The sequence below is a fragment of the Sarcophilus harrisii genome, chromosome 2 (genome assembly GCF_902635505.1).
Source record: "Sarcophilus harrisii chromosome 2, mSarHar1.11, whole genome shotgun sequence".
In the NCBI taxonomy this organism is placed as follows: Eukaryota; Metazoa; Chordata; class Mammalia; order Dasyuromorphia; family Dasyuridae; genus Sarcophilus; species Sarcophilus harrisii.
In genome coordinates this window covers 509,310,106-509,587,012 of record NC_045427.1, presented here as the reverse complement: position 1 = coordinate 509,587,012, position 276,907 = coordinate 509,310,106, and the positions used below count along the sequence as shown (strand labels likewise).

Sequence of the window (276,907 nt, the reverse complement as noted above, 5' to 3'; positions counted from 1 at the left end):
TCACTCCATTAAAAAATTTTTATTCCATTGTTTCAAAATTTCAACTATAGTTAATTTCCATGTTTTGTGGCTTCTATATTCTGCAGATTACTTTCTAGTCATTCAAGGGGGATTTCCATTGACTAGTTTGTTTCCCATAGTCCTATTCCTGGATTCTCCATCATGTAACTGAACTTTTAAGAACTTTCCTTCCACTTAGTGTGACATCTTAGTTGGATGCCTTTTCTTCCTTCACTGCTCTCTCTCCCTGAATAGTAGGGATAAGGAAGGTCAAGCCATGAAACAGAGTTGATTTGAGCATGAACAGTGGTGAAAGCAAGAGAAAAAGTCACCCAAGTAGTCTTGACTGATTGGGATTGTCTTAGCTGCCATCCTGAATTACCAATGCTAGTAGAATCATGTATACACATAAGACTCAAATGTTTCCTTATATCTATTTTCAATTCCTTTGTTCTACTTAAACCCAAGAAATCCAGAGGCAACTCAATGACAGATAACCTACACCCTAATCAGACAAATGACTTTGTATTTGGTGCTGACTTTGATGGAAAGGGGGTTTACCCACTCTCTATATAATACTTTCATATAAATATTCAAGTACGTTCAAGATGCTGATTGCCTTTCAGGCTTCTCTTTTCCACACTAAATAATCTTAAAATCTGTAACTTTCCCAACATGTTTTTATTGCTAGTCCTTTAATTATTTGAAGGGAGAGGGATACAATCAGGGTTAAGTGATTTGCCCAATGTCACATAGTTAATGAGTGTCTGAGGCTTGCTTTGAACTTAGGTCTTTCTGACTCCAGAACCAGTATGCCACCTAGCTACTCCTAATTTTTAAATTCTTTTTACAGAACCCTCCCCAAAACCATTTGTCCCATTTTAGTTGGGGAGCCCAAAAGTGCTCTAATGAGTTTCAGGAAAGAGCCAAATATAATGTGGTTGCTGGAAGAAAGAATCAGGGATCAATTCATTGAATATCTTATACTGCTGAGTATAAACACATATACATATACACACAATATGATAAGTAGCTAGATAACTCAGTAGATAGAGTTTGGGGCCTAAATTTAAATCCCTAAACACTTACTATCTATGTGACCATGTTTGTTTCAGTTTATCATTTGTAAAATGAGCTAGAGAAGGAAATGGCAAATGACTCCAATATCTTCACCAAGAAACCTCCATGGACAGTATGTCATGGAGCCTCAAAGAGTCAGGTACAACAGAACAATAACAACAACACATACAGAGGCTTCTCTGGTGTACTTACATTCTATTTTTTAAATTACAGCTTTTTATATATAGTATATTATAATATACTTGCATTATACATATAATTATTATTAATATATTACAATATGCTTTCCCCATTGTTTCTTAGTTCCATTGCTAAATTATAAACTTGTCTTTTTAATGTCAGTATATCCCTCAACATGTAGCACACTGCTTTGCCCATAATGGGTTTCAGAAACAAATGAACAAGCATTGACTATTTCTGCATTTTGTAGCCTTTTTTCTGATATCTTTAAAGCTTCTCTTGTCCTGTCAGTTAGATACTGGGACATTTGTTCCAAAGTTCTGATACATTCATCTCTCCTGAAGACCAGGAAAAGAATAACCATTTACAACAAGACAGAGGAAACATTTTCAATACTTTGACAAGGCTATTGAATTACAAAGACAGCTTTTAAAAAAAAAATAAAGTGCAACAAGAAACACTGTACATTCAAGGAGTTGAAGAACCAGAGAACATGACCTAAAGATAAGGAAAGCAGGTTGAAAGTAACCAAATACACCTTGCTAACCCAGTGAGAGCTACAGTGTTACCTAAATCTGTCTAGACACACAGGGTAGAACTTGGCTAAACTATACTGGTGAATGCAAGACCCACTGAAAATAATCCTGGTTCCTGCATCAGTTAAGAATGTGAACAAATGAGCAACAGCAAAGAGTAATAGAGAATATTGCCCAAAAGCAATCTCCTATCTTAATGAAGAATTCTTTAAGTTACAGGTGGAATCACTATTCAAACCTCATTTAAAAACCCCAAATGAGTACATCCAAGGGGATAGAAAATGGGAGAAGGGATCATAGGATTGAAGATCAAAGTATCAGAAGATACTTCAGAGACCATCAAGTCCAACCCCCTTCATAATAGCTATTCATATTTTATTTGATCATTACAACAATGCTGGGAAGTGAATGCTATCCCCAATTTACAGATGTAGAAACTGAGACAGAGATTAAATGACTTTGCAGAATCACAAAATAAGGAAAGGTATGAGGCATGATTTAAAGTCAGGTTTTCCTGTATCTAACTCCTATGCTAGATCCATTCTGCCACCTTTACAAATGAAGAGAGACCCACATATGTTAACTGATTTTCTTGGAGTCACACAGCTATTAACTGATCCTTATTACTTTAACCCAGTGCCTTGGCATAAAATCTGGTTTGATAAGGGAAACGATCTTTTTCCAGTAATAATTTTATTTTTTGCATGCAAAGGAGGAAATTGAATTTTTTTTCCTGATAAGAGGTTCCAACAGTTGCTTGATTTAAAAAGGAAGCAGGTCTACAAACTACCCAAAAGGGGAATGAGTAAATTGGGTGAAAAATGTAAAAGGATATCCTATAAGGGACCATACTAAAACATCTTATTGTGTAAAATATACTATGAACTTCACTGAATAATATGTAGGATTCATCCTAAGAATTGTTCAATTCAATGTCTGGCTAGTTAATCTTCTACCAGTAACATATATGTATGCTTCTAAACCCAAGACATTGAAATAAATTTGAATAAAGAAGAAAAATGAGTTTGTTTACAAATTTTGCTCTAACAAATAATAAACATTTGGGAAGGTAATAAAGAAGTCCCCAGATCACTCAGGTTTTGGGGGAGTAGGATTCGAATTTCTTGCAACAGTCTATCCTAGATTCATTCCATTCTTATTGCCTGGAACCTCCTCCCTTTTCTGGAATTTTCAATGCCTAGAACATTTTGCCATGCTAAATAGAAACTTCTTGAACCACGCAAGCTTGATGATTGGTGCCTACCTGCAGCACTAGGAGGTGGGGAGTCAATCAGATGCCCCACCAAAGATTTTGTCCCTCCCTATAAAATCCCTGGCTTTCACATAGCTGAACTGTCCTGATTCACAGAGAGATGATAGATGCAGGCATCCCACCCATGGAACTGGGAGGAGTAAAGAGGGTTTTGTATTACCTGCCTACAGTCAAGTTCAAAGGGAGGCCTCTTGCGGGACCCTTCTTCCCCCACTCCTCCTCCCCCACCTATAGCTTAAAGATCATTCCCTCTGATGCCCTAGCAAGATCTTTGGTTGCATCTGAGTCCTGATATACAGATGTTGGCTACTGCTGAATCTGGGGTGGAAGGTTTCACCCTAGTCTGTATATATCAGCTCTTGCCTTAAGTCTAATGGTCAGCTATGGCCCCATTGTCTCTCCCTTGTTGCCTCTGCTTCTTCCATGTCATTCCTCCTAAGAACAATTCTTTATATATATATTCTGTGTCTTTATTATTGTTATTCATTTTTTTCTATCATGTCTGATTCCTCACAAACCATTTGAGTTGGGTTTGTTTTTGGTTTTGTTTTAGCAAAAATACTGGAGTGGTTTGCTATTTCCTCCTCCAACTCATTTACAAATGAGGAAACTGAGGCAAACAGGGTTAAGTGATTTGCCCAGGGTCACACAGCTAACAAATGTCTGAGGCCATATTTGAACTCAGATCTTTCTGACTCCAAGCCCAGCATGCTATCCACTATCTTTTTTTGGCCTCCAAACAATAATATATTTATCCTTTTATCAGTACAAAAGGGACACAGGGAACTTTGTCTATCTTCTGTTTCAAAGTCAATAAATTATAATTAGATTTTTTTTAAAGATAAGAAAAATTACATCTATTACGAGTAGTATGCATAATACCAGAATTCTGAAATCATGTTAACAATGACCATTAACCATCTTAGTTTCTATCTTTTATCATTCATGCTAACAGACACACTCTCATGTATACATTAAAACATCTCATATTCTTCCTGATATCTACCTTGTTTTTCTGTTGTAGATTAAAAATACAATAAAGACAGAAGATGTCACGTGCCTTAATGAGATTTTTAAAAAGTTATTTTTCTGTATCTGTGAATTGGCATAGGGGATTCTTAGTGAATAACTCCCACTACCAATATAGATAAGCATCTTACAGTCTCAGAAAGTTGGACAATGAGGACACTGAGTTGCCAAGTGATGTGCCCGTGATCATGCAGCTAGTATGTATCAAAAGCCAAGCATGAACCAAGATTATCCTCCTTAGAGACTAATGGTTCTCTATACACTATGACAAACTGTCTTCATAGAGCATAATCTACTACCATAGGCAAATATAGAAATTACAGTTCTAGAGCTATAGGGAGGCATTATTTGATGGAAGTAGAGGACTAGAGGGAAACATCTCTTCAAATTCAAAACAGAAATATGACAGGGCCTAGCATTAATCAAAAATAGATGAAAGTGGAGAGAGAGATTGGCCTTGTAAGAAGAAAAAAAACATTGAATCAGTAATCAGAATCCTGAGGGATCTTGGATAAGAATTTTAATCTCTCTTTGCCTCAGTTCCCCATCTACAAAACAATATTAATTATAGTATATTGTTATATTAGTATTATATAAAAACAGCACCAACCTAGTAATTTAAGGTTTACAAAGTGCTTTATAAATGTAAACTCATTTGATAAATGATCACACAGGCCCATTATAGTTCTAAATTCTACATTTCTATTACATTGTCTATATAATATCATATCTGTTTTATACTATTATGGACGGCTAGGTGATCCAGTAGATAAAGCACAGGACATGAAGTCAAGAAGACTCATTTACCTGAGTTCAAATCTAACCTCAAACACTTACTAGCTGTGGTTCTCTGGAAAAGTCACTTAAGTCTGCTTGTTTCAGTTTCTTCTTCTATAAAATAACCTGGAAAAGGAGATGGCAAACCATTCCAGTATCTTTATAAAAAAAAAAAACTCCAAATGGGGTCAAGAGGACATGACTGAATAACAGCAACAAATTATGGACTGGTCAATGAGGCCCAGTCCGTAGAGCATTCACAATTTGCCTTACCTGCTGCATATCTACAGGGAGGCTTCATGAACCTGCTTTCACAAATACATAAAGGAACCCTTTCACTCCTCAATAAAAAGCATGAACAGCTATTTTATGATTTTTGTTTTGTTTTGTTTTGCTGTCAAATAATTTTATTATTTTTTAAAATTTATTTATTTTTAATTAAATTTATTTTATTTGAAAAATAAAGTAAGAAAAATAGAAAAACAAAAGAAATGCAAAACAAAAAAGAATATTGTCATATGCCCAGCAGAACATCAGGGAGGATTCAAAATATATAATAATAAATTGCTAGATAAAGAAAGTATATGTATTAGTAGAAAAAATTATATTCATGAATGTCCATTTTTTCTTTACTTCCTTGTAAATTATTCTTTGGTTCTCTGTTGCACACCTTACTTTTTTTCCTCTTTCATCCTCTTCACAATCCCCAAGCAAGCTACAGATAAGAAAAGATATATTTATGTATACATATGCAGATATATAAATATAATATACATACACACATATACCCCACATACATACACTTAATTCCTATCCCTGCTGACTAACTAAATTCTGCTCCCTAACTTGCCTTACTATTACTTAACCTCCCCTCAACCCAGGATTCCTCCCTTGTCTTCTTCCCTCATTCTTTGCTTCCCCATCCACCATTCCTCCCCACTTATTTTTATATAGATTTTGGAAGGTGCTATATTCTTTATGGCTTATATGTAATGTTGCCTATTGAACCCATTCCCAATGTGATTAGGTTTTCAGAACTATGAGCCCATTTCCCCACTCTAATGCCTCTGTGTCTATTCTTCCTCTGCACTTCATTTGTATAACATGATTAATATTTTTACCTTAGTTCTGCAATCTTTCTTTTAGCTATCCTATTGTTGATGTGAATCTTAAACATATTATGTATGTGTATATATGTACATGCATACATATGTATGTATGCATGTACATATATACACATATATAAACACATAAACCATTTGTCCATGTTTAAACAGTTTGACTATGTTAAATTCCTTAAAAAGGATCTTTCATATTGGCTTTTATATGTTTGTAAGTTTTGGATTTGATTGGTAGAAAATCCTGATAGAAATCAAGTTCATTGAACGTCGATTTTTTCTCATTTAAAATTATAGATAATTTTTGTTGAATATGATATTTTTAGCATATTTTTGGCCATAGGTCTAGTTCTTTTGATGGTCAGTAGATTTGATTCCAGGATTTGTGATCTTTTATTGTAGCTGCTGATAAGTCTTGTACAATTCTGATTGTAGCTCCAGTGTATTTGAATTTTTTTTCTTGTTTCTTGCAAAATTTTCTCTTTGATTTGGGGGTTTCAAAATTTGACAATAATATTCCTGTGTTTTCCACAAAGGATCTCTTTGATCTGTGGATTTTTTTCTATTTCTACTTTCCCTTTATGTTCTATCACTCCAGGACAATTTTCTTGAATTTTTTTCCTGCATTATTGTGTCAAGGTTCTCTTTTTTGGTCAGAGATTTCTGGCAATCCAATTATCCTTATATTTTCTTTTCTTGATTTATTCTCCTGATCTGTTGTTTTTCTTATAAAATGTTTCATATTACGTTCTATTTTCTCATTCTTTATAATCTGTTTTGTTTTTTCTTAATCTCTCATAGCTTCACTGGCTTCCCCTTGCCCAATTCTAATTTTCAAAGAATTATTTTCATCTTTAAGAGTCTGTACCTCCTTTTCTAATTGGTTAATTTTTTTTAATCATCTTGTTTTTCTTGGGTGTTTTTAATTTTTTTGAATAGTTTTCCCTCAGTGTCTCTCATTTGAGTTTTAATTCTTTTTTGAGTTCTTTTTAAAATTTTCTCTGGGCAAGAAGTCATTTCACATTTCTCTTTAGGGTAGGAGCTTTTTTTTTTTTTTTTTTTTTTTTTTTACTAAAGTGTCCTCCTCTGAAGATGAACCCTGGTCTTCCTTGTTCCCATAACATGTTTCAATGGTAGGTTCTTTCTTCTTTGCTGATTCATATTTTTTAATAAGAGGTTTTAGTGTAACACCTCCAATTGTGGGAGAGGGAGATGGGGCATCAGGCTTCCCTTCAGCTCTCCTTTCTCTCTAGCAGCCCTGAACCAAGAGCTTCACCCTCCTCAAGTACCCACAGCCAGGAGTGTCCCTACCCCACTTTTTCTGCACTCACTGCTGGCTGGTTCCTTCTCACCCAAAGATGGGTCTCAGCACCTAGTTGGGCCTGGTGTTTCCAATCAGCTAAGGTTTCCTCATTTTTCCCAAACTCATATCCAGATTCCACAACCAGTTCAGGAGATAAAAGTCTCTGTGGTTCCTGCTGAGGCTCCAGCCAAACCTGAGTAGCCTGAGGGGTCTCCACTTCAGAAGAGCTAGCCCAAAGGTGTTTGCACTTCAAACAGATTACTCCCCAGCCTAGAGTCTTTCTTCAGATCTTCTTGAGTTGTATCTGGAGAACCCCTATTCTGCCCCAAGTCTTCTTGATTTTTCATAAGTCTATGTTTACCCTAAGGCCCCACATTTATTCTATTTGTGGGAGAAATCTGGAAATCTTGAAATTTACCAACCTACTCTTCCATCTTCCCAGAATCCTCCATCCAAGTAATTTTATTATAATTAAAAGCCCTTTAATTGCTTTTGAACTTGGACTGAGTCTTCAAAACTGATAAAATATTATTCCCTGTCAGATTTTGAGTGAAGGGGTAGAAGAAATGCTATAAGCTTCCTGCTGCTCAGACTATTACATCTCTATGAATAGTCTCTGTTTCTTGTCTTGTATTTATCCATTCTTGATCTTGAGTACTAATGCTTGGCATATCCAGTTATGATTTCATGAGTTTTTAAAGGTCAATAGAGCCACCAGAGGCCTACCAACTGTTCTCCACAGCAGAGTCTGCCAGAAACTAGAGACAGCTAAGCCCAGTAAAAACTAATGAAGATACTAGGAAGCAGAGAAATGACCTACTTAATTTAACCCAACAGTGAAGTAACCAAGAGTTATGTTCTGCAAGCAAAGAAGTAACTCAAGCATCAGCTATGCCCCACCAGAAGTGAATTTAGGAAGGATGTTTATAGCAACCACTTTAAGTATGAGGATATTCTCCTTAGGGAATAAGGTAGTAAAAGATAATGTGCTCACAGGTAGAGCAGAGCAGGTTATATTTTGGTCTTTATTCCATCTATTCAGTAAATTTTCCTTTGTAAATAGCTAATTGAGGTTAACTAGTTATTTTATTTTAAGGGGATATCTGATCAGATGATACTAGAGTGGATGATATGGGGGGGAACCCATCAGAGAGAGGCTTGGGAGAATAGTATTTAAATTATCTCAGCCTTTTCAGGCTTTAATTCCAGGCAATTATTCCCATAATCCCAGGCTATTACCCCTATAACCCAGAAAGGAATTGCCAATGAAGTGGGAATTATGAGCATGAGTCCACAGCTTCTGCCCTACAATAGTAATATAATATGCAAACTGAAATAACCTGTTCTCTATTGATAAGTAGTAGTCTAAAATCTGGAAACTTTGAAATAACCTGGAATTTATTCATTTTTCATCCAACTGACCATCATTATTCCTTAATTCTATTCTGAAACACCCATTATAAAAGATACTGCTTCCCAAAGAAAACCTATGAAATACCAACATATCTGCCTAATCATCTATCTATTCAAGTAGAAGCTCTCTGCTGGACTGTAGCTTAGAGGAAGAGAGAGGCAATTGTCCTGGGTCGAGGCCCCCAAAACACATATAAATCTAACCCTTAAAAATGACTTCCCTGGCTAAGCTTTTGGAATTGTGCTATGGATAATTGTCTTCCTATCCCTTCTGTTTGTCTCTCCCAGTCATACTGATTAGCTTGTTCATCTTTAATAACTGTTCAATTCTCACTTATGTATTGCTCTGAAGTTTTATGAAATACATTCTTCTCAAGTCTGTGAGATAGCAAAGAGGCAGTTTTATAGAATGATCACTGATTTGGATTCACAAGAACTGAGTTGAAATCCTGATTCTGTCAGTTGGGCAAGTCACTATATCTCTCTAGTTCTCAGTTTTTTTTTTAATCCAAAAAAGACATAGGTTGAACTAAAATCCTTTTAAGACGGTTAGCTAGGTGGCACAGTAGATAGAATACCAGCCCTGAAGACAGGAGGACCTGAATTCAAATCTAGCTTCAGACACTTAACACTTCCAAGCTGTGTGACCTTGGGCAAGTCCCTTAACCCCAATTGCCAGAACAAAAAAAAATCCTTCTAAGATGGCTTTCAGCCCTGGATCTATGTTTTTTATCTTCATTTTTGTAGATGAATAAGCTGAGACTCGGAGAGATTGTGTTTTGATTAAGATAATTTAGATTCAAGATCCCAAGATCCTAAAATAATCCAAGATCCAAGACCTAGGTCTCCTAATTCCAAATGTCATGAAATTTTCATAGAATAATATCAATTTAAATTCACTAAAATGAATGTAATGCTATATTTTCCTTCAATAAGTCTAAAGAAAGAGGATTTCATGGATATGAGCATTCTTCTCTACTTTTTTCAGATGGCATTCCCAGAAACCTTAGTAGATCATCATGAGCTGCTGCGACACACACAAAAAAACCATCACCAGTCAGCTGATCACAGAGATCACACCCGAAGTTCTTCCAACCTAAGACCCATCAGAGTTTACAGGAGTTAGAGTCAGAAAGGACCTTGGAAATCAGCTGTTCAAATTCTTTCATTTAATAGAAGAATTTGAGAAAGAGTCAGTGATTTGCTCAGGGTCTCAAAAATAGTAGATAGTTGAACCATCATTTAAACCCAAATGATGGTCTTTGGATTCCAAAGACAGGTGGTTTAACCATTAGATTAAGCCCTGGACTTGGAGTCAGGAAAATTCATCTTCCTGAGTTCAAATCTGGCTTCAGACACTGTGCAAATCATTTAATCCTGTTTGCATCAGTTTCCTCATCTGTAAAATGAGTTGGAAAAGAAAATGACAAGTATCTTTGCCATGAAAATCCCAAATGGGATCATGAAGAGTTGGACACCTCTGAAAGAAGTGAGCAAATTTGAACCCCAAAGCCAATACTTTTCCTATTATATCACAGGTAAATTCTTTTATCAGAAAGTTACATATTCTCTAAATATTTAAAATTTACTGTCATTTTAAAAGTGATTTAATTATATTATCATGTAGCATAATAGAAAGCATAGCACATGGCACAATGCTTTGAGTACAGTAGGCACTTGATAAATGTTTATCAAAGTCAATTGAATTGAAAAAGTCCTGAAAGCAGAAGACTCAAAACTTGCAGGCAAGGACTTCTGAAATAACTTGTTCTTGTTTTCTTCAATCTGTCACAGAAGTATCATGATGCCATCTTTTGTTGTTTTTTTTGTTGTTGTTGTCATTGTTCAGTTGTGTTGGACTCTGTGATCCTATGTAGGATTTTCTTAGCAAAGATATCAAAGTGGGTTTGCCATTTCCTTCTTCAGTTCATTTAATAGATGAGGAAACTGAGGCAAACAGGGTTAAGGGTCGCACAGTAAATTTTTAAGGTTGTATTTGAACTCAGGAAGATAAATCTTCCTGATTTTAAGCCCAGCATTCTATATATTGTACCACCTGGCTACACTTCTCTGAGGAGCCTGTGAGATTATATATGATCAATATAAGGTATTATTCTCATACTTTTTTCCCTAAGAGAAAAACAGCTTTGAATCTTTACCAACATGAGATTTTAAAACAGAGAAATTCAATTTTTCAGTAAAGTGCTTACAACAGAATTCTTAGTTTACATTCCCATGAACATGCTTCTGCAAGTATGCTAGCTTAGTGTGATAGGGAGTGGAGGTAGGGGAGATATATCCAAACCAAGAAACAAAGTCTGTTTGTTTGTTTGTTTGTTTTTAATGTGAAATCAAACATCCTTTGCTATAATAAGAAAGTCATGATTTTTTTGTGGGGTTTTTTTAAAGTAATTGATTGAGTCATCCATTATCACAGGCTAGAGTTCAGGAGTCATTGCAAGTTATTTGCCATTATTAATGTTTTGCATCATAAGTGAAGCTTGTTGGGTTACCTAGTGACTCTTTCCCCATATAAGGGAGAGGCTCATACCATCCAGGCAAAGTAATTAAGATAAGGAAAGCAGCAGAAGATTGTAGATGTGTAGAAGACTGTAGACTAGAGCTGTCTTCAAAAAAGAATCTGCTTATAGCTAAACAGGTGGAGGGAGCTGGTGGTTTGTTTCCTAGTTTTCATTTCTGTGACTGAGTCAACTGACAGGATTGGCTTTTGCATGCCTTGGAATACAGAAGTGATGCAAGAAAAGCAGATTTAGGTTAGAAGTATGTGATTATGTTAATTATTATGGGAAGCCAATAAGAAAGGGAGATAATGGTCTTATTGCTTATTTATTATGGTTTATTCTATCTTATTCTAAAACAAATCTGTATAATGGAATAAGTACTGGTCTTAGAAGCACAAGTTCAAGCTTCTTTTTCTAGCTTTAATATTTATTATATTATTCTGAACAAGTCACTAAGTCTGAATTCCCTCTAAAATGGGAATGACAATAATATTGTTATTAGCTATTTTGAGGAAATAATTTTGTAAACATGAAATGCTCTATAAATGTATTATTATTCTATTTTATTGGTTCCTTTTTGTGGTTTTTAAATTCCTGTGTACTTGCATCTTATACTGTCCTTTGTTCTGAACCATTCTGAAAAAATAATTTCAGAGTTAATATAACATGGAGAAGTAAATGGAAAGCCCTTCACCTCATTCTCACTACAACTACCAGAGAGTTGATATTTATGTGGTAGATTCTCAAGTAACCTTGCTATATGACTTGGGATTATTTACTGTTCATTCAGTGTGTGTCATACTTTTCAATCTCTATACCTTCACTTAGGTCATTCCTTGGGTCTGGAATAAATCCAAGTCTCCACCTGTTTAAATGCCATATAATTATTTAGACCTAAGTTAAACATCATATTCCACATGAAGAAAGATTCTGGGACTCACATTGGGAAATAATTTCTTCCTGGTCTGAATTATCATAGCACTTTATTTACACCTCTTTTATGTATATTTTACTTCATATATAATTATTTTGAAAATTTTTCTCTCTCCCAACAGTCTAAGATCAGGATTTAGTCCCATTCATCTTTGTATTTCTCTTTAAAAGAGAAATACACGCAGAGTGCTTTGCACACAGTAGACTTTCAACAAATATAGATATTCAATAAATTCTTGCTGAATTGAACTGCTAAATTAAACAAAGAGGAGGTTGTATTTATCTGGCTAGTATTTATATCTGTAGTCAAAATCTATATTAGTAAGAATACTCCAACTGTGAGGATTCTGGAAAAGGGTAGACCAATTCAGTTGAACAAAGATTCTTTTGTTTTTTTACCTAGATACAATGGATTAAATGCCATGATTTGAGGAGCACCAATAGGTCCTAACCAAATGATCTCACCATTAAAGTCAATTCTTGGGTTAAACAACAAAAGCAAAGTCTTTGTCTATAGAATGCTGTTTGTTTAAAGAAGGATGGTGGTAGTGAATGAGATGAAGAGAAGGCCTCCAGCCTTCTCCCTCTGGACCCTTAACAATGATTAAGATTATATGGTTAAATCTTGTGTAGTATTTTTTTTATAGTTGAGAGAATGGAGGTCTAATCATCTTCTGACTCCAAATCTAGGATTTTCCACCACACAATGATTATTCTGGAGTCAAACCCATATGGGTAAGTCACTTAACTTTCTTGGGCCTCAATTCCTTTAGCATATAAGATAACAGAGTTGGTCTGGTCTTCTCTGAGCTCAGGATCAAAGATGTTATCACAGAATCCGGAGAATAATACAGATTGGTCACAGCTCACATCCCAGCCAAGTGCAGGAAGTGAAATATATTCTAGTTGTCATTAGAAGCCACCAGAATCCTCAACCCAACCTGTTCTACCTAAGGTCACTAAGAAAAGTCAGCTTCTCATCTAGATAAGATGGATATTTGTCCAGTGTATCAAGGAAGGAGCTCAGTAGTAACAAAGTTTGGGTCTATAAGAGGCAACAAAGAATATAGGAGTTGGACCCTATATAAACTGTTAGCAGAAGTGAAGGGAAAAGAAAAGAAGGGGAAATTCTTTTTTTTTTTCTTTTTTTCCTGAGGCAATTGGGGTGAAGTGACTTGTCCAGAGTCATAAAACCAGGAAGTGTTAAGTGTCCGAGACCAGATTTGAACTGTGGTCCTCCCGACTTCAGGGCTGGTGCTGTATTTACTGAACAGTTGCCCCTAAGAAGAGAAGTTCTTAAATTGGACTCTTTGAACTTTTGAAAATTTTATATTTTGACAGAAGAAACTAAAGCTATTTCTATCATATTAAAAAAATGCTCTAAATCCCTACTGATTAGAGAAATGCAAATTATGGACCACTCTGAGGTACCACCTCATAGCAATCAGATTGGCTAAAATGAAAGAAAAAGAAAATGTTTGATGTAATACATTCTTGGTGTAGTTGTGAACTAATTCAACCATTATGGAAAACAATTTGGCACTGGGCCCAAAAGTCTATAAAACAATGCAGTAACCTAGCACTACCACTACTAGATGTGTACCCTAAAGAGATCATAGAAAAAAGGAAAGGACCTATATGTACAAAAATATTTATAACAGCTCTTTTTTATGGTGGCAAAGAACTGAAAATTGAGGGAGATGCCCAAAAATTGAGGAATGACTGAGCAAGTTGTAGTATATAATTGTGATGATCAGGGTGATTTCAGAAAAACCTGGGAAGATGCAAAGTGAAATGAGCAAAACCAGGACAATACTGTACACAGTAACAGCAATATAGTATGATAATCAACTGTGAATGACTTAACTGTTCTCAACAATGCAATAATCTAAGACAGTTCTGAAGGACTCATGATGAAAAATGTTATTCACCTCCAGAGAAAGAGTCTGAATGTAGACTGAAGCATATTTTTTACTTTTTTTATTATTCTTTTTTTGGTCTATATTTTCTTTTGCGATATGGCTAATGTAGAAATATGTTTTACATGACTTCACAAGTATAATTTTTTTTTATTTAATAGCCTTTTATTTACAGGATATATGCATGGGTAACTTTACAGCATTAACAATTGCCAAACCTCTTGTTCCAATTTTTCATCTCTTACCCCCCCACCCTCTCCCCTAGATGGCAGGATGACCAGTAGATGTTAAATATATAAAAATATAAATTAGATACACAATAAGTATACATGACCAAAACGTTATTTTGCTGTACAAAAAGAATCAGACTCTGAAATATTGTACAATTAGCTTCCACAAGTATAATCTATAATAAATTGTTTCCCTTCTCAAGGAAGGAGAACAGGAGGGAGTGAAGGAATAAATAGAAAACTCAAAAAAATTTTTAAGAATGTTAAAAATTTTTGTTCACATGTAATTGAGAAAAATAAAAATTAAATGCACATATACATCTATATGCCTATATTCTGATTTAATCAGTTTCCTTTTTAATGCTACATGTTTAATTTTATGCATTTCAAAACATTATTATAAAAAGCGAATCCTTAAGCCTTAGGAAACCACATAAGCAGACTAGGCAGAAAAATGGCTAAGAATACCTATTCTGGATATGTGTGGAGATGAGGAGGGGACTTAAAAGGATCACATACAAAACAAACAAACAAAAAAAAACCTTCCAATTATGTCTGGTTTGGGTTTTAAAACTTAGAATGCTCTATCAATTTATTATGACTGTCTTAGCTCCCAGCCACTGCTGGCAACAATAGATACAGCACTTTCTAGAAAAGCATTAAAATTTTTATCTCTATAGTGTTTACTATTTCCCCTGGCTCTTCAAAGTTTTTCATGAATAAGCAGGAAGATATATCATAAACACCAGGCATTTCCTTCCTGTCCAGCTAAGGTTTCAGGACAATGTATTTATCACTGTTTAATCATATGGACTGCCCCAACATGTGTTTTTAAAATCATGAAGAATCTTATTTCAGAGCAAGCTGGAAGGTCCAGCTAAGACTGCATCCTGTCTCCAGCAGAGGCCCAGAACGGATGCTCCAGTGATCGAGAACTTCCTAGTCTCCTATCCTCACCCACCCCCACTCCCACACCAGATTTCACTGAAGAATGAACCAGAGAGGAGAAAATAATTTCCACAGGGTCATAGAGTTAAAGCTAAAATATACTTTTGAGACCAATTATCCCACTTTTTCCTTTTACAGTTGTGGAAACTGAGGCCCAAAGAGGAAAAGTAAACTATTCAAAAGGAAATTGGGAAGGACAGAATTAGAATTGAGTGCAGATCATCCAACTCCCAAAGCCAGTACTCTTTCTACTGAATACTGCTGTCTGTCATGTAAACATGGGTATATATACATCTGATTTAAAATGTATAGAAGTTTGCCATTTATTTTAACCTCTACAGCAAAAAAAAAAAAAAAAAATGAACATGAGCTTGGACAGACCTTGGGAGATGGTTGAGGATAGAAGGCCCTGGCCTATGGATCACTTCTCACAATAATGTTTTAAAAAGGGAGCAAGACAGGGAGAGGGAGAGGTTGGGGGAGATGAAGAGGAGAAGGAGAAGGAGAGTGAAAGGAAAAAGGAAGAAGGAGAGGAAGAAAAGAAAGAAGGGAGGGCAGCAGGGAGGAAAGGAGAGAGAGGAAGAGAGAAAAGGGAAGGCAGGGAGGGAGGAAGAGAAAGAGAAGGTATGTAAGGATAGGGAGGAGTGTTCACACATTCCTCTGATAACATCTTTTACACCATTTTTTCAGCCCAATTACTCATGTGTAACATATTGAGATCTCTACACTCCCTTGCCTCTCTACTACTCTTTTAGGAAGCCTCAACTTCAATTCTCAGGAACTAAATGAGCTTGCCGACATTAATAAAAGAATTTCACGTGCCTTTGTTAAAAATATGGATCTATGTTTCAGGGAAAACTTTATGATTGTTAAAGAGACAGAAAAATTTTCCAGAGACAATCTAGTCAATTCTCTTCTTCTCTTCCTTCTGTTCAATTATGGACCCAGCTCATTGTTCATATGTCATGTCTGTCACAGATAAATAGGTAGACACACACACACACACACACACACACACACACACAGAGAGTTATACACACTGAGAGCCAATGATTTTTATTGGCCAAACAACTGCAGAGTGTAGTCTGGTTAATAAGCACTTTTTTAAATCCATTTTTTTCCTATAGTCAACCCCATTATCTTAAATGATTATAGAGCTTAGGTGCAAATATTCCATAAATTGTTTGTGATGGGACCTGTGTTCAATATGAAGTTATATGAGTCTTCTCCCCAGGGGTGACAATTGAAATATAGGTTTTCTACAGATTTGGTGAGAAACACAGGCAATCATAAATGGGAAAAATAATTGCTTAGACTTTAATGTCTATTGTTATCCTATATGGAGGACCAGGGAGAGGTGTGGCAGGTGTTGACCTGTCCAGCACTAGGGAAGAGTGGTGCAAAGAACTAAGGATTATGATCTTGCCACAAAGGAAGAGAACCCAGAAACCATGGACAACAAAAATTTTGAATCATAGTAATATTAATGCCACTTCTAAATGGGAGACAGGTGGTAGACTTTAAAATAACAAAATAACAATAATAATAATAAGTTGTTGATTTATATAATGCTATAAGATTTGCAAAAGAATTTTACAAATATTGTTTCATTTTATCCTCTCAACAATACTAGAAGGTAGGTGCTATTTATTATTATTATCATTTTACAGGTTTAAAAAAAATCTGATGCTAGGCAGAGTTTAAATGTCTTGATCATGATCACATTGATAAATATCTGAGTCAAGATCTGAACTTGCTTCAGGTACTCTGGATACAGAAACAATAGGAAGGTGGTAAGATAACTGCCTCCATTATGCCTGACTGAAAAGTACCTAATTTCCTTGAGATTAAAGTCAGGTGATTTTTTTTCCCTCAAGATATGATTTTGATGATTCATAAATTAAACCAACAAAATATAAAATATCCAAAGGGTACTCTTATCATAGAGCTATGTAGATAAGCTATTTTTTTTTCAGGAATATAGGTAATTCCCAGAAGCTCAAGTACAATGGGAAGTTAGAAAAGAATTGAATAGAACCCAATGAGAAGGCAATTTTACACTTTCCCTTTATGATTTGAAAAGTCAACTAGGTATAACAATGGACAGAATGATGAACCTGGAATTAAGAAGACATCTTCATGAGTTCAAATCAGGCCTAAGGTGCTTCCTAGCTGGGCAAATCCCTTAACTCTGTTTACCTCAGTTTCCTCATCTATAAAATGAGCTGGAGAAGGAAATGGCAAAACACTTCTGTATCTCTGCAAAATAAACTCCAAATGGGGTTATGGAAAGTTGGGCATGAGTGAAAGTAACAACACACACATACACACACACACACACACACACACACACACACATACTCACACACAGTTTCAAGCTCTTTCCCTCAGCCTTTTCCACTTTGTTATAGTTCTTATTGTTCACAAGTCTTTTCTTACATTAAGCTAAATGTGGGATAGGGTGGGGAGCCATAGCATTGTGGCATCGACTCAAGAGGGAATCTACTGTGAGACTCTAAGTTTACTCTGTTCTTGTTACAAGCTGGTGGTTTAGCAGATTTGCTGTAAGATACCCAAAAGCAAATACAACAGGCAAATTGTAACCACTGAGTCCTGGAAGAACATGGGACCTGGCTGCACCCAGAATCAAACCAGAAGTCAGTCAGAAACACTAGTCCCAGGACAAACTAAAGTGGCTATCACCCCTTTGCCTTAAGACCCCAACCTTTAAAAAAATGAGCAAAAAAGCAAAAATAACTTACTATAAACAACTTTTATGGAGAGAGAGAGAAGAACAGATCTCAAACCCCGAGCTTCCTAAACGTAAATCAGTACCAGATGAAGCCCCAAAGGGTAAAATGAGCTGGCCCTCATTTCACAAGACACTCTTGGAAGTATTCAAAAAGGATCTTAAAAGAGTGTTAGAAGAAAAATGGGGAAAAGAAATGAGATCTTTGCAAGAGGGTATGGAAAAGGAAGACCAGAAATTATCTAAAGAAAACTCCTTAAAAATAGATATGGTAAAATGGAAAAAGCATATAACTCCTTACAATATAGATATGAAAAAAAAAACAATTCATTGAAAAACAGAATTTGTGAAATGGAAAAAAATACAATGAACAAAACAACTCATTTAAAAATTTAATTGGGCAAATATAAAAGGAACTAAAAAAAACAGAAGAAAATAATTCACTAAAAATTAGAATTGAACAAATGGAAATGAATGACTCAATGAGACATCAAGAATCAGTCAAATAAAACCTCCAAAAAGAGAGAAAAAATAGAAGAAAATGTAAATTACCTTATTGGAAAAACAAAATCAAAATCAAATGCAGGAAGGCAGAAATAGTAAATGCATTTTTAGATCATGATGCAATGAAAATTACATGCAGTAGAAGGCCAGGAGAAAATAGACCAAAAATTAATTGAAAACTAAATAATCTAATGCTAAAGAATAAATGGCTGAAACAACAAATCATATACAAAATGAATAATTTCATCCAAGAGAATGACAATAATAAGGCAACATACCAAAATTTGTGGTACGCAGCCAAAGCAATTAGGGGAAAGTTTAAATCTCTAGATGGTTACTTGCATAAAATAGGCTTACAACTAAAAAAAAAAACTAGAAAAAGAACAAATTAAAAATCCCCAATTAAATACCAAATTTGAAATTCTGAAAACAAAAGAGATTAATAAAATGAAAGTGAGAAAACTATTGCATTAATAAATAAAATGAAGAGTTGGTTTTATGAAAAACAACAAAATTGATAAACCTTTAGTTAATTTGATTAGAAAAAGGAAGAAGAAAATTAAATTTTAATCTCAAAAATGAAAAAAGGAGAATATTCACCAATAAAGAGGAAATTAGAGCAATAATTAGGAGTTATTTTGCCCAATTTTATGTCAATAAATTTAATAATCTAAGTGAAATGGAGGAATACCTACAAAAATATAGATTGCCTAGATTAATAGAAGTGGAAATAAAAATGGGACTTAAATAGTCCCATTTTAGAAAAAGAAATAGAACAAGCTATTAATCATCTCCTTAAGAAAAAATTTCCAGGGCCAAATGGATTTACATGTGAATTCTACCAAATATTTAAAGAACAATTAATTCCAATACTATGAAAACTATTTGAAAAATTAAGGAAAGAAGGAGTCCTATCAAATTACTTTTATGACACAAATATGATGCTGATAGTTAAACCTGGTAAAGTGAAAACAAAGAAAATTATAGACCAATTTCCCTAATGAATATTGATGCAAAAATCTTAAATTAAATATTAGCAAAGAGATTACAGAACCAAGATAATACACCAGGACCAAGTAGGATTTATACTAGGAAAGCAGAGCTAGTTCAATATTAGGAAAACTATTAACATAATTGAATATATCAATAACCAAACTAACAAAAATAATATGATTATCTCAATAGATGCAGAAAAAGCATTCAATAAAATCCACCACTCATTCCTATTAAAAAACACTAGAGAGTATAGGAATAAATGGATTTTTCCTTAAAATGATAAATAGCATCTATTTAAAACCATTAGCAAACATTATATGTAATGGGGACAAATTAGACCCATTCCCAATAAGATTAGGGGTGAAGCAAGGTTGCCTACTATTATCATTACTATTCAATATTGTATTGGCAATATTGGCTTTGGCAATAAGAGAAGAAAAGGAGATTAAAGGAATTAGAGTAGGTAATGAGGAAACCAAATTATCACTCTTTGCAGATGATGCAGTGGTATACTTAGGGAACCTTACAGAATCAACTAAAAAAACTACTAGAAACAATTTACTGTTGGTGTTTTTTCTTCTTTAAATACAAGAGTTCTCTCTTGGAGAGAGGGTTTCTTGGGGAGGTTTTCTGGAGGCAGCCTTAGTTTCAGTTACAAGTAAATAATCGCCCAAAATTGCAGCCAGCTGATAAAAGTTCAGATCTTTTATTGTGTCCTTCAATATAGCCTGGTTAGCTCAGACAACTATCTCTCTGCTTGGTTCTAAGAGCTCTTGCAGTTTTGTCCTTGGCTTCTGCCTCTGCTTTCTTCAGCCTCCAGCCAACACCAAGGTGGAAGATGCAATGAATCTCTCTTGCCTCAAAGAAAGGGCTTGCGGGGTTCCTCCCAGAGTGCTCCTCTCCCAAGTCAATGTTCCGGAGTAATTCTCTCCAAGCTCTAAGAGCTTCCTCTGTATATATGATGTCCCAAAGGTTAACTCCTCCTCTGAGAGAGAGGGATTATGGGTTATCTCCCAGAGTGCTCTCTGGCCCTAAGAACTTCAAGGGAGGTGTGAACACATGCATTATTGTCTATCAGTTGTACTTAGTACCTTTTTTCAAGTTCTGGCCCAAAATATCTCCTTCTAAGATCAAATCAATCATAATGAACCATGCTAAATTAGATAATTATTTTCTCTATCAACTCTAATGGCTTAACAGTTTGTAAAGATTCCAACAATTTACAACTTTAGCAGAGTTTCAGGATACAAAATAAATCCACATAAATCATCAGCATTTTTATATATTACCAACAAAGTCCAGCAGCAAGAGATACAAAGATAAATTCTAATTAAAATAACTGTCGATAATATAAAATATTTGTGGGTCTATCTGCCAAGGAAAAGTCAGGAACTATATGACCACAAAACACTTTCTACACAAATAAAGTCAAATCTAATAAATTGGAAGCATATAAAATACTCATGGGTAGACTGAGCTAACAAAATAAAAATGACAATATTACCTATATTAATCTACTTATTTAGTGCCATGCCAATCAAATACCCAAGAAATTACTTTACAGATCTAAAAAAAAATAGTAACAAAGTTCATCTGAAAGAACAAAAGGTCAAGAATTTCAAGAGAATTAATGGAAAAAAATGCAAATGAAGGTGGCATAGCTATGCCAGACCTAAAACTATGTTATAAAACAGCAGTCATCAAAACCATTTAGTACTGGCTAAGAAACAGAATAGTCAATCAATGGAATATTTTAGGTTCACAAGACAAAACAGGCAATGACTATAGTAATCTAATGTTTGATAAACCCAAAGACCACAGATTTGGGGATAAGAACTCACTATTTGACAAAAACTGCTAGGAAAATTGGAAACTAGTATGGCAGAAACTAGACATTAACCCACATAAAAGACCATACACCAAGATAAGGTCAAAATGGGTTCATGGTTTAGACATTAAGAGTGATATTATAAGCAATTAGAAGAACACAGGATAATTTGCCTATCAGGTCTATGAAGAAGGAAGGAATTTGTGACCAAAGAAGAACTAGGATCATTACTGAACAGAAAGTAGATAATTTTGATTATATTAAGTTTAAAAGTTTTTGTATCCACAAAACTAATGCAGATAAGATTAGAAGGGAAGCAATAAACTGGGAAAATATTTTTACATTCAAGGGTTCTGATAAAGACCTCATTTCTAAAATATATAGAGAAATGACTCAAATTTGTAAGAATTCAAGCCATTCTCCAATTGATAAATGGTCAAAGGATATGAACAGACAATTTTCAGATAAAGAAATTGAAACCATTTCTACTCATATGAAAAGGTGCTCTAAATCACATTGATCAGAGAAATACAAATTGAGACAACTCTGAGATATACACTTCTCAGATTGGCTAAGATGACAGGAAAAGATAATGACAGATGTTGGAGAGGTTGTGGGAAAATTAGAACATTAATACATTGCTGGTGGAATTGCAAAAGGATATGACCATTCTGGAGAGCAATTTGGAACTATGCTCAAAAAGTTATCAAATTGTGCATACCCTTTGAACCAGTGGTATTTCTACTGTGCTTAAATCCCAAAGAGATCTTAAAAGAGGAAAAGGGACCCACATGTGCAAAAATGTTTGTGGAAGCCCTTTTTGTATTGTTAAGCAACTGGAAGCTGAATAGATGCCCATTAGTTGGGAAATGGCTGAATAAATTATAGTATATGAATGTTATGGAATATTATTGTTGTATAAGAAACAATCAGGAGGAGGATTTCAGAGAAGCCTGGAGAGACTTACATCCACTGATGCTAAGTAAAATAAGCAGAACAGGAGATCATTGTACATGACAACAACAAGATTATACGATGATCACTTCTGATAGACATGGCTCTTTTCAACAATGAGATGATTCAGGCCAGTTCCAATGATCTTGTGATGAAGAGAGCCATCTCCACACAGAGAGAGGGCTATGGGAACTGAGTGTGGATCACAACAGAGCACTTTTACTCTTTTTGTTGTGATTTGCTTGAATTTTATTTTATTTTTCAATTTTAAAATTTTTGACCTGATTTTTCTTGTACAGCAAGATAATTATATAAATATCTATGTCTATATTAGATTTAGCATATATTTTTACTATGTTTAATATATATTGGATTACATGCCATCTAGGAGAGGGGGTGGGGAGAAGAGTGGGAAAAATTGAAACATGAGGTTTTTCAAGAGTCAATGTTAAAAAAAAAATCCTTGCATATGTTTTGAAAATAAAAAAAAACTTCAATTTAATTTAAAAAAAAAAAAAGCTAAACATACCTCTAGGCAAGATATTCATGTATTGCTTTTTATATTTAAAAAAAAATTCTTTTGACACATTATCTCATTTGATCCTTATGGCAATATATAAGGTAAGTACTAAAGTTATTAGGACTAGCATCTCCATTTTGCAGAAGTTAGTGATTAGGATTATTAAAGAAAAAGAGAATGGGCCACAGAAACCACACTTAAGGTAGCATACCTCCATATAGCCTTTCCAGTGGTATATTCCAGCCACTTTCCAGTGGTATATTCCAGCCACATATTGACCTAGAAAATTAACATTATCCATGATGTATTATTTATTTCATTCAACATTTCCCAATTATGTTCCATCAAGAATGGAGTTTTGCAGCCTTGAATTAAGACTGGAATTAAGACCCAGATTCAAATTTCACCTCAAGAAACTTTCTAACTATGTGATCCTGGACAAATCACAACTCAGTTTTCTCATTTGAAAAATGAAGAGGGTAGATCTGATCATCTCTAAGGTCCCTTGCCCTGAGTTCCAGTCTTAGCAAATTACTAACTGTGTGAATTCTTTCTGATCTTGATTTCTTTGTGTGTAAAATGGGAATAATGTAGCATATACTACCTAATTTATAAGAAAGTTCTTTTTTAAATCATAACTCATTGTGTAGAAGTGAACTATTGTTAGTATATGGCTTGATTTTAATTCCTTAAGCATTCCAGTAACTCAGATATGATTTGGTCAATATACAGAAGAGCATGACTATTAATCTATTTATATATATGTATATATATATGCTATTGATTTTACATTTTACCCATTTTGATTGATTTTATTTTCTTAATTGTTTGATTCTTAAGTTTTGATTCTAGATCTTAAGTTAAGATTCTTAAAGTTTGATTCTAGAGATAGATTGAAACAGAGAAAGAATGGTGGGGTTGGTGAATAATTTTCAAGAAACTCTTCTCTCATCTCGACAGAATGATACTAATAATAATAACTTTGAAAAAAGGCTTTGTGTGTTTACTGGGGGCAGGGAGAGAAAGAGATAGCAGTTATGGTCAAAGGATCAACAGTGTGCTCATACAAAATTACTGTATTCATTCCCGAGATATTTCTATTTTATCTCATGCTTTGGATAAGCTTCAAGGTTCACCCATTCAAGTACATCAGGAGAAGAGGGACTATGTTTGACAATGTAATCATATGCCTAGTACATGATTCACTAGCTATGTGACCCTGAAGAAGTCATGCCTTGTTTGCCTCAGTTTCCTCATCTGTAAAATGAGGTGGAGAAGGTGGCAAACTATCCCAGTGTCGTTGCCAAGAAAACCCCAAATGGGGTCACATAGAGTTGGATATAACTGAATCACAACAACAAAAGGTCCCTTCCAACTCTAAAACTACAATTCCATGATCATTCACCTTTCTGAACCTTACTTTCTCATCTGTAAAATGAGGCAGTAAAGGCAGATGATGTTTCATCTTTAGCTCTATCATTCTATGAATCCAAAAATCCTACTTGAACTGATTGCTCCCTGCATAAGGAAGGTACTTTATATTTTGATTCCAAAGATTCCCTCCCCGGACCTTAGCATATCCTTTCTTTCCACTGACCCACTTTCTCTCCACCAACTCCACTTTCTATCATGGTTGATTTGATGAAGTAAATTCACTAACTGGTTGCTAAGATAGGTTCTGAAGAATGTGAATTTGACCTTTGTTATCTTGTGTTCAGGCTAGCTGAGCAGGAGCCACGAATTCATTCACTTGGAGCAGAAACCATTGAGCAGGGAGGAGGATGATAGAAGAATGAAGCAGTGATGGTGGAGGCAATAGAGGACAGTCTTATGGGGAGGGAGGACGCAGTAGCACTGAGGATGGTCTAACAGGGAGTGCAGTCATTCCAAGCAGGGGAGGTAGCTCTCTTTACAGAGTTCAGCTCATTAACCTGCAAAAGGAAAGAAAGACCCAAATCTTCCACAGTGGTTGGATCTTAAAAGTGACGGCTCAGGGTTGAATAAAGGAATGGGGACAGATTATACATAGGCCATCAGAGGACTGTATATAAGACACAAAGTGCAGAGATCATAGGGGAAGAGAAAGAAGCAGGTCCTTTCTTTCCACAAATGTTGGCAACCAGAGGTAAAGGGTTGGTTGTACCCATGAGCTCACCCACACACAGAGAATTACAGTTCTGTGTATCTAGACCTAGTTCCCAACTAGAGGCCCCAAGTGTCTTTGACAGCCACTGCCATCTCTCACTGAAGCCTCCAAGGGCCTCTCCCTGTAACAGCCCCAAGTGGGCTAACCTCTTTTGCTGCATTTCAAATTGCTTCAATTTTGTTTAGGTGTCTTAATAAGGCCCTATTTGTTATGACGAGTTGACATTCAATCACACCCTTCTTTGAACTCAGGTTACAAACTCCACCCAAATCCCCAGGTTAGCCTAGCTCTGATGGTTCATTTCTCAGATGCTCCCACTCATGGCCTCCTAGAGTCTTATCACTTTAATCTTATAATGGAAAAAATATTTTAGGAGGTCAGGTGGCCAGCTTGTACATGAGAACTTATTTACAGCCCAATCTCCCAACCTAATCACCTTTAAAAATTGGCAGAAATGGCCAAATCTAAACCTGCAATAACAAGAAAACAAAACCATCACACACGGTAAAAACCTTATGTAACCACATCAGAGACCTAACCTATTTAAAGTTGCCCACCCACAACCCACACTGGGCACTGGGTCCAGCCAGTACAAACAACCTAGCAGGTTTATGTTTCAGGGTCTGGCTATGTGACCCTATTTTGTCCCGTGTAACAGGGGCTCGGTCTGAACTATGTAAGAGGTTGACAGCATTGATTTTTCCCAGCCATGTGGAAAAAGGTAATGTAACTGTGATAGAGGAAGGAAAGAAGGGATAGAATAAGCTTTTATATAGCATCCACTGTGTCCTAGGGGACATAACAGTGTACTAAACAATGGCTAAAGAAGAAATGTTTCTGCCCCAGTTGAAAGGAACTCTAGCTATGACTCTATAGATGTTAAGCTAGCATAAGTCTGACCATAAAACCTCTTCCTCCATTTTGTCATTATTGTTCAATTATGTCAATAGTGTCTGACTCTTTATGACCCCAGTTGGGGTTTTCTTGGCCAAGTTACCGAAGTGGTTTGTCATTTCCTTTTCCGGTTCATTTTATAGATGAGGAAACTGAGACAAATGGTAAAATGACTTGTCCAAGGTTACACAGTACATGTCTGAGACCAGATTTGAACTCAGGAAGATAAATCTACCTGACTACAAGTCCCATTTTCTATTCACTGTGCCATCTAACTGCCCTCATCTCCCTCACATCCTGCTCAATTTATTCTAGTGGCTCCCTAATACCTCCAGAATCTTTTATTTGACAGTTAAAGCTCTCTCATGATCTGTCCCTTTCCTGTCTTTCCAGGCGCTGTATAATTTATTTCCTTCCATGCACTCTGCAATCCAGCTACATGTCCCATTAGTTGTTCCTTAAACACAACATTCCCTCTATTTCCTTTCTTTGTGTCTTTGTACTGTCCCCTGTCTGGAATACTCTGTTCCCTTCCACCCATTTCTTCTTAGTTTCCCTGGCTTCTTTGAAGAGTTATCTTGAAGCCAGTTTTATGTAAGGAGTCCCCTCCCACTTGATAGTGCCTTCCCCTGCCATATTATAGGCCAGCTACTCAATGCATATCTTATATTTACATGCTATGTGCTACCACCACCCCCATTAGGATCTAAGGTATTTTTACCTAGAGTTTAGCAAAGTATCTGGCACATAAATAATTAATAGATGTTTTGGGGGGCAGTAAAATGCTGCTGTGGATAGAGAGCCAGCCCTGGAGTCAAGAATATTCATCTTCCTGAATTTAAATCTGATTTACTAGCTGTGTGACCCTGGGCAAGTCACTTAACTCTGATTCTTCATCTATAAAATGAGCTGGAAAAGGAAATGGCAAACTACTCCAGTATCTTTGCCAAGCAGACCCCAAAATGCTGTCACAAAGAGTTGGATATGACTGAAATGATTGAAAAATAACAAAATACTCATTGATTAACTGACCAAAATAGTAATACCAAGTTTTATCTGAAAGACAGAGACATCCTTCCGAACAAACTTTAACAATCAATTTACTTCAGGAAGTCAATTATGAAAGAAAGGTATAAATTGATAGCTAGCATTTCCAAAGAGATTGAGTCATTCCATTCCCCCTGTTTGCCCCAGTTTCTGTGAAAGTTGCTGATCATAAAGTCAAAGTAGGATGCCCTGATGTCTATAGCAGGAAACTTTAGATTAACAGAGATCTTAAGAAAGTAGCCTTCTTATTTGTGGAACTAAAGAGTAGGACTTATAGTGTCATAGAATATTAGTGTTGGAACACTAGAGATGCTGTCAATCCTCGCCTTGCGCGGGTTATTCTGGTTGGAGACTCAACTAGACTGGTTGGAGATGCAACTGGTTGCATCATCTTGAAATCAAGGAGATGGCGGATACTCAGCCTTAAGGCTTTATGCAAGAGAAAATGCACACAACATAATCGGTCAATGAGTATTTATTTTGTCTGTGATGTGCCAGGCACTGTGTTAAATGCTGGGAATACAAGGAGAAGCAGAAAATAGTCCTTGTTCTCAAGGAGTTTATAGTTAATGGGGGGAGACAACAGGCATGCAAACATGTACAAACATGTTACATACAGAATAATCAGGAAATAATTAACAGGGGAAAGGCACTAGAATCAAACAGATTCTGAAAGGCTTCCTGTAATAGATAAGATTTTAGTTAAGATTGAAAGGAAGCCAGGAATGCAGAAGGCAGAGAAGAAGAGAGAGAGCTTAAAATTCCCAGAACCAAAAGATAGTGCCTTGTTCCTGAAAGAAAAAAAAATCCAAAAGAGAAAAGCCAAAAATAGGCACAAATTCCAAGCAGGTAAATCAACACTGAGATTATAAACACATAAGGAGAAATGATAAGAGAAGACAACAAAATGCTGAATCTTCTCTTTTAAAAGGAAAATGAACCAAAATCCCTCAAAGAAAAAAGATAATAAAACAATAACCCTGGGGCAGCCAGATGGCAAAGTGATAGAGTGCTGGCTCTGGAGTCAGGAAGACCTGAGTTTAAATCTCAGGCATTTAGCACTTCCTAGCTGTGTAACCCTAAGCAAGTCATTTAACCTCCATTGTCTCAAAAGAAAAAGAAAAAAAAATTAAATTTAACTCTATGAATTCTCCAGAGCTCGCGGAATAAAAGCAAGAAATCCCAGAATGATTCAAATGAGAAATAAAATTTTTAAGAAATAGGTCAGAAACTTAAGAAAATTTTTGGCACTCTGAAATGATTCAGCATTACAATGGATGTGGTTTCATCAGTGGAAATTGTAATAAGAAGATGTTAAGTATCTGCCCCATCATTATTATTAAAGGATTCCTGAGTCTTTCATATGAACCCTGTTACATGTGTGATGAGTTCTTACATTAGAATGTGAGTTCCTTCAGAGGAGGGACTCTTATTTTTCTATTATTTTTCTAGTGCTTTGCATACAGTAAGCACTTAAATGCTTTTTCAGTCATTCAAATTTGAGCTTTCCATGCTGAAACCCCAAAGAATGCTCAGTTTTAAAAATGCAAGATGGATTTTTTTCCAAAGTAGCTCTCAAAAAGAGAATGACAGATTTGGAACTCACATATATTGAAATGGAAGAAAATTTAGAATAGAAGCAAAAGACAATAAACAACTTTGAAGAAATGCATGAATTCCATAAACAAAACAAAGCAAATGATAGACTATACAGAGATAATTCAATAATCATCGTTCTCCCAGAGGGGAAAAAGACAGATCCAAAAGCCTAAATGCCATTCTGTAGGAAATAATACAAGAAAATGCTCAGTAATTTTGAAAACAGATGACAAAGTATGGATCAGTTAGATCTAGTTTGCTGCCAGCGGAAAATCTTACACTTGAAACTAAAGATTTAATACATTTCATGATCCCATGTCAAACAATAAATTTTGAAAGGAGTCAGGAAAATGTCAGCATTGAAGAAGAGTCAATCTAGAAAATTTCAAAATTTCTCTGCATTCATAACAAATCAGAAAAGGGGCTGGAACAGAATGTTCAAAAACGCTTGAGATTTACCCCTTAAAGAGGTAAAAGTAAATCCAATTACCAATGAAAAAAAAGCTAGACCTTCAATAAAAGAGTTATTTGAGTTATCCCTGCAAATCATACTGGAGGTAAGTAGGACATTGAATTTCCAAACACTTTAGACAAGAAAAACATAAAGTCAATTAAAAAAAAAAAAAAGACCAAGCAAGGGGGCAGCTAGGTGGTGCAGTAGATAGAGCACTACCCCCGAAGTCAGGAAGACCTGAGTTCAAATGTGACCTCAGACACTTAACATTGCCTCGCTGTGTGACTCTGGGCAAAGTCACTTAACCCTAATTGCCTCAAAAAAAAAAAAAAAAAAAAAAGTCCAAGCAAGGAAACCTGCTCTCATATAGCTTGGTCATTATCCAAACAAAAATTGTTTGGAGGGATATATGAAAAAAAGGAATCATCAAAAGATAAAAACATCTAAGGGACCAAAAATTTAGGGGAATTAGAAATAAAAAACAGGAAACTGGGGAGAAATTTTGCAACATATTTCTCTGATACAAGTCTCATTTCTCAAAAAAAAAAAAAAAAAAAAAAAAAGAGAGAGAACAGAGCCAAATTTATAAAAATAGGAGTAATTTCTCAGTTGATAAATGATCAAAAGATATGATCAGACAGTTTTCACAGGAAGAACTCAAAATAATCAAATCATATCAAGTGCTCTGAATCACTAATAATTACAGGAATGCAAATAAAAACAATTCTGAGACCTAACACTTATCAATTTATAATAGATGACAAGGAAAATGACATCCTGGGATGTGGGGAAATAAGTATACTAATATATTGTTGAACTGTTCTGGAGAAAATTTTGGAAATATATTCAAAGGGCTATAAAACTGCATATTCTTTGACCAGGCAGGCAATACCACTACTAGCTCTATATTCCCAAGGAAATCAGAGAAAAAGGAATACGATACATATGTACAAAAAATATTCAAAGCAGCTCTTTTTATGATGGTAAAGAATTGGAAATTGAGGGGATGTCCATCAGTTGGGAAATGGCTGATCAAGTAATGGTATATGAATATGATGGAACAATATTGTGCTGTAAGAAATGATGAAAAGGATGGTTTCATAAAAACCTGGGGATGTTTTTATGAATTGATACAACGTGAAGTGAGTACAACAGGAGAATAATCTCTATAGTGGTAACAGTATTGTAAAGATAATCAACTATGAAAGATTTTGCATCTATATTCAAAACAATGATCCACCATAACTCCAAATGACTCATGATGTAAAAATTCTATCCACTTTCTGATGGAGAATTGACAGACTCAGTCCAGATTGAAGCATTCTTTCTCCCATTGTTTTTCTTGTGTTTCCCTTCCCCTCAGAACATGATTAATGTGGAAATGTTTTGCATTATTTCACACACACACACACACACACACATATATATATATATATATATATATATATATATATATATAATGGGTATTATATTTCTTGCCTTTTCAATGGATGGGAGAGGGAGTAAAAGAAGAAAAAGAATTGAAACTAAAATAAAAATAAAATTTAAAAAAATTTAGGGAAACCTTAAAGAGTCAGGAGGGAAGAAAATTAGAATCGAATCTTCTGCTCTAGTCAGTTTTGTTTGTTTGTTTGTTTGTTTTCTGAAGGGGATACTTAGCGGGACACAGTTCAAATAATGAGAAAAGGCAGGAGAGTACAGTGGAAAAGAAGAACAAAGATGGTGAGGGGGAAATGGGAGGCTAGTCTCATCTAGAAGGGGAAATGGAAGGATTTCAAAGACTACTCCCACAGTAGGAGAAGGGAACAGATAGCGGTCTAATAATAGATATTGTCAGGGAGGAATGGGCAACCCACTATAACACATCCCATAACTGGTTATGCAGGCGTGCTTGAAGATCTCTAGGGAAGAGGAACCTATAATCTTCCAAAGCATCTCATTCTGTTCCAGAATAGTTCTGATTGTCAGGAAGATTTTCCTAACATTCAGCATAAATTTCCTTCTTTGCAACTTCAGGCTATACTTCTCCAAAGAATTAGTGTAATCCCTCTTCCAAATAACAGCTTTTCAAATACTTGTAGTCAGTTATCATATCTCTCCTGAGGAATTAAATGGAACAGTGGATGGAGTTCCAGGTTTGAAGTCAAGAAGATTCATCTTTCTGAGTTCAAATCTTGACCTAGACACTTATTAGTTGTGTGACATTGGGCAAGTCATTTAACACTGTTTACCTCAGTTTCCTAATCTGTAAAATGATCTGGAAGAGGAAGTGGCAAAACCACTTTGCCAAGAAAACCCCAAATGGGGTCACGAATAATTGGACATGACTGAAATAACTGAACAACAAAAAAAGCATAACAACTAAAATTAATCATGCCTCCTTCCTTATTCCTTTCAGAATAAACATCTCCAGTCAATTTTCATATGATCTGGACTCAAAGAATACTCTCATTGCTGACTTTCTCCGGCTTCTTTCCAGTTTATCTGTCTTTTCTAAACTGTGGTGCCCAGAACTGGACACAATGCTCCTGATATGGTCTGTTCAGGGCAGAATATAATGGACTATCACCTCTCTAGTCCTGGACATTGTGCCCCTCTGATTACAGCCCGAGATTTGATTAGTTGTTTTCACGTAGTTGAGGAGGGTGACAAGGAAGGAAACAATGTCAGACTATTGACTTGCATTGAGTTTACAGAATACTAAAATCCCCTAGAACTTTTCATTTGAATTGCTGTCTAATGACATACCTTCATCTAGTACTTTTGAAATTAATTTATTGAAGCCCAAATATAAGATTTTATATGTCCTTATTTAATTTCATGTTGATACAATTTTCTAGCTTGACAAGATTTTTTTGGATCCCATTATCAACAATGTTGTTTTTTCTTCCCAAGCTTTGTATCTTCTACAAATTTGATAAGCAGGTTATCTATGCCTTTATCCAAGTAATTTAGAAGAATATTAAATAGAACAGGGCTCAGCATCAATCTCTGAAGGACAATAACTGACAAGGAACTTCAGACAAATTGATATGGAACCTTTGGTAATGAATCTTTAAATCTAGCCATTCAGTCAGTTCTGATTATATCTAATTGTATCACAGTTTAATATTCATCTCTCCATCTTTTGCACAAATATAGCACTACATACTTTAGGCATCTTGCTGAATAGACCACTGTACCTGAGATGAAATTAAATCTTAGATACTTACAAACTGTGTGATCCTGGACAAGTCATTTAACCTCTGCTTCAGTTTCTTCATCTATAAAACAGTTATTGTCCCTATTATTTATTATCTCTACTAGCACCTAGATCACAGGGTTATGGAGATCAAATGAGATATTTGTAAATAACTTATTGTAGTGACTAGTACATAATAGTTGCTATATAAATATTTTTCTCCTTTCTTTATCACTTCACTTCCCTGTCTGATTGTCTGCCAAATGTCTCCTACACCAGCCCGTCAAAGTACCTGAACTTGTCATTTAAAAGATATTCTTTTCCTAATATATATATCTGAGTGTATCTTGAAAAAAATACAAATATTCCTGACAAAACCTAGGAAAAATATCTACATCATTCTCCTAACCTACTAGTTTTGTAACCCCATAAAATTTTTTAAAAAAGAAAATAAGAGTAGTCTAACATGACCTCTAGCTCTGTTTCTGTTTCTCTCTGCCTCTGTCACTGTCTCTCTGTTTCTCTCTCTGTCTCTCTCTCTGTCTCTCTCTCTCTCTCTCTCTCTCTCTCTCTCTCTCTCTCTCTCTGTCTCTCTCTCTCTCTCCTCTCTCCCTCTGTTTCTCCATCTTTAGTTCAATCTCTGTCTCTATGTCTCTCTGTTTCTGTCTCTCTCTGTATTTCTCTTCTCTGTCTCTCTCTGTCTCTATCTCTGTTTCTCTTCTCTCTCTCTTTTCTCTGTCTCCTCTCTCTGTGTCTCTCTCTTCTCTGTCTCTGTGTCTCTCTCTGTCTCTCTTCTTTCTCTGTCTTTATGTGTCTCTCTTTTCTTTGTCTTTTCTTTCTGTTTCTTTTTTTCTCTCTCTCTCAATAATTAATGCCTTTTGTTTTAAATCTTATTCATTTCTGAATGTATCCCCTCTCCTACCTAATAAAAGATTCATGATTAAAAAAATAGCTCATTTCAATAGTGTTTTAAGGTTTACAAAGCACTTTCTTCAAAACAATTTTATTTGATAAGTAGTGAAGAATAGTGTCATCTCCATTTTACAGGTGAGGAAACTGATGTTCAGAGAGGTTAAGGGACTTGTCCAAGATACCACAGTCAATAGATATCACTTGACTCTAGGTCAAGTGTTCTCTCCATTGGATTACAATCCCTCTAAGATTTAATAGACAATTCATGAATTAATAATGGCCAAAAAAAAGTCACCTAGTGAGTAATCACTGAGGATAAGCCTCTCTGAGACAAGGCATTAGAGTCTCAAAACCCTTTTCTGAGCTTGCCCTCTGCTGGTTTGCCTGTAGAGAGACAGGGTCATCAACAGATTAAGAAAAGTCCAGTAGAGGACTTTAGGGGAGAAGGGATAAATATACTTTATTTTTTTAAATAGCCTTTTATTTACAGGATATATACATGGGTAACTTTACAGCATTAACAATTGACAAACCTCTTGTTCCAATTTTTCACCTCTTACCCCCCCCACCCCCTCCCCTAAATGGCAGGATGACCAGTAGATGTTAAATATATTAAAATATAACTTAGATACACAATAAGTATACATGACCAAAACATTATTTTGCTGTACAAAAAGAATCAGACTCTGAATTATTGTACAATTAGCTTGTGGAAGGAAATCAAAAATGCATGTGTGCATAAATATAGGGATTGGGAATTCAATGTAATGGTTTTTAGTCATCTCCCAGAGTTCTTTTTCTGGGTATAGCTAGTTCAGTTCATTACTGCTCCATTAGAAATGATTTGGTTGATCTCGTTGCTGAGGATGGCCTGATCCATCAGAACTGGTCATCATCTAGTATTGTTGTTGAAGTATATAATGATCTCCTGGTCCTGCTCATTTCACTCAGCATCAGTTCGTGTAAGTCTCTCCAGGCCTTTCTGAAATCATCCTGTTGGTCATTTCTTACAGAACAGTAATATTCCATAATTTTCATATACCACAATTTATTCAGCCATTCTCCAACTGATGGACATCCATTCAGTTTCCAGTTTTTAGCCACTACAAAAAGGGCTGCCACAAACATTCGTGCACATACAGGTCCCTTTCCCTTCTTTATAATCTCTTTGGGATATAATCCCAGTAGTAACACTGCTGGATCAAAGGGTATGCACAGTTTGATAACTTTTTGAGCATAGTTCCAAACTACTCTCCAAAATGGTTGGATTCGTTCACAACTCCACCAACACTGAATCAATATCCCAGTTTTCCCAATCCCCTCCAACAATCATCATTATTTTTTCCTGTCATCTTAGCCAATCTGACAGGTGTGTAGTGGTATCTTAGAGTTGTCTTAATTTGCATTTCTCTGATTAATAATGACTTGGAGCATCTTTTCATATGACTAGAAATAGTTTCAATTTCTTCATCTGAGAATTGTCTGTTCATATCCTTTGACCATTTTTCAATTGGAGAATGGCTTGATTTTTTATAAATTAGAGTTAATTCTCTATATATTTTGGAAATGAGATAAATATACTTTAACAGATTACTTGATTGTTCTAACTTGTCTCCTTGAAAAGTGGAGTTGAACCTTCCCCACCCAACCTCATCCTCACCTCTCACCCTCCCCCAGGGAATAGGATACAAGAGACTTGTATTTTGATGATGGGAACAATTGCTATGGCCACCAGAGGAAGACTGCCAACAGATTTTTTGTTTAAAAAAAAAAAAAAAAAAAAGCAAAAGTCAAGATTGGATGGGTAGAACCTTCCCGTTTTATTCCTTGTAAAGCTCCTGGTTTCTCATCGGCTATTTCATCTACTCTTGTCCTGTTTACCTGGTACAATCACCATTAGGAATGTCCTAGGAGAATATATGATATTAGTAGCTTATTATCAGCTCAATTTTGCTTGAAAAAATAGACACAAAAGCTGATTTCGTTAAAGGTGAAAGTTTAGGCCTGAGGTAATCTGAGTCCTCACAGTTTTGACTAAATCCTTACACTGATCCCCCAACGCCCAAACTTTCACATCAATTGTTAATGTTAATCAAAACTTAATCTTTCCTTTATGCTCTATGTCCTTGGGCTTTGATCTTCAGGGACTTAAAAAAAATTCTGGTAATGAGAAGCCTCTCAGGAAAGTGAAATTAAATTGATCTGTCACATCTAAAACACTCTAATCCCCCATCTTGCCCTCACTTCAGCAATATTCTTTTGACCAAAGCTCCAGGGAATTCTGGTTAGTGTGATGCTCTCTGCTGCCATCCAGTGGGAAATTGAAGAAAGTGAACCAAGGACTTGGACACATCCCAAAGCATATGATTGAATCAGCAACAGCATTTTCTTAATTCAGAAAAAGTGAATAACTCTAATTACAGTCTTTAGTCCTCAGCCAGGGGGTTCATATATTTGGATGGATAGCTAGACAGACAGGAGAGCTAGACATATAGACAGATAAAAACAGAGACCAATAGAGAGAAAGAGAAATAGACTATATTTCAATATAATTGGTTTCCTTTCTAATCTCATGTATTTTGTTTTATACATTTAAAAGCATCATTCTGAGATGTCCTTAAATTTCACCAGAATTCCAAAGGGAGTTTATGACAAAAAATATTCAGAACTCCTACACACTAAAGACATATTTTTCTTTTGTACATAAAAACAAAAACAAAAATTCTCCTTTGCTCTCTTCCTCAGGGAAAGAAAGAAGCAAAGCAAAGCAAATTAAACTGCATCCTTTACCACTTGCCTAGGATAAATAACTTTTCCCCGAGCAATTGTATTTTTTCCAAGTTGTGTCATCTTCTACATTTTCAGAGTAGCCCTGTCTTTTGACTTGAATGATAGATATCATTTTATTTCTTAGGTTCTAATGAGAGATTTCTCTTTATTCCTTGATTAGATGTATGTGACACAAATTTATAGAAGCTAAAAAGCTCAGTGACAGGGAAGCCAGCTTATGTATACCTCTGAAATCAGTCAATAGTCAACAAGTTTTTACTAAGATTTGCTATATACCAAAAAAAACCCAGAAAAACAAAAAAAATGGAGTTGCAATTATGTTATCAAAGAAAAAAACAAAAATTCATAACATAAAAAGAGATAAAGTATATGATGCAGTCAACAACTGTAAAAAACAAATTAATGTCAATATAAAACTAACATTCTCCAAATTCTTTAGCATCTAAATTCATAAGTAGAAAATTGAATTGAAAGGAGGCATAAACAGTGACATAATAATAACTAGAAATATTAATATCCTCTCATTTTTGGAAAAATCTAACAGAAAGCTAGGGCAACTACGTAGCACATTGCATAGAATGATGGACCTGAAGTCAGGTAGACACCTTTTCCTGAGTTCTAATCTGGCTTCATATACTTAGGCTGTGTGAACCTTAAGTCATATAAGTCTTTTTGCCTCAGTTTCCTCAGTTGTAAAATGACTCAGAGATAGAAATAATAAGCTACTCTCTAATCTTTGGCAAAAGAAAAAAACTTAAGGTTCCAAAAAGTTGGATATAACTGAAAAATAAATGGAAAACAAAAACAATCAAAAAGGAAAATATAATATTTACAAATTGCTGGAGAAACTAGAGCTAAATGATTTCTGGCATCTTCTAAATAGTACTGTTAAAGTACATATTTATATTTTTCAGCACCATAAATTGTTTATGTACTAGAGCACAAAAATATTGCAGATAAATGTAAAAAAGAAATATTCAAGGTAACTCTTATAGACCATAATATAATAAAACCAGTAATCAGTTTAGAGACCATAAACAAAAAAAAAAACACAGACCCAAATGGATTATTTAATGAAATCCTAAATAAGTGTGTCAAAATGCAAATCATAAAAACAATTAGTAATTGTATGAAATGAAATTATAATGATGAAATAACATACCAGAATTGCTGAGATTTAGCTAACGCAAGCTTCAGGAGTAAAATATATCTCTATAAATATATATTAACAAAAATTTAAAAGAGAATTGATATATTGAATATGCATTTTTAAAATTAGAAAGCCAACAAATAAGCAAATATAAATTGATGTAGTTTGAGGACCAAAATGATGTAACATTCACACCAGATGTAGTCATCAGATAATGGTAGGCACTAAATTTGGGGTTCAGTCATGTGAAGAATTCATGGTGGCCATTATCTTTGGTAAACGGTAGATCATTTAGGGAACAGGTTACAAACAAAATGAAAGGATAAAATAGACACCACGAATAGTAAATATGAAATAGGGGGAGAGAATTTGAAAGACAAGTTCTTCAGTGGAAGTCACAATTACCCAGTAAAAAGGAAGCAGGCTAGCAGGCTAAAACCTGAAAGGGACTGAGCATGCTAAAAGAATTAGATAGCTGTAAGGAGAAGAAGTGGGGTTGAGAAACATAGCGGAGTTAGGGGATGGGGAAGGGAAAGACATCAGGAGGCAAAGTGCCATGACTGACTGATCCAAAGGAAGGCAGTAGCTATGGAATGGCCCATAAGTGGATTTATAGGAAAAAACATAACCTTGGGGACATGACTGGAATTTCTGAGGGTATGACAAGGTGAGACTGCTCAAGACCTCTACAGAGGGTGGGTTTCAAACTACAGGATCTCCTAGAGGATGGGACCATGGAGCTAAACTGATCTCTATCAGAACTTTCTCCCTGCCTGCCTCAGGGATCAATTCCTCTGCTAACCACACCTAATAATGAAGACCTCATCATAAACTAAGCACAAAAGATGAGATATTGAAAGTTAGAAGTGAAATAGATAATTTGAGAAATTACAGAAACAAACAAAACTAAAAGCTGAACAAGGTAAAATCAGAAGAAATATAAAGATTATAAAAAAACTTACTGAGAACACAAAAGAAGTAGAGGAATACCTTCAAAAATATAAAATATCCAAAGTAACAAAGGATTGAATACAGATCATAAATAATCAGTCTCAGAAAAGAAAATAGAACAAGTTCTAAAGGAACTACTAAAGGAAAAGAAAGAAAGGAAGGAAGGAAGGAAGGAAGGAAGGAAGGAAGGAAGGAAGGAAGGAAGGAAGGAAGGAAGGAAGGAAGGAAGGAAGGAAGGAAGAAAACTGATCCTGAGGGATTAACTGGAGAATTTATATCAAATATCTGAAAAACAATAGAAGGTATTCTCAAAAATTGAGAAAGAAAGCATTCTACCAGACTTCTTTTAGGAGACAAATATAGTCTGAATACTAAAACCAAGAAAAGATGAAATTTAGAAAGAAAATTATAGATAAATAGTATTAAAAATATAAATTTAAAAATTATAAATTAAACCCTGTCAGGACAGCAATTTCTTCAAGAAATCATTCATTATGAACAAATTAGATTTGTGGTGTTCTCTTCTTTAAAATAATTTAATGGTTCTCTCTGGGAGTAGGTTTCTTGGGGAGGTTTCTTGAGGCAGCCTTAGTTTCAGTTAAAAGTAATAATCACCTCAAAACGCAGCCAGGTGATAAAAGTTCAGATGTTTTATTGCTTCCTCCAAAATAGCCCAGTTAGTTTTCTTGGTGGCCTATCTCTCTGCTTGGTTCCAAAAGCTCCCTCCAAATGTCTCCAAATCCAAAGATTTGTCCTTCAGCCTCCAGCCAGCACACAGGTGGAAAATGGAATGGATCTGTCTTGCCTTTGAAAGAGGGCTTCTGGCTCTCCCAAAGCGCTCCGTGTCTGTCCCAGAGTGCTCTCTGGCCCTAAGAGCTTCTTGCTTATGTGAGCTCTCTAAAGGTGTGAACACAAGCATTGTTTCTTTCAATTCCATTTAGTATCTTGTTTCAAGTTCTGGTCCATAACATCTCCTTATAAGATCAGATCAATCATACTGTACCATGCTAAATTAGATAATTATTGTCTCTATCAACTCTAATGAATTAACACTTTGTAAGGATTCCAACAAGATTTATACCATAAAAGCAATTAATTTAAACTGTGGTTTAAAAAAAATACTAATCCTATTTGCTGATAACAGGAGATCTCTATATTAATATCTTTAAAACAAGAACAAAAGCTATTCCCCAGCAGCTAAGTGAACAAAGGATAAGAATAAATAGTTCTCTAAAGAAAAACTGCAAAATAACTTCAAATGATTAACAACCATGTGAAAGAATGCTTCAAATCAACTAATAATAAGGGAAATGCAAATCAAAACAACCCTGAGATTTCATCTTACATCCTGAAATTTGGCAAAGAAAACAAAACATGGAAATAATTAATGCCAGAGTAGTTATGGGAAGATACATGTTTGTGGAACTGTGAATCAATAGAGCTATTTTGGAATGATGCAAATAAATTAAATATATTGCAAAATATCTATACCTTTTGATTCAAAGATTCTACTACTAGACATATCCCAAGGAAAAGAATACAGTCCTTATAAACCAAGATGCCTAGATTATTACTTACCAAAATATTTAATCCCAATTATCTGGATATCACTATGCTATCATTCAGCTGTCTCTTGATCTCCCTTTGTGTAGAGATTTCTCTCATTAGAATACAAATTCAAAGGCAAGGATTGTCATTCTTTTTATTGTAGCTGTATCCCCAGCATCTAGAACAATAGATTCTGGGACAAATATAAACTATTTGGCACAAATAAGCACTTAACAATTATTGTTAACAATTAATTGACTGCACTTTTGTAATACTAAATAATTGGGAAAAAAAAGTAGATGCCCATCAATTAAAGAATGGTTAAACAAAAAGGGGTATGTGAATGTAATGGAATATTGTTGTGCTTTAAGAAATAATAAATATGATGAATACTGAGAAATATAGCAAGATTTATATGGTTTGATGCAGAATGAAGTAAGCAGAGACAAGAAAAAATATAAACAAGGATTATGACAATGTAAATAGAACTTGCACAAAATCAAAAGTAGATGATGCAAAATTGCAAACAACAAACATGACCTCAAAGAAGTGATATGGGAGGACAATCATATCCTTACTCTTTTGTTGAAGTATGAGATTCATGAGTGTGGTACATTGTACATTTTTTTCAGTTTTTCAATAAATTGATTAGTTTTGCTGATTTTCCTCTCTTCTCTTCTTTTTTCCCCATTAAAATAATGTTTATTACATGAAATGGCTCTCTGTTAGGGAAAAGAAAAGGAAGAGAGATATTGGGAGAAATTTGGAGAATGTAAAAACACAAGAGATATTAATAACAATTTTTTAAAGAGAACAGAAAGAAAATCAGAAGGAAGTATAGACAAGCAGGATAGTTTTGAAAATAATCTTTGGAATTTAATATATTCTTTTTTTTAAATGGCATCAAATGAAAGTTTATGGTTTCATATACCATTCTCTTTTGTGTTCTGTTGTGTAAATGAAAGTGGTCTCTTTTTTGGTGTTTAAGTTCAAAAGTTGTTTTGTTTTAATTTTTAAGTAAGACATAAAGTGAATAGTTCTTCAAGTAGATGTTTTTTTCAACCTGAAGTTATGCTGATAATAAATGGTAAAGAAACAAGGTTTTGTTTGAGGGAAATGATGTCAACATACAGTGACCCTAGAGGAAGGTGAGCAAGCATCCCTTCTACACCTGCTCAGATCCCAAGGAGACTATTGCAAAAGCATCACCTGTTGAAAAAAATGGCCAAAAAAGGAACAATGAAGAGCTTGTGCTGTGTTGATGGCAGAGTGCCAAGGTGACATCAGCACTAGATTGTTCTCAGTTTGAATGGGCTTTTCATGAGGTCCAAGTCCTCCTCAGACACAAGAGTGAGGGAGTGATTGATTTCATAGCCTCACTCAGTAAGTCATTCCAATATCTAATAACCCTCACTCACTGTCTGGAAAAAATGTGTTGTTATACCTAAAAAAAATCTTACTGTTTGTGGTCTTCATCTTAATAAAGAGATATTTTCAAAAATCAGAATATTCTTTTTTAAAAGGAATCATAGGGATTAGAAATTGGAAGGAAGTCTAGAAGATTATCCAATCCAATACCTTAATTCCAAAAATCAGGAAATTATGCCTAAAAAGGTAACAGAACATAGATAAAAATGTAATCACAGAGCTAAACTTTGAACTCAGATCTTCTGATTCTAAATTGAGTGCTCTATTAACCTTTTATAAATTCTTAAATCATTCTTAACTTAAAATCCTATTTGGCACTGTTGGTGGAGTGATGAACTGATCCAACCATTCTGAAGAGCAATTTGGTACAATGCCAAAAATATACTGTGCAAACCTTTTGATCCAGCAATACCACTGCTAGGTCTGTAGACATCCTCCAAAAAGAGGGAAAAGGATTTATTTGTACAAAAATATTTATAGCAACTCTTTTTGTGGTGGCTAAGAATTGGAAATCAAAGGGATGCCCATGAATTGGGGAATGGTTAAATAAGCTGTACTACATAATTGCCATAAAATATTACTGTGCTACAAGAAATGACAAGCAGGACGTTTTTAGAAAAATCTAGACTTGCATGAAATGATGCATAGTGAAGTAATAGTACCAGGAAAACATTGTACACAGCAACAGCAATATTGTTTGATGAAGAACTGTGAATAATTTACCATTTCTCATTAATATAATGATCTAAGAAAGTTGCAAAAGACTAATAATGAAGCGCACTATCCACTTCAGGAGGAAGAACTGATAGTGGAAGCAATGCTATTTTTCCTCTTCTTTTATTTTTTTCTTTTATTCAAGTCTTCTTGTACAAAAGAACTAATATGGAAATGTTTTATAATTTATAACCTATTTTTAATTCTGTCTCAGAAAGGGGCAAAAGAGAAGGACTGAGGAAGGGATAGAATTTGAACTTAAAACTTTAAAGAAAAATGTTAAAGAAAAAAAAAACTCTATTGTTTTCCCAGTGTATATCGCTCCCTAAATTATATTTCTAGCCTCTTCCAGGCTCCTTCCCACATTAAGAATTTTTTTCCTTCAGTTTTTTCTTCTTTCCTTTACTGTTAATGTTATATCCCATCCTTTGGTCCTGTTGCCCTCCAAGCTTCTGTCCCTTCTTCATTTGTCTCCTCCTGTCCCATCTTCTCCTATTCCAGTTTCTGATGGGGCTATTTCAGGTCCATTTTCAGTGGATCAAAAGTTTGATTTCTGGGCTCAGCCTAGAAAGTGTGAATAAAGAAAAAAAATTAAAATCTATAGAATAAAGAAATTCTTCATTTTCCCTCATACCCATATATAATTTGTCACAATATTCCTTCCTTTAAAATGTTCATGTGATCTGTCCTCTCCTTTGGATTCCCACTGCCATCAACCAGTTGGGATTCTTTTCATTTCATTCTTTGATTTTCTTAAATGACTACTTTTGCTCCAATTCATTCTTCATAGAACTTCCAGGTCAATTTTTCTAAAAACCCAGCTCTGTTCTTACTCAAAAATCTTAAATAGACCCCTATTGTCTATAAGAGAAAATTCAGTTCTGGCATTCAAGGACCTTTCTCCTTAATCCAGTACCAAACTACTTTTTCAGCTTTCTTTCCCACTACTAACTTCCAGGACCCCTGCTCCAGCAAAATTGATCTGTATGAATGATCAACTTTGAATGGCTTAATTATTCTCAATAATACAATGATTCAAGATAGCTCTGAAGGACTTATGATTTAAAAATGCTATCCAGCTCCAGAGAAAGAACTTAAAGAGTTTGAATGAAGAATGAAGCATGTTTTTTTTTTAATTTTATTCTTCTTGTGTTTTTTGGGGGTGAAAACAGAAAGGTCTGTATTATTTTTACAATAAGTTAACATGGAAATTATGTTTTGCATCACTGCTCATGTATAACTACTATCAAATTGTTTGCATTATTAATAAGGTGGAGAGGAAGGAGGGAAAGAGAATTAGAATTCAAATTTTTTTTAAATGTTAAAAATTGTTTTTGCATGTAAAACTGTTCTGTATACTTGCACATTCCAGACTCTATAAGTTTGCTCATGCTATTCTCAGACACAGTGATTTCATCTCTGCTTATTAGAATCCCACCTATCTTTTAAGGGTCAGCTCAAATTTCCTCTGTGCGAAATCTTCCTTCACTATTTCAATTTAGTGATGTTATCTAGAACACTCACTTTGCTTTTAATCTTTTGAATCCTACCTTTTATTAATAGATACTGTATGTAATATATATTTATGTTTATATATATATATATATATTGCCATATGTATATATATGTGCATACATACACATATCCCTATATACACTATATCCCTATAATCTGGCCAAGGGAAGGAGTTGTGGTCTGTTTCTCTTTCTCCCATTGTGCCTTGTATATTGTGCCTCATTACTATAAGGCATAAAGAATTCTGGCTCTAGAGTGAAAACACCTGTGTACAAATTCTAACTCTTATTTCTACTACTTATGTGACCTTGGGAAAAATATTTAACTTCCCAAGTTTCAGTTTCTTTATCTATAAAATAGGAAGGTTTCACTAGATAGCCTCTGAGAGGTAATCCCAGAACAACGATTCTATGAAGAATTATAGAGTCTCCAAAAACATCTAGTCCAAACCGGATCTTATCAAAAATTACCTCTACATAATTAACAAATGACTGAAGACCTTTAGAAAGGAGCTCTTCACTACCTCCAAAGCAATCCATCAAAGTGTTAGAAAGCTTACCTTTATATTAAGGCTAAATTTGCCTCTCAAACTTTTATTCACTGCTCCTATTTTTGCCTTCTAGGGCCAAGTAGAATAAGCCTAATATCTCTTCCATATGTTGATGTTTTTCAGTCATTTTTCAGCCATATTTGACTCTTTGTGACCCATTTGGGACTTTCCTAGCAAAGATACTAGAGTGCTTTTCCATTTCCTTCTACAGCTGAGGCTAGAAGAGGAAACTAAAGCAAACAGGGTTAAGTGACTTGCTCAGAGCTGGTGTCTTCCCGATTACAACCCTTCAAATACTTGAAGACAGCTGTAATATAATTCCCAAGTTTTCTCTTCTCAGTTAAATATTCTTATATTTTTAAACTAGTCCTCTTATGTCATAAATTAAAGGTTCTTCACCATTCTGGTTCTTTTCCTCTGGACATTCTTAATTTTATCAATGATTTTCTTAAAATATGGTGATCATAATAACCAAAAAAATTCTCCAAGCATGGTTTGAGCTGGTAGTATATAATTTATCACCAGTCAATGAACATTTAATTAAACTGCCTACTATGTGTCATGCTCCAATCAGAGTAGAGAGCACTCAAGTAATGTTTGCTGTTAAGACTGGATCAGTCCTGATGTCAATTGGTATTGTTCCATAACTTCATTACAAACATTTGGGAATAGCAGTTTACATAGTTTCTTGCCCCCCCCCCAAAAAAAAAGCTAGTCCCAAGATCTGAATGATTTATGGACCTTCTATATATTATAAAGACAAGAATATAATGAAAAGGAGGAAGAAAATTTGTTATCTTTGTCTACCTTTCCACTGTTCCCTTATCCAATAATCTACATGGAAGAATGAAGAGTATTTTAGAACTGAGTAACTGTGGGATGCCAGAAACCTTGACAGCCTATTGAAAGTTTAGGTAGTTTACTCCTTAAAAACAAAAAACAAATAAACAACAACAACTAAATCATAGATTAATTCTTAATATTCAAGGTACTAACTGGTTGGGAGGACTATGCTTTTTTTTTCTTTAAAAATTATTTATTTTTAACATTCTTTTCTTTTAAAATTTTTAAATTTAAGTTCTTTTTTAAATTTTAAATTTCAAATTCTCTGCCTCCCACTCTTCCACCACCCACTGAGAAAGTAAGCACTATGATATCAATCATACATCTGAAATCATGCAATACTTCCTTATCAGCTACATTTTTAAAAAATCAAGAAAAATAAAATGAGAAAATTATACTTCAATTTTCACTCAGAATTCATCAATTCTCTCTCTAGAGGCAGATTGTATTTTTCATCATGACTTCTTTGAAATACTAGAATGGATTAGAAACCAGAAATCCTTGAAACAAAAAGACGCACACAGAGTTAAAATTAAGTATTGGTGCAAAATCTAATATGTTTTAACTAAATTAAAAAATGGCATTTGTAGCCCTCTAGGCTCATGATATTGGAAAAAGCAAAAGTAAACATAGACCTAATTCAAAGGGATAATGAAGGCAACTGCATTATGTAAAAGGTATTATAGGCAATGAAGTAATATCAAAAATTTTAAAGCAACTTTCTCTGATGAAGGCCTCATTTGTCAATAAAACTGACTCAATTTTATAAAAAATAAGAGCTATTCCCCAATTGATAAATGGTCAAAGAATATAAACAAGCAGTTTTCAGAAGAAATCAAAGCTATCCATAGTCACATACAAAAAAGATCATTGTATCATTTTTTGATCATTGTATTGATCAGAACAGCCAAGTCTTTTGCAGTTGATCTTCATTACAACATTGCTGTTAACTGTGCACAATGATTTCCCAGTTCTTTTCACTTCACTTTGTATCAGTTCATATAGGCACTGTCATATTTTCTGAAACTATCCTCATTAGATTTCACACAGCATAATAGTACTTTATTAAAATCATATTTCACAACTTGTCCAACATTTCTAAATTGTTGAATATACCCTAGATTTCCATTCTCTACCACCAGAGTTGTATAAATATTTTTGTACATATAGGTCCTTTTCCCTTTTTTAATAATTTTTTTTGGATATAATAGTAGTGCTATTGCTGAATCAAAGAATATCAAAAGTTTTCTAATCCTTTAAACCTAGTTCCAAATTGTTTTTTAAAATAGTTGGGCCAGTTCACTAGTCCACCAACAGTTCATTAGTATAATAAATTTTTCTTTATCCTCTCCAGCATTTCTCATTTCTCTTGGGCATGAAGTAGTACCTCAGAGTCATTTCAATTTGCCTTTCTGTAATCAATGGTGATTTAGACCATTTTTAATTTTTTAAAAATTTTTATTAAAGCTTTTTGTTTACAAAACATACACATGGGTAATTTTTCAACACTGACTTTTGAAAAACCTTCTGTTCCAAATTTTCCCCTCCTTCCCCCACTCTGTCCCCTAGATGGCAGGTAGTCCAATATGTTAAATATGGTAAAATATGCAGTAAATCCAATATATGTATACATATTTATACAGTTATCTTGCTGCACAAGAAAAATCAGATCAAGAAGGAAGGAAAAAAACTGAGAAAAAAAACAAAATGCAAGTAAACAACAACAGAGAGAGTGAGAATACTATGCTGTGTTCCACACTCAGTTCCCACGGTCTTCTCTCTGGGTGTAGATGGCTCTTTTCATCACTGAACAAGTGGAACTTGTTTGAATCATGTCATTGTTGAAGAGAGCCATCCATCATTATTGATCATTATATAGTCTTATTGTTGTCGTGTACAGTGATCTGCTGGTCCTGCTTATTTCACTCAGCATCAGTTCATGTAAGTCTCTCCAGGCCTCTCTGAAATCATCCTGCTGGTCATTTCTTACATAACAATAATATTCCATAACATTCATATACCATAATTTACTCAGCCATTCTCCAACTGATTGGGATCCACTCAGTTTCCAGTTTCTGGCCACTACAAAGAGGGCTGCCACAAACATTTTTGCACATGTGGGTCCCTTTCCCTCCTTTAAGATCTCTTTGGGATACAAGCCCAGTAGAAACACTGCTGGATCAAAGGGTATGTATAGTTTGATAACTTTTTGAGCATAGTTCCAAATTGCTCTCCAGAATGGATGGATCCATTCACAGTTCCACCAGCAATGTATCAGTGTCCCAATTTTCCCGCATCCCTTCCAACTTTCATCATTATCTTTTCCTGTTAGATCATTTTTATATGACTATGGATAGCTTGGATTTCTTCTTCTGTAAGCTGCCTGTTTATATTCTTTGACCAATTATCAATTTTGAAATAGTTCTTATTTTTTTATAAACTTGACTCAGTTCTACTGATAAATGAGGCCTTCATCAGAGAAACTTGTTTTAAATTTTTTCATATTACTTCATTATCTATTTATCATAATGCAGTTGCCTTCATTATTCTTTTTAATTGGTCTATGTTTACTTTTTCTTTGTCTGACATCATGGTCCTAGAGGACTACCCCTACCATTTTTTAACTTTAACCAAAGCATATTAGATTCTACTCCAGGCCTTTCTGTGTGTATCTTTTTGTTTCAAGTGTTTCTGGTTTCAAGTGGATTCTGGTTTTTAATCCATTCTGCTATCTGCTTCTAATTTATGGGTGAGATCATTCTATTTACATTTCCAAATTATGACTACTAATTGTGTATTTTCCTCCATTGCATTTTCTTCTTTTTCTCCTTCATTCTCTTTTAATTCCATCTCTTCTCAAATGTCTATTTTGCTTCTAATCAATGACTCACTTTTCTCTCCTTTTTATCATTATTCCCTTCCTTTTCTATTTCTCTATTGGGTAACTTACATTTCTATACACAACTGAGTATGTTTATGTAGATTTCCCCCTTTGAGCCAATTCCAATGAGAATGAAATTTAAGCCATTTCCTTCACCCATTTTCCCCTTCATATAAAAGTTCTTCTTTGCACGCCTCTTTCATGTGAGAATTTTTTCCTCACTCTTCCTTTCCTTTCCCTTTGCTCTCAGGGCATCCCCCGTTCTCCAACACATTTGTTGAGAACATTTCAAGATAATTGATTCACATTTATGCCCTCTATATAAACTCCTTTTTATTATTATTATTTTATTATCCCTAATAATGATAAAATTCTTAGGAATTATATATATATATATATCATCTTCCCATATAGGAATATAAATAGTTAACCTTATCAAGTCCCTTATGATTTCTCTTTTCTGTTTGCCTTCTTATGCTTCTCTTGAATCCTATGTTTGAATGTCAGATTTTCTATTCAGCCCTGGTATGCTTGAATGCTTGAAAGTCCTCTATTTCACTAAATATCCATTTTTTCCTCAAAGATTGTAATCGGTCCTGAAGAATTGGATAAGACTGAAATAACTGAACAAAAACAGGGTCAATGCTAGATATCATACAGTATGTACTTAATTTCACTCTTGTGTTTTTAATTCTTTGACTTTTAAGAATTGATCTTACTTCAAGGAAATGTGTAAAAGTTATAGTTCTTAAAGAGAACTCTAGAACAACTGTGAGAAATAGTGCGGTGTCTGTTAGGATAGGGAAGTCAAACGTTTAAAAGATCATTTAAACTTACCAAGAAACAGGATTAATCATCCTGAAGTAATGGAAAAAATATAGGTGAAAATGAAAATCAATATCCCCAACAAATGATTGCTGCAAAACTGCTCAGGAAAATTTCAGAAACAAGCACTAAGAAGGACTTGGCAGATAAAGGAATTGCTTTTCATTCTCCTAAAAAGTATAGCAAGAAAGACTATTTAAAAAAAGAAAAACAACAGCTACTAATCATTTCTGTAAAGAAAAAAACATACATTAGTTACAAGCAACACAATTGAAAAACTAGAGTACTAAAGATTTTTTAAATCATTATTTTTAGTGTAAAGCTCGTTTTTTCATCCAAGGCTATTTCAAAACCACCAGATCTCATTTAAATTTGCTAGAAGATGTCAGAGTGAGCTTATGCTATCTGAGAATCTTTAACAGATTGTAAAATATTCACTTTAAAAGGGGGGCTATTTTTTAATTTCCAGTGAGTCTGAAAGTCATATCCCCATTGAGAATGATAAACTCTGATAAATATATTGATATAATGAGAAGCAGAGTTGTTCTGGAATTACAGAAATCCCCAAATGTAGATGGAATTCAGCAACATGACCTATACCATGCCACATGTCACATAATATCAAATTTATCCAAGAAAGGAAATAAACATGTTTCAGTGACCTGGGAACTAGCTTGATTTAAATCCCATTGAAAACCCATGGACTATAATCATAATTAGACTTGTCAAAAATTGACTATTCATCCAAAGTATGCTTAATATCCAATATGATGTGCAATTTCACAATGATAAATTAACAAATATGTGTAAAAATCTTGTGCACTTCATGCCAAATCATAAGAAAATTTGTAAAAATATAAGTAGTTATAAGGTTTCTTGTGCAAGTCAATAAATTTAAATATTTACTTTGTCTCAAAAAATTCACACACCACTGTAAAGAAAATTAATTGATAGTAAGTGATCTTTTCTTAAAGCCATAATAAAGTGTTTCTATCAGAAATAACAAAGCTTGAAACTCATGTTGGTGAAGAAGATGGTGGCATTTTCTCTGACTAAATCACAACAAAGGACAGTAAGAAAGGAGGAAGGAGAAAAAGGAAAGAATTATAATAGCTATAGGTAAGCTGATGATCAAAAAAAAGATGTTGAGGTTGATGACCAGGATTAGTTTTCTATAGAAAACGTATAAAGGACTTGTTGTTACAGAGACTAGGCTTTCATTGTATTGAAAATTTCTGCAGATAGCATCTTCAAATTAATAATCAATTCCAGTTCTTGGAATTTAGGTGAGTGCTCAGCAGTGATCAATAAATGAATAAGCATTTATTAAGCACATTCTATGAGCCAAGCATTATGGCAAGCCCTGGCGATGTAGTAGATACAATGACTGAAACAATTTATTCTCAAGGAACTTAGGACCTTTGTTCAAATCTTATTTCTAATGTGACTGCCCATGTTAATTTGGTCAAGTCACTTAAACTCCCTGTGGCTGTTTCCTCAACTATGAAATATGGAGGTTGGACTAAGGGACATTGAGCTTTCCATCTAGCTCTAATATCTAATCCTATGCAGAGGACTTCCACTTTAGATCAATAAATATTGATTAAGGACCTACCAAAACCAGGCACTCTCCTAAGGCTTCCTTGCTTTAAAGCTTTAAAGCTTTAAAAATACATAGCTCACAGAGGCTTTATCCCATCTCACATTCACACTGGCAAGGTTAGATCTCCAAAAGGCAGGTGACTCTATCTCCTCACTCAGATTCCAGGGAACTCCTGAGGAGCAGTGAGATTCTTGTGATGCTATTGGCCCAAGTTCCCATTCCCGTGTATTCCTCCAATATTAATCTCCAAAGGTTATGGCTCTAATATTGTTTAACCAGTTAATAAGTAGTTAGCTTTAGCAAAGTTATATTTACTGAAAAGATAAACCAGATAATTTTTTTAAATGACCCCTCCTTCCTTCCCCCTTTATGCTTCAGTCCTGGGGGACAGTGCAATCAATCCCAAATAGGCACTTCTGGGTGCAGAATAGCCGATAGATGGTCTCTTAATTGCAGGATATGGTATTTCAGCTGCTGGGTTGATCCACTGATGGACTTCACCAAGCAAGTATGCTCCTCATGGCTAGCTCCTTTCCAGGATAGCATCCCAGACTTCAGGTAGGTCTCTAACCCTTTTAAGATTTCATAAGCTCCCATGCTAAATGAAAGAAGACACAAAGAGGAGATGGTTTCATCTGAGGAAGCTTGGTCTAGATGGGGGGGGAAGAAAATAGGAATTATTAAGCACTAAATATATACTAGACACTTTACAAATACCACATTTGATCTTCACAACAATCTTCTTATGCCCAGGTAAAGAAACTGAAGCTGACAGTTTAAAGTCACCCAGCTAGCAAGTCTTTGAGGCTGGATTTAAACTCAGGTTTTCCTTCCTCCAGACCCAGTATTTTTTCTCCTGCATCCTTAACTGTCTTAAAAAGGGTTATCTCCTCACCTCCCCCCCCGCCAGAGCTGAGTCCCTTTCATCCCCTCAATCTTTCCCAAGAAACCTATAGTTAAGAAAGGATATATTTATGTATATGTAGATATGTATAGGCACACACACACACACACACACACACACACACACCCATACACACAAACATATCTTCCCTGTCACTGCTGACTCTGTTTTAATTCTGGTCCTTAACTTGCCTTGTGATTACTTAACTTCTCCCCACCCATGGATCTCTCCCTTGTCTTCTTCTCAAGCCCTTTGCTTCCCTATATGCCCATCCCTCCCTCCCTTATTTTTTTTATAGATTTTGGAGGATGCTATACCCTTTGTGGTATATATGTAGTGTTGCCTATTTAACCCATTCTCTATATGTGTAGGTTTTCAGAACTATGACCCCTTCTCCCCCCTTTAATGCCTCTGTATCTATTCTTTCTCTGCACCTCATTCACATAATTAGTATATTATAGTACTATACTATAACACTATAGTATTATATATATAGTATGTAGCATTTATATATATATATATATATATATATATATATACATATAGCATAGAGTATATAGTGTAATATAATACTATAGTATACTAATATTATAATAATTATAAATACCTAAAACTCTGCTCCAATATTTCTTTTGAGCTACTCTATTTTTGATGTCAATCTTAAACATATGGTATACATTTCTCTTTTTTTTTTTAATTTTTTTATTTAATAGCCTTTTATTTACAGGATTTATACATGGGTAACTTTACAGCATTAACAATTGCCAAACCTCTTGTTCCAATTTTTCACCTCTTACCCCCCCCACCCCCTCCCCTAAATGGCAGGATGACCAGTAGATGTTAAATATATTAAAATATAACTTAGATACACAATAAGTATACATGACCAAAACATTATTTTGCTGTACAAAAAGAATCAGACTCTGAATTATTGTACAATTAGCTTGTGAAGGAAATCAAAAATGCATGTGTGCATAAATATAGGGATTGGGAATTTAATGTAATGGTTTTTAGTCATCTCCCAGAGTTATTTTTCTGGGCATAGCTAGCTCAGTTCATTACTGCTCCATTAGAAATGATTTGGTTGATCTCGTTGCTGAGGATGGCCTGATCCATCAGAACTGGTCATCATCTAGTATTGTTATTGAAGTATATAATGATCTCCTGGTCCTGCTCATTTCACTCAGCATCAGTTCGTGTAAGTCTCTCCAGGCCTTTCTGAAATCATCCTGTTGGTCATTTCTTACAGAACAGTAATATTCCATAATTTTCATTGGTATACATTTCTCATGTAAAAATCTTGAAATTGATCTGTGATATTGGCTCTTATATGTTAAATTTTCTATTGACTTCAGGTATGGTTGATAGAAATTCCTGAAAATCTGCAAGTTTGTTTTAAAGTCCATTTTTTCTCAATCAATATTCTGGATAATTTTGCTGAATATAATATTTTTGGTCACAGGCCTAGTTCTTTTAATTGTTAGTAGATATGATTCTAGGACCTGAGGTCTTTTATTTTGGCTGCTAAGTCCTGAATGATTCTAATTGTAGCTCCAATGTATTTGAATTATTTTTCTTGCAAAATTTTCTCTTTGATCTATGGGTTTCAAAATTTCACAATAATATTGCTATGTGTTTTCCACAAAGGATCATTTTAAAGTAGTGATTGATGGGATTTTTTTCTATTTCTACTTTCTCCTCTTATTCTATCATTCCAAGACAATTTTCTTGGATTTATTTCTAGCATTATTGCGTCAAGGTTCTTTATTTAGTCAGAGCTTTCAGGTAGTCCAATTATCCTCATATTTTCTCTTCTTGATCTGTTTTCCAGATTTACTGTTTTCCTTATCTTTCACATTTTGTTCCATTTTTTCATTCTTTATATTGTTTTCTTATTTCTTGATCTTTTATAGCTTCACTGGTTTCCCCTTGCCCGATTCTAATTTTCAAAGAAGACTCTATCTCCTTTTCTAGTTGTTTAACTTCTTTTTCATAATCTTATTTTTCTTGGATTTTTTTCTAGTTTTTCCTCAATGTTTCTCATTTGATTTTTTAATTCTTTTTTTTTTTTTTTTTTTTTTTTTTAGTTCTACAAATTCTCTCTGGTTAAAATATTATTTACTATTACTCTTTGGGGGTAGAAGAAGCTTTTCTTAAATTTTAGTGTCCTCCTCTAAAGATGAACCCTGGTATTCCCTATTCCCAAAATAACTTTCTATAGTGGGGTTCTTTCTTCTTTATGGATTCATTTTTAATGAGAAATATTAGTGTAAACACCTCTAATCATGGAATAGAGGGATGGTGCCTCTAGCTTCACTTCAGCTCTCCCCTCTAACCTAGAACACTAAACCCAGAGCTCCTCCCTCTTGCAAGTGCTCACAGCCAAGAGTCTCCCTGCTCCACTGCCTCTGCAGTCACTAGGTGTTGATTCCTTATCCAGGGCTGTGTCCCTACAGCACAGTGGGGCCTGACATTCCCAGCCAGTGGAGATTCTCTTGGTCTTCCCAGATTGAGACCTTGGGTTCCATACTGTCCAGGAGGTGAAAGTTTCTGTATGAGACCTTGGGCTCCATCCTATCCAGGAGATGAAAGTCTCTGTGGTTCCTGCAGAGATTCCAGCCAAACCAGTTAGCCCCACTTGGTCTTTCTACAGAGCTAGCCCAGAAGTGTTTGTACTTCATACAGGTTAATCCTGGCCTGGGGTCTTTCTTCAGATCTTCTTGGGCTATATCAGGAGAACCCCCATTCTTCCCCAAGTCTTCTTGATTTTTTACCAGTCTGTGTTCGCCCTGAAGCACAATTTTGTTCTGTTTGTGAGGGGAAACTGTTTGTGAGGGGAAATCTGGGAAATTTACCAACCTACTCCACCATCTTTCCAGAATCCTCCCAAGAGCACATTTTTATAGCAAGATGTTGTGGGCAGGCTGGAATACATTCCTCTAGATTATGCCTGCTTACTAAGATCTCAGAAGTGATACAGAAGAAGAATTGGCCAAAGGGGAAAAAAAAGAAATGAAGGGATGGGGAGTGGGGGAAGAAATGAGTAAAAGAGATCAAATGAAAGCATGGAGGAGTCTAGAACGAATTGAGTACATAAGTATGGAAATGTCCTTCAAGTCCTTCTGACTTTTTCTAGACTTGATGTCTCCCCAAAATGATCATTTCCATTTAGGTTAGAGAAATATCCCCTTAGCTAAATTAAAATATGATGTGCCAAAGGAGGGCTATATCCCTCCTTCCCTTTAGCAAATGGGGAGGGTGACAAAAAGTCTCCTGTAGGAGGTGGTGTTGAAGATGATTTGAAAAAACTAGGAATTCTATGATGGAGAGGTGAAGAAGGGATTTCAGGCATAAGTAACAACCTGTTCAAAAGATACAGAGATAGAAAAAGGAACAGATTGGCTAGAACAAAGACTGTGAAGGAAGATACACTAAAAAGGTTGAGGGTATAGTGTAAATATGTTGGAAAGAAGAATTTGCATTGATTATAAAAATATAGGAAATTATTGAAGTTTATTATTGTTGTTATTGTTTTGAAACAAGCTTTTCCTATTTTATCTAGGCTGGAAGCGATTCACTGGTTCAAACTTACTGCTGATAAGCACTGCAGCATGGAAACTTTGACCCACTTCATGTCAGACCTGGACTTATTTACCCTTTTTTTAGGTAATTTGATGGCTCCCTATTTTGGGGGCTCACCATATTGGTTTTGGAACTAGAACAGAAAAATGATCATTTTTAGCTCTACTGGACCTAGAATTTTCAGACTCAAGCAATCCACCAGCCTCAGCCTCTCCTTCCAGCAAGAATTATCAACTTGCAGCATCATACCTGGCTTCACACTGAAATTAATCAAGCAAACAAGTGATATTTCAATAAATCTCAAGAAAACTGCTACTGGAAATCTTGTCCTCTTCTACCTGGAAATAAATACCCTTAATTTCAGGCAACTATAACTACTTCACTGACTAGCTATTAGGTCATGGAGTGGTATAATATAAATTTACATAGTCACTTGGCTAATGTGGAAATTTGTTTTGCATGCCTATACATATTTGCTTGCTCTGTGGATGGGGAAAAGAAAGGAGGAATTTGGAACTAAAAATAAAATAAAATTTAATTTAAAAAACTTTACATTCATATAGTATTTTTAAAATTCTCAAATCCCTAACCTCATTTGATAGTTTTTTTTTTAAATACTAACTTGTGATTTCATTAGTGTAAGGAGTTCCCATGAGAAAACTCTATCAATGCTTTCAGGCAGATCTGCTGCTGTACCTTCTTGGTAATTTAGGATAGAAGAGTTGCCTGGATCACTAAAAAATGTAGTTATTGGATGTGGGACTTGAACCCAAGTGTTCCAGTTTCCAAGACCACTCCTCTTTATTCATTTATCTTCTGATCTCCTAAAAAGCCTAATAAGATGTATTTTCATCTCTATTTACAAATGAGTAAAATGAGGGCCTGAGAAGATGAAATCCTTGCGTGTAGTATCACACTTCCTCAAAAAGGAAAGGTAAATCATTTCAAGAAACTTGAAACCTGGGGTAATTCTGCACTTTTTCCCCTTAAACTATTATAGCAGCTGCAATTACCACAAATCAATCTCAACATACAAAACCACAAAGTTTGCTCCAAAGGTGAGGAGCTGACAAAGTGGCCTCTTCCCTCCATGATCTAACTGGAGAAAAAATCAGTGTTGCTCAGAGTCAGCTGCTTGTCTCAAACACAGGTACCGATGCTCTAGGCTTACTGAATTCACAGAGAAGGTACCTCTTGGTGTCTAGTCTAAGAACTGGTCCATGCACTAAAAGGCAGCAGTATGCTGGTAGGCTCCTTTATGGCAAAGGAACGAATTCTATCCTTCCTTCTTCAAGCTGTAGTGAGGTACCTTTGGACACTGGGTGCCACTGTTTACCTACTAGTCCAGCTATATCAGTGAAGTTGGCAGCAACCTTTCCCTTTTGGGGATTAGAATTAGTCACTCCTCTCTAAATGAAGCTAATCTTTAGCTTCATTCTTTTAGGACAGTCATAAGCTGGGATCCTCTGGAGCTTGATAAAGGAGCAGTGTGATCCTAATTACTGAGAGAGATGTAAATACACACCCAAAAATGAGGAAACTGAGACCCCAATAAGATAAGAACCTTGCCTGTAGCAGCATACTTCCTCAAAAAGGAAAGAAACTTGAAACCTGGGGAAATTCTGCACTTTTCCCCTTCCACTATTATAGCAGCAGCAATTACCACAGAGCAGCCCCAACATACAAAGTCACAAAGTTCACTCCAAAAGTGAGGAGCTTACAGAGAGGTCTTGAGCTAATGACTTAACAGCCCAATCTTTTCCAAAAAAAAAAAAAGAGAGAGAGAGAGAGAGAGGCAATTTAGCTGAAGCTACCTAGATTTTCTTCCTTCTCTATTATTTTCCTGGAAAAGTCAGTCAATAATCATTTATTAAGTGTTAATTATATGACAGAACTGGGAAGTTCTATTCAAAAGTGCAAAAGGTCCAGAAACCTAATAATTGTTAGTTGTTAGAAGCACAAGCCAAAGAGAGAGATCACAGAAGAACATTGACCATCATCAATTCCATCAGCTTCTAACAAAAAGCTCCATAGTACATTCGAGGAAGGTTACAGGGACTAGTGGGAAGAGTGCTGATTCTGGTATCAGGTGTGACACAAAAGTAAACAGCAAGGGACTGCAAAGGACTGAAAATCTTGTGTAGGAGGCAAAGCACACAAAAGCCAATCCATAAACATGAACAACCAGTGCAAGGCACTGAGGAAAAGGTAGAGGAAAAGAGGATTCAGTCTCCACTTTAGGAAGAATTTTGTTGTTATTATTAGGAGGGACTTTTTGAGACTGAATCTGCCTATCTCGCCCAGGCTAAAATATCAGAGCTACGTAAGATCCACATACCAGCTACATTGAAGTTTTAACTTGCTCTGTTTTTCCACCCTGGGTGTGATTCAGTCCCTCCTGGGGCAGCGGGGTGGCTCTCCACTTCTGGGGACTGCCCACGGGGGGCATCACATCCAGGAGGAACCTTATAACCGTGCTTTCAGAGACAAGGCATAAATGCAGGAAGAGAAGCAATCACATTTACTCCACACTTCAGGGATCTGTGATTCTTGTGTGTGAGAAGTGTGGCTTCTCCCTACTCTCTTTAGCAGATAATGTTCATAAAAATGAACTGATTACGTGGTGGCCAGTACTTTGGTAAAGTGCCTTTTCAAGCTCGCCTCGGATAGTCCTCAGACAGCAGACACAAGATTCATTATAGGGCCTGGCAGGACGTTGCCAGAGGACTGGCCTAATTTTTGAGACAAGAACAGGGTACCCTCCTGTTAGGGAATGGCTAAACAAATTGTAGTATATGAAAGGAATGGGATGTAATTGTGCTGAAAGAAATGATAAAATGAATGGCTTCACAGGCAACTGGGAAAACCTCCATGAAGAGATGCAGAGAGGAGTGAGAACTACTCAATCTATTTATAACATTTTGTGATGAAAACCAATCTTTTTTTTTGCTTTGCTTTTTTCTGAGGCAGTTGGGGATAAGTGACTTGCTCAGGGTTACACAACTAGGAAGTGTTAAGTGTCTGAGATAAGATTTGAACTCAGGTCCTCCTGACTTCAGGGCTGGTGCTCTATCCACTGCAACATTTAGCTGCCCCAATGAAAACCAATTTTAAAGGTGTTTAGAGCTCTGGTAAACCCTCTCCTGACAAAGGTGATGGAATTAAAATGCAAATGCATACTTTTTTTGGACATAGAATTGTTTTATTGTTGTTGTTTTTTTGCCAGGGTACACAACTATGTATGTTCTGAAGGGATTTTTAAAAAATTAATTATTGAAGAAGGTAGTAAATTAATTTTAAAATGCTTATAAAAAAGAAATATGAGAAAAAAACACACCAAAAGCCAACTGTATAACATGTTGAAACATCATATTTATTCATTCATTCATTCATTTAATTTATTTATATCATTTGGATCTGTAATCTTACCCATTCCTTCTAAAGACAAAGATTACAATCTATTTATGCCAGCCCATCTTGGGTGTCTTACCCTAAGTTTACTATGGGAAGTTCACCTAGCATTGGAAGCCTTCCTTGATTTCTCCTGATATTGCAGTAGAACATTCTCACTGTCCACCTATCATCCCTTCCTCTTGCCAGATTACAGCCCATCTTCTCTTTCCATCAAACAATGGACTCTGCTCTTCAGATTCCTTCTTGTTCCTTCAGTTCACTCACACTCGTCACGCATCTCTCCTCTGCACAAAGTCATGACAAAGATGCCTCAGGGGAGCATCATGGAGCCCTAGGCCCCAGTAAGATAAGGCAAAAGCTTATATAAACTCTCATTCTCACCTTCTTTAAGGTCTCCAAATGAGTGACCCAGCTCTTTGCCACTCCTGGACCCTCCTATTGAATTGAACTGAATTCTGACAACTGAATTTTCAAGGTAAGAATTACATCTTTTCAAAATAAATTGGAACAATGACCTGCCTTACTTAACATAGTAATGTAAATAAAATGGAGCATTTCTTTGCTACGGGTTACAGGCTCAGAGATTTCTGAGCCACCATTCTGAATGTTCATTAAAGACTGTTTCATCTAGAAGACTTGGTGTAGGACTGGCTGGTTGTACACTAGCTAATCCCACTTCAGGAAATGGAACTTTTCATTTTTTGATGAGTTTACCCTTTTTCTTGATAAACGTTTGCAGAGCAACCCTAGTTGCTGAAGATTTTTTAAGACGGCATCTCTAAACACACCCTTCTGAAAAAAAGGAATGCTAAAAATGTTTTCTTGAGCTTCCTAAGCTTTAGAGCCTGGAATGACCCTTAACAAATGAGTCTGTAGAATCACAAGCTTATATGCCCAGGGCTTTGGAGGGAAGGGGTGTTTCTGAAAAGACCCTAATGTGGCCACATCAGAAAAGTTTCAAAAAATCAACAGAGATTTTGAGGATCTTTCTGATGATTTCAGTAAGCACATCCTGGCTAGTGTAGAAACAGCAATCACCTGCTGTTTTATAGGACTGACATAGCATAGGGTTATAGATCCTTTGTTTACCTAACTGAAAAAAGTATTTTGATGTTTCCTTTTCTGTCTTTGAGTGGATAGGTCGGATTTCTTGGAAAAGCATCAGCATCATCCCCAACATAGTCTGGAGCTGGAGGGATTCTCGGAGGCCATTTGGGACTACTTCCTCACTTCACAGATGAGGAAACTGAGGATCAAAGACCTCAAGGGATTTTACTGAATTAGGTCATACCAACAATATCCAGGACAAGATGTGAACCCAAGTCCTTGGACTCCAGGGCCAATACTCTTTCTAAGTTAGCACTTACTGATGTATATTATTTCAACATTTTATTTGATCCTCATAATAATCCCATGAGCCAGATGCTACTATTTATTCACTTAGAGATGAAGAAACTAAATTTCAAAGACATTAGTTGATTTGCCCACAGTCATTTAGCTAATAAATATTAGAGGTGGAATTTGAATTCTGATCTTGTAGCTAAGTGATATAGTGGATAGAGGACTGGGCCTGGAGACAGGAGAAACTGAGTTCAAATCCAGCCTCAGACATTTATTAGCTGTGAGACCCTGGGAAAGTCATTTAACCCTATTTGCCTCAGTTTCCTCTTCTATAAAATGGGTTGGAGAAGGAAATGGCAAAACCACTACAGTATTTTCACCAAGAAAGCCCTAAATGGGGTCACGAAGAGTCAGACATAACTAATTGACTAAACAACAACTTGCCTTACTCCACGTCTAATACTAATAACTCATTCAGTCATAGTTCTCTAAGGTTAGATTATTGAGGGAGTGTGGTGTGGCAGAAAAATCCCAGTTGTCAAATTTAAAAGACATGGGTCCAAGTTATAGCTCTGGAATTGGATATATGCCTCTTAACAGATGAAAAGCATTCTGGGCCTCAGTTTCTTTATCTGTAAAATGGGAATAAATGAACAAGTTTATTGTGAAGAAAGTACTTTGCAAGTCAACTATTAATATGAACTATTGCTCTCAGTTATTCTTTACAGGCAGATTTTCAACATGCCCTCTCTCAGCTTATTTCCAGTCACACTAGCCCCTCAGAGCATTCACCTGGACTATTTTCTCCTAAGTGCTGTCTGATAAAGTCACTTTTTACCCAGCCTTTACCTAGTTGGTTACTCCATTAACTAATCTTTTGAGGGGAAAAGAGAGACTTCAGGAGGCCCTGGGACAATAACGAAAGCAGAAATAATGAAAGAATTGAGGTTGATGGACATTGTTTATTGAAAAGTGATCTAGGCGTTTACAATTTCATGTACATAGAGGTAGCTGCAACGAAAATATATTTTCCCAGTGATAAATAGCAGCAACTAAACTATGGCTGAGTACAAAACTGAGCTGAACACATATTTACTGGAATTGTAAAAAGGTGTTCATAAATGCAAAATAATCAAAAATCACAAAAAATACAAATTTTCTGATGATTGTCGTCACAGCATTGTGCATTTGGTTTGTCTCCTTTTAAAAAAAGTTAAGACACGTTTTTCAGAGAGTTATAGAAAACATTAGTGAGAAACTTCTTTGGGTTAGTCATTAAAGAGATAAATGGGGAAAGTATCCATCATACATATATATCAGGGAATGAAAGAATCAGGAATTCTAGAGTTGGAAGAGACTTATAGACGATCTAATTTACTTTCCTCAAGATGATTAAGTGACTTGCCCAAAATCACATAGCCAGAACTGGGCCCAAAAATCTATCTAGTGTATGTAAGTGAGTTAATCACCAATTACAGTCAAATGCATATAAGTATGGAAATTAAATTTATAAACAGAATAGGAATTTTAAATATATTATCATGAAATACTTTTGAAGCCTTCCTATTTTGTAACTCAGATTAGTATTGGTCACTGCATTTGTTTTCAGGGGATAGCTGTCTCCCACATCCTCTCTTCTAAATAGTCCTGCTTAGCTGGACTCAAGACATTACTTTTCCCTAAAAAGTTGCTGATTTAATAGATCTATGTCACCAGTTACTTAGCTATCAGTGGGATAAAAAAGTTTTTTCTGGTTGGGCAGAATGGCAACCAAGTTAATGATGAAAACAGCAGGATGGTGAAGGTCAGGCTGAGGAGATCTTACTTCAGACTCTATTGGAAAAAATGAATATGAAAAATGGAAAGCTGATACATAGCATTTGTGTTCCAAAGTCATCACATGATTCTAAGTCATCACATGTAAGCCCCAGAGAAGATGAAGAGGTCTGGGGTAAGGCTTCCAAGATCCCCAATCCACTGAGAAGAAGGGAACTCCAGCCCTGCCTCTATATAATACAATAAAGGGGAAAGAAAGCTAGAATAAGCTTCCAAAATTTGCACCTCCTGTAACCAGGGTGTGTCATCTTTTGACAGTGGGATTCTTAAGGTAGGTGGGAGAGAATAGGGAGATCATTCATATTTCTTACAGACTTCCAAGAACTGGCATGTCCCTCAGAGCCCTACAAATTCCATGACCAGGATACTAGAGGGACTAAGATGACTCCACTGGGATTTCTTGCTCTGCTTAGGAATATAAACTATCTTACAACCTCGGTCCTATTCTCACCCTCCAATATGGCACGTAATCTGAGAAAACAGTTGCAGTGGCCAAGTCCCCTTAAATCTCACTTTTCCCAGCACATCCATGGTTCTTAAAGCTTTCTTCCTGGGCTGAGGGCTACCTTGTCCACCTTGGGGTTCCCTGATGGCCCAGGAGATGTACAGGTCATGTACCAGCCACGACCAATATATTATATGACAAAGAGTCATCCTGGACATAAGGGAAGTGACTAATAGCAAACACTTAGTATAACCTATGACAGATTTCAAAAGAGGAAATGGCAACAGCCAGCCCTGCCTTCATCTCCATCACACAGTCAGGAAGCCCAGCTCCCGGATTCCTAGCAAGCTACCCCACTACTTCTCACATCTCTTTTCTAATCACCCCCTTCAAGGCTTCAGTGGCATCAAGGGAGAAGGACTGAGCTCCTCCTTGTCCCTGACCACCCAAAGGCACAGTTCTCAGTCATTGAGTTCTTCAGTAGCTCATAGTTTTTATAGCATGTTTCTTCCTCTACTACTTTAATGTACCAAGATCTTAGATCCTGCTCAGTCCATATTCTACTTACTCATTCCCTCTAACTTAGGACTCTTATTGTTTTATTTTATTTTTCCTTCTTGATTTGTTTCCCTTACTCCTCTCATCCTATACCCACAAACACTTGCTTATCATCTCTCACCTCTCCTTCCTCCTATGATCATCCAAGCTCTCTTCTATTATCTTCAAGACCTTGAATGCTTATTTCAGTCATTATACCTCACCATTTCAACAGCTTTTAGCACTGTCCCATTTAGGAGCCCAGAGGACGCTTTTATCAGTGGCAAGGTTACCCCGTCTCACACGTACTGTACCCAGCAGCTGTCACCTAGTGCTGACTCTTGGAAAGCTAAAGTTGGAAGACAAATCCCCTACACATACACACATCCAGAAAGCATGAAAGTGGTGGTGAAATACCATGGTTTATCATTGAATGTAAAATGTACATTTTACATGAGGAAACAGAAAATTAATTCAGAGATAAAGGATGAAATAGTTTGGTATATAGGCAGAGGGGGAAAACAACTAACACTGACTCTATCTCCCCTCTATTAAAAAGTGGCTTTTCCAAAGAATATGGCTATTATTATTTGAATTCCTTCAAGACCCTGCCATCCTCTTTTTATATTGATTTTCAAAATGGTCCTTAACCAGATTTAATATTTAAAATCCAGTAGTTTCTTATTTTTGAAGTTAAAATACTCAATATAAATTTGTATACTTTACATACAACTGACCTATTAAAACTTCTGTAGCTTTCCAAAATGGAACAAGAAGTCAGTGAGGTCTAGTTTAACATATTTACAACCTATACATCAGTTTTCCCCAACTTAAAAGTTATTAAATGTAACTTATACCTATGCACTAGCATTTGGGATCATCAGACTCCAGGAGACATATAATTTTACTTAAATAGAAACTATGGCCTATATCCTGTCATTTGGGATCATCAGGGTGGGTGGTAAATACAATTTAAATGCTGCTGGTCATGGGTAAATAATTATTACACCTGATCTTGGTTTCAGTCAATGTTGTTGTTGATTTTTTTTGCTATATGAACCAGTGCTCAAAGTGTCACCAGCCCTATCTATGAATTTCTAAATTTTTTTTTTTTTTTTAAACACAGGAACTACCTGCCTTGGATGCAACAGCTGCTCTGCAGCCTAGCTACCCAAAGTGAGCATTATAATACTTGAGGAAATGGCACATATTGTGAATAAAGGGGAAAGGTCTCCATTCTGTTCGGACCCTTTTACGCATCTGGCTCTGGTCATCTGCACTTATATGGCTTAAAATGGATTTTCTTTTCAAACGCTGAGGGAAGTAGAAGCAGATTTAATGGGGTCATTTTCCTTTGAGAATGTGTATCCCATGGGTGCTTCATAGAGACTACCCCCATCAGTACTGAAGTCATCATCATCATCATCATCATCATCATCGAGGTCATCCAGCACTTTACTTGGCATTTTCTTGTGTCTGTGAAGACAAAAACAGCATGGTCACTAATGCCATGTTGCTATGTCAGCAGCAACAATAATCATTATATTAATAACAGCTCCTGTTTCCATGGCACTTTGCATATATTATCTCATCTGATTCTCATAACCACCCTGGGAGGTTGGTGTGGTTATGATCGCCATTTCACAGATGAGAAAACTGAGACAGAGAGGAGTTAAATGATTTGTTCGGGGCCACACAGCTAGTAAGCATCTAGAGTAGAATTTGAATCATTTCCTGACTCCAAGAACAGCTCTTTTCCACTGTACCATCTCCTAGTAAACTACAGATACTTACTCTGCATAGAATGGTACAGTAGAAAGAAAGAAACAAATTCTATGTTTTTCTAAAGTCCTGATTCCAATCCTGCCCTTGGCACTTATTACTTATGTGACTTTGGGATAGTTAATTCTCTGGCCAAAGTTCCCTCACCTAAAAAATAAGTGTTTTGGAATAGATGGCTTCTTTTCTAACTCTACAACTACCTAAATACTCAGTGAACAGGTTCTATGTTTAGGATTCTATCATGACAGACTGAAGCGAGATATCTGATTGATTAAATATAGTCCCATGTTGGATCAGGAGACCTAGGTTCTAGTCCCATCACCGCTACCCCATGAGATCTGTACCATTTCTGCTGAATAATTCTGTAATTCTCACCTGGTAAACGGAAGCCTACCTCCCTCAAAAGAGCAAATGGAGCCTGAAAAACATGGCCAATGTACCCCTTGTTGATGGGTCTATTGTGGGTCTCTATGTGGTTCATTATGCCCAGAAAACTGCTGCTTGTAAAAATCCCCCTAAGGGCATAAATGCCATCATAAGCTTCTGAGTACAACACCAGTGATACAGCTGTACCTGAGCTAAGAAAAGATTACTGACAGAAATTCATATCCCTATTCACTATCCAGACTGCTGCTGCTTTGTTGGCTTTCTTAATTCCCTCAGTCATGAGGCAATCACTAAGACTGAGCCTTAGAAAGTAATTCCTGCTTTTTCCCTAATCTTGTATTCCTATGTAGAGACAACAGGGTATAATGAAAAAAATATTAGCCTTGAAGTAGGAGATCCAATTTTGAATCCCACCTAAAACAAGAACAATCACTACTTCTCAGTCGCAGTTGGTTCATCTGAGGAGATAATATTTAGCTTACAAGTAATATATAAATATGAGTTAATTTTAAAAGGAAGGCTCCTTTCTACAGCTTTGGGCTGCGAGAATCATCAAGGATTTGATCCTATAACCAAGACATGAAATTTCATCATGTTCTCACAGAAATTGGATGGAGCTGGAGTAAAACACTTGCAAACTGTGACCTCGTCACTTAAACTCTCTCCACCTCAGTTTCTGTTCTATCACAGGTCTTATAGACCTGCTTTGCTGTATCATTGTGAGAGTCAAATGAGATTTGCAAACTTAAAGTGCTGTATAGTTAGTTCTCCTTATTATACAGAAGCAGCACAACATGATGGGAAATTGGATGCCACTTCAAGAGATAGGGGTTCTACTAGAGCTAGAACCCTTTTGCAAGTCCCTGAGCTAACCCTGGGTCCCAGTGTCCTCCTCCCACAAAGTAAGTGTAATTGTATATACTCTATGCCCTTCAGAGGGCATCTGGGAGGATTAAATGGGACAATGCATGAAAATACTATGAAGACCGATGTGAGTGCTTGTGATGATGTATCGCCTGACTGAATGCTCTCACCTTAAGTTCTTTTTCATGTTGCTGAGCTGCCCCTGCAGCTGTTCATTCACATCCATCTGCTCTTCCAGCTCTCTCTGAAGCTTCTTTTTGGAACTTTCCAGCCTGTCAATCTCTTCTTCTGCTTCCTCAACCTGGCGCTTCATTGCCTTTAAACGTAGGCTCAGCTGGAGAGGAGAAATAGGAAGAAAAGGAAAAGGAAGAGAAAGAGGAGGGGAAAGGGAAGAGAACAAACATGCTCACCAATGAATCCTAGTGGCATCTGGGCTGGGAAGGAGAGATTGATAGAAACCTCTGACCCTAACCTCACTTCTCCAATCCTCTTAGCAAAGACCTAGTAATATTTGAAAAAGGTTCTCTCTATTCTCAGAAGAAAGTAAGAAATAAAACTCTCAAGATCAGTGACAAATGATAAAACAATCAATTCCTTTGCCTTTTTAAAACTTAAAATTTTTTTCCCAATGAACAAAAGTGTGCTTTTTCTCCTTACATTCTTCCCATTGGAAAAAGTAAAAAAGAAAACAAAAATAAAACCTTTGCAATGTAGTAGGCAAACAAGTTCCCATACTGGCCATGTCCAAAAAATGTTTCAATCTGCATTGTCATTTTTCTATCAGAAAAAGGGCAGCATGCTTTATCATGGGTCCCTTGTGATTGTAAATGGTCTTTGCATTGAACAGAGTTCTTAAAGACTTTCAAAGTAATTTATCTTTAAAATGTTCTTATTATACTCTTAACTTTTCTCCTGGTTCTGTGTACTCTCTTCTGCATCAGTTCATACAAATCTTCCCAATTTTCTCTTAAACTATCCCTTTTGACATCACTTATAATATAATAGTATTTCATTACATTCATATACCACAGTTTGGTCAGCTACTCTCCAAATGATGAGCAGACTCTCGGTTTCCAGTTTTTTGCTACTACAAAGAGAGCTGCCATAAATATTTTTGTACATACAGACCCTTCCCATTATTTTTGAGCTCTGTGGGGTATGGAACTCACAGCTCCAGATTTTCACCATTGTATGGCTGAAATTTTTACCATAGAAAGGTCTCATACTCACTGATATGTTTTGGTTTGGGTTCTTATAGGTGTAGGTAAATATTAGACGCAGTGTCGCCATGAACAATATACCATGCCATCTTATATCCAGAGCCATCTGACCACTGGACCCAGATGGCTCTGAAGGAAACAGTGATGTTGGTGACTTTGGTATAGCCCTCACTCATTTAAATTCAACTCACTTGTATGTCATGATATCACCTCCCTGAACAAAAGCCAAAAAACAACAACCATGTTACCATTTCACTTCCTCTCCCCTCCTCTCCCCTTCTTTCAGGGCTTTAGGACTATTTCCAGGAGGGGGCAGATTGCTCTGCTTTAAGTTTGGTACTGTAGAAAGTACTCCAACTCCAAACAAAGGACCAGTGTTCAAATCCTGCCTTTATTACCTGTATGTAATTTAATTTTTCTATACCTTTCTTATCTAGAAAATAAAATATTGTACTGGATGGCAATCAAGGTTCCTTTCAGTTTTGGATTTATAATAAGGACTTACTGAGAGGAACCAACCTATGGATACTCCTTACTTCTCTTCTTATTGTTTCAAATATATCCTACATCATTTACTAGAGATCCAAGGAGACTGACCACTGGGGAAGTTTATACATGACTGCTTAGAAAAAAAAGGCAAAAAGTAGAAAGTTTTCCCTTTTCTGAATTCTCCCATAAGATGTGACTGCTGGTTTTCTGTACTAGGAGATTTTTTTGAATCTCATACCTCCCAGTCTAAAAGTCACAGTCACAGTGAAGTATCAGATCTCAAAGACTTCAGCTTCCTCTTACCTGGTCCTTTTGGTCGGTTAAAGAGAGATGCTCATCATCTACCTGCATCACCAGCTCCTTCACTTTCCTTTCCAATCTTCGATTGGTCAGCTGAAGATTAGCTCTGTCTCTGGAAAATTGGGGAAGGAGAAATGAGAACTAGCATCACCAACTACCTCTTCTCATTAGATTGTCTGGCACCATGGCCCTAGGATGAGGAAAAGCTTAGGACTGGCCACTTTAGGACACATGGCTCAATTCAGGACAGAATCAATGAAGTCAAACATTGAAAATATATTAGGCTTAAGCTCATTGACCTTGAAGACTTCTTCCAGTTTTAATTTTATGTTCCTGTTATAAGTCATATAACAACCTCTATAAGCCTCAGTCTCCTTAGCAATAAAATGGAATAATAATAGCATCTATCTCACAAAGTTATAGTGAGGTTCAAAGAAGAGAATATAGGTCAAGTGCATCCAAACCTTCAAATGCTATATAAATGTGAGATTTTACTATTGTGAAAAACATGGAGATTGGTACTGTGGGGTAGTAGTTCCATTTGTGTTTACCTCTCTTCGTTCTCCAGCCGGTCTTCTAGCTCTGAGATCCTGGCTTCCATCTGCACCACTAGCCCCTCTTTACTGGATCTATATGAACCTTCCAGGTGAATGATCCGGCTCTTTAAATCCTTGTTCTAGAAACAGAAATCTTGTATGTAAAGAATATGTAATCCAACTTGGCTACAGCATAATTGTAGGAAAAGAATCCATGAGATAATAAGTCAGGCTGCAAGGAGAGGGTCTTAGAAACCAGGCTAAGTTTGAGTTTCATTTAGGAAGTAATGGGAATGAATAAAGACTTTGGAATGGAGGAGTGACATGGTAATATCATGTGAGCATGGCTACAAAGCTCAATAGAGGTCTCAGAATATTAGGTATAATGAGATACATACATAGTCAATATTCTTTCATGAATATTATACTAGTGAGGTACTCAGTGACCAGAAAAGTGAGAATTGAAGACTGCATTCTAAAAGACAAGAGGATGTTTTTAAGGGGATTTGATTTTAAAACTATCCTAGGCATACATTCTAAGACTTAAGATTTCCAACTATGCCATCTGGATGTTAAAGTGACACACATATGCTGCCTTTTGGTTTTCAAATTAATAAAAAAACCAAGTCATTAGCCAATCAAACTAATAGTGAGGCATATAATTGGACAATAATTTGCCCAGTGAATTAAAGAATGACAGGGATGCTACTAATCATTCTCTGCAAATCACACTTGCACATCTGATTATATTTAATGAATCCCAATGTACCTTAAACCTCTAAGTAGAAATAAGTAGAAGGCAATAGGCCTTCAAGTTAAAAATGCTGTTTAAGGAGGATGGTGGCCTCTACAGGTGTCAACAAGGCAACAGTTGATAAGGGAGAAAAGCTCCTTTGTATGAACTGCTTAGAGCCCTTACCTGTCTCTCCAGGGAAATCTTGTCACACTCCAAATCTTGCCTTACAGCTCTTTCTTGTAGCAGCTCACTCCTCATTTGTTCAATCTATAATAGAAAGAAATAGTCAGAGCCATCTGCCTGATGGTCAGTGCTTAGCATGTTGATTTCAATAGTTTCCTTTTGCTTTTCTTAAAAACAAAAACAAAACAAAACAAACAAACAAACAAAAAAACCCAGCTTCTAAAATCAATAGATTGTTCCTGCAGCTTTTAAGCCAAAAATTGGTTTCATTGATTGACATTATAACAGCCTAAAGTGTCCCAAACTTTATCTTCCTACAGGGACGCTAACCTGCTTTCAGGCTACTCCAGGTAAGAATTCTGTGAGGACAAAAAAGGGATCTTCTCCTAGGTCCAAGAACTTCCTCTTTTTCGTCCCAACAACATTCCTCACAGCCCCCTTAAGGTTTGGAATAGCACAAGAAATACAGAGATGGCTCTGGGAAATAGGACAAATAAAAAAGTCAAATTTCTGGATTCTCAGCACCTAGAACAGAGTTCAGTCTAGACACTGGATAAAAGCTTCGAGACCTGCCTCAGTACAAAGCACACATGTTTACTGGGATCTTCTATTGTCCTCTTAGAAGCCTTTGAACTCAGATCTTCTTTATTCCAGGCCAAGTGTTTTTCTACTTAGATGCTCCCATAAACATAGAGCTATCAGGCTTAGAACTAAAAGAGAGGTTAGAGGTCACTAAATCTAACTCCCCCATTTTTCAGATAAAGACCTGAGGCCAAAAGGACAAATGATCACACCATTTTTAAGGGGCAGACTCTGACTCCACATCCAGTTCCATGATTCATCATCCTTCCCATTTAGTTGGTGAATAGATAAAGGAAGGGTATTTCAGAGACAGAGAATAATCAAGCAGGGAAGTCAGAGATTGTCTGGGACATGACTATTTAAACAACAAAAATAATCATCTCTCCTACCACTAATAGTCTCCTAAACCAGGGACCAGTTAACACAGGAGGCTTTTTCTCCAACTACTAACTAAAAACAGCACAAATGAGCTCAGTAAAACTGCAAACGTAAGAAGTAAGTCAAAATGAAATATTCCAGTCACTGTAAGAGAATCCTATTTAACAGTGAAAAAATGCTAACAATGCAAAGGTTCAGCAAACAGAGCACATAAAACTCTGCCTGAGGTCACTTTTCTCCCTCTGATTGCCTAAAAATCCATCCTGTTAATCACATGTAGCAACAAGGTCACTCAAATGATTCCTATCCATCTTATATAAATACAAACTCCACCAGTAATGAATGCAAACACACGGCAGGGCTCTAATCCAGACACAACTCCTGGATGGGAGACAGCATTCCTGAAGGTGAAGGTCATCAGAATTGCTGGGAAGAAAAGGTTAGAGCCCAGAGGATGGTTCTCCTGGTTCTAATTGTTCTGCTCTGGTCTTAAAATCATAAGCCTGAGGGCTTCTTTTAGGAGTCAAACTTTTTACTAAGTTAATTCAGACATTTATTGAATATCTACTATGTTCAAAGAGCCCTATGGGAAATAAAAAGATTACTACAGCATGGTCCCCAGCTCCAAAGACCCCTTCTAGTAGGGGAGACAAGAAACAGACACCAACAAATTATACTGCAAAGCAAACTAAGGGAAGCAGAAGCAAAATGCAGGAAGAGTTCAGGGAAGGGAGAAACCTGATTGGAAGGATTTCAGAGAAGTCTTTACAAAGGAAGGATGATGTAAGGAAGGCTTTGCCAAAAGACATTTCAAAAGGAAATTCTTCAAAAGGAAGAATTTGGGAATATATGGTGGGGGGACTGAGGATTCCAGAAGCAGGGGACTAAGTAAGCAAAGAAAAAAAGGTACAAAAATTTGAAATATGTCTGAGGAATAGTAATGGAACACAGTACACAGAGAAAAGGTGGAGAAGATTGAGAATGAATGGTATAGGGCACTGAATGTCAATTTAGGAATTTGGACTTTATTTTCTAGGGAATAGGGAGTCAGTGAAGGTTAGAGAGGAGAGGAGAAACATGATTATGTTTCCAAAGATCATGAAATGACAAATTACAGTCTAATTAGTCCAAGCCCCCTCACAGTCACAAAGAGGTCTTAATGACTTGTCCCAAACCACCCAGCTAGTAAATGTCTGAGGTGCAGTGTGAATCAGGTTTTTCTAATTCCAGGTTCAATGCTCTATCCAGCCTATCAAGTGGCAGAAACAGGATTATAGCTCAGCTCTTCTGATTCCAAAACCTTCCATTGTACCACACTGCCTCACTACAGTAGAGGGAGATTAAGCTGTTACTTGTGTGTAGGATGCATCAGAGTATTTAGAGCTGAAAAGGATCACTTCATTTTTGTTTGGTCATTTCAGTTGCGTTTGACTCTCTATGACCCCATTTGGGGTCTTCTTGGCAAAGATCATGGAGCAGTTACCATTTCCTTCTCCAGGTCATTTTACATCTGAGGAAACTGAGGCAAATAGGGTGAAGTGATTTGCTTAGGATTACACAGCTAATAAGTGTCTAAGGCTAGATTTGACTCCAGCACTCTATTTACTGTGCCACCTAACTGCCCTGAAAAAAAGATTATGGGTCTCTTCATTTTGTAATTGAAAAATGGAGACCTAGAAATGCAAAGTAAATTATACAAGGCCATGCAAATAAGAAGGAGAAATTAAAGATAAGGCATATATTGCAGTAGTCCATGGAATTCTAAGACTTCCAGTCTCAAGGAGTGAGAGATAAAGATAGTGCTACTATTGAAAATTGTTAAGTTGCGTCCGACTCTTCAGGACCTTTTGGGCCAGAGATAGAATGTTTTTGGAAGAAAGGGAGGGAAAAGCTCAGGGAGAAAATGAGTTTACACAGAATTTCTAAGTTGGATTTCAAAAATCATCTAATTTAAGCCATACCTGAAAAATAATCTCCTTTAAAAGTGGCCAATCATTTATTTTCCACTTGAAAACCATCCTCCCCACATCCAGTAATCATACCCTCGTTATCTTCTTAGACAGACAGCCAATCCTTCCTTTGGATAACTCTATCATTAGGGGTTTTTTTCTTACACCAAGTCTAGATCTACCTTTGCTCCTCATTCTGTTTTCTATAACCAAGCCAAATTGGTTTACTTCCTCCTCCCCAAGAAAGCCCTTCAAATACTTGATAAGAGCAAGCTGATTTTCCCCAAGTTTTTGTTAAGCTAATTGGTACTTGTGTGGCTGGCTCTGCAGTCCTTCCCCACAACAAAATGGTTCCCTTTTCTAGACATGCTGCCATTTTCTGTGTCTTTCCTACAATAAGGGTCCCAGAACTGGACACAATATTCCACATACGATCTTATCAGAGCAGCATAGGACAGGACAATCACTCCTATTGTTATGGTCATTTGTCAATAGCTTTTTGGCAGCCCTGTCACATTATAGAATGGTACTAAGCTTGAAGTTCACTAAACTCCCCAATTTTTCAGATGTTTCAGTCACAATGTGTTGAATTTGAAATGAGGACAGGGCCTTATCACCAGGCAAGGTCCAGAAGGCAGCTTTAGATGCAAGATTGAGACTTTAGCATGAGAAGTCAGAACCAGACATCTGACAGATGTTTGCATAAATCTAACAACCAAGACTATATAATGAATAGATTATCTTTCCAAAGGGGAGAAAAAAGTTTTAAAAAGAAAATGACAAGATCAAGAACCCAGACTTGACAGGCACATATATTAGGGAAAAAACAGTGGAAGTCTCATAGGGGGAAAAAGAATCATTTAGAAAAGTAAGAGAATCAGGCTACTCCTGAGGCATTTATAAGGTACTGTAAAAAGGAGAAGGTGATCATTAGAAGAATCAAGCAAAGGAAAGTAAGGACAGAGTATAAACCTTTCAATCACAGAGAGGTGACCACTAGTGATTTTCAAAAGTACTGCTTCACTAGAGAGGTGCCAGATAGCAGGGGATTAATTAAAGAAGGAATGAGTTGTGATAAAGCACTTTCTTTAGGATTTGCAAGTCACCCTTCGAACTAAGTACAGCATATATCATTTTCTCTATATTACAGATTACACAGCCAGCAGCAGATGGGAAAAGACAAGATAAAGGACACATGTGGAAGAGTTATCATCAGAGTGGTGATTTTCAATGTTTTTTGTTCCTTGAATTCCTTTTCAAAAAAGTTGTGTGTGACTCCATGGGTAATTTAATGTAATCATATTATTCTACTATTATTTACTGCTTTAAGGGTCATTAAAGGATTTTTTTAGCACATGTTCCTTGGATCATCATTGAGAACTCGAAAAGGATTCTGGACCTATGTAATGGAAACAACTGCATTAGAGGAAGAGGAATGAAACAATGAATGCATACAGATAGTCAAGTGGAGAGAAGGATAGCACTTAGCCATTTCCTTCTCCAGGTCTAACTGATCTCAGTTTAAAAAAAAAAAAAAAAGGTGAGGCTACTAGTCAATAAACAAATGTTTACTTAATTTGTTTAAGAGGGAGGGAAGGTAGGACTGAAGTCCTGAGAATTTTCTGCCACAGCAGCTGTGGACAGTATAACAGAAAAAACATTGGACTGAGAGACAGGACAAGACGATAATCTATGCAACCTAGAGCAAATGCTGTTAACTCACTCTGGTCAACAGTTTCCTTATTTGTAAAAAGAGGGGAATGAGAACATTCCTCTTGGCCTTTTGTCTAAGATCAAGTATGTAAAGCTAGACAGTCGTTCAGAGTCAAGATTCCATATAACAGCAAAAAAGGAATAAAAGTGCTGCTACATGATTACAAAGACCCCATTGAAGTTAGAAAGCATGATTTCACAGTGGTAAATTCACAAGTTTGCAAGTTCTTTGTCTTTCTACAGGGGGATTATATGACTGAGGAGCAGACAGAGTCAATGGCTGGTGTATGATACATCAGGTATGGCAAAGGGTCAATAGGGTAATAGAATGATGATGACAGAAGTATTCTAATCGCTGAATCTAAACTAAGAATGGAAACAAAATATAAAAGTCAGAAAGGAGTTAGTCAATAAAATTCAAGATCATGCGCCCAAGAAAGGAATGACTAGTTCACTTCTGGTTTTATTGTGGAGGCTACCACAAATTTAGAGGCTGTGAGTTCTCCAAGTGAAGTTTTTAGAGCAGAAAGATAGTTCACTGAGGGTCTCAGGACATAATAATACACAGAAAGCTAGTATGGCACAAATTGGAAGATGTCACAAAATCTTCTGTAAGTCACAGATGCAACTAGCAGAACAGAAAGACTTCCCAATTGGTCTTGCCTGGTGCAGAATCCTTTCTCGTGTCATTTTGGGATAGTGAGTCTGGTACAACACCAGGAAATGAACTCCATCCTGCAGCAATGAATTCTGACAGACAGTACATAATAGAGGGCTATGCATTTTACAACGTGGCCATCCTCAGAACTGACTGACCAATAACTTAGGGTAGGTCAAATGGGCCAGCTCCAAAAATCCTTGCCTTCTGATACTAAACTAGCTCCATGTCTGCCTCATCTTTTGGCCCACTTTTCTCCCATTGTCTCAACAAGAGCAAGAATCCCTGGCTGGAAGAGCTCATATTGCTTCTTCTCTAACGCTCAGTCCTTTGTGCTCTGTTTACACCCCCCTTTAAAGCAATGAATATTTTGAGCTAAAAACAACCTAGTTAAATTAAAAGAATAAAACAACTGCAGCTTAAGGCAACAGTTATCACAGCTGGATTTAAAGTATGCTAAACACCATGCATTATGATGAGAAATAACAGTATCAAATTCATCTAGGTTTCATTTCAGAGGCACCAGTGGCCTGTGCCAGCTTTCAGGATTAAAAGCAGCTGCATATTTGGCTAATGAAAAGCCAGAAATATTTATGATCACTAATAACAATATTTAGCCCCATCACCTGTGTTTACAATGAGTTTAGGAAATTTACACTTCTTACCAATATTGTGTGCGATACCTGATCATGAAGGGGAAAAAAAAAGAACATTAACTGACTGCACACACCAGGTTTTTCAAGCAGCTGACTCAACAAGAGGCAGATTTGAGGCTGGGATAAAGTTAATAAAAACTTTGATCCTTCATTCATTGCAAGGGGGGAGACTTCATTTCCACATTCTCATTTACTGGCCTTGGCCACCTGGTGCTGACAGAGGAGCAGGTGTGTGCCAGACCCCCGGGATCACTTTCTGGAAAGTGACTGTGGCAGCTCCAGCAACTTTATCCGCCTGTATTGACTCTGTGATTGTCATGGCAACTGGGCAGCCTCTCTAGGCTCCTGGAAAGAACTCGGAAGCCACCCGAAGGTTTGGGGTTGGTATTTTTCATTCTGCCTGCCAAGTGATTAGGACTGGATGAATATCTTTCCATTGGGCTGGGGCTTTCTGGTCTCCATTGTAAACAGAAAATTTCTCTTCTTAAGCATAACTGTTTTATTAACTGTCTGCATTCATTGACACTGAAAATATATAAAAGCAAAATGCATGGTGATCCAGGGAACTCACATAATGAGCATATTTGGAAAAGCACTGAATTGCATTTTCCTTTCAAAGTTTGCAAGTTTTATCAAAAGTAAGCTATAAGCTCTAAATGGCTACAAATGATATTGGACCCCAAACCTTAAACAAAGAGTGGCCAAGTCATAGATTTTGATATATGGCCTTTAAAGGTAAAATAGGAACAGATCTGGAGCTAGAAGGGACCTTTGTAACTAAACAGTCCAAACTGTTCAGTCTACAGAAGCCCATAAAGGCAGAGATAGCAAATTACAGAGGCAAGTTTTGAGCCCAGATTTTCTGAATGCAGAGTATATATCTTTATAGGATCTGTAAGAAATCTTTCAAAGGCCCAAGTCAGGAATAGTAGAAGGTATATTGAAGTTTTTCAGCCAGGGAAAAAGAGACATACATATGGAAGGATGAAGGGAAGAAATTTGTTTGGCCCAATGGATAGAGAGCTAGATTTAGAGTCAGGCCTATCAGAGTTAAAATTCACCTTCAGATATATACTAACCATGTAAACCTGGGCAGGTCACTTTACTTTTGTTCTATTCAGTTTTCTCATCTGTAAATGTGGCTAATAACAGCACCTGTCTCCCCCGGTGGTTATGAGAATAAAAAAGATGATACTGATAAAGTGCTTAGTATTTACATTTTTAAAAAATAGCTATCTATTTGGTATTCCAAGGTCTACCGAGTCAAATGGCTGCTTTTCAACATTTGAATAAATTCATTCTTTGGCCCTAGTAGGCACATCAGAAACCTTTCTGGGGGAAAATATTCTTAGCTGAGAAAACAAACTTTGTCTCCATTTAGAGAACTCTGGAAAGGTAAAAAGTTCTGGGAAATGAACTCATCTGGACAAAATTTCAATCCATGCCTTCATGCCAACACTAGTCAGATCTGAAAGGAAAATCTAAATGTTCTAGCTGTCTGGAAAACTTATCTCCAATTAATTAGAATTTCTGGTTACCTGGCTCTAGTCAAACAAAGTGAGCACAGATATTCCACATTCATGGGAGGAGGGAAAAACTGAGCCTCACAATATCTGCATTTGCTTCCATATTTCTCCTGTTTCCTCTGTACATAGTGTATTTTTATAATATATGTTAAGTTGAAAGTGATAATAACAAAATGGTCCTGCTTGACCCCTCCTGAAATTTCTTCTACTCTAGTCTGAAGATTTTATATCTCTTCTGTGGATTTTTTTCTCAACATTTTACTGAATTTCATCTGCACCCCTCTCATCCTCCCCTCTCCTTTCTTTCTTTTTTTTTCTTTTTTTTTTTTTTTTTAAATTCTGGTTCCAGCATTTAAAAAAGGTATTCACATTTACTATTAAACTACATGCTAAGCCAAAGTAGGCCAGCTGATATAGGGTTAACTGTGGCCTTTACAAGGAATGTATTTTTCTGAACTTCAGTTTCATCAAACATAAAAATAGAGCTAATAACACTTAAATGACTTACCAGGATTATTATGGAAGCACTTTGTAAATCTTAAAATATCCAATAAATGTAAATTACCATGATCTATTCTAGAAGGAAGTCAAAACCAAAGTGTTCTTTGCATTGTCATAAGAACTTACGACACTCTCAATCACAGTAAAAATTCCATTTGTCCTATTATGTTATGTTTGGATTTCCTCAATTGAGTGGTTTGGGGTTTTCACTTAGTTACTTCATTAAATTAGTACAGCTCACAAGAGGAATCCTGTTGGCACAGGTCTGAAATGCATGGATGGACATAAACAATGATTCAACATGGGAAGGGCCACAGAGGAGAAGTCTCCTTTGCACTGAGGAGCAAACAGAACCCCTCTTTTCTTTGCAACTAGTCTCAGAAATTTCAGGGTAACCATGAGAGAGAGATAGAAAGGCAACTTTATCAATCTCTGATCTTCTGTGTCCCTAAAAGATTTAATGACATCTGTTAATCTACACAGGGAATATTTTTAGAAGTCAGGAAGTACTTTCACAGAAAGGTGCCTTTGTAGGAGATATCAATCATAGAACATTTATTAAGTACTTACTGTGTGCCAAGAACAATACTAAGCTCTAGGGCTATAAAGAGGAATCATGGCAAAGTGGAAAGGGAATTGGACTGGGATTCAAAGGTCCATATCCAAATCCTGACTGATTTCTAATGTAAGCTGGGCTGTTAACTGTTCAGAGGTCCTATTTCTTTACCTATGAAGTGGTGATAAAAACATTTGTGGAATATACAACTCACAGAGTCAATTGAAGTATTAATCAAGATAAGACAAGAGAATCAACAAGCATTTAGTAATTAATTCTTTCATTGTGCCACCACTGTTAAGATATGAGTTATAAGAAAAGACAAAAAACAGGTCCTGCTCTCAAGGAGCTCAATCTAAGGAGAGATACAAAGAACTTTGTAACACTATAGCACTAGAAAAACACAAGTTATCGTGGTAGCTATTATACCTATATCCTGAGGCTACCACTGCTATTATCTAAAAGCATTAACTTTATTTAGATCAGGAGTTCTTAACCTCTATTGTGTCATAGAGACTTCTGGGAGAATGGTGTAGTTTATGGGCACCCTGCAGATTTTTGTTTAAAATACATAGGAGTACAAGGGAAACCAAATACATTAAAATAAAAATATTTTAGATATTTTGATATTTGAAAGACATTTTTAAATATTTTAAAAGATATTTAAGATATTTTGAAAATAAATATTTAAACATATTTTTAAAGATATTTAACATGTACTACTGGGCTTATATCCCAAAGAGATCATAAAGAAGGGAAAGGGACCTGTATGTGCACGAATGTTTGTGGCAGCCCTTTTTGTAGTGGCTAAAAACTGGAAACTGAATGGATGTCCATCAGTTGGAGAATGGCTGAATAAATTGTGGTATATGAATATTATGGAATATTACTGTTCTGTAAGAAATGACCAACAGGATGATTTCAGAAAGGCCTGGAGAGACTTACATGAACTGATGCTGAGTGAAATGAGCAGGACCAGGAAATCATTATATACTTCAACAACAATACTATATGATGACCAGTTCTGATGGACCAGGCCATCCTCAGCAACGAGATCAACCAAATCATTTCCAATGGAGCAGTAATGAACTGAACTAGCTACGCCCAGAGAAAGAACTCTGGGAGATGACTAAAACCATTACATTGAATTCTAATCCCTATATCTATGCCCACCTGCATTTTTGATTTCCTTCACAAGCTAATTGTACAATATTTCAGAGTCTGATTCTTTTTGTACAGCAAAATAACGTTTTGGTCATGTATACTTATTGTGTATCTAATTTATATTTTAATATATTTAACATCTACTGGTCATCCTGCCATCTAGGGAGGGGTGGGGGTAAGAGGTGAAAAATTGGAACAAGAGGTTTGGCAATTGTTAATGCTGTAAAGTTACCAATGCATATAACCTGTAAATAAAAGGCTATTAAATTAAAAAAAAAAAAAAAAAAAAAGGAAAAAAAAAAGATATTTAACATGTCTTTAAAAATATATTCAGTAAAGATATTTAAAAAACAATACAAGTTCACAGACCCCAAGGTAAAAATTCCTATTACTTAGAGTAATTCTAAAGCTAATTAGGAACCAGTCACAGGGGGCCAACATGAATAATAATAACTACCATTTATAAAATACTCACTTTAAGGTTTTTAAAGGGCTTTATTCCCCCTTTTGATTCTCACAAGAAACCTAGAAAGTAGGTGATATTATTAGCCTCATTTTACACATGAAGATGCTGTGCACACAGTTATTTGAACTCAGGTCTTTCTGACCCCAGTGTTGTTACCCACTGCTCTGATGTTTCACTTTGTGACTGCCCACTTAAGGTGTGTGTACTAAAGAGTATAGGTATAAGTACTAAGGACTGTAGAATGAAAAGTAAGACTGTTATATTTTTACCCTTGTAAGTCTAGGACTGTAGCGCCCTGCACATAATTAGCACTTGATAAACATTTGCTGAATTGAAAGAGTGAATGGAAACCAATAAAACTCAGGCACGTTGGCAAATTCCCATCAATTTGCCTTGCCTGGTCCTTGGCAAACTAGTTCAAGGATCATAATGAACTCAACACTTTAAGTTAATATATATATATATATATATATACATATATATGTATATATATATATATATAAAAGCTCTTTTTCTGCTGCCCATACTAATACTAAATCATAATGAATAATTTTGTGATTCATCTAGTAGGATGCTAGGTAAACCCCATCATTTCACATACCTGAAAAATGAATTACTCTCAGAAACATTATAAAACATCATCAAGTCCTCTCCTCATATATAGCCAAAGATTTCAAATTTTATTCAGCATTTCTGTGTTAAGCAAGTAATATGGGCAAAGGCCTTTACTAAAACCCTACTTTGATGCCTCAACATGGTGTGAAGGTAATTCTGGGTTCAAGAAGTCAATGCCAAAAAGAACAACTGGTAAGTCCTACTGTGTTGGAAAGGCCAATAAGAAAGGTCAGTAAGGAATGTGTATCTACTGACTGAGGACAAGCATTGTTAATTTCAGAAAGGATCATTAATAGAAGATGGATTACCAATTCATTACTGTTTTTTAAGCTATAGAAACTCATGAAGACAGTCTACTAAGACACAGGGATTTGTGAACTGTGATAAAGATTAAAATAAAAGAAGTAAATGAAATGTTATATTTAACTTATGTGTATACATAGTTAGGTAGCTCAGTGTGCCATGTCTTGAGTCAGGAAAACATGAATTCAAATGTGACCTCAGAGAAGGAAATAGCAAATCACTTCAGCATCTTTGCCAAGAAAATCTTCCCCCAAAAAAAAGAGATTACAAAGAGCTAAACATGACTGAAAATGATTAAACAATAACCAAATGGAAGCAAAACAAAATTTAGACAAGACATGATCCCTAACATCATGGAGTTTGTAGCCTAGAGGATTTTTCTATAATTTAACTCCTTAACTCAATTCTTGAGAAATCTGAACTCTATGCTGCTAAATGAGGTGATTTTTATACTCTTCCCCAAATGATTAAGAACAGTGGTGTCCACTAAACCTGTAGGCTGTATATTGACTTAAAAAAACAACAACAACAACAACACACACACATTTTAACATTACCTAGATTCTGTTCTATTTTATATATTTCTCATTTTGATCTGACATGAGAATATCGCCCACAAGTTTAACACCTTTGGCTTAAAGTATCAAGGGTTACTGGATCAAGTTGCAAAAGTACAAACTTTCCTCTAGCCCAAGAAGTCTTAACCTGTAACTATAAAGTTTTTTTTGGTTTAATTTTTTTTAATATGTAGGTAAGTAAATTAAGGGTGTTTTTTTTTTTTGGCAATCTTATTTATTTAAAAACATTATTCTGATATGTATACATATATTGTATTTAATATATACTTTAACATATTTAACATGTATGGGACTACCTGCAATCTAGGGGAGGGGGTGGAGAGAAGGAGAGGAAAAGTTGGAACAGAAGTTTTTGCAAAGGTCAATGTTGAAAAATTACCCATGCGTATGTTTTGTCAATAAAAAGCTATAATAATAATAAAAAAAAAAACATTATTCTGAGAAGTCAAGAGATTTCATCACACTACTAAATGGATCCATGACACACACACAAAAGGCTAAATACCTGTGCTTTAGCCAATTGTTCATATTTAAACATATCATTCTTTTTGGTTTACTCATGTTAACATCATTTTCAGCAACTGCAGTACCTGTTCCCTGCTCCGGGTGATCCTCTCTGACAACAAATCAGAGTTATTCCTTTCTTCATCCAGTTCCATCTCCATCTGCGAAATTTTGTCCTATAAAAGAAGAAATGTACACATACCTATTTAAACTGGGTTTTTACAGATGAAAATGGGACAGCTATCTATGTGAGTGAAAGGGAAAAGATATGTGAAGACATGGTACCTGAGGGCAGGATGAAGAGAGAATACAGAAGACTAGAGCTGAGTGAAATTTTCTGTATTCCAACACTAATTCTCAATGAACCACTAATTTAAAATGAAAGGGTTCACGCATGGCCCAAAACACTCATGCTAGATTCAGCAAATGTCTTCTAAAGGCAAGAAGAAGTTCTGAATGTTTCATTTTGTTTAAAGTGTACCACTTACCAATTCTTACTATTGCTCCTAGGACCCTAGGAGAAGGCAAAGTCTTTGAATACCTTTGGCCTTTTTTTCCTTCTAAGTAAACTCAAAAGAGTATTGGATCATGTTTCAAAGTTAACCAAATGTCAAATCAGTATTCACCAAATTTTTTGAGTTGGGTTTTATTTGTAATTCATTATTTGTTATGGAAAATGCACTTGAAAGAAGTTTTGTGGGTGGGAGGGAAAAGGAAAGGGAAAAATAATGCAAATTTCAATATACAGAATTGCTAGGTTTTTGCATTTATTTCTTTTCTCTAGTCACCAGTTTATTGTTATTTTAAATGTTTGGATTAAGTTGGAGCCACAGATGCAAGAAAGTAATTGGCAGTCTTGGATTTAGGTGCTGAAATATTTATGGATAAATATTGTCCCTGGAAACACTATAATCTCAGAAGAATATTACAAATAACCCAACCAACAATAAAAGGGGACATGTTGAGTATCAACAGGCAACAGCACATTACTGGCAATGATTTTCATGCAAGAAGTGAGGGTAAAAACACATGATAGAGGAATATCGATGGTGGGAAAAAGGTGGGCCAGTCAAATATGAGAATGAAGAACAACAAATGGTATCCCAAATGGTCCACTGGTACTTCCAAAATACTTTTTAAAAAGTAAGCAAATAGATCTCTCTACGGAGTATTTGATGAAACATGTGAACACAATTTATGTATTATGTAATGGCACAGATGGGCTGAACCCAGAGCTTAACACAGTGCTTGACATATACCTAATAAGCACTTAATAAATACTTCCTGACAGATTAATCCATCAGAGAAGGTAATCAATGATCTACCAAAATACCAAAATTTTATTTCCAGGATGATCACAATAGTTTGAGAATTAGAGATTCTTCTTTATGCACAAAAGGTAAATTGCATATAACTGATGGAAGGCCAAGTTCATCTACCAAGACCAATTTTTAGTTATTGTAGTTATCATCCATCTAGGATGATGCCTTCCCAAGCATGGAGACCTAGAAACTGAAAGAACCCTTATCATCAACTCAGTATTTAATTGCATTAGTTTGCATAGGAATCATGTACCTACTCTAAGGCTCTATGAATTTTTCAGGGAATATTCACAATGTAATTAAGAAATCTTCACAAAATAGTCTATACAATCATACCCTACTTCAATGCTCCCTTCCCCCTCTCCAATTTATGGAAGGTGCTGTTTAGCTGATAATCAGTTATCCACCTGGCTAAAAAGTAATTCCTGTGTGGCTATGTTTTTTGTGGAAGACATGCAAGGGAAATAGAAATAGGTAAGAATCAGGGAAAGACAGCTTGGCTACCCTCATAGGCCAGCTCCCTTTATAAGGTCATTTGACTGTCAAAATATTCTTCTCATTGGTTGGGGTGCTAAGAATTGTTCTTTTTCCAGTTTAAAATGGAAGAAGAGATCCTCCTGGAAATTTTGTTCAATTTTTAAAAAGCATACTTTAATTCTATGACTACTTCCATTTATCCACATTGTTCATTTAACATTCACTATACTGAAAAAAATATTGATGAAAGCATCTTTATTCAGATAAGGAAATACTATTTTAATTTTCCTAGGATGACATGAGTCAATGATGCAGTCCTTTCAGAATTTCCATTGCCCATGTGTTGAACAGGAGTGTTTCCCTGGTACAGGTCAGTGGATATTATGCCTGTCCTCTGAATTTACTTGCTTATTACATGGCCACGTGGGGCAGAAGGCATTCAGCTTCCAATAATTTGAGTTAACATCTGTTCATCTTACAATGAGGTCTCAAATTCCTAGAAATAAGCATGCTAGGATCCTATTAGCAATTGGCAACTATTTCAAGAGAACAGAAAAATTATCTAACCAGTTAAATTTAGTCTGTTTATCCTCTCTCCTATGAGACATATCTAGAGAAATTGGTCATGTCAGAATTAATATTCATTAAATGTCAATGGCTTCTTTGCCATTGAAGAAGGTAGGAGAAGGTAGATATTTGCAAAACATATTCAAGAATTAAGTTGACTACAAATTCATCCTTTTTCACCCTGTACTTGAATAACATTTATTTCCCTCTTAAAACATCTCGACATTTTATCTTTAGTATGCTCCAAGTTTTATTTTAATCCAGCTTTTTCTCAAGTCTCATTGTCATATTGGATGATGCTATTCTTTTGAGTGATACTATTGTGTCATTGTGCTATTTTAAATATGGTTTTGATGATTCTAAAATTATAACTATACAATTGTCAGTGCACCATTTGTATTTAGATTTTCTGATATGATTTACATTTTTGTCATTATTTGTTAAGTATTTTGGGTTGTCTGAAAGTCTTACGCTTATTTTGAAAATGAATATAAGACTTTATTTTCTATTGTCACATGCTGTTACCTCTTTCACATGCTTATTTTTTCTCTTCCCCCAAAATAGTAAAATCCCCAAGGATAGAGTCCAAGTTAGATGTTTTACAAAGCCCTGTTCCACAAAATGTTTAATATAGTGCTAAGTATATCACAGTGCTTGATATGCAGTTATAGAATTATGTTATAGCATATTTATTATGCCATATATATCCACAAAGCTGGCTTATACATGAGCAAAAAAAGGTTTGTTAAAAACAGGTAACCAAAATAAAGTATGGGATGATATGGAAAACTCTGGAACTGGCTTCTAAGTCTGAATTCTACAGCTTTCTGTTTGATCTAAGGCAAGTGGTTCAACCTCTCATGATCTCAGTTTTATCATATCTAAACCGAAGTAGTTTTACTAGAGTATTTCCAATCCTTCCAGTGCTATCAGTCTGTGACTTCCCAATCTCTCACCAATTTTCTTAATTTTAAAAGGGAATGATACTACTAAATTCTAACCACTCCAGAGAAATGAAAATGGATGTAACTTAAAAGCTTAAAGGGAAAACCTTGAAACATCCCCAAGATCTACCATCCTTTGATCATGAAAACATCAAGTTGGAAGAGGAAAGAGAGGCATGAGGGTAAATTCAGAAAAACCCAAGTTCAAATCTGGCTTCAGATATCTACTAGGTAGATGACTCTGGACAAGTCACTTAAACTCTGTTTGCCTCTATTTCATCATCTGTAAAATGGGAACAATAATAGCACCTCCCTCTCAGAGTCATTGTGAGAATCCAAGGAGACAATAATTATAAAGTGCTTAGAATAATGCTGGAAACATAATAAGTGCTACATAAATGTTAGCTATTATTAACTCTACCTCCATTTGCTTGACTTGTCTACTGCGATCCTCCTTAAGATGATTCTTTGCCTCCAATTCATACTCTAGGTCTTTCAGCGTTTGTTCCAGAAGTTGCCTTTTTGTAATAGCTTCATCTTGAGCTCTCTGGTAATCTCGTAACTCCTCCTCCATCAGGCGCATCTGCAGAGAAAAAGGGATGGTAACTTATTAATGAGATAAAAATCCAGGCAGACAATGAATCCCTAGGAAGAGATCTATGGAAAGGTGATGGAAAGACTGAGCTCTGGTCATTAAGGCAGCCATGCTGTTCAAGTCTATAATAGATTATTTGTTCCTGTACAAAAATTACTAGTTCCTAAAGAGCTTCCAATTATGAACAGAGCCAAATTCAAAGCCAGCTTCAGAGTGTTACTGTCTATGTGATCTATGGTATGTCTCTGCCTCAGTTTCCTCAACTGTAAAATGAGGATAATAATAATGGCACACTTACCTCCAAGGGTTGTTATGAAGATCAAAAGAAATAATATTAGTAAAACACTTTGCAAAACATCATAATTATTAAATTATGAACTATAATAGTATGTGGAAGAAAAAAAAAAGAACAATTTTTTTTTTAGATATACAAAGGAAAACAAAAGGGAATACAGACAAGGGGAGTCAATTTTGTTACTCTTGTGCTAAATTTAATATACACTTTAAAAAACTATAAAATAAAAGTTACACTTTAATATACATTGTTATTTTACTGTTCTATGTGGCAATGTTTATGTCTGTTGATGTTTAAGCTTATAATAAAAAGGAAAACCTAAATTAAAAACCAGTATATGGATGGAGCTTTTGATATGTGAATCTCTTTTGATGAAATAATTATCCAGTCACTGAGAGAGAGAGATTTTCCCCAATACTTTGAAGTTCATGTAGCACTTTGATCATCTCTCTTTGATTGTTTGCATAGGATTGAGGGCTAAAAGGTGCCTTAGCCATCAATTAGTCCAACCTCCTCTCTGAAAGACAAGGAAAGACCCTCAGAGAGACATAAGTGACTGGTCCAAGTTAATACAGATAGTAAGTAACAAGAGCCAGATGTTTCAAATCCAATGCCCTTTCCACTCTATTCCACTGCTCCCCATTTTATCACGGTTATGCATATCCTACCAGACCAAGGGTTCTTAATCTTTTGGGGAGAAGCATAGATCTATTTATTAGTCTGGTGATCTCTAAGAAGGTGGAACCTTTTCAGAATAATGATTTTAAATGAATACAATAAATATGCAGGATTACAAAGGAAACCAATTATATTGAAACACAGTTGCCATAATGTTGGGATTTTTTTTTAAGTTCATAGACATCACATGAAGAATATCTGTACTAGACTGTTAAGTTTCATGAAGACAGAGACATTATTTTTTCTAAACCTCTGCATCTCATCTAGCACCTAATTAGTACAGTGCTTACTATATAGTGGGTGCTAAGTATATTTCTTGAACTGAACATCATCCTTGTCATCAACACAACTCAACCTTTTTATTGAGATATCCTCCCAATACGATCCAAAAAAATGGAAGGCTACCAAAGCAAGAAGTGTCTAAATATCTAAGGATATGAGATAAGATCTTTTTCAGTCTATAGCATTCTCCCTCCAACCTCTCCTCCCCCACCCCTACCATCCACCTTGGTCCATGCTCTTAACTGTGTGCCAAGAAGAAAAGGTAGAGAATAGATTTATTTATTGCTTTATTAACTTAAGAGAAACCTGAAAAGTAATACAAAGGAAAAGATTTCACTTCATTATTCTTTCCCCCTACCCATCAGAGTGTCTAGGAACATGTTCCCCAGTGCTAGGTGGGGAACAAAAATATAAACCTAATAATTATGACTACTACTAGTACAACCATTATCACCACCCCTACATTTAGCTCCTCCTCTTCCAATTATTACAATTACTGCTACTACTACCACCACTAACACTATCACACTATCACAACTGCTATACACTATTATTTCCACTGCTATTATTACTACCATTGTAACCTCACACTTCCCTACTACTACTACTACTACTACTACTACTATTACTACTACTACTACTACTATAACCATCACAACTAATATTGTCATTTCTACTACTACTAACACTACTTATTACTATTATTATCTATATAGAAGATGACTGGCAGCCTAGAATAATGGCTAGAGCCAGCTTTGTAATTAAGGAGACCTAGGTTCAGATTGACTTTAACATACACTAGCTATGTGACCCTGGGCAACTCATTTTACCTGTCAGTGTGTTGTGCAATTCATATTATAAATTGTAAAGAAGGTATAGATCTATATCTATACTGGTAGAATTCCCTGGGTGCTCCTTACAATGATGAAATTACATATACCCAAAAATATATATCTATGTCATATTACTTTAAAGTTATAAAATATAATCCTAACAAACCTAGGAAGTAGATAAGGCAAATATTTTATGGAAAAGAAAAATGAAGTTCAGTGTGGTCTATTACATGGCTTATAATATGAGAGATGATTTCTATGACGTCACAAAGTCCCCTTTGCCTTATATGTATGTCCCACTACTCTAAAGACTGTCTAAAACATTATCATTATATATCTATTCTTATGAAGGCATTTTCCAATTCTCCCAACTGCTTCCCCTTTCAAACTATCTTCACCTATACTGTATATCTTATAAGTGATTTAAATGTTGTCTTTTTCATTATTAAGATGAGTTCCTTAAAAACAGGAACAGTGGGTTTTTTGCCTCTCTTTGTACTCCCAGTGTTGAGCACAGTGTCTGGCATATAATAATTACTAAATAAATGTTTGTTGACTAACTGCTGACTATGGATTAAGGCATTGTATATCCAGATTCCTCTAGAAAGGTAACCAATTAGATCAATGGAATGGAGATCTTTGTCAGATTAATTTTTTAATGTGAGAAAAAAGTCATTAGTTTTAGAATGAAGCAAGGGAAAGAAACACCTGAAGGACGGAAAGGCAAGAGGGATCTCAGACAGCCAAGGTATAGCATTAGGCCCTAGGAAATAAAAAAATAAGAGAACCTAATAAATGGAAGTGCAAGGATGCTTGAAGACACTTTACACCAGGTTTAAATCTCAATAGCATCTCTGGGGGATGGATCAAGCCTGGGCCATTTTTAATTTATGTAGTTACCTCTTTCCAGATCCCCAACACACAAACAATAAGCACTAACTCTCTTCTTTTTCTATTTCAGAGTTAATCATTACTTCATTTTTCTGGGGTTAATTTTTCTCATTTACAAAATATCATTAGACATCGCTTCCAATTTAAGATCCCAGGATAGTCCAGTGGAAAAAGAAATATTTGTTCTGGAATCAGAATACCTATGTTTAAACCCTGATGCTTACTGTGTGAATTTGGGCAAGTCACTTAAATTCCCTCGGCCTCAGTTTCCTTATCTACAATGGGGAGGTTGAACTAGCTAACCTCTGAAATTTTTTCTAGCTCAAAATTTATGAGCTTATTATGATCTTCCTAAAAAATGCTAAAATAATAATAATAACCTAAGAAAATATCATCATAACACAACACACAAGTCAGAATATACATAGAAGTTCAAATGAAATTAAAAAAAAAAGTTCCAGCTTCCTTCAAGAAATCACCATGTTGTCCAATGCCACAGTATACTTTTCTCCCACAAGATGGCACTGAACCAACAGTTTAGAAGAGGCATCCATGAAAAAGCCTTCCAAAAAGGGGCTATTTTTTAGCGAAAAGAAATGAACTGGATCTAAGCAGAATAGAGAACTCCTCTGGAGATACCTCCCTAAAAACATACTTCTTCTGTGTCTTACAGGCTGACCCTAGTGGCCTTGCCTAAACTCACCCCAAAATACCATGTTTTCAAACACTACAAGTAGAACGAAAGAAAAAGATTAAAGGATGCAAAATTCATGCTAAAGATAATGAGGGGGAAAAAATCATTATCTGGTCTTATTGGCTAAATATGATGGTCCTAACATATTTATTATTGTTTCTTTTTTCCCCTAACAGAAGCATATAAGGTAGAAAAAAATAGCTTTTGTTCATTGAAAATAACTTTCCACAAGAATTATTAATCAAGAAATAAAATAACCTGTGGGGGGGAATCTAAATTTAGGGTTTTTTCCTCTTTTGTGAGACACAGCTTTATATTACCTATTTATCTTTCCTACAGACTCCTTCCTTTCATATGGTAGTTACTCAATAAAGACATGGAAATGACTGATGAGAAAGAAAACCAAATTTTTCAACAACTCATCTTAAAACAAAATAAATTAAGAGATCATTTCAATTTTAATATCTGTATAATTCATTTTGAGGATATAAAACAAATCTATTCTCCTAACTGGGCATTCACCTTCATCAATTATATATTGTAAGAGAAGGAAAAAAAAAAAAAAACTTAATGCAAAAAAAGGGACCAGGCTAGAATAATTTCATTTCTAAGCATAGCCACAGATCTTCTTCCTTCCTCAGAAGTTTAAAGGATTCTCAACAAAAGAAAAAAAAAATAGAATTTCCAGGCCTTTAAAAAAGGCAATTAACAAGGAAAACACACCAAAGTTTTTTTTTTAAGATCCATCATGTCAGGGTTTTTTTTTTTTTTTTTTTAAGGTCCTTACAACTCTGTAACTGCTGCTTGGTACCTGAATTGTAGGTAATATTTGAAAAATTCCTGTCCTGCCACTTAGGGTGTTCCGGTAACCTAGTACTGAACCCATAGCAAGTTATTGAGATATTTGTGCATTAAGAATAGCCAGCACTGCTTCCTTCTGTTGGTGCTCAGAACTCTGGTAAACATTACTAGGGCCTGCTTAGCACCAACAACAGGCTATATGAAATACATTCAAGAGGCCTGGGATGTTGAATTTTTGGTATTGTCAGAAGCCACTCTATTATGTTTTGTCTGGAGTTTTTTTTCCCTGAAACCAGAAGAATAATTTACACTTTAATATCAATATTATAAAAATAAACAATTCTTGAAGCTTAAAAACTCTTTGATTAACAATGATCAACTCTGATTCCATAAGACTGATGAAGAATGCTTCCCAGTTCAAGAGAGATGATGGACTAATATGCAAAATAAGAAACATATTTTTGGTTGTTACCCATGTGAAAATTTCTTTTGCTTGACTCTGTCACAGATACAGAGGCTCTGTCTTTATTTCTAGCTTTTTTTTCCCCCAGTGGATAAAGAGAGATGTGAGGGAAGTAAAAGAAAATTGCTTGATAGTTGTTGGTTTAAAATTATTTTAAAAAAGATCATGATGGATGCTCAGATGAAATACCTGAGAATATCCCCCCCCTTTCTGTGGAAATGAAAACTAAACATGCAAAGGTCATGTGATTTCATTGGTATTAAGAATACCTAACACCAATCACAACCTAGTCATAATTTAGTCTTACAGAACTGCCTGAGAGTCAGAGACTGAATGTTTTGCCTACAGTCACATAGCTGGTAGGTGTGGAGGTCAAAGGCCAGATTTAAAGGCAGATGCTTCTGACTCCAACTGTGAGACACTAACCAAGCTACAATATTTGCAGAATAAAAAGTTTTCAAAAATGCTTTTTGAAGAGAAAACTTTAATGCCAGTCTCAGCTTAGCAACTTCATCCCTTATCACATTTTTATGTGAATCTGCATGATGGGGGATCCTGCTATGAAGATCATGGCACTGGCCGAAAGTTCCAAATTTTATGAAGTAAAGGTGTCTTTTTCTGTGCCTTTTTTCGGTGACTGAAGAGGGTCAGGCTACGGACAAAGACAGAGGCAGAGGCAGACAAACAGAGATAGAAGGAGCGAGAGTGGGGAGAAAGAAATGGGGGGGAAGGGAAGAGAGAGATAGAGGGAGGGAGAAGGAGGAAAGAAGGGAGGGAGGGAAGGAAGGCAGGCAGGAAGGCAGGAAGGCAGGAAGGAAGGAGGGAGGGGGAGGGAGGTAGGGGAGAGGGAAGGAGAGAGGGAAGAAGGGGGAAGGAGGGAGGGAGTAGTAAGCTTGTGCTCTTAATAATAAACTTGAGGGTCTGGAAAGCACTTAGGGATTTAAGAAGATGTTCCATAGAATCATCTTGGCATGGTAGAAAGAGTCAGCCACTCACTAGCAGTGTAACTCTAAATAAGTCACTTCACCTTGTTTGATCTCAGGTCCTTGATCTGTAAAATGAGACTAGATCAGATCAATGACTCTCAAACCATGGACACCAAATTTGTGGGGGCCATGCTGTTATTGAAAGGGTTCCATAAACCATATGCTCACCAAGTATTGTCATTTGGGTTTTATTTAGGTCCAACAAAAGGGTGCATAAAGGGTTTTGTATTAGTAGTTTTATATTATCAATGCTTCATTTGTGCTTAATAGAAGTGGGGTGGAGTGGGGAAGAGTATTTTCTGGCCTTCAGGATGAAATATGACCTTTTTCAGAGTGGCTTTTCTTTATTATGGTTTTTTCCACAATGAATGGATACAAAAACTGCAATTGCCCTGGTGATGGAGTCCAAGAAATTTTTCAATGTGAAAAAAGAGAATTCTTAAAAAAAATACTCCAAAAAGATTTTAGCAGTAGTGAACTACAGATGACCTCTAGAGTTTCTCTCATCTTTAAAAATCTACTTTTAAAAATTTTCTGTAGCTAGAAAGAATCCTACAGCCCAACAAAAATTGGAGACTTTCAATAACTTTTAGATTTTTATAGTTATAGGATACTTTGGGGATACTAGGTCATATGATCACATAAAGCTAATTTCTTTGGTTCACATGAGTCCCTGTTGTGCTTAACTTTTTTTTCCCTGAAAAGTAAGATGGTTGTGTATGTGTACATGTGTATGTGTACACACCTGTGCACATGTATGTGAATATAAAGTATAATTGGCATTCCTGATTCCTGTGGGCATTTAGTATTTATATAATACCAGATTATTTCAATCATTTGAGTGATCTTCCTCAAATAAAATCTTGTTTTTAACAACCAAAAGATAGAAAAGCAATGCAAAAACTATTACACAGCCAGTTGACCAAAATAGAAACTTGCATTTTATATCTTGCTTACCTATAAAAGGCAATATACTCGAGGCTCTGAGTTACAGTTATATTAATAACTAACATTAAAATATCATTTTAGGGATAACAAAGTACCTTGTAAACATTATCCCATTTGGTTTTCATAATTAATTATGATGATGATAAAGGTTAATATACGGCACCTATATTGTCAGGTATTATGCTAAGTACTTTACCATTATTATCTCATTTGATCTTCATAACAATCCTTCAATGTAGGTGCTATTATTGTCCCCATTTTACAAATAAGGAAACTGAGCAAAAAGAATTTCAATAACTTGTCCAGGGTCACACAGTTAGGAAGTATCTGAGGCTGGATTTGAACTCAGACTCTTTCTAATCCTACCCCAGCACTCTCTCCATAGCATCACCTAGCTGCCCTAATTCTCTGAAGCTACAGGTATAAGTAGCTCCATTTTATGGATGAAGAAACTACAACAAAGAGAAGTAAAGTGATTTGCACAGAGTAACACAAGAATTAAATATCTTAGGTTGGGTTAAAACTCAGATTTTCCTGATTCCAAGTTCCATACTCTATTCAAGGTACTATTTTGGTTCTCTTTGTCCTACAGCCCCTAGCACAGCACCAGACATTTAACAGGTGCTTAATAAATGCTTACTGAATAAAACGGAATTTTTTTTAAACTTTTAATCACATGGTTAAACATCACCTCTGAATCCTAAAAATTCCTCTTTCTTATGTAAACATCAAAATATGAGCCTGATGTCCCAGGCCCAAGAACAAGTTTATTAGCCAACCCCAAAGCAGTACGAAAACTCTATCCTTTCGAGACATCAGAAGTGTATTTCTGATTCAGGGATTAACCATAGGAACCAACTAGCCATTACCTCATCTTGCATTTTTATGGCTGTCAGACGGGATTTTTCTGCCTCTATAGTTTTCTCCTTTAATTGCCTTTGCATTTCGGCAAGCTCCCGGCGATTTTTCTCCTTATATTCATCCAGCTGGTTCTGGAGTTCCAGAGTTGATGTCCGTGAAACCTCCATGATGTCAGCCATCTATAGAAAAACATACACATGAAGAAACAAAGAGATTAAGCACTTATTACATACTAGGGATATAGAAATGAACAAGCATAGTAGGCCTGTCCTCAAAGGATTCTAATAGGGGAAGATAAAATATAAAAAGAGGTTAAAGTTGTAAGGAAATCCAACTTTTGGTTCCTGTTTTACCTAAGTTGTCTAGGTAGTCCCATGGAAAAAAATAAGATTTGGCATCAAAAGATTTGGGGTTTGAGACCCAGCTTAATCACTACTACAAACTGTTTTGGGGCAAGTTCAGTGCTCTTTCTGGGCTGTTGTTTTGTTTTGTTTTGTTTTTTTCAATCTATAAAATAAGAATTTAGACTAGATCCTTTTGAAGGTTCCTCCCAGCTCCAAATTCTCTGATCTGATATACAGCCGAATTTACCTTGTCCCTCCCAAAGAGGACAATTCTTTTTTCTAAAAGCCTTTGCAAAGTGCCTGGGGCAGAGGTTAACATGTAGGTTGAAGGTCACCTTCTTTGAAGAAAAAAAATGCTTTTGATGTAATCCCCCAGAGGACATCTGCTTAGTTCATTTTGTGCAGTTCTGATGATGAATAAACTTCATCTCATTAAAAAATTACCTATTTAGGATTGAAGTCTTACTCCTGAGTTCAGAACTAATGTTACAAGGACATTCTTAACACCAACAGGAGCTGTTAATTCAAAAAATAAAATGCAAATCTCTCAAGGCGAAAAAGAGTCTTGGAGTTCACTTACCCCCCAAATCTGTATTTTATGGAGCAGGAAACTGAGGAAGACAAAGAGATGAGAAGGCAACTGGGAAAGTGTAGTATACAAAGTAGACAATGTACTTACTTCCTGCGAGTTAACTTTGAAACTAATAATTTCTTTAAGATTAACTCCAAGTTATCCTGTTCTTGAGCTCTCTCTCCACACACACACACACACACACACACACACACACACACACACACACACACTTCTACATAGTTGTTTATACATTGTCTCCTCCATTAGAATGTAAGCTCCTTGAGGATAAGGTCTACTTTTGCCATTTTTTGTCTCCTAGAGCTTAGTATGGCCTCCGGAATGTAGAAGGTGCTTAATAAATGTGTGTTAATTTGATTTGAAAACCCTCTATCTAGTTAGCACAGAAAGGACCCAAGGGGGGTTTTTACTGTGTAGGAATCACTTATCTCCATAATGCTTCCTGCCCTGTAGGCTTCCTTACCTCCTTGTGTAATTTCTCAATGGTTTTGTCCAGTTGCCATCGCTCATTCTCCATTTCGTTCTTCAACCTCCACAACTGTTCTTTCTGGTCTATCTCATCTTGTAACTTTTCAGACAGATTTTGTTGCTCCTGTGTAGCCTGGCTGAGATTTTTCTACAGATGACAAGGGATAAAGCAGAGATATAACATCATTAACAACCAACTCCTATCACAACCCAATCATCTAAATGTATGGAGCCTGGAAGCTCAAAAAAAGTCATTACCCTGAAGCTACCTTTTGAAAAGCCTCTAATAACGTAGGTAAACTTAGATATGGCATTCCCTCTTTTTTTTTTTAAATAGTATTTTATTTTTTCCAATTACACATAAAGACAATTTTTAACAGTCATTTTCCACAAAATTTTAATTTTCCCCTCTTTCCTATCCTTCCCCCTCCCTAAGACAGTAAGCAATTTGATATAAGCAGGGCTGTTTAAACTTTTTTCAGTCATAACTCCTTTTTGCCTGAGAAACTTTTATGCAACCTCAAGTATATAGGTATATAAAATAGTATACAAATCAAACAATTACTGATAATAAATCATAATCTCATGACCCCCATATTTAATTATTAGATCTCTATATGGGGTTACAACCCATAGTTTAAGAAGCTTTGATATAAGCTAGACATGTACAATTACATATTTCTGTATTATTTATATCCTGAAAGAAAGTCTACAAAACAATGTTTGAAAAAAAATGAAAAATATAAAATGAAACTAGTATGCTTCTATCTGCATTCAGACTCTATTAGTTCTTTCTCTGAATGTGGAGAGCATTTTTCCTCATGAGTCTTTTGAAATTGTCTTAGATTATTGCATTCCTGAGAAGAGCTAAATCAATCATAGTTGATCATCATGCAATGTTGCTTTTGCTATGTATAATGATCTCTTGGTTCCACTGATTTTCTTTTATATCAATTCGCAAAAAGATGGAACTTACTCTATAATAAAAGTGTTTCCAGGTCTATAGGACCCGTCATATTTTTTACTTTCCAGCAAAGCATCACTCTGGGATTCTTTGTAAAAGCAAAGGAAGGCTATTTTATACATACAAAACACACACACACACACACACACACACACACACACACAGACACGCACGCACGCACACATATTTATATAATCAGTATTTTTGTATATGCATACATTTATATTTGTTGTTGTTCAGTCATTTTTCAGTCACACCCATGTAATATATTTATATACAACACATATTTTGTGTGTGTGTGTGTGTGTGTGTGTGTGTGTGTGTGTGTGTTCTCCTAAAAGTTTTAGTGTAGTTTTTCAAGTTTTTAATAAGAGAACTCCTCTAAGACTTTTGGGACATATATATACTTAAATGAGTGTCTAGGACAGGATATGAACTCAGGACTTCTCTGTTGCCAAAAGCGTCAAACTTGCAGCCTAGGAATTCCCAAGGGAAGCCTCAATCACATTAAAATGTAATTGGAAAATATTTAATTTAAAAAAAAACAATAAAAATGCAATTTGTTTACAATAGATAACATATTTTTAAAAACTAAATCATATAACATGTGGCCTGAAGAGGTCCTTACCCATGGATTAGTGACTCTTGTTTCCACTGAGTTTGACCCAACTGCATTGTGCCATGTGCTTAATTACCAGGATTTTTCTTAAACCCAGTATCTTACAAAGTTCTAGAGATAGAATTGCCCTTTGAAAAGGCAATGTAAGTCAGCATGTTACTTTACTAGGGTCATGATGCTAGGATTGCTCCAGCTGGTGAAAAAGAAATCAACTGGAGAAGAATTTTAAAGGAGATAAGATAGTCAGTTCTTCCCCATTCCAATATACCCACCTGCCTCCATTTGATTAAAAAAATGTTAAGTGCTCTGCAGAGAATGGGAATTAGGATGGCTCCAGAAGTATATTGATATTGTATATGACAGACTATTTAAATCCTGCTTAATATCCTGGCCATCTTGAACACGTGACCAACATATTTTTAAGAAAATAATCCATTATCACTCCCCTATTCTGGTAGGTGAGAAGAAATAAATTAAGCATCCTGTACAAATGAGGTGGTAGGGAATGCTGCACCTTCATCACACAACTCGCTGGGGGACAGAAGCAGCACAACACCAGTTTCCTGGTTTATTTACCTTTATAAAGAGTCAAAAGATTGGCTGATAAAGCTTTTACAGCTCCAATTCAAGGCAAATAAACATAAAAATAGAAAGATGAAAGAATCTAAGGCAATGAGACCTTCAGCTTTTGAATAAATGGTTCCTGAAATAACTGGTTATAATTATTTAATGTTTTAGAAGACAGATAATTACATAAAGGGTACAGGTACTTCCCTTAGAATTCTACTAAATGTGAAAAAACAAAGAAGAAATTATGCCTCAATCCTTGAATATGAAGTAATTAGATCAATTTACAAGCATTTATCTTAGCCTTTTTTGTTGTTCAGTCATTTTCAGTTATGTCCAACTCTTCATAACCTCATTTGGAATTTTCTTGGCAGAGATACTGGAATGGTTTGCCATTTCTTTCTCAAGTTCATTTTACAGATGAAGAAACTGAGGCAAACAGAGTTAAGTATTTGGGGTCAAATTTGAACTCAGGAAGATGATTTTATCAATCCAATGTCACACATTCCTTGAGTGACTGTTTTGATTGAAACTAGTTGCTGCCAAGGAAAGGTACCCTGAGTTTATTTGGGATAAAGGACATTTGAGATTTGCTCTTAATCTTTTGTAGCTAGATGCAAATTTAGGAACAGTGGTATGATCAAAATGGCATCAGCATTATTCATTTAAAGTGGTCCTAAGGAAAAACACTTCCCTCAAAATTCTCTCAGTTTATGTAAGCTGAGAAGAAACTCATTGAGTCTCCATCACTTTAAAACAGGTACTACAATTAAAAAAAAAAAAATCAGGTATAAAACAAACAGGTTAAGAAGCCAGCATTAAAAAGTACTCAATTTATCAAATTATAAAATCAACAGCTGGAATTTTTTGTCCTATATTGTGGCAACTCTAGTTTCACAAACTGAAAGGTTTAGAGATCTAAGCTGCAAAGGTTTTGAGTAGTGACCCATCTGGTTTACTTACTTAACTCAATAGCAGAAAGGCCAAAAGGTAGTTCCCTCTTCCACTCCCTAGTCTCAGTAATTCATAAATACCACCAATAATCACACAAATGAGCAAGAGATTATTAAGCACCAATCACATGCCAAATGGAGCAGTGAGGATTGCTGAAGCTAGAGTGAAGAAGACTCATCTTTCTGATTTCAAATCTGGTCTCAGATATTTATTAGCTGTGTGGCCCTGGACAAGTAGCTTAACTCTGTTTGCCCCAGTTTCTGTAAAATGACTTGGCAAAGAAAATAGCAAACCATTCCTGTATGAGACTCCAAATGAGGTCACAAAGAGTCAAACATGACTAAAATGACTGAACAACAAAAACAAATGTGACAGATACCATGCTAAAGGTATGGAAGGGTTTTAATCTGTGACAATAGAGAGAAGGAGTATGTACAGAGATAAAATCCAGGATTTTTTGGATACTGAGACATGATAGAATAGTAAATATCCAAGAGTTTGAAACTTAAAAAATTTAGGACAGCCTTAATAAACACCAATGAATTTCTCCTATTCTTACAAAGACCTAAACACTATTTTAGGCAGTGATCTTTAAATCACAAAAAGAAAACTAGTAAGACCATTTGTGCCAGTTTTTTAGATGGAAACAAATGGCATCTCAGAGTCTAATAAACAGTCTGTCTATACAGTATGATTATTATGGCATTATTTCTGAATATAAACAACGTAGGTAAGAAAAATGAGAACCACAAACCTAAATGGCTAAAATTTGCAGCTGGAACATGAATAGCAAATACTGATACCAGTGTTTTTAGCATATAACACAGAGTGTCCCAAAAGTCTCTATGCTATTTCAAGCTTTAATACCTTTCATAGCTTGAAGTGGCACAAGGTTTTTTCAATATTCTATATTAATATTTTCAAATTGAATGCTGCTGTACAATTCATTAAAAGTTTCACATATGTGAAATTATTTTATGCTGAAATGAACCATCTTTTTTACAGGAATGTTACAAGGAACATGTTTCATAAGTAGCCATGGAAATGACAGTTAACATCATTATTCTGAAAACCTTGTTGAGCTATCCAAGGCAAGTATGATTAGCTCAGGTTTGCTGAGGACTTGCCTAAGATGACACTTAGAGAAAGTGGTTGAGCCAGGATCTGAAGAACTGACTCCATGATGAAGGCTCTTCCCATTATTTCACATTGCCTGTATAATAGAACAGACTTTTCCACAGCTGGGAAAACAGACCTTGAAAAAAGTGGCACGTCAAAGATAATTTTCAAAGCACGAATAGAAATTCCAGAGGAAAAAAAAGGGGGCATTAATATCTCCAGGCTTTCAGCCACTATTTGTTCCGTACAGAGAATTAGCTGTTGACTGTAGATTTACAGCTGGTGAAATCCTTCAGTATGTGTGAAACCTCCTGATATGACAGGACAAAGACACAGATGTTCTCAGACATGTGTAAAAGCTAGGCCCAGGATTTAGTGTTTTCTCCTTTTCTGTTCCCAAATTGCTCACAAACAAATCCATCTGCAATGCCCAACTCTATGTTCCTTTCTTCCCTTTTCTGTTGAAGGAAAACTATCTTCTCTTATCTGCCAATGTTTCAAAGTACATTATTTGAGCCTCTAATTATTTGCATATACATCTAATCTCTCCTATTAGATTTAAGCTCCATATGGGTATCAATTATAACTTATTTCATCTTTGAAACACCAAGACTTAGCTCAATGCTTTATACATGGTAGATGTTCAACGAATGGTTGTTGAAATTTAAGTACGAAAGGAAAAAAAATTCAGCTCTATGTAATTATAATAATCAAACTCAACTCTAATGGAAAAAGAGAAAATGCATCATCTTTGCAGAGGATTCTGGGTTTAGATTAGAATACTGAACACAATGTCCAACTCAGCCGATGTTTTGCTGGACTTCAGGATTTTATTTTTCCTTTTGTTTTTATTGCAAGAATTGGTTCTATGTGTTGGGGAGGTGGGGGACACATATACTTGGAAATAAAGGCAATGTATGAAAAAGGATAACAATAGTTTTAAATAAAACAATTGGACCAACAGTGCTGAAAATACTACATCATTTTGTCTGACAAAGGGTAACCAATCAGAAAAAATTACTGGCCACAATAAAACAATGAAGATCATGAGAATACTAATTAAACATCATTCATTGATAAAGATTCATGGAAGATTTCAATATTAAAAAATAAAGCAAATTCAGGAAGACTGGGGCAACAAATGAGGTGGTAGAGAATGCTGCACCTTCATCACACAACTTGAAAATCAAAGTGTACTTAGTCAATTCAAAATTTCCTTGTCCCTTCCACCCATCCTATCCTATACTCCAGTGTCAAAGGATGGAGTGATCTATCTTCTTGTCAAGATTAATCCTTTTACATCTTTTCTCATCTTTTGCAAGAGGAGTTTGCTCTCTTTATTATTCCTTCCCTCTATTTCCCTTTTATTCTCAGCCTCTTCCTGTCTACTAGCTTTTCCCTGAGTGGCGGTAACTTGCTCAGGTCTCCCCTAACCTTGAAAGCCTTAAATTAATCCTCTTTCCTTCAAGCTACTGTTCTTCCTCTCTTCCCCTTTTCACTGCTAACCACCTAGAATGAATACCACCCAATCACTTCCCAGATCTTTGACCATTGTCTCCCACTTCTTTAACTTTCTAACTATTCTCTTAAAAGATTATTCTAAATTCAATGGCCTTTTGTCAATGTTAATCTTTCTTGACCTTTCTGCAGATTTTGCCATTGTCAATAGACCCGTTCCCACTCTAGATTGTCTGTCTCTCTCTCTCCACCTCCTCTTGGCTTCTGGGATATTGCTCTCTCCTAGTTCTACTCTCTCTCTAGTTCTCCTAGTTCTGATTATACCTTCCCAGTCCCCTTTGAATTGTCATCATCTATCTCCAGCCTCTGAAAGATAAATACACCCCAAAGTTTAGTCCTAAGCCCCCTTTCTGTTCTTTTTCTATATATTCTTTTTTCTTGGTAATCTCATCTGTTCCCAAATGTTCCTTTCTATCAAAGTCTAATCTTTTTTTCTTTTTTCCCCCTTTTGCATCATGGATAACTTTGTAAGTCTATGGACTTCTTCAAAGATTTAAAAAAAAAATAACTGAAGGAAATAGTAAATTTTAGACATCAGTGAAAATAAAGGTGTAATGGTTTTCCTATCCAAGTTCATGGATAGGAAAATTTATTCATTGATCTACTGGAAGGATCCATGGACCTTAGGTTAAGAACCTCTGCTCTACAAGGATGACTTCCAAATCTATTTTTGTAGTTTTACTCTCTCTGTATTCTTAATTCCACGTTAATAATTAACTGTCTGCTGGAAAAATCTTACATCATTGTCTTTATCTCCCACACTGAAAAAAATAACCAGATTTAAAATTTATCATCTTCCTCTAAAATTGTTTCTTCTCTAAGATTTCCCATTTCTACTGAGGGTACCACCATCCTCCTAGTCTGCAAGATTCAAAACTCTATATCCTAATTCCCAATATGCAATTACCAAGCCCCACTGACCTGATTTTCACAATATTTCAGATATTTATCCCTCTATTCAGAGTCACTACCTGAATTCAGGCCTTATTACCTATCACCTAAAATTATTTATATTAATTTCTTAATTGGCCTTTCTGCCTACAATCTCTCCCTTCTCCAAGTTATCTTGCACACAGATTTCAAAATAATTTTCCTGAAGTACAAGCCTAATAATATCATTTTAAAATTTATTTTATTCATAAGTTGTGGAATAAAACAGGCATTTCTAAGACATAGTACAATGAAAAAGATGATTGCATGTGAAATACTATGCAAAATATGCTGTGCCTTTCAAATATGCAACAAAAGTAACATGTAAATTTCTTTTTTTTTCTTCTTTTCCTCACTCCATCCTAGAGATGGTTACCATGAGACAAAAACAGGTAAGTAGGTAGATTTTACTTATATATATCTACACACACACACACACACACATACACATACACACAGTCAAAATAACTTATTCATGTCATTTCCCTACTTCCTACTTAATTCCCTTTTGCATCCAGAACAAAATAGAAATTCCTTATTCTGTTATTGAAGGTACTTCATAATCTGGCCAAGGGTGGCCTTGACAAATGTATTTCACATTACTCCCCTTCAAACTGTTTTTAGCAAAATGGGGTTATTAGTTGTTCCCCAAACTTGACAGGTCATCTCTTACTTTAATGTAGTAACCCAGATCATTTCCTATGCCTGAAATATGTTCCTCAGCTTCAATATTGTCGTCACCTCGCCTTTCCTACCTTCATTCCCTAACTTCTCCTATATTTATCTGGCTTCCTGCCATATTCTGTCAATAAAATACAAACTCCTTCAGTTGAAATGCGTCCTAGTTTTTATCTTTCTATACTCAGAGTCCAGTACAGTGTCTAGTTCAAGATGGGCATTTAAAAAATACTTGCTGAACTACAGGGTCAGGCTAAAAACAACAACAACAACAACAACAACAACAAAAACAAATAAAGTGCTGATTTCCAGACTCTGAATTTGTGCTTAGAGTGTGAGAAGAAACACTGTTTGCTTAGTCTTTTCTAGCTACAAATAGTCATTTTTAAATTGGTCTCTGAATGTTTCTCACCACTTAGCACTTCCATGTGCCTGAAGTTTTATTTTTCACAAGTGGAAAAATTCAACAACTCTTTCTTCTCTACATTTCTCCAAAACATTGACTTTCTGGTGTAAAGAACACCTGCCTAGGGGTAATTTCAAATGCTATTTCTTTAAAAATCATGCTGGGAAGGATATCAAAAAACACAAATATATTATACAGAGGTCATTACACAAAATTCTATCTTTAGAAAGTACCCTTCAAATCATGTTTTCTGATCTACCAACTAAACATTCTAATCTGCTACTTTGGGTATCAGCAACTGCTTAGCTTCAATTAATACCTTTATGATTACTGATTTTATAAGCTTCTAGTATAGTACAATTTCTCACAGATTTGTTTTAAAAGACTAACATGACAGATTTGGAGAAATGATTATGTAAACCTTTTCACAAAATTCCCATTTCACCTACTAGAAACTGTCAAGTTTCTAAGGATCTGACTTCTAAATGGCACTTCATGAGAACAGCCAGAAAAATGATCGAAAGTTGTCATGACATTATAGCAGAAAGATGGCAGGGATCCTTCCAGGGAGAGAAGGAGGAAAGATGAAAGAATTTCTTTACATTCTTTAGCCATAATTTATTTGATGTTTCATTGGAAAAAGATTAAAATCATACCCCTAATTTTTACCTGAATGTTCTCAAATTGACTCTCTAGAACTCTTTTTGCTGACAGCATTTCCTTTTCTTGGTCTCTGGCACATAAAAGGGCTTCTTCCAACTGCTGCTTTTCTCCCTACAATAAAAAAAAGGAGGGGGGAAACAATACTGAGAACAAATGAAACTGTGTCAATGAAATTGCCATTGTGTGGTCAAGTAAGCATCAAGAGTAGTAGAAAACAGGAGAAAAAACAAAGAGCTTGTCACAAGTCCAGGATGGACCCCCAATAAATAGCAGGAATTCTATTTAATTCTGTCAATCTAGATGGATGCACATAAAGCAAAATTATTTAAGCCAATAGCATTGGGAAATGGAACATTTAACCTTTAATTGACTATTCAGGGTCATAAATGGGAATATCCATTTGTAGGTAATGCTGTTATTCTATCAATTATATGTGTATTTTATTTAGTTTTTCTCACTCCTTCTCTAATGATTAACGTTACCATTGTCCAGGCTCTTTCCCTCCCTGCTCCAGACTCTCCAATAATATATCTCAATAGTATATTCTTATGAATATTTGCTTTTTCAAACTTCTAAGTATTGGCAAATGAGATATAGCCAAGATTACTTTGTATTGTATCTTTCAAGTAAAGTAAGAAAACCTAAAGGTTCATTCCTTTAAATTGAAGCATATAAACATTAGGACACGGATTTCATGATAGGCACTGCACTGGTTCAAGATTCTTTTTACTTCTAGTTCTTGGCTCTGATCCAGGAAGCCGAGGCTGCTTGAAGCCCTCTTCATAAGTGAAATTTTACCGTGAATATGCATCTGTGTATCATACACACAGAGAGCCTATATCAACACTGTTCCCACACCTCTTTATGAGCTGCTCTCACATTTACACAGTTCCACATAGGACTAAATATGATTCTGGTTGCACAAAAGAGTCTGATATTACTTTACACTTAAATTATGATTCTAAATCCCTTCCCACATCAAAACATTTCCCTCCCCCATACACAAAGGGAAAGGAAATAAAGAACAGATGTTATTAAACCACAGCTTGCTCCATTGATTCTTACCTCACATTTCTTTAGTTTTTCCTTCATTTTAACTTCATCTAATTTCATGTCATCAACCTGTGTCTGAAGTTGCATCGTGCTTCGTTCTAGTTCTCTGATCTTTTCCTGTAGTTTCTCATTTTCTTCTGTTAGAGCCTTCACCTGGTTTTCTGTTCCTAATTGAGCTGGCTGTGAAGTACTATTCTGATGGGCCAGGACTGCAACATTCTGTGAAAAAGGATGTAGTAGAGGACTGTTAAAACTCTTCTGGATGCTGGGAAACCGAAATGCTCTGACTGAACATGAACATTCAGTTGGGGGGCGGAAAGGATAGTTCCTCCCACCCATTCCTTCTTTTTGTTTAATCAATCAATAAACAATTAATGATTGAGGTAATTGACAGCCTAAGTTCACATAGAAATATAAATTATTTATATATATATATGTATATATATATGTGTATATATATACATATATAAATTAAATATAAAGTAATTTTGGAAAGAGTACTAGTGGTTCAGAAGAAGGAGGTAGATCATCAAAGATGCTGTGTATAAACTGATACTTGAGCTGTGTCTTGAAGAAAGAGAGGAACTCTGTGAAAAGAATATGTTTCAAGTACAGGAATTGAAAGTCACAAAGATGGGGATGAAATGTCCCGTGTGAAAGTTTCACTGGATCATAGAGTATAGAGATAGAAGTAATGTACTATGTTGTACATTTGTGTAACAAGTTTATTACTCTGGCTGTTTAGCTTTGGCTTTCTAAAATGAACTCTACTAAAGAGTTTGTTGTTTTCCATCTTTAAATTATTTCAACCAGTTATCAGTTCAATTGAGAAATTGCATGTGTAGTTTGCTTAAGTTATAACAGAATTCATTCCATGACAACTGAAATATGTCTTTGTCAGTAAAAGCCATTTGTACAAAATGTTTGTAGCAGCTCTTTTTGTAGTGGCAAAAAAACTGCAGATTGAGTGGATGCCCATCAATTGGGGAATGGCTGGATAAATTGTGGTATATGAATGTAATGGAATATTCTTATTCTATATGAAATGATGAACAAGCAGATTATAGAGAAACCTGGGAAGACTTACATAAACTGATGCTAAGTGAAATGAGCAGAACCAGGAGAACATTATAGATAGTGACAGCAAGATTATGTGATGGTCAACTCTGATAGACTTAGCTCTTCTCAGCAATATAGATCAGCAAGATCTGATAGAGTGGAAAATGCCATCCACATCCAGAGAGAGACTAAATGTTTACTGAAGCATACTATTTTCACCTTTTTTGTTTGCTTGCTTTTTCTTTCTCATGGTCCTTCCCTTTTGTTCTGATTCTTCTTTCACAACTAATATTTAAAGTTATTTTACATGTATGACCTATACCAGATTGCTTGTTGTCTTGGGGAGGGCAAAGCAAAGAGAAAGAAAGGAGGGAAAAAATTTTACAACTCAAAATTTTACAAAAATGAATGTTGAAAACTATCTTTAAATGTAAATTGGAAAAATAAATTACTATTTAAGGGGGAAAAGCCATTTGTACTAATAATGTCTTTCTGTATATATTAGACTGCCTTTTTGAATAAAATTATTATTGTTATAATATATAATACAGAAACAGATATTCATGAAATTAGGGCAGCTAGATCTACCTTAACTTAAGATACACAGCATGACCTACAGTTCTAACTATTTATGAGATATTCTCTCAAAATCACTCATCTTCTTTATTTCAGTCATACATATGATTGATATTGATCACCTCATTACAAATTATTATGAATCATATCTGCAAAAATGATCAAGAAATATTTCTGCAGATACATAGCATGAAAATAATTCAAATGTTTGGCTTTTTAAGGTTTATCAAGTACTCTTCTCACGAGTGTGTGTGAAGTAGGCAGAAAAGGCAACACAGTGGTAGGAGTCCTGCCTGTAGAGTCAGAAGACCCAGGTTCAGAATCTACCTTTAATACATACTATTTGTGTGAGTTTCAATTTCTCTTTCAGTTACATTTCTTCACTTATAAAATGAAGTTGGATTAAATGGCCTCTGAAGTCCTTTCCAACTCTATATCTTTGAATTATTGTTCCCATTTAATAAATGAGGAAATTTTTACCTTACTCATAACTAAACAGCCTTATTTTGAAATCCTAAGACTTTTTTTATTAACTTGACCTCTGGCAGAAATATCTATTTGCAAGGAAAAAACTGTTGTGATAGGGACTAGTTCCCAGACAAATTGTTAATGTAAATTCTTTGGAAGACATGAAAACTTTTAACAATAAAATAGAATAAAATAAAAAAACTAATAACACTCCCAAAAAACCATTTGATTTAGATGTTTACTTAATTACACCTGGAAAGCTGCGCAATTCAAAACATTTTTAATGCAACATTTCTCAATTGTGACTATTAGCATAATTGACTATATCAATAATTAAATTAACAAAAACCATATGATCATCTCAATAGATGCAGAAAAAGCATTTGATAAAATCCAACATCTATTCCTATTAAAAACACTTGAGAGTATAGGAATAAATGGACTTTTCCTTAAAATAGTCAGGAGCATCTATTTTTTTTTTATTATAACTTTTTATTGACAGAGGAGCATCTATTTTTAAACCATCAGTAAGCATCATATGTAATGGGGATAAACTGGAACCATTCCAAATAAGATCAGGAGTAAAACAAGGTTGCCCACTATTACCCTTATTATTCAGTATTGTATTAGAATGCTAGCTTTGACAATGAGTTGAGAAAGAGATGAAAGGAATTAGAGTAGGTAATGAGAAAACCAAATTATCACTCTTTGCAGATGATATGATGGTATACTTAGAGAACCGTAGAGATTCTACTAAAAAGCTATTAGAAACATTTCTCAATTATGTACTATATACAAAATTCTCTTTTAAGCCCTAAATATACAAAGTATCTGACCTCAAGAAGCTTACATTCTATTGGGAGAAGGATTAAAATGGATTAAGGGAAGGGTATATATAGCCAAGTGATTAGTGATCTTGTCCATATGGGTATTTCTGCAAATGGTGAAGATTACAATCTTATCCTATATGACTCTCATACATGTTCTCCAGTAAATCTGATGTAGCTGGGTGGGGGTGAGAGGAGTGATTTCATGTGAGAGGGACCTTCCTTTCTATCTCTTGGATACTTCCTGATGCTTACAGAACATTTAGATTCTATAAGGAGGGCAGTATATGAACTCTTTATCTCTTTCTTGCTAAATGACCAAACACCTTTTCTATACAAAAACATTTCTCATGACATTCCTGCTTCTTTTAAACAAGGTTCTGCTGAAAACATGTTATAGCCTACACATCCACACAGGTTAAGTATATAAGGTAATCTGAGACAAGGAAAACTAACAACTAAGGGAAATAAGAGAAGTCTTCACAGAGAAGATGATAGCTAACCTGAGTACTAAAAGACGAAAAGAACTGACAGACATAAAGAGGTAATTTTTTTTTCCTGAACTCTTATAGACTTCATCAAATTCTATTCTATCTCTTTTTTCCATCCTCCCACCATCAACACTGAAACAGGCTTCAAGATGGGAAGAGAAGAATTGGAAAGAACTGAATTATGTCTGAAAACACAAGGTTAGAATTTCATGACTTTTTAACAAACTTTGGCAATATTAACTTACTACTATTTTCAAACATTTATACATGGTTGAAGTAGTTTTTTGTTTTGTTTTGTTTTTAAACCTCTCATGTCTTTTCTATGAAATTTCAGCAGTCCCGGATTTTTGCAAACAATGACAATGTGTTTTGGCCTCAATTTGCAAAAATGAGTCTTTTTTCAGTGATTAATTTTGAATTTGTGAACTTCCATTCCCAAACAAATGAGAAGGGAAGGTAAAAATAAGGGTTATGAAACCAGAAAGAAGCATAGATACATTGACTTGGAGTACTTAGGTCATTTTTTTCTTTTTAGGAAAAAATAAAAATAAAATCTAAAAATCCTACCTGGCTCTTAGTACTAAGTGAACAAGGCTTAAATATTTCCAAAAATAAACTGGTTAGCTTTAAGGGGTGACCTAACATGTTCATTTTAAAGACAAGTAGGACAGTGTCCCAGTGATCTATTATAGTCCCAAGGAATTGACAGTTGAACCACTTTATAGATGTAGTATATCCCAATAAGTGAAACACTAAAGCAAAACCATTACCATTTCATACATCTGTACAGATAGCAGTGTCTGGAGATCAGTGATGAAGAGTTGAAATTAGTCAGAAATTCAGGCTACATGTAAACTTAATGACTCTTTGGTTTTGCCAGTTGCTAAAATTGCATTACCTGAATCCCTTATCTAAATGGTTATAATAATCATTTCTGTGAAGTAGTAAGCTCTGGATTTCTGAAAGTTAATCAGACTCCAGTCAGACCACAAGACAGAATCTGATAAACTCAGAAAAATGAGGAATGGAATGAATCAGACTCTTCTACATTTCCCTTTCATTTTGTCCTTATTTGGAAGGGTAAATAATATCTACCATCTTGTTTTTTTTTCTCTCTCCTCCTCTTCCTCTTCCTCCTACTACTATTACTACTAGCTATCATTTATGTAGTGCCTCAAAAAATTATTTCATCCATTTTATCCTTACAACAACCACCCTGGAAAGCAAGTATTTTTAGCAATGTGACTTGCTCAGGGTCACACAGCTTAGAAGTATCGGAGGAAGAGACCCAAACTGTGTATGGTCTTCTAATCATTGCTCCAAATCCCTAGGGGAAGAATAAAAATTAGTGAAACATCAATGACACAACAGAGGTGAGAACTTTCTTGCAAAAAAGGGGGAAAGTTTTAGAGTGATATTTGATGCAACAGCTTCCACAAGCTGATCTGAGACTCCAGGGACTGTGTACCCTAAATAAATTATATTATACCCTATTATCAGACTTGAAGTGAGGCATAAATTAGAAGAATATCAATATCTTGTAACTCTAGCTCCTATGATCTCAATTAGCTATTTTAAAAAGTTCATAAATTTTACTAGGATTGCTAAGTTTTGTATGTTAGTCATTTCTCAGAGAACATTTGCTACTAAATGATAGCAGTAAACAGAAAAGTTTAATTGACCTTCTATATTCCAAAAATTAATGTCTTAATGCTTAAAACTGAAATAAGACTTATGGGGACATTTTATATTAAACCAGGCATGAATTAATTTAGGATAATGACAATATGAACAAATGGGAAAAAGGAAGAGGTGGAAGAATGGATATGACAAAGATTTTGAAAGAAAAATCTTAAGAATTTGAGGGAAAAAAATCAAAAAATGTCACCTAAGTTTCAGTATTTGTATTTTTAGATATGGAAGAGAAGATGAGGAGTCAAAGGATAATAAGAAATCAATGGTACCATTAAAAAAAATGTTACTTTTGGAGTAATGACAAGTCTTTAAAGTAGAGATATCTAACAAGGTAATTGAAAATTCAGAACTGAAAAAATACCAAGATTTAGAAGTCATTCAAATACAGCTTAATAGTTAAAGTCATCTAAATGGATGAGAGGAGAAAATATATAGGAAATATATAGGAGAAAAATATATAGGAAGAACATGAATCAAGCAAAAAAAATACTCTATACAGAAAGAAAAAGCTATTAGAAGGAAATTTCAGAGGAGTAGGATGTATAGATGACATGCTTATTAAATATGAAAATGATCCAAATCTCTGAAGTCAACATAACAGTCAGAATCAGTCTAGAAGAGTTGAACAATGCTAATAAGAGAAAACTAAATAGAGAAGAATGTGAAGACCTGGGTTCAAAATATCTGGGTTCAAAAAAATCAAGTTCACAAGTATACATATAGGGTAATCTCACTAAACAACAATTCATGTGAAAAACATTGGGAGTTTTAATAGGCTGCTTGCTCACTGACAGGCAATAATGTATGACAGAAGAATCCTCAAAAAATTTACATGATCTTAGGATGCAGAATGAGAGAAGCTAAAGACTGGTTGTACTCTGCTCTGGTCAAACCCCATACATCTAGAGTTAGTGCCACATTTCAGGCATTAACAAGCTGGGATGTGATCAAAGCATGCCATTTCAGGAAGAGGTAAATGAACTGTGAGTATTTAACCTGGAAAATACCTGGGAGGGCCATGACAACTATTTTTAAGTAGCTGTAAGGCTTTTATGTAAGAAGAGAATTCATTTGGCCCCCAAAGGACAGAAGTAGAAGCAATGAATTGATGGAATAGAGAAACATGCTTCAGCTGAATGAAAGAAAAGACATACTAGCTAAAGCTATCTGAAAATGGAATAAGCTGCCTTGGGAGATGGGAAATTTCCATTCACTAGAAGTCTTTGAGCAGAAGATAGATGGATAATTACAGGGACAATTATTTGAAAGTATTCCTATTTAGGAAAATGTTGGATTAGTTAGTTAATTGATATTAAGTATCTCCTATATGCTAAGCACTGTGCTAACCACTAGGGGTACAAAAAACAAAATATAGGAACTCACAATCTAACAAGTCAAATATTGTGGAAACCAAAGAAAAAGACGTTCTATCTTATATAACACTTAAAAGAAGACCGTTTCAACAGTTTTTCTTGCCATGGCAAAGAATTAGAAAATGAGGGGATACTCATCAATTGAGAAATGACTAAACAAGTTACAGCATATAAATATGATGGAATATATTGTGCTATAAGAAATAATGAAGGGAATGTTTTCAGAGAAACCAGGAAAGACTTACACAAACTGATACAGAATGAACTGAACAGAACTGAACAGCAGTTTACACAGTGACAACAATATTGTAATGATGAACAACCTTAAAGATTTTGGAACTCTGAGTAATATAATGACAAACTATAATTCTAGAGGATTTATGATGAGACATGCTATTTTTCTTTTACATAGAAGTGAAAGATTCAGTACAAATTGAGGTCTACTATTTTTGAATGTGGCTAACATTGAAATTTGCTTTGCTTGACTATATATATCTGTATCAAGGGTTTTACTTTCCAAGGGTTTTATTTTTCTTTCTTTTGCAAATGGGGAAGAGAAGGGAGAATAGGTAGGATTGAGAGAAGGAAGATGTTATGCTATTTGAAAAAAAAAATTTAAGACTGCTTTATACTGGTTACTTCCTCTGTTTAGAACCATTCAATGGTTCCCCATTCTAAAGTACAAAATCCCCAGCATGAAATTAAAAAGCTTCTTCACAATCTAACCCCAACTTATTCCTCACTGCTCTTCTTAGTGTTCCTTCTGAACATTCTAAAGTAGTCAAATTACCTAAACTTTCTTTTTCTATGTCCTTACTCTTATATAACTTGCTTAAAATGTTCTCCCTTCTCATTATCTGAGTCCTGCCCATATTTCTAACTCTAACCATCTCCTTTTAAAAATCTTCCCCAAGAATTCTAAGCTCACAATGATCTTTCCCTCCTTTGATCTACTACAGTTTCTACCATGTAGCTGGGTTAATTTTCCCCATAAAAGGCAGAAAAATTGTTTCTGAGACTAGATTGGTCAAAGGAACTAATGCTCTGCTCCAGTTATTGACTTGATTTTCCAGTCACCTAAGTCATACAAGGGTGAACCTAAGAGAAGTTAGAGACCATCAGATTTGGCATTCCATTGACACAGGACAATTATCCTTCTAACCAATAGTGTTTTGATAAACAGAAAAGGGGGACTACATATACCCTATCATTGCAACCTTACTAAATATCCATTCCACGTTATTGTTAGGTGTAACTTTTTTTGTTAAGTGTTGGATGGTCAATAAGGATTTTGTTTCATTCCTTTCCTGAACCTGAATGTATACCACTGAATCAGCCTGCATCAGGCCTGGCCCCCCAAAAGAACTATAGCATACTTGTACTACTCATTTGACACTTTATCATAATACTACTTGGTATTTATGGCTATCTCCCAAATTATACTATAAGCTTTCTGAGGGGAAAAAAACCCTGCCTTACTTTATTATATTCTCCCTAGCACCTAAACATAGCAGATAATCAATACATAATTATTGTGATCCATGACAATGATAAGTAAAATGATGACATGAGCAGATTGATGGAAAGGAAAAATGAGTTGGTCAGCAGTTTTGATATTACAAACAAGTTAAGAAAAATGAGAAAAGATCAATTAGATTCATGGATGAAGTCACCAGTGACTTCAAGAATGTGATATCACTTGGAAAGTCCTCCATGAACTCAAGCTGTACTATATACAAATTAATATCAATGTTCTGATGGCTTTGCTATTCTCAGTAGTATAGTCATCTGGAACTGCTCTGAAGGATTTATAATGAAAAATCCTATCCATATTCAGAGAAGGAACTGATTGTGTCTGAATAGAGACTGAAGCATTCTCTCTTTCTTTTTAACTTAATTTTTCTTGAAGTTTTTTTTTTTATTTTCATTAGGTTGGGAAATCTAGATTTTCTTTCACAATTTGACTTTTATGAAAATGTTTTGCATAACTTCACATGTGGTTTCTCAATTGTGAAGATAAAGAAGGGAGCGTAAACTCAAAAAAAAATTTAAGTGTAAAAAATTGTTTTCAATGTAACTGGGGAAAATATTAAATAAATAAAATTTTAAAAGAAATCTGAAAAAGTCTTTTTTTAAAGGATGTGGTTTCAGTAGAATATGGGATAGCAAGTGGAAACTATAGTACACACTACTTGTTCATTTGAGAAATTTGGTAGTTACATTAAAGGAGAGAAATAGGATGGTAACTAAAAGGAGCAATAGGATCAAATGAAAAGTCCTATTTATTTTTGCTTTTTAAAAATTAGTTTGGCATAGGAGCTAGGTAATAGATAACTCTAGAAAATCTGAGTTCAAATACTGTCTCAGATTTGATATTGAGCAGATCAAAAAAATTTCTCTGTGCCTCAATTTCCTCATACAAAAAAGAAGGGATTCAAAATAATGGTTTAAAGACAGCAAAGTTTAGAGTATCATAGATTTACAGCCAGAAGGAAACTTACAGTTTTTTTTTTTTACAGGCAAATTCCATTTATAGGCAATATTTACAGGCAAAACTCCAGTATAAAGGAATGGGTAAAGCCTTTCACCTTAGAAAATAGGAGTCACTTCTTGCTATATGGGATGGGAGAACATATTTTATGAGACATTCAGAGGTGAAGACAAGATAAGATGGAAGCATTCTTGCCTGATGCTTTCACTCTGCTATAGAAAGAAAAAAAGCATGAACCCCGCTTCTCAAAAGAAATGTGGGGGGAGGGGAGATTACAAGAGGTAGAGTAGAGAAATACAGACAAGTAACAATATTCCTTTTTTCTGTGATTCAAAAGATAGTCTTGGGTTTCCTAACTCACAGTAGCATAGGAATTAATTTTATGAGCTTTTATTTTGAAAGAAATAAGGCAAATGATGAAGAAATGTGTCAATAGCCATTCTCAAGGGAGCACTGAATCAGTTGGCTCCATCTCAAAGTTATAGGATTATAGATTAGAGTATTGGAATTGAGGTTATCTAATCTAATCTTGTCATTTTACAGATGAGGAAACTAAGGGCAAGAGAAGTTCATTGACTTTCCCTATACTACACAGTTGGCATATTAGAGGCAAGATGAACTCATATCCCTTCTCTCACTCCAAATCCAGCAGGCCTCCCACAAGTACCACCATATATATATATATATATATATATATATATATATAAATTTAATTCTCTTCTTTTTCATTCTTCCTCCTAAGCTCACAGAATTTTAGGGACAGACCTTGGTTCTGTCAAATTCTCTTATTTTACAAAGAACCTGAGACCCATATGGCTTGACTTACTTTTCTAAGATTTCTACACATCTATATAGATTTGGTGGTCAATCTCAAGTTGGAGGGTTTTGTTGTGTTAATATTTGTTGAAGCAAATAAAAAATAAGATTTGCTGTCTAAGTGCTGGGAGAAAACATTAAGAAGCATTTTATTGAGATGCCAATTCTGTGATTTCTTAGTTTTCTTAGACAACCTTCTTTGTTTTAATTCTACTTGGCTCTTCTCTAAATCTTTGGTGTGATTAAAAAGCAAAGGAGAGACTCAGGATCTCTTTTTAGGAAGTTAGAATAAACCTTCTGCATTCATCAGATCTTTCCAGATGAGAACAGCAGTACATACATCCCAGAGTTTGAAACTAGAAAGTACTTTTAGAAATGCTGACTCCTAAGACCAATAGGTGCTTTGCAAAATGTGTCTCATGAGGGACAGTTGGAAAATAACACTAAGCAGCTAAAGGTAGTTTAAATTGGTCCGATAGTGCATGTTTAAAATTAAGTTATAAGCATAAAACACTCCTTCATCTTTAAGATCCTGTAAGGGCAAGCCCTTATGCCATCTGGGTCTTTCCCACTGCATTCTTCTCAGTTACCATCTATATGTGGAGAAAAAAAAATTACTTACCAGCTGAAAACAACGTGTGGGAGAATTGGCTAAACACATTCTGTTTATACAGCTGCTTCTATGGCTGCCCTATCTTTCATGCCCCAGAGGTGCTAATGAATAGGTTTGGGAAATGTTTTTAAAGTATGGATTTGTAAACTGAGGAGAACGTGGTAGTGGATTACTCTAAAAGGCCCAGACCATTTGCTGTCCTAGTCCTTGAAACAAGAGTTCTTAGCTTGGGTCCTATGAACTTTATTTCAATAAAACTGATTTCTTTTGTAATATGCATTTTATTCATGTATCTAAAAACATTACTCTGAAAAGGGCTCCAAAAGTTTGACTAGACCATCAAAGGGGATCATAAACATAGGCAAGTCACTTAATCTGTCTGCCTCAGTTTCCTCACCTATAAAATGGGGATAATAATAGCATTTACCTCTTAGGTTTCTATGAGGATAAAATGAATTACTATTTACAAAGTGCTTAGCACAGTGTGTGGAACATAGGAGACACTAAATGAATATTTTTTCCCCTCCCTTCTCCCTTTCTTGTTTTACAGACACACACATACACACACACACTCCTGCCTTAAAGACAAGACAACCTGGAATTTTTTTTGAAAATTATTTTAATTTGGTGATATTATTTTATAGCTATCTGGTGGGGCAAAAATGAGAGATTTTAATTTATAAATTCTTTTATTACATTCTTATTTATATATTCTCAATTCACTGTAGGGTAAGACAATGTATGGCTTAAGGAAATCTATTAATTAACAAATTTTAAAAATCAACTCCAAACTTACTTCATAGATGTAGAATTTTGTGATTGTGGGTGTTCTTTCTACCATAGATTATGATCTTTCAATGACTTTGTCTTACTAAAGAATTCAACATCCTTCAGACAAGTTAATGATGAGTCTTTCCAAACTAGTATAGGCCAGCTCTTGTCAAAGGACAAGGTAAAATCCAAAACTAAAGTATAGCACCTTAATACTTGGTGCTGGTGCTCCTCCATTGCAGTCTTTAAGAACTCAAGATCACCTCTGTACCATGATGGGAAAAGAATAATAGATAAGTATATCCAATATACACATATCTATCTACATATATATATTATTTACACACTTACACACACATAAATAATAACAGCCATTGAAGGGAATTGTTTTGCTTGACACGATTTTTTTAACCAGAAATTTGTCTTTTTCTTTTTTCACTGGAGTGGGTAGTAAGTAACAAAGAGGAAAGAGCAGATTTCTATTTACTTTTTTTTTTTTTTTTTTTAAAGAAGAAAGGGTTTTTCAACAGAAAAGTTGAAAATGTGAAATTTTACATGTACTTTCAGAAGAGGTCACTATAATGTATAAACAAAACATCAATAAAACTAAAAAATAATGAAACAACAAATCTTTTGAAATACATTTATGAAAATATGTGGTCTAGCAGGAAGAAAGCTGGATTATTCAAATCCTAATATGATAGTCATTTTTGATATGTCTTGAATTATCTCATCTAAAATGTTGCTGCTAAGCCAGATGTCATCTGGGTCCCTATCAGATCTAAATCTCAGATCCTATAATTTTTATTGAGTACCTAAAACTTTAAAATTTTACAATAAGAAATACATTTGATCTTCCTCATGATGCACAATATAGAATCTCATTACTAATTAAAGAAGTTAACAAAAGGAAAGAAAATAAAGCTTTGTTACCTCTAAGTATTGCATTTTTCTCACTATTATTTCTTCCTCTGAAAAGCAACGTAACAGATTCTGTGGGGAAACTGAGTCATTTCATTACATTAGTCTCATGTACCAAGTGCATCAGGTTCAGCACACAATATCAGCACTTTGTTCTGATAGAATAGAATGCTAATGCAGCAAGATATCTTGGAAATCCAACCCCATTGTACAGACGAGAAAACAGGGAAAAGTGAAATGGCTTGAACAATGTCATATTGCAAGATAAGTTAGTGAGTCTCCAAACAATGGGTTTTCTGGCTATCGTTCCAGTCTTTACCACAATCTCCCTTATTTACTTTGATTTTACAAACTTTTTAAAAGAGTTTCCAGTTTTTTAGTACAATTGTGATGTTATGGTCAATGGTATTTTCATCTTTATTAGAAAATGAATAGAAGCTTTTTTGATATTGAGAGGAAGAGCAGGGCAAAACATGTAAAGAATATAATATGAAATTTATCTAAATAAAATTTAGATAGAATTTTATAAGTTAGATGAATCTTCCGTATTCTAAATATCTGAATCAAGGAATTTAGGCTTAAATTTTAATTTAGGACTACTTTTCAGATATACTATCCTAGGAGAAGGGAAAAGAAATGAATGAAGAAATCTATAAATCAGAAAACAATGATAAAGTATGTCCTTAATCCAAGAAACATTTATTAAGCACTTAGTACTTAGTACACGCAAGCACTGTGTGAGGTGCTGAGGACAGAGAAAAAAAATATTTGAAATAGTCCCTGCCCCCAAGGAACTCACATTCTACTGGGAAACTACAATAAGGTCAGAAGAGATCCAACCTTTGATTTGAAGTAATATCTCTTTATAAATTTCTGAGTTAAGTGAGAAAAGCACATGATTACTTGGCAAATAACTTCAATAGAATTATACAGTCAACACTCCCCTGCCCCCAAAATAATTCACACATACCTACTAAATTTCCTTTGATAGTGAGAGTTTTGTGTTTTGTCTTTTTTTTTTTTTTAAACCCATAGCATTTCCATTTTAACAACCACGGTACTTTATCTAGGCAGGGGCAGAGTTGGCAGTCAAAGCTAGGAGACCTGGATTTGAATCTGGCCTTTGACACATACTAGTTGTGTGACTTTTGGCATGACTCTTAACCATTCAACACTAAGGCAACTTTCTTATAAGCAAAATCACAGAGAGTTTAGTACTGCATACTAAAGAAATTATATATCTAGTGATTTTCTTGTGCTTATCTTCTCAATTATCACAAGATCCTTTCTATACCAATATTTGAGTGAACAGTTTTTGCTTCTGAAAAAAAGGAGCCCATACTCTGATACTATCAACATAATACAGAACAGATGAACATATCACTTCTTTTTATACCTACTTTTAGTTTTCTACATGCTTTAAAAAAAAATCAGTCTTATGTATGCATATATTGCATTTAACTTATATTCTAACATATTTAACATGTATTGGTCAACCTGCCATCTGGGGGATGGGGTGGAGAAGGAGAGGAAAAGTTGGAACAAAAGGTTTTGCAATTGTCAATGACGAAAAATTATCCATTCATATATCTTCAGCTATTACAAAAATGTAAAAAAAAAAAATCAGTCTTCCTAAATTGAAAAAAACATTTTTTTAACCCAAAAGAACTAAATACCAAAGACAATAAAGGCTTTGAGATCCAACATATTTAAGGAGAAAGATAGAGTATCATTACAAGAGAATTAACCCTGGTGGTCCCCCATTCCTGGCTGTTCCCACATAAAAAGAGAATGAGATGGTAACAATTTATACCTGTTTCACAAGTGTAAATTAATTTCTTCTTGAACACTTTTATGGCAAAAATATAACTTCTGCTTTCTTTCCTTTCTCCCTAGCTCCTAGAAATTAAAATTTAAGACTTCTTTTCAGATAGATTATCTTAGGAGAAGGGGAAGGGAATGAAGGAAGAGCATCAATCAATCAGAAAACCATTATCAAGCAACTCAAGATGGGAGAATGACCCCCCCAAAAAAAAAATTCCCTGATCTCCACAAATTTCCTGTGCAATTAGAAAACTAAACAATCACTCGTTCATTGGACAAGCATTTATTATACCCCTACCACAGGCCAGGTGGGTAGAGATGCAAAGAAAAAAAAATTAAACTAGTCTTTGCCCCTTGAGATGTTTACATTTTACTGGAAGGAAACAAACAAGATGCATACATAGAAAATTAAGAATTAATGGGCTAGTGAATAGAAGATCTGATTCATAACAAATATGATGTGGGTTCAAATTCCAAATCTGGAACATACTGACTCCTTATTTCCAAATCATTTAATCTGTGAAGGTGGACACCTCTCTAAGTTGCAAAACAGTTGGTTATTTGCATTGTGGGGAGAAATTTTCTCCCTGGCATTCCAAATACCAATGAAGTCATGAGTCTAGAACTTAAAAATAAAAAAAATTAATAATAATGATAATTAGTAGCTGGGAGAGAGGGAAGAAGAATTAGATTAGGATAAACATCCCCCAACAGGTGCTCCTGAAGTGATCATGAAGAGATGAGGGGATCTAGGAGGCTGGATTGTACAAATCTATTCCAAGTAGGGGAAAGTTCATTATTACAGGCTTTTATCTGGGAAGATGTCATTCCATGTAAGGAATTTCATGTAATGTCATTCTACATAAGGAATTAAGTCCCAGGATACATGTAAAGAAAACAAATGCAATGGCCTGATTTCCTAAATATTCCCAGTTATCAGTTATCCCCTATATATTGAAGATATTAGATCAGATGGTAACAGGATCATAGATTTAGAGCTAGAAAAAATTTTCTTTTTTTTTTATTGTAGCTTTTTATTTATAAGATATATGCATGAGCAATTTTTCAGCATTGACAATTGCAATTGTTTCAATTTTTCCTCTCCTTCCCCCTATCCCCTCCCCCAGATGGCAGGTTGACCAATACATGTTAAATATATTAAAGTATAAGTTAAATATAATATATGTATACATGTCCATACAGTTATTTTGCTGCACAAAAAGAATCGGACTTTGAAATATTGTATAATTAACCTGTGAAGGAAATCAAAAATACAGGCAGACAAAAATAGAGGGATTAGGAATTCTATGTAGTGATTCATAGTCATCTCCCAGGTCCATCAGAATTGATCATCATATAGTATTGTTGTTGAAGTATATAATGATCTCCTGGTCCTGCTCATTTCACTCAGCATCAGTTCATATAAATCTCCCCAAGCCTCTCTCTATTCATCCTGCTGGTCATTTCTTACAGAACAATAATATTTGATAACATTCATATACCACAATTTATTCAGCCATTTTCCAATTGAGGGGCATGCACTCAGTTTCCAGTTTCTGGCCACTACAAAGAGGGCTGCCACAAACATTCTTGCACATACAGGTCCCTTTCCCTCCTTTAAGATCTCTTTGGGATTTAAGCCCAGTAGTAACACTGCTGGATCAAAGGGTACACACAGTTTGATAACTTTTGGGGCATAGTTCCAAATTGCTCTCCAGAATGGCTGGATGTGTTCATAATACCACCAATAATGTATTAGTGTCCCTGTTTTCCCACATCCACATTATCTTTCCCTGTCATTTTAGCCAATCTGACAGGTGTGTAGTGGTATCTCAAAGTTGTCTTAATTTGCATTTCTCTGACCAATAATGACTTGAAGCATCTTTTCATATGGCTAGAAATAGTTTCAATTTCTTTGTCTGAGAATTGTCTGTTGATATCCTTTGACCATTTATCAATTAGAGAATGGCTTGATTTCTTACAAATTAGAGTCAATTCTTTATATATTTTGGAAATGAGGCCTTTATCAGAACCTTTGACTGTAAAAATGTTTTCCCAGTTTATTGCTTCCTTGCTAGAAGGAATTTTCAAGGCCATTTAATCCAACTCCCTCATTTTAGAAATGAGGAAACTCAGATTAGGAGGATAAATGATTTACCCAAGATCACAAAGAAAGGAAATAACAATTGAGATTCAAACACAGGTATTCTGATTGCAAAGCCACCCTCCTTCCAAATCATTCCTCTTCCCTAAGGTTTTTTCTTTGGTTTGAAATTTTATTATCATTCTATGAAAATTCTTCCAAAAGCAGCAAACAATGCTGCAGGAGCTAAACTGGTACACATTTCTATTATTTCTAAAATAGTCTGCTTTTCATCTACACGTGTCCTATTTTCCAGTATAGTTTTTAAAAGCACATGCAACAGTATCTCAAAAAAATGCAGAACTATATCTTTTCCAGACAACACCAGATTCACTAAAAGTCAGCCCATTTTCCCACAGCCAAAGCACTAATATGGAAATGATCACACTATTCCCTTGAGCCAGTGACTGGGGGCTTGTGTTCAGGACAAACACAAACTCAACAAAATAGAACACAAAGAGATAAGTTCAAGTATTTTGCAAATTCCCAAAAAAGAGTTGATTCACTTCTTCTTGCTTGAGCACTGGAAAAATATCCCTGACATGAGCTTCTGCTGACTGGAAACCTGTGACCGCATTGGACTCTTAGGGGAGATGCCCTCCTGTTCATTGCTCCCTGGAATGAATGCAGGGCAGCAGCTAGTTCTACTAATTAACAAGTACTCTGCTGGGGACTGCTTTGTACTTTTTTTTTTTTCCGCCTTCTTGCTGAGTAAATGAAAACAGTTCAAGCATGCAGGGGAGGGAGATGTAAAATTAATTCATTTCTGTGTTTTCATCCAGCTGCCCACTCAGTACACTCCGGGGTTAGAAGGGAGGCCAGGGGGAGGTCCAACTGCACTTGGAGTGAGGATCTAGTGATTCAGCCAATGTTTCAGGTCACATCCTGTTCCTGACCATGGCCATGGTCACAAAAGCCAACCTTAGTACCAGTATGAGGAGCCAAGACACAAATAACGTGTGTTTGTTTGTTTGTGTGCACCCCTGTGAATTTTTTAGTTTCTTCTCCCTGGGGAGCATGCTTGCTCTTTCTTAAACCATATATACAAACCCTATATAAAGCATATATACAAAACATTCATTAGCTGCCCAATGAACTGTCCTTCACCTTCCTTCCCAATCCCCAATTGATTAGGGATAGAATTGATATGGTATCACCAAGCCTCAAAAGTTCTGAAGCAAATTCTAGGTTTTATATGAGTAGAATCACAAGACCTACAAATGTGGGTTCACATTTTGATAGTTCATCATCACAAAAGGAAACTGAATATGAGGCAGAAGAACAGGAAATGGGGTTAAGAATGATTCCTATTCCACAAATTGTGACTGGAGGATTCTAAATTATATCCATAAATGTTATGAGAATTGCTTTTTCAAATGAAGACAGCTAAATCACAAGTTCTGCAACAATAATAATAATTTTCAATAAATTTATAGGCAACATTGGACCTCAAAATTAAACTAGCAGATGCCCCAGGTCTCCAATGATGTTGGAAACACAATATGGGTCATAATTTCTTTGAGCAATTATACCTGCATTTTATTTCAAAATAAACTAGCTGTCCAAAAAGACACATTCCCCATCCTGGATCCCTCCTAAAGTCTGCTTTTTTTACCTGCAATAGCGGGAAAAAGACAGGAAGGGGATAGGAGCAGCAGCAGTGGTAATACAGTGGAGAAACACTAAATAACCAATGGAGATAAAATAGGGATAAAATGTCATAAGGATAAAATGAGAATATAACTCCAAAGAGCTGAGAAATGCTAAACTTTGTATAAAAATAAAAAGTAGTGAGAGTACTTTTATTATATACTGTATTGGACCATCTTTCTTCCTATTTTTAGAAAATACTCAAACTATTCCTGCTTACTTTTGTTGTTTATGCTATAGCTGAACAGCTAAGATATAGCTTCAACTGGAAAATCAAAAATTCTAATATCTACAACAATGGATGGGCAAGTAGATTGGCTCCTATATCTGCCAGGGAACATAGGAAAGGACTAAATCCCAAAAATTGGCAAGGTGTTCTGATTCTGGCTTCCCATACTAGGAAACATGCCTAAAATTCTGTATCTCTGAGGTCCAGATCACCAATGTAGCTCCTGTTTGTAAACACTCCACCAGTGGCTGAGAAGGTCCTCACCAAGATTCTGGAATGCCACATGTTCACTTAATCCCTCTCCAAAGATTATAAATTATTATTAGAAAACTAATCCAAAGATTAGTTCCCAGAAATATGTCTTGGCACAGTACTATAGGCTAGTTTTTGGTCACAATAAATATGGCAAGGCAACAAGCATTTATTAGGCACTTACTATGTGCCAAAAACTGTGCTAAGCAATGGAAATAGAAATATAAGCCAAAAGAAAGCCAGTTTCTGCTCTCAAAGAACCTACATTCAAATAAGGGAAAAACAACACTGGAAAGGGAGTTGAAAAGTAGAAGTTAGGGGGTAATACTGTCAAGGGGGCATGGTGTAAAAGGCTTGAAGAGTCAGAAGCAGACAAAGCTAGGAGGAAATGAAAATTGAGCATTTTACGTACATAAATTGAGTATTTTTGTAGAGATTATGTATCTCTAGGACTTGGTCCTAATAAATATAAAATGAGTTAGTTCTATTCAATCCCAAAAGTAGGAAGAAAAAAAATAAGACACCAAAAGGCAGAAATGGCAAAGAATTGAATATTATAAAAATAGTTAACATCATCCTCAAAAATCCAAATGTCCCAACTCATGTTCCAAGAAAGTCACTAATTAAAAGCATCAAGAGATGATTACAGGGGCAGCTAGGTAGCGCAGTAGATAGAGCACTAGCCCTTAAGTCAGGAAGACCCGAGTTCAAATCTGGCCTCAGATACTTAACACTTCCTAGTTGTATGACCCTGAGCAAATCACTTAAGCACAACTGCCCCAGCAAAAAAAAAAAAGAGAGAGAGAGAGAGAGAGAGAAAGAGAGAGAGAGATGACTACACATTTTCAAGAGGGGAATAGCTGAACCAAGATTTTGTGAATTTGATGACATTAGGCCAGTTAAGGAATTCTAAATTATATCTATAAATGTTATGAGAATTGCTTTTTCAAATGAAGACAGCTAAATCACAAGTTCTGCAACAACAATAATAACTTTCATTGTTATTCAAAATAATGGCTTTTTATTTTCAAAATACATGCAAAGATAATTTTCATTATCTATAGCTCTACAGCTAATCTAGTTCTTTCCTTCTCAAAAGTCCTATGAGGTAGAAATGTGCAAGTGTGTTATTTTCTCTATTATATAAATGAAAATACTGAGGCTTAAAAAAGTCAAGGCATTCCCCAGAGTTCCAAAGTTTACTAGCCTAATAAAATCTCAGAACCATTTCTCTTTCCATGATATGAAGCATAAGAAGGAACACAATCATTCAAATGTATGCTATAAAATCCTATTCCTATCACATTCTCTTCACTCCAGTCTATATCTTCTTCATTCACTACAAATTCCCCACGCTTATATAAATACTTGATTTATGACTTGAATTTTCATAAGTTTCTGAACAACTTCTCTGTGATGCACGCAACCAAAATTTATTCTCATGATCACATCTTCCCCTTCATCAAATATTTCCATAAAACCTCTGTAAGGGTCAGAGGAAGAGGAGTCCAACCCTTACAAACCTCAGTGATAAATAGGAAGTACAATTAATTTTCTACACAATGTTTCCTATGAATTATGTCAATACCACCCTTATTTTAGAGTTAAAACATTAGCATCTAAAAAAGCCTCATTTTTCAAAAAAAATTTTGAGTCCGGATATGAGTTACTGGTGCCATGATCTCTGGCAATTTCTTAAAGCTCCTCCAACTCTGGCATCTGGAGAGATTGTTGGAATCAGATGGGGGCAAATGCAAGGCAGAGTAGTATGTCCTCAATGCCTTTCGCTGCCCTTGCCAAGAGTGGAGTCAAGAATGGAGCCGAGAGGAATGGAGACATGGTTGGCCTGAGTACCATTTAGGAACCAGCAAATCAGAAGAAGGAGTAATAGAGGCAGAACTCAGTAAATGAGATGGAGAGAACTACTAATCAATCAGGAAGTTTTCTGATCATTTAAGAGTACAATTTGGCTTATAGGACTGACCAGTGAGTTTGGTCTAGCATGTCCTGATGGATGAATACCAAATATACTAGTATGCCCTGAGACTGAATTTTCTCCAAGTCTCACAAAGGAAGATTAAGAAAATTATATATGGAAATATGTTTAGAAGAACTGCACATATTTAAACTATATTGGATTACTTGATATTTAGGGGAGGGAGGATGGGAGGAAGAAAGGGAGAAAAATTTGGAACACAAGGTTTTGCAAGAATGAATAATGAAAATTATCTTTGCATATATTTTGAAAAAAGAAAAAAAAAAGAAAAATTATAGGGTAAGCTAGGCCCGGGGTACAGTACTTAAATAGACTACCTTATGTCTGGTAGTTCTCCTTTATACACACATTTTGAATCATTTTCTCCTTATATATACTCCTTTCTCTTTTAAGGGGAAGAGGGATTTTTACCAGAAAAGGTATAAGGTCTAAAAAATGTGATTTGATGGGGAAACTTTCCACATAGAAAATCCCTTCTCCAATCTACAACTCATCTTTAAAGTATATCCCAAAAAGTTGCCAGGCAAATAAAACAAAAGATTTGCCTAGGTTCTCACAGCTAGATGTCCAGAAATAGGATCTAAATGGAGGTCTTCTTGATTCCAATACTATCTACTATGCTAGCCAACCTTTCATCCTTGAAAATATACTCTATGTGTAATATTCAGGCAACAGAAGGAGAAAATAGTGTGTGTGGATAGGGGTAGAGAAAAAAATAGGCAATTCAGGTCTTTGACTCCTCACAAAAAAGCAGATTCAGAGACCAAGAAGGTCTAGGAAGTTTATTTTTTACAGATGAGTTTGAGTGATCTAGTCTATGGGTACAGGGCAAGGACCAATGGACTAGTTCCAACAATGAGCTGGAAATTCTGGAGAAGCTAATGAGATCTGGCAGGCTCTAAGACTCTAGGGTAAGATCATTCAAAGACTCTCACAAGATCTTTGTAATAGTCTCCTTGGTTACTGACCTACCTTTAAACTCTATATCTAATTTAAATTACATTTTTAAAAATACATCCTAACTTTCTTGCTAAACTTCACCCAGTTTTACTGTGTCCTCTCAAGTTCCAGACAGACAATAATTTTATATGACTATTTATAAGATGCCATTTCCCTTATCATGAAGTCTTGGAGCTAAATCACAGTTTATGAACAGGAGATGAAAGCTTTGTTTGTGAAACTCAATATCTCCATTCTCCTTGAAAATCTCCAAGGAATTAGGTAGGAAGCAGGACTCCACCTAGAAAATGCAATGGTTCCAGCTTCCTGCTGCTTAGAAATACCAAAAGTTGATGGAGGGAGTGTAGTTAAATAGAAAGAAAACTGGATCCAGAGCCAAAGAATCTGGGTTAAAATCCTAAGTCTGCCACTTACCAGCCATGCAAGCTAAGTAGCATGATGGAGTAAAAAGAACACTAAACTGGGGACAAAAGACTTGGATTTGTTACTATGTATGTAATCTTGAGCATTTTATGTATTGTCTCTAGGCCTTGGTCCTAATAAATATAAAATGAGTTGGATATATTCAGTAATTACATAATAAGTTATCAGTTATATACAATCTTGAGGTTTGCAAAGCACTTTACAAATATTTCATTTTAGAAATAGTTTCCGAGATCACTTTCCAATTCTTTATGATCCCATGACCCTTTAATGGATTAAATTACTTTTAGGGTCCTTACTGAATAGTAAGGAGGTTTGTCATACTCACAAATGAGAACCTCATTTTACAAATAGTATCATCAATTTTGCTGTCAACATGCACACACACACACACACACACACACACACACAACAGCTAACATGTCCAACAAGTTGGGCAAGATTTTTAACCGTAACCATAAGACTCTCTCCAGGAGTGTTTACTACAAATGAAGAGTTCAGGTGACCATTCCAAAGAACATTTTTAAAAGTGGCTGGGCCTGGAAGTTAATCAAAAGTCACCTTTAGAGTCTTGTGATGACCTCTTTCAAAGTCCTCAGTTGTCTGAAAATCCTTTCAAGCCCACCCCTCACCCTTCCTGAAGCACTGCTGCTGCTACTTTTTTTTTTTTTTTTTTTTTTTTTTTTTTTTTTTGAGTCTGGGGGACAGGAAAGTAAGCCTGGATTCAACATGTGGAATTCCTAGTGTGGAACTACAGTTACTGATGCTGCTCAGCAACTCATCTATAACTTTCACACTTAAAAGAGTTGTTTAGGACTCTAAGAATTTAAGTGGTGTGACTATAGCCACACAGTTAGTGGGACTTAACCTCAAGTGTTATAAACTCCAAAGCTAGCCCTTAACCTTTATCTGCCCCAGCCTCCTCAATTGTAAAAAGAGAATAACAGTACCTACCTCATGGGACTGCTGTGAAGACCAAAAGAGGTGAGTAATATTTGCAAAGCATTCAACACAGTGCTAGACACACTTAATTAAAGAGGTATTTAATAAATATTTATTTTCTTCCTCCCTTACCCTTCTAGCCACCAGGGTAGCTCTCTGCTACTATATATGGAACAGCTAAAAGGACCCACCTCTACACCCCAAACAAAAAAAAATAAAAACTTCCAACAATCCCACCATTCATTTACTTTAAGGTTGGTTCTCCCCTTCTCATCATTATAGAACTGCCATGGCCATTCATGGGCCAATCTCCCTCCAGAGCAGCTCTGGAGCTTTTCTCTGTTTCTAAGTTGGGTGGGTTTGCCCCTCCTTGGGCAGGCTAATCGAATCCTACCCTACTTCCCAAGTCAATACTATACTGACTGATCCATTTCCAACTCAGCCCTCTAAAGCTTCCTCAGCCTTCCAGCAACTGAAATTAAAGGTATGAACCAACACCCAGTAATGTTATGTCTTAAATCACTAGAATTCTTAAGATTTTCCATTTGTAACCATCCCTAAAGCATATACTATTTTTCCATGTCATTGAGAAGAGGTCATACATACATTTTTGTCAAATGTACATTGTTTTAGTTGTCATAGGAAAGATTAGTAAGATTTGTGATGTTTGAGAATGAAGAAAAACAAGATGGGCTGATATTCTAGCATAAGACAGGAGCTGTGTCAATACCAACATTGCTACCAATACCAAAAATGTCAAATTGTTGTACATGCAGCATGATACCTAACAAAGCACTTTACAAATATTCCCATTTTATCCTCACGACAGTTCTGGTAGTACATACTACCCTTCAAATGAGGAAACTGAAGGAGACAGAGGGCAAGGGACTTGGCCAGGATCATATAGCTAGTAAATATCTAAGGCCATATTTGAACTTAGGACTCCCTGATTCTGTGTTCAGCCCTCTCTATCCACTGTGCCGCCTGTGTCTATCAAAGGACCTAATATATTATAGGGGTAGAAAGGTCATATGTTTTCCTGTTTTAGCTGGGATCCATCTGGCACATCATCAAATTTATTCACCTGCAAAGGCAGTCCAAGACCCAAACAATACCAGTTTGTCAGGATATCCTTAAGCCAAACATTAAAAGTTTAAGAGAAGCCATGCTTATAAGCTAGTTATTTGACAAAAACAGAAACAACTCAACTGAAATTTCCCACAAGTCCCAAATATACATACGTGCCTTTCTTTTCTCACAAAGTACATAGATGATAAACATTTCTAAGGGACCCTAACCTTATAATACTCATGATTTTTAGTAAACAAGAGTTCTCACAAAGTGACAAGATCTCAATTATTTTAACAGATGATTTAACCTCCACAAAAGACTACTGTGATCCTAACGAATAATTTTTACTACTGTCTTTTATGAATAAATGCCTAATAAAACTTTTTGACCAGAATATATCAGTTACTATTTTTCTCTGCCTTTGCCTTACAGATGGGACATATATAATTCCCCCTACCCCTATCCCAAGATAAAAAGTAGGAGAAATCAATGAAGTCTGACAGTGTTCTTAAGGTTACTCAGTGAACATAATTTTAGAACTTTTTTTTGACACTCACCTATACATGTATATACTAAATAATATTTCCTCTCAGAAAAGTACTTTGCCCTTTCAAATCTATCTGCCTATTGATGGTAAAAATGGCAGGTTGCCAGAAGGAAATTCTATTAAGAAAAAAGCATCCTGTGTTTCCTTCTCACACTAAAGGAGCCAACCTTTCATTATTATCACCCAATCCAAATACTAACAGCTTCACACAGAGATTCCTGGAATAATCCCCAACTAGTCTTTCTCTTACCAATATTATATATACATATAACACCACATTACCACAAAATAAATCTTCCTAAAAATGCTTTATCAAGATATTTACCTGCATATAAGAAGCAACAAGGGCTCCCTATACATATAAAATCAGGTCCAGAGTAGAAATCCTCCCCATAGTGGTTCTAACTTATCTTTTCAACCATCCACCATCTTCAACACAAAGCTTGGTTCCAGGTAGAATAGCCTTTTTTTTTTTACATTTTCTTGATCACAGATCAGACTCACTTTCACTTCTATGCCTTCACTCCTATTGTTAAGTCTTCATTCTCCAACTTATTCCATCTGACCTCAACTCTACAGGAGGTCCCTCCTGATGTTCTAAGTTGGTATTGACTTCACATATTTCCCAAATTGTTACATTTGTTTTGTTCAGGTTTTGCATATGTTTACATCACTCAACCCGTCAACAAGAATTTATTAAGCATTCACTAGGTGCCAGGTATCGCTACAAGCACTGGACATAACAAAGAAAAAATAAAGTCTCTACCACTGAGCAACTTATTTATTGATTAGTTCCAGTCCATCTCTTCCCAGAACAGATCATGTCCTAACTTTAATTTTCTTTTATTTGATATGGCTACTTGGTTGATTGGGAAAGTGCTCTAGTTTAGATACGGTTGACTTAGATTTTGTCAAAAGATTCATCAAATAGCATAATGCAATTCTCCTTGACAAGATGGGAAAATGTACATTAGATGAAAGAGCACAATATTTAAAATTCCAAAATGGTTCAATGGCTAGATCCAATGAGTAATTTGGACCTGGCTACCAAATTACCAGTTATCTGGTAATTTGTCCTTTATTCTATGCTAATTACTATTTTTATCAGTGATTGAAATGAAGGCATATACAGCATCCTTGGCAATTTTGCAGATAAAACAAAAGCTGGGAGACAAAAACAACATACTACAAAGCCAAATATGGATTTGGAAATATCTTGAAAAGTTAAAACAATGACCTGAACCTAATAATGTGAAATTTAGTAGAAATTTAAAATGAAATGAACTTTAAAAGGGATTTGGAAAAGATGTGACTATATAATTTGTAAAAGATCTAGGAATTTTAATGTAATGTAGCAACCAAAAGAGACAGAAGACAGAAGCCAAGAAGCTAATGTGACTTAGGATTGCATGGAAAAGTATCCAGGATGAAGGAGGTGATTGTCATGCTGTCTTCTGCTCTGGTCAAACCACATCTGAAGTATTATGTTCAGTTCTGGACACATTTCAGGTAGGATATTTAAGGAGGATGGAGGTATGTCCACAAGATCATATCATACTAGGATAGGTTGCAAGAACAAGGAATGTTTAGCCTGAAGAAAAGGAGATTTAGGAGCTGTCGTAAAAAACTTCAAGGACTATCATTTCAAAGAGGAAAGAGACTACAATGCTTGGTCTAAAAAGATAGAAATAAGAGCTCTGGTTAGAAGTTGAAGAGAGGCAAATATAGGATCAAGATAAAGAACAGTTCCAAATAATAGAAGTTATTCCAATTTTCGGGAATAGTCTTCCCTATAAGTTACTCCTCACTGGGAGTCTTAAAGAAAATACTTGATGACCACTTGTTAAATATGTTTAGAGAAAGGATTCCAATTGAGCTCTGAGTTGGACCAAATGACCAAATGACAATCTGCATTTCTCCAGGTCATAGTATTTTCTACTTCTTCTTAATGCCCAGAGTTCAGATAGCTTCTATCTGGAAAATTTTACTGCCTAACTATTGTGCTGCCTTCTAGTAGCATCTGTGTATCTAGGTTCTCCTACAAAACCCAGAAATAAATTGTAAACTCCTCAAGGGCAATGGTTGTGTTATGTATTGCTATGTATTTGACTCAGTCCCTACTATAGTACTCAGCTTATGATAAGCACCTAAAAGATTTACTTACTTGATGAGTAAAACATCAGCCAGGCTTTACCGTGACCCTGATGTCACTGCAAGTGGGACCCCAAAACACAATTAGTCCTTTCTTCACTACAGACACTAGAGACTGCCCTCAGATTAGAAGCTATATCCAGCTCTTAGAGGTCCTATCACAATCTATAAATAAGCCTTGGGGCTAATGCCTGAACAAAACCTTTGTTCAAAAATAACAGCTCATTTCATGATACTAAATACTAGTAGGTCTACCTTCCTCAATGGCTTTCTGGCAGGCCCACAAGTAATATTTCCATGTAAAAAACACAAAAGACCAGATCTGTTATTAACCTTTCAATTTACTTTTCTTTCTTAGACAAAGTTCGTCATATTCATGCATTTCTTCTACTTCTGTATTGAGGATAGGAAAATAGCTTTTGAAACATGGATTTAGTGGCAACCAAGAAAAATCCTATTAGGAAATACTTATACTGCCTCCCTCCCCCATCCCTTACTCCACCCCCAATCTAACCAGCTCTGTGTTCTTTGCACCATAAAACAAATAGAGCCGCCTGCCAAGGACAAGAGAAGGTAGATGCACCCAGGAGAAAACAAAGAGGCTCTCACAAGCAAGGGCTTCCGGTTGGGCTCGAACACTCATAACTGCCTTTTGTTTTGGCCAAAAGCCATAGATATGTCACAGAGGAACTCTCTAGTCTTCTGCAAGGATCTATGGGGAGAAACATCCACTTTCAGAATTCCTGGGAATAGTTACAAATAATATTGTTTTTCCAGCCTGTGGAACCTGTCAAACTCAAGTTCCAGGTATTCTAATTCCCACCTGACTTCAGAGACCTGTGAAGATGTGTCCTGATTACAGAGATGATTGTATTTGTGCTTCAGTGCAATCCAAAAGGGCAATGATAGGAAAGGGACATAGGGGCCACCTAAGATTGCTTTTTTTCCTGCCCCTACCCACTTGATCATTAGAAGAAAGGTCAATTACTTCTTTCCTTCTGAGATACTTTGCTGACACTTTTATAAGAGAAATGCTGGATTAATGTGTTAACTGCTTCAGATAATGAATCAAATCACAGCTCTCATCCCATTATTCACTTCCTCTGCTATGTTGAGTTGTCAAGTAACTCAAATAGATATTAGTTAGAAGAGGAGTTAGGTAGTAATAGAGGTTTCCTTTTTGTATAAACCTCTTTCCTATTTTTTGTACCATGAAAAGTTTGAGTTTATTATTGACTGTTAAATTCACAATGGTAAATAGGGATTTAACTTGTGATTCCATTGGTATTTGGGACTCCAAAGCAGACAACAATATGGATGTCTGGTACCTTCTTTTGCAGCTTAAGAATCTTAGATCAATTGAGGACTGAAAAATTCACTCAGGCAGCATGTGACAGAGGTAGAATTTGAATACAGGTCTACCTTTTAGGACTTTGAGTACAAAACTATTTGTCAAAGCCAGGATTTTTTCCACTACTTATTCTGCCTCTCAAAAGTTCACAATAAAAAAGAAAAGGAACTGGCTGATCAATGCAGTAAGTGCTTTTAACTTCAGAGAAATAATGTTGTCCTCTCACTATATTTGCTGAATGAAGCATCTAGTCACACATGGCTGTGACTCCTCCTGGATCACTGCCTTAGAGTAGTAGAAGGACTAGCATAGGCCAATGAAAAGCATGAGCTACACTATGCAAGGTTACCCAAGTTGGAAAGGTTGAAGAGTTCTAACAAAAAAGTGATTCACTGGAGAAGGAAATGGCAAAGCCCTCCAATATCTTTGCCAAAAAAAAATCCCATGGACTAGATTCTGGAGGAAAGGAAGATATGGTGTGATACGGTCCATGGGAATCACAAAGGGTCAGACATGACTGAACAACACAACCAATGCCTCTTTCCTTTCACTACAGGTGCAAAAGGAAACATGTAATCACATGTGACTAATGGATGTTACTTCTCTTTTCTTTTCTTTCTTTCTTTTCTTTTCTTTTTTTTTTTTTTTGTTTCACTGTGCTTTTTTTATTTCAAGAGGGAATTCTATTAAATGATAGGAATCATTGGGAAGTGAAAGCAATGTTTAAAAAAAAAAGCAAAGGATAATGGAATCAGAGCTTAAAGGGAACTCAGAGGCTATCTAATCTGACCCTTTCATTTTACAGGTGAAGAAATTGAGGCCCAGGGAGTCTGAGTGATTTTTCCAAAGTCATATGAGTAGTAAGTGGTACAGACAGATTGACTTTGAAAGAAGGAAAGAGAGAGGGAGAGAGGGAGGGAAATGGCAAGTGAAAGAGGAAGGAAATACAATTTTTTACCGTTCATCCTTAAGCTTCTCCCAAATATAAAGTTTTTTTTTTAAATGTTTGTTTTACTGACTTCCAGATTCTCTCCTTTCCACCCTTCCCATCCCACCCTTAAATTAAGAAGGCATATGTGAAGTTATGCAAAATATTTCCATACAAATCAAGTTGTAAAAGAAAACATAGATCTCCTATCTCTCCCCCACCCAAAAAAATAAAACAACACCTTAAGAAAAATAAAGTTTTAAAAAATATGCTTTAATCTATGTTCAGACAGCATCAGTTCTTTCTCTGGGTACAGACAGCCTTTCCCATCATAAGTTCTTCAGAGTTTTCCTGAATCATTGTATTGTCTAGAATAGCAAAGTCATTCATAGCTGGTCATCTTACAATATTGCTATTATTTTGTACACAGTACATTTCCTTCTGCATCAGCTCATGGGAAGTCTTATCATATTTTTCTAAGAGCATCCTGCCAATACTCTGGTTTCTCTTCAGATTGTATAAATCTTTCGCCTTTTACTAAGAGCATCCTGAAAGTCATTTCTTATAGCACAAAAGTATTCCATCATAATCCCAAGTATAAAGTTTTGATGTTTAACCTATACTACCCCTTGATTTCATTATTGTTCATGCTCCTCCCAAAGATGCACATAACAGCTCCTCTATTCCTTTAACTAAATGTGTAAGTAATTATGGCTAGAGAAAAAAAAAAAAAAACCATCATTTATAGCCAATCTTCTTGCAGTGAGATTCTTCAAACTAAACTAAAACTGGTTCTTGGATAACAGACTGGTTTGGTTTGGTCAGCAATAATGACTGAATAAATTAAAATTTTGACAAACTTGTTACTATGTGTAAAATTAATTTGTTAAAGTGGTACAGAAATTTTACTTAGTAATCCTGTGCAAAGCTTCTACATAATATCCTTCCCCTGTTTGTTTTCTATTCATTGGTGCCTTCTTCCCTGCACTGAATTCATCAAACATCATCCCATTTTCATTTCTGGTTGCCACCATTTTTTTCACTGGCAACTTTTCTCCCTGCTTGCTAAGAAGATGTGACTAGCCTCCTAGGTGATCACTCTCATTTTTCTTTCCGAATCAATTTTTTTCTTTTTAATGAGCTTCCAAAGAAATACCTTCATATGGAAATATTTGCTCCTTCTCTTTATATGGGATAAACTAAAATTGTTAAATGGTGGGCTTGGTACTAAGGGAAAAAAAAAATACCGGTATTACTTCTCCAAAAAGTTCAAACACCCCACCTTTCTCAACAATCTGAATTGGTTTAACATTTCTTGTTAGTGTAAGCAGGCACCTCCCCCAACTGTTGGCTTTAGATAGATAGCAAAGCCAAACAGAGTAGCCCTTTGTTTTGTATTTATGAAGACAAATACTAGAGAACAGGGGAAATCCACGTTTCAGAGGTAGTGACATATGTCATTTTTTCTGTTGTATTCTTAAACTTTCTATAAGACATTTCTGAAATAACCTTAACCTTAATTTCTAATTTGATAAGTCTGGGTATATGGTATAAATAGGAAGAACAATGTAGATTTTATAAAGAAAATTCTTAAGAGTAGGAAGAAAACTTATCATTTGCCTAATCTACTTGTCATACACATTTTTGTTGTTCAGTTCTTTTTCAGTCACATCCAACTCTTTATCGTTCCATTTTAGATTTTCTTGCTGTTTCCTTCTCCAGCTTATTTTACAAATTGAGGAAATGGAGGCAAACAGGATTAAATGGTTTGGCCAGGCACAGGCCTGATTTAAACTCAGGGAGAGGAGACTTCTTTTTTTAGGCCCCACACTCTATGTCACGAACATAGAAATTGGCAATTCCACCTTTAGAAATTCTACCAATAAACTTCAGTCTAGTGGTAAATGGACCAGCAAAATATAACAACATTCAAAAACAGAATGAAAGATTTTAAAGTCATATTGGAAAGGGCTATATTCAGCTCTTCTCTGGGTTGTACAAACAGGCTTTGGCCAAAGGTGATTTGATTTAAGAACATTAATAGCAAAATCAATGTATATTAATCACCCACTGTACATACAGGATAATGACTGTTTGCACTGTAAATGTAGGCTTTGGCAATAGTGAACTTTTTAAACTACCTTCTTTCAACAAATATTTGGACCTCATGCTATTAGGTGAGTAATCCTGATCTCCTCTATGAAGAAGTTTTTAATCTAGTAGGGAAAGTAAGCTGTGTATGAAAGTGACAGTCATACAAAACAGTTCCATAAGTGAAATCTAAAAGAATTATGCTATATGAATTCAGAAGAAAAGCTCATTTTGAGCCCCACATTCACTTAGAATAAAGTGAAACATAAATGCTTGGATTCATCTCTGAATTTTGAAATTATCCCATTGAATGGAATGACAGCTGTATAACCTACTCCACCACAAGTGACTAGAATTCTCTAATGACATCCTATTCTATAGTTTCAAGATGTTTCAATGCCAATCCTAATAAAAAGCTTTAGTAAATAAAAAAAAAAAAATGACAATTCTGAGTTTGACATTTAATGGAAGGTACTTTACAAATCATCCAGTGCACCCTATTCCCCATTTTTCAGGTAAGAATTTGCAGCCTGGAAAGGTATGACCTAGAATCACAAGACAGAGAGTAATTTAACTGTTATTCAAGTATTAATTGAGCACTTTCTATGGATACAGTACTAAGATGATACATAAGGCATTTTTAAAAGTATGATTCATAGTTTCTGCACTCAGGTGGCTTACAATTTAATAATGCTATACTTAGCAACAGTATATCCTCGTGAGTGGAGGAGGGAAGTACTAAGCTATATTGTAAAGATACTAAAGATGGCAGATTTTACCAATGAGAGGGAGTATGGTAAAATGGATAGTCAGCTTCCAAAGACAAGAAAATATGGACTCAAAGCTTGCACGTAAAATAGACTTAAAACTCTCAGCATCTCAAGCAACCCTAAAACAAAAAGCTGCAGAAAAGTTATCCCTCTATATAAAACTTTCCTCACTGGCAGTTTCCTAGGACAATGAAATCAAAGAGTATGTCAAAAAGAGGTGTTTGTGTATATATACAAAAATGTATACAAGTATGGGAAATTTATCTTTGTTTTATTATAAAGGTTCAGAAAGGAAGATCATTTTGTATCCTAGCCCAGAACAGGTGCCACACAAGAATCCCCAATCCCACACCCCCATACCCTCCCATTCCCTTACCCCTCACCCCTAGCCCCGCCCCCCCAGGCCATAGCAAACCTTTACAGCAGACACCTGGAGTTCTCCATCTAAGCTAGCACCAAGCAGAACTGCCCTTCTTCGTCCTCTCCTGCAGCAGGCTATCCCACACATATCAGGAGTAATGGTGACCCAGGCAAGGAAGGCACAAAATAGGACTACCCTCACCCTTCCCAGCTCTGGTGCCCACCCTCACTTTTCTGACAATGGCTCCTTCCCCTTTTTGTCTGCTGGCAAATCAATAACCCCACTTCCACCAAATCTCAATCATCATTCCTGCCAGGAGAAACCCAGAATCTGCACCCATCCCAATCAGATTCATTCCCCTTAATCTGTCAGTGTTGGGTAAACCAATCCAGACTTCCCATTATGAGGACCAGACAGTGCATATATGATAAAAAAATCTCCTGGGCACGATTACCTTGCCTTCTGCTGCACTCTTGGGCTCCCCAGAATTTTCTGACCTTCCTAAAGCTGACTTTTCCAAAATGTGTTGTCTTTCCCAACTAGAGTAAGCAACTTGAGAGCAGGAACTGCTTTCTTTTTCTATTTGTGTCCCTTCTGCTTAGTACATACTTATATAGCAGTACATCCAATACTTAGTAAGTACTTAATAAAATAGCTCCATTCATTCATTCATCCATACTTACTATCTATAACTGACTTGTTAAACGAGACATTTCACTGGTCTAGGACTCAGTTCCCTTATCTGTACAGTATGAGGGTTAGATGTAGTGATCTCTAAACTCTCTTCCAGCACAAGTCTGATAATCCTACAGAGTAGGAAGAGGTGTGGCAAATAAATTGACAGACACAAGGGTAAAATATATGAATAAAGACACTACGTCATAAGCGAGAACACTACATGGGATGCATACTAGTCACATTTATTTAGGGCACCAATATTATCTCATTAAATCCTCTCATGAGGAAACTCAAAGTGCTTAAAGGCCCAACTGATAGATAAGGTACACACTTGAAACTGTCTTTCTGATTCCACATGCTAACATGTCTAGTATCTTCCCTCTGTTGATCATCTCCAATTTAAGAGTGGTTTGAATATTCTCTTCCTCACTAGAGTATAAGTTCTTTGAGAACAAGGATTTTTTTTTTCCATTCCAAGTGTTTAGCATAGTGTTTGGTAGATAGTAAGCGCTTAATAAATGTTTATTGACTGACTAGTAAGAAGATCATATTTCTATAATCTTGGAAACTAGACAGATTTGATGGAGCAGGAAATAATGTATTATTTTAAGGTCTTCAGCAGGCAAATGAAAACTACATCCCCAACCATATCAACACTAATATGTTGTTCTGTCATTTCACTCATGTCTGATTCTCTGTAATATCATTTGGAGTTTTCTTGGCAAAGATACTAGAGTAGTCTGCCATTTCCTTCTCCAACTTATTACAGATGAAGAAACAGAGGCAAACGGGATTAAGTGACTTGCCCAGGGTCATACAGTTAATGAATGTCTTAAATCCATTTGATCTTCTGGAAGCTGGCTTAATATAATCACCTAGCTGCCTCATAACAATAAATACTCCATCATTATTTCAAATAGAAAACTATACTCAAAGTACATTAAATTATACCCCATTGCTTTTTTTAAAAAATGATAATAAATCTACTTATGCACACCGGAAATAGTTATCTGACTTAGAAATCCAGGTTACTGAACAGCTGCATCATTTGGCTATATCTTAGATGTATATTCCCCTACATGAACATTGATATATGTGTGTGTGTGTATATATATATAATATATATATATATATATATATTGTGTGTGTGTGTATATATATATATATACATATATATACACACACACACACACACACACATACACACACACATCCATGTTTGCATGCATATATATTGTTATCTCTGCTTGTGATATTTATACATGTGTGTTTATATTTCTAATATTCAGAAACTGTATTGTGAAAACCTACTTAGGACAGCTACAGCACTTTTAATACAAGACAATAAACACATCTATTAAATAAGCTATACTATAGATTAATAGTCACTAGTTGCTCCTCACCTTTATGATCTTGTTCAATAATCACATACTGAGGAGGATCAAAACTGTTGTCAAAGGGTTTAATAATCCTGCGAGACACCAGCCACTGCAAACATTACTGTAAAATCTGTTTTCAGGGCCAGACAACTATTAAGTGCTTTATGTTTGCACATTTAGCACAAAACTAATGGCTCAAGCTGAATTTTGAAGTTTACAATCTTCTCAGCAGATGTTCTGGTGAATCATGGAAAAGTGAGAGTCATGTATCCTCTACTTTTGTGATTATCTAGTTCACACACCTTCAATCCACTAGAAAGAAAACAAGGAATTCTACCCCTCAGAGAATAAAAGGTAATTAACTCCAGCTGCAGGTAACAGAGACTTGGGAAATCCGTAGTCAGGGCTAGTTCTACCAATTGAATGACTAAGTAGTTATTAATGCAATCTATAATCTTTTGTTCTTTCTAATTGTTTTGGGAAGAGTCTGAGTCTCCCCATCAGCCAGGACTAGAGATGTGCCAGCTACTCAGAAATCAATCCCAATACTGGTCATCAATGAAAATATGACCTGTTCCTTTCCAAAAAGAGGTCAGTTTGTCCCTCCTTAGGCAGGCTGCTATTCCCTGCTCCTGGAGATTGGTATTAAATAAAAACTTGGTCATATCAATATTTACCATATTAAAATTAGAACATTTTAATACAATTAAAATAGTTTCAACCTTGAGGTCTTCCTGGAATGAATCTCCAGACCCTTTGAGAATGACTGGATTAGATAAAGTCTAAGGTGACTTACAGCTCTAAATCTTATGTTCTGAATTAATACTGAGCAAAACAAATAGAATCAGGAAAACACTGTACACAGTAACAGTAAGACTGTATAATGATCAGCTATGATGGACTTGCTTCTTCTCAGCAGTTCAGGAATCCAAGGCAATCCCAATAAATTTTGGGTAGAAAACGCCATTCAAATACAGAGAAAGAACAATGAGATTGAATGTAAATCAGCACATGCTAGATTCACTTTTTTTCCTTTTTCTTCTGTTTTTTTCCTCTCATGATTTTTCCCCTTTGTTCTGATTTTTCTCTTCCAACATGGTTCATAAGGAAATATGTAAAAAAAAAAAAAAAGTACATGTATAAGCAAAAAAAAAAAAAAAAAAAAAAAAAACAAATAAATAAAATCTATTCCTATGTTGTTGTTGTTGTTGTTTTTCTAGGAGACAATAATTATTCTGCATCTTTGGAAGAACAGTGCAAGTTTAAAAAAAATGATATTTTAAAGGAAAATACTCATGGGGATCCTGGGAATAGAAATTCCCAGTTCACTATCATACATATATGGCAAATGTCCACGTGTTCACAGAAGAAAGCAAGTTCACACAAAAAGAAAATTCTTCCCATGAAAGCCAGAATTCATGAGTGGTCACAGGGTAAGGAAATTCTTCTTTTAGATAACTTATCAAACCAAATCTATCAAAGTTATACTAATGAGATTAAGAGATTAGTCACCCTTGTTTGTGTAGAAAAAAGAAATCTGGATCATAGTCCAAGCTAAGCATTTATTTTAAGTGTCCACTATCTGGCTCTACTCTAGGTATATAAAAACAAAACCTACCTACTATCCTGATGGGTGGTTCCTTATTTTAACCTAGGGTGGTTCCTTATTTTAACACTAACCAGCTGTATGAACAGAAGCCAATCATTTCACTTCCCAGGCCTAAGTTCCCCTCTTAAAAACACTGCTGATAATATTTCAGTACTCTCTTCAAAGGGTTGTTGTGAGCTAATACAATGAAATTATATGCTAAACTGTAAAGTGCCATATACAATATAAGTATCAGTTATAGTTACTGCTGCTGAATGAAAACAATGAAAAAAAAAATGAAGGTTCAATATAAAAGGGCAAGAAATGTAAAGAATCTGGTCAAAGACCAGTATTTTAAATCCATGATTTCAAATGTGAGCTTAAACTACTACTGGAAAAAATTATCAATCACATCCATAACCTCTTTTTCAACAGTACTTTCCTTGAATTATGCTATCACATTATTTTATTACATGTGTTTTATATTTTCTCCAGTAGATTCTAAGTTCCTTGAAGGAGGAAGCTATTATTTTTCTGGCATCATTTATGTTAGAATTATTCATTCATTCATCAAACAATGTTTATTGACTTGTCCCCCTATCCAAGAGCTTCATATATTAGGCACTTAATACATGTTTATTGAATTCAATTGAGTTATCTTGTCCTTACTTTTGAAGAAATTAAAAGCTATATATTTTAAACTACTTAATAGTGCCTTTTAGTTAAAACTATAACGCTTTATGAGTATGACTTAGAAGTGACAGAACAAAAAATGAGTTCTTTACTCTTGTAAAGGGCTGAAACTCTGGAGCTGATGCACTGAGGTCAGACAACCGAGCACTTAAGGCTAATTACCGATTGGACAATACTCTATAAGCATATACTTGGAAAATGGCCCTTCCCACTATCCTGTGCTGGCTCCATAATTGGTGTGTAGAGAGAATTGTGGGAAGGATTGGGGGTGGGGGGTGGAGTAAGACTAGCCAGAGTCACTTTGGCGGTAGACAAGGAAGAAGGAGATTGTGGAGATTCTGCTTCCATCCAATTCACTTCTACCCCTAAAGACCAAGAATCACGTGTTAGCACGGTCATCACAGTTCTAATCACAGAAGACCAGTGTAGTATACAGTAAACAGGTCAGAGACTATTTTGCTTGTCCTTGTATGCTTGGCACCTAGAGAGTAACTTAATAATTATGCTTATTGATGGAATAATTGGGTTGATGTTATTTCAGCAATCTGAAATGTCCTCTTCTCACCCCACTCCTCATTTTATTCTTCTACTCACTCTTCAAGGCTGGATTTAGATCTCAGCTTCTTCATGAAGTCATCAGTCCTCATCTATTCCCTCTTGTCAAGTAATAAATCAACATATATATATATATATATATATATATATATATATATATATATATAAATACCAAGTCTTCTACATTCTAGGCACTATGCTTAGGGCTAGGAAAATATAGAACATGGAAATGTAAGATAGCCATTATACTGAATGAATATAATATATTCATAAACAATGAGAGGAGATACATAATAATAGAAAATATTTTTAAAGGTGCTAGGAAGAGCAGGGAATATCAGCAAAGACCTCTTGAAGGAGATGGCTCCTGACCAAAGTTTTGAAAGAACCTTGGTTAGGGAAAGGGCAATTTAAGAGGCAAATGTGAAGTGCAAGACCATTCCAGACATGAGAGATAGCAGGAGGAGATAGATTGCCCTGTGATAGAGGATGGAGAGTCATGTAGGAAAGTCTGTGATAGGATATAAGGAGTAATCAGTCTGGAAACACAGACCTGAAGCCAATCATGAAGTATCTTAAATGAAAGGGAAATTTGTATTTTGTTCTAACATGAAGTCACTAAAGTTTCCTAAGCAGGAATGTGATTTGTGCAATTTGATAGCTATATGGAAGATAGACTGAAAATGGGAGAGATGAGATGTGGGGAAACCAATGAGGAGGCTATAGCAATAGCCCAGGTAAAAGATGAAGTGATATTACTAGGATGAACATGTTTTGAGCAGAGAGGAGAAAACATATCCTGGAAAAATTGAGGGAGCAAAATCAAAATGAATTGGCAAGTGACTAGATATTGAGGTTGGAGGTAGGGGAGAGAGGTGAATGAGAATAAAATTCAAGGATGAATCTTGGATTTCTTTAGCAGTGAAATGAGCACTGATGACATTGTAACATGAAGTTCCCATTGGAGTAGGATAGAAATCACATTGTAAAACACTGAGAAGCCATCTAGGATGATAATTTGAGGAGCTGGCAAGGTCAAGTGATAGTTCAAGAATGGAAGTGATCTAATCATATTTGAAATAAGTAGGAAAAAAGTCAATGCATAAGGAAAGACTGAAAATTAGGGAGAGGGGATGATCCAAGGGACAAGTTGCCAGAGGAGAAGGAAAGAGATGGGATCAAAGGCATGAGTAGAAAACTTGCCAAGGGAAAGAGTTACCTCATTCTCTTCAATTACAACAAAGGAGAGGATGAGGGATGATACTGAAGTGACTTGGTGTGGAATTAAGAAAGAAAAGTCACTGACCTGAAATGAACTTTTTTTTTTCCCAGTGAAAACAAGGTTCTCTACTAAGAAGAAGAAGAAAAGAGGTGGCATAGTTGGCTTGGGCTGCAAAGGTTTGTGTGTGTGTGTATATATATATATATATATGTAAAACAGGGAAGAATAACAGAATTAAAATACAATAGTGAGGACCCAATTATCATATAACATTATCTTTTACCATTTACAAAGTACTTAATGTTTATTAGTACAGATAAATTGAAAGATAATAGACTACAGCAATAAAGTCAAAATAGCTAATAATAGAAATACCTTAGGCCTAGGAATCAAAAGATCAAGATTCTAGTCCTTGGTTCTACTATTTACCACCCAAGTGATCATGTCACATTCTTTGTTTTCTCATTTCCTTTTTTTAGAGAATAAAATTTAATGGTTATTGAATTGAATAATACCGATCCTGCTTTCCTTTTACAAGATTGTTTTTGTAATCAAATGAGAAAATGTGAACTACAATGTGTTGTTTTTATATATGTAAGATATTAATTGGGACATTCTATTATCTCAAGTGCCCTCCAAAGGTTACCAAACTTTTAAACCTATCCAACAAGCACTACTTAATGAATAAATTATTTCTGAGTAGTTTTTCAATAATCAGAACTTCTCATACATGGAATTATTCACAAAACTAACCAATAAGAAAAAAGTATGATATATTTGAAAATTTTTGAGACAGCTCTCTGGGAAGGAAGAGGGGAAAGAATGCAATGGAAAATACAGCTGACCTGTAAAGGGAACATTTTATTTAAAATATTTTTTTCAATCATCAGATTGCCTATATAACAAAGATGAAAATTTGTCACCAGGCTCAGCATCTATGCACTAGGGAATAAGCTTCTTGTAACTCCAAGTTTCCATTTTCTTCTACTCTTATTTGAAAAGCTGAGATAGAATTTGGGGAAAGAGAGGAAAAGACAAAAGAATGGAAGGGTAGAGTAAGGGATGAAGGGCAGCAAACTTGAAAATGCATGGCAGGGATGTTCTCTTAAAGTATTCTTGAGGAAGCTGAATAAAAAATAAAAAGAACAAAGATTTATCCTTCCCATTCCACTTCTTTCCCACTCCACAACAAATGCAGACACAACCTCTGGCTCAACTCAAAGAGAAAATTGCTTATAGCAAACTATTGACTATTTTTAAACCTTGATAAGGATTTTAAAAGAAAATCAAACTAGTCACCAACTCTATTCAATATGAAATAAATAGCTGGAATGTAGAAAAGGAAATTGCCAGTTACTAAAATATTTTATTACAAATGTTCTTCCTGCCATGATTCATTTCCATAGCCTAAAAATACTTTCAAAGTTGGTGAATTATATCAAACACTTGTCAAAAAGTGTGGAAAGGCCATCAAAAGCTTCGTCCTCCCCCTTTTCACATGCTTGGCAGCTTCAAAACTTGTGGTTAATTGTGCTTCATCATTTAAGTCTTTCTGATGTGGTGCCTAATTTTCAATTTACCAACTGTGTCTTTTAGTGACTTAATCAAGGGGGCTCTGTGGAAAGGAGCTATCCAATCTTAGCAATACTTGAAATCACGGTTCCAATTAACTTCCCTATTCCAAAGAATTGTCTAGATTTGTATGTTTTCATAGTTTTACATAGCATAAATTACCAGGTCAAGAAATAATGGAAGTCCCCCCAAAGAGTACTAAGAACAGCAATACAACTGGGCAATGTTTCTTGTTAAGCTCTGCATATTTATGTTCCCCATCACTATACCACGAAAAGAAGTATGGGGAAAAAGTATTAAGTATCTCTTCATATTGTTTAACTCTATCTTATTGACAACAAAGGAAGTCAATCATTATACCTGACTGATCAATTTATTACATCCTAGTGTGGACAGATTTTATACTGAAGGCTTTTGCTTTGTTAACTTTGATCTTTAATTGTGGGATGCAAATGTTGTTCCATGTAAAACTATCAGGTGACAGAATACTCAAAGACATATGAATGATAAAAAGCTAGAAAGAACCAAGATATTATCTATCAGCCTCAGAATTATAGAATTTAGAGCTGAAAGAGACCTCAGAAACCATCTGGTACAAACCTCTCACTTTCCTGATGAGAAAACTAAGGACCAGAAAAGAGACTTGCCCAAGGGTCACCCTGTTAGTTAAGTACTGGTAGTAAGCATTTGAAGCAGAATTTGAACCCTTGAGAGGTAATGTTCTTTCCACCCATACCATTTATCTATTAAGTCTCCCCCCACATTTCATAAATCTGACTTTAGATCAAAAGTCCTTAATATTTTCTCTCTCTCTCTTTTTTTTTTTTTTTTTTTTTTTTTTTTTGCTGAGGCAATTGGGATTAAGTGACTTGCTAGGAAGTGTTAAGTGTCTGAGATCAGATTTGAACTCAGGTCCTCTTAACTTCAAGTCTGTTGCTCTATCCACTGCGCCACCTAGTCCCACAGATATCTTTGACAGACTGGTGAAACTTAATGGACATGTTAGAATAAATATTTTTCAATTGATCAAATCAAAATATATTATATTACAAAGAAAATAAATTATATTGAAATAGTTGTCAAAGGGGTTGCTAGGTGGCACAGCCCTGAAGTCAGGAGGAGCTGAGTTTAGATCTGATCTCAGACACTTAACATGTCCTAGCTGTATGACTCTGGGCAAGTCACTTAACCCCAATTACCTCAGGAAAAAAAAAAAGTTATCAAAAAAAATAAAATAATTTTTGTAATCATGGATCCCAGATAAAGAACATCTGCTTTAGAATGACTCGACAGGAGAAGGGATAATTCATGGTTTCTCTTGACATTTCCTCTTAAGAACAATAGGACTATGGGGACTAATTGAAAATTGCTGAGACAATAAAACTACCCCTCATCTTTCAAATGGGAATCAGTGTGTCAGAGGTGGAAAGAACCTTAGAGCAGTGGTCTCTAATATTTTTTGAGGGATATCAACACCCAATGTATGCATATTTGATTTTCAGAATTCATACCATTTACTTCTCCTCTAACTGATTCATTTTTAAAAACTTCCACCAAAGATAGAGATTTTGAAAAAAAATTATTTGATCCTAGAATATTATAGGCAGTTATTGATGTTTATGGTGGATGGGAATAGCACTATCAGACTTGGCTTTTAGCCATTTTTGGTAGTTGTTTGGAGGACAAAATGAAGAAGGAAGAGAATTGAGACAGAGAAACCATTTAGGAAGCTTGCATTATTCCAGCTGAGAAATAATGGGGATCTTAATTGGGATGACAATTTTGTGAATGGAGAAAAGGAAATGAATGAGAGATGTTGTTGAAGTAGAAATAACAATACTTATAAATGTATGGATATATGAATTGAGAGGAAATGAGGAGTTATGCTTTAGGCCAAAGTTGCAAACTTACTTAAACGGAAGGTGGCACCCTCAACAGAAAGAGGGAAGTTTACAACAGGAGTGCATTTGAAATTAATTGTTTTTAACCTATTAAGTTTGAAATTCCTTTAGGACATTTAGTTCAAAAACAGTTTAATAAGCAATTGTCAACATGGAACTGAATTTCAAGAGAATGTGTGTGTATGTGTGTGTGTTTGTAGATTGATTTATTAATAAATAAAAGTCCATGGGGACTGATGAAGTCACTGAGAGTACTGAATACCCAGGACAGAGTTGGGGAAGATCCATAGTTAGAAGATATGATACTAATCATGATTTAGCAAAGGATACTAAAATGTAATGGATAAATAAACAGGAGGAGAACCAAGTGAAGTTAGTGTCTTGAAAACCCAGAGAGAAGAGAGGAAGTACACAAAAAGAAAAAGTTTTGAATAGTGTCATATGTTGTAGGGAGAAAGATGGAATAGTGAAGAGTGGCAGCCCTAGAATATGAAGGACCCGAGTTCAAATCCGGTCTTAGACACTTAGTAGCTATATAACTCTAGGCAAGTCACTTAACCTTATTTGCCTCAGTTTCTTCATCTGGAAATGAGCTGAAGAAGGAAACAATGAGTCACTCCAATATTTTTGCCAAGAAAAATCCAAATGAGGCAAAAAGAATTGAACATGACTATTCAATTAAACAACAACAACAAAAACTTTGTAGAGACTATTATAGTTGAGTGAGGACTCAAGAATAAACTAGTAAGAGAGAAAAAATCTGGAACACTACAAGAATAGTGGTACTTTTAAACTGAAAAACATTTATGTTTAAAAGAGATGTGGATTATGTAGGAAAGACAATGTAATCCCAATAATGTTTATAGTACTTTAAGGTTTACAAAGTATAATTTTAAAAAACTGGGAATAAAATGGAAATAATAACAATACTTACTTCACAAGGCTATTATGAGAATTAAATAAGATAGTATCTATAAAGTATTTAGCACAGTGTCTGGAATATAGTAAGCCTTTAATAAAAACACGTTTCAAAGTGTTTAACTTATCATTTGACACTGACAACAATGATATGAATTATAAGCTATTACCATCCCTACTTTACAGTTGAGAAAACTGAGGTAGAATTTAGGTAATTCACCCAGACTCAGACAGCTAATGTCTGAGGCTGATTTTAATTCAAGATCTTGACTCCAGATCATGCCTAACTGCCTTCACATACATGCATGCTCATATTATGCTACCAATTTTTTCTGTGAAAAAATGAAAAGTGTAGATGGTACAGGCCTTCTTCAGTGGCCAATGCCCCAGACAAAGAGCGTCCTAATAGGTTGGGAAGATGGGAGGTATTAAGGGAAATATTTTCTGGAATGTTGCAGATGTCTAGATCTGGTTATATATATATTTTTTAAATCCTGAATGGCTCTGGGGCAGCTACGGGTGCAAAGTGGGGTTGGGGAAGGATTTGCACTGAGAAGGGATAATGAAGGGAATGGTGTAGTTCTGTTGTACTGAAGGCAAATCCACAAATGACCGCGGGGAAATGGGGAGACAATTCAATTTCTACTTTCCTGTTGCATTCCATAGCTCCAGTTTTGGAGAATGACATCTTAGAGATCATCTCAGCTGATCCTACAGATAAATGTTTGCCTCTCCCTGGCTACCAACAAGCCCTGACAATCTTTGTCCACAGTCAGGGAGGAGAACAAAATCAGGCCAGAGAAGTGTATCTTTCAACACTTGCAGTAGCCCTTTTTTCTCCTTTCTTGAGAGGAAGTGTGATTGAATAAAAGTGTCTCAGTTTCCAAAAAAGTAAAATGGGGATAATAATAGCAAAAATTTGCTGTGAGGATTAAATGAGATAGTTATCTATAAAGTATTTAGTCCAGTGTCTAGTGTACAGTAAGCCTTTAATAAGTGCTTGTTCCCTTCCCCCTCTTCTCTAATATCTATTCTATAAAGTTGTGAGAATTAAATGAGATAATGTATGGTTAGTTGGCCGTTTTACTTTATTCCTGAAGAGGACCAAAATGACATCACTATGTTAAAGTTGAGTTACAGTGTGTCTGACTGTGACTGATCAGATCAGTATGAGCTCGGGATTCTCTGTCACAGTTGGACCCAAATAGTCCCTATGAACATTTGAGGTAGATTCTTAGCTTTGTGCATCTTGTGTTTCTTCTGAGCTAAATCAATTCTGCTTTGCTCATACATAGAACCCAGCACCTTCTCTGATGAGAGCCGTCCCGTGTCAGTGTCTGTCATGTCATACAATCGATTCTAAAGTTCTTAAGAGAGACCTTGAGAATGTATTTTTTGAAAATTGTCAATTCTGAAAAGTGTCAATTGTGGTTGTTGTTATTGTCTTTGGACATTCCAATTATTTACATCTAGCTACCTAAGCTAATTAGACACGAATATGCAATTCTACCCTTAACAACTTTTGGCTGTGAATGCCTTCACATCTCCCTGGCCTAAATGGACTCTGGTCCTGGACTTTCCTGGCCTGCTATATTCAGGGGACATATAAGGCCCAACACATGTGCCAACTTTTTCCATTTACAGTCCTAACCTGGACAGGAGAGAAGGAATCAATAGCTCTCTTTCCACTTTTCTGACCTTCGGAGGTAAGGTACTCAATGTCATCAGCACTGAATCCTTGTTGAGTATTCCTTTCCTGCGCTAACAGTCTTCCCCTGTGATGGCTAAATAAACCTCCATTCATTAACTGTTAGATGTTCTAAGTGTATCTCCCTTCTTTCCCATCTTAAACTACCAGACTGGCCCAAGTCAGATTTGACCTACTAATAATCGCACTGGCTAGCTAGCATTTGTCCAGTCCCTAAAAGTTTGTAAGTGCTTATATACATTATCTTACAGCTCCCTTGGTCAGTCAGTCTCACTCTGCCATATTGCTGTTTCCCTTATCAAGGCCTCTCAGAGTCTCTAATGACTGCTTTTAATTCTCCATTTAAGACACACATGTAGCCACATTAGTTTTTGTTTGGTTTGGTTTTTTTTAATCTAGAATTTCCTATTGCCTCTAGGAAAAAATACAAATTCTGCAGGTCAATGTTTAAAAGCCTTCATAATCTGAGATCAGCTTACCTTTCAAAATCTATTTTTGATTATTTCCCTTCATTTATTTTGTATTCTGTATAAACTGATCCTATTTGGTAATGCCCTAAACTCAGGTATATAACTCCCATCTCCATGTTTTTTCAACATGGATGTATATGCCTAGAATTTCCTTCCTCTTCCCCTCAGACTCTTAGAATGATTAGTTTTAAAAATAAAAATAATAATGTTTTGTTTACTTCATGAGTCAACTGAGTTATTACCTCCTACAGAATCCCATTCTGAATATTCCTAGTTGTGAGAGCTCTACCTTTAACGAAATCATCTTCTACTTCTCTATTTCCATGTCTTTGGAGGAATGAAAAAGTCCTCCAGAGTAAGGACTATTTTCTCTTTTATTGCTTTGCTTCTGTATTCCCAGAATCATTACACATAGCAATCATTTACTAAATGTCTATTGGATTACAGATAACTGGAAATGGAGAATGGGAGTTGCTAGACCTGTTTCTTAAGGATCTTTTACAGTAGGGAGGGTATGTTAGAAAACACAAGAAGTCTGGACCAGAAGAAGAGATTAAATCCATAACTTTTGCTCTTAAATCATGCACATGTGGGAGACAATAAATGTTTACTGATTGATGTATCCCAGTCCTTAAAAGACGGGTACTGAAGTAGTTTAAAATAAAGATAAGGAATCTCAAAGGCTTGATTAAATCTTTATTGACTGATGATACTGTTCCAGCCAGCCCTGGTATTATCCAGAAATATTCTCTAGTACAATACAATGGTTAGACAAAGTTATAGCAGAACTTCCTCATTAAAGTTACAGATAAGAACAATGAAAGAGTTGTTAACAGTATACAAATTCACAAAGAGAAGAATAAGAATACTATAACCAAAACAATTTATATTAATTAATATCTCAAAACTCTGCTGTATGTTTTTCTCCCATTTTTCTCTCTTCCCAGTTTTAATTTGTCTTAATTAAATCCTTCCTCTGAACCGCCTTCCCCTTCTCATTTATTTCAATTAATTTCTCACTAAACTTTTCTGCCCCATCTTTTTATTACCTTTTACCTTCTTTTCTTCTATAATAATAGCTAACAATTTAAATTTTAATAGTTCTTGAAAGTTTGCAAAGCAATTTACAATTATTCTCATTTTATTTTCTTAAGAATCCTGAGAGTAAGGTTCTTATTATCCTCATTTTACTGAAATTAAGGAAACTGAGGCAGTTGTTCAATATCACACAATTAGGAAATATCTTAGGCTAGATTTGAATTTAGGTCTTCCTAAATTCAAGTCAAGTGCCTGCTAGCTGTCACTTTCTCCTCCTTAATAACATACTGTTTTAACTAATAACACAGAATTGACGTAGAAATCTATGATTAATATTTGTCATATTTATTAAAAAATATTTAAAATCCTTTGTTTTGAATTTTTTAAGCAAATGAGTTAAACATGTTGGATTTTTAATAAGGGGGGATGGCTGTTTACTTAACCATCTGCCTATTTTTTTTTTTTCTGCTTCTGCATAGGGCATCCAAAACAAGAATTCTTCATGGCTTAAAAGAATCCTAGATCTCTAGAGCTTCAGTCAAGAGATTACTTATGTCACTTGCTTCTCGATTTTAAAAAAATTACCCAACTCCAATGAAAACATGATAGGAAAATCTGGTTTATGATAGAATAGGATGGGACACAAATTATGAAAAGACTTTGGATTGTAACATTTTTATAAAGTGTACTTGAAAAAAGGTACCTCTCTCAGTTTTTTAAAAGCAAGCTTTAAATTTTATTTCTCTAGGTTACCCTTTTTTCTGGACTGAGAAAAAGATGTAGTTTCACTCTGCAGGCATCTACCTCCACCTAGTCTGTAAATCACAAGGAAGCAGAGAAGGCAAAAAGGTCTCTACGGGCAGTCACTCTGCTTTTGCCTGATGGCTGGTTCCTGACCCATGCTGCTCCCCACCGGGTAAGTCCTGTTGCATGATGGAGCTATGAACTGTGACTTCTGGTAGCTCATCCTAACTAAGTGCGCTCATGCCCGACCGATCTTGCTAAGCCTTAAGATTCCCCAGAAGGGGATCTGATACATTATTAACAGAACTCAGACCACAATGACACCTAACAGATGGCTTCACCTAATTAAATTACCATCTTAATGGAAAAATACATTCCTGCTAAGTAACTGACTGTTTGGAGGGGGGAAAAAAATACCCATACCCCTCATCCATTAACACAAAAAAGCATCGCTGGATAGCAGAAACGACTGGAAAAGAAAAGAGACTTGAATTCAAATCCTAACAGAAACACTTACTAGCTCTCACCACAGACTATGCCATTTTAAAATGAGGATAATTTTTACAATACCTACTCAGAGAAGTATATTTTATATATATGCGTTCACATTATTATTTACTTCTAACACATAAACACTTATCTATCACAGAAATAGAAAATATGAAGCTAGAAAAGGACTTTCGTTTTTAATTAGTTCATATGCTTCATTTGATAGAAGGTGAGATTCATCTACTACCTTCAGGTATAACAACAATATAATGTAATGTCTGATCATACCAAGAAGTGAGGGAAATTAGCTAAGGTTTGTGCTTTTGACAAATCTAAGCACAAACATGAAACTATCCTATTTGTCTTATTTCTGTTTTTACAGTCTCTTCATTCTACACTTAAGGGAATGTTTTTGCATGTTTATTTTGGAAACCTAAAACACGGATTCATTTATTTCTACTGAAAAAGATCTAATCTGAAGAAAAATATTTTTTATAAGGGCCATCTTCCTCTCTTTGTATTCATTTCCTATTTCAGGAAAGACTGTCAAAGAAAAGCTTACACTTTGTGTTCATAATACTTGGATTTGCCCATATGTCTTAACAAATAATCAACACTACAGCAAAGAGATGCTTTGGCAAATAATAATTCAATTTGACAAATGTTTATTAGGCACCTGCTATGTGCAAAGAGAGTTAGAATAGGTAGGTGGTTCATTGGATAGGGTACTGAATCTGTAGTCAGAAAGACCCGAGTTAAAATCTAGCTTCAGATATCTCATAGCTATGTAACCCAAGCAAATCACTAAATTTTGTTTGCCTTAATTTCCTCATATGTCAAAAGAACTCAAGAAAGAAATGTCAGAGCATTCTATTATCTTTGCCAAGAAAACCCCAAAATGGAGTCATGAAAAGTACAACTGAATGTATACAATACATTGTGCTAAGTCCTATACATATAAAAGTAAAAGAATCTCTGGTCTTAAAGAGCTTACAGTTTTACTTAGGAGAATTTTGGGAGGGAACTTTGGGAGGGAGGAGTTTATAAACTCTTGCAGAAAATAAATAGGAAAGAACTGATGATGAAGCATACTATTATCTCCCTTGTGATAGACAAATGACTGACTCAAGATACAAAATAAGAAATATATTTTTGGACATGGCCATGTGAGAATTTCTTTTGCTTAACCATCCATTTTTGTTTCAAGAGGCTCTCCCCACTTTTCTTTTTTCAGTGCAGTGGAAAAGTGGAGAATGAGAGAAAATAAATGATTATTTAAAAAAAAAACTAACTGGGAATATACTCCATATCTTTGATGATTTGCCTTTTTTAAAAAGCACAAGAAGTCTACACAAATTCCACTGGGATGAGGTATAATTTAAAATAAAAACAGCAATTTGTCCCCATTTCAATGTCTAAAAATTTTACATGGTCCTTTCATGCTGATTTTATTAAATTCTTCATTTACTATTTTTTTAAACTCTACCACTGCAAGCAATGGTATCTTCAACTTCATAACTAAGTAGATCCAGCTCCTTTTTCCTCTATGCGAGCAAACTGGACTTGCAAGTTCTCCTTCTTCAATGTTGAACTAGAAATATCATGTGAGAAAATTCACCCTTTTGAGACCAGATATTGATTTGTCTTGTTTCTGTTCACACACACACACACACACACACACACACACTTTACAAGCCATTTTAGAATAAATGATTTTAAAAGCAACTGTTCTTTTATTCTGTTGTTTACATGAATCCAAAGTAGGATGGATGATTGTAACCCTGCTGTCATTTGTAGGGGAATTTTCATTTGGACAATTTAAGTTGTAAATCCCATAGCATGCATCTCAATTAACAAAAGATACTAATAACAAAAACATATATGTATAAATATATGCACATACATATATGCACATCTCTGTGTGTGTGTGTACACACATATAAATACAAATGAATGCATGTTCAGACCAGTATTTTCTAAACTAACTCAGTGATGGAAAATGTTTTCATACATCAGAGATAGCCACAGATTAGCAAAGTCAAGCTTTCTAAGTTTAAATCCCATATTTATTACTGACTGACTGGATGACCTTGGGAAAATCACTTTTCCAGGCCTCAGTTTCCCCATCCATTTAATGAAGCTATTAGACTAGACACTCTCCACTCTTTTCCAACTGCCTGAATCTATGAATCAATATATTAATGGAACACATAAATCATCACAGAATAGGGAAAATTAGAGAATAAGATGATAACAGTAGGGTAGAACTAAGACTGCTGGCAGAAACTACACCTTGAGATGAAAAGAAAAATTGGAATTGAGGAATTTCATGTCTAATTTTTAGAGAAATGTTTCAGTAATGACAAAATATTTTAAAGCTATTCCCATCACACAGAACATTAATACTATAGAAAAGTGAAGCTGGGAATCTTTACAATAGTGCTAAGCTACTCTCTGTGACCCCTTTTGCTGTTTTCTTGGCAAAGATACTGAATGGCTCGTCATTTTCTTCTCCAACTCATTTTACAGATGAGGAAACTAAGGCAAACAGAGTAAAGTGATTTGCCTGAGGTCATACCAAGTAATATCTGAGGCCAGATATGAACTCTATGTCTGGCATTCCATCTACTGCCCCAACTAGCTGCCTTATGTAATCTCTATTACCTGCCTATTCTGTCCTTCTATTTACCTTTCTTTGCTTTATCATCTCTTGTTGTTTTTACTTTTAGCTTGTAATCATAAAAATAAGTGACAACCACACCTTAATGGAGCAGCAGTTGGCTAGCAATGAAATTTTTAAAAAATAGCCTGGGTTGAAATCCCACCTTTTATGTATACTGCAAAGTGTGACCATGGATCTGTCATGTGCCCTCTCAGTGTGTCAGGCAACTCTTTTAAGATGATATTAGAGGAGTTACCAGACATAAAAGCCAGAAATATTTCCACTAAAGTATTTCCTGAATCTTTTACTTTTATCCCTATCCTTGTAACTCAATAGATCACAGAATTTTAGGGCTAGTCCTAGTCCTCAAATTCCTGAGCATGGTAGACTAAATATTTACAATTCTTTTCAGGACTAGGATTCTATGATATTATGGCTAGTATAAAAAGCATCCTGGACAAGGGAAGAAGTCCTCTCTAGTCCAATCTGATCCTACTTCATCTTTCTTGTCCAAGAGAAATTTATTTAAGAGCAGAGATTCAATGTTGCACAGAATCTTGGAAATCACCTTATATCCAATACTTTCATTTTACACATGTAGAAACAAACCCAATAGTATCAAGTGATTTGTCCAAGGTCTCACAGGTAGCACATAGCAGTCAGAATTCAAAGAGCTTCACATTCCAAATCCAACATCACAATGCCTCTCTGTGGTAGTAACAGTTATTGTGTCAACAAGCTTTATTATTTTTTTTATTGTATTCTTCCAAAACATCAAGGCAGCTAAAAAAATTTTTAATTGATTTTTTTGTTTAAGATGAGTCTACAAAAATTAACCTGAAATTCGTTCTATTTCATGAAGTAAAAAAAGGCAAAATTTCAGCAAGAAGAGACCCATCTGTCAAGAAAGATTATTCTGAGATTGACCTAATGCAAATGTCCTTAACCCAACAGTACACTGACCCTATGGAATCTGTAGATCAATTTCAGGGGGATTGGGAACTTTGATATGGTAGAAGGGGTAAGAGAAGGGAACTCCAATTTTATTTAGATATAATTGGTTTCCTTCATGATCCTAACTATTTTATTTTATGCTTTTAAAAACTTTATTTTAAGAAAAGATGAATAGGCTTCACCAAAACCGCCCAAGGAGCCCAGGGATTAAGAACCTCTGATATAACTAAATCCTGGGAGGCCTTGATCAGCTTTACCTTCCAAAGGCCCTAAAAGGGGACGATCTTAAAAAAAAAAAAAAATAGAATTAAGAAATAATGGGAAGGAAAAGCACACTTCTATGTATAATATAGACAGGATTCTTTAAAGCACTGAATTCGTTATCCTAAGAAAAGTGGAGTCACTACATAAAGTCCATCTCCTTGACCTTGTGTCTGTGACTTCTTTGTTAAATGAGCACAGAGAACAAACAAAAGCACACAGGATGTGTATGAATGGTAATGGCAGGCTCAGGGAAAGGATTAACCTCTCAACACAGAGTTATTTGAATGTCATATTATCCTTCCAGTTCAGTGCCAAGCCAGGCTCCTACTTATTTCCATCACAATTTAGTCAAGGTCACAAGCAGTAGATTTTAAAAGACAGTAAATCATTAATCCCAGTTCTCTTCTTGTCCAGCATCTGCCAAGGAGATACAAACTTCCACGTGTCCTCTCAAAATCCAACACTGGGTCCAATCATTCTATGCCACGCCGGGCTCTTGGACCAGATTTGGTCCAATCTAATCCATCTTCATATACTACGCAAGAACACTGTACTAGGTACCAAGGGAAATGTAAAGTTTAAAAGAGATTTATACAACACTTCATTTTCAAAGCACTTTAAGTACATTATTTCAATCAAGCCTTAAAATAAGCAGAATTATCACAGGCACTATAGTTACTGTTATCTCTATTATAAGGAAACCAAAGCACAGAAAAATTAAGTGCCTTGCAAAGGATCACAGAGCTACTTAATATTAAAGGTGAAATTCTGTCTAAGATCTTCCTGATGCCATCCCCCATACTCTGAGAAAGACTGGCACAGTGCTTCCCATAGGTTCCTGATCACAAGGAGCTTACAGTCTGGCATGGAACTAAAATGCCAACCAAGAGAGTTGTCATATACTAACTGAAAATTACCCCCCCAAGAGAGTTGTCATATACTAACTGAAAATTACCCCCCAAATGTTGTGTCAAGTGGTTAGGTCAAGCCTTTAAATAGGTCCGGGCCAGAACTGCTGGCAGAAACTAGTTCACCACCAGCTGAGCAGGTGGAGTCTGAGTAGGGACTTTCTCTCACGTAGCTCTGAATCTGAGGGTCAGAAAAGGAATGAACTTCTGAATGAACCGAGTACCTCATTCCAACTGTTTCCCTTCCCCCCACAATCAAAGGCATTTGTATAACCAACATGATATTTGTAGAACTTTTGTCATTCACCTTTTGAAAGGTTGGTCCATTCCTGATTTGCATTTGTTAAGACTCAATTCCAGCTCTATTTCTAGAAGGCAGAAAAAGATTTTTCAACATAGACAATTGTTTATTTCTGTGATTATTTGCCCTTTTCCTAACCATCCAGTTCAGAAACAATGACCACTCCACTATTTTCCAGATTACCAGGCAAACTAAATTTCTACAGGATGGTCATCTACCTAGTGTTTTTCCTGATGCAGAGCAAACGTGTAGAGCAAACTAAAGTTCAGTGTAAGAAAAGACCCATTTAAACTAACCTTTCACTTCACATCTAAAAATACCTTCATAATCCACCTCTAACTGCAAGCCATCTTTTTTTAAACTAAAGATACATATATTCCCACCTTATCTAAAATAAAGGCATTTTACTTTTTATTGCCAACCCTTCCCACAAAAAGATTAAAAAACAAGAGAAAAAATTAAAAAGGGAAAAATTATGGTCAGTCATTTCCTTAACTCGGAAAATAATTTCCTGGAAGATAAGTCCCATCCATGTCTTTGGAATTTCCTGTAGAAATAGTCGAACCTCTCTATCTTTAACCCATGAAGTAAGTTGTCATAGGACAGCCAAATCACTTTGGAACAGCATAACAGATATTGGTAAAATGGATATACTAATTATACCAAGGAACACCTTGCCCTTCATTGTTGTTTATTTCCCCCCCCCCCCCCCTCAGGAAACTGAACTCCTTCTGGTTGGAACAGTCCAGTTTCCTCCTGATTCCTGGGGTATAAGTTTTGCTCTGCATCTAGATCTTGACATACTCCTACCCACATTTTCAGTATCTTAACATATGGTTAATACCAGGAAAATATGATTTACTTTGTAGTTCAAAATTAAGTAAACCACACCCACTCCCTTAGCGAGCTCATCTGCTCAGATGGTTTCTATTAACATCCGTAGACAGTCAGAATGCCTACAACTTTCTCTCCAGCCCTAACTTCTTTCCCTCCAGCTAGCTAGAATCCTCCATAGTCTCCAAATAACCTCCAAAGATTGGCCACAATCTGAACTCAACTTATTAAGTTCAAATAAGAGTTGGACTAAACTAAATGATATTAAGGATCTTCTCTGGTTCAAATTCTTTGAATTCTAAACTTTTCTTGCTTCCCAAGTTAATTTTCATACTATCCAACTTCCTCACAACAATGTAACACGCCATCCTATCTGTACCCAATTCTCATCACCATTCATTCAGCCACAAAAAGACATTAGTTATTTTTACACAGAATCTCTCTAATTTACCCTATTATTTCTATGTCCATTGCCAAAACCATTGTATTGCTTAATTTCCTTTTTTTTTTTGCAGTACCATAACTCTATCAGACTTCTTAACTCTAATCTTTATTCTACAACCCCAAATTGAACACTTTTAATAATGATATTACTCCATCATGTAAAATCCTTTGATATTGGAATCTCTGCTGCTACTGGATCAAGTTAAAATTCCTCACTCTGTGTCTCAGAAACCTTCTGGTACCTACTGACTCCACAATAAACCTGATTATGTCTAATGCAACAAACAAATATTTGCAACCATTCAAAAATTTTGGCCTTCAAAAAAACTTTCCTTAGAACTATATAAAAACAAACAATCTCAAAACAACTGGCAAGAGACTAACATTGACATAGAATGTTAAAGTTATATGAGACCTTCAAAATCATTTAAGTTCAAGTCTTTCATTTTAAACAGGAATTTAGACCTAAAGAAGGGAGTGATTTGAACAAAGTCACCATATGAGCCTGCAACAAATTGAGTTTAATATTTTTTCCACTTGTACCTCCTTTAAAATAACAGATTTTACCCAAATATATATATTAATTAACATTTTTCTTAATTGAAACTTTTTAAATCACTAGGGAGATTGGAAAAAAATGGAACAAATCTGTGAACAGATCCAACTATTCTGGAGAGCAATTTGGAACTATGCTCAAAGTTATTAAACTGTGCTAGTGTTGATCTAGCAGTGTTTCTACTGGGTTTATATCCCAAAGAGATCTTAAAGGAGGGAAAGGGACCCACGTAAGCAAAAATATTTGTGGCAGGCCTTTTTGAAGTGGCAAGAAGCTGGCAACTGAATGGATGCCCATCAGTTGGAGACCAGCTGAATAAATTATGGTATATGAATATTATGGAATATTATTGTTCTGTAAGAAATGACCAGTAGGATGATTTCAGAGAAGCCTGGAGAGACTTACATGAACTGATGCTGAGTGAAATGAGCAGAACCGGGAGATCATTATACACAGCAACAATAAGATTATATGATGATCAATTCTGATGGATAGGGATCTCTTCAATAATAAGATGATTTAAACCAGTTTCAGTTGTTCACTGATGAGGAGAGCCATCTATACCCAGAGAGAGGACTGTGGGAACTGAGTGTGGAACCACATAGCATCTTCACTCTTTTTATTGTTGTTTGCTTGCATTTTATTTTGCTTCTCTTTTTTTTTCTGGTTTAATTCAATTTTGTGTGTGTGTGCGTGTGCGCGCGCGCGAGCAACAAGTTAATTGTATAAATATGTATGTATATATTGGATTTAACATGTATTTCTACCATGTTTAACATATATTGGACTACTTGCCATCTAGAAGAGGGGATGAGGAAAGGGGGGAAAATTGGAACACAAGATTTTGCAAGGGTTAATGTTGAAGAATTTTCCATGCATATGTTTTGAAAAATAAAAAGTTTTAATAAAGAAAATAAATGCATTTTTTAGCTCATCTCCCAGAAATAAATAAATGCCCACAAAGAATCTATTTTTATTTCTTGGTTAAAAAAAAAATTACCACCATTGGAAGAAACATCTGATTAAAAAGTCTTTCACTCTATTCCTGGCACTCTATTAGCTAGTTTAGGCAAGCTTCAATCCTTCCAAATCTCAGTTTCCTCACCTACAAAATGAAATAAAAACTGTTCTATCTCTCTCGGACAGTTTTTTGTGAAGAGGAAATGAGATAATGCAAGTGAAATTTCTTTGAAAAGTATAAAATGTTACATGGATATAATGTTCTTATGGCTATTATTACTATCATTATCGTTATGCTTCCTAAATTAGAATATTCCTTTTTTTTTTTTTTTTTTTTAGAGTATCCCCCTTTTTTTCTTTTTAATTTTTTTTTAATAGCCTTTTATTTACAGGATATATGCATGGGTAACTTTACAGCATTAACAATTGCCAAACCTCTTGTTCCAATTTTTCACCTCTTACCCCCAACCCCTCCCTAGATGGCAGGATGACCAGTAGATGTTAAATATATTAAAATATAAATTAGATACACAATAAGTATACATGACCAAACCGTTATTTTGCTGTACAAAAAGAATCAGACTCTGAAATATTGTACAATTAGCTTGTGAAGGAAATAAAAAATGCAGGTGTGCATAAATATAGGGATTGGGAGTTCAATGTAATGGTTTTTAGTCATCTCCCAGAGTTCTTTTTCTGGGCATAGCTGGTTCAGTTCATTACTGCTCCATTGGAAATGATTTAGTTGATCTTGTTCCTGAGGATGGCCTGGTCCATCAGAACTGGTCATCATATAGTATTGTTGTTGAAGTATATAATGATCTCCTGGTCCTGCTCATTTCACTCAGCATCAGTTCGTGTAAGTCTCTCCAGGCCTTTCTGAAATTATCCTGTTTGTCATTTCTTACAGAACAGTAATAGAATATTCCTATTTTAAACAAAAAACCAGAATGCCCAAATGTTTATTTATACATTGATTCTATGTTCATGGACCCTATTCTCTTTCTTATGGTTGTTTATTATTTTCATTTTATGTATTTATTTTAGTATTCAGAAGATGGGCTTTTTTTTTTAACTTGATACCATCATATTTCAGCCTTTCCTTCCTCAATGCCTATATCACATCAGTAACATTAAAAAACCAAAACAAACTTTTCTTCCTCTTCAAGAAAGTTTTCAAATTTCATCTGCATAGCTGTTTTTTACCTGCTTATTTCAAACAGTACAAGTGTACAGGTGTTACAGTGTGATTATGTTTCTACCACTTCTCAACGGCACTTCTCACCCATATGGAGAAGCCCTTCCAATACCAAGACAAACATTATTGCTGGGTGGTCTAGTTAGGGCTTAACTTAGGACTCATGCCAAGAAGACATGGCTAATGATCTCAGTGGAAAATTCTCATTTCCATCCTTGCTGAAGATGCCAGGCCAGCCAAGAAAACTGTAAAATTCCACATATTTCCAGTTTCACTGTTGCAGAAAACTAATTGACTTTGAATGGCAATTCTCTGGGTCAAAGTCACACTCATCATCATTAATAATTATCATTAACAACAACACATTCTCATAATGATCCTGGGAGGTATGCATGATGGCTCCCATGTTACAGGTGAGGAAAATGAGACTCCACATTCACAAAGCTATCAGTTTCAATGTAGCAGATACCAAGAGGGAAGAGCTATTTTTTTTTTTTTACTTGATCTTAGTTACATGAAACATCTTAGAAAATTTTCAGTTTTCATATTCAGGAAAAGGGAGGATGTATCTATTTTAGAGACTTAGAAAAATGAAGAACAAAACATTCCCAAGAGAAAGTAAAACTGAAAAATCAAAATTACTGCTACTTTTTTTTTTCATTTCTTCATTTTAATCTCTCCTAGTGTTCTTCCCATATCCAGTTATATCATCACCACTTTGTGCAATCAACAGATTAACTATATAATAAACTATAGCAGTTGTACTAGATTCCAGAAAAAAATTTTGAAATTTACACAAAAATACCAATGCTCAGATGCTCAGGCAAGGGTGAAAGAGATGAAAAAAGCATTCTTTTATCATACTTCTGATTCCCAAGATTTTTTTTCTCAGAATCTCAAGGATTCCATAAATACCAAGTGGACACCAATGTGTTTGACACAATTTTAAGCAAGATTCTTCAAAGGCCTTCAGTAGAATATAAATCCCTGAGAACAAATCTTTATATCTCCAGGACCTAACAATCTGGCATTAGGAATAGAGTGCTAGTCCTGGGGCTAGAAAAACCTGAGTTCAAAACCAGTTTCAGACACTCACTAGCTGTGTGAACCTAGATATCTGATCATTTTTTTTTCCTGAGTCTGGATTTTCTTACTGAAGTCCTTTTTGAAAACTAAAAGAAACCTGGAGACATGAGTTGAAATGATTTCTCTAACTTGTAAACTGCAGAGATAAGAAGAAAATAGAGAGTATCCACCTACATACTCCATCACATAGCAGTGGTAACTTTCGGGAAGGAAGGGGCCATGAATTCTACCCCACTTATCACCGCACATGAACTATGCACAATGAGAATTTTAATAAACATTGGTTGTGTAGAACGGAGGATCTGATGTCCCCCTTGCTGTGACCATCTCCTGAGACTTCTTTACAAAAGCCTAACTTGAACCACTTGACTTTTTATACAACTTGTAAATACAATTAAAATCTTAATGATGCAATTGGAACTGTTAGAAAAATTGAGCAGTCTTTTGAAAGGAAAAAAAAAAAATCAACACCAAAGCAGTAATGACCCTGGGGGTTAAGTTAAAAAGCATTTCATCTCATTCCAAAAAAAAAAAAAAAAATCATTAAAAGAACAGAACACTACAAAGAAATTCCCAAGGCCCAACTAAGGATTTCCGGCAGTTAATACTTTATAAAACAGCCTTCATTAAAAAGGTTGCTGGCTTTTCTGATTATAAGTAGAAAATTAAAGAATTTCCCCCTCCCAGTCATGTTGCTGTGTCCTACAGTGGCAACTGCTATTTTCAATTGCTCACAGAGAATTTTTCTGCTCATGTATGAAGAAGCCTGGATAACTGGCATACATTAGGATTATACAAGAAAATTGACTGGTTTTATTAAAAAGAATCTAGCTACAGGTAAGGCAGAAAAGTCCTTTAGTTGCCAAACACTTCTATGAATTAATACTGAGGGCAGTTGAATTTTTAACATAGATAAATAAAAACACACTTCCTCTGTGTTATATTTTCTCTGACCTCATAATCTATGTATGATGGGTTTCTTCTAATGACTTTACCATGAACTTTCCCTTTAAAATTTTGTATATTTTGAGGCCTAAGTGACAAGTTTAAATAGACACGGTAGTTTTTCAGTATCTCTGGAGACAGCAATTGGGTACAAGACCTAACGACTCCCAGAACAATGCCATAAAAATGACTCCAAAAACCTGCCGAAAAATCACAGTTTATGCTAAGGAGTAATATCAGGAGAATTTAAGCAGTAAATAGAGAAATGGAAAATCTTACACGGGCCTCCAGAAATCCATCAAAAACTCCTGTTCTTAGACATTCACACTGCATGTACTTTGAACACACACAACCTCAATTCCTATGGAAAAGAAGTCCTGAGCACAGTAAAGGAGCAAATGAATCGTTCTAGATGTAAAGCTGAAAGAGAACTCAGTGATCATCTATTTTAGAGATAAGGAAGCTGAGACCTAAGAACAATCAAACAGGAAACTTATTAGGCACTTATTCTATAAAGTAAGATTCAAACCCTATTTCTAGAGGAGGAAGAAACAAAGGAAAATAATATTAGACAATATTATAGGTAGCATAATGAAGAAAACACCAGACCTGGAGTCAGGAAAACCCAAGTTCAAATTCTACCTCAAACCCTTAATAGCTGTGTGTCCCTGGGGGAGATGCTTTTAACTTCTCTCAATCTGTTTTCTCATCTATAAAATGGGTGATAATAACATCCATTTCCCAGGATTACTATAAGAATCAAGTGAAATAACATTTGAAGCTCCTTATAAATACTATTAATTACTATTTTTAACAGAATTATTCCTTTAAATCATCATATATGTCTTCATTTTTATTCTTTTTTTTTTAAATAAAAAAGGAAACAAGCATTTGTTAAGTAACAATTGTGTCAGACACTGTATTAGGTGCTTCACAAATATTAACTCATTTAATCCTTCCAATAACCCTGAGAAAGGTGTTATTATCATTTCCCATTTTTAAAAGTTTTGGAAATTGAAGGAAGAGAAATTAAAAGTGATTTGCTCACTGTTACACAGTTATTAAGTGCCTAAGGCTGGATTTGAACTCAGGCTCATCTGACTCCAGGCCTAGTGTTCAATTTACTAGAAGAGAAGAGGGTATACATTCTATTCTATTCTACTCTTCTCTCTCTCTCTCTCTTTCTCACAAAGCAATTGGCAAAGGGTCACATAATTTGTAAGTGTTAAGTATCTGAGTCCTCCTGACTTCAGAACTGGTGCTCCAACCACTGAGCCATCTAGCCGGTCCCCAATCTCTTTCTTTCAGGGTTAAAATACTCTATAAAAGTGCTAGTACAGAGAGCACCTCTCTCCCCAATATGATATTCCTCTATCTCTACCCCAAAACTGGTTGTTTTGAGATCTCTGAATTATCCTTAAACACCATTAACTCCTCCACTATCTAGAGTTCAGACCAGGTGAGAGCCCCAAGTCAGTTGTCAGCTGCAGACCACACCAGCCTCTTGGGAGAAAGAAATCTGAAGCCTTTCCAGATGTGAACATGATTAAAGTACAAAGACCAGGGCAATGAAGAACAATGGGATACTTTACAGTTTAAAAGGTCTACAGTTAGTTAACGGTGAAAGCGACTGAATCCTTAACATGTGTAAATAAAATGAGCTTCAACATCACCACCCAAATCACACTCCCTCAATGTCACACTCTCCATGATCCCATAATCTATGCCTGATGGATTTCTTCTAATGACTTGCCAAGATCATTAAGGAGATTTTTGCTCTGTGGAAAAACTTGGCTCTATTTGTTGACCACTTCAGGCAGAAAATAGAACACAAAGCAAGCTTTGAATTAATCAGAGAAGATGCTATGTAAAAGCATAGGAAAACATCTAAAGTATCCAAGTAAATCAAGAGAACAGATTTAATAATCTCCAACATGCCCCAGTATCAAGAGAGGACAATTAGCACAAACTTGTCACATTTAGTCACTATATTGCATTTTTTTCTCTATTATTTTTCTCTTTATTATAAGGGAAAATTCACTGGGGAAATGTGAAATGACTATGATGCTAAGATATAAAGAATCAATAACTTTTTTGAAGGTAAATGAGTAAGAACCCAGAACAAATCACCATTTCTACCTTCTATAAGATCACAGGATCACTGATTTCTAAAGTGCAAGAACCTTAGAGCCCTGCTAGTCCAAACCCCATTTTGCAAATGAGGAAACTGAGCCCCAGAAAAGGTAAATGATATACTTAAGTTCACACAGAAGTAAAAGAAGTGGTATTTAAACTGGCCTAACAGTTAAATGGGGATATTAATGCCTGCTCTTGTTCTGCCTGCAAAATAATATCACATTAGAATGACTGACATAGAGATTTAGCATTAGTGGCAGAAGGGACTTTAGGGATCACTCAGTCAAAATCTGGCCACCTCATAGATGAAGATATTTAGGTACCCAGAGATTAAGTTGAGTCATCCTTTGAGGTTCAGCTCAAACACCACCTTCTTCTACAACAGGGTTAGGGAACTTTTTTCTGCCAAGGGCCATTTGGAAATTTAAAACAATACAAAATTATCAACTTATAAAACTCATGCAGTGGGAGGTTGTTATAGCTTGATTAGGCAAATGACTCCACAGCTCTGTCCTACATGAAAAATCTCTCAATTCCTCCCACTAGTGCCTTTTCTCCCAAACTTCCTTGTACAGAACTACTTTACTGTATATATGTTTATGCTGTCTCCCTTCTCAGAATGTAATCTCTTGGTGAAAAAGGATTATTTCATCATTTGTACTTGTAACAAGTATTTTTTCCTGTATTATCCTGAGCACATAGTAGTCACTAATAAATATTGATTGAGTGATTCACTGACATACCTAAGGATACAGTGGTATTATAAGTATCAATGCTCATTTTCAAACCCAGGTCTGATGATTCCAAATCCCTTACAGTTTCCTCTAAACCCGAGTGTTTACATGGTATAATTAATTAGTCAACAACAATTAACAATAATAATAACAACAATAATAATAGCTAGAATCCATTATAACACTTTACAAATATTATCTCATTTGATCCTCACAACATCCCTGGGAAGTAGATACTACTATTGTTTTTTAGGATTAGGAAAACTGAGGCAGTTAAAAATAAAGTGACTTACAAGTAAATGTCAGAAGCTAGATGTGAATTCAGTTTTTCTGACTCAATGCCCAATCTACTGAGCCATCTAGCTACACCTGGTAATCTACACTTAATGATATATTTTCCTCTTTTATTAGTGGACACTTTAAGATAAAACCAGAAGCAGTAAGAACTATGAAGAACTGTCATTCTTCAGAAGAAGTAGCAGAGCATTCTGTATAGAGAGCTGATCTCAAAACCAAAAAACCTAGATTCAAAGAGCACCTCTGAAACATACAGATTATATAGTCACCTAACTTTTAGTGGGTCCCAGTTTCTAACAAAAAACAAATGCTTTGTATCTCTCGAGATGTACACTTTTCACAATTAGTCCTGACAAGATTGTAGTTCCCTCCATAGTGGTTAACTTGCCTGGAAATGTTTTTCAATCAATTTAAAACTTTTAAAGAGCTAAAAAGAACAGTCCAATGGCCAAAGTAAAATTGGCAGAACTCATGAGCATCTATCTATATTTTTAAGGCTCCATTTTCCCCTGAGGCAACAAGAAGGAAGCCTTAGGGAAAGATAATAGCATTGTCAGAAAAATTTTCCTAACGAGAGACTGGAACAAATAACTATGGAAATAAGGAAGAAAAACTCCTAATTGCTAGTGGCCAATAGGAGCCTATGACCTTAAGAACTGGAAGAGAGCTCAATGCCCATTTGTCTCCACTTTCTATAAAACTTAGTGGTGATTAGAGAATTTTTCTGCTCAGAACTTTTACAGTCAATGTTTATTAAGTACAAGCAAATGAAAAATATATATCTTCTGACTCCATTTTTTCATACTCTTCAAGAAAATAGACCTAATAATAATAAGATGATGATGATGGGTAGACAAAGGTTAACTTGCCCAGGGTCAAACAGCTATTAAATATCTGAGGCCAAATTTGAACTCATACCTTCTACAATTCAAGTCCAGTGTCCTAAGCACCGAGCCATCAAGCTAGCTCCTATCACTGGATTTGAAGTCAAAGGACCTACGTTCAAATTCTTCCTATGTTATTTATCACCTCTGCGTCATCTCGTTGAATGAACCCACAGGTCCCTGATCTAGAAAATGAGGGAGCTAGGCTGGAGAGTCTTTTATGTCGCTTATAGCTCTAAATTTATGATCTGATGATCATTTCAGAATTAATATATTAAAGACAGCAAAACCATTTGCATACAACTCTAGAAGAAATCAAGTTAGCATTTGAAAATATTTATACCATTCTTCCTGTTCTTATTGCCACCTCACTGATTAAATTAATGGACCAGGTTCTTCATTAAGAAAGAGAAAGCAAATCAATGAATTAGATATGAAACCAAAAAACCACTACAAATGGATTAATGAAGTAATAAAAGCTAAAGATAGATCAGAATTAGATTGAGGAGTGCTTTAAATTCAAAGCTGAAGATTTTGTGTTTAATCCTACAATAGGGAGCCACTGAGTGTTTTTAAACAAAATGGCAAGGCAAAGTCTTTCCAAGAAGATGATTTTGTCAAGTATGTGGAAGACATAATTCCTCATGCAATAATACAGCATTTTAACACTATATAGATTTTTAAATATACCACAGCAATATAGCAAACCAAATTAACAATAATAAAATATATTATCTTTCATTGGGTCAATTATGTCTATAATCTTCCATTATATTACCAATGTTACATCAATTTAAAGGGGGAAATATGGATACAATGTTTTAATCCAAAAATTTAGGCTAAGGTGGTACCTTCTGGATCAAGTAGCTAATGTCAAAATGGTCTCCACTACATCACATTGTCTCTTCCTAATCACTGTGTGGTAAAATGAGTGCTGGATTTGGAGGTCTATTTCTTATTCACTACTGTAATTTTTGGCAAGCTTTTTTATTTCAATGGCCCTTAGTTTCTTTGTTATAAAATGAGTGAGTTTGACTAAATGTCCTTGAAGGTCCCTTCTACTTCTAAAGTTATGATGCCATGATCCAATTCAATAAATATTTACTCAGGGATCACTTACGTGCAAGGCACAGTGTTTGATTCTGTAGATTGATTATTCTACCATAATTATAGTGACAACTCAAATCCAGTAAGCCCCTCTTCCCAAAAAGCTTCATGGCAATTTACTGTTTTTCAATTATGGAATGGTAATTGCAAATGACATGAAATGAAAACTCACTTTGTTGGGAACAATAATAAAAAGCCTGGGAAGCAGCTATATAACTAGGTTGCTATAATTTGGGGACAATTATAAATAGTCATTCCTTGATTTGCCTGTCTTAGTCTTTTTTATATTTGATTTAATTTGATGGAGAAAAGTGAAAGTGAATTAATTTTCATTGCTTTGGAGGACATAATTCTGATTTTCTCTCTAATTTCATTTTAGTGCAATAGCTAGTTTTAATTGTTATTGACCTTTATATCCATATATTATGAGAAAGCAATATTGATTCATCAGGGAAAAGCATACAAGGTAATACATCAGATACTACATTTCCTTGTTTCATTTACATTTTTTACCTACAGTCTTTGAATCCAGAAGTTCAATGTTAACAAGAGGTGTACTTGCTAATGTGCTCAATTGTAAATGAAGGTAACTGGGAAGGGACTACCAGCTCTTAGGAGACAGAAGAAAGTAGGGTAGGAAGAATAAAATTGGGAATTAGAAGATCTGCTTCTGCCATTTAAAATCCATGTGATGACAAATTAGTTTCATTGGGCTTTGGTTTCCTCCTCTTTAAAATAAGAATGAAACATTTTTCCCCATCTACCTCAAACATGGAGTGACTATCAGTTAAGAAAATATATTTAAAAACATTTTGAAAATTGTAAATCACTACCCAAAAGTTCTAAAACTCTTTGGTCTCAGGGTTACTTTACATTAAAAATTAATGAGGACCTCCCCAAGACCTTTTGTTTATGAGTCACATTTATCAATATTAACTTATAAGAAAATAAAATATCTTACTATTATTGTTAAAAACAAACAAACAAACAAAATTCTGATCTAAGGATCTCCAGGAAAAAAAAAGTCTTGGGATACACACCATACTTTGAGAACTGCTGTAATGGAAAGTGATACTGTTTTATGACATGTGTTCTCTTATGGTATTGTTCTGTGACCTACGCCAGCGTGAACACAGAAATTTATAGTTCTGTTAGAAAAGATTGACTATGCGGGCTAATGTTATCAATTTTTCTCTTTCTAAATACTTGAATTACTTTTTTCTTGACCTGGAAGTTCTGGATTGGGGCTATAATATTGCTAAGAGTTTTCATTTAGGAGTTTCTTTCACTATTTCAGTGGATCACTTCCATTTCTTCATTGTCCTCTGATTCTAATCTTTTTTGGTTTCTTGAACTATGTCTATGTCCTTTTTTTTTTTTTGGTCATGGCTTTCAAATAGTCTAATGATTCTTGAAATATATGTTTTCCAGCTCAGTTGTTTTTCTCATGAGGGACTTCATGTTTTCTTTGGACTTTGTTTATTAGTTCATAGTGTCTCATGGAGCCATTAGTTTTCATTTTGGCCTATTCTAATTTTTGAGGAATATTTTTCTTCAGTAAGGTTTTGTATCTTCTGTTCTAAACTGTTAATTTTCATTTCACATCCTTCTTCCTTAGCTCTAACTTCTTTTCCTATTTTCCTTGCTATAGCTTATAATGGTTTTTAGAATCATTTTTCAGCTCTTTTTCTAAACTCTTACTTTAACTCTTCTTGGTATTCTTTTTGAACTTGAGTCCAAGCTGCATTTTACTTCGGGGCTTTGTAGATGTTTTGGAGTCAGTCTTTTCTTTTGAGTTTTCCTGTTGTTGAATTAACTCTTTATAGGTAAGACTCTTTTTCTTTCTTCTTCTTCTTTTTTTTTTTTTTTTTTTGGTTGTTTGCTTATTCCTCTAGCTTTATTCTTGACTTTGGAGTTTATGTTAATGCTGGGCTCTGTGTACTTCTTTGAGAAGGATATCTGATCTGAGATTACAAGTCTTTTTATATCTTTCTGCTGCTTTCACAGCTTAGTCTGGGGATCTGAAAAAGCTATTGGTGCTCCCAAAGTGATGTGATCTGAGGGCAAGATCTTCTTGCTATTCTTCTGTCCTGAATTCAACAAGTTCCTCACTCAGGCTTGGATCCATCAGCTTATCTCTTTTTAGGAATTTTAATTTTAATAATAGTAGATGAATTCAGTCTTATAAGAATTCAGGAAATCCTTGAGATCTCTTTCTGCCTCAGTGTTTTCTGTTCTAATGCCTAATCTTGGCATTCTTTTAGTTCCTAGGCAATAGAATACTTTCCCTTGAACTAGTTCCTGGTCAAACCCCATCCCCAAAGTCCAAAGATATTATCTTTCTAAGCTGCCCTGGGTTAGAAAAAATGATTCACTGTGATTTTCATGGATTTCCAAACAGTAGTCAGTTTTGTACATTTTAAAGATCTTTATGGAGAGGTATGGTGGAGAAGATTAGACTATACTGCTTCATCTTGATCCTACCCTATGGTTAGTGTTATGTAGATATGGGTTGCCATCATTACTTTTCTTGAGACAGTATCATATTAGCAAAAAGAACAATGACCTAAATTTAATTTACCTATTAACTTTGTAGTCATTAACAAATCAATTATGTTCACTAATTCTTGGCTTCCTTATCTGTAAAATGGGATAATTTTAGTTGCCCTCTCCTTTGGCACAGGCTAGCTGTTAGAAAAGTACTCTTCAGAAAAGAATGAGTAAAATAAGAACTAATTAAGTGCAAATTAGAATGCCAGGCATTGTGCTAGGCACTTTACAAATATCTTAGTTGATCCACACAACTCTGAGGAGTAGGTACTCTCTGATGATAATAGTGCCTACCAATGCCTACCATACCCATTTTATGAGTGACACAGCTAATAAGTGTCTGAGGCTAGATTTGAACTCAAGTTTTTCTGACTCCAGCCCCACCATTCTGCCACTGCACCATCTGTTTATATCACACTTCACAAAGTTTGCTATAAATACAAGTTTTTACTGTTATAATTATCAGTACAGAATAAGAAGGTATCCTAGCAGTAGTTTTCAAAGGAAGTACCACTGCAAACAACTGAAAGTCTTTCAGAAATCAGATGAAACAAATAGTAAATGCATGAACATTCCCAAATCTTCTAACTTTCCATGGACCTGAATTCCTCACAAAAAGAAAAAAAGAAAAGAAAGAAAAATTCTGTGCCATGAGAAAGAAAGAAATAATAACAACAAAGGTTAAGAAGCATTTATTGAAGGATACTGAAAAATTGGGGCTTCTCCTGGGGCAGGAAGTAAGCAGTGGGTCAACAGTTGATCACTAATGGGAGAGAAATGATGTCACCTCTGTTTACAGAGATGAAATCCCAACAAAGTCACTCCACCTGTCATCTGTCTCTCCTTTACCTTCTCCTTTGACATTCCCCCCCCCCCCCCATGATCCCAGAATCTGCAGGTCCTCAATGAAATCATTGTGCAGCATTGGGCAACAAAGTTGCAGTGTTTCAGTTCAGTGAAAGGAAATAATACCAGTTGGCCAACAGCACAGACCAAGAGTAGGAGAAGGATGTAGAGTTAATGCCTGAACATCAGAAAATACACTGCTGAGTCCTTCACAGTGTGTTCTTCAAGTAACCTCTGAGAAGTAAAAACCAGTCTTTTCTTAACATTCTCAAAGAGGATGATATCAGGGAGATGGTGAAACAAAGTGCAACTGCATTTGATTTAAGTGACGGGAGGCTATGCAAATTATCTTGGAGTTTACTGACATGATTTCTTTCTTCAGATTGGGAGCTTAGTGGGACAATCTGCCAGAAAAGGCAGCTCCATTGTAAGTATTGCATATGCCCTGGAGAATATGAGTTTTCCTTGGGTTTTCTTGGATTATGAATGGATATTGTTATACTTGGACCTGGGCTGAAAAAAGATTATGTAAATCAATATAATCTCATCTCTTCAATAAAGGGTGAACTGTTATATGTGGGCAATGAATATCTGGGATACTTCTTCAAATAGCACCCCTTTATGCTTTAAATAGCAAAACGCCATTTAATGAATTGTCATGATAAAAAAAAAATACTTCATGAAATTTCAAAATACTTATCTTTTCATTTCTCTCTTCTTTCACCAGACAACATGAAAAGGACTTCTACATCTGTCAGAATTTGTTTTGAAAGGGCAAGATTCAATTCTTTAATGTTGATATGTGAAGGGAACAAAATATATTAATCAAGCCTATTAACTGACTTAAGAAGTTGATAACAAAAAGAATGAAGTCTACCAAAAAAAAAAAAAAAAAAGGCACTAAATCAGGATTGAGATACTATAGGACAGGAGCCAGACATTTTTAGTTCCATTCTCTAATTTTTCTCTGTCAATGAAATGATTCATACTCCCTTTACCTCTAGTTACTTAATAACAAGAAAAATGCTTTACTCCAAACCAAGGAAAAATGAATAAATAAAAAATGAATATTTTTTCCAGGTAAAGTGGAATAATTCAAAGAATTTTTTAGTATCAGTATGGACACAGGTCTCCTATTACAGGCTCTGGTGACTTTCTAAGTTGATAACTAGAAAGAAAACTATTCTTTACTCATAATTGTGCTTCATTTCAATGCTTAAAAGTGAAAACATTTTCCACCTTGACAGATGAAAGAAAGCAATCTGGTTTTCTGCTTTTTCATCTTTGTTTCAGTACCAAAAGAATAGCATCCTTTTTTGAGATCTACCACAATGGGACAGAATGCCCGTATTCAGTTCACTTACCTTTGTGGCTTCTTCTACACTCTCTCTCAGAGCCTGGAGTTCTGCATCATACTGCTCCTTGAGTTTATCCATCTCTTGATCATGACTTGATACTTCTTCCTTTAATGCCCCCTTCAAGGCAGTGAGCTCTCGCTCTCGCTTTCTTAGCAGATCTTCTTGTTCCTCTTTGGCTAACAACACATCTTGTAAATCCCGCTTTGTTTGTAACAGTTCCTAAAAGAAAAAAGGAAGAAAAAGAAAAGGATTGTAATGGGCTTGAAACTCTTGACTCAATGCACTGAGGTTAGGACAACCGAGCACTTAAGGCTAACTACTGATTGGACAATATTCTATAGGCATATGCTTGGAAAATGGCCCTTACTACTATCCTGTGCTGGATCAATGATTGGTGTATACAGAGAACTGTAGGAGAGACTAGGGGGTGGAGTAAGATGAGCCAGAGTCACTTTGATGGTAGACGAGGGAGAAGGAAGGTCGCGGAGATTCTGCTTCCATCCAATTCAATCCTATCTCTAAAGACCAAGAATAAATACTAAGAATTTTTGCTTTTCCTGACTCTGGCTGATTCTAAGGTATCCAGGGTGCTAACTTGTTCATCACATTTGGCTCCCAACATGGGGCCAAGGACCCTAATTCCACTGAAGAAGTCTCCAGTGATCAGAAAATAGGGTGAGTATTTTAATAGACAAACAGGGAACTTACTCTGTTAAGGGCTAAACTGGTTATCTTTTCTAGATGAAATGGGGCAGATATTAGGAAAAGATTCTCCCCCAGTCCCAGCCCTAGCCCCAGCCCCACGCTCACCCCCGCCCAAAGGGAGCACTATAGAAAGCATGCTTAAGTTGATCAAGGGACAAAGTTTAACTGAGCATAGTTCCAAATTGCTCTCCAGAATGGTTGGATGTATTCACAATTCCACCAACAATGTATTAGTGTCCCTGTTTTCCCACATCCCCTCCAATATTCCGCATTATCTTTCCCTGTCAGCCAGTCTGACAGGTGTGTAGTGATATCTCAGAGTTGTTTTAATTTGCATTTGTCTGATTAATAATGACTTGGAGCATCTTTTCATATGGCTAGAAATAGTTTCAATTTCTTCGTCTGAGAATTGTCTGTTCATATCCTTTGATCATTTTATCAACTGGAGAATGGCTTGATTTCTTATAAATTAGAGTCAATTGAGATGGACTTTTGAAAGCGAAACAAGAGTTTTTACTCCTTTTATAGGTGAAAAAATCCCCATCAATCTATGGGGAAGAGACATTTTACAACAATTAGGATTAAAAATGAGTACTTCGGTTTTTTAGGCAAGGCTTCTGTTGAAGGCCTGCCCACACTTTCACCTGTTCCTATCCAATGGAAAACTGATACACCAGTGTGGATAGAACAGTGACCTTTAGGTAGTGATAAAATTCAGGCCTTTTTAGATATAGTATAGGAGCAACTCGACCAAGGATACTTACAACTTTCCCTAAGTCCTTGGGATTCCCCAGTATTTGTTGTAAGAAAGAAATCTGGAAAATGGAGGATGGTGACTGATTTAAGAAAGGTAAATGAACAGATGGAAACTATGGAAACTCTTGAGCTTGGGCTTCCATCTCCTACTCAATTGCCTAGAGAATGGCCTCTTTGGGTTACAGACATTAAGGATTGTTTCTATTCTATCCCTCTAGATAAGGAGGATATGAAAAGATTTGTCTTTTCAGCTAACTCAGCTGAGCCTTATAAAAGATATGAATAGACAGCTTTACAACGGGGAATGAAAAACAGCCCTACTATGTGCCAAATGTATGTTGCTGCTGCTCTTACTCCAGTAAGAAAAGCATTTCCAAAAGTTATGTTATTACATTACGTGGATGATATCTTGGGATGTGCACCTGAGGAACAAATGTTAGAAGCATGTCTACAAAAGACCATGGAAACACTAAGGTACTACAAATTGCACATAGCTCCAGAAATAAAATCAAAGACATGCTCCTTTTCAATATTTAAGATATGAAGTATATCCTAAGGTGCTTACAGTCCAAAAACTTTCCTTAAGAACAGAGAAGCTAAACACCTTAAATGACTTTCAGAAATTGATAGGAGATATCCAATAGATGCGTCCAGTGTTAGGCTTGACTACCTATTAATTACAACCATTATATGATAATTTAAGGGGAGACAGTGCTTTAAACTCACCACGCCAGCTTACAAAAGAAGCTCAAGAGGCTTAAAGAGAAGTTGAACTGGCTTTATCCAATGTGGTTGAAAGAGTCACTCAAAAACCCTTGGAAATATCAGTTTTTGCTATACAAGAGGCACCCACAGCAGTCCTTCATCAAGGAGACAGTGTGGTAGAGTGGGTGAATCTCCCGGCACAACCAGAACAAAACTTTATTCCTTACCCAGTGCTTGTGGTTAGAATTTTATTAAAGGCCATTAAGCGAGCAGTACAATTATCTGGGATAAGATCTAACAAGATATACACCTTTTATACTATTGCACAAATTAATGTGTGCTGTGAGACCATCCCAGAGTGGCAAATTTTATTAGCCATGGCTCTAAATTTTACACACGGGTCTCCATTAAAGATAACCACATTATTACATAATAGGCAATGGATTCCTGAAGAAAAGGTTTCTAAAGTTCCTCTTAAAGGGCCAACTCTCTTGACAGATGCATCCAAACACAATATTTGTGCTGTATACTCTCGTGACTTAACTATAAAGAGAGTAGTCAGAACTCCTTTTCAGTCCACTCAGCAGAATGAATTGTATGCAATCATTCTAGCTCTTACTTATTATCCAGGAAATCTAAATATAATATCTGATTCAGCCTATTCAGTAGGGGTGGTACAAAGAATTGCCACAGCTCAAATAAAATTTGTAGCCTCTAATATATATCAGCTCTTTAAGGAACTTCAAGAGCAAGTGAGAAAGCATCCAGGTAAGATCTATATATTGCATGTCCACTCTCATGGTGGACTTCCAGGTCCTATTTTTGATGGTAATTCAAAGGCAGATAGCCTTCTTACCATGTTGGCCAATACTCCTTTATTTCAGGAAGCCCAAGAATCTCATTTTAAATATCATCAGGCTGCTCAAGCTTTACGTTTACAATTTGGAATAACAAGAGAGGAAGCTAGGAGCATAGTAAAAGCCTGTACAGCTTGCATTCCTTTCCATGCTCCTACACTACCTCCAGGGAAGAACCCTCCTGGTTTGAGACCCAATGAAATTTGGCAAATAGATGTGACTCATTATAAATCTTTTGGTCGTCTGTCTTTTATTCATGTTGTGGTAGGCATTTTTTCAGGATTCACTTTTGCAATACCAGCAGCAAAAGAGACAGCCCAAGTGGTCACTGAATTCCTTATCCAAGCATTTGCAATTATGGGTGTGCCACAAGCAATAAAAACAGACAATGATCCTGCATATACTTCTAAATATTTTGCACACTTTTATGCACAGTATCAGATTTTACACACCACTGGCATACCTTTTAGTCCTCAAGGACAGGCAATAGTAGAGAGGAGAAACAGAGACATTAAGATGCTCCTCCAAAAACAAAAGGGGGAGCCACAGGTAACCCTAGAGAACTTCTAAATCTAGCTCTTTATACTATTAACTTCTTGATTTTTGCCAAAGATGCACTGGTTCCGGCAGACAGGTTTTATAACCCACCGGAAGGGTAGTGTCCACTGCAAGCAGCTCCACTATCTTTAGATAATCGCCAGGTGATGTGGAGAGACCCAGAAAGTGATGAATGAAAGGGACCAGATAGGTTAACTGCTTGGAGAAGAGGGTTTGCTTGTATCTCCACAGATGGAGAAGGAATCATATGGGTGCCAATGAGCCATATTCGCCCTGTCCATTGGAGAGATGGAGCAGACTCTTGAAACGAAGGAAAAGATCCAAGAAACATCGGGTGGTTCCATCGCTGACTTTGCCCACCATTGAAAGAGGCTGGCAGTTATGGCATTTGACTCATGGACATAGAAAATTGTTGGACTTCAAAACCCTCAGGAATCACTGAATTCTCTGAGATATGATGAGACTGTTGTAAGCCTTGAAAACCCTCAGGAATCATCGGATTCTCTGAGATACGATAAGACTGTTGTAGGACTTGAAAACCCTCAGGAATCATTGGATTTTCTGAGAAATAATAAGACTGTTGCAGGACTTCAAAATCTGATGGAATCACTGGATTCTCTAATACACAAAAAGACTGTTGCAGAACTTCAAAAACTTGCGGGGATCACTGGATTCCCTGACACATGAAGCAATAGACAATAAATTGGTTTTGGACTATCTTTTGGTTGCTGTAGAAGGTGTATGTGTGACTGTTGTTTACATACCCTCCTTCTAGGACTTCTGGAAATCTTTTACAACATCATATTGATTTATATTGTTTGTCATATTACTACTTGCATGTACAATTCATGTCTGTTACACTACATCGAGCCTGCACTGACTGTGGGGAGAGTCATCACTAATAGCCTCTGCATTATTGCTATATGCTTGTGTAATACCTCCCATGCTGATGGGTTTGTGTATACCTGTTTCTAATAAGACCCTTCAGCCCAGAAACCTGCTAGCAATACCCACTTCCCTTTGGTGCTTTTCATCTCCCTTCTTGAGAAGTCAGGGAGGGCATGACTCTGTGTTGTAAAACAAAACAAAACAGGAGATGTTAATGGGCTTGAAACTCTTGAGTCGATGCACTGAGGTCAGGACAGCCGAGCACTTAAGGTAACTACCCATTGGACAATACTCTATTAGCATATACTTGGAAAATGGCCCTTCCCACTATTCTGTGCTGGCTCAATAATTGGTGCATACAGAGGATTGTAGGAGGAACTAGGGGGTGGAGTAAGACTAGACCGGGTCACTTCTGGCCGGGAGATAAAGAAGGAAGTCTCGGAGATTCTGCTTCCATCCAATTCAATCCTACCTCTAAAGACCAAGAATGAAGACTAAGGACTTTTGCTTATCCTGACTCTGGCTGATTCTAAGGTATCCAGGGTGCTAACTTGGTCATCACAAAGAACAAAAGCAGAAACTTTTAAAAATACAGAAAAATTATAATATGAGAGACCCATATTGCTCAAGAAGTGAATTCAAAGTAAAAATACATGATGATAGGCTAGTGGATATTTCAGAATCCCGTGTTGAACAAAGTTATGCAGTCATTCTAAAATGATAGGAAGTTCTAAGAAAAAAAGAAAACTCATTTGCCAGGGAAATTCACAATCTTGAAAGACTTATATTATTAATGAAATGAAGAGACTTTTCTTATCACATCAAAAATAAAATAGTCTAAAACATTCCTCATACTCTCTGGGAAATTTTTTCCCAGTGGGGGCTCAGAGACAAAGATAGAAGATTTGAAAGAATTCTTTGGTGCAACTTTCTTTGTGTGTGACTGTCAACAGATCATTTAATCTCTTGGCTTCAGTATTCTCATCTATAAATTAAAAAGTATTGTAAGAGAATTATTTCTAAGGTCCCTTCTCACTTCTAAAATCCTATAACAAACACAGAGTACACTGTAATTGCTGCACTACACTGTACTTTTGAGAATACATTAAAGTCAGCTAATTGAGCAGTGTTGATAAGTTGATAAAAATGTCTAAATTATGTTTCTCAACAACGATGACCTTAGCCCTTTCAAGAGATCTCTTTTGCTGAATGCTGCTTCAATTAGCCAGATGAGCTGGTGCTAGTTCCTCCTTGGAGAGACTGCATGGTGGTTATCTTTGAATCTTCCTTTCCAGATTACCATTACTCTTTTAGCTACCTGATGATTGCCAGACATTCCTCTGGATTCACTGGAGGTAAAGGATTCCTGATGCCTACTGCTTACATTTTCAGATCAACTTTCCTGATTCTGACTCATTTCCTGTAATCATGTTTGCCAATTGTTTTGATTTTCCAAAGTATCTATTTCTCTTTTCCCACTTATCTTTCCCAGGATATACAGTTTGTTTTGCCTTGGCCTCTGTTAAGACTGCCAACTCATAGCCTGATCTGTATCTAAAGATTATTATCTAAGGCAGGTATTATTGTTAAGGGGACTGTTTGACAGTAGTCCAATCAGATTATAGCATCAAGACTCATCACTGAAGCTTATCAAAATAGGGAAAATGAAACACAAAGGATTTTTGTAACATCAATTTCAGAAACATGTCTTAATTGCCGAGTGCAGCAAGCCATAAAAAAGCAAAAAATTCATGGAACTTTCAGGGCATCTTCCTGTTAAACAATCACAAGAACTCTCTGGAGAGAATCTTTCTTGTGGGTGAAGAAGTATTTTCTGGGCACTGAAAAGCAAGTGAACAAAACTAAGATGACCCTAAGTGACAGGTAGGAAGATTGCATCCCAGTGGACAAAATCAATATCAAGCACTAACTATGCAATATTTCTTTTATATCAAGTATCAGAGTTAATAAGGGAGAGTCAAAACTGCAGTGACAAATCATTGGCAAATCATAAATCAAGCACAATATTTTCTGTGGTGCTAAAAAGTGAAAAGACAATAGAAAAAATGTTTTCCCCCTGGATAACAAAAAGAACCCTATTTAAATGAAAGCTGCTTCATTCATATTAATGTTCCAAAAACACAAGTTATTTTATACTTCCCAAGAATCACCTGTTTAAGTCCATATTTACTAAAAAGCAGTAATGACCCAAAGAGCAGGAAGATAAAGGGATTTTTTTTTCAAAACACCAAGTTTCAGAGGTACAGCTGCAATTAGCCCCTTAGATCCTCTGTCTTCAACCCATTATCATAAGATTCTATATATAATATGTAAATTGATGTCCCTGAGTAATCTCAAAGTTATTATTTATTATATTCTATTTAGGATGTCATGGAAAATGTATGATACATTTTAGAAAGACTTTCATGAAATCCAAGTTAAAAATTAAAAAGTTTTTACACATAAAGGTTAACTATTGGTATAGCTAAATCATCTTCAAGTCCTGTATAACTCAGATTTTACTATTCTTTGCCTCATATCCATTGTTGGAAGAGTTAATAAATGGAACTATTGGAAGGTCCATTGGAAAAACCACCAATTTAAGACTAAGAACTAGTGAAACTAGTTCTTAGTGAACTAGTGAAAAAGAATGAACAATTAAAGTTACAAATTTAGTACAGATCATCTGAAATTATCAAAATGTATCAGCTCTCACCTATTCTTCAATCAGCAACACTTTCTGAGTATCTATTTTCTATGAAACAATTTGACAGAAATTATGGGAAAACAAGGTCCCGGCTCCTGAATATTTTTAAAATTATTAGAAAGACAGAAAAAAACACATGGAAATAAATATGGCTATTTATACACACACATACACATCACTTGTGCATGGCTATATGTGCATGTATATGTGCCTATGTATATATACATGTATGCATATATTCATATACACACATAGAGATGATGTAGATGTAAATATATACCCACATATGCACATCTGTATATGTATATATATGGATATGGGTATAGAGAATATATATGTATATCATTTTATACCTTCTTGAAAACTTCATTAGGTTTTTATGTATTTTATTAAAGGATAGCTTGAAAGTCATTTAACTTATCTCCACTTCCATTCCCTTATATGTACAATGAGGAGAATAATAGTGTCTACCTGAATGGGTGGTTGTTTTTTCAAGAGAGTCATGAAGGATAGAGGAATGACCTGGAAGCTACTTCTGACAAATTCTAGCTGTGTGACCTCGGGCAACTCAATTAACCACTCACTGATCTAGGAAGTTAAAAAAGAGCATGAGCTGCAGAAAAAGTGCTGACCTTTCTTACTAAAAGGTATTTCCTCACTTCAAAGGTCCATCCCTGTCCCTTAGACTTGTAACTAGAATTGAAATGAAAACAGATGAACGAGAAGCATTTTAGAATCTAATTTTTAATAGTGTGATGGGTACATCTAGTTGGTACAGTAATAGACCAGGCAGGAGGACCTGAGTTTAAATCTAGTCTTAGATACTTGACATTTACTAGTTTGGTAACTCTGGAAAAAATCGTTTAACCCAATTGTCTCACACACCAAAAAAAAAGAATGTGATAAGTTAATGTTATAGATCATTCACTGCAAGTAAAAAATACCAGATAAGAGTTCCGAATCAGAGTCTCCATAGAGAGACAGACAGACAGGTAGATAAATAAGAATTCATATGGGACAGTAGCCAAAATGATTCCTATCTATTTAAAGGATTAACATAATAGGCAAAATCTTATAAATTAGATTTGAAAGAGATAAAAAAAGTCAACTTCTTTATCTTAGTAATACAGAAATTGAGACTCAGAAAGACTAACTGATTCATCCCAGAATCTGTAGATAGATGGTATCAAAGTCAGACAGAGCCAGGAACAAACTCTCCTGTTTTAGTTCATGGGAATAATTTTTTTCTTTCTTTCCTAAGCAATCATAGAGCAAAAAAAAGCTTGGTATTGTAAAGAGAAGCAAGCTAAAATCTACTAGGATACAGATTCTAAGCAAGAGAAATGCTGAAACTATAAGATAACTGTTCATCTCAAATGCCCAAGCAGTTGTTGACAAGAAAGTAGGTTTTAAAAAAAAAGGAAATTACAGGATTTTTTAAAAAAAAACTATTAAAAAAGACAAACAATGGGAAAATTAAGATTTTTTTTTAACAATTAGGGATTGCACCTAAATGAATTGCTTTGTTTTTCATATATCCCTAACTCCTAAATTATGCTTCATTTATTTATAAATGTAATATTTGCAGGGAGTCTACTCTTTATATCCTTTTATGCAACTCTGCAGATATGATATAATGGACAATAAATTTTGAGAAAGTCTGATGGTTCCTTTTTTCACACATTTATCAAAGAGGACATGTGTAGATTATAATGTAAGAGATTTTATATAATTTATCAAAGAGGACCTCAAAATAGATGTAGATTATACTCCAAGAGATTTTATGTAATTTGGAAAGGAAGGGATTGGATCCTAACAAGGTCTGATTCTTTTAATTTAAGTTCTTTACATTTTTTTTTCGTAAACAATTATTTATTGTTCTCTTCAGGTACCTTGAAGACTAGTCCTACAACACCCTTGAAATTCTGTCCACTCTAGCATGGTTCTCTTCTGTGTATCATTGTTCTAAACTAGATGTTCTTCCCATCCTAATTTTCTTTACTTCACTACTTCTACATTCAGTATACCAAGGAATATATGATATTGGAATCTATATATGGTAACAACACTGTTACTGACATAGAAAAGTGTTTATTGTTTTAAAAATCTTAGATGCTTTTTCATTTTCTAGAAATGGTTTTGTTCATTGTTTTCCTTCCACATTTGGTCTAAATGCCCTTGGAATGTTTTGACTTGGTCGAGTATCTCACTAAGCTTTTTACATATTTTTTGCACTCCACAGTTCTATGTTGAAGGGTTGTTTTTCTTTGTTGTTTTTTTGAGGCAGTATTGCTATCTGTAATTTTCCACAATCATCACATATCATATTTTTAAAATGGTTTATATTAAAACTAATCCTTTTTTTTTTTTAAGAAACTAATCTTACTTAATCTTACTTTTAGATATTCATTATTTGGCAAAGAACTCTAAATGCATCATGATTACAAATGATTCCTAGGTTCCTCTGATTTTCACACTCTTGTAACTGATCTACAGTGTTTAAACTTTCCAACAGAATAATGAATCTATGTCAATGTCTTCTTAATCCTTTCCCATTTTATCCATCTACAGCTTAAAAAAAAAAAAAAGATCAGATTAGAGCTATCTCATTTGTATACTATGTCTTCTTTTGAATTGGATTCTTTCTTCTGATTGGGTAATGATTTTGATCTCTGCCCTAACAATTAGATAGTCCACTAGAGAGAGATATTTGATTTTTTAAAAATAATACAAGATCAAAGATTCAACTGTTCTTATTTATTGGCTATAAAATGTCATTTAATTTATTAGAACAAAATGTTAACTAATTGTCTCCAATACTTATGCAAAAATCATATGAGCTTTTTTGAAATATTTAATGAGGAACAACTTTGTTAAATAAAACTCTCAATTTGTAAACAAGTAAAGTAGAAACAGGGAGTCATATGTTTTCCAAATGTATTTACCACTCTCATGGAGGATGGTGACTCCAGAGTTCAGATAAAAGGGAAATTTCCTTCAGATTGTGATATCATCAAGAATCTATCATCTATGAATGGCAATGGATATCCCCAAATCTCTCGAATGAGATCCTTAATCATTAAAAGAATTCAGCCTAATGTTCCTCACAAGAAAAACCAAGGAGATGAAGAATAACTATTGTATACATAATGATATACAACTGGAAAGACAACTCATACAGATGGTTGATCAAAAATTATCTTGGAAAGAAACAGTAGATGAACAGTGAACTGACTTCAAAATTGAAAAGGAGGAATGTGCTAAAACTAAATTAATTTGGAGGCATCATGTTATATTTTTAATGGCCCCAGCTTCTCCTTAAAACAAAAACTCAACTTTTCAACTGCAATATTCAAGTAATATCACCTTCCAAAGATGTTATATAGAAAGTCAGAGGTGGGAGAAAATGAAGTTGAGAAGGGAGATATGGGAGATAGCTAGTGCAAAGTCAGAGATGGCAGATAAAGTCATATTCAAGGAACTACAAGTAGGTCACAGAAACCAACTCAAACTTAAGAAGACTAAGAAGGGAAGAAGAAAGGTTGAGAAAGGTTTTAAATACCAAATAAAAGCCTTAGCTCCAAAGCAGTAAGCTGAAATTATTAGAAGTCTATCCTCCAAATAAGTGGACTGTTGTCATAATAGTTTCTATTTATCTTTAGTTGTTTTAAACTTAATTCTAAGGAGAAAACAGTCTATCCCTCCCATTCTCCCATACCTAAAAGAAGCCATAGTTAGATCATGAAGGTAGTACACTCCTCAAAGACTCTCCTAATTGCAGGCATATTATTTAAGAGGAAACAAACCATTTCTATAATAAGGATGCTTAAGCCTATAAAGTAAAAATAAAACAAAGTAAAAAAATAAAAAAGTAAAATAATTCAAGTAAAATCCTGGTAATAAACATTATATGATCCAAAGACTAATCCAGCTCATTTAAGGAAATTAATCATATTCTTTGCATGGGATTGATGCCACAGAAATTCTCAAGGACTGTCTAAGTTTTAGAAGCTCTTTGATCTGTGTTAGTGGAAACAATACTCGCTGTTCTCTGAAGTATGTAAGTATTCTACTGATTATCCACACCCCATAAGCCAGGTATGGAACAACGAATGGAAATCTAGTCTTAAAGCCAAAAACTTTGAGTTCATGTCTCAACTTTGATGCATACGTGTCAAACTCAAATAGAAACAAATCCCTCTACAAGCTACACATGACTTAGAAAACCACAGATTAATATGACCTATATTGCACTGTATTCTCTTTATTTTTGTTTTATATTTTCATCTAGTTCGTACTCTTTGGGCTGCATGTCACTAATTTTGGCATGTCTGACCTAGTCAACTCTCTCAGACTTTAAGTTACAGAAATTATGCTGACGGAAGCAGTTGTTTCCTTTCCTCTTATACCTAAAATCCCAACCCTATCTCCCTCCACTCACAGCATCTAATAATGCATTTAAACAATAAATGTTCAACAGATATTTACTAACTAATTAATGAATATAAGTGCTAAATAATAAGGAATAAATCAACCTAGGAAATTAAAGTGTTTATTAAATTATTAAAAAATAAAATTCAGTACTTCATAGATTCAGAGTTCTGGATTTTTTTAAGTACTTATTAATAATTTGTTCTTACTCAGAATATGAAATGCCAGGTAAGACATACTTTTGCCATCTGAGGACTATTCCTACTGAGGTGACAAGAAGGGACTGATTCTTTTGGCAGAAAGTCTTTGATGTAACTATGTTCCTCACCTCAATTAGGGCTCCCTTTTCCCCATCATCTGAGTGTTTTGCATTATCCAACTCATCATGCATTTCTGAGAGCTGGTCCTGGAGATCTCTGATCTCTGTCTGGTGCTGCTCCCGTTCCATCTTTACCTGAAACAACCTTATCAGGAAAAGAAAAATACCGTTAAACAAAAGTATAACAATCTTAAAGACCTAAAACATCACTATGTTCTCCTTGTTGCACTAAGTAAGAAGTTATCAAACCTGGAGCAATTACTTGACTTCTAGGGAATAGCAGCTATAGTCTTCTACTCCAAAAAGAAAAAAATAACCAAGCAATATTTCTTGATATTTTTTCCCAAAGAAGAAATGACAATTTTACCTGAATTATGATCTTTATTCAAGAAAAGAATGAATTATCGTTATTGCAAAGCCCAATTTTAACCGGACCTTCCTTCCTAGATACATGACTACATTCACAGTTTCCTTCCCTTTCCCCCCTTCTTCTCATTTTTGATATTTTCAAGACTCTTAAAGGCATCTTTTTCAGCTTTTCCTCAAGGAAACCTGAAGGCAGAAACCATGACTATGAAAATTATAGGATCAAAATATTTCAAGCAAGGGATTTTCCACGTTCTCCGCTCAACTTCCTTACTTGACAAATATAGAAACAGAAGCTGAGAACTTGAGTGACCTATCCTATGTCACACAGGTAAATGGACAAAAGACTTAGAATAAAAAAATAAAAACCAAATTTTCCTGGTCCTTCTACTCTGCTCTATGCTTCACTTCTTCTTGGGGGGTGTGTGTGTGTGTGTGTGTGTGTGTGTGTGTGTGTGTATACACACACATACATATACATACTGAACAATGCTGACTAAAAGGCCATGTCACATACTTCACTAGCCCTGAAGAAACTTTTATTAATGATAATGATTCTATTCCCCAGGATTTTCAATAGCTTCTCAATATGTACTACTTCCTTCTATATGTACTACTTCCTTCTATAAAATTTTTCCTTTGGATACATTCTAAAAATATCAGATATTGACATGTTGTTTTACCAATAAAATGATGGCTGAATTGATAAATAACATGAAACTTTTTTTAAGCTCTCACTTAAGTAAAAACTTAAGAGTAAAAACTAGTGATTACCATACCATTTTAGAAAAGATTCTCCCTTTTAGGCTTTGCAGTTAAAGCATAAGTTACTTTGCTCATAGAATTCAAAACAACCCATATTTTAAAAAAATACAAATGCTAACATGTCATAATTTTCTGTTAGCTATTATTATTGTTCATATGTTTAATCAAAGGCTCTATGAGTCTTTAGATATTTCTAAGAGCCAAGTGCCATGCATTAGAATATTAAATGGATGTGATCTGAACTTCAAGGTGTGAGAATGACATCCTCCCAACCATCCAGCCTCCCATTTCTAGATTTAGCACTGCACAACGAGAGTAAAAGGCTTAGAAACCCCTATACACCATACGTGAAACTAACTGAAGATACAGATTTGTCTATATATCTCCAGAAAAACTCAAATAGGATAGCACACTGGAGAGCTTACTCCTCCAGATTTTTCCGGAGCTCCATTTCACTGTCATCCAGACGTTTCTGTAGTGCTGAGGTCTCCTTCTCCTTTTCCTCCTGTTGGTTTCGAAGCTCCTCAAGCTTGGCTCTCATTCGATCTCGCTCTTCTTTGATGTTTTGTTGATTCTAATGTGAAACAAATATTAAATTTTGAAAAATGAGCAAGTATACAACTCCTTATACATTGATATCATCTAACAAAAAAACAGCTTTAAGGACTATCATTCCCTACATATTTCCTTCCCAACAATGCAAGTGAATTTACCACACAATTGAAGTAGATGCCTATAAAGAAATACAAATTAAATGAAGAATTAAATGAATGCCATGTCACATACTTCACTAGCCCTGAAGAAACTTTTATTAATGATAATGATTCTATTCCCTAGGATTTTCAATAGCTTCTCAATATGTACTACTTCCTTCTATAAAACTTTATGAATTAAATGAAATTAGAACTGGAACTATGACTTCATTATATGGGGAACTTCATAGGAAAAGAAATTCCTGCTGATACCAGCTGGCATCTTCTCTATAACTTATAGTTTTAAAGAATTATCCAGAGCTCTATCAAATAAGTGACCTACCCAGGATCACAATATGAATCCAAATCTTCCTGGTTCCAAGGTTGGCTTTCTATCCAATAAGCCACATTACCTCTTTAAATACTAATACTAAATAGTTAATAAGTAAAGCAAAATGGGCAAGCCAATCTTACTACATTTGAGAGTATGGGGAAACAAAAAATTTATTTTCCATTGACCATCACTCTCTTATTATTTGATTTTTTACTTATTTTAATTTTTGGAAGAGCCCTGGTATTTCAGTGATCTGGAGAACTCCAAAAAAAGGAAACTCATTCTAAGAATGCAGACTTGTAATCTTAGAATTAAGTGGGATTCTGAGAAGTTGAGTAACTTGCTCAAGGTCTTACCACCAGAATAAGTCAGAAATGGGATTTGAATTAAAAGTCTTCCTGACTCCAGGAAATGATTCTCTGGCCATCATACAATCTGCCTCACAAACTTCTATCCTCCATTACTAAACTGAAACTCTTTCCGTACTATTAGCTTATATTTTATCTTTTCTGTATATTTCCAGATTTAAATTTTTCATTTTTGCTTCCACACTTCCAAATAAAGTAGTAAATGCCATTTGTGCATACATGAAAGTCAGTCTCAGAAACTGTGCATAGGAACAAGCTAATGCTTTTTTTTTTTTTCTCTGACCAATTCAACCCTTCCTCAGAGGATTTATTCTTTATCTAAGACAGACCTAGAGGAGCAAATAGGATCTCATAAATCCTAGTAGTCAAAATTCTGAAAACTCCTTTGTTGAAGTGAACTTGGGTTAACTGACTGCAAAAAGTTATGCAGTAACTATGATTTCATGTCAAGCAATATAGTTATGACTTTTGAAAGCAACCATGATGAGGAAGGTGGGGGACACTGTGACATTATCTGTGAGGGGATACTCTTAGGATAGAAACTACCATGAATAAGTTGTGGAAATATACTCAACCCTTGGTCTTAGATAGTTGTGTGGAGAAAACTAAGAAAGTAAGTGACTTGCCCGTGATCACACAGCTAGTATGTCAGAAGCAGGACCATACTGCCTCTTATGTCTTCTTACTCCCATTTATAGTTGAGGAAATTTTAGAGACATTATGTGATTTGCCTATGTTTACATAGCCAAAAAATTGTTTCAGGGACAATTCTAATCCAGATCTTTCTGATTCCAAGACCAATACTTTTCTAAATTAAAAAGTTAGGTAATACATTTCAGTACATATCATGTGTCTTCAAAATTAACATTAAAAGAAAAATCATACCTTCACTTCTAGGTTGAGCTGTTTCTGAAGTTCTGAAACCTCCCTGTTTAGTTTATTTCTCTGTTCTAGTAACTCTCTGACTTCAGCTGAAGAATCAGAAACCTAAAATATGTAAAGAGATGTCAACTTCACACCCAGAGTATTTTTTCATCTTCATTTCTGACCCCTGCCTCTGCCCACCTTGTGACCCAACCCTAATATAATACAATTGAGCCACTGCTTTAAGAAAATATAGCACAAATCAATTTTGTAAAATTCTTCTTTGAGGATTCTTTCCCTCCATAAAGTTAGATCACCCAGATGCTAGGAAAAAAACATGATTGAAGTTGACTTTCAGAAAATGTTATCACTGACCAGTCTAACTCTGAATTACAACACAACTCTCTCCATATTTTTATCTCCAAAAAGAGTACTATAGATAGCACTCAAAAGTAATTGGATATAACCTCAAGGTGATTAGTGAACTACTCATATGCACTGGGGGATTGATGATGGTGTTGCAGACCCAAGAGGAACTATGGAGGCAGAGAACAAAGCAGTTTTGCAGAGGAATAGCACAGCTAGCATTGGTTTTGTTTTTTCAGTTTTCTGAAGCTGAATTGGCCAGTGGATTGTATGTGTTTTACTTGAAAGAGATATTTCATGGGCTAGGTCTGGGAATGTGAAAATTGATACCAAAACAGGGTTCTTAATAATCCCAGAAGAATTTAAACCATTTATTTTAATAACCCAAACTAAGAAAGAAAACTGCCCTATGCTTCCCTCATCAGTTTTAAGCAGGGAAACATTGCTCTATTTCCTGAATATCTATCTGCTATTTTGTAAAGTGGTCTCAGTCTGACTCACAAGAGTTAAAATAATACCAGGTCCAAAACAGTCTGAAGACTGTGGATGGGGAACAGAAGCTAACTGGCCACCAATTCTACTGATACAATCATTTATTAAGTACTTAGTACAAGAGAATATGAAGTTATAATAAATAAGAAACAGCACCTGCCCTCAAGAAACCTATATTTAACTGAGAAGATACTTCTAAGTCCCTTAAGTCTCTAGGATCCAGACTCTAGAAAGACTTTCAACTGTTTTGGGGAACCAGACCTGTGTTATCATTGGCGTAGGGAACTTCTGATCTCAGCTGCTATTCAATTCATAATCCTAGAGTTGTGTTGGTCACTGAAACTCTAAGTGGCCTTGCTAGTGTCACCAGGGCAGTATCTGTAACTGGTGAAACCTGAACCCAGTTTGTCCTAAGAGGGGACCTGTATTCCAGGATCTCCAGATATCTTCTCCTTTCTTTCCATGAAAGCATTCTCTATAGGAGATGAAATCGCAGACCTATTTCCTTTGGCATGAATTTTCTCAACCTCCAGTTTCCTACTACTCCCTCAAGCTTGGCTCTTAATTATCTCTCCTGATTTCAATGTAAACAATCTTATGATATGTACTAAGTGAATAATACCATGCATACTTTTGGAGATATAAAAGCAACTTAAAGCACAATTCTTGCCCTCAGGAAATTCATAATCTCATTGGAAAGAGAGAACAAAGTTAGGAGCAAAGTTAAATTAAAAAAGGATTCATGTCAACTCTGAGTTGGTCTTTGAAGCTCAGTTTGGACTTTAATAATAAAAAGGGCAGGGGGGTGGGTTTCTTGTGTTTTGGGAAGGGGGCAGTAGGAAAAAGCATAAGCAAAGACAAAAAGGCTGGTTTCATTTCCTTGATGGAGGAGTGAAAGAAGAAAGCTATAAAGGGCTATCTCATCTCCTGGATGAGACCAGCCAGACCCTATTGCTGAACAAGGATGAATAAATAAGGAAGGATTGATTACAAATGGCCTTGAAGGACTTTTAAGAACTATTTGGATTTAATCCTAAAGACAAGGGGAGGAATGTTTTGTTTGGAGGAAATAATTTGATGAAAGTAATACTTTAGAATAAGGCAGAGTGGTTCTGAAGATAAGAGTACCAGCTTTGAAGTTAGAGATTATTGTTGTTGTTCAGTTGTTTTCAATCATTTCCAGTTCTCTGTAGCCCCATTTGGGATTCTCTTGGCAAAGATACTGGAGTAACTGGTTATTTCCTTCTCCAACTCATTTTAGAGATGAGGAAACTGAGGTAAACAGGGTTAAGTGACTTGCTCAGTCATGCAGCTAGTAAGTGTCTGAGACAGATCTGAACTCAGAAAGATGAGTCTTCCTGACTACCAGCTTGGCTCTCTAGTCACTTCCCAGTCTACATTTAAATTTTGCCTGATACTTACTACTTGTGTAATTTTAGGCAAATAAGTCATACTCACTCTCCCTCAGTTTCCTCATCTGTAAAGGAAAAAAAAAAAAAAGGTTCAATGGCCTCTGAGACCTCTTTCATCTCCAGATTTATAAATCTATGATATGGCAGATTGGAATGCATAGTAAAGAGGCTGGGGTAGGAAAATCAATTAGGATATGATAGCAAAAAATTTGGCTTAAGGTAATCGGCTCAGGGCAGCAATAAAATTTAATTTGTTGCTCTGTCACATTCCTTCCTCCCAGTGTCTTTCTACCAGAGAAAGGGAAAGTTTTGCTTAGTTTCCCTCAACCTGAATAAACTGACATAGGGAGGTAGAGTTGGTTTCATTTGGTTTGGGGCTATTCGACAGGGCAAGAAAAGAATCCTCAACACAGATTACACTGTTCACCTATTCACCTGTTCTGTTTTTACATCCTAGTCTACTGGAATTCTGACACACCCCAACACCTTTCACCCAATGATGACTTCTAAACACCCTACACCTTTGGTTACTTCTATTAAGCAACATAACAACAGTTTGCAAAGGAAATAAAGTCTGGTCTCCCCAGATGCTGTGTAGTTATATGTACAACTTCATTAATCCTTACCCTCCCCAAGAGGGAATGCAACTATAGAGGGAATGGGGGGAAGCTGCCAAGCCCAGGAGGAGAGTTAAATGAGCTCTCCCCACCTCTTACGACAAAGGCCAATTCATCCTCTCCATAGTTAGTTTCTTCTCCTTCCCAACACAGACAGCCAAAACTTACAACTGTTCCAACCCTCTCTCAGTATTATCTCCACAATTATTCAGTGACCTGAAGACACAGGCCCTCCAGCTTTTTTCAGCTTTGGTATCTCATGCCAATGTAAACAAATAGACAAAATTTGACACACACCCCCTTCCTTCCCAAATCACATGATTATTAAGACTAACAGTCAGGCTGCAGCCTGAGTAATCAAAATTTTATATTTGGATTTTAGATGTGTTCATGCATGTGCTTACACTGGAGAAAGAAATAAAATCTGGAAATTTATCCATGAGATACAAGTGAGGTGATTTTGGTGATAGGAGGACAATAATGTTAAACAAAACAAAAAACAAACAAACAAACAAAAAAAAAAACACCTAGATTTTTCAAGGAAACTAAGTTTAGAAAGAATTTTGAATAAATGGGGGAACAAAGGATTCTCCCTCAGATATTTGTAGAGGGCACTCTGAGTCAGGAAAGAGAATTTAGACCAGAAAAATTCTTTGTATAGCTAATGAGGTTGAGGGGGGTGGCTTCTGAATGTACTATAGGGAAAGTCTATTTTTCCAAGGCAAATACCCAGAAGGGTGATAAAAACATTAAGTTGTAATGAAGAAAAAGAAGGGAGTCCTACTTGAGGGCTGTCCTGGGCTTGGTTTCATTATGGGTTCCCCTCAACTGCATTCTCTTAAATTCTCTCTTCTTTTTTGCATAGAGCCACAGAGTGCAGATTAAAATCTCTTATTTCAAACAATTTGCAAATCTTGAACTCCAGCAAAATGAAAATTTTTGAGAAGCTCCCTGGAGTACATGGGTTCAGAGAAATGAAGCTAGAAGGGCCTTCGGGAGCCATCTGGTCCAATTCCTTCACTTCATAAGTAAGCTGAGACTGAGGCAGTATGACTTCCCTAAATTCACTTGGAGACAATAAGCATGATGAGTTAGGATTTGACTGAAAGCTTTCTGACTCCAGCACCAAAGCTTATTCTACTGTTTCAAGCTAAATCAGAAACAGAAAGGGACCTGATTTTTTTTTTTCTCTCTGACTAAAAACCTGACATGAACTTAAGGATCTCTAAGAGTTTCCAGCACTTTAATTCATTAAGCTTTGCAATATTAACATCACTGATAGCTATATTAAATCAGAGCTCACAACTCAGAAAGTTTCAAGAGTTCTTAAAGAAAAAATTGATCAGTAGCTAAGTTGAAGATACACACACAGAGAGAGAAGGTGACATAAAACGGAAAGATACAAATATTTCAAGTGACAGAATCAAGATTCAAAAAGATCTCCAAAAGGGTAAATTAATGGCCCAGATTTATAAGAGTAAATAGGGATAAAAGGATTGAAGACTATAACCTCCATGAGGGCACAAATTGTACCTTACCTGAATTTTTTCTATCCCCAGTGTCTAATACAGTTTTCTATCCACAGTATGGATAAAACTTGCTGAATTAAAAAAATGAATGTAAAATTCTGTAAATAGATTTTTTAAAATTAAGCACACAAGTAAAAAAATGGAGATGAGTTACTATGTCCTATGGAAACAAAAGATTTTTTAAGGATGTCATGAACTACTTTGAATCAATCAACAAACATTTATTAAGTACCTACTAATACTTCTATTTCAATTCACCTATCTTCCATATTAACTCAATTGAATATCCATCCCAATAGTATGACATGGTATCCAGTGTAATAGAGTCAGGCTATAAGAATATCCAATAACAACTTTGGAGTCTATTGGCAAAGTGGGATGCATCTAGGGGAAAATCACTGGCAAAGGGTTTCAAAATCATAATAAATGAGGAACTGTTGAAAGAAATTATTTAGTTGGAAGATGGGAAGAGTTAGAATAATTATCTTAAAAGAAGCAAAGGGCTCTTAGATGGACGAAGGATTAAACTCTTGTAGCTACCCAGAGAGATTCATACCAGTGAGTGAAAATTACAGGGATTTAAGGTTTAGCTTCAATATAAAAAAAGACCTGTCAAACAAAATTGTTTAATAACGGAATGAACTTCTTCATGAGGTAGTGATTTCTTTATCCCTCCAAATATTCTGGGAAAAGCCAAACGATTTTTCCCCCTTTGGTTATGCAGTGAGAAGAAATTAATAGATCAGGATGGGGAGCTGGCCAAACAATCTCTAAAGCACTTTATTCTGCTTGCACCGATTAATAAAATGGTAGCCTGAAGAAAAGTATATTTTTCAACTCTCCAATTAATATTCTATATTTGATGTAAAAATTCCAATTTACTCGATTGTTTCCTTGTGCACTTCCAGCTGCTCGAGACTTTAAAGTCTGAATCTTCTCAAAGACCAGGTTTACTTTTCTCTTAGTAGCATCATCATTTTCAGAGCTCCTAAAAAATAGAGACAGTATAAATAAACTTTGTGAAACATCATCAATTAATTTTAAATGGAGCTAAATCCATGCTTTAGGAGAATAAGAGTTTATGAGTTTATAATCTGCCCTCAGATATTTACTAGTCACATGACCCTTGGAAAGTTGCTTAAACTTGTTAGAGTTCAGTTTCCTCATCTGTAAAATGAGCTAGAGAAGGAAATGACAAACCACTCCAATACCTCTACCACGAAAACCCCAAATGGAGTCATGAAGAATTGGACGCAACTGCAAAAGGAATAAATAAAGAACCTGTGAGGAATTCCCAGACTCAATGCATCTGATCTCAGCTTTTCATAGTAGCTAAGTAACAGGCAATTTTGCCTAACATAGGGACTAAGGATGCTTGCCCTGAATTGCAAAGTCTGTAAGTCACAAAGCCATCTGACTTCAAGTCCACCATTCTTATTCATGAAGTCTCGCTCTTTAGTCTATGAGTCTTAATACTATACTTAAAAGGAAATGTAAGATAATCTGGTACAATATGGCCATAAACCAATCTTTGTAAAATGTAACATGAAGCTATAGATTTTGATAAATTTATTGATATAGATATGGTTTTTTAAAGTGTCTGAATTGTCAGGGTGTTTGTTTTTAATTTGTTGTATCTATGACAGCTCAATTTGGAAGATATGTCTTTTTTTAATTGGCAGAGGAGTTGCACCCAAAGTTAAAGAATAGTCTTTTTTTTTAATTTCTTTTTTTTAGAATAGCTTTTTATTTTTCCAAATATATGCAAGGATAGTTTTCCACACTGACCTTTGCAAAACCTTGTATCCCAATTATTTCTCCCTCTCTCATCTTCTTTCCTTCCCTAAACAGCATATATCCAAATATAAGTTAAACATATGTAATTCTTCTAAACATATTTCTATATTCGTCATGCTGCACAAGAAAATTCAGATCAAAAGGGAAAAAAACAAGAGGAAGAAAACAAGGAAACAAAGAACAACAACCAAAAAGATGAAAATACTATGCTTTGATTCATATTCACTCTCCATGGTTCTCTCTCTGGATGAGGATGGCATTTTCCATCAAGTCCATTGGAAATTCTGAAGAATATTCTTTAGTGAAAATTTGTCATATTAGTCTTTAGTTCAAATGGTTCATACATTTTCCCTAACAGAAAAGTTCATTTGCACTTGGAGTTATCTACTGACTCTGACTAAGTATTTTGGAGAACAATTAATTACATGGCATAGAGAGACAATTGTAGAAGAGGAAAGGCGGGATTTGAACTCTGCTAATGACAGCCCATAGGACCACTTCTCAGGCAAGCTGCTTATAGCTTCAGGCCTTCAATCAACCAGCAAGCATTTATTAAGCATCTATTAAATATTAGGCATTGTGCTGGGCTAAGTACTGAGATTAAAAACTAAAGTTCCTCATTTGTCGAATGACAGAATTTTACTAGCTGTTCTCTAAGATCCCTCCAAATTCTATGTTCTGTCGTTAAGCTATGTAGAATAGCTTTTTAGCAAACCTGAGAAAGAATAAGAGAAGGAAAGAATTAACAAATGTCTTGGCTACACTTACATAGCTAAAGTTGCTTATTACAGTATGAAACCTGATAACTGACATTTAACTTTTTGAATCAAGATTCAAAAAATGATAATGCTAACTTTAATTTTATGTAGAATAGGTACCTAGCAAACAAGCTTATAAATTATATATTTGCATTTGAAATAATGGTTCTGCTATGCTTTTTTTAATTAAAAAATATTCATTTTAGGTAGAGGAAACTCCTACAGAAAATTTAAACATTGTTAGCTTTTTAATTATATTACTTTTATACAGTATCCATCCTATGTCATCTTCATGGCTGAAAGACATGAAAATATATTCCAAACCATTCTGACAACCAAATTAACACTGCACATCAAAAATTACATGGCTTATAACATTTAAATAAATGAAAGAACTTACCCTTCTTTGAGATAATTGTAAAGGATCTGTTTAGCTGTCTCCTCATTTGTCTGTTGAGCAAGTTCTTGCTGGCCTTTTAACAAGTCAGGTGTGGCCTAAAACATAACATTGGTTGTTACATGATCATAGGTAAGTTTACCAAAAGAAAGTGTGTTCTTAATAAATGCCTCAAAATTGCAATTTCTATTATGTTTCATGAAGGATCTCTTCATTATGACCATCATTTTCTCCCTCATGCATTCCCTTCCCCTACACTGAAGCAATTACTCCATATTTTTTCCCTCTGTTTTCTCTATTTTTAATATTCTGTTTTCTTATTTTAGTAACCGAAGTCATAAATGCTCTTCCTGAACTCACTCTTTCTTAATTAAAAACAATTTGCTTCACTTAAAGAGGTGAAGACTTAACAGTGCCATTTTCCTCAGTCCTTCTTCTTCTTCAGATCCTTAGATTTGTTAAAATATATCCAATACCCCAAAATTTTAATGTAGTAATTGTAGAACATTGTAGAACAATTGGCAAAGAGGAATCTGAATGGGGACAATGATATTGAAATGTCTAAAAATCAAAAATAATCTGAATGAAAGGAAAGCAAATTTGTTCATCTAATCTTGCATTGCTTACTTAGGCAATAGAAGGTGGGTGCTAAGAGAGGGGAAATGGCCTTAGATACCCAAATAATAAAGTTAAATTTGGGGGGAAATAGAAGTACAACTTTGCAAAGAGTAATAAACATGGAAATCATAATATAACACTCTAAAAATATAAATGACTTCAAAAAGGACTCAAATGACATAAGAGCAATGACATTATAAGAAGCTAGAATATACCTAATTTTTAAGAAGGATATCAAAGAGAACAATTATCTGAGCAAGTATGGTATTTCCTATAGCTATGTTCCTGTGTTAAAAGTCCACCTTAGAAAACATTATATCTAATGAATGGATTACCTCATCATATGTGGATAAATATGGGATGGCATTTTCCAAAGAAATAACAATTACTAGACTTTAAGCTGCATGAGGACAAAGACCCATGTGTCTATCTCCAACAGTGTCTTGTGTAATGTTTTATAGACAGAAGGCACTTAACTAAAATTTCATCATATTTTTAACTGAATTGCAATTTCACTATTAGTGGTAATATTAATTTTGTTAATATTAAATAAAACAATAATCTTTATATTGCTTTAAAGTTGACAAAACATTTTTTTCATTACAATCCAGTGAAAAGATTTAGAACTACCTTTGTTTTACATATGATAAAACCAAATTTCAGACAAGGTAAGTGACTTTTCTAAGTCACAGAGAGAGGACTACTGACTTCATATTCAATGCTTTTTTACTACAGCATGGATCCTCATGTTTCAGACTAAAAACCACTGGTGACAAAACCCTCCCCTAAGTAGTATTGCAGGACTGCAGATACATAGACAACTATGTGATCCAATAGATACAATGTTGGTATCAAGAAGGGAGTTTGAATTCTATTTCTGACATGAGTTTTGAGTTCTTGGGCAAATCACTTCATCTATTTCAGACTGTTTCTTCATATCTATAAATGAAAAATTAGACTTCATGGCTTTATGGTCCCTTTCAGCTCAAAATCTATGATCCTAAAAAATGTGATGGCTTTGTCAGTTAACTATTTTTCTTTGTTGCAAGAGAGAACTAAATGCATATGAGAAAGGCAGGTAATGTTGGGTGAGAAGTGATATAAAAAGTCATCAGTTTTCTTAAAGGCTAAAAAAAAACACCTCTCACTGATATTGATAAAAATACAAATCCAAGTTAATTCTGGAACTCCAGATTGGATCAAACTCTAAGTCTTGAAAGAGAGAGGGCAATTATAGAACCCAAAGTAAGAAAAGTACAGGGTAGAATAAGTAATTAGCAAATTTTTAAAAGATTTTTAATTTATCTGTCATTGTCTAGGAATATCTGAAAGCTTCTTTTTTTAACCTTCAGAAAGGTACTGTCAGTCTTCAACTTAGGAAAACTATACGAAATGCATTTATTTTTTAGTTTTATCACACTTTGGAACTTTCTCCATCTGTTTAGTGCAATGCTTGGACTAGATAACCTATAATGTCCCTTCTTGCTCTAACATGCTATAACTCCAAGTTACCCAAAAGCAACTTTGGATTTACATACTTTCCTAGTGTCTGTCTAAGTTTCTTTAACAAATACTTACAATAGTCTGTAACTTAATTTCCCTGACCCCTCCCCCTATCCCACCATGCCCCAGCTTCAAAAATTAAGATAATATTAGTATCTACTTCACAAAATAGTTGTACAAATAAAATATTTATAAAATGCTTTGCGAACCTCAAAGTGCTACATAAGTATTATTATTACATGCTATCTAAAACAAACAAACAAAAAACAAATGTCATGTCTTATAGTTTTCTCAAATACTAGGAAAGTTTTAGGGGAAAATGTCATCCTCCCCCACCCAGGATGGATTTATCTCTCTCATCAAAAACCAGGCTTCTTGGAAAAGGTTCTGTCATACTTGGTAATGGGATTATTAGATTGAAGAGTTTAATTCAATTTGTCTGAAAAATGCCAGCTTCCAAAGCTTTCCAATCTGCAATATCCTGAACCACAGCATTTACCTGTGCTATGTTTGCTTTTTTTTTAATTTAATAATATTTTATTTTTACAATTACGTGTAAAGATAGTTTTTGTAAGATTAAATTCTAAAAGTAATCTATATGGTGAGTACCTAAATAAAAAGCAGAGAAATTCAAAATGAAAATACAACAAAGCTGAGGGTATAAGTTTGAAGGTGTGATGGTTTTTTACTTTGGGGGGCCTTTTTTGCCGAGGAAACATAAACCTCATTAGCACATAACAGAAATAGCAATAAAGCTTTTTTCTAAGATAAAGACAGACCTTTGGGATCTTAAAGAAAAAACTAAGTGGCAATATATACTCTATGAGCATTGGAGAACTCTCTAGTAAAAGAAGCCCACACAGTAACAATAATTGATGGATTCCCTTCCTGAAGTTTCAAAGAAACCTTTGAAATGGTTCAAGAGCTAACCACTTACTTAGCACGTACATTCTGAAGCATAACTGCTAGTCTTCAAAATCTTCTCTTGTTTAAGGAAATACTTATTTTCTTACCATATTCAACAGATTCCTGCAATCTGAACAACCTAACTGGTTCATGAGCATCTCCTGGATCAAGATTTGGCTGAGCTCAGTGGGAATTGGGGAAAGGAAAAGACAAAGACAGACAAGTGGATGGAAAGGGCAAAGTAAAAATGCATCCTCCACATTTGTCCTGTCCCTTCCCCCTTAAGGATTAAATCACTGGGGGCAGCTAGGTGTGTCAGTGGATAGAGCACTAATACTTCTGAAGTCAGGAGGACCTGAGTTCAAATCTGGCCTCAAACACTTAATACTTCCTAGCTGTGTGACCCTGGGCAAGTCACTTAACCCCAATTGCCTCATGTAAAAAAAAAAAAAAAAAAAAGATTAAATCACTGTAAGATTATATACCTCTGTATGTTTCCCATTTGAAAAATAATGATTACCATACATTTTCACAAAAATAGATAACAGGAAAGATAACCATTACAGTCATGTAGCTGGGTATGTGTTTGTGTGTGTATATATGTATATTAAAAATGTTTCTATATGTATGTGTGTGTGTATAAATATATATAACAACCATTCTCTGAATGAATCTGGGAAACTATCCTAATTAGCTAGCCCATATGTGCCTACATATATAAAATCCTAAAATAAAAAAAAAAAAAAATCAGTGATATGTAATTAATGATTAATATAAGGAGATGGCACTATGATTTGAACTATGGTAATATAAGAGAATTATTAAGATAGATTTTGGTTCCTCCCTTCCCCATTAATATCTGTTTTATCCTCCATTAGAATTTCCCAAGAAATGAAGGTAACCCTGGGTTCTCAAAAATTACAACAGAAGAGGGTGAGCTCTGGCAGTTCTGATCAAGTTGGTAAAGCTTTGGACATAGGTCTGGTTATGATCTGTATTATCTGCCATCTGAAAGACTAATTAAATTCAAAGAAACTCATCTTCTGCTTAGCTTCACGGTAATGAATTTTTAGCCATAGAAACTGTCAAAGACTAGTTAACCACAGAAAAGGGTCACAATCTGTATCCATGAACATCAACAAAAATCATAAGATCTTGAAATAATTTAGATATTGGGACAGCTAGGTGGCGCAGTGGACAGAGCACCAGCCCTGAAGTCAGGAAAACCTGAGTTCAAATCTGGCCTAGGACACTTAACATTTCCTAGCTGTGTGACCCTGAGCAAGTCTCTTAAACTCAATTGCCTCTGCCAAAAAAAAAAATTAGATATTATTTATCCCTGATCTACATATGATCATGCATTTCAACCATTATTTTTATGTGTAATATGGGTAGTGCTGATTATGGGATTATATTTCTGAATATATTTCAAATGGGGCTAATATTTTTTATGTCAAAATATGCTTAATTTTATACATATTTTATTGACTCCCCTTTCCCATAAAAGATCATAGGGGCACAATAGAATTAGAAGGGATTTGATGGCACCTAAGCCAAAGTCCTTTGACTCAGTGCTCATTGCCCCATGACTGTCACTGAAGCCATTTTTAAAAAGCCACTTGACACATTTAGAGAATTACCTGAGTATGTGTAGCAGAGGAGAGTGTCTTGATGGAGATTTTCTTTGTTCCTGAATCAGGTGATGTGGCCACAGCCTGATTCTGTAACAACACAGTGGCCGTTGCCGTTTTTATTTCTTCCTCCTTTTTATTCTGGGTTATAAGTGTGGAGGGTCTCATTAACCCACTATCTTTGTTAACTTTATTCTCATGACTTTTGCCTGTATTATGGAACTGCAACCGTTTGGGCTGTCCATCAGGAGCATCCTGACCTAGCTCCTGCAGTTTCCCAGATGTCTGCCCTATCGCAAGATGTTTCCCACCAGAAAGCAGACGACGATCTCGCGAGAGAGGCTTCTGCTGCCAAACTTGGGATGGTCTGAGGAGATGTTCGTTTGATTTGCCCAAGTTTCGGCTAAACTCATCTAAGTATTCAGAGTCTCCCTGTAGACCAAAAGGAAAAGCACTATCTACGCTTCTGGATCTCTTGTGATCATCTAGATGAATTCTGTTCCGTTTCCCAGATCTCCCCCTTCTCTGAGAGCCAACTTTCTGATCAAATTTTTCAATTAATTGATCTACACCTGCAATAGATCCTGTGTCGATGTCCCGGCCTGTTCCTGGCATGAAGGGGATGTACCTTCTGTTTTCATGACGATTCACACTGTCAGCATGGATGGCGTAATCCTGGTTATCCAGCAGAAATTTGTACAGAGAGTTGGCTGAAGTGGGGATGGCTGAGGAGGAGGAGGATCTCCGTGACCTGTAACCATCCAACACCGGCCCAGCAGAATCTTGTCGGCGAAAGGGAAGAACATCTGGCCGACTCTTTTTGCTTTCCTGATGAATATCAGAGTGAATGGCAGTAAGGGGCTTCTCAGTGGGTGCAGGCGGTTCAGCTGGCAGCCCCTCGTTGGCGCAGCTCTGAACATTCAGACACACCGATGCCTGCTTCTTGGGATCATCTATCACAATTGAGCTGCACAAACGAATGGCTGTCACATTGCATTTTGACATGTCTCCTGGAGGCATGCTAGTTGGTTGAGAAGTAGCAGGTTTAGAAAAGCAAGTTCGAGAACATTTGTCATTTTTAGTTTCATCTGTAAGTGTTTTGGTCCAGTTGCACTCATGAGATCGATGAGTCTCTAAATTCAATTCATTTTTTTCAGGGTTATAAGGCTGCAAAAGTTCAGGGTGTCTCTGAAAGTTCAACATATTAGATGATTTTAGTGAACTATCTTTGTGGTCAAGAAGTCCATTTTTACCTTCATATAGACTGGCTGACTTTAGACTTCTAAATGCAGTAGGTTGTCCATATGGGTTTTCTGGAAACCTTATTTCTTCACTGGCTTTCTCTTCCAGTCTGGGATCAATACTGGAACGTAAAGGCAGGTCGTTGACTGTTGGAGGCGTAAATGATGGCCCATTTTCTGCAAAAGGAATGCCCGCCAAACATCTCTCTGTATTATTCAGTACAATATATGGATGGCCATCAATTCCTTGTACTCTAATACTGACACCATAAGATCCTGTCTTAGCATTCTGAGAAAGCCTTGATTTTTTGGTCTCTTCACTTTCAAGCCTAAGATGTACTCCATACTCCTGCTGCACATGCTTATATTCTCCAAAATACAGCTCCATAATGTTCAAGCTGTTAAAAAAAAAAAAAAAAAGAAAAAGAAAATAGGGAGAAAAATTAGTCTTTAAATGAGACAAGACTTCACCCTTCAAACAGGATCTCTCTACTTGATACCTCCACCCAGATATCCAACTGATACTTCAAACTGCACACATCCAAAACAATTCCTCTTGTCCTCCTCCCTCTATAACCTCTCAGTTTCTGCTGAAAGCCATCTCTGACCTTTTCCAAGACTCATAATTCAATTATTTTTGAGTTTTCACCCTTAATATCTATTCAGGTGACAGAATTTTATTCTTTCTAAGAAATATTAAACATCATCATCTACCCTCTCCTTTTTACTTTCTGCTGACACCCTGATGTTCAGACCATCAAGATTCTTCTCCTGGATTATTATAATAGCCTCTTTCCCAATCTTCCCGTCTCTAATTTCTTCCTCTTTCCATTGTATGTATCCTTTTGATCACTGCCATGATAAACATCATGTCATAGAGATTTGTTAAAATCTTTCAGTGGGATTCCTCATGGCTTCTAAATAAAATACAGTTTACTCACATAGCCTAGAAATCAGGGATTTCAATAACTGATTCTAATTTCCAGGCATTATATCATACAACCCTTTACAAGACTTATGTACAAGTCAAACTGAACTATTTATTTCCAGATCTAGTTCTGCATTTTTTCACCTTTATGACTTTGTATAATTCTGACTTTCACTAAGCTGTTTATATAAAGAAAATTTTTCTTAATTTTGTTCTCAAAATACAGAAAGTTAGACGAGATATATAAAAAGGGGAAAATATATAATGCTTAAGTGATGTCCCTTACATTTAACATTTATGTAAATAAAGCTTAAAGACTTATTTGCAAAATATTTTACATAAAGTTACTATCCCTTCCACAATCACAACTTCCTCTATCATAGTTTCAATATATTGCAGGTCAGCATAAGAAATTTAGGGAGTGGGGAGGATGGAGAGTTTTGTGGAAGCCAAGACAATATGCAAAAGCTAGCAGATAACATAGAAAAAGATTAGGAAACTAATGCATAAAATATATGGAGTATTATGTAATAGAAAACATTTTATCTTTTATATCACAATAATTCAGATTCCTCTGGTACAAAGGGAGGCCCAAAAAATATTACATGGATTTTCCAAATCATGGGAGTAATTTTTCCCTAACATCTGGGATGTGAAAGGGATAACTGTATTATCTCATTTGATCCTCACAGTAATCCAGTAAGGTGGGTGCTGCTGTGGTTATTTTTCAAAGGAGAAAACTGGGACTGTTCTTCTGGCTTTTGAAGATGTTCTCTTCCACAACTCAGTTCTGATAGCACCTTTTCCATGAAATCTTTCCTGATCACCTAGTCAATGGACATTTATCTGTCCATTCTCTAATTTCTTGTAAAAATCAATTGGACCATCTATGTAATTATCATATTACAACTCTTATAATAATTATTTTGTGTCTGTATTTATTACAGTCATAGAAGCCTGTAAGAAATTTTAGTCTTGAATTTCATTAACTGGTCAGTGTTTTAAATGAAAGGTCAGCTCTAGTTATTGTTTTCCCAGAATCATAATTCTTAGTGATGTAGCAAAATCATCTTCAATTCTTCAAGAGATTCATGATTTCATTCATGAGAATACTAGTACCACTCCTACAGACTATTCTGACTTCAGGAGCACATATGACCAAAAAGACATTTGATATTATTTAGGTGGGTCTCAAGAAATAAAAATATAGCCTATTCTTATGACCAAACTTAATAGTTTTCTAACTTGGTAGAAGCTGGTACTGCTATATTAAATATTAATGAACTACTATGTACAAGGGACTGAGTTAGGTGATGAGGATACAAAGATAAAAATGAAACAGTTAAGGAACTCACATTCTCCTGAAAAATGTAATATGTACAAAAAAAAAAAATACAAGGCAATCTGAGGAAGAAGAAACCACTAATAATGTGGTTTGGGGCAGGGGAGGAGTGAAGCACTGGAGGAAGAATGCCAGAACTGAGCTTGAAAAAAGTGAAAGATCCTAAGAGGTTACCATGAGCAAGTCTTGCATTCAAAGAATGAAGAATAATCTATGCAAACACACACAAGTGAGAAATAGAATACCCACTTTGGAGAACAACTATTTTAGCTGAAATACAAAATTTATTGAGAGGAATAACATTAAATTAATCTAGAAAGATAAGTTAGAGTACATACTTAATAAATGCATGATCATTGACAAAAAAAAAAAGTCATATAAACTGGTTTTCATATCTGTAAATTGGGAATAATAATGTTACTCCAAACCTTACAAGCTGGTTATGGTGAAAATGTTTCTGTAAATGTGCTGTAAATGTTCTGTAAATGCTGTAAATGCTGTAAAATGTTCTGTAAATGTTCTATGTCCATGTGATTTGTAATTGCTGTTCTTTTAAAATAGCTTTTTATGAAATCAATGATTAGATAGGAAGTCTGCCCCATTAACTTAGTTCACTTTGGTCTCATGACTGTTCCCATAGCATTTTGTTTCTTAAAGAGCCAAGTCAATACAGTTATTTTAAATTTACATGATGCTTCTTGGTCTTTGGATGACTGGTACATATCCTTATAATGCTTCAGAGTGCTCTTCAGGAATTAGACTAGTTCAGAATTAAAGAGAGTCAGAAAAAATGTGAATAATCTGTTTACTCAGTTGTTTGTATGTAACATCCTCCAGAAATGGTATGTTTCTGTACATAAAAGGTAAAAGAGACTTTCTGGCATTTCACCACAGCGGTAGCAGCAATGAGCTACTAAAAGGATTTTAAGAAAAGGAATTGTATAGTCCTACCTGTTCCTTAGGAAGACTTATTGAGAACTTCCATGTCAACATATAGCACCAAGAAAAGTAAGATTTTTACTGTAAGGTTTAACTCAAATTCAGACTATTCCTCATGATAGGACTATAAACAGCACATTCATTAATAAAATCTGCTGAAAGCTATTCTCTAATTTCAGAGAGTAACCCAAGTTAAAATCCTAACACATCACACTCCATGTCTACACCTTCACTCAAGAGATAGCGCCCAACTGGTGCCTTACATAATTATGCGGTAAAAGCTGATAATTTGCCAGGGTGTCACATCGACATCTGGCCAATAAACACTGTGTTTCCTATTGGAAAAGATGGTTAAAATACAGTAATTGCTTTACTTAGCGAGATCAGCAAATGTGCTAATGAATGCGGACAAAAACAACTCTGTGGGAAGAACCGTTAACATGCGCCAGACAGAAACATACCCTTTCTGGAGGGTGTTATATACTAACAACTGAGTAAACAAATTATTCACATTTTTCTGGCTCCCTCTTCATTTCTGAACTAGTCTGATTCCTGAAGAGCACTTTGAAGCATTATATAGATACCCACCAGCCATCTCAAAGACCAAGAAGCATCATGTGGATTTAAAATAAACATACTGATTTAAGTCCTTTAAGAAACAAAATGCTATGGCAACAGGCAGGAGACCAAAGTGAACTAAGTTAATGGGGCAAACTTCCTATCTAATCGATGATTTCATAAAAAGCTATTAAAAAAAAAACAGCAATAATAAATCACATGGACACAGAACTTTCAAAGTTTATAAAAACATATATTTTTTTCTACAATAACCATAAGAAGTCAGGAGTACAGAGTATTATTATTCCCATTTGACATATGAGAAACCAGATTATGTATCTTTTTTTGTCAATGATCATGCAATTCCAAATCACTTAGCTCAGGCCAAGCCCCAAACTCAATTATTCACTAGCAGGATACACAGACACCCACAAGAGCAGGAGTCTCCAAAGCCAACTAGATCTAAGGCTCAGTCTAATTTCACCTCAGTCTGACAAGCAAGTAAGGAAAAATGAGCTGCAAACCAGAAAATAATTTCTTCCCCAGATTGGATATTGTAGCAATCTCTTTCAGAGCCAAAGATTTGATAAGGCAACTGAAACCTGATTAAACCTAAAAAGATTCTTTCTTTTCTTGCTTTTTTTTTTTTTTTTTTTGAAAGGGGTGGGGTGGAAGTGGAGAAAGGAGATTGGGTTGTTACACTATTGTCAAGACACCTATAAAGGGCTTCATCAGGGACATAACCACACACACACACACACACACACACACACACACACACTATTTGGAATTTTTTTCCCCTGAAAAGTCATTTATTTGAGGGGTCTTGATACGTTGGAATATAACAGCACTTGAAAATGCCATTAATGGGATTTAGAATTAGAAGGGACTTTAAAGAATATCCCATCTAGGGGATAGTCTTACCTTGGGGCTCATGAATGTTTAAAAAATATGTATTTTATACTTTCATTTCGATATAATTTACTTCCTTTGTGAACCTATGTTTTCTATACATTTTAAAGCATTATTCTGAGTAGGTACATGATAAAAAAGATTAAGAATTCCTGATTTCATTCAATTGCCTGTGATAGATGAAAAAACTATAGTTTAGAATGTTTTAATCTATTTGCCCAACAGCACAAGAGCAATAAATGTCAAAGCTTTAAAAAATAAAAAATAATGAATTTTTTAAAAGCTTAACTAAAGGGAAAGTCATTTCAAAAATAAATGTCAAAACCAGGATTTGAATCCAAGTCTTTTGACTCTCTGGTCCAGTATTCTGTCCATCAAACTTGGCTAAATTAAGCAATAGTAGCTTTTGAATATATAAGGAACTGAGAGGCAAAGTTCACTGAAATCACCGAAGCACTAAAGTTTTCTAAAAAATTTCTAGAATGTTCTTCCTTTAAGTACAGAAATAGCTTAGAATTACACAATATAAACAATCAACCCCAAAAAATGTGAAGTCTGAGCATAAAAACCAAAAAGGTTAGTCTACAATGTACTAGGAGTGAGTCTTCTAAGAAATAGTTGTTGACCAGGGCAACAGCAATTTTCTTTCAACAAATATAACTCACAAATGCATCCATCTTCCATTCACATGTGCCTTTCCCATGCCATTTCACTCTTTGCCTTTCTAAAGCCTTTAATGAACCATAATATGAAGCTATAATATTTATACCACTAATTATCAAATCTAGTTTTACATTTGACCTAAATTCTTAAAGATGGTGAATTGAACATTTTAGTTGGAAAATGTTTAAAAATAAGAAATTCCTATATTGTTTCTAGACCCTAAAATAATTTCTAAAATCTATAGAGCAGGTGATAACCTATCAGATTACTGCACTAACAGATCACAATAATTATTTTATGCAGAAGTCTAAAATTGGTAGACATATATATATATACAGGATACATTTCTAGCCCTTGGAATGAATTACCACAGGAGATTAAATGCCTTCCTTGCTTATGGACTTTTTCCTCCATTTGTCCCCTTAGAGATTAGCAGATATGTTTCCTGTCCTCCTAAGTTGAAGGAATATCTGTTTGACATTGTAGAGGACAAGAAATTCAGAAAACTTCCTTTCTTTTACAAGGCTATTGCTAGTTTCTTCCATTCAAATTTTTGTTTGTGTTTCTTAAGCAAAATGTGACATAAACAAAAATTGCTCTATTCCTTAAAATTCAGCAGCTCATCTCTTCATTTTTAACAAAATTTAAAACACTTAAAAATAAATCCCTTGAATATATCTGTCAGATGAATAAAGGATAGAGAATAGACTTGTGGTTTATTTGGTATAAGGAAATCCCAAGTAAGGAATCTCTCTTCTACCAATGTAGAGTGGTGCCTCCTTTGCAACTTATTATAGTCTCAGCAAGTTTGCCTCAAACACTTAAAATTTAAGTAACTTGCCCAGCATCCTATATGTCTCGGGGTTAGGACTTGAATGAACATCTTTTCTAGTTCAAAGACAGTTCTTCCTCCACTGTCACTATTTCTCATAATCTAAATAAAACATGCTTTAGATTTCTACTTATCTCCCACATTCCCCTCTCCTGTCCAACTCACTGTTTAGTATCTCTTCTAAGACCTAATAGAACTTAGTTTGCCTCCCTTTGCCATATCTCTGTTCTGTTTCATTGGAGTAACAGAAAGACCCCAGATCCTTAAAGATCTGATTTTCTCAGATCCACTCAGAGAGCTGACCTAAAATCAAGGCAGAATGCCGAGGTACTATCAAGATACAGCAAAATTTTCTTCCACCTGTGATCTGGTTTCTGAATGTATACATCCCATGTTAGCATTCCCATTGCTTTTACTTAAAGCTTTAATCTAGAATAAAATGCAAATAACTCTGAGAGGCCTAAGACTTTTAGGGTAGTAGTCACACCTTAATAAGAACAATAACTCTCAGAGTTGATGGGGCAATGGGAATTAGACAAAGGACAATCTTGTAGAGGGCAAAAGTTGAAGGGAAGGAAAACTAGAAGATTTTCTATGATCATAAGAAGCCTAATAAGAAATTTTAAAAGGTAATGCTAATAGTTATTATTAGTGACCTATTCTAGGAAGCTAGAAGATCATAGGAACCGGTGTAATTTATGGTCTGCTGGAATTCAAATATTTATTAAATGACTATGTGCAAGGCACTGGTTTAGAATTAGAAGGGACATGAGAAGTGAGCTAACCCCTCCTTTTTATTTTACAGATGAGGAAAATGGTAAAAGAAACGGAAAGGCTAAAGTACTAAAAATCACAGAGATCAGAGTTCACTCTGATTCTGAGTGCTACCTGGCCTTGACCATATTCGAGACCTGGATTAAGTATTTAAAAGAAGAGTATATTTTAAGGAAAGAAAAGTGGGTGGTGGGAAATTATTGTGATTGTGAGACCGTTTATTAGTATACTTCAGTGTATAAAGTTCAGTGATAGTGAGGATTGTGTGTCAGAGGGTGTGGGAAAGAAAATGTATGTCTGGGAATCAACATATCTACAATTGTCACAGATAGGAAAGGGGAAAATGAAGGCTGATAGAGAGTCTGGATCTCTGCAAGGAAAAAAGACAGAAAATTTTTTATAGGTGTATTTGTGTGCAGAAGAAAACTAATGTTGTTGATAAAATTTGACTGAAATATTTATGAGGCAGTGAACTTTTTAAAAGTATTTAATTAAAACAGCATTAACCACCAATACACTCTTCCAAAATAATTCATTAATCTAGTTAAACCCTGAGAGTTCTCTAAGAATCCAAAGCCTGCCTCATACAGTGACTTACACAGAGTAGGAGCTCAATAAATATTTGAATAAACAGGTATGAGTGAGGAAATCTTTACTATGCAGTGGAAAGCAAATTTCCATAATAATAATAATAATAGCTAACATTTATATGGTTCTCTAAAGTTTGTACTTTTCATATATTATTTCATTTGATCAATATGGCTCTAATTCAGGGCAAGAAGGCCCAAGAAAAAAAAAATGATCATTTTAAACAAGAACAGCAATCCATACAAAATAACCAGACTCCCATTCCTTTAATTTGTCTAAATCTGAGCCCCCTGACATACTACAATCAATTCTGAGGAATGCCTTTCAAGATCAGCACCCCATTCTCCAAATTTCAACCACATTCATCGCTAAAAGAGAAGTACATAATGTTAGAATTGGAAGAGAAAGGCACACACACTTTTATTTGATCACATTATAAATGATATCTGGCATCAACACTACCATACAAGGCAGTCTCAAAGGAGGAAACTTTTGCAAGGTGCTTTTGTTGGCTTCTAAACCACAGGAGAAGCTCAGATATCCTGTCACTGCTCCCAGCCTTGCTTTATCTTCCACCTTTGTTTTCATAGTAGGAAAAGTCTCTGGGAATACTTTTTCTCCCATCCCTTCCCAGGACTCAATCCTATCTTTCCATTCAAGACCCAGTTCATATCTCGCCTCCTCCTTTAAGAAGCCCTATCCAGTTCTGCCAGTCCACACTACTCTCTGCTCTCTACATCAGAAATCTCTGCTGAGATAATTGTATAAATATGTATGCATATATTGGATTTTTTACCATTTTTAACATATATTGGATTACTTGCTATCTAGGGAAGGGGGTGGGGAGAAGGGGGGGAAATTGGAACACAAGGTTTTTCAAGGGTCAATGCTGAAAAATTATCCTTGCATATCTTTTGAAAATTAAAAAGAAAAAAAAAGAAAAAAGAAATCTCTGCTGTACCCCCAATCAATATCACACAAATTTACTGCTTAATTGTTCTTTAGTAATAACAGCTAACATTTACTTAAAATTTTAAGGTCTGCAAAGTGCTTTATAACTTTTATCTCATTTGATGCTCATAAAACTCTGGGAAATAGTTGCTATTTTTAGCCCCATTTTAGGGATGAGGAATCTGGAGCTGAGAGAGCCCAGGAATGATACAACTGAGTAGATGAGACAAGATTTAAACTTGGGTCTTCTGGACTGCAAGCCCAACATAGCTGCCCCGAGCTTAGCCCCTGGGTGTCAAGTTTTGGGTGATTATCTCTACACAGTTAGAGGAAGGAGAATGAGTTTAGAAATTTTGCCTCCCAAAGGATTGCCTAACATAGTGCAAATCACACAACAGGTCCTCAACAAACACTTTTACTAACAGAAATCTATCACTGTTTCTGCCTTGTAATTATGCCATGTTAGGGAGAAAAAGGATCTGTCTCTGAGCCACATTTGGAGTCCAAAAAGTGGAAAATACCATGTCTACATTTCCCATCTGCGTGGTCTGACTCTGGCTAAAATGACAAAAAGGGGCCTGGAGAAGAAAAGACTTTCTGAAAGGGAACAGAAATGAATCTTTGGCTTTTGACACACCCTAGCTTGGAATTTCAGTAATGTCCAGGCTCTAATTCCCTGGACTATACTTAAAAAATAAAATGAAATAAAGGGAGACAAGATTTTTTTAAAAAGAATGATTTCAGAATTAAATCTTCCATTTTGGAAAATGTCTCTTAGCTTCTTTAACTTTCTGTCTCTTTCAGCAAAGACTTTCCCTGATGACCCTAAGTATAAATGATCTCTTCTTAAATCATTCATCCTACTTTGATTGTCCCTCACTCTTTGCAATCCTACTGTGACATATGGTTGTTTGTCTTCTCCTCAAAAACAGTGAACTCTTTGAAGGCAGATACTGTATCTTGTTTTAATTTTTTTAGTAAAATTATGTTGAACTGAAAATGAACCAGAAGCCTAAGTAAAAAACAAAACAAAACAAAACAAAACAAAACAACAACAAAAAAATCTCTAGACTTTGGAGATAGAAGGGAATAAGTATTTGTAGAGTGTCCACTATGTGCCAGGAAGCTTTAGAAATATTATTTTAATTCTCACAACAACCCTGTAAGACAGTTGTTCTTATAATCCCATTTTACTATCAGTGAAAATGAGATAGATAGAGATTTAAGTGAATTACCCAGAATCACACAGCTAATCAATGCCTAAAGTTGGATTTGAATGCTGATATTTCTGACTCCAAACACTCTATGTACTAAAGCAGCAAGCTGTGTCAGAACTGGCATTGTACAAAACCAACCTAAAGAAGTAGAAGGCAAGAGGGGGGAAACTCTAATTACACACAAAATTATAAAAATTATGTTACAAAAATCCAAACTCACATTCATATAAATGTTGATTGAATGAGATTCAATGACTAGGTTATGATTGATAAAGGGGATTCCCTGGAAGCTTACAAAGAAGTTTATTAAAAGATTATGTTTTTGCAACTTTTTTAAAGGAGAAAACATGGAATCACATTTTTTTCTTTTAATATAAAATGTATTTCAAACTTATTTACTTATTTATAGCAAGCATTTGATAAATACCTGTAAAATGAATGAAGATTAAATATAATGGACAAAGTCCTGGGCTTGGCTTCAAGGAGACCTAGATTCAAATCCTAACCAGGAGGCTAACTGTGTGACAAGTTACAATTTCTCTCGTCCTAAGTTCCTCACTTCTAAACTGAGCATCAATGATATTAACACTACCTACCCTACAAGGCTTTTAAAGTGTTCAAATGAGGTTCAAATGTGACGTGTTTTGCAAACAGTTAAATATTATATAAATGTTAGTTATTATTATCAATAATAATGTTATTAGCATTATGAGAGTTTGGGCTTGTGATTTCATCACTGTTTAAGAAACACTGGTTTTGAGGATCTCCCCATTCTTCCTATCAAAGAAGGAAAGCTAGGAACCATCCATAGCTCTTCTTTTTTACATGTTCCTGTTCCTGTCCCCCATTATCTAATCAGTAAGCCAATGTTATCAATTCCACCTTCAAAATATCTCTCCCAATTGCACATGTTTAACCTACATCATATTGTTTACTGTCTTGGGGGCAGGGAAAAAAGAGGGAGAAAAATTAAAACCCGAGATTTAACAAAGGTGAATGCTGAAAACTATCTTTGCATGTATTTGGAAAAATAAAATACTATTAAAAGAAAAAAAAAAAAAGAACATCTCTCCCAATCCAAGGAATTCTCTCCATAGACAATCACACTCATTCAGATCCTTATCACCTATACTTCTGATAGTGTCACTCACCTACTTCAAAAGATTCAGTAGTCCTTTATTGTCTTTATGGTAAAACATAAACTGCTCTGGTATTTAAAAATTCCATACTACTTGGCTCCAGTCAATCTTTCCAGGCCTAATTACATATTGCTTATCCTTTACATACTCCACTCCAGACAATATAAGGCATACCATCTTCAAGCCTGCAATGCTCTTTCCTTAGCTCTACTTAAACATTTCCAGATTCCTTCAGCTGTTATTGCTCATCTTCCTCTAAAAAAAAAAAAAATTTACTTTGTACTTACTTATCTGTATGTATATTGTCCCATGTACAAAGCTCATAAAATATAAGCTTCTTAGGAGCAAAGAAGAATATTTTCCATTTCTGTATATCCCTATCATTAAGCTTACTGCTGGTAGGTACCAAAATGCTTCATAAATAGTTGTTTGCTTGAAGGAAAAAAAATTCATCTCCTTGACAAATTCCTACTGTTGAATACTTTCCTCCAGTGGCAGACTGACAACTCTCTAAAGATACAAGGAATACTGAGAAAGTCATTGACTTGCCCTAGGTCACCCTGGCAAAGTATTAGTCCAAGACTTGAGCCCCAGATCTTCCTAATGTCACAGTTAGCCCTCTCTATCACCTACTCCACACTGCTGCATATCATATTATTATTAGAATATTCTAAAGTACTTTTCTCAATATATAATTCTAGTTATGAAACAAAATCAATAATAAGGAATTTTCCATTTATCCTGGAATATTCATGTTAAAAAAAAAACAGATTTAACTAGGAAAAATAATACTTTTCAAGGTTCTTGCCAATTGATGACAATGATCTCTATTTATTGTCTCTAATTTTATATTTGTTTCTAATTTTATAATATAAAGCGTTCCTTCCAGGATCACATAGGAAGACTTTTATACTACTAATGGGGTCTTATACTTAGGATATATATTAAAATGTATGGGAAGAAGGCCATAATCTCTATATTAATAAAGAATTGGTAGTGAATTGCAAAGCACTAAACTGTTCATCCCTTTTGACTTAACCATCTCAAAATCGGGCAACCCAAGGAGGTCAACAGCAGAGAAAAGAAAGATACCAAATACTACAAAATATTCATAGTAGCACTTTTTTAATTAAAAAATTTTCAATTATCAATCATTTTTTTCCTCTCAACCCCACCCTCCCCCAATTGAGAGGGGGGGGAAAAAACCTTGTAAAAGTAAGCAAGCAAAATAAAACTTCCATATTGGCCATGTCTAAAAATGTGTGTCATCCTGCATATTTAAATCATCACCTGTCTCTCAGGAAGTACATAATATTCTTCATCACTAGTCCTCTGTATTCATGAATGATTATTGCATTGATCAACGATCTTAATCTTTCAAAAATGATTACTTTTTCCAATATTGTTGTTACAGTAAAAAATTATTCTCCTGATTATGCCCATTTCACTCATTTCATCAGTACACAGAAGTACTCTTGCAATTCTCTGAAATTGTCTCTTTCATCTTGCCTTCCCCCACCCACCCACCCATTTCTTTGACACTACAAAAAAAGCTGCCTACTTCAACGTAGCAAAATACAAAACCAAAATAAAACTATTGGAAAAAAAAAAAAAAACAAGTAAAAACTAGGGAATGGATGAACAAACTGAGGCAGCTGGTAGGGATTTGGAGTTCACAGGATCACAGAATTGTTATATTTTCATAGTCATCTAATCTAACCATAGCCAAAAGATTCCTTGCTATATTTCTGACCATCCATCATGATGTTGGATTCCAACTGTTCTCTCCCTTTACAACCTTTATTTTGCAGACACAAAAATTAAGTTTTTTGTTTCCACTCTACCCTGAAACATCTATCTGGGGGGAAAAAAAACTGAATGAAGTAAACCATCTTGATGCTAAAGGATTGAAGATAAAACATTTTCTTCTTTTAGTAAAAAAAAAAAAAAAAAATGGTGGGACTACTGGTACAGAATAAGATGTCTACAATCTACTAACATTTATTAAATGCATACTATGAACCACTTAGAGGCATGATCAATATATTGGTTTTATTTTTTATCAACAATATTTCTTAGTACAAGACAGGGTTCTGTATTGTATCTGAAATTGGCAATAATTGTTTTAAAAATAAAAGACATCAATAAAACTTTTTTTTAAAATAAAGAATCATTCTTTATCATTTTTTACACCAACCTCACCCACCAGGCAGGTAGGTGTGTCTTATCAATGCATATCTAGTACTTTAAAAGTTTGTTTTAATCTACAAGCTGCAGCCTTGCTCTCCATTGCTCTGCTACTACTCCAGAAAGGTTAAAGTACCAATAATAAAACACTAAGAACTAAGGAATTCTCAGATTGCAGCAGGTTAAATTCAATTCAACAAGCATATACTCAGCACCTCCTCTTGAGGTAAATCATGGGAAAGCTCTCAAACAGCATCCTTCCTAGGGAGCCAAAAGACATATATAACATTTATAATTTCAAAAGATAAAACTCAGTTGAACTTAAGAGTAAACTCAAGAATTCTGGAGAAAGAGCAAAGTGTTTAATTATAATCCTGTTGTATTTGATTTTTAAAAAATGTGGTCAATTGTTTCTAATTACTTGCCATGCTGCTACAATTATACCTTATGTCAAATAAGCACACCTTTGTCGTTGCCCATAAAGTCTGTGTGAAATACTGAATATAGACAGATAAGTAGGTAGGTAGGTAGATTAAAAAGATAAATAGGTAGATAGATAGACAGACACAGACAGTCTGATAGATAGCACCAGATTTTTCTCCTTATCCAATACATTCCTATTACAACTGTATTCCAATGTTAAACAAATTCAGTATGGCTATCCATTGAGACACAACCTAATTTCATTCCCAAGTATTATAAACTTAATAGCTAATAAATAATTACCATAATGTTATTAATAACCATGAAGTATTTATATTTTAAAGAAAAACCAACTAAATCAAAAGTATCTTTGGAATTTTCTCTCCCTATTGTGACCATTCTTCTAAACAAAGGAACAGATTACTAAATATTCACATTATCTTTGAAGATCTGTTGGGTACCTTGCTACATTCCCTCTAATATGGAGTCTATTGTAGCCTGCTGACATATCTAATATATCTCTAACAGATGCAAGACATCCCAATATATGAAATAGTGAGCAAAAGTATAGTTTAAGTGAAAAGTACCTTCTTGTTGTACCTACATAAGCACTAGCCTAAAGACTGGCTTAGGAGGGATAAAAATTAAATCATTCATTTATTTCAGGTCTAAAATTAATAGCAACAAGGAAATAGAGATGCAATTTGATACCTCAGCTCTGGAAATATTCTGATTATGTTTCATAGACCTTAACCAAGGCCAAGAGAGCAGAGGTCCCCATCTTTATGTGGCAAATTATAAATCTGCAACATCAACCACAAGACAGGAGAACCCTACCACAGGTAATTCTTTGTCTTCTCTTATCTTTACCCCCTCAACCAATTATAATTTTCAGTGATGCCAAAGTATTGATTTGGAATCAGAAATAACATGTTATCTTCCTACCCTAAAATTCCCAGGGAAGCCAAAACATTACTGCATCATTACCCAACTTGTGTGGCATAAAACTTATTCTATATGCAAAAGAAAAATGGAGAAGCTATTTTTTGGGCAACTAAGTCTCATAAATTTGCATGGAAAGGCTGGCACTACATAGCCCAGATGGTTATTGTGCAACTTGATCTACAAACCAAAATAAGAAACAGATTTCCTAGTTATGTCAGAAAGACAAATCAGCAGCATTTGCATCTTTTGGTCTTCAATCATCGAAGCTTTGTCAGGCTGTAAAATATCCTTCAACAAACCTCTTTAGGATGTGGAAGTTTTGTGTATAGACTATCTTTCATTTCTTTATGTGCTAACAAAATTACCAGCTAGCCACCCATTTTAGAGAACATTTAAATTAAATAATGAGGGACAAAAAAGAGACTAAGTCACTTCTTCATCTTGGAAAGTAATGTGAGACATTGCATATATATATAAGGTCAACTTTTTTTTTTGATTGATCAGTTTTTTGATTGAATCAGATTCTGATTTTTGTTTCTGTTTTTTCTTTTAAAAATTATTAAGGGAGGGAGAGAGAATACAAGGATTAATCTAGGCATTAAATAAAAAGTTTTAAAAAATCTATTTCTTAAAAAAAAATAACACCCATAGCTTAATGCATGCTTCCCTCTGCCTTCTAATAGTCCCTCTCTCATTTCTAAATAAAGGGTGAATAAAGTTATCCATTCTTTTAATTTATATTTAGGGTTTTTCATGACATAAGGTAATAGTCATAGTTTATATATTTTATGTAATATATATCTAAAACATAAATTATAAAGATAAGTTGGATTCTTCTAGGAAAACTAGGAATTGAGTGTGATAAAGAATAAAATTTTGTTTTTAATCAATGGCCATTCTAAATCCACTCTCATGCCATGTGGAAGATATCTTCATTGTATTCTTCTAGTTAATTTCTATAAATGTAGTTTAGGATGCATTTTCTAGACACAATTAAGTCAGCAATTTCAAACCTTTTTGTGGACTCTTTTTTTTTTGCCAAATTAGGCTTAGGTTTTAAACCTTTAAATCACAGCTACTTTTCTAATACATAAATGAATGTTCCTCATTGAACCTTTAAATCCTGTCTGAACTGTGTTCTAAAAATTTCAGTTCAGTTTTAAGTATGTCGTCCCTCTTAACTCAATTGAACATTGTGTAATTACTATATGGCAAGGTACCTTTTTGGGGGCAAAGCACAAGGTATATGGCAGGCAGGTAGACGATGTGCTAGAAAATGGAAATGCAAAGACAAAGGTAAAAACTTAACTATCTAATCTCTGCCTTTGCACTCTATAAAAGTAATGATAACTCAAAAGTGTCTAAATGTGGAGAAATTAATGAAATTATTATCAGTCCCACTATACAAACGAGGAAACTGGATTCAGAAAAATAAAACCATTTGCCACACTGTCGCCACTATTAAGCTACTGAGTCCCAGATCCTCTGATTCAAAACTGAGCATACCACGTCACATTTATCACTGACCCACACATACATCTAGCAAGGTGTCCTGTATTGATAGTCATCCAGTTCTTAGCCCCACTATTTCCAATAATGAGGAGTGTGGTAGATGAGATAGAGAGAGAGAAGGATGGAAAGATGGATAGAGAGATGATAGATGGTAGACATAGATAAGCTTGAAGAGCTTAAAACTCACATCCTCTTACTCCCACCCAACTGAGAAAGGTAATGATCTTCTTCACATCCACTACCTATATCGCAGATCCTTGGTTTCTAACAGTACTTTTGAAACATCTGAGACTGTTTCCACTTTTTCCCACTCCAGAATCACCCCCTACTCTACTAACACAATCATTTCCTCTGGTCCAAACACAGGAAGGTATAACCCCTATAGCATTTCCATTTTTTTTTCTTCACCTATGTCAACTATTAAAATCAGGTCCTTACTTCCCTCCCTCTTTCTATTGTAATAAATAGTGCATTTCAACACTGTGGCTGTTCTGTAACTGCTTTCCACTGAAAGCGAACATTGAATCTGCCCTCACCTCCTGCCACGTAAAATATTAACCTCCTGACATTGACCCTATGTTGAATCTGAACACATGGATACTTCAGTGAGGTTGGATAGCTTAACAAGTTAAAAAGAATGGCAAATAGAAGGGAAAACAGTGAAACAGAACTGTTTCTGGGTTCTCTTACAGGAGCGCTCCTCATAGGAATTTCAGTTTATAAATGATATTCAAATAAGCTCATATTATTCTATTTCCCAGCTTGCCATCTGTCCTGTCACAGCTGCCCTGCTCCTCCTTATCTGAACCATTATCTTCTGTACCAGACTTGTTGAATCCATGCTACTAATGTGAAATTAAACTCAATCTTAGGGCTGAATCATCCTTCTCGATGAGTTGTAAATAAAGCAAAAATTTACCTACCTCTGTCCTAGCTCATGTTTCCCGTGCCCCCAACCATCCATCCACCTTGGCATCTTACCTGTCCTATAGTCCCCACCCTAATTTCCACCTTTTGCTCTAGGCACAGAAGTCAATACTAACACTGTCTCTGGGAAAGACTTGTCCAGTGATTCCCCTTTCTTGTGACTCATCAAACCAAAATTCCCTTCTATTATCACCTGGATATGGCGTCTCTTCTTGTTAGAATGAGATCTCAAGGATAGAGACTGTCTCACTTTTTGTATTTTTATCCCCACTATCTGCCATAGCATCATAGTGAAAACTTAAATACTTTTGCATTCTTCCCACACAGTAAAAGTCCTTACTGGTCCTATGCCTACACCGTGAGTTTGCTTCAGAGTTTGTTCAGAGATCCAAAGGTACTACGGAGTTTCCCAAATACCTGAAACTGAGTAAATGGGGAAGCCTTCTGGTGTTCCTCATCCCACCTCCTGACCAAGGGTGAGACTGTGCACTGATCCTGAATGACTTTGGACATTCTAAGTGAACTCTCTGGGACTTTCATCCACCACCACCAATCAATTTGTATTATGTGCTAGGCACTGAGCTAAGTACTAGAGATACAAAAAAAAGAGACAAAAAGTAGTTCCTACCCTTAAGGAAGTCACAGTCTACAATGGTAAACATATGCAAACAACTATGTAACACAAGCCATCTGTGTTTCAAGAGACAAATATCCCTAGACTCCAGTCACAGGCACAAGCCATTCCCTGCATTCCTCAAAGACATGAGCCTCAGAATCATTCTGCTGTCTCAAATGTCAACTCAGAGACTGCTTCCTTCCACATACCCATCCCCTTCTTTCTGTTAGTGATCTTTGTTGTCCTACAATAAATTACCTTATATTTATAAATGTCTGTAAGTGTCATAAACCACCTTCCTCTAAAAAATATATTCTACAGTTTTGAGGGAAAGGGCTATTTAAAAAAATTTTTTTTAGTTCAATAATTCCCAATATCTAACCTTACCCCTTGTAGGTAGTATGCATTTAACAGGTTTGCCAGATTGAATTGAATCGGCAGTGCCAGTTCTCAAATGTATATAGGTTCCTTCCTCCTAATCAAGTAAGTGCTTGATTAAATTCATATTGCTTAGTACTCTCTTTAAATGAGGGTAAGAAAGCAGGAGAAGGGTCATTCCTATCAGGTCAGGTGCCAAAATGTGATCATGAAAAATCCTCAAACAGTAGAAAAGGATTTAAAAAAATAACTGAAAAGAGGAAAAGGAAGAAACCAGAGAAGGACAATGAAAGGAAATCCCTTTCTAATGGTTAATTGGTTAAAAAAATAAAACCAAAGTCTTCTATAGGGTTAGGTTCCATAGACTTCCCTCACAGTCCCAGGTTGCTTTATCCACAGAAATAACAACTGACTTCCATGTATTATGTGAGGAGATATGCACAGCAAGGAGAGTAATATGTGATACACTGCCTACAGAAACTAAAAGCACTTATCTTAGCACCCTGAAGGGGAAAAAACAGCCCAAGAAATAGCAATATTGAGAAATTTTAAAACTTTCTCACTCTTCCCCTTCAAAGAGTTCAATCTTGTAGAAGAGGGAGTTTAGGGGAGAAGAAAAAAGGTCATGTTTGTTCTAAATCAAGAGAATTCAACTAAAAAAAAAAGACAAAGAAGAAGATAATCTTTAAAATCCTTCCTACTCCAATAGTCTGTGAAGTTAGAATTCAAGTTCCTAAATCACTCCTATTTTCTATTCAGACTGTTTTGGCCCAATATGTTCTAATTAGACATGTTGTAGACAAGCCCAGGCAAAAGGTCATGCCTCACAGATTCAAAAATCCCTTAACAAGCAAGCTCTCAGGAGCTGTTTCCCATCCCTAAATGTGATTTAAATACAACCATTGCAGAGAAGCAGGGAAAGCTAAAATCTTGGGAATTAGTATGTAAAAGGCAATTCTACACTCCACCCCAACAGTTTCATCTAGCCTTTCTTTGGGGTATATAATTGCTCAAGGACACCATCTCAGCTGAGAAGTGAGACCACAGTTCCAAAAAAAGAATTGTGCCATTTAATAATCCAAACCAACCAAGTGTTAGCCAGCAAATAGGGATCGAGTCCTGGCCTTGAGAAAACTGTATTGAAATCCTGATTCCACCACATGTTAACTGTGTGTCTTTGGGTGAATCACTAATCCTATCCAAAACCCTTTCTTCTATTAAATGGTACTAATAATATTTACTAACCAACATTTTTGTGAGGATTAAAAAGAGATGATCAATCAACTAGTGTTTATTAAGCAACTACTAAAATTGTACTAACCATCAAGAATAAAAAGAAAGGCAAACAAAACAAAAAACCCTACTTTCAAGGAGCTCACACTCTAATGTGAGAAACAATATACAAACATATAAAACAAGATTATAGACAAGATAAATTGGTCATACTCTTAAAGTGAAGTCACTAAAATTAAGACGGACTGGGAAAGACTTCTTGTAGAAGGTAGTCCTTGGAGGTGAACTCTGAAAGAAGCCAGTGAATCCAGGACATAGATTCAAAGAGGAAGCATAATATAAGCAGGGGAAAGATTATAAAAAGTTTGGAGTGGGAACTGAAGTATTGTTTGCAAGGAACAGTTAGGAGGTCAGTCAGTGAATCAAAAACACATGGAAGGAACAAGGTTCCAAAAAATTGGAAAGATGGGCTCTGGATGGCAAACAGACAAAACAGAGTTTTATATCTGTTCCCTAAAGATGATAGGGAACCCCTAGAATTTACTGAATGATGGACTGGAATAGGAAAAATCTGGAGGCAAGGAAATGAACCAGCAGCTATTGGCAACAGTCAAGGAACAATGAGGACCTGTACCAAATTGGTAAAAGTGTTAGGAGAAGATCACATAAAAGATATTACAAAATTGGAAACAACAGCATTTAACCAGAGATTGTACATAGAGGGTGAGGAGAGTTGAGGATGACACTTTGATTTTGACCAGGGAGACCAAGAGGGAAAGAGATACCCTCAAGAGGTATCTTCTTCACTCACAGGGAAGAGGAAAGACAAAGAGTTCAGTTTTGCACATATTGAGATTTAATTTGTCTACAGAACAATTCAGTTTCAAAGTATAAAAGGCCATTGGAAATGTAAGATCGACTGTTCAAGAGAAAGATTAGGGCTGGACAAGTAGATATGAAAATCATCTGCAAAGAGAGGATAAGTGAAACAATAGAAGCAGATGAGATCACTAAGTAAAGGGAAGAGAATCGCCATTGTTAACAAGATGAAGATCAAGATCCAACAAGAGAGATAGGTGTGGTGCGATAAGCAAGAGGTAAACCAGGGGTGTATAGTATCATGAAAACCTGGAGAGAAGAAATTATCAAAGAGAATACATCAGAGAAAGTTACACTTTTTTTTTTTAATCATGACTAGCGGTTTTATCAATGTGAGGAATTCCTGGGTGTATAAACTCCTCCCACAGAGGCAGATTAGCCAGCCTTCAAGACCTCTTAGCTTCAGAAAGTCACTAAGGGGAATGGAGAAATTCAGTGACCAGGCCCAGGTGACAATTCATAAGCATCAGAGAGATCAGGGAGCCCTCTTCCCGCCTCCACTAACACATGCTGTCTCTCGTGACTCTGCTCCAGCAGGAGTTTTTTCTAATTTGACTCATGGTAAGTAGCATTCCTGGTCATGGCTGAAGAGAGAGGAAGAGAGATGTCACTTCCCAATTTCCAGACTTCTTATAGAAGCCACCCAAGCAGTCGTGCAGATAAGGATGGCCTAAGACCACATCTGGGCCATCAGTCATGTTTTATCTAACAGCACACCTCTAGTTTGTGGGGCAGCCCAACTAGATAGAAATGCTAGTGGTCCTTCACTTGATACATCTCCCTGGTCAGACCCAAGGGAAGGGAAAAAAAGCCTCTCACCAAAAAGTCACCAGGGGCAAGGTAAAAATCCTTCAGGGCCCCAGGCATCATTAGCTTAACCTCACAGCTACAGTGACCCAGGCTCAGAAAGCAGTACAAATAGAGAGGAGTGTGGATGTGATCTAAGAGGTGCTAATTTATGATCTGCAGATAGCTTCCCCCATAAGCAAAAGAGTAGATGCTTGAAATTTGAAAATGCTTAAAAATTGGAAAAGGTGTTTTATGGAGGGAGGGGGAAAGAGACCTAAGAATCACAAAGGAATATGAATAGAGAAACAGCTGGTATAATGGAAAAAGGACTAGACTTGAAATCTCAATTCAAGTCAGAATTCCATCTGTGTGACCTTCAGCAACTTAATCTCTCTGGGTTTTCAAATACTTGTCAATCAAACAAAAGAAGTTGATAGAAATGATCAAGAATTATTTTATGTTTCAGAAATAAAAACCAAGACTTTTTCATTTTGGTGTGCTAATTAATTGAATGTTAAAACATTATTCTTTAATTTTGATACCTAACCTGAAGTTTCTTACTATCAGGCCAAAATAAAATAGCAATGCCATTATTGACTCAACATTGAAATACTGCATTTAAAGGCATACAAAGTGCTTGGGGGAGGGAGGAGTAAGGAAGGGGAAGAAAAGCAGTAATGGGACAAACAACTTATTGATGGGTGCCTGAAAAAATAAATAGATCAGAAATGGTCATCTAACCCTGTATGCTCTACCTCATAAATCAAAAACCCTAAGAATCCACAAATAACCCCTCCAGAAGTAATTCTTTTTTTCAGAAAGGCTGTTCTGGACATATATCAGCACATATGTGAAATTAAAGCAGTAGAAGCAAAAGAAGGCAAGTTTTCAGTGAAGGAAATTGAGGGCAAGAAGGGAAGTGGTGAAAAATGAGCAAAAAGATGGAATCAGCGATAGACCCAATGGCAAGGAAAAATAACATAAATTTAATTTAATTTGGTATAAAGGAAAATATTGATGGTTATTATATATTCAACTAAAAAGAAATTGTATTTATGCAAGGTTGCCAGGGATTCATTCATTCACAATCAATTTTTAAGCCTTTCGAGTCAGGAGATCATCTAGTTCAACCACTGTATTTTACATAGGAGGAAATTGAGGCCAGACTGAAGTCACAATTTCATTTACATAATACTGATTCATTCAGCATAGCTACTTTATACAAAAAATTTGAAGATGAAGGAACCATGTCTTTGATGAATTTCTCACTAGAGACAAAGAAGAAATGGGACAGAATGACAAGTATTTCTAGTATAAGGCAAGCTGTGGCAATTGCTCCAGGAAATGCACAAAGTCTAGATATAGTTTCTTAAAGGTGCTGCAAAGGCCAATATGGAAAATGATCAACAAAAACAATCAAATTTATACTTACTGAATAAACCCAGGATGTATCTGTGTTACCATAATAGGCAATCTGCAAAAACAATCTTTAAAAGGTACAATTCCCTCAATCCTAGATGATAACTATGGTTAGTGTGGCAACAACTGTGAAGTTTGGATTTTATATCATCCTATTTCCCGGTATACTTCTCCCCATGTCTCAGAGAGCTATCCTTTATAACAAAGACTACAAAATGAAAGAGAGAGGAGGAATGCTGGAAGGAACTAACTTAACAAAATCAAATGAGACATCAACCAAGTCCACCATTACATGTAGTGTTCAATGTCTGTCTCTCACTTTTTTAAAGGAAGAAAAAAAGTGCAGTTTCATATGTAACTCTTCTTTCGGACCAAGCTTGGTCAAAACTTTTCATAGCATTTGCAGGAAATTTTTGCACTGAATTTGCAGTGAAATCTAGTTCTGATTTTTGTCATTTTTGCCCATTTATGTTGTTGTATACATGTACAACTAGGAGCAGCCAGGTGGTAGAGTGGATAGAGCGTCAGCCCTGAAGTCAGAAAGATTCAGCTTCCTGATTTCAATAAGTTGAAAAAAAAAAAATGGCAAACCACTCTAGTATCTTTGCCAAAAAGACTCCAAATGAGGTCATGAAGAGTCAGTCAGACATGACTATGAAATGACCAAACAATCAAGTCAAACACATCGTTTTCTTAGTTTTGCTTACTTCATCACACATCAGGTCATTATTCCTCCTTTTCTTATATGTATTTCTCATTCACTATTTCTTACAGTATACTATATTCATATGCCACAGCTTAATTATTCAGTCCTCAGTGAATGGGCCATTATTTTGCTTCCAGTTCTTTGTTACAAGAAAAAGTGAAAATGCCAGAGTATACATAGGATGCTGAATTGTGTTGCTTCTGTTCCTCAGGATCTAATTAACTAAATCTTTCTATAACCTACTTATTCTCTGAACACTTGGGTTCCCATTGGATCTATTGCAATTTCCATCAAGGAATATTTGGTCCTTCCTGGAGCAGGCAGAAAAGAATCTCTTACCCACTAATAATTAATCTCTTCCACTTTTATACTGTAATAACGACATCATTATCCAAAGGTATCACATTCATGAACAGATAGACAAACTGAACTGAAACATTCTGGGGCAGGAAAAAAATGAACTAGGGAAAGTGAAAGTTCCTACCACTATCTGATATTCAGTGTGACTAGTATAATACAAAACTGCAACTTGAGATACAAATCTTATTTAATGAATTGTTCTCTTTAACTGAGAAGTAGTGGAATTTTTATTGTTTTAATACATCTAAATTAACCATAAGGCTGTTGAAGGTGCCACAGTTTCATGGTAGCATTTATAAGAAAATATCTTAAAATCAGTTTTGCCAGATTCTATTCCAAGTTTCACTGATGGCTTATAATCAGTCTTCCAGAGGCATTTTAGCCAACATCTATAGTCAGTTGTATTTAAGTAGAACGCTGAGTTTGAAAAACACTACATAGTAACTTTATTAACTTCTTGGGTAACAAGGCGACATTATTCTAATTTTACTCACATGATTAAGAACAAGCTATGACAAAGTTCTCTATTTAACTGCTTGCTTAGTCTTCAGCTGTTAGATCAGACTCTAATGCACCCATAGAAAGCATGTGATCTGAATCAAGGCTACACATTATTTTTAATGTGGATTCACAAGTTAGAAGTCAGGGCTAGTTGATAGCTCATTCAAGCGTACCATAAAATGGAGCTGGATATGGAGGTGCTTAGGGTGGAGGAAATTAGGCATATTATTAAAATATGTAAGGACCCTATAGTGTTGTGCATATCTGGAGGGCCACTAGGCGTGACAAAGATGCTTCAAGTGTATAAAACAGAAAATATAGGCCAGCAATGAGTCCTTTGTTGTTTCCCCCAGCATGTGATGATAATTAGGGTTGGTATAAGGAATCACTCAGTCCTTCCTCTTATTAGAGGGGATTCTAAGAATTCCCTGATTATATTATCCTGAGACTATTTTGTTTCCAGTGTAAACACCTGATTAGGAGGCCATCGGTCATCTTACAGAGAGGCTTTAACAGTCAGAACTTTATTTAGAAATTCCTACTATCAGAGGCAAATTTAGTGAGGGAGAAGGCAAGAAAGTATAGACTTAAGAATTACCTAGAGCACATAGTGTCTTGCCCAGAATCACACGGCCAGGATGTGTCAATCATGACTTGAAGCCAGGCAGGTCTTCCTGAATTCGAGGCTAGCTCCCTCTGCTACACTGAACTACCTCACATTAAGGGATGTAGAATGAAGAAAGGAAAGTCAAAAGAGCAATATATTCAATGATTACAATCTAAATAAAGTCAATGAGGGACAAGCCCTGGTCAAACACAACAGACTCTATGAACATCACTATATCAAGGTTGAAGGACTGACTCTATCCTTTCTGGTAACAAGTGAAAAACTACCTTTTTCTATGAATTGATTGAATTCTATGAAATTATTTGGGAAGAGTAATTGTAGGGAAGTGCCTACTGTTGAAACAAAATTTACCATAAATCTCTTCTAAATAAAGAGCTAATTATCAGTTAATCAACATTATATATATATATATATATAAAATAACTTTGGCTTTTATTTTCCAATTTAATACTAAGAGGGACAACCATGTCAACTGACAATTTTTTAAAACTTATACTTTACTATGATTTTTCCTATCTGCACAGATGTACTATAAATAAAAATAATATAAGCAGATTTTATTGTTCTATTTTGAAATACAAATGTTTTTATCCTACCACTTCTATTTTCTTTTGTCTTTCAGATTTTTAAAAATACCTGTGTAATGACTCAGTACTTCAAGGTATTCTTAAACTCTACTCCTATTGCTAAAAGGCAAAAAAGTGTGACCTTGGGAATAATGATCCTTTTGGCTGTAAAATTTAAGAATGTGTCCTAACAAACAAAACCTATCAGCTGAACTAGGAGGAACATTTCTGAGGATATAGGCTTTAGATTTACCATTATTGAAGAAAAAGAAGTATGTCCCCCTAATTCTTGCCTCTCTGATGAGCCTACTTTTCATGATTTCAACCAGATCATAATTTTTTTTAAATTAACCCTTTAATGATGTAAGTTGAAGCAATAAATATTTTCTGATATTGTCTGGCATTTAGCATGGTATCTGATGCCTCATCTATAAGAAAACTTGAATTTGGAAAACATTAATTAATACCAAAAAAAGAATGTTGTTTTTTTGCACTTGAAAAGGCCACTCAGATATTTAATCTCTGATGAGCTTTTGGGGTCCACTTTGCATATACTTCTTTAAAGATTTTTTTTTCTCTCATCATTATAGGTCTAAATCTTATTTCTTACCTTGACAATTTATATCAGGTTACAATAATTCTTATTTTCAGGTGAGCTCTCAGGCCATGTGCCATATTTTTATGCAATCAAAATTTGGCTTTCAAAGTCCTTATTTCAAAATAAGAAAACCCTTCTTTTAAAAAGAAAACTATTTCATCCTGCATCCCAGAAGAAGACCCAAATGGCAATACTTTTTGCTTACATTAAGTTAACTACTCCACTATTTAACTACTCTGTCCCCATCAAATAAGTAGAAACAAAAATAAAATATGACCAGGGACAAGAAACCTTTAAAATGACTTATAAATAAGCTTATGATTAGGAGAGACTTTGACTTAAGAAGGGAAGAATTCCAAATTCTGTTCCTATCCCATCACTAACCTAGAATACAACTCTGGTAAATAATTAAGCACCCAAATTAATGATAAGTTGGATTTACATAGTACCTTTCATCTGACCTTGATCATCATCATCTGGTGCCTTTAACATGCATCATTAAACATACTTTGTAAATGAGGAAACTAAGGTCCAAGTAGGTTTTGCCATTTGCCCGAGGCCACTGCACCAAGTGATACATTCAGTGGTAATAACAATAATAGCTCAAATTTACTTGGATCTTTAAAAACACTTTCCTTATAACACCCTTGGCAGGTAGGCAGAAGCAATATGATTAAAGAAATTCAGCCTCATGGAAATAAAATGATTTGTGAGTTTCTCTCTTTTTTCTATATCTCAAAAGAGAACATTGTCATTACCTACCTAGGGAATCTGCAATGATTATAAAAATAAGTTCATATGATATGATCTCATTGTTGAAAGGGTTCTCAAAAATCATCCCATGCATCCCACACCTAAACCAACTTCAGTTTGAAAACCTATAGAAATCATTAGCATCTGAGGCAGCCCATTAGAAATGGTTACTAAAAGTTCCTTCCAACAAATAACTTCCTAAAAGTAGACTGGAAGGAGAATGATCACTGTGGCTTTTCTTCAATTTTCTCCAAACCTTTGGACCAAGGTTTCAGGGGACCTACTTTCTTGTACAATGACGAAAGAATTGGTTTCATCTGGGGGGAAAGGAAGGAAGTTTTGGAGAAAAGGACAAAGTAGCTTCATTTTGACTAATTAATCTTCTCTAGATCTTCCTAGATCTTTAACTTCCAGGAAAACAGAGCTAGCTACCTCCCTAACCTCACCCACTGTACTCACCAGAGCCCCACCTTTGACCTCCTTTAAAAGAAAATGAGGTTAAAAGTTTGCAAAAGAAATGGCAAAATATTATACAGACATTCAGGGGACAAGACAGGTAAACAGAGAAGCTGAATTTGGGAACAGATTCTAGCTTGGGCAGACAATGTATAAAATGATTAAATCATGAGAAAAACAGAGTACGGACAAAACAGATTACCTAGGTGATCTAACACTAATAGGGGAAATAAAGATATCCTAGATAATGGGAGTAAAATAGAAGATCAGAGCGTAATATGAGTACTAAATCTAAATCAGAAGACCTGGATTTGAATCCCAGCACACCCCCACACACATGCACTGAGGCATGCCAAATAACACTTCTAACTTTCTAATCCTCAATCTCCCTATCTTTAAAACAGACTTAATATTTACAGTTGTTATGAAAAAGTATTTTGTAAAGTATAAGATATAAAAAATGATGATTATTCTAATAATTGCTACTGAGATGATACTTTAAATTTATATGGTCCTGTACATACAATTTATAAGGCCAAAGGTTTGTGATACATGGGCAGCTAGGCAGCATAGAGTGTTGAACATGGAAAGACTCTTCCCTTCCCAAGTTCAAATCTAACCTTAAATACTTATTAACTGTGTAACCTTGAGCAAGTCACTTCATCCTGTTTGCTTCCGTTTCTCATCTAAAAAGAGCTGAGAAGAAAATAGCAGACCACTCTAGTATTTCTGTCCAAAAAATCCCAAATGGGGTCATGAAGTCAGACATGACTAAAACATGAATGAATACCAATATTTCATATATTAATTAATTTAAGGCTACTTGAGGTAAGCATAGAAATATTCTTATCCCTATTTTACAAAGAAAAAAATTCAGAGAGGTTAAGTGATTTGCCTGTGGTGACATAGCTAATAAATATCAGAACCAAGATTTGAACTCATCTTCTTAACATTCTAGGTTCTAAATTCCTGACAGCCCAAAAGATACAGGTGGTAACAGAATTGATATGAGTATTGGAGAGGAGAAAGAAACAAATGATTCAAAGAAAGCTCTTTCTAATTCAGAAAAACAAAAGGGGGGGGAGGGAGGGGGCTGCTAGATGGCACACTGGATAAAAGCACAGGCCCTGGAGTCAGAAGGACCTGAGTTCAAATTCATCCTCAGACTGTGTGACTCTGAGCAAGTTATTTAACCTCAATTATTTTGCAAAAGAAAAAAAAAGAATTTTAAAAAACATGCACACTTATCAATAAATATAAAATATATACAAAGGAAATACATGGTAATTTTAAAGTCATGAAAAGGCACTAGCAGCTGAGAAAATCAAAAAAGATCTCTTACAGGAAAGATGGTATTCAATTCGAGTTTTCAAGAAAGCTAAGAGATATTCCTGGCAAGGAAGACAACACAACATGTACAAAGACAGAGATAGAATGTCCCATGATGTAGGAAGTAGTCTGACTGGAATATAAAATGCATAAAGCGGAGTAATATGTATATTATCTGGAAAAATAGACTGGAGCCACACTATGAAAGGCTTTAAATATGAAACAGAAAGGTTGGTATTTGATCCAAAAGTTAATAGGGAACCCTCATCTTCTGAGGAGGTATGTAACATGCTAAGTCCTGCCCTTCAGGAAAATCACCTGGGTGGAATTTTTCCTCATCCAAATTCGCAAACCATCCTCCCCTTCTTTCCATTTCACTCCATCCATTCCTCAAAAAAAACAAACAAACAAATAAAAAACTTAGCAATAAAATACTCCCAGATCTAATCTAAACCCTTCATTTTACAGATGTGGGAACTGAGACTCAGACATTTTAAGGGATTTGTCCAATATCAGACAAATAACTGAATCTGAATCCCCAGGGCCAATGACTCTACTGTCAGCCATGGTGGCCTATTGTACTATTCTTCACACAAGAACAATCTTGTATAACAATCTCCATCCTACCTCCACACCTTTGCACAGATTGTCTTCCATGCAAGGAATGAATTTCCTCTTTATCTTTACGTCTTAGATCCTTTAAAGCTTAACTCAACAATAATTAGGGGGCCAACTTTATGCCAATAAATTTGACAACCTAAATGAAATAGAGAAATATCTATAGGGGGCAGCTAGGGGGCACGGTTTAGAGCACCAGTCCTGACGTCAAGAGGACCTCAGTTCAAATCTAGCCTGGGACACTTAACACTTCCTAGCTTTGTGATGACCCTGAGCAAGTCACTTAATCCCAATTCCTCAGTAAAAACAAAACAAAACACAACTTTAGAAAAGTTGCAAATGAATCCACATAAATCCTCAGCATTCTTATATATCACTAATAAAATCCAACAGCAAGAGAGACAAAGAGAAATTCCATTTAAAATAACTGTTGATAGTATAAAATATTTGGGAATCTATCTGCCAAGGGAAAGTTAGGAACTATATAAGTAAAACTACAAAACACTTTCCACACAAATAAAGTGAGATCTAAACAATTGGAAAAATATCAAGTGCTCTTGGATAGGTCGAGGGAATATAATAAAGATGACAATACTACTTAAACTAATCTATTTATTTAGTGCCATACCAATCAGACTCCCAAGAAACTGTTTTATTGATCTAGAAAAAATAACAACAAAATTAATCTGGAAGAATAAAAGGTCATGAATTTCAAGGGAATTAATGGAAGAAAAAAAAAAGCAAATGAAGGTGGCCTAGCTGTACCAAATCCAAAACCATATTATAAAGTAGCAGGCATCAAAATCATTTGGAATTGGCTAAGAAACAGAGTAGTTGATCAGTGGAATAGGTTAGGTTCATAGGATAAAATAGTTAATGACTATAGTAATCTAATGTTTCACAAACCTAAAGACCCCAGTTTTGGGGATAAGAACTCACTATTTGACAAAACTGCTGGGAAAATTGGAAACTAGTATGGCAGAAACTAGGCATTAACCCAAACCTAATATCATATACCAAGATAAAGTTGAAATGAGTTCATGACTTAGACATAAAGAATGATATTATAAACAAATTAGAAGAACATAGGATAGTTTACCTCTCGGATCTGTGAAGAAGGAAGGAATTTGTGTCCAAAGAAGAACTAGAGATCATTATTGATCACAAAATAAATAATTTTGATTATATTAAGTTATAAAGTTTTTGTACATACAAAACTAATGCAGACTTTGATTAGAAGGGAAGCAATAAACTGGGAAAACATTTTTACAGTCAAAGGTTCTGATAAATTTATAAAATATCGAAAGAATTAATTCAAATTTACAAGAATTCAAGCCATTCTCCAATGGATAAATGGTCAAAAGATATGAACAGACAATTTTAAGATGAAGAAATTGAAACTATTCCTAGTCATATGAAAAGATGCTCCAAATCACTACTAATCAGAGAAATGCAAATTAAGACAACTCTGAGATACCATTACACACCTCTCAGATTGACTAAAATGACAGGAAACAATGACAAATGTTGGAGGGGATGTGGGAAAACTGGGACACAGATAGATACATTGTTGGCGGAACTGTGAACAAATCCAACCATTCTGGAGAGCAATTTGGAACTATGCTCAAAAAATTATCAAACTTTGCACACCCTTTGACCCAACAGTGTTTCTACTGAACTTATATCCCAAAGAGATCTTAAAGGAGGGAAAAGGACCTGTATGTGCAAAAATGTTTATGGCAAGTTTCTTTGTAGTGGCAAGAAACTGGAAAATGAATTGATGCCCATTAATGGAGAATGGCTGAATAAATTGTGGTATATGATTCTTATGGAATATTATTGTTCTGTAAGAAACAACCAACGGGATGATTTCAGAGAGTATTGGAGAAGCTTAAATGAACGGATGCTAAGTGAAATGTGCAGAACCAGGAGATGATTATACACGGCAACAACAAGACTATAGGATGATCAATTCTGATGGATGTGGCTCTCTTCAACAACGAGATGATTCAAACCAGTTCCAATTGTTCAGTGATAAAGAGAGCCATCAGCACCCAGAGAAAGGACTGTGGGAACTGAGTGTGGACTTCAATATAGCATTTTCATGCTTTCTGGTGAAAGCTTTTTTTGCATTTTGTTTTCCTTCTCAGGTTTTTTTTTTTCTTTCTAGATCTGATTTTTCTTGTGCAGCAATATAACTATATAAATATGTATACATATATTGGATTTAACATATATTTTAACGTTTAACATATATTGGACTACCTGCCATCAAGGGGAAGAGTGGGAGGAAGGCAGGAAAAATCTGGAGCAAAAGGTTTTACAAGGGTCAATGTTGGAAAAATTACCTATGCATATGCTTTGTAAATAATAATAATAATAAAAAGCTTAGCTCAAAAACTATATCCTAAATCAAATCTTTTCTGATCTTTCCCTATCCCTGCCTCCAACAATACCTTGTTTCTACTTGGTATATATTTTGTATCTCCTTATGTACATATGTGATTTCCCCAGATAGAATATAAACTTCTTGAAGGGACAGTTTTCCTTTTGTCTTTGTATTCCTAACCTATTCCTCTCATCTGCCCACCTCCTTTCACTTCATGAGGCTCTCAACTGCAGAATGATAAAAAGGAACTTAACTGCTACTGAAGATTTTGCTGCAAAACTTTTCATAAGAGTCCCATAAAAAGAGCTTTGACATTTTCAGTAAGCCCATGAAAAAGGTCATTACTGTGGTTTTCCACAGTAACTTGGCCACAGATTATATCTGATGGTTTTGTTTGATTTATTAAAACATCTTTTCCTTCAAGTTATGCTCATAAATTTAAAAAAAAAAAACTATTTAAAGCTATAATGCTCATAAATCCATTAAGAAGCTGCTCTGCTTTTTTTCATCCCTTAAGATACATACTGGTAGTCTAAGGCAGGGAGGGGGGCAGAGAAATGTGATTTGTGTTAGGGGTCTTAAGGATGAACAAGTTAGAATTTTCCAAACTCATCAGGAAGAAGGGAGAGGCACTGAAATGCTACTTTCCTGGAAAATATTCCTGTTTCTAGTTCCCTGAAGTTTATCTGGGAAATATTAACAAGAATGGAAGTATCAAATGTCTCAAGGGCTTTAAGGAAGCAGAGTGAGAAGGGGCCATTCCTAAGGGCCAAAAATCAACATTTTAAATTGCTCTTCTAAGTAGATGAGTGGTAAGTTAGATCACAAAGGAAGCATGCAAGTTCTTCATGGGCTTAGCGTGCGCGCACACGCGCACACACACACACCCCTCTGCTTTTAAGTCATGTCAATAAGCACTTACTAAGTGCTTCTCTATGAACAGGGCAATATGTTAAGTTCTGAACTAATGAAAAAGCCTCTATTAAGTGCTATGGCACTTTTGGCTAAGGCACGATGGTAAGCTAAGGATAAAAATATAAAAAGTGAAGCAATTCCTGCTCTCAAGGAGCTTACACTTTAATAGAAACAGCATATGGAGAGGGGAGAATTTTGGTCTGAAGAATCACAAGGGATGGTAAGTTTGATGCATAGAACAGTCAGTAAAACTGATCTTTCAAGACGCTCTGGTACTCTTGATTTGATGATCTGAGCAGTGCCCAGAGTGAGTCAGGAAGGAGAAAGAGAAACAGCAAGCATGTGACAATGCTGGATTGGTTGGAGTTGAAACAGGAATGGGCATCTAGGACTTAGCTAGTAGATAAAATAGTCTAACTGCGCTATTTTACACTAACTCAGATTTTACACTCATACACCATGAACTAAACTGGGCTTTAGGATCCTGACTCCATAGATGAGAAAATAACATTCCCAGGAGCTGAACTCAGATTCTGGGAGTTCAAGTCATATGTGAAGGATGTTGGCCCAGGCTGGAGAAGAAGATGAGGAATTTTATCTCCTCCAAGAGGAGATCACATATACATAGATAAGCAAATGTAGACAAAGTAAAAATGGACACAAACAAAAGGTGGGGATTGGGATAAATCAAGACTTATCAGGTAGGAGGAGGCACTGGAACTAATCCTTGAAGGGAGTTAGGGTTGTCCAAGGAGGTATGAGGAGGGAGACTATTCCAGTCACAGAAAATCTAAATAAAAACAGACAGTGTAATGGCAACTACAAGTACACTTGCTTGGCCAAGTGTTTTCTGTAGCACACTGAATTTCCCATAGATCCTCACAAATTCATTTATAGGAGTCTACCAAAAGGTTCAGAAGTCTGGGAACAATAGAGGACTGAACTTAAGAAAGGAAATCACTATGTCCCTAATACGAATTAGAAAGAGAAAAATGACGCTGACTTTGCCCCCCAGAAGTCTCCTGGAGGATCTGGAGGAAAAAAGAGCAGGTTCAAGAGCTTGTAAATTTCCCCAGCAAAAGTGAAAGAAGAATGTCTTCTCCGATAAGTTGAGGAAAATTGCACTGACTGTTCTCTGTATATTTCTTCCTTCCTAATATGAGCATCTGCCAATTTGCCTTCATCTCACCAGATGTTGCCTTTCAAGGATTTCATGTTTCTGTAACTGTTTCCAGGAGAGGCTCACACTCCCAAACCACCGGGGTTTACCATGGCATCCCCTTTTTCCCACAAAGGAGTATCTATGTGTTTCCTTCTTTGTTTTCCCCCTCCAAGTTTGTATGGAGCTGTTCATTTTAAATCTGCAGCATATGAAATGGAGCCGATTTCAAAATGAACCCTCAAGTACCCAAAGTAAGAAAATTACGACTCAGTTAATAAATATGATTCTTTGTCCTCTTGAAAGTGTTTTCAAGAAGGGAGAGGTGGGGCTTGTTCTAAACTCACTTCTATGGAGATAGATATACCTGATTAATCACAACAGTATTAACCTAGCACAGTTCTACCTTAAAGATATTCAGGAAAATTAGGAGTGGTGTTTGAGATTAGACAATTACTCAACATGTCTAAAGCCAGGGGCAGGTTGTTCTAGCCAAGACAACTTCTGTGGGTGCCACCAAGAAAGCAAGCCCTGGCTGGAATTGCCACAAACCAATGCTGGCTTAATAGCCATTTAGAGATGAGTATCCATTTATCGAGCTCTCCTGGCAGGCAGCTGTGGAAGAAAAAGCAGTCTTCAAATGAGGACTGATGATCTGCTAGCTGGTTGCTCTGACATCTCAACCACACTTCCTGAATCGGCTAGGAAAGTGTTCAGTAACCAAATAGTTTACTAATTTACTTCTAAAATCTCTGTATCTAGGTGGCGAGGAGTACTGTTAATCCTGCTCAGACAATGAGAAATTCCAATAATAAATATCATGGGGATAGCTACAGGAAAGGTCCAAGAGTCAGTATACTGCAGTACATAGAACAAAGGCAGTATTTTTTTTTTTTAAGTATGTGTTTGGTGTACTTGTATTTCCCAAAGACAACAAACAACCCATCCACCTCCTGCCTCCCTACCTGGAAGCTGGTCCCCACCCTAGGCCTGGAAGGAGATCTTCCCCTCTTCAAATCTTGGAATCATCAACTTCCTTTAAGGTTTAGTTCAATTTTATATGTGTACAAATGTATATTTGTGTATGTATATATGTATACATGCATATATAAGGATATTGACATACAGATCATTTTTGCTTTACAAAAATTCACATTATTCAAATTTGACTCATACAAATCCGAATTCCTTGTTATATGTGATGACTCAAAAGGCATTCACCCTCCCTCTAGGTAGTAGTTTCCCTTACATCCCCCTACAGAATCACCTTCTATTTACTGTGTATTTACTTATGCATATCTGTTAAGCTTCACCCCCTGCCCTTCCAGTAGAATGTAAACTACTTGAGGACAAGAACTTTTTAAAATTGTCTTTGTACCCCCAGCATCTTACATAGTGCCTAACAGCTAGTCACTTACCTAAATGCTTATTGTATTTAACCAAATTTTCAAATTCTATGATTCTCTAATTCAGTAACTCTGCAGTGTTGATATTCTTATTTCTATTTTATAGATGGATGGATAGATACCAAACAAATCTACAATGAAACAAATCATTGAGAAAAGGATCAATGCATAAACGACACTGGGAAAACTACCAGACTCTGTCCTGGTAGGGTGGAAAAATTAATAAGGGGCAGTAATGGAAACATCAGAACTTGTTATATACAGAGGGAAGAGTACAGGCCTAGTGGGAGACTCTGACTCATCCATTTGCCAGTGGAAAAAGGAGAGAAGATACCATTAGAGCAATTGGATAACGAAGGGCTAAAGCAAGCTAAGTTTCTGCCAAAGACATGGAGATTATTAAGGAATAAGTGGATCAAGCATCAACGAAAGGATGATCAGAAAAGCAGAAATAGTTCAACCATTATATTAGAGAGAATTCACTCATGATCTTGGAAAGTAAGGAAGAAATTCCTAAGTAACTAGTCTAGATCACCATATGAAGACTGGTAGAGAGATGTTCAGAAGGTGAAGAGGAGGAAGGAGAAAGGCAATGACTGGAAAGAAGTTCAGGAAGATCCAGTTTCCTAATCTACCCAGGAAAGGAAGGAGAAAGTAAAATATTGAAGAATGCAAACTATACAAATGTGAGCTATTATCAGGGTGAGTTAATGGAATAAACACTTTAAGTAGGTACATTAAAGTCAATTGTTGGATTAAGTAGGCAATTAGTTTTCAGAACAAACAATAATTTTTTTTTTTTCTGTACTACCCTAACTCCTAGGTAAAGGACTTTTATCCCAAAAGCTGAATGCTGCCTGAGGGAAATTTTCTGAAAAGAAGTATCTCTTCTCTAGGCACTCCATCTCCCCGATCTTTAAAATGAATACGCTTAATTGTGTGCATAATCCTGGTAAGATTCAGGTTCCTACAATTTACATGGGTGGCCCCTCACAGGTGCTTTTTAGTGTAACTCTGTGGAGAGGGAAAGGTTGACAAAAAGTTGTTCATGATCCCTAGGTTACAAGTTATCCGAATTCTTTGTAGATGATATGATCCCTCCAAATTCCCCTTAGACATTTCTGGCCTTAAAATCCTGTTATCATAAATTCTATTTGGCTTTTAAAGCCCTATGCAATCTGGTCCCTTCTTACCTTTCCATCTCCTTCCAACTTGCCTCCTCCATGTCTTCCCTAATGCAATGACACTGGCCTTTTTGTTGTACCTTAAACATAACACTCCATCTCCTGACTAGGCATTTTCGCTGTTTCCCCTTGCCTGGAACTTTCTCCCTTCTCCTCTCCTTGATTCTCTAGCTTCCTTCAAATCACAGCTAACACCTCACCTTCTGGAAGAAGTCTTTCCCAATCTCATTTCATCCAATTATAATTTGTATGTAATTGTTTGCATGTTGCATCCTGCTTATACTATGAACTCCTTGACAGCAGGAGCTGTTTTTGGGTTACATTTTTTTTTGTCTTTGCATACCCAGCATTTAGCACTGGGTCTGGCAAAAAGTAGGTACTTTATTTTATAATATAAATATAAGTATAATACATTTATATATATATATATTAAATATAATTAATGTAATATATTAATATAAAATATATGACATATATATTATAATATATAATATAAGGTTCTTTATAAGCCACTTAACTTGACTTAAGGAAGTTACAGGATTAAGCATGGAGCTAGTTGGAAATGTGGGACAGTTTTTTTTAGTGTGCCTTTCAGTAACTGAGCTAAGACCTCACCAGATACATAATTGATGACTTATATAACACTTTAAAGTTTGCAAACTATTTAACAAAAACTCTTCCAGTTGAGCCTTACCACAACCCTTATGTGACTTGTCCATGACTATATCACCAATAAGTGTCAGAAGCAAGATTTGAATTTAGGGTTTCCTGATTCTAAGACCATCATTCTGTCCATCAAACCATACTGTTTTCAACAACAGAGGTCTGGTATACTCTATACAGAGTGTATAAGACAGAGAATCAACAATATGGATAGAGCTTACCAATGCACAAAACTGAGTTTTATAAATGCTTCTGCTTCCATCTTCATTCCACACAGCTCAATGCTTTGTGCCTAAACAGGAATATTCCCTGTTCACTATGATTCCCAAATATAGATGCAATAATAAAAGGAACTTTGTTTACTCTCTTTGCATATATGTATATATATATAGACATAGATATACACACGCATATACATACCATAATTATACATATATTTCAAATTTTATTTTAATTAGTTTTTGTTTAAATTTTTTTGCAACCAAAATAACAGAAAGACTATGTAATTATGCTTTAACTGATGCAGTGAAAAGGACCATTAATCCTAAGGTCTTGCCTCAAATTTTCCACATATGTTTCTTTGACAATAAGTCAAGTCACTTAAAAGTCTGAAATTTTAGCCCTGGAAAAGAGCCATAGAACTTACTCTACCAGTTCTCCAAGTGTGGTCTGAGAATCCCAGGGAGCCCCTCAGACTCCTCCTTTCACATAGTCCCCAAAGTCAAAAAACCATTCTTATAATAATATTACTAATATGTTTTAATGCCCAAGACATTAAATCTCAATCTCTCAATATCTCTCAATATCTGTGTCTGTGTGTGTGTGTGTGTGTGTGTGTGTGTGTGTGTATATATATATATATATATATATGATTAGTGAAGAAAAGTTCTTTGGAAGCATCCTCAATATAATTTAGGAATACAATGGGATCTTAAAACCAAAAAGTTTAATAACTACAAATCTAATCTAACCTAACAATGTCAATCTGCCTATGAAAACAATTGAATCCTGGAGTCACTAAATGATTTGGCCAAGATGACATCCTGGCAGACCCCAGAAGTTTAATCTAGTGTTCTTTCTTCTGCAGTACAGTGTCCTCTCTGATAAAACAAACTCCTTAAGGCAAGGCAATGGACACCTGGGGAAAAAAAATATTCTTTTATATTTACCTCTGAAACTACAGGAAAAACTATTCAGTTCCTTTCCACAGCACAGACAAGGAGTGGCTTACTTAGAACTGACTGATATCCAAACATGGGATCCATCCAACCTACATCACACTGGACATTTTATGATGTTTTACAACATTTCCTCCCATTCTCATTGTGAATACTGAAAGCTTTTCATTTTGTTCCAAAGGAAATGATCTTATCCCCACTCAATGATCTCATTATTGTTTAAGTGAAGCAGGTATCTCGCACATATTTCAAAAGAGCTAGACACTAGATCCCAAGTTTAATAAAGTTAAACTATAACAATGAAAATAACACTTAAATCTAACATATGTACATAGTCCTTTTTTTAAAACAGGAAATAATTCTTAACAGTTTCTCATTTTTTAAACTATAAACTGGAAGGTTTACCAAGCTGTCCCACAAAAATGTTTGAATAGTGCTTACATCTTTTGTTTTTAACCTATCAAAATTTTTTCCACACTCAAAATTTTTCCATCTCCATAGATTTGGTCAAGGATGCTTAATTTTTTTGTGTCTCTGAGAGTCTGATAAAGCCTATGGACCCCTTTCCCCAAATGTTTTAAAATATATGTAGCGACAGCTTACAAGAGCCAAAACGTAGGAGTAAGAAGTAAATTGCCATAACTCTTCCATATTCACTTCCAAACAACCATTAAAAGTGTCCCAGCATAAATCATAAAACAGCAGAACCAGGAAAAAAACAGAGTGAAACAATCTTTTAGCATAAGAAACTTGGAAGATTAGAAAGAAAGGTTAATTTCATTTAGCTAAAAGGGGTGTGAAGTCCAGGATATGAAGCATCCCAACAAGTCAGCAGCAGGGGCCACTTCAGCCAAATAGGAGAGCTTAGCTCCAGGTCAACAACACCTCCTACATCAGGACCCTACCATGTGCCTCAGCCTAGGCACAGAACTGGCAGACATTAATTCTGAGAAATGCCACATGCTTCATTGTAGTCCTAGGGAAATACAAAAAGATCCCACCAGATTCAGCACATACTAGATACTAGCACTAGGACCACAGGTGAGTTGCGAGACCCCCATGGTTTCCAGCAGCACCAGCTATTCCCCACTCCCTCAGCACAGTACCAGACATGAAGGTCTCCTGTGGGTCTCGGGGCAATATCAATGCTACACCAGGTCAACAACCATAGTCTGGAGCCCCTAACACAAGAAGCCTGAGACAGTGCCTCTTTTACCTTGGAAATAGAGCTCAAATTTAAAAGAAAGGAAAAAATGCCAAAAAGGATGAGCAAAAACAACAACGACAACAACAAAGAATCTGACCACAGAAAGTTATTATAGTGACAAGGAAAATCAAGACCCCAAACTCAGAAACACCTATGGACAAAGAAAAATGGGGAAATAGCCTCAAATTTAGAAAGTACTCATGGAAGAGGTTTAAAAAAGAACTTAGAAATAAATCATATAAGAGAGATAGAGGAAAAACTAGGGAAAGAAATTAGAATGATGCAAAAGAATTACCAAAAAAAAAGAATCAATGGCTTGGAAAAAGGAAAAAAAAATGCATAAAATGAATGCCCCTTGTGGGCATCCCCATTAGCTGGGGAATAGCTGAATAAATTATGGTATATGAATGTAATAGAATATTATTGTTCTGTAAGAAAAGATCAGCAGGACGATTTCAGAAAGTCCTGGAGAGACTTACATGAAATGATGAGAAGCAGAGTGAGTAGAAGAGAATATTGTACACAGAAACAAGAAGATTATGTAAGATCAACTGTGATAGACTTAACTTTCTAAAACAATGAGGTGATTCAGGTCATTTCCAATAGACTTGTGGTGGAGAGAGCCATATGCATCCAGAGAGAGGACTATGGAGACTAAATATGGATCACAACATAATATTTTTTGGTTTTGTTGTTTGCTTGTTTGTTTTTTTTTTTTTAATCAGAAAAATACAAATTTAAAAAGGAGAAAGGACTTATGCAAAAATATTTACAGCAGCCTTTTTCATTGTGGCAAAATATTAGAAATTGAGGAAATCAGTTGGGAAAGTGATGGTATATGAATATAATGGAATGGTATTTCTTATTGTGCAATAAGAAAATAGTGAATGGGCAGATTAAAAAAAACCTGAAAGGACTTGTACAAGTCTTTCTTCTACAAATATTATTGTATTACAAATATACAGAATTAGAAAGACATTGTACATACTATCAGCAAATACAAGTGTGACAATCAACAATGAATGGCTTAACTCTTCCATGCAACACAATGATCCAAGACAAGTACAAAGGACTCACAAAGGAAAATGCTAGCCACATCCATATAAAGAACTGATCAACTATGAATACAGATAGAATACTTTTTTCTACATTCTTTTTCATGTTTTTTTTTTTCTTTTGATTCTGTTTCTTCTTTCACAATTGTGACTAATATGAAAATAAGCTTTATATGATAGTACTTAGAGGAGAAGCAGAGGGAGAAAGAAAAATTTGGAAGTAAAATTCTTATTAAAATGAATGCTAAAAATTGTCATGATGTAAGGGGGAGGGAGAATGATAAAATATCCCTTAAATACGTAGAGAGGGGAGAGGGAAAGGGAAAGAGAAAGGAATAAAATCATTGCCCTCAAGGAGCTAAGAATCTCAAGAGAGAAGTTAACTCAAAAAAGAAACTGAAAAGGCAGGGGAGGAAGGTGGGGGAGGGGAGGAAGGTGGGGGAGGGGAAGGAGGAGAGAGGAAGGATGCTATTCCATGCATTTGAAAACATCTGATTTGAATCCTTCATAAGGGAAGGCTGTGGAAGGACTAGTTGCTCCAAGAAGACTAGAGAGGCAATTGAAGAAGTTGAGAAGGTGCTGAGTTTTCAGTAACAGAGTCAGTCAGCATAATAAGGAGATTTCAAGTGATTTTCAGCTTAGACTACTTGAGGAATGATGTTCCATGAAGTTGAAATTAAGCACAGCTGCTGACAGAAAAAGAAAAAAATTTTCCTATAGTAATTTGTGCTTACCCTACTACTGTGGAGTGATATGCTATAATGACAATCATTTTCTTATGTCACTGAAGTGACATAATGAAAAAATGAAATATTTTTTAAAAAATTTTAAGTATACCTTTACATATCACAACCTAAAGAGAGATGGCCATAACTTTCTTGAGGAACTCATCACCAGAAAGAACTTTTCTAGATTGGGCCAATTAATGCATTAAGGAGGAAGTCATGTGATATAGTAGAAAAAGTACTAGTCTTGAAATCAGAAAACAGATATTCAAATCTAAAATTTGGATCCCAGTTTTGCCACTTTCTAGTTATGTGAATAGGCAAGTGACTTAACTTTTCTATAGAAGACAGTAGTATAATGGAAAGGACACTAGATATGGAGTAAAGACCTGTGTTCAAACTATGATTCAACCCCTTATTACCTAACTTCATGGCGGTGAATAAATTATTTCATTTTTCTTACCCTTCAATTTCCTCTGCTATAAAATGAGGAAATCTTAGTAAAACCCTAAGGTCCCCTTCTATGGTACATCTATTATTCCTCTCTTCACTGAGGTTGCAGATTATGGATAATACTTTCTCTTTGTTACAAGAAGGGATTAAGGGTAAGGGGGAACAACATGATAAATGACAATAGTGTAAAAGTCAAAAAGCAACAATAAAACATTAAAATAAGTGATCTTTAAGCTCTCCTCCAGTCCTCAATTCATGATCCTGTGATAATCCTATGTTCATTTTCCTTTTCTATGAAATGGAGATGGTAATGCTTGTACATCATATCTCAGAGGGCTACAGTACAAAAATTGTTTTGCAAACATTAAACATGAGCCATTACTATGACTCCCAAAAGGTTGTGATTTCTTTTTACCAAGGCTAGCTTAAAAAAAAAAAAAAAAAAAAAAACACGGTTGGCAGGGGGGGGGGGGGGGGGGGAGGAGGAAAATCGGAACAGAAGTGAGTGCAAGGGATAATGTTGTAAAAAAAATTACCCTGGCATGGGTTCTGTCAATAAAAAGTTATTAAAAAAAATAAAAAAGAAAAAAAATCACCTAATTATATCTGTCTTTCTCTACCTTCCCCCATCTCACTTTTCACTTGCTTTAGTTTCAGATTCTTATATTAGCCAGAGCTCATTCTATTAGCAAGATAATCTGGGCCTTATCCATCTACTAAAACTTATCTATACTCTTTAGATTCCTCCTAATCAATAACTACCCACCCTTTCATTTCAGTGCAAAGGCTATTTTTCTTGAAATGGTCTCACTCCAAGCCCTTGATGGATTTCCTTTCTTATCACCTCTCCCACCACAGGCCTGGAAATTTTCTCTCTGCCACTCCTTCCATCATCAAGGCCTCCTAGAGTGGAAATGCTAAACAACCCTTCCTCTGGGCTCCATCAGTTTGTAAATTGCCACCCAGAGAAGCTCAGTTCTTCTCCCCAGTTCAATGAAATAAACATTTATTAAGTGCTGGGTGCTATGAATACAAAGGTGAAAAAGAAAGAATTCAGCACTTTAAAAGTTTACAATATAAGGGGGTGGGGGGGGGGGGAAAGGAATACATGTAAAGACAAAAAAAGCATAATTTCAGAGATGTGACCCAATTCACTTATTTTATAGATAAGGAAACTGAGGACTAGAAAAAGAATTAGAGGAATAAATGCAAAAGCATTTAAGTGTTCAAACTAAGCCCTACCTAAGAGTTAGGGAGACAAAAGGAAATACATTGCCCCAGGTTGGCAAAAGAGCCCTCTAAAGGAGGAAATTTAAAAATGTAATTGTGCAGGCCAAAGTGGGGAGGTGGGAGTAAGAGTATTTTTGTTAGGAAAATTGCAGGAATGGTGACTGAAACAACAAGGGAATTCAGTACACCTTTTCCCGTAGCAGTGCCATTTGATTTCAGGCCAAATGCTTCAGGATATGATTTCTGGTCTGGGTTAAAGAACCAGAATGGCAGAACAGAATTAGAACTCATGCTACAACTCTAAAAGTTTTTCTAAAAGCTTTTCTCATTATACCACACACATGTACATGGATATAAACCTTGAGTTAGGCAACCTTCTAACAATAAACTTCTCCAATCTTACTTAGTTAGATTAGAACAACAGACTTTTTTAAAAAATCTTGTGCCACATGTTTAACTTATATTGGATTGCTTACTATCTAAAGTAAAGGGGAAGAGGGGAGGGAGAAAAATTTGGAATGAGGTTTTGCAAAAGTGAATGTTGAAAACTATCTTTGGAAAAATAAAAAGCTATTATAAAAAAATTTTAGTTAAAAAATTATTTTTAAAAAAATCTTGTGCCAGCATTAAATCTGAAGCCCTTCCAGGATAATAGATTATCACAATGAGTATGTATAAGGCAAAAGAAAGATTCAGACAGGAATATAAGAATCATTTGTAGAGCAGGAGGTGGGAAGTGGGTCTGGATAAAGCTCATAGACAATTTAATAAAGATATCAGGGAATGGAGACTTAAAAGAATGCTGACACTTTGGTCATTTGTTTTCTTTCACCAGTTGAGACTATGGGACCTGAAACACATAATTTGAGTCATAAGGCATCTCAATGGTCATCTAATCCAATCCATACAAAAATGGAATTCCCATTAAGGCACATTGGATTGGGATGGGTAGATACCATAATGGGTAGAGCACCAGCCTGAGAGTCAGGAGGACTTGAATTCAAATCCAGACTCAAAACACTTGATATTTACTAGCTGTGTGCTCTGGGCAAGTCACTTAATCCTGATTGCCTCAAGCAAAAAAAAAAAATAATAATAATAATAATAATAAAGCACATGGAATGAATGGGCATCCAGAAGACCTCTGAGGATGAAGACTCCACTACTTCAGAATTCTTAAAAGCTTTAAGGCTCAATCTAATTCAATGGTGTCAAACTCAATCGAAAAGAAAGGCACTAAACCATATATAGGGATCTCTAAGGGCCAAAAAACCCCACACATTTTATATATTTATTAAGCATATTCAACATCTTAAAAATGAAAGAACTATATTTTAATCTAGTTCAGTCCACACTCAGGAGTGTTGTAAAGCCACACATGGCTGGTGGACTACATCTGACATTTGTGATCTTGTCCAAGGAGTCCAGAGAACACACCAGCAAGTAACAGAATGGAAATCTGTGCCCAAGACTTGTAATTCAATGTTTTTGCCACTATATCACCCCATATTTCCTCTTTAATGGGACCAGTAACTGGTCATTATATAAAAAGTTATCATGGCAGGAAAATAAAGGCTGGCTGGTATTTGTAATCTGGAGGTTTTTATTTTTAAATTGGCAGCCACATTATGGAACAAGGTTCATCTGGTTTCTTTGTAAAAGTAAACACAGTTACAACAGAGTTATAATTCAGTGCTCTCAAAGTCAAGTACATCCCTTAGTCTATGGCTTCTAAAATGTCTACTTAGAAGCACTATGGGCATGACCCTTCTGACTACATTTATTAATTTCTTTTGGTCTCTGGACATCATAGTGATCCCTGTATGCTGGCTGTACTTGTGACTCCCTTCCCACAACAGAGATTTGTCTTTATGCTACAGGGAAAGACTATCTACCTACTGTCCAGTCAGGGTCCAGAAGAACCTTCTAGGAAAATCTTGGTATTTGCTGGCTATCAATTATACCCACTCAGTGAGAAGTAGAACAATCCAGCAAATTTTTTTCATATGGAATATCAGTAATTTTAAGAAAGTGCTTTTTTTAAAATCAAAGTGAGATTTAAAATACAACTTTTTAATGTCTTAGGTCATCTCCATGCCAAATCAAGATGGAAGAATATATGATTTTTTTTAAAAATAGGATCAGTAGATATATACGAAAACATGGGACTATAACAGGTGTTGGAGATAAAAGCAATATAATTTGCTACTAACTACTAAAATTGCTACAATACTAACTACTATAATTTGTCTTCAGCACTCTACTCATGAGTTTAAAATATACATAGTATAAAATAATCATCAGGAAAATATATTAGAGAGATATCCCCAAAACTGCTAAATGACGATGATGAGGCAGGATTGGGAGCTGGAGGAGGGCATCAGGAAACCTTGCCCTAGATCACCAAAAAGTATATAAACTACAGGGCAAAGTACATGTGATTCAATCCCAAATTGGCCTAAATCCCAGAAGGCTCTCAAAAAGCTGACTTTCTTCTTCAGATGACTAGACTGGAAGGTCAAGGGCCCAGACTTTCTTTCCCTATCCTTTACCTTTTTTTCTTAAGAAATTTTATCGTCCAAGAAGAATACTCAACCAAGGACTCAAATAGGAAAATAATTAGAAACCATCCTAGATTCTATTAGGTCGGACACAATTTTTGCTTCTTTTCTCATCAGTTAAATCCTTGAATTGGATTCAATATTAACGTTTTAATGATTAAAACAATGAAAATAAGGCTTAACTGATTATTTTTGTTTTCAAAATGCTATTGCCTTCCTAAAAGAATAAGGAACTGAAAGGTAAGCTTTCTATCCCTTTGATATTAATCTACCTAGATGTGTTCATCTTGTTTTGGATATGATCTAGGAAGCAAGAGTCCAGAGCACTTGTCCAAAATGCTGCTTTTCTGCTCCTCCAAGTTTCAAGACGTCTTCCTTCAGTTTCTACTATCTAGAAAAGTTTAATATTATAGAGGACATGCTGAACTCTAACACTGGGCCCTCAATTAGCTTATGAAAATTACTAACATAAATATTTTCTAAAATCACCAACAAGTTTAGACTTACTGGGTGGACAGAAGGAACACTTACCCCACAAATTGTTCCTTGAACTAGGTAACTAAGTTACTGTTTTGACTAACTCTGTCTGATCTAACAGATCCTGTGGCTGAGCTATTGTCTGAAAGATTCTTTTTTAGCAACCCAAAATTATGGTATATAAGCTTTCTTCCCCCTTGACTCTAATTGCCATTTAGCTGCCCAAGCTATTTGGGCCACCCACTTTGGCAAAATAAAGCTTTGACTTGGAAGAGAATCTTTTATGACTCTGAACCAAAACTCTCAGCCTTAGCACTCAGTCTCTCAATCACCTGCTCTTTCCATTCCCTACTGCACCTGCCATAGAATGTGGCTCCTATCAAGAGAACTGTTTACTTTTTGTCTTTATATCACCAACATCTAACAGAGTACCTTATCCATAGCAGGTATTTAAGTATTGTTTGTTGAAACAGAATTTTGTAGAACGCAAAAACTGTGCTTAATTTACAGAATTCCATAGTGTCTCAATTTTCTATGAAATCATTAAGAAACTAAACAAATTCTATCCACTCAGTCTTCCATGTTTATACATTTTTTATACTTCCCCAAGGATTATTCTAGGAAATTAATCAAAAATATTTTCCCATTACAAAAATTATGCTACCTGCACCTCATAAATTGTATTGATTTTAGATGTTGAGACAGCCTTCCCTACTTTGACCACCTACTATTATCTTTATTTGGCATGAAAATGAACTAACCATAATATGGAGAAATTTCACTTTACCTCTAACTCTGAATTCAAAAAAGCACCACCTGAAATTCATTGCAAATTACTTCCTATTAGCATCAAGATCTTGTTACCTCCCTTTTCCTCTCTCCAACACAATTCCCCTGGAGAACAAAACAGTCTGAAGTCAATGAAATGCTACAAATGTTGGCAGAAGCCTCCAAATGAAAATATAAAGTAAAGTGTATAATTAAAGGCACAGATTAAGGATCATTCATTACACTGATCTTCATTTAGAAGGCCATGTCTCCATTCAATGCCAAGTGTTCCCTGAAACATCTATAACAAGGATTTTTAATGGCTTAACTGAGGAAAGATTTTAAACCAAGTTATAAACAGGGTATGGGGTAGGTATTTTCTAATGACTTGTTTTTTAACCTAGCCATTCTGTCACCAGAAAATAAAAAGTACAACTGAAGGCCGTTGCTGGTGTTCCTGCTGAGAATTCTTCAGCAGTGAACAAACAACTAATAAGATGTATTCCCAAACCAGCCCCAATAACCCTGGCATTCAAAGTTAATTTCAATGTTCACTTCAAGGATCATTAGAAACACTGAATAAGAAGGTGGAGAAAGAACACCCATCAAAAAAAAAAAAATCAAAAAATCCATGACAAAAATAAATCATACTGCTTACAAATAAGGGCTAACTCAGGGAGATCAAAAGGGGCCTAACCAAAAAAAATCAGAACTGTGGCCAGTTCTGGGCACTTAATTTTAGAAGGAATACTTGATATTGCAGTCATAACCAACAAAGAGTAACAAAGATGGTTAAGAGATCCCCAACCATGAATTATGAAATCTGGTTAAAGCAGAGATTCTTAAGCTTTGTTTAAATCATGGCTCCCTTTGAAAATCTGATGAAACCTATCAACTCTTTAGGATAATATTTTTAAGTGTGTAAAATAAAATATAAAAAATTACAAAGGGAACTGATTATATTGACATTAAAATACTAATTTTAAACATTCACAGAAGGCATGTTAAGAAGCCCTAGGTTAGAAGTATAAAAATGGGGAAAAAATTTAGCAGCCAGTGTTTCTAATAAAGGTCTCATTTCTAAAATATATAAAGAACTGTGTCAAATTTAGAAGAATATAAGTTATTCCCCAACTGACAAATGGTCAAAAGATATGAACAATTTTCAGATGATGAAATTAAAGCCATCTATAGTCATATAAAAATGTTCTGAGTCACTATTGATTAGAGAAACGCAAATTAAAATAACTCACCTCTCAAAGTGGCTAAGATGACAGAAAAAGACAATAAATATTGGAGAGGATGTGGGAAAAGTGGGACATTGATGCACTCTTGGTGAAGTTGTGAAATGATCTAACCATTCTGAAGAACAATTTGGAATTATGCCCAAAAGGCTATAAACCTGTGCATACTCTTTGATCCAGCAGTGCTACTAATGACTCTGTATCTCAAGGAAATCATAAAGGAGGGAAAAGAACCCACATGTGTAAAAATGTTTGTAACAGCTCTTTTTTGTGGTAGCAAAGAACTGGAAAATGAGTAAATGCCCATCAACTGGGAATTGGCTGAATAAGTCATGGTATATAAAAGCAATGGAATATTATTTTTCTATTAAAACTGATGAACAAGCTGACTTTAGAAAGCATAAAAAGATTTATAGGAACTAATGCTAAAACAAGAAGAACCAGGAATACATTGTACACACTATCAGCAAGATTGTGCCATGATCACCTGTGAAAGACTTGGTTATCATAGTTCAGTGATCCAAGACAATCCCAATAAAGTCTGGATAGAAAATACCATCTGTATCCAGAAAGAGAACTTTGGAAATTGAATGTAAATTAACACATGCTATTTTTAAAAAAGTGAATATACTTGTATAACCAGAAAAAAATGAAATAATGAATAAAGAAAAATTATTTTTTAAATCAAAGAATGTGTAACCACTTCAGAAAGTAAATGTGTTCTTTTTTTTTTATTAAATTGCTGATTTGAATTTACTTTTTCTAAAAGGTAAATGAAATGCAGACAAAAAAGGCCCCATTCAAATTGTGTTTTGGTGAATTAACATTTTAGCATTATTTATGAGTTAGAGCACTCTTTACAAGGCAGAAAATGCCAAATCCACAAAACTAAACCACAGTGAAATCTCACTCAATAGGAGGTCATGATTTTGGAATTTGGGATCTTTAGTCTGGAGAGGAAACAAGTTTTCACTACCTGTAAAGAAAAGATTTTTCCTAAGCAGCCATTTTTTCCTAGGTCTAGTGAAATAAGTAACAATGAAATGGGATAAGTTCAAGTTCAAAAAGAGGTTAACAAGTTTTAGTGATTTTTACACCTTACTTATTTGTATGTAAATGACCTTGCTAATTACAAAAATACCTTATCTAATCATTAAAGCAGCCATTAAGAGTAATTTAATAGCAACCAAATGCTACCCCCCAATTTTACACACACACACCCACACCTACACCCTCAAAAACTCCTGAGGGTATCACAGCAGAGTTTGGTATAATAACTCAGTATAGTCATAATAGTAATTGACTTTATAGAGTACTTTACAATTACAAAACATTTTACATATATTAAGCACATCCTAGAAGAGGTAGGTAGTTATGGAAAGGTATTGTAAGCAAAGTCTCTGTAGTCAGAAGGCCTGGCTTCAAATCTCAGTTCTAATATTATCTATGTGACCTTGAGTCATTTCACTCCTTTGACTCAGTTTCCTCATCTGTAAAAAATGACAAGTGGTTGAACTAAGTAATCACTGAGATTCTTTTCACCTCTAAATCTATGATCCTATAAACTCACCTACCTTTATAATAGACCTTTGAGGTAAGTAAGTATTATGATGTATTAAATATTAAAATTTTATTAAGTTCTTCCTCTGTGCAAGGAACTGTTCCATAGCCTGGGAATACAATAACAAAACAATAAAGGGCCCTTAAGGAACATATATGCTAAGGGTGGGGGATGGAGAGAATAAAACAATAAATAATAATAATAATGACAGCATTTATATAGTGCTTTTACACTTAGATGCTTTACAAATATTAACTCACAACAACTCTGAGAGATATGTGTTATTATTATTATTTCCCATTTTACAGATGAGAAACCTGAGTTAAGTTTAAGTGGCCAGTATCCACTGGATGACCTAGCTGTTTGTAGAAAAATAGGAAAATATAAAGATGAAAAAGAATAAGAAAAATCCATAGGATGTCATATACTATATCATAGGAACAAAGGAAACATAAAAAAAAAAAAAAAAAAAAAACTATGGAAGAAGTGGCAATTAAACTTTTCTTTGAAGAAAGAAGAGTTAGACAAATTATAAAAGAGAGAGCACATACGTGGCCCAAAGGATATCCAAAGGTACTAGTAGTTCAGTGAATAAATCACAAGATCATAGAATACCAGGACTGGAAAGCATCTTTAATTTAGCAAGCCCAGAGAGATTAGTGACTTCCCTTGCTTAGGGTTATAAGGAAAGAAAAAATCACAAGTGCCTTCTCAAAGTGGGGGAGGAGAAGGAAGGAAAAAAGGGAGGGAGAGAATCTGGAACTCAAAGTTTTAAAAACAAATGTAAAAAAAAATGTCTTACATGTAACGAGGGAAAATAAAATTTCAAAATAAATAAATAATGGGGGGAAAAAATAAAGAAAGTAGGAAGGAAGCCAGCCAAGATGAACAAAAGCAGAGTGAGAAATAATCTGAATAATGCTGAAGAGGTAGTATGCAGCTAGACTGGGGGGAGCCTTCTTATCAATGCTAGCCTGAGGAATTTGTACTTTATCTAAAATGACAACAAGAACTCACTCTAAGTAGGTAGGGATCTGAGTCATTTAGTTTTGAAACAGATTCTTCTGTCTTCTAACTTATTCCTATACAATTAATGTGTTTGACCAGCTAAACCAAGTACTCTCTGCCCCTAGAAAGGCTGAGGTGTGATTAGGGAAATTTGTAATACTAAATAGCTAAATCTGATACAAGGCAAGTAATTTAATGTTAAAATTCATCCCATATATGATTCCCCAGGGAAAAAAAGTGCTGTACACCTCAACTCTGCAGGTAAATCTCAAACTTGAAGAAAATGTCTTCTAGTAATTCCACGAATAACAAAGGTACATTATAACATCCAGAAGAAATAAAGCAATTCCTTTGATTATGAAGCCATTGGTAAATTTATGCATACAGATACTCTCTAAGCATTAAATATATTATGCACAGACTCAAAACAGAAGACTGCTGATCTTGAAAGCTTTCCCTGGCCATCAGAAAAGGAAAATAAATGAAATATGACTAATGTGGTTTTCCTCCAGAATTGACCGTTTGTTGACGTGTAATACATTCTCTCATCCCTTAATAGTGGTTTTTCTCCACCCCTCCTTCCTCTAGGATAACTGGCCACCAGTGGATCTCCTTCTGAAGAAACTGATTTGAAATTCACACTATAAATATGGAAGCAAAGAAATATCACGAAGAGCATAACAGTTTCTTAAAATCTGTTTATTTGATTCTTCCTTTTAATTTGGGGGGGGGGTCATTTAGTCAGCCCCTCATTTTACAGATACAGAAGCTTGAGGACTAGAGATCACATAACTAGTAAGCAAATAGCAGAACTTGGATATAAGCTCAGATTGTCTTATTCATATATCCTTTCAATAAATACTTATTAAATGCCTACTGAATATAGTGCATTGGAGAACATGCAAAGTTTAAATGAAAATAAATATCTGTCCTCAAGTATATTACTTATAAACTAACTGAAGTCCAGGGAGGATGAGTAGCTTGTTCATAGTCATCAAAATAGTAAGTGCAAGAGCTAACATTTGAACCCAGATCCTTTAACTCCAAATATTTTGGAACTGAATCCAATTAAACAGAAGTACATCAGAGAGGTATAGAACAAAACAGTATAGGAAGTTCAAAGGTTCAAGGTATATGGCAATTATTCCATTATGGAAAAGATCCTGGAAAATATCATAAAAAAGAAGGTGCTTTATTCTTTTCAGAGTAAACTAAAGGATAGTGTAACTGCTTATTTTGTAAATATTTAAAGTCTAATTCTCATCATTTTCAGATGAAGAGACTGAGGCAGAGGTAGACTAAGTGGCTTGTCCAAAGTCACAGAGATAGTAAATGACTCTAAGGTGGGATTTGAACTGTCTTCCTGACTCCAAATCTCATATGATATGTACTGTATCACACTGCTTCCCCAAATCAGTGTTCTAACCACCAATTTCTTTTCCAGAAACTCTCATTTTGATGCTATTATCAGATGAGTCTTACACACACACACACACACACACACACACACACACACACACACACACAGAGTGATTTAATTGCTTCATATTTCTGTTCAAAAGCCTTTAAAAGCTTACAAATGATTGGATAAGAAGAAAGAAATAGTGAGCCACAACTTCTGGTTGTATCCCTTCAAAACTACTTCTCTCTATATCTTAACTCTCACTCTAGTTCCCTGAAATTGTGTTGCCAGCCCTAAGTTCAGCAAGCACTGGATGGCAGCACCTCCACCTAATCAAGTCTGGCCAAGTTACAAGAGAGAAGAATGCCAACGCAGAAAGAAACACTAATCTTAGAATTCAAAGCTCTGAGTTTGAGTCATGACTTGAACATAGACAACAAATGAAATAATCCTGGGCCTCTAACCTATTTAATATGTAACCTCTATGAGCCTCAGTTTCCTTGTCTATAAAACAGGGATAATAAAGCCTGTACTAGCTTCACCACAGGACTACTATGAGAACAGTGTTGGTAAACCACAAAACCCTACATTAATGTGATCTATCATTATTTGCAAAGGCAAATAATTGCTCTTTGAGAATATGAGATTTGATTTAAAGTCTCCCAACTTATAGGAAAACATACCTTTCAACTTCAACAAACTCAAACCTATTATATAGCACCATGCCAGGACCAAAAAACAGATGAATAAAGTGTAGGAAGGGAAAAAAGAACAGTCTAGTTTAGCTGGATCCAAGTAGATGTGGAGGAGGACGATATGAGATAAGGTAAGTCTGAGCCATTTTGTGAAGGCGGGCCTCCAACGCCAGGAAAAGGAATCTGAGCTTTATTTTGCAAAGTATAAGAAGCCTTTTCATCTAACAGCATCATGAAGGTCAAATCCTGGACGGAAAAAGTGGAGGTTAGAAATCCAGAGACAAATATGGTGGTCTATCTGATAGCAATTGGTGATTGGGCTAAGATGGGCAGTGGAGGAAAGGAGAAGAAAATAATGTTAGAAAAACCAAAAGTTAACAACAGTCTCATAAATGATTTGGGGTGTCTGTGGAGGAAAGAGAAGATATGTTAGAGAAACCAAGGAGACTAAAAAACAAAGCATCATAAATTATTCAAAGGAAGGGTTACAATATAAAATAAGCATCTCACCCAAACCTAATACTTAGACAGCATCTAATACATATTTACTCAATAAAGAAAGGAATGAGACAATCCGGGTTCTGTTACTTGTTTGCTGGCCCTGTGACCTTCAGTCAGTCAGGTAAAAATCTCTGATCCTTAAGTTTCTGCATCAGTAAAATGAGGGAGCTGAATTAAATGGCTTCCAAAGTCCTTTCCATCTTCCCACAGAAGGAGAGGACAGGAGAGCAGATGAGGACAATCAAAAATCAAAAACAACTCAACATTTATTAGGCATCAATTTTATGGACACTTCATTTTTTTATATGACAAAGACCCTATCACAAAGGAACTTAAATTCAATTAGTTTTGAACACGTTGAATGTAAGTACCACTGACAAATCAAAAAGTCAGAAGAAGCATAGATTCTTGGGGAAAAATAATTCAATTTGGATGCACTGAATTTGAAGTGATGGACATCTAGGTGGAGATATCCTATATGAAATATGAAGCAGAGGTCTGAAACGTTGTAAGTAAATATTTTAAATCATGTGCATAGAGATAATTGAGGAATAAGTCTATCAAGATAGAGAATGTAGAAGAGAAAAAAAAAGGGCCAATAACAATCTTGAGAAATAAAGGGAATAAGAATGTAAAAAGGGACAAGAAAAAAAAAACAAGGAAGTAGAAGTCAGAGATGTAAAAAAGCAGCAGAGTGCAGGGTCTAGGAAGTCAAAAGAAAATATATACAATTAATCATGTGCGAAGTGAGAGTTTTGATTTCACAATAAATGGAAATTCTTTCCATTGATGCAGAATAGAAAGTCTATATTGATACCTGGGGCATAAATCACTCCCTTGTCAAGAGTAACATAAGCCAGTATGTGTCAGAAGCCACATTTGAATCCAGGACCCTTCCTGACTGTAAGAGATTACTATCTACTGCTCTTTATAGTTCATGATATCTATTAACATTTCCTCATAATTTTGAAATGCAAAAATGCTTCCCCTCTCCCCATTGGTCAATAATGACAAGTTAGTATCTGATCTACAAGAAATAAAATATATGAATAAGGATAACAAGAGAAAAATAGGGATACAAAGAAGTCCTAGTCATCTTTTCTCAATCTCCTAATAGAAAAAAAAAAAAAAAGCGTTCATGACCATCTTTCTATACCAATGCAGTGTTTTCCCCCCTGATAAGATTTTAAAGGGTGAAAAAAATATGAAATCTGCACAAAATATTTGAAGCAGCTCTTTTCATGGTAGCAAGGAATTGGAAATTGAGTGCATACTCATTAACTGGGGAATGGCTGAATAAATAATGGTATATGAATGTAATGGAATACTATTGCTCTGTAGGAAATGATATGCCTGCTAATTTCAGAAAAACCTGGAAAGACTTGGATGAACTGATGTCAAGTGAAGTGAGCAGAACCAGGAGAATATTATATATAGTAATATATATATATTATGTGTTGACCAACTATTATAGACTTAGTCTTCTCAGCAATACATTGATTCAAGAAAATTCCAATAGACTTGGAATGGAAATGCCATCTGCATCCACAGATAGAACTATGGAGACTAAATGTGGATCAAAGCATACTATTTTCACTTATTTTTGGTTTGCTTTTTCTTTCTCATGGCTTTTCCTTTTTGTTCTGATTTTTCTTTTACAATGTGACTAATGTTATAGAAATGTGGAAATATGTTTAAAATGATTTTACATGTATAACCTACATCAGAATGCTTGTGGTCTTGAGGAGGAAGTTTGGGAGGGAGAAAGAATTCAAAATTCTTAAAAAAAAAAAATAACATTGAAAACTATCTTTATATGTAATTGGAAAAATAAAATATTATTGACAAGTTAAAGAAAAAACCATAATAACTCAGACTTCTTCTCTGATATGAAGGGAGGGTCAAAAAAGTTTATGCAGATTTTCCAGATTAGAGTGAAGAGTGTTGCAGCCCTAACTCCCACAATGTAGAAAGAATAACTATAGATGACTTCAAAAAGAAGAATGGACAGACTTTTATAAACTGATGAAGAATGAAATGAACAGAACAATAACAGTTTATACAATAACAATTACATTGTAAAGAGAAACAACTTTAAATATCTAAGAACTACTGTCAACACAATGAAGTTATTTGTGATGGAAAGGGGAATGATTGAGAGTGCAGAATGAGTGAGAGACACAAAGAAAAATACTATGTGTAATACACATATATCTACATCTAAAATTATTTGTGTTCAACCACTGAGGGACTCTATTTTGCTTAACTATGGATATTTGCTAAGAAATGTATTTTTCTTTTATTTTTCTCCAACATGGGGGATGGGAGAGAAAATAGTTTTCTATTTTTTATTTGTTTGTTTAGTATAGAGAAGTCAGGGGTAGTCCTAGATATGCGAAACGCTATAATTTTAGATAAAGGTCACCTTATTATTAGCTTTCATCTAATTTTGTTACAACAGACCTCCCAGGAAGTGGGATTAATCTGTAAATGTATGTAAATATAAAAACAGACAACACTGACAAAACTTATAAAATTTTAAGATAAATTTTATTAATAAAATACATGGAAGGGCACAAGAAACCAATTATCTTTAAATAGTTACAAAAATGTTTAAAAAAAAAAGTTTATAAACCCTAGATTAAGAAACCCCATTTTAGAGTTGTAGTAGAAAACTAAAAACATTATTCATTCTCCATGGGGCAAACAGAAATCCCTTATTGGCCCACAAAGAATAAACTCCTCCCTGTAAACAGAAAGGCTGCCAACTGGGTTGGCAGGCATGGTACAAATTCATAGCAAATCTACAGAGATCTAATCCCAAACATTGGTAACTCCATGACTACTCTGCCCCTAAATCCCGAAAATCTCCTAAATCATTGTTTCTTAGGGTCAAATGTTAAATTATGTTCCATTGAAGTAGAATGCTTGTCTACAACCCAGTTTGAAGTTCCAAATTTATCTCATGTCACAAAGCTGAAGTAAACATTGGCTTCTAACTTTACTAGTTGCCATTCTTAAAAGTTTGAAGTAATTGTTACTCAATTATTCAACCATGTCCAGCTCTTCATGATGTCATGGACGATAACACCTAACAGTCAATGGAACATTTTGGCAGCGGATTAAGGCAAGAGAAGTTAAGTGACTTGCTTACTGTCACACAGCTCATAGATGTCTGAGGCCATATTTGAACTCAGGTTCTCCTGACTCTAGTTAACCACTGAGTCACCTTGCTGGCATTGAGGTAATTGTTATATGGCAAAGATACTGGCCACAAGTACACAATTAAAGAACCCAGTGTTGCCTGTGTCAAGCATAATCAACACAAGTTGAAAAACTTCTTTCATGTAATATAGATATGTTGTTAAGTTGTTTCAATCATATCCGACTCTTCATCATCCCATTTGGGGTTTTCTTAGCAAAGACACTGAAATGATTTGCCATTTCATTTCCTAGCTCATTTTATTTTATAGAAGACAAACGGTTGAAACTGAGCTAAGTAGGGTTAAGTGACTTGTCCAGGGTCACACAGCCAGAGTCTAAGTATAAATTATAACTTTGTTTCTTCTGACTCCAGGCCTCTACAGGGCTACCTAGTTACTTCCAGTTAAAGATAACCATACCTCTATATGACTGGAAGAAACACATATGTATTTTTCTCTGTGACTCTGTAAAATGACATTTTATCGAACTCCAGTCTCTGAGCAGCATTATACATAGCTGTCTTACTGGTTCATCTTTTGGAAAAATTCTTGACCCAAGATCCATGAACTTGTTTTCCAGAACATTTTTATAACTATTTGAGTATAATTTATTTCTTTTATTTTAATCCCTTAAAAATATTATTCTAAGAGGCCCATAGGTTTTATCAGATTGCCAAAGAAGGCCATGATACAAATAAGCCAAGAATCTCTGTATTCTCTTTCTTTCCAAAAAGAGGATAACACATGACCACCACCACTACCAACAACAACAACAACAACAAAACACACACACACACACACACAAAACAACCCAATACCAACTACACACGAAAAAACGTTTTTCTCAAGAATGCAATCTAATATATAACCCTTCAGCATTTAACAATATGTATATCAGAGTGTTTCAATATGGCGCCTTATCTCCATTTCATCTCCCTTATATGAAATGACAATTGATAAACAGAGACGGTTTTTGTTTGTTTGTTTGTTTGTTTGTTTGTTTGTTTGGTGAATTGAGCCACAATTTGCCCTCCAAGACCTAATTGCTCCTTTCTTTCCTCTCTTTTTAGCAGCTATTGTCTCTCCCATTCACACTATCAAAATCTGCTTTGGAATGGGAGTGGGGGAAGTAGCCTGTGGTATCAGTCAATTTATAAGTCATAGTAAACTAAGGACAAAGAGTTACCCTCTCTTGGGATATTTATTCTATATTTCTGTCTCAAGGTTGAAAAAGAAGCTTTGTCTCAAAAGGAATTTCAAACTTCAGAAAGGAGAGGTGGGGAAAATAGAGAACAAAGTTAATAAGGGAATGAATAACATTTCTTCAGTATTATTTAAAAATCAAACTCTGTAGATTTATCAACTATTCCAATAACAGGTAGGGCTCTAATGCTACTTACTGTCAACAAGCTTCTCATTTTCTACCATCGCATTTCCAAGATTTTCATTAGATAGACTGATGTCTGGATAGCATCATTGCTAGATGCCAATAGAGATTTATAGCTGATTCAAATAAATTCTCTTCAAATTTAATTTGTTAGTGACTTTTTCTTTCCTTTTCTTACATTACCTGTAAAATGGGGAAGGCAATCTTTCTCTTACTAATTCCCCAGGGCCTTAGCATGAGAATCACATGAAATGATGCATATAAAATACTTCTAAAATCTATATAATAAACAGCAGCTCTTATTACAATCTAAGTTGCTGTCAACTTTTGCTCCATTCTATGGATCATTAGCATTAGGAGCAGACAAGGGAAAAGGGGAGGAAAAATACAACTCAAAAATAAAAATAAAAAACTCAACTCTATTCTTCCATAGGAAGATGGCTCTATTACTTTGGAAGTAGTAAGAGCTTCTTTCCAAAATAAAAAAGTTTACATCATCCAATGGGATAGATAGCATCCTCAGGAAAGAGGGAATCAGGCAGGAACCAACTCTTTGTATGCTCAGTCTTAGGACAATGTCAGCCACATATATTGGTGAAAATAAAAAAGGCACAAAATTTCCAGTCTGAATTCAAAGTCTGCTACATACTACCTATACAATCCTAGACAAGTCACTTCCCCTTTGTTTCTTCATCAGGAAAATGAGGTGAGCTGGACTAAGTTGGTGTCTGAGGTCCCTTCTCTTCTAAATCTTTCTCACCTAAATTAATCTAATTTTTTAATATAACTAAATTTTCTGCTTATTTACATCTTCATTTCAATCATATCAAGACCCATAAAACCAATGTTTTTGCAATTCTGTCAGGTTTTCATACATTCAAACTTAATTTCATTCTTTCAGGGACCTATACATGTGTGTATGTGTGTATCCACTAAAGTGGTCTCTACAGACTGAACAAAAGGTCTTTGAAAGCTGCTGTGGCCAAAAAACATCATCCTTCTCTACCCTGATGAATCTGAACTTAGCAAGCAAGACTAGATCTAGGACAAAGGGTACGCTGTCCATCATTTGCTTGTACTTGAAGTCTTTCCAGGTTGGAATGACTTGCCATATAAATTCTTCTTCTGGCATAGTCTTCAAGAAAGAAGGGCCATTTCCATGCCATTTCCATTCCAATGAGGCAGCAGAAGAGAACTTTAGTAGAGGTCAGACTTACATTATTATTTTCAAATGCCCTTTTGCCAAAATGTTTTGCAAAGTTCACAATATAATTGTCAATCTTAGATGCAATGCTCAGACTAGAAGAGGTAAGATCATAGGAAAGAGAATGCTGTCCATGGAATCCAAAGAGTTTCAAATTCTAGCTCTCTTACCACTTTTGTGATAATAAGCAAATTATTTCCCTCCTCTGCAATCTCAAGAAAATCACTCTCCCTCATTGTGCCTCTGGTTCCTCATTTATAAAATGAAGGTAATGAACAAGACCAGTTTATCTTTAATCTGTGATTTAAAAAAAAAAACTCTCATTAGTTCGTTTTCTTCATAATTCTTCATATTTTACTTTACTTTATTCTGAGAAGTCCATAATTTCCCCCAAATGCCAAAGAGATCCATAATTATGGGAAAGTGGACAGAAAAGGGGAGGATGTTATTCATCAATGACTGGAACACTGGATTAGAAAGATTTGATTTCAAATCTGTCTCAGACACTTACAAAATTTATGATTCCAGGCATTTAATTTCTGTCTGCCTCAGTTTTCTCATTTGCAAAATGGAGATAATATTGTGAGTTTTATAAAGATCAAATAAGTTAATATTAGTGATGAGCTTTGCAAAAACTTTTGAGTACTACATAAATGCTAGATATAAACAAGGTTAAGAAATGAACTAAATAATGATTTGCATTTTATAGTACTTTTAAGAACTGCAAGGCCTTTTCCTCTACAGCCTTCTAAAGCAGGTAATGTAATATTATCATCCTTATTTTATAAACTAAATCATCTCTAAGAGCTCCTCCAGCTCTAACATCCAATAATTCCTATGTATAAAGTATTTTTAACTGAGCCTCTTTCTTAACCTTCAAATGAAGACATATATTTCGGATTTTCAACCAAGAAGGTAACATGATTTGATTTTGTTGTCAAACCAAAAAACACACAAACAAACAAAAAACCTGCAAGAAAATACTCTCCATTGTCTTACTCCCTAAAGGCTAATTAAATATTTTGGTCAAATGTCACACTGTCTTACACACACACTTACTTTCCACGTAGCCAAAACAATTAAAAGAACTCCCACAAAGATCCATTTCTAGCATTAGGGCAAATTATGGCATTGGAAAGTGGGGGATGGGGGAAGAGAGAAGGAAGTCAGTAAAAACAAGGGGGAAAGAAATGAAGAGTACAAATTTTTTATAGGAAAATTAATTTCATCCTGCTATGGATATAGATTCTGTAAACTAAATAGAAACAAGTATAAGCATTCATTTCTGGAGGGCATACTCCTGAATAAAGAATGTCATCTAATTGTTAATTTTTAAAAATACAAAAATATAGTCCTATGTATTTATTTGTAATATATCTTCTTCCCCTTTTTGTATCTCCCTATTCTGGATAGAGATCAACCCCTGGCTGTCATCTAACAGTAAACACTGGAAAAGAAAACAGAAAATTAACCTAGACCCTAATAGGCTCACACTAAAAACAAGGACACTAAAAAGAAATCATATTTGTAAATATACTACTTCTGATCAACTGGCTTTAAAAATCTAATTTTCTATATGTCCTCTTCATCTTTCTAAGTCAATTACAAAGATTGGATCCCATCAAATTCTATTCCTGGCTTCTAGCTAATATCCAAAAAAGGTAATATCCTTTATTTTAAACAAAGAAAAAGGAAGGAAAAAATATATTGTATTCAATACAAAAGAGGTTAATAACCCTACCTAGAATAAGTTAAGCACATTCATACAGACCCTAGTGACACAAGATTATTGTACAAAACTTTAAGGATCTCATTAGAACTCACTTTGGAGGATAAGCTAAGACCCTAGAATCCATGCAAAACATTTCTGCTGGGTGTCTCAAAGATCTGAAGAATCCATAAAATGGTTTCATATCTTGCCTTTAATTTGAAATCTTTTAAGTTGAATGTCAAATTCATGTCACCCTGGTTTCCAGAGAAACAAAAGAAGCTGTGTGTGTGTGTGTGTGTGTGTGTGTGTGTGTGTGTGTGTGTATAATAACTTTGTTTCAGTTGAGGATAGAGTGCTTTAATTCCACTTCACTCACCAGGTGAATAGAAAGTACAGAAATATTTACTACACAAAGGTAGGGGGGGAAAGGTACCTAAAAAGGAAGAGTGAGTGCCATCAACAGTTTTCAATCTGGTCCCACTAACAAAGAAGCCCTTCCAGAAAAGAGGCAATTTTTATGGGAAAGTCATGACATTAACCAAAACCACAGTTTATGAGGTGTGGCTAATAAAGTAATGTGACTTATTACTTGTGTGGCCCAGAAATTGTCTCAGAAAGCAGTTTCAAAAGATGAGCTCCAAAAATGTTCTGAACAATGGCAGAGTGGATGGAATAAGTCATATACTTCCTAAGGGAACTACTTTGAAGGATAATGCTCATTTGGTTGTAAAAGTTTTCATACGATTCATTTTTTAAAAATTTTAACATCCAACTATAACGTTATAGTCACAACATTCGATGTAACCTGGAAAGATTCCTAGGAAATCAGGAATAGGACAAAAATGCAGTAAAAGTCTTCCCAGCAAACAAACACTACTGGAGAGCAGAACTTAAAAGCTTTTCGTTTCAAAACCTGACTTCAGCAGAACACTTCCTCAAGGACCGGGATCCGAGAGGCCAGAAGAGAAAGAAAGATAGACAGCACCAGGATTGAAAGTTCCTTCTCTCAATGCACCTCCTGATCTATAGCAATCATGGATGAGGAGTATACAAGGGTGGTGGTAAGAGGAGATGGGACTGAAGACACTGTCTTCCGAGTCAGGTCTGGAAACTAGGAAATGAAGTTCCTCCCGTACGCGTGCATTTCCAGGGACCTGGAGACCTTTCCCCACCCTCCACAGGACGGGAGGAGGGATCGCTCAACAGCAGTCGCTCCCATATGGGGAATGAGTCCGAGATGGGGACACCCTTCCTCAGTGCCCGGCCAACTCTGTCTAGTCATGACCCGCCCAGGAAGCCGACGCGGGACCCTCAAGCCCATATGGGAGCCCGATCCAAAAGTGGAGATGAGCTCGCGGTTCCAGGAACCCTGGTCAATCTCACCCTTCCCCTTAGGTTTCTCTAGGTCCCAGGCGCTCCAGGAGCAATGTGGGGAGGAAATGAAGAGAAGCTCACCTGGCAGGGGAGTGAAAACCTTATTGGGTGACCCCTAACTGTCCCCGACGAATCCCGCAACTCCAGTCCCGGCCACGCGTTCCCCTCGAGCCCAAAGCGCACATACAGTTCACCTCCAGTGGCAGCCCCACACCAATCTCACTCACCGCTCGGGTTCCCGCCCCTGACTGCCTCGGGCTTCTCCTCGGTTCGACTCCTGTTCCTGCTTCTGCTCCTGCTTCTGCTTCTGCTTCTGCTCCAGCTCCTGCTCAAGCTCCAGCTCCTGCTCCAGCTCCTGCTCAAGCTCCAGCTCCTGCTCAAGCTCCTGCTCCTGCTCCTGCTCCTACTCCTACTCTTGTTTCTGCTCCAGCTCCAGCTCCCGCTCCTGCTTCTGCTTCTGCTTCTGCTCCAGCTCCAGCAGCCAAGCCTGTCCAGAGCAGGAGCCCTGCGCCGTAAGGGGAGTGGGGGCCGGGCAAAGAGGGGAGGGCTCTCAGAAGGAGGGGAGGGACGGGGCGGGGCGAGCCGGCCGGGGACTGGCGGCCCCTGCCCCAGAACAGCACTCGAGGCCAGCTGTCTAGACACCGGTAGACGTTTTCATTCGCGCTGGAAAGTGGGAATGTCCATCCCCTTCCCCTAATACTTTCCCCACCCCTTTGGGAAGGGCCTCCGGGTCTTTGCCACGAGCCACCGCCCACCCTATCCCAAATACACTCGAATCTCCTCCCATTCTACCCTTCCCACCCAGTCCCTGGCCCTGGACACAAGTTCACTCGACCACTAACCCCTCCTCTCCTTCACACAGAAATCCCCTTGCTCTTCCCTAGAGGAGTATATTTTTCCCACCTTCTCTGCCAGTCCCTTACCAATCATCTGGAAGATCTCGTTCAAAAGTCACCATTTCTCGGAAGCATTCCCAAATGACCACTTTTGTTACAGTGCTATGTTACATCGGGGATTCCTTTAGTGTATGGGCCATACTAGAGTCATCTGAGGCTCTTTCAAATCTCCAGAGCTCTGATTCTAATTAAAGACTCCTCATCGATCTTCTAGATCTCTGCAATTAGTATTTAATTTGGAAAAACGACTGTACAACAAAACTAGTAGTACAGGTGCTGGGTGACATTTCAGCTCCTTTATATAAGTTTTTTCTCCTCAACCACAAAGGACCAGAACGCATTTTCCCTGTCAAATCCAATCAACATATTTTTCAAGCTTTTGAGATGCGCTCAGTTCTGTAGTAGATAAAAAGAATTCTAGGATTGGGGATTACTTCCCTACCCTCAAAAAGTTGACAGTGAAATTGGAGGAATCATCTATAAACATCATAAAAAATTATCTAACAGGGTCTAAAGCAACCAAAGGGTTTTTATTAAAACCTATTGTATGTTAGACTGTGCTATTTACTTTGTGTGGATATAAAAACAAAAATGAAGCAGTCCTTACCTCAGGGAGTAACAAACAACATCATGGGAAATAAAGGTTCAACAACAATGTTGTTATATAGTGATTTAGTCATATCTGACTCTTCATGACCCATACTTGTCCACCATTTCCTTCTTCAGTGGATTTAGGAAAAAAAGGAGCAAGTGGCTTGTCCACAGTCACACAACTAGTAAGTGTCCTGAGGCCAGATTTGACTTTAGATCTCCTTGACTCCAGGCCCAATACTCTACCACTGAGCCACCTAGATGCCTCTAGGTACAAATATAATTACGAAATGTTAGTCAAGTAGCTTTCCCAAAATAAATAAAAATGTGATTTTTAGCAAAAATAGCTATAGTATCTGGGAGGATCAGAAAAGAAATTAGGAAGTGTACACTTCATTTAACCTCTCTGTGCCTCACTTCATGGAAGTGAATGCCAGGCATGGAGGAAAGCTATTACAACTCCACGAAATTGAGTGTAGTCCTGGGATTGGTGATGATGGTGGTAGGAATAGTATATAATACTTTCAGACCTGCAAGATGCATTACCCATGTTAATTCATTTGATCTTCAAAATAATCTTATAAGTATTATTATAAACCCCATTTTGCTGATAGGAAACTGAGATAGAGAGAGAGGTTAAATGACTTTCCCAGTTTCCCACAAATAGTAAGTATCTGAAGCATAGATTTAAATTCAGGAAAGTCCTAGAATGACTAGTTGTATGAGGAACATCAAGGAATACAGTATTGGATGAGTTATTTTAAAAGATAAATCATCATGACTTGGTGACTGACAGGATATAAGGGAAAAGAAAGAACTGAAGATGTTTCCAGTGTTCCAAACTGAAGAACTTGGTTTAGACATATTTAGTTTTACTTGAAATTGGGACATAAAAGTGAAAATATGCAGCAGTGTTGGGTGTGTGGGAGTAGAGTGCAAGAAAGAGGTCAGGAATGGAAATAGAGATGTGAGAGTCATAGGATTCTAGGCTATAAAGAGCAATTAATGAGCAGATACTGTTTACACAACTATGTATTTTATACTCTAAATGTAATAATATTATTTTATATGTGAGCTTTGAGGTATAATTGTACATTCATACTTATCAGGAACATATAGTTTTACTTCCCTGCATGTGCACAGTGACTCAGTGATGGTAGGAGCTGACGGTGATGGGGAGAATATGTTAAAGAAGCATAGTGATAGTAATTGATTCTTCCCTAGAAAAATTCCCAGAAAAATGACAGAGCCAGGATGGTACATAGTTTCTTTTTAGGTAAAATTTCTTTTTTTTTATTTTTTTTATTTAATAGCCTTTTATTTACAGGATATATGCATGGGTAACTTTACAGCATTAACAATTGCCAAACCTCTTGTTCCAATTTTTCACCTCTTACCCCCCCACCCCCTCCCCTAGATGGCAGGATGACCAGTAGATGTTAAATATATTAAAATATAAATTAGATACACAATAAGTATACATGACCAAAACGTTATTTTGCTGTACAAAAAGAATCAGACTCTGAAATATTGTACAATTAGCTTGTGAAGGAAATCAAAAATGCAGGTGGGCATAAATATAGGGATTGGGAATTCAATGTAATGGTTTTTAGTCATCTCCCAGAGTTCTTTTTCTGGGCGTAGCTGGTTCAGTTCATTACTGCTACATTGGAAATGATTTGGTTGATCTCGTTGCTGAGGATGGCCTGGTCCATCAGAACTGGTCATCATATAGTATTGTTGTTGAAGTATATAATGATCTCCTGGTCCTGCTCATTTCACTCAGCATCAGTTCGTGTAAGTCTCTCCAGGCCTTTCTGAAATCATCCTGTTGGTCATTTCTTACAGAACAGTAATATTCCATAATTTTCATATACCACAATTTATTCAGCCATTCTCCAACTGATGGACATCCATTCAGTTTCCAGTTTCTAGCCACTACAAAAAGGGCTGCCACAAACATTCGTGCACATACAGGTCCCTTTCCCTTCTTTATAATCTCTTTGGGATATAATCCCAGTAGTAACACTGCTGGATCAAAGGGTATGCACAGTTTGATAACTTTTTGAGCATAGTTCCAAACTACTCTCCAAAATGGTTGGATTCGTTCACAACTCCACCAACAATGCATCAATGTCCCAGTTTTCCCGCATCCCCTCCAACAATCATCATTATTTTTTCCTGTCATCTTAGCCAATCTGACAGGTGTGTAGTGGTATCTTAGAGTTGTCTTAATTTGCATTTCTCTGATTAATAATGACTTGGAGCATCTTTTCATATGACTAGAAATAGTTTCAATTTCTTCATCTGAGAATTGTCTGTTCATATCCTTTGACCATTTTTCAATTGGAGAATGGCTTGATTTTTTATAAATTAGAGTTAATTCTCTATATATTTTGGAAATGAGGCCTTTATCAGAACCTTTGACTGTAAAAATATTTTCCCAGTTTATTGCTTCCCTTCTAATCTTGTCTGCATTAGTTTTGTTTGTACAAAAACTTTTCAGTTTGGTATAATCGAAATTTTCTATTTTGTGATCAGTAATGATCTCTAGTTCTTCTTTGGTCATAAAGACCTTCCCCTTCCACAGGTCTGAGAGGTAAACTATCCTGTGTTCCTCTAATTTATTAATAATTTCATTCTTTATGCCTAGGTCATGAACCCATTTTGACCTTATCTTGGTGTACAGTGTTAAGTATGGATCAATGCCTAGTTTCTGCCATATTAGTTTCCAATTTTCCCAGCAATTTTTATCAAACAGTAAGTTCTTATCCCAAAAGCTGGGATCTTTGGATTTGTCAAAGACTAGGTTGCTATATTTGTTGACTGTTTTATCCCTTGAACCTAATCTATTCCACTGATCAACTAATCTATTCCTTAGCCATTAGGTAAAATTTCTTAACATAACTAACCTAAAAAGGTTAATTATGGACTTAAAAGTTGCAGAATCCCAAAGTTTTAAGGGACTTTCAAAGTCATCTTTCATTCCCAGAATCCCATGGCTAGAATTCAACTGAGTTCATCTGGTCCAATCCATAAATAAATGAGAATCCCAGCCTTTATTGAAAGAAGCTCCAGTAAAACTTATGGGAGATGCCACTACTTCAAAAGCTTTGGGATCCCTTCAGTTAAGAGGATATTTTTTCTGACAACAAAAATCTGCCTCTTTTTAGTGTCTACCATTGATACTAGTACTATCCCTGCCAAAATACATATTAAGACCAAATAAGAAATACACTACCTCATCCACTTCCCTAAACTATCACTGCCATCAATTCCAGTATTTTCCTATGCATTTCCATCCCCGTAGTGAACTCACCTGCTTAGGTCTGAAATAATTAGCACCAAAAGCCAATTTGATTCTATATTTAATTGCACATTCAAGAGGAATTAGTGAAAGAACTCAATCAAATTTACATAGGTCATCAGTGGCAAATAGAGGTAAAGCAATGATAACTGCTTTTATCACTAAGAATGACTCCAATTGCTAATAAGTAAAGCAAGGATTAACAATTTTGGATAAACCAGATACTGATTATCCAAATGGTAAATTGTTTGTACTCTCAATTTCTTCTCTTCTTGGGAGTTTTTAATAGCACTTTCCCTGTAGGTAAGCAGAGGAACTAAAAATAGATAAAATTTGAGCCAGACTAGGAGAGAAGGGAATAAGCATTTACATAGCACCTACTATATTCCAGGCACTGTGCTAATGCTTTTTTCAAATATCTCATTTGATCTTCACAACAACTTTTGTGACATAGGTGCTATTATTATCCCCATTTTGTAATTGGGGAAACTGAGGCAAATGGAGGTTAAGTGATTTGCCCAGTCACAGGGCTAGTAAGTATATGAGATTTAATTTAATCTCAGATCAATTTAATTTCAAGTCTCCCTGATTCCAAGCTTAGCTCTCGAACTACTCTGTAACCAGCTTACAATATCACTGAGAAAGAGCTGGAAGACACTTTAGAAATCAAAGGAATCTTGATCACCCTCTCTTTTTTTTTTAGGTTACATATGTTCAATTCTTCGAAACATATTTCCATATTTGTCATGCTGGGCAGGAAAAATCAGATCAAAAAGGGAGAAAAACACAAGAAACAACAACAAAAAAAAATCAAGCAAACAAGTAGCAACAAAAGAAAGGTGAAAATACTATGCTTTGATTCACATTCATTCTCTATAGTTCTCTCTAGATGCAGATGGAACTTTTAAGTCTATCACAAGTTTATTGGAATTGCCTTGAATCACTTCATTGTTGAAAAGAGCCAAGTCCATCAAAGTTGATCATTACATAATCTTGTTGTTACTGTGACCACTGTTCTCTTAGTTTTGTTCACTTTTCTTAGCATTAGTTCATGTAAGTTTTTCTAGGCTTTTTTGAAATCAATATGTTCATCATTTCTTATAGAACAGAAATATTCTATTACATTCCTATATCACAACTTTTTCAGCTATTCTCCAATTAATGAACAACCACTAAATTTCCATTTCCTTGCCAATATAAAGAGGAGTGCTACAAACATTTTTGCACATGTGGCTTCTTTCCCTTCTTTTATAATCTCTTTGGGATTTGTACCCTGTAAAATTGCTGCTAAAAGAAAGGGTTTGAACAGTTTTATAGCCCTGTAGAGATAGTTGCAAATTGCTCTCTAGTTGGATCATTTCACAACTCTACCAACCATGCATTAGTGTCCTAATTTTCCCATATCCCCTCCAATATTTATCATTACCTTTTCCTGTCATTTTAGCCATTCTGAGAAATGTGAAGTAGTGCCTCAAATGTGTCTTAATTTGTATTTTCTAATCAATAGTGATTTAGAGTATTTTTTCATATGAGTAGAAATGGCTTTAATTTTTTCATCTGAAAATTGTCTGTTCATATCCTTTGACCATTTATCCATTGGAATCACTCCCTTATTTTGTACAATGATTTGATCTCTAAAGTCTCTTCCAAGAGAGATTAAGTAAACTGCTCAGGATTATACAGGTAGTAAGAAGCAGAAGAATCTGATCAATGTCTTCTGACACCAAATCTGACATTAGATCAGTCAATTATAAACATCTTTTTAAAGAACCTATCATGTGCCAAACATTGAACTAAGCACTAGGGATACAAAGAAAGATAAAAGACCATGTTCTCAAATAAGAATATGGGAAAGAACCAGGGAATACTAAAGAAGCTGCTTTATTTGTAGTGAAAGGAATGACAGTATTGAAGAAGAAAGGAAAATAAAGTTGAGAATCTTGGAGTAGGACAAGCTATTTAATAAAGCAAGTAGATTTAGACCTTGAATTATGGGCTAAAGAATTTATACTTTACCCAACAGACAAGAGGAAATTTATGTTCTGAATACAATGAATCTTTTTTTTTTTTAATAAGGAAAATTATTCTATCAGCTTTGTTATTTTCTGGCCTGGAATACTTACAGCCTGTTGGAAACCAGGAAACCATCCAGAAGATTATTGTGGTAACAGAGTAGAGAAGCAAGATGAGGTCTTGAACTAGGAAATAGAAAGGAAGAGGCCAGTTCAAGAGACATTGCAGAGGACTTATAATCACTCCATGTTGAATTGGATATGGAAGGCACAAGAGGGAAAGAAATTTTTTTAAAATCTCCTAATTTATTAATTTGGGCAATAGAAAACTGGTATTGTTGACAATGATGAGAAAATTGTTTCAGAAATCCTAATAAAGACTTTAAATATAGAGATTGAAAAGTATGAGTTAATCATTTAAAATTATTCATGTGAATAGTTACTAAAGGAGTTTAGTTAATTATGTTGTATTAAATATTAAGCTTTTAATAAAATATTCTAATTTTATTTTAGCTGAGGCAATTGGGACTAAGTGACTTGGCCAAGGTCACACAGCTAGGAAGTGTTAAGTGTCTGAGACTAGATTTGAACTCAGGTCCTCCTGACTTCAGGGATGGTGCTCTATCCACTGTGTCACCTAGCTGCCCCCAATATTCTAATTTTAAAAGGAAAAGTAATGTTAAAAATTGCCTGAGGCTCAGTAAACTGACCTGCCCAGTATCACACAGCTAATAACCACCAAAAAAAATTAGAATCCAGATCTTCATAATTCTAGATTTAGTGCAGTATTCACTATATCAGAAGTTCTCAAACTTTTTTTTGTCTCAGGACCTCTTTATACTCTTAAAAATTATTGAAGGCCCACCCCCAGATATTATTTATATAGATTATATCTAAAAATACTCACCACATTAAAAATTAAAATACCTCAGCATTATTATGAAATTAATTTGGAACTCCTTGATGCCTCGAGTCTTAGGGAACCCCTTTCCTTAGACCACATTTTAAGAAACACTGTACCACTTTACACGGCCTATCCATTTTAAAAATATTAATAGAAATTCCAACTGCATATATCTAGTATGCAAATATGTGGTTAGTATTACATTCAATTGTATCTTTTAAAAAAGATTATTGATACCTTTTTTTTACATTATAACCATTTTCTATCACTAACCATTGAACCTTCCCTTATGTTTAAGAAATATAAATTAACAAGACCATCTGATATAGAAACAACTACTAAAACATTCTGTTCTAGTAGTCTTCTCTTCCATGAGGGAGGATTGATGTTTCATTATCTAATTTCTGAATCCTTCATTGGTTTTGCAGTTACTCAGCATTTGACTTCCTTTTAGTGATCTTTACATTCATTACAGTTTTCATTGTATATATTCTTCTCCTGGTTCTGCTTATTTCAATCTGTGTACTTATTTACATCTTTGCATATTTTTCTGAAAATCTTTATCATTGTTTTTTCATTTTATACTCCATTACATTCATATGACACAATTTTTAAAGCCATATGTCAATTGATGAGCACGCACTTTCTCCATCCAGTTTTTTAGTATATTTTATATGAATATTATTGATTGATATTGATATGAATATAAATATTACTATGAATATTTTGATATCTATTATATCATTGTCTCTGTCTTTGACTTCCCTGAGGTATATGTCCAGTGGGATCAGTAGACCAAAAGCATATAAAAAATCTGGACACTTTTCTAGTATATTTACAATTGGATAGGCCAATTGGAACACCTCACAACTCTATCAGCCGCTCAGCATTGTGCCAATTTCCAATAGCCCCTGTGGGACTTCTCATTTCTTGTCTTCTATGCCAGTTGGGCAATGTATATCCTATTTAGAAAAAGTAATTGAAACTTTAAAGATTATCTAGTTTAACCACTTCATTTTACAGATAAGAAAACTGAAGCCCAGAGAAGTTAAATGTCACAGAGTGGATTGGTAATTGAGATTAGAACCCAAGTTTCTTTACTTCCAGCCAGGTGTATTTTCATTATCATAAAATACCTTTTTCTTTCTGTTCCTCTTTTGCTTTTCCCTCTTTATCCTTTTTCTCTCTCATAATGGTTCTTCCCACTTCTTATGTATTTTCTTTTGCTTTCCTTTTTTGACTGTCTCCCCTTACTCCCCTTTTTGTATTCCCCCTTTTCTTTCTTTGACTCTATCTCCCTTTCTTTTTCTTAGGTTGTCTTTCATCCAGTTTTTTTTAAAATTCCCCTTCAATTGATTTTCTTTCCTTCCTGTTTCTCCCTCCAATCACCTTTTCTTTCTTTTCTTCTCCTCTAACAAACATATTCTTCAGTATTTATTTTAGTTATATAAAATTTCATATTAATTGCTTAAATATTTAAAATGGTAGATTTGAATGTTTCTCTTACAGTAAAAGAAAAAAAACTAGATAAACTTGATTTTTATTTGTCTGAAACCCCTTTTTTTCCTTCTGGGCTCCTCAGAATTAAATTTTTTTATTTAATTAAACAAGTACTTATTGCTACTTTATTTTTTCATATTCAAAGTTCTTGTTCCCTCAGAATGCTCTACCTCATTTATTCCATTCCTTCACATTCAAAAATAAGTCTGAACAGTAGTGAAATAGAAAAAAATCCTCATTAAAGGACTTTTTGAGGCCTTGTCAGAAATCTTGGTTTTCTAAAGTCATCAAATCCAAAAAACAATTTGAATGCTTCTAGAGGAGAAAACAAAGGTGTTGGAATTCAGTCAATAACAAGGGTGATGATTCACTTGACTAAGTAGTGAATATTAAATTATATTTTTGATCCTACCCCTGACTTTCTGTGTGGATCATGAAGTTTCATTTTATTCACCTGAAAAATGGGAATTGATATGTGACAGATGTTTTGACAAACAACTGCTTTAATGAAAGTGATGGTAGGGTACCTGGCAACTATAATGGATCATATAAATCTTCCTCATAATTATATAGTGGTTTGAGAAGAAGTAAATAGGTGTTCTTGGAGAAACAATTGCTCATCTGAATAAGTACTCATTTAAGTCTATTCATTTCCAAAAGTGACCCAGAAATCATGTTAGGGAAAGATTCCTAAGAAATTATCAATGACTATTGAGTGTGGGCTAAATAAAGATTATTGTGAAATAAATCTTTCAATTATTTCCTCATTTCTCAACCCAGTGATCCTTGCCAACCCCAAAAAGAGGTGGAGGGGAAGAAGAGAGACTAGAAATTCTCTCGAAAGAAAAGTACCTTAAACAAGTGTTTCAGATTTGAGTGCCCATCTGTTGGTCTTTAGAATCAGCCACTTAACCCAGTCTGACTATTTGGCTTTGATGGGGGAGAAGAATAAGGGAGGCATCAAAGGAGCTTTTTTTAGTTTAATTTTTAAAAAATTTCAAACTTAATGTAAACACCAAATAAAAGAATTCTTTCCATATACAAAATAGACTGGAAAAGAGGATTGTATATGAAACCTCAAATCTCTATTATATATAGCTTGCTTTTCCCTATAATTATAAGTATGTAATAAATTAAATAAGTAACTGCCCTTAATCAGTGTTTTTTTCTGACTTTCCTTCTGTTCTTTTCTGTCCATCAAAAAAACAATGCTCGATAACTTTTTTTCTCTTTCTTGGCAACCACATCACTGTCTCTCCCCTGCTCAAATTCAAAACAAAACTACACTAAACTACAGAGAGCATTTGTGTATACTCAAGTGAAAAAGGTAAAGGATTGCTTCTTTGTTAGAAATTTCTGGAAGTGGTTACATTAAGTCTACATGAGTTTATATCAGGCCAGTCCTCCATTACATCAGGTATTTGGTAAGTGCTTGTGGATTTATTTAAATCCACAAGAATAATAATCTTAATGTATTGTGTTAAATCACATGATATTCAAATTCACTAGCAATAGGCTATATGGTCTACTTACAGATACTTTATTGCTAGCAATAATAACTCCTATTAACAATGGTGCTTATTTTCTAAGAGCCACTTGTGGCTTGTAAAGTATTAATTAAGCTCAATAACATCCCTGTGAAAATGAGTAAATATTATTTTTGCTTTAGAGATTGGGTATCTAGGCCACAGAGATTAAATCTTTCATCTAAGGTCAAAAGTTAAGTCAACAGCAGAATTATGCTGTGTTGGGCTTCATCCCTTGTTCTAATCAGAAAATTCTGTCCAGGTACTTTTTTAGATTTTTTTTCTATAACAATATTTCTTTACTACCATATTCACTGAGTAGATTCACCTTGGCATAGTGGCATAGTAGCTGAGAATGATGTAATGAAAACTAAGGTTCAAATCCAGGCTCCAGCCTCTCCTTAGAAGTATGCTCCTGGGGTTGTAATTTCATAAAAGGCATTTCTAAAGTTGATAAAATCATAAATCATTGATATATTTATTGAAGAACTTTTGCCACAATTTCCCCATGTTACCTTTACTTCAAAAATTTAGCTGAGTATATTTCTATCTCTTCTTGAAAGACGATTTTGCTTTAAGTTCCTATTAAGTTCCCCTAAAATTCTTGGTTAACTAACTGGAATAAATATGACACTGGCCTCCTTGCTGCTTTCATTCTTAATGAAAGGCCTGGGCAATGTGGGAATTTGTTTTGGTGGCTGTGCATATTTATTACACATGCATGGTCCAGCAAAACAAGTTCCCACATTAAGAATGAGAGCAGCAAAGAGCCTACATATATAAACATAATGGTTAATTAATTACTGATGAGAGATCAATTGATCAGTTGATTACATCCAAGGTGTCAAACATCCATTGTAGTTCACAATATTCAAGAACCAGTTTATGGCTTGGGAATAACAGGGAAATATTTTTTTAAAATAAATAAAAATACAATAGGACATAGATAACGTTAATATGTGGTTTTCTAAAACAATATTTTTGCCCACAGGGATCCTTTTTTGAGGTTTAATGGCTTATGTTTCTGAGTTTGAACCATAAGTTGCATGATATTGAGAAGATGTTAACTGGTTGAATGATATATAGTTCATATATTTAATGACATATAGCCTAATAGCTCATGAGCTACATTACCAGATATACAGCACTCCAAACCCTCAAGCTTACCCACATGGAACTCTGATGAGAACAAAGGCCTGATAGGAAAAATGTTAGTTGGGAAGTAAGCCCAGAATTTGTTACAGCATGAGGTTACTAGACTCCAGGTGTAGTAACTGTACTGTTCTAGGTGCTGGAGAAAGACAAAAAAAATTTCTATAGTCAAAGACATCACAGATTTGCTGCAATGGTAGATATAATGATAAAGGACCATTCAGAGATGCCAGATGTCATGAGTTTTCCAGGAAGTAAGAGACAAGCCCAAGAATACCATTCTGACATGGAATATAAATGCAGAATGTATAGCCTTAGAGGTTATTTGAAACATGCTTCATTGGATTGTAATACAAAGATGGAAAGGACCTTGGAGAAAATATAGCCCAAATGCCTCATTTGATAGACAAGGAACCTACTTCTAGTCAATTTTTTTTAAAGCAGTTAAATTTAAAAATTAAAAATTGTAATATCTAATTGCTTTGTAAGAACAGCTGATTTTGATATCATAAAAAGATAATATATACTAGTTGAATTACAACAAAAATCTTTGTATAATTGGCAGAAAGGACCAAAAAAATGAGTATTTTTTATTTTTTAATTTTTAAAATATGTGATTATTTTTTATTAAGCAGGACCAACAATTCACTTCTGTTTTTTTGTTTGTTTATTTTGGTTTGGTAAGGTTATCATTTTTCAACTATAAGGTCATTAAAGCCAAATATTAAAATACACTGAATTTGGAATCAGACAATTGAAGGCTCTATGACAAAATGTTAAAGAAAAAATTTCCAAAATAATGAAGCATCTTCATTCACATTGCTTTCTCTAAAAACTAACAAATAACCTAACAATAATATTTCAGTGAAAGCAAAAGTACTTTATACATTAAGTAAAATTTTTGGTATTTGTAAAATGCTATTTCATCTTATTATTCTTTTGAATATCTTTTCATGTATGACTTAATAAAATACATAATATCTCATTGCAGTAGCAATGCTATAAATAAGTAAATATATATATATATATTGGGGAAGCATGCTCTGGTATTTTTTTCATACATTTTTTTTTTTTTTTGGTGAGGCAGTTGAGATTAAGAAGCTCACCAGGGTCATACAACTAGTAAGTGTTAAGTGTCTGAAGTCAGATTTGAATTAAGTCCTCCTGAATTGAAGGCTGGCACTATCCACTGCCCTATCTAGCTACTTCTGCTCCAGTAGTTTTTTAAACAAAAGAGACAAATGATTGAAATTCCAAGGTAAGTGAAATTCCTATATATTTTTAAAATTTTTATTGTTAAAGCTTTTTTTTTTATTTACAAAGCATATGCATGAGTAATTTTTCCAACATTGACCCTTGCATAACCTTTTGTTCAATATTTTCCCCTCCTTCCCTCCCTCCCCTCTCCTAGCTGGCAGGTAGTCCAATACATGTGAAATATGTTGAAATACATGTTAGATCCAATAAATATATACATATTTATACAGTTATCTTGTTGCAACAAGAAAAATCAGATTAAAAAGAAAGAAACAGAAAAACTGAGAAAGAAAACAAAATGCAAGCAAATAACAACAGAGTGAAAAATTCCTCTATTGTTAACGGTTATATCTATGCATTTATCCATAATTCTAACTGTTTATGTCTAATATGTTTATGTCTAGCCTTTAGGAAAGGAACCCATTCTAAGAAGGTTGCTTCAAGCACTTAATAAATGTTGTTGAATTTAATTAACTTTACATGGCTTGAACTGAATAATTTCTATAATCTATACCAGCTTTGAAAGATAAAGCAATCTCACTTTATCAGTAGGAACACCTAGGCAGAAAGAAATAAAGTGAATGCCAAAGGCATTCATTGACAAAACTAAGATTTTAACTCTTAAGCACAAAGGACCTCAAAAAAGACTTCAAAAATGTGAAATAATTTTGAAACTGAATAATGCTGAAAAGAAGAAACCAATGAAACTTCAATAATTTTTGATTTGTATTCTTTTCCAATCATGTGAAATTTCTATCAGAATAATCTATATATACACTAAGGACATCCTCAATAAAGTGAATTCTAGGGAACAGGCAATCTTTTACAAACAATATGCCACAGTGGAACATATCTTTATCTTCCTCGCAATTGGATAAAAGATGTAAAAAATACTAGATATTACCATGCTTATTGTTTATTGATTTTTTAAAAAAACATTTGATTAAATTGAGCAACACACAGCCTTGCTGACTCTGTTCCAATGAAATGTTTGCTATGCATACATTAAATTTATTCAAAATTTCCTTGAAAAAAATAACAAGATAAACTTACTTATGCTCCTCTGATCATTAATATCAAGAAAAGCATAAAACAGGAAAATCTAACTGATTGTATAATTTCACAGAGGACAGATAATGAAAGATAGTAATCAGCAATACTTCATTAAGTAGGTTGTTATTTGTCTTTCATTCTCAGAGGACGTTAGGAAGGCGACACCATGACTTGCAAGTGAATTAGAGTTAAGTAAAGGAGGGCTGGACAAAGACATCAGGCTCACTTTTTCCTCCAGAAACACCCAGTGGCAAGACATAGAACACAACAACTGGAGAAGGTGCCTTCATTAACTAGAGAGAAGCAATGAAGACAAAATCAGTGTGACACGTTGAAAAGAGCTGCAGGTCACCCTGAAAGGGAGATAGGGGCAGCTTGTGCCAGGCAAGTCAAACCACTGCTACTGCTCAGAGTGTCATTTCCTCTTGGACCCCAATGGAGACAACCCAGGACTCTAAAGCCAAGAGCTTTGGGATTGCAATATCTACCAGCCCACAAAAGCTGCCTCTAGTACAGCCCCATAGCCATCATCAGAGAGAGAAATCATTGTGAAGAATCCACCGTCCTCATCATTACTAACAACAACTGCTTATCAAGGGTCACCAGCATGCAGATGGACACAGAGCCTTGGGAGTAATAGGACTCCCCCCATCAATTGGGGAAACACTTCCTGTAGTGATGTAGCCTGGCAATTGCTTTTTTGAGTTCTATAGACATATCCATTGATAATCCAGAAAAGAAAGTTCTTGGTACCAGTCTTGGGCAAGATGGTTCAACATCAGAAACAAAGAGGAATGTATCTTCCTTAAAGAAGAAGCATTACTGTCTGTTTTGCCACTTCACCCTAAGGATTACGGGAGTGTTCTTTCTGACTTGCAGTTGAAACCTTTCATATGTGTAATCTCCCCAGCTTGAATAGGAATTCCTTGAGAGTGGGGACTATTTTACATGCTCAATACTTTGAAAATAGTAATTTGCTGTAATAAATGCTTTATTCATTCATTCACCTTTATTTACTAAGATTCTTTGCTACTCTAAGTCCCTATAAATAGCCCTCCTTAGTCCCTATAAATGGTCCCTCAGATGTCCCTGACTGTAAACGACATTGTAAGGGTTGCATCAAGGCTGAACATATTCAGTCTCTTGAAAGACTTAATCAATTCATAATCAACCAAAAGAATTTGACTTTACTCTGCACAGTTCATCTAAGTGGATGGAAAAATGTCTATTGTTATACAGATTAGGACATGTAGTTTAATGGACAAACTATAGAATTTGTTCACCAATGTGTATATCTGAAATAGCAAAAATAGCTAACTTAGATCCAGAATTAAACAGCAAGAGAATAAGTTGAATTGTTTTCATGAAATTACAAAGCTCTTTTTTTTTGTTTGTTTTTTTGTTTTTTATTTAATAGCCTTTTATTTACAGGATATATACATGGGTAACTTTACAGCATTAACAATTGCCAAACCTCTTGTTCCAATTTTTCACCTCTTACCCCCCCACCCCCTCCCCTAAATGGCAGGATGACCAGTAGATGTTAAATATATTAAAATATAACTTAGATACACAATAAGTATACATGACCAAAACATTATTTTGCTGTACAAAAAGAATCAGACTCTGAATTATTGTACAATTAGCTTGTGAAGGAAATCAAAAATGCAGGTGTGCATAAATATAGGGATTGGGAATTCAATGTAATGGTTTTTAGTCATCTCCCAGAGTTCTTTTTCTGGGTATAGACAAAGCTCTTTTAATATCCAATACTTTACCCAGAAATAAAAGCTTATCCTTTTAATATCAATATTCTATGAGGCATGGAAATAGTCTTGCCCAGAATAATTTTTAAAAAATAGCATCACTCAAGAGACAATAAAGAGATATATGGTGATTGTGAAGAGGTTGCAATATATAACAAATAAGGAACTAAGAAGAACTAGAATAAAAGATATCATCAAAGAAATAC

At 35.4% G+C, this 276,907-nt stretch overlaps 1 protein-coding gene across 1 annotated transcript; it reads right to left on the bottom strand.

The window, feature by feature from the left end:
• Nucleotides 1–60,026: 60,026 nt before the first annotated feature.
• Nucleotides 60,027–261,072, bottom strand: CGNL1 (cingulin like 1). The gene is made up of 19 exons (XM_003755724.4): nt 260,965–261,072; nt 198,180–199,809; nt 193,516–193,610; nt 191,443–191,548; nt 186,166–186,267; nt 184,312–184,460; nt 182,765–182,900; nt 170,836–171,048; nt 103,073–103,279; nt 102,014–102,118; nt 93,585–93,737; nt 92,194–92,364; nt 84,280–84,441; nt 80,635–80,724; nt 68,400–68,483; nt 67,496–67,620; nt 66,948–67,056; nt 65,106–65,269; nt 60,027–63,378 (listed from the first exon to the last, which is right to left on the bottom strand). The coding sequence occupies exons 2-19, from the start codon at nt 199,797–199,799 to the stop codon at nt 63,210–63,212; spliced, it is 3,960 nt and encodes a 1,319-aa protein (XP_003755772.1). The 5' UTR covers nt 199,800–199,809; nt 260,965–261,072; the 3' UTR covers nt 60,027–63,209.
• Between the last annotated feature and the right edge of the window lie 15,835 nt (nt 261,073–276,907).

What these genes read in the sequence shown, in the direction of transcription:
- CGNL1 (XM_003755724.4), bottom strand. Translation starts at nt 199,799, where the DNA reads ATGGAGCTGTATTTTGGAGAATATAAGCATGTGCAGCAGGAGTATGGA. An exon ending in GTGCACAAGGAAACAATCGA is followed by an intron (nt 186,268 to 191,442) that starts GTAAATTGGAAT and finishes TACATATTTTAG; the next exon opens with GTTTCTGATTCTTCAGCTGA. An exon ending in AAAAGGGAGCCCTAATTGAG is followed by an intron (nt 171,049 to 182,764) that starts GTGAGGAACATA and finishes TTTTTCTTTTAG; the next exon opens with GAACTGTTACAAACAAAGCG.